The following is a 242,225-nucleotide window of genomic DNA, read 5'->3' as shown; positions in this document are numbered from 1 at the left end:
AATGAATTAGTGAACGAATGAATAAAAATAGAAGAAAAAACAAATACATGAATGAAAATGAATTTTTAAGAGTGAATGAAATGACAAGAAAGAGATATAAAAACTGCTCTCTCTCTTTCAATCCTTGTTATTAAAAGCACACTGATAGGTAAAACTATAATATACAGTTTCTTTTTTTCTTAATTTATTTTCTTTATTTTTAATTTGATAATGTTATTATAGTTGTCCAAATTTTTTCCCTTTTGCCCCCTCCATCCAACAGCCCCCACCTCCTTCAGGCAATCCCCCCACCGTTGTTCATGTCCATGGGTATAAGTCCTCTGGATTCTCCATTTTCTATACTTGCTCTTAACATCCCCATGGCTATTTGTTAACTATCAATTTGTACTTCTTAATCCCTTCACCTTTCCCCCCATTCCTCTAGTCCGCTCCCCACTGACCACCATCCCAATGTTCTCTATATCTATGATTCTGTTTCTGTTCTGCTTGTTTGTTTAGTTTGCTTTTTAGATTCAATTGTTGATGGTTATGTATTTATTGCCATTCTAATGTTCATAGTTTTTATCTTCTTTTTCTTAAATAAGTCCCTTTAACATTTCATATAATAATGGTTTTGTAATGATGAACTCCTTTAGCTTTACCTTGTTTGTGAAGCACTTTCTCTGCCCTACCATTCTAAATATTAGCTTTGCTGGATAGAGTAATCCTGGTTATAGGTCCTTGCTTTTAACCAGGTTCTTGCTTTTCATCACTTTAAATATTTCTTGCCAATCCCTTCTAGCCTGCAAAGTTTCTTTTGAGAAGTCAGCTGACAGTCATATGGGTACTTCTTTGTAGGTAATTACCTGCTTTTCTCTTGCTGCGTTTAAAATTCTCTCTTTATCTTTAATCTTTGGCATTTTAATTGTGATGTGTCTTAGAGTGGGCCTCTTTGCATCCATCAAGTTTGGGACTCTCTCTGTTTCCTGGGTTTGCGTGTCTAGTTCCTTCATGATTAGGGAAATTTTCTTTCATAACCTTTTCACATAGATTTCCAATTTCTTTCTCTTTCTCTTTGGGCACCCTACGATGTGAATGTTGGAATGCTTGAAGTTGTCCCAGAGACTGCTTACACTATCCTCAGTTTTTTTTATTCTTTTTTCTTCTGGTTCTGATTGGTGGGTTTTTTGCTTCCTTATGTTCCAATCATTGATGTGATTCTCAGTTTTGTCCACTCTATTGTCGTTTCCCTGTAAGTTGTTCTTTATTTCAATTAGCAAATTCTTCATTTCTGACTGGATCTTTTTTTTTGCGTTGAGGTCCTTACTAATTTCCTTGAGCATCCATATGACCAGTGTTTTGAACTCTGCATCTAATGGATGCTTATTTCCAATTTGTTTAGTTCTTTTTCTGGAGTTTTGTTCTGTTTTTTCAACTGGGCCATGTTTCTTTGTCTCCTCATTTGGGAAGCCTCCCTATGTTCATTTCTATGTATTAGGTAGAGATATTATGGCTCCCAGTCTTGTGACTTAGCCTAATGTAGTCATAGGTGTCCTGTAGGGTTCAATGGCAGAGTCTCCCCTATCATCCAAGCTGGGTACTCAAGGTGCACCCTTCATGTGGGCTGAGCACAGCCTCTTCTTGTAGTTGAGTCTTGACTGCTGTTGGCAGGTCAATCGGAAGGATTTGTCCGCTTGTTTTTTTCTGCTATAAGAAAAATTGAGAACCTTGGGAATTTCATACTATTTTCCTCACTCAGTTTTCCCTCCTCTTCTCCAAAACAAGTTAGGAAGTAATACATTTGTTGTAATCCTCCCAGCATGATGCTGATTTAAAAGTTTCATGAACATTTCTTCTAGTTAATTGATGGGTGAAAAAGGTCAAAGGATTAAGAAGTACAAATTGGTTGTTATGGAATAGTCACAGGAATGTAAAGTACAACATGGGGAATATAATCAGTAATATTCTAATACCTATGTATGGTGTCAGATGGGTGCGGTATTTATCAGAATGATCACTTACTTAGTTATGTAATGTCTAATCACTGGGATATATACCTGAAACTAATCTAATAATGTATGTCAACTATAACTGAAAAATAAAAATAAATTTTAAAAATTAAAAAAAAAAAAAAGAAATCAGGTGTCACTGTTCACCTAGCTCCAAGTTTTCTCTTTCTGAGATCCCACATGTATACATCCTTCCTCTTTATGCTTCTCTGAGTAATTTGCAACATTCATGAAGTCACTTAGAACAGGCCCAGTAATTTATAGATCCTATACCTTCATTTTTATCAATCCCAATGACCATAAAGAAGTCTTAACTCAGATGACAGTCATAAATAGACTTGTACTTTCTCTCGTGTTTATATAAAATTAAATACCAACCAAAAACCTTACCCTAGTAAACACTGGAATCCTTCCTGACCATAAGAACAGAAGGATCACTTCAAAGCAGGAAGCAAATTTCAATTTCAACCCATAACAGAACCTGTTAGAATGTAACACTTTGTCTCTAACCACAAGCCTGAGTTGTAGGCTATGTTGAGCAGTGATTAAAACACAGGCTCTGGAGAAAGACTCCTGGGTTCAACCCTGCTTCTGCAATCTGCCTGGTGAGCATGTTACTTAATCTCTCCATGCCTCGGGTTTCTCGTTTTTAAAATGGAGATAATAATAGTACTGACTTCATAGAGTGTTGTGAGAATTAAATGTATTGATATTTATAAGGTGCTTAGGGAAGTGTTTGGCATATGTTTATAGTTATTATCATTTATGCATATACTGGTATGAGTTATTTAAATAAAATCTAATCACCACCCTTTAGAAAATTGTCATTGTTGGTTGGGTCATAGAAGAATGAGGAATAGTTTAAGGGGAGGAGTGGTCCTTTTGAATGGAGAGACCCCAACAATGAGTAGCTAAAAAAAAAACTAACTCAGTGTCTGATACATAGATAGTAGTTACTCAGTATATGCGTGTGGAATAAATGCATGACTGAATGAATAAATAAGTGAGATATTAGCAGAAGAAAGAGAGATAAACACATGCCAAAGATAAAACTGCTTTCTTGAAATTTTTTCAAGTGTCCAAATGCTAGTTGGCATGTCACTAAAACTGGATGGGCTTGCTATCTTTGCAGTGGGTCCCACTGTTTACTGAAGCCTGAAATTATTTATAAACTGATATGTCGAAAAAGCTGAAACACTAATCTTCCTCTTAATTTGCTTTCTGCAGTCCCCAACCTGCCAGTGCCCATCCACAGTTATAGTGTGCCCACTTCATGCTTATTTTTCCCCCATACAATGCAAAAGGAAAGAGGACATGAGGAAAAGAAAATGACTTTGGAGAAAAACAACAATGAAGTGCTCTAACCAGTGTAGATTAGTTGGTTGGGTGTCGTCCCACAAAGCTAAAGGTCACTGGTTTGATTCCCTGTCAGGGCACATGCCTGAGTTATGACTGCAATCACGGAGTCAGGGAGTGTGGGAGAGGCAACTGATCACGTTCATCTCCCTCTCTTTCTTCCTTCCTTCTTCTCTTTCTAAGAATAAAAGTTTTAAAAAGACTTTTTTAAAAAGGACAATGAAGAGAAAGGTAGTAAGATGAAAAAGGAAATCGTAATATGTGACTGTGTTTGCAATGACTACAGAAGTATGCTGGATAGGAGAGGAGTAGGGTAGTTCTGGAGATGTAGGGCCATCATACTGCCCCATCTCCTCTCTTACCTTCTCAGGCAAGTATCCCTGGGAACGCTGAAACAGGTGCCTATTAAAGATCCTCTTTCTTTATGGTGAAGATAGAAAATTAAGATTAATCACAATTTCTTATGACATACTTTGAGTTATCATATTACCCCAAAACTATACTGATCACGCCCATCTGGCAAACCTCCAGTCACGTGTGATCCTAATCACCCGCCCTCTTCATGCCTGGGCAAGAGCAGCTGCGTGTCGTGGAGCAAGTCACTCTTCAGGGTAAAATGTTCACAACAAATTCATGATTGACTTCAAAAGATTTCTCTGTCCCACTCACTCTTCCACTCTTCCACAGTGATTTTCTCATATTTTTACTCCTCTCTGAAAAAGTCCAACCCTCCCTCCTTTTCTCATAGCTGGTCTTTGGCTGGCCCTTTACCTCTTGGCTACCAAATCTGAGAACTCACCCTTGTCCTCGCAAATTCTCCCCTTTGTCCCTTCTCACAGAGGACTGCTTCTTTTGTTTCCTAAATCAGTTACTCCTGGGAATCATGCTGGCCACCTCCTTATTCCTCGCACTCCATGTCAAATTCACCACTAAATCCTCTACATTTTGCCTCCTAAACAATAGCTCTTGAATAAGTCTCTTTTCCATCTTCACCACACCAGCGAGGTTCATGGAGAAATAGTTCTCTCCCACCTGGACTCTTGCTGTTGTTTCCTATCTGATTTTACTGTCTCCATTCACTGAGATTCCACCAATCTATTCTTTGAAAGTTCTAGACTGTGCTTTCAGTGTGTTATTACACATACACTGAAAACTACACAAAACATAAATATATGGCACAATACATGATCACAAACCGAACACCTTTTTAACCAACACACAAGTTAACAAATAGGGCACTGCAGATTCTGCAAAAGCCCACTAGTGCCCCCTTCTAATCACCAGTGCCATTTTCCCCGCCCTTGGTATAGCCATTGTCCTGACTCCTTACACTGCATATTAGTTTTGTCTGCATTTAACTTTATGCAGATAAGATCATACTGCATGTATCTTTCCGTGTTGGACTTCTTTCATCTAACATTATGTGCATGAAGTTCATCCATCTTGCAGCGTGTAGTCCTAGTTTGTTCATTCCCATTTTTACATAGTAATCCATTGTATACTTATATCACACTTATTCATTCTACTCTCAATGAACATTCATTCTCTTTCTAGTTTATGACTTATAATATTTCTATATATATCTGATGCTACATATTTCTCTTTAAGCCCATGCATGCCAGTGACAATAGGCAGAGACCTTTTCCTAATGCAAATCTAATCTCGTTATTCTCTCAATGACTTTCAATAACTCCGGAGAAAAACAAAAATCCTTAATTTGTCCTACAAAGCCTTACATAATATGGTCTCTCTCTCTCTCTCTCTCTCTCTCTCTCTCTCTCTGTCTCCCTCTCTCCTCTCATCTCTCGCCTTTTCTCCAACCATGCCTTCTTGGCTCCAGGTCCTTCTTCCCTTTCCTGTAATGGAAAACATTCCTTCCCAGCACATGGTCTTTCACAATTTCTTCCACTTGCCCGCATAGTTTCCCTTCAGGCTCCTCACCTAGCTTGTTCTCTTTTCAGATCTTGACTCTGTCTGCAATCCCACAGGGAAGGTTTTTCTTACTCTGTAGGAGTTTAATTTTCATAACATTGTATGTGTGCTTCATATCATTTATCAGAGTTGTGATTTTACTTATCTTTGAGTAACATTTATTTCCAACCACCCTCCTCCACTATAGATTCTCAGGTTCAATAAGACAAGGACCATGGAGTTTACTTCTGTTTGCTTGCTTGTTTTGTTTGCTTGGCTCTAGATTTATCCTAGTCTTCTGCCATGCCCATAGAAAGAACACAAGAAATAGCTGTTCAATGAATGAATGAATGAATGAATGAAACAACACTCTACTATGTGTAAGCCTATAAGATTTAAGGTCAAGGATCAGAGAACTGGTGTTAGAGTGACTAGGTCATTTTCTGATGACACTATTAAAATAATAACAACAACAACACAGAGTTCTTCATTTTTCTAAATCTAGAATCTGTCACCATGCTCATTAACCTTACTTAAAAATCAGGATTTCGCTTGTTCCCTGTTTAATTTTGCCAGTTCTAAGTAGCATTTTATGGGCAGATATATAAGTATCTTTTGTTAAAATAGAACTTAAGCATGAGATTTTATTTGAACCCTTTCATATTAATGGAATGTTAATCTTTGGGTTTCCAGCTGTTTGTCCTTTGTGGGGCAGCTCTGGGTACAGGGAACTCTCACAGCCATCAGCATTTCTGTGGTGGAAATGTGTGGACGTACAGAGCAATGTCTTTTAAATGAGAAAATAATAAACAAATGACAAACAGAAATACAAAGCACCTTCCCAGGCATAAAAACTCAGGGCATATGGGTAAAAAGGAAATGAATAAATATATATTTACATATTTCAATAAAAATATAAAGTGTACCTTTTGGATTGAATATTTTACATGGATTTTTCATTTCTTATTTAATTGTTTACATTTTAATTGATACTTTTAACAGTATAGAAAGTTTGCTTATGACTATTTTTCAATGATGACATCATAGGTTTTATTAGTTTCTAAGTAAGCTTGAGTACTTCTTTCCATATTTTGTATGTATTTTAGAATGAATGGGCGTTCAAAGTTGAGAGATTTCTTTCATGCTTGAAGTTGCTTGGATATCAAAGTACAGACTAACTTCAATTTGCTAACTATTAGAGCAAAAATTAATAACTACCTGAGATGTTTTTAATTTAGAGATTATATAATTTTAATTGAATAAGTGGATATATTTTAGACTTTAAATATTTGAAAGAGATTTTTAAAAAAAGAATCTAAAAACTGGCTTTGTTGCTAAAGGAGGTTTATTTGCCCTTATATGTATCTTCTTTTTTTTGGAAAATAATTTGAAAGTGAGAAACTTTCAAAAGAAAATGCAATTTATTTATAAGTATAGAATTATGGAGGTATGGATTTAAGAAAATATAGCAATCACTTGTTCATAGTTCCGTTATCTTTAAAATTGTGTTGTCTTAGATGTTTTTAAAGTCTCTTCAACATTCTATGATTATTTGATTTCCCTAGATTATTTCATTTTTATTCTCTGATTTCCAATATGGTCAGTGTGAGAGGAATTGTATCTTACTATCTAGCCCTCTAGTGGCTAAAATTTAAAAGGAGCACAACATTAAGGTAAAAGAATTATAATTGTTTTAGAGAAAAAAAACACCCACATAGAGAAGGAAAAGGTCCCAGAAGGACAGAAAGTAAGTGAACTAGACAGAGGGAGGAAAATTAAATGAGAAGTCAGGGTTAGACAGTGTGAAATAGGTAGATGAGGAGATAAAGAGTCAACATTTTTCTTAGCAGACATTGTACTAGAAACTTCTCGTGTATTTTTTTCATTTAATCTTCATAAAAATTCTATTAAGAGGGTACAATTACTATTTTATAGGCAAAAAAGGTGAGGCTCAGAGGATGAAATAGCATGGTCAAATCACATAATTTGAAATTTGTATTTCATGGTTTGGAATTTTATTCCAAAGTCCGTGCCCTCCAGTGTCAAGCGAAGTTGGAAACTTTAAAGAGTTGTAAGATCAGCCCTGATCGGTGTGGCATCAACCCATAGAGCGGAATGTTGCTGGTTTGATCCCCAGTCCAGGCACATGCCTGGGTTGCAGTTTGGTTCCCAACTGGGGTGTGCACGAGACAACTGATCAATGTTTTTCTCTCACATCAATGTTTCTCTCCCTCTCTTTCTCCCTCATTTCCCCTTTCTCTAAAAATAAATAAATAAAATCTTTTTTAAAAAGATTAGTTAAATCAGTGATTTTCAAGCTTTTCCTATTCATGGCACATATAAACCAATTACTAAAATTCTGCAGCCCACCAAAAATATATTTTTTTCTGATCTGACAAAAAGTAGATATAATTTTGATCCATTCACACTGGACATCTATTGTTGTGGCCGCTGTTATAATTTTTTTATTTGACAACCTAAGGGAAAAGAGGTGAGTGCCTCTGGCTAAATAGTCAGAAATTGCACATTTTAAAGATTCCTGCAGCACACCAATGTGCCTGCCATGGCACAGTGGTTGAAAATCGCTGAGTTAGATGAAAATTTATCATTTTTCCTTATAGGGGTGCAACTTCCTGTTGGCTCAACAACTGGACGAGCAGGGGTATGATGGATGGATGTGACAGGGCCACCACCCTACCACACACCTATTTATCTACTTATGGTTCTTGTGGAACTGGAAGTAAGGGGTGGAGTTCCCTGATGACATCCAGGTTCATAATTCCAACCATGAGGCATTAGCTCAAATGGGTGGAGAGGGAAAAAACCCAGCCACAGCAAGACAGTTTGGGCTAAAGAAGCAGTTTCTATATCCCATTTTTGCAAAACAATATTCACATGCAGCAATTCCTCAGGACCTTGGGTTAAGAGAGATAACAGCCTTCTTCTCTCACATTTGTTTGCTTGTCTTCTTCTTTTTTTTTTTTTTACCTAATTTTATGACTTGTAATACTATAACTATAGCCAAAGGCTAAGGATAGGCTGTGTTTGGTAAAACACTACTGGTTTCAGGCAACATAGAGACACTGTGAATAGTTTTAAGGATATGTCTCAGGCAATGAACCAAGACATGTCCTAGAGAGTGTCTGTGAAATTCCAAATACTGTTTGTTAATGGGTACAAAACTAAAGAGTACTATTTTTAAATTAATTTTTTAAAATGCTTGAAAGAACCCATAATAAATATAAAGAGGAACATTTCCTATAAGGTAGCTCTCACTATAATAAAACCTCTACACAAATATCTGAATTGATAAGTTGAATAAGTTAATTTGTTTAAAAAAATGCTATTTGGCATGATAGACATTCTTGCAGTTCTTTGCATAGACTATGCCCTCAACAGATTATGTATTGATCTTTCAAGGCCCATCAAGTAATTGTTCTGCCTGTTTATGCTTTTTGTATATTCCTCTTGTCCCTTTATAAGAATTTAATTTTTTAGTGGAAATTGTTTTGCTCATCATAGCAGTTTTATTTTTAATGGTAAAAGTAATCGTACTTATAGCAAGTCAAAAAGTCAAAGTATAGCCCTGACCAGTGTGGCTCAGTTGGTTGGGCACTGTCCTGCAAAGCAAAAGGTCATTGATTTAATTCCCAGTCAGGACACAACTGGATTGCAGGTTTAGTCCCTGGTTCAGGTGCATTCAAGAGGCAACCAATTGATGTTTCTCTCTTACATCAATGTTTCTCTCCATCTTTTTCTCCGTCCCTTCCCCTCTCTCTCTAAAAATAAATAAATAACTAAAATCTTTAAAAAACAAAGTCAGGGTCTATGAGGAAGGCACTCATAATCTTTGTCTTCTCTCTTCAATCCTATCCCATGATATATCCCATGTGAACAAATTGCAGGGTAATCTCCACACCTTTCTATATTTTCATACCAATATTTATAGGATTTATTTTTTTATGGTTTATTCTATCTATAATTCTATAACTTTTGTGGAAAAACGGGGGGCTCTGTATAAGTCTGGCCAAAAGTAACCTCACAAAATGATCTGATGATAAATTCCTAATAGGTAGGTCATGGTGGGTAATCACGCCCAGGCCTACAGTCCTGTCCACTGTTCTTGTGCATCTAAGTTAACACACCTTTAAAATGTAACCACCCTCAAGGGAGCATACTATCCTGTTAACTATCCTGTACCTTGCTTCCTCCCACCTTCATGTAATCTTCTTTATGTGTTTTCCTTTATTCCAAATGTATAAAAGAAAGTGAAAAACTTCTGTTCTTCATTCTTCAGAGCATTTGAAATCTTTCTTCCCAGCATGTCCTCAGTTTGGCTCAAATAAACTCTTATAAAAACTTTCTACAGGTTTGGACATTTAGTTGACACTTTAAGAAATTAACTTATTATAGATATTTGTTCTCTAAACACTTATTTCTAAGTTGTTCTTTTTAGTAGAAGCGTATCATTCCACATTATGGATGCACCATCCCAATATCGTTAGATATCTGTTACCAGTTTTTTTGACACCACTGACACACTGCAATAAACAGATTTGTGCATTTGGCCTTTATATGGTAACTACGTTTTTGCAGAACAGCTTTTTAAAAGTGGAATGGAAGGCTCAGTAGATGTTTCCAAATCTCTTATATGCAAGGCACTAGCAATCCTTTCAGGGGCACATAAGAATATCTACTTGCTACCAGGTCCTCAGTGTTGCTTTTATTTTAGGTTAAGGTCACTGTGAGCTCTTGTCTAATTCATTTCTACCAATACTTTTGGGTGCCTCCAGTTCAGTTTCCAATAATTTCAGTTTAAAATGGTCTTTGGCACATTCTGAGAGAGAGTGTGTATGTGTACATCTGTGTATTTTCACAATCTAGGATAGGTGCATGCATATACACCCCTATACACATTCATATAACTATACACATCCTATAGTATAAATCACGTTTTTTTCTCTATGCCTCTGCTGTCACCTCCTTTATTCTCCTTTATACCTGTCAGAACACAGACACATGGCTATAGAACCATGACAGACAACTTAATACATATCTACTAAGTTCTTTAAATTAGCCAGAAGTAACAAGATGTAAGTACAATGGGGTGGCATGGGTTTCACAAAACATTTAATCAGAAATAATAATAGTCCTAAGCCATAAAGAACAACATATTATCATAAAAACTGAAAAAGAAGAATAGCAAGTTCTAGAAATAACAGAATCAGAGCTGTGGGTTCTAATCTCAGGTTTACCATGACTCACCTGTATGACTTTGGACACATCATGGAATCACTCTGCATTTTTATTTCCTCACAGGCTAAACAGAATGACAATACTCACCCTATCTCATAGGGAAGATGTTTGGACTATCTAATTTGTGATTGTACAGTGTTATTAAAACACACCATGTAATTATTGGATCTGAGTCTCATTCAATGTAATTCAATGAGAATTTTATTATTATCTTTTAATTATAGCTGAAGATTTTATATAAGGCTTCCCATTTTCTATACTTTATTTCTTGTAAAAGAAACTTTGCAGTGTGATCTCTGTGCTAAATATGGTAGTTTTCCTTTTCTAACTACCTGTTGAGAAAGAATTGTTGAAACCAATAAATAATACTTTTGTGTGGACACAGAAGATATTATAAAACACTAAAGACTGCAATAGGAGGTCAACTTTTACCTAAGGATTCAATAAATTAGCTCCTTGACCCAACTGGTAACACCTTTGTAAAGGAATCATCATACATAATTTTAGATTCAACACCAAAGTTGCAATAATCTAATATTTCTTTACTATATGCAAACTATGATTGATGAAGTCAGCTTTTTACAATGAAAATGTTGGACTTGAAGCCATGAATGTCATTTAAGCAATAAAGATCTGGAACTGAAAATCCAACTCCAGCTATTAGTGTCTGTATATATTTGAGCAAGTAATTCCTTAAAGTTGCTCCCTTTCTTCTATTTGTGATTACAGAAATCAAACTAAATAAAATACAGGTTCTCAGAATTCAGAATTTAAGACAGCCTTTGTAGAGCCCTTTTCTAATTTGTAATGTGTTATGTAAATATTACACTATTATTACTGTTGCTGTTATTGTCTATTCATTGATGCACCCCAAAAAGTTCTGTTAAAGTGTTATGTTCTATTTCCTTGTCAGCCTTCCAGAGATCAAACTGATCCTTTTAAATTGTGTCATATAATAGAACATTTTGCCTGAATGATACGTCTGAGTGTATCATAGTAGATAATGCTCCCGCAGAAGGAAATATCACAGAACATGTGACTGATGAACTCAGAGAGTAAAAATTATTGCGAAAGTCCCTAAAATAAATGCATTCCATGGATTCAGGATGGGGAACAAATGCATGCACTTCTGGATATCTTTGCAGTAATTTTTAATAAGTGAAGCAATTTAATTTGCTTTCCCTATTTTATAATCCAGTTAATATTCATTGATACTCAGAGCTTAGTTTTTTTGCCAGCTTCACTGAGATATAATTGGCATAAAGTATTGTGTAAGTTTAAGGTGTACAATATGTTGATTTGATTCCTTTACGTATTACAAAATGATTACCACCATTGCATTAACTAACACTTCCATCCCATCACATAATTACCTTTTTTTGTGTGTGTGTGTGGTGAGAACATTTAAGATCTATTCTCCTGGCAACTTTCAAGTATATCTAATCTCATATTATTAGCTATAATCACCATCCTGTACATTAGGTCACTAGAACTTGCAGATCTTATAATTAGGAGTTTCTACCCTCTGATCAATATCTCCTCATTTCCAGTCCCAGGCAACTACCACTGTACCTCAGTTTCTACAAGTTCAGCTGACTTTAGATTCCATATACAAGTGACATTACACAGTATTTGTCTTTATCTGACTTATTTTACTTAGCATAATGCCCTCAAGTTTCATCCAAATTGTTGCAAATCACAAGATTTTCTTCTTTCTCGTGGTTTGTGTATATATATATATATATGTCTCACATTTTTTCTATTCATTCATCTATTGATGGAAACCTAGGTTTTCTTCACATCTTGGCCAGAAATACCATTGCTGAAGCACATGGCAGTTCTATTTTCAATATCTTAATGAACCTCCATACAGTTTTCCATAGTGGCTGCACCACTTCACATTCTCTCCAATCGTGCACGAGGGTTCCCTTTTCCCTTTTCTCCACATCCTTGCCAACACTTGCTATCCACAGAGCCTATTCTTCACTTAAGGATACAGAGAAGTGTTTATGGGTCCCCCTCATCTTTCAGAGCAGAAAACTGTGGGGTCAGAATTAGGGTTGCAACCCCATGGTAACATTGAACTTCCTGGGGTAAGATTAGAGGAATATGAAGGCAAATGGGGTTTGGAAGCTTTGTCTCGTGTCTCATTTGAGTCCCAAATAGCTGATATCTTAGAGGTTAGAGATGTTATTTATGAACTAACATAGGTTTAGCTATTTGCTTTTTCAATGTGTTCATCACTCTTAAGAATGTTAACATCTGCTTCTTTATTTACATATTCTTTAATATACGAGATTATTTAAACTGGCATACTAGATTTGCATGTAGCTGGAGGGTAATCTCACATCAGGGCTACAGATTCACCTGGGTATAAGGTGAGCTCTCTTAATGATTCACTCACAGTTATTTCCTTGGTTACTTTTAGACATTACGAGGTTGTGGTTTCCTTCACACCACAGAAGTCAGTAAGATGCCAGCAACCAAATTCCAGTGTTCCACAAAATTAGCATATTAATACAGTTTAATACAGTTACCAGGAGATTTTTTTTAAATGCACATTTCTTGGTCCCATCCCCTGAAGTTCTGCTTTACTAAGTCCATGGTGCCCTACTCCTGCCTTGCTCTCCTCAAAATAGTCTCACTGTCATCTTTATCATCACCACCATCATCCCCATTTTCTGACAGTTCATTATATGCCATGCTCTATGCAAAGTACTTTTCACTTAATATCTAAATTTCTGAAGAGTGAGTGTTTTATCCATTTAACAACATGGAAACTAAAGGACATCGGTATTAAGTAACACAGGGACCAAATAGTGAAGCTAGGATTCCAACCAGATCAGTCCAACTCCAGAGATTTGCGCTTTGATGTTCCCTCATACTCTGTGCAGGAGTTTTTGTTTCAGCAGTGTTGCTATCACCTTCCTTTTTCTTCCAACTCTTTGATTAAGAAACACTAGCTTAACTTTTGCAAGCAGTTGTGCAAACATTTCAAAGACATTTTGTTGAAAGAAATTTTTAAAAAACCCTCTACCCCAGAAAACTGGTCACAGTTTTTTGAATTGACAAGATGTGTTTGATTATTTTTACTGCCAGCCTACTCCAGGTCAGAGTTTTCTATGTGTATTCCCTCCACCATTTTCCATATGTCCTTTGACATGTATCTTAAAAGTGTCATGATCCACATAAAGTTTTCATTCTGTGTGTTGCAATGTTGAAGCCAAACACAAAAAACAAAAACATTTTGTTCACAAGTGGCACCAAAATTCACTCTTTGCTGTTAAGAGTTATAATACAAGTAGCTAATGAAAACTTACTTTAAATGGTCATGATCATGATTAAAGTCCACACTTCAGTCACTGATATTTACCAGTCTGCTCTAGTAGGCCTTAGAAGGCTTAAGCCTGGTTTCAAAAACTCTTCCACTTAATTCATTATTTTAAAAAGATAAAATGATCATTCCTAAACTTTTGCTTCAACTTTTAGAATTAAAAATGAAAATATTGGTTCCAGAATGTTAAAAAAGGAAACACACATGCACATATTCATATAGAATAAGAATTTTAAAATAACCTTTGTGCATATAGTTTAATGACTGAAATGTTTGTTTCTCATTACGGTCCTTCCAACATTTGTTCAACAGAATTTTTGAAGCAATAATGACACAGCAAACAGCTCCTGTGACAAAAAGGCCTATTGAATCAATAAAAACTTCCTTTAGATGAGAAGACATCTTCTCTAGGCTGTCTCACCTGATCCTGTGAAAAATTTTCAATCTAAAAGGGAACCAAAAGATATGAAATAAAGAATATTACACTGTGCCCTCAGAAAAACTGAATTTAAGAACTAAGAGATGGATGTACCATAAATGTGTGAGTTACAGAAGATGGAGACTTATCTCCTTATCTATGAACATTCGCCAAGAATATCTCCCCATCCCTAGACCAATGAACTTATTTTTTGGACTCTGGACTGTCCCTTCTTTGCACTCTTGCCCATATATAAATACAGTCTGCCCAGAGCCCTCCGTGGACTTACCTGTAGCTTAATACAGCACAAGTTTCCCAAACTGCAATTCCTTTGCGAGTCCCCAATAAAATAAACTTCTGGTCATTTGAAGCTTGCCTCAGTTTACCTTTTTATGTAGAGACAACCCTGAGCCCTCCTTACTAAGCCATTAATTCTTGTAGTTAACAAGTATTTTTTAATCTCTACACTACATTAAATTCTACTTTTATGAAATTTTCATCTCAGCAAAATATAGAAAGTAAAGGAAAATAAATGAGTCTCCAAATGTAGAATTTTAGACATCAATAAGCTTATTGAAAAGATTTCTGAGGACAACAGATAAATTTCACTGCTTCTAAATGCCCAGCAAATAATAATTACCCTCTTTTGCCTGTTCTATTTTTATTAATGTTTTTAGTTTAAAAATAATATATTTTAACATTATAAACTTAAGAAAATACAAAAAACTAAAGTTATACAACAAAGCTAACCATAATCTTACCACTCCAAAATAACCATTGTTAACATTTTACTTTTATCTTATGGTTTTTTTCTTAATCACATGTTTACGTACATAATAAAAATAGGTAAATGGCATGCAATTTTAAAGAATATGTAATAAATATATTTTCATGCTAATAATAATTACAATTTGGTTTTTAGTTGACGGTGGTCTAGAGTATGGATGTTCCACCTTTTGCTAAAGTAATCTTCAGTGTTACAACGTTAAGGTTATTTTTTGATATTATAAGTAATGAGTGATCAATGTGACTACATTTCTGATTATTTCCTGAGGTTAAATTCCTAGAAGCAGAGTGAAGGATTTGTACATCTAAAATAACTGCCTAACTTTAAGCTGTTTTGCTACCCACTCATATACTCTAAGAGTTAATGTCTCATTGACATTCATTCTGTCTAGTTATCTAGATAACTGATACCTTTGAAGGACTAAAGACACATTATTTGCAAGTTAGAAATGCAAGTCTGGCTTAGCTATTTTCTTTAGTCTGTGGGGTCAGTGACAAAGAACTTTCCATAGCAGATAAGCAGACTTGAGTAGAGTTAAGATTTCAGAACCAATAGTATATTTGCTGACATTTGAAATGTGATTAATAACTGAATATCAAAGGCAATCCTAAAGGGAAAGAAAAAAAGCAGAAATCCTCTACAATCAACTAAGATGGTTGTATGAAGAGGAGTGTGGTTGCTGAGCAACCGTCAACAATCCAGAGCTCTTTGCTGGGAATTGGGGTGGGGAAGGTATGAAATGTCTCTGAGGTTGTATTTAGAGCTCCCGCCTGTTTTAGTGGCAGCTGGTATTATACCTCCTTCCTATTCTTCTGCCAATTCCTTTCCTTACCTAGTGCCAGTCTAGCCTCCCCAGTTTTGAAATAATGCACCGCTTTCAATGTTCAGACCCAAGATAATCTTCTGATGGACAGTGTCAGTTTGGCTTGCAAACTGGGATTCTGATTATTGTCCCCAATAAATATCCATTAAGTTATTGTAGCATACCACTAAGATCTTAATACTTTGATATATGAGACCAGCTTCTTCTATAGGCCTTACAATTCCCTATAATCTTGGACCATAGCAGAAAAGAGATGGTTTCTTTTAAGGCAGAGATGAAGAAAAAGTCACTGCAGTTAGGGAAAGGGAAAGGAATCAATGATAACACAAGAGAAAACTGGCCTTAATTCATATATAGTATCAATAGCATTATCTTTGTATTGGGAACTATTTGAAACACATTTATTTATTTATTCAACATTTATTAAATAGGCACAAAGCACAAAGCGTCAGACTACTCATCACTGAGAGGTCAAAGTTAAATATTTCATAGTCATTGCCTTTAAAGAGCTTACAGTCTGAAAGACCCATATGCAATATTTTTAGTTATATCTAAATTTAGAAGTGAGGGAAATGGTATATATAGTTTCCCATGTAAAGCTCAAGTTAGGATTAAAGAAGCAGCATGATTGGCTAGGGTTGGGGTTAATTAACATGTTGTGAGGCCTCAGAAACCAGAAAACCTGGAATTGTTTCCTGAAATTGCATTTGGGTGCACTTATTACATGTGCTTACAGAGTTGGCACTTAACAGCACATCATGGATATGTCACTGAACTAAGTGCTGCCAAGTAAGAAATTTATGCCTTTTTTCATGAAGTTTACAACTTAATCACTTGGTCATTGGAGCACTTAAAGAAGAGACATAAGGATTTATTCGACGTTTGGTAAATGAGTCAGAAGGAAAGCTGACACAAGATCCTGTAACCATGTAGAAACTTCATTTCTCTAATATGATCTTTTCTCCTTTCTTTCCCTTTGATTCAAATTGTTCTCATCCAGCACCCTGACTCATCTTCCCCCTTCTCCCTTGCAGGACCAGTCCCTTAATTATTAAGCCCTGAGTACAAAGAGGCTCTGGTGGGTATCAAATAATCTTAGGGAACAAAGCCTCTGGTCTGTTGACCTCAGAGACAGAGTTTTGGTCAAACTAGAGATAACATCTAGGCCTCAGTTGTTTTTCAGATCCAGGTCCAGAAGAGCAGTGAAACCAGATGAAGCATCTTCATAGCTGGTATCAGGACCAGATGGAGTGATCACTATCCACTACCCTAGCATTGATCCATCAGTAGAGACCATGACCCTGACCATGACCCTAACTCCCCTAGTCAGCATATAACCCATTCCCTGGAACCCATGGGGAGCCACATCTTTGAACATTAGCTCACCTGCCTCCAGGCATAGGCCACTTCCTGAAAAGAGATCCTTATTTTTTTGGCAGCAAACAAATGGACCTTTAGTCCAGTAACACTTTTATAAAGCTTATCAAAATTGATTTGGCCCAGTAGGTTTATTCCAGAAATCACCTTGACCTGGGTCAAGAAGGAGAGCTATCTAAAACACAGAGAGTTAAGAGGCAAGTAACTTAAGTAAGCAGGTAATCTTCCTCATCAAGTTCCTCAGTAGCTCTTCCGGAGAAGCTATACCATCTAGTTTGACTACAGAATGGGTAATGGTTAGTCAATACTGGAAAGAATGACAGTGACAAATCAAAGGAAAATGCAACAGTTGAAAATGCATTTCAAAATTATGATACGAAACAGATTACCCAGGGGAGATGGCACCACCTTAACCCAGATACTGAAAAAGAAAAAGGAGAAAAATAATCTGGTATCAGGAAACTTATGAAGAAGCACAGTACAAAACTGAGTTTTTAAAAAATTTCAATTAAATCTGAACTTCTCTTTAGTAGTGATCCCATCCTTTGTTTTGGGATAACCCAGGTGTCTTCAGCTATCTCAAAAAATATGATGAAGTTTTTATACAAAATTAATTTCACTGGATAATTAGGTGTAGAAAATATACTTGACTGGAACTCATGAGATTTGAATCCTATTTTAGTTTACCAGTCACTAGTGTGAATTTGAGCAAATAAATTCTCTTTCTGACCAATAATTTATTAATTTTAAGTTAGGAGGTTTGACTGATTTTTTCAGTTTCATCTAATGGTATAATTTTGTCTTTTTGCATACCTTGGGCCCCATGTGTGTGTGTGTGTGTGTGTGTGTTTGCAGGGTGGAGGTGGGTGGCATTAGTGATATGGAAATCAGAGTTTTGCAGCTCTCCAAAACTGAAAACTCATTATTGCATACTAAAGAAACTCACACTTCTTTGGGAAGAATACAAATTTAAAAAAAATTACTTGCAGCTGGGAAGATGCACAGAGTACTCAATAAGAGCACAAAGAAAGGGAAGAATAACACTTATTAAAGGCTGTGTTGACAGAGGATGTAATAAAGAAACCCATAATGGAAACTGTTATTTGTTTATTTTTTTTCCTTTTACACTAATATCTGGCTCAAGAAAGTACCAGAATGTCCCTTTCCTAAGATCTTATAATCCCTGAAGTCATGTTGCTGATTGCTCTACTTTATTCTTGGCAGAAGGTACCATACCCCTGATTTTACAGGGTTTACAGCTGAACAAAGCCTTTTGTTTCCCCTGCTCAATTCTTAATCGGGAAGAACAATTTTGTGTGTGTGTTTGTTTTTAATTTGAAGGAATCATTCTGAGCTGCAGTCAACAGCCGTCTCAGGCATGTAGAGTCAAGTGTTTTGGCCAGTCAACACTTCAATGAATAGGGGAAGGTATCTTTTGGGTCAGGTATTAACCATGGAGAGGCATTCAGGTATTTTCCCTGTTGAATTTTAAAAGACTGACTTGTTGTGAAATACTTAAATACAGGACATTGTGGAAAGAAGTGTGCAAATGTTTAGGTTGCCACCACTTAAATGGTTGCTCACAACACAACCAAGGTGTGGCGTTTGTACCACACAGGTTCTATCTTGCTGATTATTTATGGTAATTACACAGGAGGTGAACAAACAGTTCAAGCTGGAAAATAAAGAGAGATTGTCAGAGTTGAGGGGAGGGGAGGAACGGAGTGGGGAGAGAAAGAGGTAGTGAATAAAAAGGGTGTGGTGTGTGTTCTAGTTCTGAAATCCTAATGTCTGTCAACTGTGTAGAAGATATAAAGATCTTTGTAGTACTAAAACTGTTAAGAATCACTTCTAAGCTTTTGTTTCTAACTTTTGCTTTTGAAATGCAGCCCCATTAGAAGCGTAAAGGAACTGTTTTTCAATTTAAAGCAAAATAAACTGATTTGTCATCTCTTTTTGTGCTTATCAAAATGTCATAAAAATCATTATAGTAGCTGTTATTTCTGATATTATTTATCATTCTGCTATGCTGCTGAGTAGGTGCTTTTGTCCATAAGCATCTGACATTTTTAAAACATACATTTCAAAAGTTTCTTGTCTTAAAGAGATCTAAGCTTTTCTTTTATAATATTCTGATTTTTAAAAAAACGAACCTGGGTATGCTTTGAATTCTGGTTTATTTTTTTTTATGATTTGTACTAGTATCTATACTTCAACTTTCGTATATATCTGAAAAATTTGTTAAACTGTTTGAGCTTCAGTTTTCTGAGCAGTATAATGAGATTTGAATACTTTCTGAAGATTGTTCAGAAGGTTAAATGAGAAAATGTAGACAAGTCATCTAGCACAAACTCTGATAGTGGTAGTTTACCTAATTAATATGTTTATTATTAGCCTGACAAACACTGTTGAGTCTTCAAAATGTTTATGACATGGGTATCAAATGGTCCAAAGCATAACTTATAGATATGAATTTAGAGCCCTTGAGAGTTTCATTATTTAAAACTCTGCAATTATTTACATGGCTTATTTCCTGTGGTATACCCTGGCTGGTTTGGCTCAGTGGATTGAGCGTCGGCCTGCGAGCTAAGTGTCGCTGGTTCGATCTTCCAGTCAGGGCACATCAGAGAAGGAAAACTCTGATTCCAAAAAACCTCCGCTGCCTTGCGGCATACCTCTTCAGGGGAAAGGCTAAGGGAGTAAACCCCGACAGAAAATCCGGAGCCGGAGTCCCTAAGGCGGTTTGACGCTGTAGTCAACACCTGCAACTCCTGCGGCGCACCTGAAACCAAGCTGTATTGACTCCGTCTTTTCCTTGGACCCTTCAGCTGCGAAGAGAGGGGGGGTCTGCCGCATGGGCAACAGCGGACCCTCCATATCACCCTGCCCAGGCTCTGTAGCTTCAGCTTCACTGGAGAGGACACTCCAGCGTCATCGTAAGATGTCGATTCAACACGGGAGGAGACAGATACCGTGTCACTCCCGAGTCGGACTGCACAGCCATTCTCGGCGGTGCAGATAGACTCTTAAGAAGCTACACCATCGTCTCTCGAGACGGACGGCTGCCGACGAGGATTTCCTGTGGTCAAGCAAGGCTTTCTGGTATACGTGGGTTCTACGGTGAGTAGGATGAATTAAAGAAGCCAACACTTGGAGAGGGGGGCAAGAATAAACAACATGGGACGGGAATTGGGTCAGGGAGAGAAAGGGACCATACACAAAGATTTTCAGAGGCTCCCAAACTTGGCTGCATACTGGAATATCTGGGGACCTTTAAAACCCTTGACCCCTGGGCCTCACCCTAGAGGTTCTGATTTAATTGCTTTGGGATAATATGGGTGGTAAGATTTTTTAAAAGCTGTCCTGGTGATTGTATTATGCAGTCAAAGATCAGAACTATTTATCTAGAGGCAAGAAATTAGGAACCTACAAGGAAATAGAGAGAAAGGGTAATAAGGAGGAAGAGAGAAGCCGGATGGAAGAAGCTGACAATTTATGAAAAGCTTTGCAAGCTGTGCAAGGCTATCCCGTGATGAACTCTTCTAAGGACGTTAGGCTTTACTCTGAAGAAAGTAGTCGCAAGAAAAGGGTTTGCTCTCACAGGCTGCATGGCTGAGAACTGATTTAGGGAGCCAGACTAGAGGTAGATGAGTTAGCTGAGTTAGAGACTGCAGTTGTTCAGGCTAGAGAAGTTGGTAGCCTAAGCTAGGGCAGTGGCAATGAACTGGATAAAAGCAGAGTGATTTGAGAAACCTTAAAGGAAGACCTGACAGGAGATGGTCACTGAGTAGAAAGCTAGGGCTGTGAAGAAGTTGGCTGGAGATGTTATTAACCTAGAACAGGTAGAGACGTCTGTGAGAAGAGGATAAACATAGTGTTAGAAATGCTGATCTGAAGCGCCCATTGGACGTTTAGATGGAGGTGTTGTTGGTAAGGAGTCAAACGCATAGGTCTGGAGCTAGATAAAACAAGGAATGGTGAGTGTACTGGATACAGAAAGCAGCGACCTGTGACTCAGGTCTGATACAGACTTCCTTCCCCTCCCTCATTGCAGCTCCACAGAGTCGGCCTACTCTGCACCTGAACTTCAGGGCCTATCACACAAATAACTTTAAATTTAGCACATAGTATCAATAGTATCAATAAAACACCGAAGTAAAGGGGAAAAACAAGAGGAGAACTTATTACAGAGAACTACTTTGTCACAAATCTGTTTATGGAGATAGCAAGACACTGCATAAGCACTAGAAAGACAGAATCAAATAAGATATGGGCTCTGCATCCCACCCCAGGTGTTGGTTCTTAACAGCTATATTTTTTTCTTTGGGACCCTGGCCCCCTGGTCAAACCTAATTGGGCCAAGTGTAGCACCTGATTCCAGTTGGAACAATCTGATACCCTCTGGAGAATTTGAACTGAGACACATTAATCACAGAGCTGGAAGGAAAGTCAAAGGACTTGCACTTTGAAGTTTGTCTTGTTCCCTCCATTCTCACTAATAATTATTGTCTTTCCCTTGGAATCTGCATAATAGTCTATATTGATAGTTCTAGTATAATGAACATAGATTCTCATTTAAAATTGGAAATATCCTAAATGTCCATCCATCAACATAATGCAGTCATTACAAATGAGGAAGCTCTTTACTTTACGCTTGAATACTGCCTTGGACAGTTTTCCATGAAATGAAAAGAAACAATGAGCCCCGACCGGTGTGGCTGGGCTGATTGGGCGTTGTCCCGGCAAGCAAAAGGTCACCAGCACAATTCCTGGTCAGAGCACATGCCTGGGTTGCGGGTTCTTCCCTGGTCGGGGTGCAAATGAGAGACAACCAATCCATGTTTTTCTCTCACATAAATGTTTCTCCCTGTCTTTCCCTCCCCTTCCCCTCTCTCTCAAAATAGATAAATAAATCTTTTAAAAAAAGAAACATTGAAACATAGATGGTATCAGCCTATGTGAAGAAAAATTTGCCCGCATAGATATGTGTAAAATCTGCAATGATCCATAGCCAGATTTTATTAGTAGTTTCTGCTTCTGGATTTGGAATTGTACAATAAGTATTCAATATCCTTTTGAAGTTTTTAAAAATTTTCCTTTTCTCTTAACCCACTTTGAATTGATTTTTTTAACTTGTAACCAAAAGAGTCATCACACAATAGCTGAAGGTATGGAGCTACAAAAGGTCATGTAGCTTACTATTCATCAACTCTGCAGTGGGAGATAGAGAGGAGGAGGGCATTAAGTTGGAAGGGCATTAATTAGAGCGGGTAGTCAACCTCCAATCATAGTGGGTCTGCGACATATCTAGGTTCACCTCCTTATGAATAACAACCTCAAATTCTAGGAATAATCGAGCACGAGTCATTCCTCTTGCTGTACAGGTATCTGATGATAAAACCTCTAAAGCATTCCAATTTATAATGGCACACAAGATTGTTCTGAATATTTGAAGTATTTTCAATTGAAATGTTTGAACCTAGTCTGGATTTCATGGCAGTAGAAGACTGCGCTAACTTGTCCTTAGTAAATGCTGCCAACTGATCAGTATCTACTTCTAAATCTACAAACACTTCCATTAATCTTTTATTTAACATGACATCTAGAAGAAAATAATAGCAGCTCAGCAAAGATATTTAAAATATCTAGCCACTTATAGAATACAAATATGCCATTTAGTTTATGTAAGCCCCCAGGGAATAAGAAAGAGATCTTATTTTTGTTTAAGTATGTCTACCATAATATACTGCCAACATTTTTTTTTCAAACTGACAACATTTTTAAATAAAGGATTTCCTCCCATCATTAAAAAGTAACAACCCAGCTTGCACACTCAAAAATCTGTACAGTCACATCTAGATTCCATGCAGTTATGAATAATCCCTCAGTTGTATCAGTTTAAAAATGGTTTGATACTTTGAAAGTAGGCAATTTCAGTGACCCTGAGTTTTATCCTGTTGTTAATTGCAATTATATAACAGTAGAGTTTATTTCAAAAGTGCACGTGTTACCACCACACAAGTTAGGGAGTAGAACATTGCTGGCAATTGAGTATCCTTCTCATGTTTGCCTGCTAGAGTGGATCCTCCTCCTTCATCCAGACAAAACCATTATTATTATTTTATAATAATCATGTCCTTGATTTTGTTACAGTTTCTTTTACCAACCTATGTATGCCTCCCTTTTCCTGAACTTTATATAAATGTATGTATACTAATAGTTTTCTTTTGTATCAAATATTTTCTCAACATTATGATTATGAGGCATACCCACATTTGTGCATATCTGTAAATTGTTCATTTTCATTGCCGAATAATATTCCAGTGTAAGAACATACATTTTTTGTTGTTGTTCTACTTTTGATACACAAAAAATATAAACACCCTTTCAGTCCTGAGGTAAAATATAAGTTGGTGTGAACATAATAATTGTATCCAAAATTTAATTTAAAATTATTTTTATAAAATCAGAATCTCTAGAGCAACATTGTCCAAATAGAATTTTCTGTGATGATGGAAATGGCTCAAAAATCACTTTCTCTCTACCTTTTTCTCTCAGCATTCCCTTGTAAAGTATTTTCATTATATAATTAATTTTATAAAGTTTTCTACTTTTGGAAAGCAGCTATTCTTTATTACATGCCACAAATTAAAGAGAAAAGCCAGGAAAGAATCTCTTACAGAAAAATTCATTAAGAGTGATGTTAGGTCTGACACTCTCCATGGAAGTTCTTGACACAGCAAAGCATTTACACCTCAAGTGAGAGAAATAACTGCTGAGCATATGCCCTGCACACTTTGTCCCTATTAGGCTGTAACTACAGCTGTGCAACAGGTGCACAGAATATTTTTCCTTTTTAAAATAATTGTAAATAACCTTCCTGCCTTTCCCCACTCAGTAGGTGGTCCTGAGCCTTAAATAAAACAAGGCAATGAGGAAATGGTCCTGTCGCTGAATTCTGCTCACCAGAAATGAACAATTTCAAGAATTAATTCAGCAAAAACAGTTGCCATTTCCTATCATTGCGAAGTTGAAACACATGATCTACTGCTCGGCAAAAGGAAATCAACAAATGCTCAAAACTTAAAATGAATTTGTGTGATGTACTATGGAGAGCATTAATCAAGCACTGGAGCAAGGAAACTCTATAAGCTTAGCAACAATAGAATAAAACATGTTGCTACCTAGAAATGTTGAAATACTTACTAATATAAGGGGCAAATACAACAATAGTTTACTCTCTTTTTGTATGTAAGGAGGAATTTTAAAATTAATTTATAAAATGCTAAATAATGAATGATCACAGACAATTCCCAAATTAACATATCTAATAATCAGCTACCTCCTTTCACATGATTCCATCCTTGCTTAATTTTTAAAAATCTTAGAGGATGACTGCTATTAGCCTGTCTTCGCCCAATCACTGGAACTGAAAGTGACTGGGTAGTAGCATTGGCAGCTCCAACTCAAAACAGATAGTCAGGGGGAATGTTCTAAAAAAGTCCAAAGAGTATGATACATTTACTAAGGGAAGAGAGGTTAGAATGTTGAGTATACAAAGATAAACTTTTACTATGGTAAAAGTTGAGAGTAATATGAAATTTATATAAATTAATTTCCTTATTAATAGCAGGTTATATAGAAAATGTGACTGGGAGAATGGAGTTGCTGGCTAAAATATGATTTCCAAAACTTTGTGCCTCTACTAATGTAAGTAGTCAAAAATTTCTGGTAACTGTAAAATTATATCTCATCTTACTAGAGGGATTTCATAAGATTGATAGCATAAATGGAAATTTAAATTCAAAGTCCAAGTCCTGTTGGTATAAAGATACAAAGTATGAAAAAAGTTTTTAAAAAATCACAGCATATAGAAATAAACACTTTAAATTTATAGAAAAAGAGCAAAAATGTTTTATACTTAGCTATCTGGTGAATCTTACAACCTGGTCTTTAATTCCACTGAAATATTTGGAAGTCATTATCACTGAGCTGGCCAATTCCCCTTGTAGAGGATGAATAGAACCATCTCAGGTCTAACTGAGCACAAAGATTTCCAAAACAAGAAGCAATCTGCTTGGCACATTCTAACACCTGATGCAGCAATTTCCTTTTCTGAATGCATGTATTTGTATTAAACAGGGAAACATTTCTGAACCTGGTTTACTAGTTAGAAAACCATGCCCTTGGATAATGTTTTCCCTATTTGCTAGCATTAAATGAGAGCAAACATGGGCTAGAAAGAACTCTTTCAACCTGATCCATTTTTTTTCACCCTCAACATTTATGAGTAATCAAGAAAAATGTTTATGGTACAATCTATCTAGAATTTTATCACAAAGGATACAGCCACAGGAATTCTGTAGGTTTTTAAAATTAAATCCACACTAATATTATGAACTGAAATTGATTGTATATTAGGATAAATACTTCTGAACCTTCAAATCACTAAGCATGAACTATTATTTTTAGATTAAATACTTTTTATTCCTACACTGAAGATAAGCACACTAGAGTGAAGGATTTTGTAAAGCAAAACTGTTCACCAAGGTGAAGATTTAAGGTAACAAATAATGATGGTTAACCAGTAAAATTTGTGTTTTATTTTTATCTGCTCTATTTTAAAAATATATACCTAATAACTGAGCTTATACTTGGAGGAAAAGCTTACATACCAAGAAAATGGTATGTAAGCCCACATAGATGTGGTATTTTCATAAATAGTCTATATCATAGGATTAAATTTTGCTTTAGTTCAAAATTGATATCAGGGTATTTTACACACGCAAACCTAAAGTAATCATTATATATGGGGTCTAACCAGAAAGTATCCAGCCACATGCTATGAAAAATAGGAGCTACTTATTGAAGAAAACACAAAATATAAGAAACATTGCACATAGGACAATGAGGCCTCAGCCTCCTACAGAGTAGGTACCTTGGGACCTCACACAGTTCTCCCAATCGCCATGAGCTGCCCCGTCTTATTTTCCTAAATCTCGATGGTGTGAAATCTCTTCCCTTTTAAAGGTGATTCAGTTTTGGAAAAAGCCAGAAGTTGCAGGGAGCCAAATCAGGGCTGTAGGGGTGCTGAGTCACCTGGGTGATTTGATGTTTCACCAAAAAACTCTGCATGAGATGTGATGCATGAGCAGGTGCAAAATGATGAAGCTGCCAGTCACTAGTTGCCAATAGCTGCAGGCTTCTGAATCATCCTAATAGTTTCCACAGAGGAATGTTCAAGCTTAACACAAAACCTGATGCAGATTTGTTGCTCTACTCTCTCAGTCATTTTGAATGTGATGGCCACACAGTATACGTGCTCACTCAACAGCATCCATTGCCCCCACTGACTAATACAGTGAAGTCGTCATTGTTCATGCATGTGCATTCCAGTCCACTCTCCTTGGCTGCCAGGTTACATTGATGTTGCACAAACCATTCTTGTTATATAAACAATGGCTGGACTTTTTCCGGACAGATGTTGTATAATATATTACACATATAATAATATTTAACTGTTAAAACATTAAACTCATAATTTCAGAGATTGGTTTATAAAGGATAATTCATTCCAGGTTTTTGTACAAAAATCTATTATTAAAATATAAAAGTATTAATCAATAAAAGGATATATTTTCTCTTCCTTTTAACCTGTCTGAGAAAAAAAAAAAATCACTGTGTACTGAAGAATGTGGAGACATTTTCATTTATGTGCCAAGGAGCAATATATTGAAATTTGAGCCAGACTATGTATTACACTAATGATCTGAAAAAATAACAAAACTCAGTAATCTGATAAAACTAAATTAAATCAGATGAAAATTAGCAAGTTTTTTCTAAGCAGGAAACCCATACCATAAATATTCAATGATTAAGCAATATAGACAAAGAGCTATTGCTGTAGGAAAGCTAGGAGTAAGTGCAATTGTTAATTAGATTGACTTGCCCTTCTTAAATAGTGGGCCAGCCTTCCCTTTTCTAGTTAAAGTCAATGGGGAATTGTCTTGAGTGTGTGGATGCATTATATCACACCGCAGGAAGGTGTTCCTGTCTCTAGGCAGATTCTCACTAAGGTATTGTTGCAGTCCCACAGAAGAGGAAACCAGTCAATGGAAGTGTTCTTTCATTGTCACAAAGAGCTGGTAATCTAGCCTGTTGGCTTCCACATCCAGATTTTCTAGTGGTTTGGTCTGTGATAAAACACAACCCTCAGTTCAGTAGTCTAAAACAAAGGCAGCTTTGCATCAGGAATGGTAATAGGTTTAATTACTCCTCATAAGGAGCTCTGAAGTTCCTGGTTATGGGGCTCAGAGAAAAGTACATAATTAAGGGGCTGGTCTTCGAGAGGGAAAGCACGAGGCTGGAAAATCTTATTGTAATGAATAACTGTGATATAACTAAGGGTTATAGTCCTTAGTAAAAAGGGAGTTAAAAGGGGAGATAAATTAGCCTAGAAAGTAACACTGAGAAAATATGACCACCTAATAACACTCAGCATTAGTTTGGGCCAGTGGAAATGTGAGGATCTGTAAGTACCCAAAGAATTTGAAGGTAGGAGTTACTTGTTTTTTGGAGGGTAAAACTATAATTAGTGTCCTTTACTCAGAACCTACTATGTTTTAGGCTCTGGAGGCAGTTTATAAAAATAACTTTATATAATCATTACAATACTCTTGAAAGGTAGGAATTATTTTCTTAACATATGAGCAAACTGTGGCACTGCAAGATTCCTTAATTTGCCCAAAGTGACACAGCTAGCAAGTGGCAGGGTCAGCATTTAAAACCAAGTGTATTTTGACTCCAGATGGTATAGTAGTTACTCAATGTTGCAGGAGGATGAGGTAGTCTGGATCTTGCTTGATACTATTCCAAGAGGAGGACTTGCTTCATAATGGTTATGTACAAAAAAAAAAAAAAAAAAAAAAAAAAATTCCCTGGAAGCTTTAGCCAATGAAATTTTGTCTCTTGGGTAACTAGTCAGATGCTGTTCATAAGTGAAATGCTCTAGAGAATTCCAAGAGAAACAGAGTCATTTTGGAGCAATTAAGGGCATGTGGCCTTCACAAATACAGTGTCATGATAATCACATGCAAAACACTGAATTCTACACAAACAGTCCTAAGGTATAATGTAGTAACTCACTTAAGGGTTAAGACTGCACCAACTGCTTAAGAGGAATGAAATTATAATTTCAAATTATATTTGCATTATTGGTATAGTTATTGGACAAGGATAAGTTTGCTAGTTTGCTGAATAATAAAACAGTTTTCCATGATGTTTAAAGACTTGTAGGTATTTGTTAGTGTACATATGTTTTATACCCAAGTCTTAACTTTAAAATAGGGGTCTAAAGCTACATTCCCAAAATGAGTAACTGACATTTTACTGGTTGGCACTAACTTCACTTAGTTTTAGAGTTTTAAAAACTTAAATGTAATAAGTTTTACCAAATGACAATTTCTTTGAAAGAAATTCTAAATGTTTTTTTAACATATTAAAAAACTGAATACATACTATACTGTCAAAAACATTAATATAAAATTGAATCATTTTCTGGTATGAGAAAAGTTGCTTGGAAAATATATCCTTAATTATACTACAGAAAGAACAAAAGAGTGGTCATGAATAAAATGACTTATTTTTACCTTAAGTAATTAGGGATCAGTGTCAGGTAGTGAAAGGAATAGGACATTTGGGTTTCAGTTCCAATTGTTCCACCTACTAGATCTTGGATAAGTTTCAAAAACAAGAAGGCCGCATTTAGTGATCTCAAATATCATGGTAAGTACTGGAGGTACAAAGCTTAAAAAATAATGATTACTGCTTTCATGGAGCTTATAGTTAAGTAGAAATGCAATTAGAGTAGTAGTAATAATGATAATGCCCAACATTCATCACGTGATTGCTTTGGTGCCAAGCAGCACCAAATGTGTTAGAGGAATTATCTCATTTAATCAACCCTATACCCTCCTGGAATAGGGATCGTTATTATCCCCATTTTACAGCTGAGGAAATTGAACTTTGGGAGAGGTTCATTACGAAGCCCCGCGTGTAATGAATGACAGAGCTGGGTTCAAACTCTAGTTTATGAATTCTAAAACCCCATCCTTTTAATCAGTACCCCTCTAGGAGCACATCTAACAAGGAAAGAGAAGGAACCTACAGTACTCTATGGCTTCTATAAAAAAAAAAAAAAAAAAATTCACTGTCAAGTGTTTCCCATGAAATGGATTCTTTTATGTAGTCTTGATACACCTTGAAATTCTTATAGCAGACAAGAATATTTTCTTAATTTTAATCTCTAGAAATTTTAAAGACACTCTTTGGCTAAATTCTAATGAGTGTTTCTTAATTATGTATTTTTTTTAACGCTTTAAAAACTAATAAAATGTATTGGGATGTCCCTCAATCCACCTCCTTTTTTAATGTAGGATTTCTTTTTTCTTTCTTTTTACTTTAAACCACCTCTTTATTTTGCTATGCAGTCATATTCTCTGTATCTCTTTTCCAAATACCTCAAAGACTCTAATTAAAAATATATTATAAAGATAGCAACAAAAATTGATATGCCTGGAACCATTTTTTTTTTTTGTTGTTATTATACCGAACAGAGTAGATACTGGTTTTATCTTTATGATAACTCCAAGTTAATGACTGTTTTATGAAGACTAGGGAAAAAAATTCAACTTTAAGTTTAGCTGTGCAAGTTCATTCAAGTAGTAATTAATAGTTGGTCTGAACATGATTGACTTTTAATTATTTTTTGTTACATCCATAAACAATCCTAACAGATGAACGGTTGTTTATTGTACACAGACAACCTCTGGCATGTAGAGAAAAAATATGGATTCTTTTAAAATCAGTGAGTAATGAGGTATGGTTATAAAGCTGATTTTTCTTAAATGATCCTATCAGAATATAAACATTCTAATATACATGTTTTTCCTTTTCACACAATCACTGATATCATCAAGTTCAATTACTTGATCTATCGAGACCACTGCTACAAATAACTTTAGAAATACTCATTTGAGAATAGCTTTCCACTTATAAATTGCAATTTAAAAAATTTACTATTTGTCAAACTTCACCCTTTGAAGGTAGGTTTAATTTTTGGAGTAAAGCTAAAATCTTTGAACCAAATCTTTAAACGAGGACTGTTTGTAATCCAAAATAAACTATATCTCTAAACTAATGAGATTAATTCTGATATGAGCTTATGGAAATGTTGATAGGAGAGACATGTTGCAACAATGATTTGCTTGGTTAACAATGCTAACTGGTTGATCAGCCAGATTATCCACTGAGGAAAGAAGAAATTTGAGTAACTTGTTCATTGTAAACTCAGCAGAACAAATAGTAGAACCTGTAGTTTGGCCTTTATTTGAGGACATGCTCATCTAGGTGGAGCATCCACTGCTTGTCTGGGCTGGACTAAACAAAATGGAAAATGTTATAGTAAAACAAAAAGCAAAGAAAAAAATGGGGGATTCGGTGGTTAAAGGGAAGATTCTATGTATTATTAAATAAAAAAAATAATGTAAGTAAAGTTTTCTGTTAAAAATCAAAATAGACAATTTACTCAATTATATTGAACAGTGACGAGAAATAATGGCACTGTTTTCCCCTCACTTTACATCTTTGTTATTAAATTAAGATTCACAAGATAAGCAATTAAGAGAATTGTTTATAAGCATCATTCAAATCTTCTCCACTGTCTTCCCTTTTGAAAACTGGCATTTCTGTTCAAACAATTATTTATAGTGTCCTTTGACAAGAAGGAGTTTACGGAATCATAATTCATTCATATTCATCAATTCGAGATACATTTGGGATTATAGATAATACCTTAAATTGGTATAGTATTTTGAAGTTTTCAGATTACTTTTCTATTTCTGTGGCATAGGAACAGGGAAGGTGTATCAGTTAGAATTCTCCAGAGAAGCAGATCATAGATAAGATACATTTAAAGAAATTGGATTACACAATTATGAGGATTGGCAAATTTGAAACTTATAGAACAGGCCAGATGGCTGGAAACTCAGGCAGGATTTTTAAGTCTTGAGGCAGAACTCTTTCTTTTTCAGGGAAACCTTGATTTTTAATATTAAGGTCTTCAACTGATAGGATGAGGCCTACACACATAATCAGTACTAATATTCTTAAAGTCAACTGATTGTAAATATTAATTACATCTATAAAATATTTTCTTAGGCTTTTTCTCACGTGAGAAAACCAAGGCTCAGTCAAGTTAAGCAATCCAAGATAAATCATCTAGGAAATGACAAAGGCCCAATTACAGTTCATCTCCTGCCTCCTGGGTTAGGTTTTCAGCAACTCCATTCTAACACCTCTCTCTTAAATATTTTCAGCAGGGCTCATAGGTCTTAGTATTTAACAGGGAAATTATTTCCTTAATCATGACTTTTGCTTTAAACGTTTCATGATTATTTAGCTTGCCAAAATGTTTTGTTCTTGATTGAAAAGGTCATCTTCTTGACTTATGTCATTTAATCTTTCATTTATTCACCTTACCTAAAGTATGTGATTTCTATGACTCTGACAGAGCCTAGTTATAGTTGTTGCACAGGAATTACCTTGATGCAATGAGAACCTCCAAGTCTACTACCAGGACGGCTCTCTCGGGGCTCCGAAAACTCTCAGAGACAAAATTAAGATATTCAAATTAAAGTGAACTAAATCATTTTAAAACAGTGTGAATCCAGGGAAAAAAGATGGATTATATTAATACACTTAGAAAAGGTTTCAAGTAGGAATACGACATCACCATATTTTCTATTAATTCCTTCTATTTTTGGAGTGTCCTAAAGACTTATTTATTTATTCTTGAAATTTCATACATTTTATGAGTTTCCTTATTTGTTACATGCTACTTGTTTACTCATTCTTAACTCATCCTATATCATGCTCCCTAAATTCCTTATGCGATCTCTGAAGCTTACATCCTGTGAGCTTCAACTATATATTATAAAATAATAGTTTATTTACTATCTATGATTTAGACCTTTAATATGTTTCACCATTTTCTTATATTTTATAGCATAATTCAATATTCTTAAACAATTTCACATTACAATATTAGAAAAAACAATCACAGCTTTTGTAAACCTTTCAAAGATTAATCTTTAAAAAGTCTCTGTGAGAGTGGAGCTTTAATGTTCTCACCACAACAACACTATCAAAAGGGTAATTATGTGAGGTGAAGACTGTGTTAACGAACCTCATGAATATGATGTGGTCTCTGACTTTGAGTAGCTCAAGCAGGGGGAAAGGAAGATTTATAGTAGTAATTATTACCAAAATAAAAATGTCACAAAACAATGGAAGAGGAAATGCTCTGTAGGAGAACAGCAAAAATCTTGTAAGAGGAGCCATTAAAGTTGGATTTGATGAACACAAATTTGCAAAATGGTTAGTTGAGAAGCAAGACAAACCAACCATGCAGAAAAGACATGGAAAAATAAAAGAACGTAGCATGGGACAAATTTGGAATGGCTGGAGTGCAGACGTTCTTCGGATTGGAATATTAATAGAATAGTAAGGCAACTTGTGTCCATAATATAAAAGGCCTCGTTGGACTTTGCTATAAGTTTTGGACTTTATTTTTAGACAATGAGGAATTATAAAAAGTTTAAACAGGAGCGTGGCATAATCACATTTGTCCTCCCAGATATCATCCAGAATGGGTCAGACAGCTCAGATTCTGACCTTGTTTGAAGTTTTGAGTAACCATTGTTTCCTGCCAGCCTCTACAGGTCTGTCCAACAGGCACCCTTGATGTACCAAAATCCTTTATAATCCCGCCAACCCTCCTCTTCTCCAAACACACACAGAAAAACACACCTTGTATTTGTTGATTATATTATGGGCTGGTTTTCCCTTGTATTTTTCTATCTGTGCAAATCTCAAGTATCCTTTTACATACCCCACATCCTATTAATTCCATAATGTCCTCTTGTATTAAAAAAAAAATCATAAAGCATCAGCTTAGAAGTCATTCAGTTCAACTTCCCCAATTCTATATTATATTGATTTTCTATAACAATTTTGCATTTTTTAATATTACTTAGTTCTTAGTTGTATAGTCCTATGTACAGTGCCCTTATAGTTTCATTTGTCTTATTACCATAAAGATTTTTATAACTATATGCCTTTAGCATATTTATTTACTTTTAAGTGCAAAACTCTGAGAAGTAATATCACTAACTTTCTAGGCAGCTCAAAATGTCATTATTAATCATCAAAATTCAAACTATGTATATTTGTAAAAGTAATTCTAGTTCAGATATATGATCAATGACACAGAACAATGGCTGACTTTAATTATTCTTGTCACAATTGTTGCAGATATGACTTGGAACAAGAAAGGGTTTTAGAGTTCTGGAAACAGGTGAAATTGATTGAACTCCAACTTGAAGGCATGTCTGTTCATTTCTGAAAAGGCTTTCTATTTAATCTCCTGCCTGAACACGTTAAAAGTCTTCTTTTGTTGTGAATGACATGTATTCAGGTGTCACTCAGAGTTGGGAAACACCCCTTTTGACTGGTGCCTGGGAACCTTTATGGCTTCTGGACTAAACAAAAGGGTTCTCTTCAAATACAAAGGCTCAAATGTCTGTTGTTACCTCTGGGCCTCTCAGGAAGCAACTACTGTCCTACCAATGACTTTTTTTTTTCTTAAAACAAAAACCTTTCAACCTTGTTAGTAAAATGACAAGAGTTATAAAATTTGTTATGCTTAAAACTTTATTTTTCATTGATTTTAAACTTTGAATTAAAAAAAGAGTTATTTAGACAACCTTCAAGGGAAGAGTATAAAATTTAAATATAAATTTAAATATCAATGTTTATTCAATTGGCTTAATTAAGGACATGGCACTATTCTAAGCAATATGTATAACTAAGCTTTTCAAGAATTGTGTGCAGTGGTTTTTATAATTTAAATCAAGAAAAGGAACAGCCAATGATGTCAGACTCTTCAAAATTTGAAGTATAGGAAAAAGTGCTTAGAGAAAAATTAAGTAAAAAGGATTTACCAAACTTTTAAGAAAAAAGATTGATATATTCAATTATGAAATCATCTTAAACTTCTGTACAACAAAAAGTTTGTAAGAAAACTAATAAGAAAACTAAAATATTTATAACATACATAACTGAGAAAAAGCAAATTTTCTTAACATACAAATGTCACATAAAATTCAATTAAAGGACAAATTCGTCGTCGGCAGCCGTCCGTCTCGAGAGACGATGGTGTAGCTTCTTAAGAGTCTATCTGCACCGCTGAGAATGGCTGTGCAGTCCGACTCGGGAGTGACATGGTATCTGTCTCCTCCCGTGTTGAATCGACATCTTGTGATGACGCTGAAGCTACAGAGCCTGGGCAGGGTGATATGGAGGGTCTGCTGTTGCCCATGCAGCAGACCCCCCCTCTCTTCGCAGCTGAAGGATCCAAGGGAAAGACGGAGTCGATACAGCTTGGCTTCAGGTGCGCCGCAGGAGTTGCCGGTGTTGACTACAACGTCAAACCGCCTTAGGGACTCCGGCTCCGGATTTTCTGTCGGGGTTTACTCCCTTAGCCTTTCCCCTAAAGAGGTATGCCGCAAGGCAGCGGAGGTTTTTTGGAGTCAGAGTTTTCCTTCTCTGATGTACCCTGACTGGAAGATCGAACCAGCGACACTTAGCTCGCAGGCCGACGCTCAATCCACTGAGCTAAACCAGCCAGGTAAAGGACAAATAATCCACTAAAAATGGACAATGGTAATGGGAAACACTATACAGAAAGAATGGTTGTTAAATATTGTACAATGCTTTCTTTGCATCTTATTGTAATGATAGCTGTGGGACATTGGAGGTTTTAAGTCACTAAGCCATGTCATTTAGTTCAACTGTAAAATTCAACTGACAATACAGCACCTACCCACTGGATTATTGTGAGGATTAAATGAGTTAATATATGTAAAGCACTGAGAAGAGTTCCTGGCACATTGCAAGAAGTATACAAGAGAACCAAACCTTTGTTGGCACTGAGTTTCTATCAGAATATTGTTATTACTATTAACAATCTGAAGGATAAACAATGCTACTGATTTGCTTTAGTTTGCACTTTCCTAATTATTAGTAAGATGTAAAATTGATCATTTTCTTACGTTTATTTTCTTTTTTCTTTCTTTCTTTTCTTTTTTTCACTTATTATCTCTTCTCAAAGATCAGTTTAAGTCTTTTGCTCATTTTGTAAAATTTGTGTTTTCATATTGAATGTTAGGAGCTTCATATATTCTAACAATCCTTTGTAGTAAATATAGAAGGATTTCTCTTCAGTTGTTACTTATATGTTTCTTTTCAATTTTTCTTTTTTGTAGTTTTACATTTTTGTGTATTCAAGTCTATCAAGCTTTTCCTTCATGGTTTTTGATTCATGTAACGTATTTTACATTTTCTTCTAATACTTACATAGTTTTTATTCTTATATGTAGCTATTTAACACCCAAAATAATTTTTGTGTATGAAATAACAGAGGGTTTTCCTGTTTCCCCTGTCCCCTACCCCACCAAATGGGTAGGCATCTCCACATGAATAATATGGAATTTGATTACTGTCTAGTCTTGAGCACTTCCACTCTCTTTGTCACAAATCTACTTTCTTGCCTAGATAATATATTTTTTTAAAAGAAAAAAAGGGGGGGGGGTTGGGGAATAGAATAGATAATCTAATCAACTCTTTCTGGGCCTTAGTTTTCTGACTGCACATGGAACTTAACCATAGGGAGCGATGGGGAATGACATGGGCATCCTGCTGAGCACCATCAAAAAGTAGCTTGAGATGGGACAGTGGCAGTTCAGCTGGTAAGCAGGTCTTGAAGGGCACTCTCTTAGCTTGGCTGCCAAAACAAAATGCTATAGACTGGGAAGCATAAACAACAGAAATTTATTTCTCATAATTCTGGTAGTTGATAAGTCCAAGATCAATGTGAGAACTATCTTCCTGACTTGCAGATGGCTACCTTCTTGGTGTGAGCTCAATGGCCTCTTTGTGCACACTGGGAGAAAGAGAAGCTCTCTGCTGTCTCTCCTTCTAAGAGCACTAATCCCATCATGCAGGGCCCATCACCATGACCTCACCCTAAACCCAATTATCTTCAAAAGGTCCCATCTCTGCATATTCACATTGGGTGCTAGGCCTTCAACATATGAATTTTGGGGAGACAGTCACTATTACAGGGCAGTAGGTCACCTTTTGGTCACGTTTTCCATCACAGACAGCCTTCAGGGCTGAGTTTCAAAGGAGAAAATGAAAATCCTCTTGATACTTCACAGCAACCTCATGCAGACTGGAGATGCCTGTCATCACCTGCCACTCTGAGATTAGCCCACAAGAAAGCAGAAGCTGTGACACTTCAGTGTGCCCACAGCAGTTGGTCCAGTGTAGGCAATAGTATCCCAGTGGACCTGGTCATACTACCTGGCCCCACTTTCCAGGAGAAATGGTATACAGGGCCCATTATGGCTGGGATAGAAAGGAGCATTGCAGCCATTATCATTTAGTTACCAACTGGATTCCCTTCTCAAAGTCGATTCCTCCAGCATGTGCTGCATATTCTGCATTCTGGTGACAGCACTAGGCACCTCATACATAGGGTCTGGGCACTGCCACCTTGGACTTGGCCTTTACTTTGGGCTTGAAGTCCTGCATGGGAAGTGGTGGTGGTGGAGCAGCCTGTAAAGACTTGACATTTTTAAAACACTTTACCCATCAGTAAAAACAAAACAAAACAATTTAGTACTTAATGAAGAAATTAAAATAATTAGAAAATGATGTTGCCAAATTAAAAAATCAGATATGTATTAATGAGGGGTATAAGAAGGTGTGAGAAGCAACAAAAAATAATAATGCATTATAGTTCACATGTTAGTACTCTTTTCTATGTAAATGCATAAAATATTATTATATTTAGCATTTGATTCTAAGTCTAAACTCTTAGTCCAGAATATGATAGATATTTAGTGTGATGAAACATCACATCTTTTTGCATGTTATCCTGAGCTTTTTCCCAAATTTAAAAACAGCAGTAACAAAATAAAACCAATGGGCCTACCCTTTATGTGCAATAAAAGGTGCTGCAGATTAATTTATTAAGCTGTATTCCATAAAGAGCAACTAGTGTTTCTTTAACTGAAGTTCATGTTATTTAACATTTGGACTTTAAGAAATTACTATTCATCTTTCCATTCAGTCAATATTTATTGAGCATCTACTTTGTACCATTGTTCCATGGCAGACATTAGGCAAAAAGTAGTGAACAAGACATTTGATTGATGCCTTGTTGGAAGTTACAATCAAGTGAGTGAAATTTTCAGCCAGAAAGGAAAGAAAAAACAGAATATATTAAGACATGGATTTGATAAAGATCAAGGATTATGAATGTGATCTAAGTTGAAATATGAACAGGAGGCTTAAAATGTTATGAGGATTGAAAAATGCTGAAATGGACATGGAAATCTTCAGGTATGGAGATGGCAAATAGAGTGTCTCGAAACATAGATATCAAACTATTGTTTGATTTTTAATTTGGAAGCCTAACTATTCTGTGGAAACCTAAACAGGTTAAAAGAAGTATAAAAAACTGATTGTTTTTGGAAGTTTTTTAAATTAGAAAATGCACGGGACACTATTAATATTTTAATTTTATACATTTACTAAATAGTTTTTAAAATAAATCTTAGATAAATATTTCCAAAATCTATTTTAATTGTATTTTTTTCCATTACCGTTTAGTCCCCTTACACTTCCCCTGCCCCAACACCATCACCACGCTGTTATCCATGCCCATGAATCCTTTTTCCCTTTTGCTCAATCCCTCCACCCTTAACTCCTCACCCCATTAGCTGTCTTCCTGCTCTCTATCTGTGAGTCTGTCTCTATTTTGTTTGTTAGTTCAGTTTGTTCATTAGATTACACATATGAGTAAAATCATATGGTATTTGTCTTTCTCTGACGGGCTTATTTTACTTAGCATAATGTTCTCCCAATCCATCCATACTGTTGCAAAGGGTAAAACCTTTTTTTTTTTTAATCAGTGAGTAGTATTCCATTGTGTAAAGGTCCCATAGTTGTTTTAGCCACTAACTTACGATGGACCCTGGGCTGCTTCCATATCTTGGTGATGATGGGATACTTATGTTCTTTTGAATTTGTGTTTGGATTCTTTTGGATATATTCCCAGAACTTGGATCACTGGGTCAAAATGCAGAAATTGTAATTATATAAAAAGACCTTGCAGATAATTTGACAGCTGTTGTGGTGCTCAGGCAATGATGTGTGAGATAAACTGAAGAGAGGATAGGCTGGAGTCATAGGTACTATTTGGGAAGAAAATGCAATAGTTTTGACAATTTCTTTAAAAAAACATTTTAAAGGAGGGAGAAAGAGAGGGAGAGAAACAATGTGTGGTTGCCTATTGAGTGCCCCCAACTGGGGACCCGGCCGACAACCCAGGCATGTGCCCTGATTGGGCATAAAACCAGCAACCCTTTGGGTTCACATGTCGGCGCTCAATCCACTGAGCCACACCAGCCAGGGCTGACGATTTCTTGAAGTTTGAGTTAATAGTTTTCTTTGTTTTATGTTCTTCAAATCTTTAATTTCTATCTTTATATTTTAATATTAACCAAAATATGTAAGCACTTCCAAAATTTACTGGAGTTTTATGCTTTTTTATTAATTCCAACTAATTTTTAATAGAATGCTTCTCATAGGTAATTTTCTATAGTTTACAATGTCTGAGATATTAGTAACGGTGACTTTTGGTGCCAGTCAGTAATATTCTGAGGAAAAATGAGCATTGCCTTTCTTTCTTTCCTGCCTCCTACCTTCTTCTTTTAAATCTTTTCTCTAATGACTTATAACCCATAGAATAAAATAAATATCCACGAGTCCATTCTGATATAAATAATGAAAGACATAACTAAATCAGGGAGAAAGGACAGCTATTCCTTAAGTAGAATTCCAATTAATAAACATAGAAAGAATGATGGAAATAGAAAATCAATATGAGGCAAAGATTCCAGTAATAATTTCTGTAGGCAAAAAAAATCATTGACAGATGCTAAAATTAGTGGATAAAAGTATAAGAAGATGATTATACTGTCAACACATCTTTCCATGAGATATTTATTAATTACAAAGACAAAATAATAATTTTGAAGAAATCCAGTAGATACCACCTCATTCATACACCATCAAAGTTAACATCACTGGTGCTATGAACTGAATTTTGTCCCACCCAAATTCATATGTTGAACCCCAAAATGACTGTACTTGGAGATAGGATCTTTACTAAAGTAATTAAGATTAAATAAGGTTATAAGGGCCTTGATATGATAAAATTAATGTCCTTAGAAGAAGAGAGAACAGAGTTTACTGTCTACCATGTGAGGACACAAAAGGTAGGCAGTCACCTCCAAGCTAGGAAGAGAGCTTGCACCAGAAACCAACCCTGCCAGACCTCTACCTGGGACTTCTAGCCTCCAGACTTATAAAAACATAAATGTTGTTTAAGATACCTTGTCTGTTATTTTGTTAAGGTAGCCCAAGCTGACTAATAGATCTGGTAATACGAGAAATTGGCATCATGTAACTCAATTGGCATTGAGAAGGGCACATGACTTGCCTGGGATTGTTGCCAGAAATTCATAACCTCAGTCAGATCTTGAGAAAACATCAGACACACCCAATGAAAAAGGAAAGGGAAGAGAACCTGGACCCAGGCTTGGGAGTTTCAAAATTTATAGATTGGGAAATGAAGGCCTTCAATGAAGTCTAAAATACAGTCATCTAAATTAGTGGTCTAAAGGTAGAGAGTATCTCAGGGGAAAAAAAACTAGCTAATTCTTAATTGCTATTTGGAATTCAAGAACATTAAGAGGAATTTTCAGTCATCTATTGACATTTACTTAGTATCAAATGATGTGCATTATGTTTGGAAATGTAAATGCAGTGAATAAGTCATGGTATCTACTTTTAAAGAGCTTACTGTGCATTGGAGAAGACATTGTTATAAATAGATTAATTCAAAGTAAATTAATAACCTAATCATGCCCACGTACGATATGAGTATGTAAAAGGTGTACTTGGTCTAATATAAGTGTGAGACCATACGGAAAAAAGTCTAAGAACATTTCCAAGGTTGGGTAGAGTTTGGCCAAAGAAACAATATGTAGCATGGAGATAAGCTGATGAAAGTAGCTTTAAAGATGGTGTCATTTAGGCACTAAAACACTTGTTGAATTGATCTAATGACCTACATTTGGAAATGGAATTTAGATCGACCATTTTTTTTTTTTTTTTTTTATATTCATTAAGAACTCCTCAAGGAGTAAACAGTCCACTTGCCTTCCTTCTATCAATTGTTAGTTCCCTGGACACCTAGATTTTTCTTCCCATATCCTATTAAAACTACTCTTTATGATTACAATTAGCTATGTAGATCTGACAGATCCATTGATCATTCCTCTGTTTTCATCCCTTTAGTTCTTTCAGTGCCTTGATGGTCATGATCTACCCCCTACTTGACAGTCTCTACCTATATTTTCTTACATTGCTTCAATCCAGGTTCTCCTTCTATGGTTCACTTTTTCCTCTACAAAATGAGTTCTCCCTTCCTTTCACTCAACTTCCTTGTTTCAACTAGTAATACTTATCACGGGATTTTTAAAAATATTATATTTAATTATTTATCGCGGATTTTTCTCTATATCGCAGGATTTTATGGTACTGTATACAGTACGTATGTTGTTAAAGTTACGTAGGTTTAAAAGTGTAGAATAAATGTAAGGTTCCTACTTCGCAGGGGAGTCTGGAATGTAATACCCGCGGTAAGTGGAGGGAATACTGTATTACTCTCTCAATTACTTGGATTTAGGAATTTTTTTAAAAACCACTTTATAAATTAAAAATCTCTTACAGGAAAACCCTCTGCAACTCTTTAGTTCACATCTCCTCCTGGTTCTCCCAGTTGTTGCTTGCATCTTTTTGGTGGTGTCTTCTTCCAGTGGTTTTCTAGCCTCTGTCTGATCATTTTCAATGACAAGAATATTAATGCCTTAATACCCTATTATTCTACTCCCATATTGCCAAGTCCTGTTAATTCTTTCTTAAGACTGTCTTTCGTTTTTAAATCCCACTTCTCCATTTTCACCATAGTCTATTGAGATGCCTACTTTAGGCTTTTACCATGTCATAACTAAATTAGTATAATATGGCTGCCATACTGAATCTTCCCAAATTATTTCTCAGACTTGTTGGATCAGACTCATAATCCTTTAAGAATTTATTTTCTTTTACATATTTTAAAATACTGCTATTGGCTTATTACTCTTTTACTCACTAAGTTTAAATGGCTTCCTATATTCTACTTGATCAGTCTTAACTCCTCTGCTTTCAAGACTCTATGGACAGCCCTGGCTGGTGTGGCTCAGTGGGTTGGTTGTCTTCCCGCATACTGAAAGGTCATCCCTTGGACTCCTGGTCAGGGCACATGCCTGTGTTGGATTTCTGGTCAGGGCACATGCCTGCGTTGGATTCCTGTTCAGGGCACATGCCTGGGTTGCAAGCCAGGGCTATGGCTGCAGGTGTGTGAGGAGCAAGGAACAAGAGGCAAGAGGCAACTGATTGATGTTTCTCTCACACATCCATGTTTCTCTCCCTCTCTTCCTTTCTTCCCGTCTCTCTGAAAATAAATAAAATATTTAAAAAATCATTTTGAGACATACTTGTAGTAAAAAAAGAGTTTAACAATAATTTTTCTATCAGAAACGGTTTTTCCCTTTGCACTTCTGCAAAAATTGGAGGAGTGACTTGGGATTATAAAATAAATACAACTGTCACCAGTTTCTCCTGTTTGAGAAGCCTTTCTTAATGGAATTTACTGTGAAATAAGTGTTCTCAGATCAGATCAAGTTAATGAGAGGTATATTGTATACTGATTTAGGTAAAGCATCATAGAAACATAAGCTGTGTGTTTTTATTTTAAAAGCCCTGATTCTATCACATGGGTGTCTCTATAAGGACAATTAGGGATCTAGATGTTAGGGCTTTGTATCCTCTCTTTTACTGTAGCTTTCTTTGGGGGTGGGTGGGAGGTAAATCTAAGCATATGTACATTGCAGAAGTTGGTGAAATATTTATCATATTATTATAAAGTATAATTAACTTCATATTTTTCCTTTTTATTGAATTTTTTGTGACACTGGTTAACAAAATTAACTTCATGTTTTTAATTGCTATAGTTTTTTCTGAAATAAAAATGAAAAATCCTAATTTTGGGGTCTCAGGGTATCAAGAGCCATCAGGATTTGACAAATAAGCATATGGAGGAACAAGAAAAGAAAAAGGTTAGAAAGTGAAAATGAAGATAAGAACTTCAATCAACAGATATGGTAAAAGAATGGTGGTATTGATGAATACTAAATAAAAGAGGAGGTGATAGTAAATAGTGAATTGTTCTCAATTAAAATAACTAGTAAAATAATTTTTTGGCAATTCAGTTATATATCATTTCCACTCTCAAAAACAAACAAACCAACGCAACACAGACACACACACACACACACACACACACACACACACACACACACACAGAATGAGGTTCTAAATGAATGACTATCCCAAACTGCTTATCAAGTTCAGTCCTGCACAGTTAGGAAAAAAAACACACTCCTCTTACAAATTTGGCTCAAGCCCTTGGCTCAAGACCTGCATGACTTAATAGCTGTAATTTGCATCTGAATGCAATTAACTGGGCCAGTACTTTGGGGTAATCAAGCTGTGAGCAATACACATATGCTGCAAATTCAACTGGAGAGGTCTTTATTCTTTGAATTTCCCTTAGGTTTGGAACTCAGGTCTAAGACCTTATATGCAATTTTTTTTCATACTCTGATTTTAAGTATGAACAATGAAATTTAACTTTTATTTAGCTGTTCATTCTTAATAAATGGTAGTATAGCTACTTGCCATTTTTTCCTCAGAAGAATTTCATTATTTTTATAAAAGTGACACATTAAAATTTTCAAGCAATATGAAAAGATACAAAGAAGGAAAAAAGAAAACTCCTTAAACCCTAAATTTCACCCAGAAATAACTCCCACCTATGTTCAAAATAATCATGAATGAGAAAATGTGAAGAAAATATGTATATAGTTAAAAGTTTTGCTTTCTGGTAATGTTATCAGTCATTAAAAAATCTACAAGAGTTAACACACTGCTTTTATCATAAGGTAAACTACTACATAAGTACTTAAACTTGCTTGCCTTCTTTTATCTTTCAGTATATATTCTTCATACACAAACACCTGCAGTGTAGGCTGATTTTCTAAAACCTAAAGAATAAAATGTTTTGTGAAAATAATAGTGAAGAACAGAGTCCAGAACAGGGAGTCAGGATACCTAGATTTTAATTTAGCTGTGCTACTGATTGACTGGATGTAAATATGTCTGTGTATGTGTGTGCTAAGGGAATATCTGGTGGTGGTATTCAATTCTCTTAGGAACTCGGTTTCCTTATCTGTAAAATGAAAAGGATGAACTAGAATGATAAAACATCTTCCATCTCCAGAATTTTAGGAGCCTCACTTACATTTTCCAGTTTACAGAATTTCAGGTGCTCCAGTTTCCTTCCTGATAGTTACAATGCCACCTTTTACTGACACTTTGGTCTAGAAACAGTCTCTCTGAGAGCTATAACCAGTGGGCAACAGATTATCTACAACAAAAATCTGCTTTGTGTCAAAATTTAAGTATAGCATGCCCTTCTTCTGTGAATTGCTGATTTATTCAACAAATAACTTTTGGCTGCAGTACTGCATTTTCCACAAGTTCAGCTTTTTAGGAATTTATAATCTAGTTGAGGAGTTAAAAAGTGATAATTAAAACAATATCAAAGACATAAATGAAACACAACAGAGATTTAGCAGAAGAAAAATATTACACAACTAAAATCAGGAAAAGTTTCAGGAAAGAGACGATTTTTGAGTTGGGCAAAAAATACAGAAATGATTTTAACAAACAGAGGTCGTTGGAAAGACTTCTGTTTCTTCATATGTAAAAGGGATAACAGCAATTGTACTCACCTTCTAGAGTCATCGAGAGAAAGAATGAAGTGCAACAATGCACGTTAGCTAGCATATTGCACTGGCACGGTGGAAGAACCCTAAATGAGCTTTCTACTGTTGTTAATGAGGAAAATGTAAAAACAAAAAGGATTGCTGAAGGAAAATTGATATTTCTGATTGAGGTATTAAAGGTTAGTTTCCTAATGACTTTTTTTTTTTTTTCAAAAAGATTTCTGAGAAGATGTTTGCCTAGGCATGCTCTTCCAGAGCCAGTTGTTTGCACATGGAGTTATAATCAGAACTTTTTCCTTTAATCTTTCTGCTAGCAGCAAAAAGGAAGAGACAAATAACTTTTAATGACTGATTAGAGTGTGGAGAGCAGAAAAACACAGGGCAGATGGCCTCAAGGGAAAAACTGGTGAAGAGGCTTCTTTTTTGGCTGCCTGTTTAGGGGGTGCTTGAATGTGTCATTTTTCCAAATGCACCCTAGACAGGTGCACCTATGGCATGAGTAACGTTTTTAAAAAACACCTTTTATTTACAAAGATATTTATAATCAAATTAGCTCCTTTTATTGTGCACTTATTGCGAGTTTGTGCTGTGATTAACATTTGATAAGCAAAGCTCTTTCAATCTCCAAAACCATTCTATAAGGTAGAAAATACATTACTTACATATAAGAACTGATATTTAGTTTTTATCTCACCCAAAATCACGTAGTCATCCAGTTAATATTGAACGATTCATACTATATGTCAGGTACTGTTGTGGAATCTAAGATACATTAGTGAAAAAAACAAAACAGATCTCTGCAATTTTGGAACTCACATTCAAATGAAGGAAGGCAAACAATAAACAAACAAAAAATATCAGCTAGTGATAAAGCTATGAAGAAATAAAATACTGACGGGATAGCAAGTAACGGGGCTATAGCAAGTGAGTTGTCACTATGGTCACACAACGCTCTGTGCTTAGAGGGCTTTACTCTTGGTTTAATGCTCTGCTATCATTGTCTTGAAATTCTCAATAATTTTATCACTAGATTGTGTTTTGTAAGGCAGGTCTGATAAAACACTGGAGCATTTGGGTAAGCAGAGGACACATATGCAATAGGCATGTCCTCTGTTCTTTGTCACACTATTCTCATACAGCTTTCTTGATGTCCTGTGAGCATAGAATTCAGGTTGACCCACAATGTGTAAGAGTTAAGTGAGATTCAAAGACTGTACAAGTACTGGGTAAATGTGTTATATCTTCACCCGATGAAACAGGGATGCTGACAACTTGAGAAGCCATGCTTCCCTTAAACCAGAACTTGCTTCAAATACAAAAAGAAGGCAATGGCATTTTAAGAAACACAATGACCAAAGAAGCTTATCTTATTCTATCTTACTCATGACTTCCCTGTAGCTGCCAACTACTGACTCTGAAAATGATGATGTAAAAAGGAAAACAAAGACAGGGAAAGGTAGTTCCTGTTCCTGTCAGTTCTTCCTGACTCATCTGGAAGCCAAAGGTAGAAAGTGTTAGTAGAATGTAGGTGTATCAAGAAATGAAATAAAAACAATTGAGTTGTTTTGTACAATGTTTCTATTGTTCAGTTAAAAATGAAATTCCTATGTGTGTATGAACTACATAATAGGAATTATATAATTTTGATAATTCCACATATGAATTAAATGCTCTTTTATACATCATAAAACTGACACTGCACAATATGAAGATGAATGGTAAAATCATACTAATAATTAAAAATTATAATTTTTCTTTATGGAAAATGACATTAAATAGCAAATTAAGAAAACACCATGACAAGTTGAGCAAGAGAGTTCAGAAGGAAAAAAAAGCTTTATAGACCAGTATCTTTAACAGCATTTTTATATTGCTTTCCTAACAAGACACTGCATTTTCAATTTTTCACTGGGCTTGCAAATTGTCTAGAGTTGTTAATTTAGATTGAATAGGAAAGGTCTCTCTAAGGAAATAGCATTTAAGCTGATACCTAACAAATCAAAAGCACCTGATCAGGTAAAGGGAATAGCTAGTTCAAAAGTCCTAAGACAGAAAATAACTTTATGTGTTCAAAGAATAGAAATAAAGGCAGTTTCACCAAAAAGAGTGGTTAAGACTTGGAGTGGCAAAAGATAAGATTAGAGCTTGGGAAGGCCAGAGTGTGTAGGCCTTCAAGTCTAGAAGAATTCATTCTAATTCTTTTAGGTAATTTTTAGAAGGTTTCAGGTAAGAGAATGACATAAACAACTTACATTTTTTGTCACCCTTACTTCAGTGTAGAGGCAAGACTGGACTCACGGAGATCATTCTGAACGGTCTATACCTGAAGAATTCCTCAGTCTTCCAGATGGAATTATAATGCTCTTGTCATAAATTCTAATACTGTAATTATAGATTTTCAAGTTTTTCTCCCTGAACTAGACTGTAAGCTCCTTGTAGACACCAACAATCTTAATCCTCTTCATATCTAGTGCCCAGCACTGTCTGCATATAGCAGTAATTTATTAAATATTTATTGTGTGAATAATTGGAATAGGATTTAAACCACTCTGTGGTAAGAGCTGTTCCCTTGGAGTTTCCTTTAACTTAAGATAATTATTAGATGAGCCCTGGCTGGTGTGGCTCAGTTGGTTGGGCATTCTCCTCCAAAGTGAAAGGTCATGGGTTTGATTCCCAGTCAGGCCTCTGCCTGGGTTATGGGTTTAGTCCCTGATTGGGTGCATTTCAAAGACAACTGATCCATGTTTCTCTCTTACATTGATGTTCCTCTCTCTCTCTTTCTCCCTTCCCTCCCTTCTCTCTAAAATTGTCTTCCCCTCTATCTCTAAAAAGCAATGGAAAAAAAAAAAAATCCTCTCGTGAGGATTTAAAAAAGATAATCATTAGATGAGTCATAAGGAAAGAGATTATAGCAGCTATAAAGGAATCTTAACTGACTACAAAATAGATCATTAATTTACAAATTTTGAAATTTGGAAGAAAATTAGACTCTGTCATCAATGAGAATTTGAATTTTTACATTACCTCTTCCTGAACCCATGTGTAACATGTACTCAAAGACACAGCTATATTGGTGCTAATGTTGTGACCAGAAGTTTCAGCCTGATGCTTGGGACTGAAGTTGGCACAAGACATACCGTATTTTTTGCCCTATAAGATGCACCTGACCAGAAGATGCATCTAGGTTTAGAGGAGGAAAACAAGAAAAAAAATATTCTGAACCAAATGATATACTAGAATATTTAATAAAATATAACAGAATAATATTTCAACCATGTAAAGTGAACAGCAGTCAAAAGCGGTATTAAGAACCATCATCACTGTCATTAACAAATGAGGAGAGACTCTTCTAGTTTTCTGGGAAGCCCAAGAACTCATCATCGCTAGTGTCAGAATTTATGAAGCTCTGTTGCTCACAATCACTGGTATCACTTTCTTCACTATCTTTATATATAATACTATCTTCAGTTCCATCTAAGGCATTGCTAATGCCATATTTTTTGAATGACCGACCGTACAACAGTTTCATCCTTCACTGACAGGTCAGGTAATACACATCATGGTCTCTGACACAATATTTGCTCCATAAGATGCACAGACATTTCCCCCCATTTTTTGGGGGCGGTGGGAAATGCATCTTATGGAGCAAAAAATAGGACATTTTGATTGTTTTACATGGAACATAAGTGTAGTGATGAATTAGTTGTTGATGTTTAAAAAAACTAAGGACTTTTCACATAAGGGTCTGTTTTCTCTCTGTCTCTTGAGAAGTAACAAACATACAAGCAAACACAAAGCTTGGCAGCAGTGGGTCTGCATTCCAGCAGTCCAGAGCTGCAGTGGCCACTGCCTTTGTGAGGGGCCTGTGTTCTCTCTCTGTTCTACAGCAGTCCCCACCCTGCCTGCTCCGCCCATTCAAGTTACCTGCCTGGCTCCTGGTGGCATTTGTGTTTCACAGCTCCTATTGAGTCATATATGTTCTAGTGCTACTTTAAATGAAACTTTGTTTAAATAAAAAGGGCCCTAAATTATACAAATCTCTAGTTTTCTTGCTAAATTTGCTTGGCTTTCCTTGCCTTTGTTGTAGCTTTTATCTTTCCAAGACGCAAGGTGGCCAATCCAGAGCCCTCCAGATGTGGGATTGTGAGGGCAGAAGGAACCTGCGCTCAGATTTCTTGATCGATAAATAGTGAGGGGGAGGGATGCTCTCCAGAAAGACAGCCAGAAGAGCGCTTTGCTACCAATTCGCTCTACAGGAGGATACTCACCATCGCTGTTCCCTTTCCTTCCCAGTTCTATGTTAAGACTCAGAGGTTAAGAGACAGAGTAAGTTTAAGCCTATCTATGATTAAACATCACATGGACAGTCACTAAGATCATTCAACCCTTCTTGTCTGTCCCAAAGTGCGCTGCCTCCTGCGAGCCTTGCTGTTGGAGCTCCGCTGGGTAGGATATTAGGCGTGGGATTTTCGGCTGTAGGTCCTTGGGGCAGTGCCTCTCTGTGGATGGTGCCATTTAACCTATTATGTTTTGTGTGTCCCCACATGTTTATTTAGAGAACTGCATGGGCAGTCCACAGAAGAGACTCTGTGGTCAAACTAATAAAGGCTGTTTCCACAGAGCTGTCTCAAGGCATGTGGAAGCACAATAGTCCCAAGTAGAAACCACCACAGGTCCATGTTGATGGAATCCCGGGGTTGAGAGGTGCTTTTTGGATGCCAGAAGGGAAAGAAAGTCGGTTTTGGAAGGATGTGCTACAGAGCAGGTCTTGGTGGATGTTCAGTTCTGGGAGCGTTCGGCAGTGCCAGGGTGCAGTTCATTTACCAGCGTACAAGCGATTCAACAGAAACGCATTCAAAAGTCTCGAGCAAATCATTTCCACATCCCACGCGGCTGGTCAATGGGCGATGGGCTGCAGAACAGAGACCGTGGCCAAAGCGCGGAGCCCAATTAGCAGGAGGGACTGATTCCCGGGAGGGCGGGCGTTCAGCTGGGGGCTGGGGAAGGGAGTCAAAGTCCAGGCAAGAGAGAGGACAATCAAGCTACGGGTGAAACAAAGCCGAATCAGAGTGGCTGCTGGCTCGTTCCCGGCGCTGCGCTGGAGAACAGGCTTTGGTTTTAAAAGAGACACAGGCCACACGGCGAGCGTCCGATGCTGCCTTCTCCCGGGAGAGCCTGGGAGGCGCGCATGCTGCGGGGCCCTCGGGCGTGGGCAGCCTGCGGCCGGCAGCCCTCCCCCGCGCGCCCGGCTGCCCAGCAGCGCCAGGCAGTGCCCCGCCGAGCGCAGGGCGGGCCGCCGGCTGGGGGAGGGCGAGGTGGGCCGGGCTGGGCGGGCGCCGCTGACGCAGTGCAGGGCCCGCAGCCCCGAGTCTCAGCCCGGTCCCGGGCAGGCGGCGTCCCCACCGGAGGGGGCAGGGCGCACCGACACCGCGGTCTGCAGGCCGGCGGCGGCCTGCTGGCTCCGCCGCCGCCGCCGCCGCGCTCGCCATTCAAGCGCGCCGTGTCCCCGCCCCAGATCCTGGGGGGTGAGTGGGGGAAAAGGGGCGGTGCCCGTCAGCCGGCGATCACCTCCTCCTCTGCGCTTGCCTCAGCGCCGCCGCCGCCACCTTTCCATTCAGTCGCCTAACATGGCTGGAGCGCGGCGGAGGTGAGCCGGCCGCCCCCTGCCGCTCCAGCCTCCTGAGCCCCAGCGCCGCGGCTCCAGCGGCGCCTCAGCTCTGCGGTGCAGAGGCCCAGGGGCTCGGCTGTCGCTCGCCACCAGCATGTGGGGCGCCCCGGATGAGAGTTCGGTGCGGGTGGCTGTCAGGTGAGGACCTACGCGGCGGCGGCGGGCGGCTGGCTGTGGGCGCGGCCAGCCGGCCGGGACCTGCTCTGGTCTGGGGCACCGACCGCCACGGTGCGGAGACCTGAGCGGCGGCGCGGCGGGTGGGTGGCGGCCGTGGAAACTGAGGCTGCGGGTCCCCGCCGGCCTGGCGCGCGCAGCCGGGCGCTCTTGGTCAGACCCCAGCCGTCCTCAAGCCATCGGCGTTTGCAGGTGGCCAGCGGCTGCGCGGCGCCAGGTCCCCCAGGCGCCCTGGCTCCTCCGGGTCCCGCACCTGAGGAACAGTCGTCTCAGCTCAGGCTGCCTTGGGCGATTGCCTGTCCGGCTTTGCCTGGAGGCGCTCCCTCCCTGCTGGACAGGGAAGCTCTTTTTATTGAGAGTGTGCTCTACGTGTACGTGCAACCCCGGCCTTCGGAGGCGGGAGACAAAGCATCAGCCTGACAGCGCTTCCACCCGCAGGTTCTAGATAGATGTCTGTGCAAATGCAGGTCTCCTTAAGCATCACCGCGAGGTGGACAATAGCACGAGCAGGTGGCTATAGGAGGCACATCTGGCCTCTAAGGCGCTGGAATGGGAATTCTATTTAAGATAAAATCACTGGCGCTGGGTCTGTAGAAGGAAGGAACCCTTCAGCAAGTGGAAGGGTTAAAATGCGTGCAGGGTGGGTACAATATACAATTATATATGCCTGGGGGTGAGTTTGAAAATACTGGATACTTCAGAACTGCGTGTGGTCAATGGCAGACACTCAGGTATTGAATGTAGTTTAGACCGTTTTGCTATATGTCAAGAAGCAAAGCTCTGACAGTTGCTCATGGAAAATTGCAACATCATCACTGAAATATTAATGAAGCATTCATGGTGGAATAAGTGCGTTGCTTTCACAGCTCGGATAGACTACTACTGTGAATTCATTTCTCTCTATGTATACTTTAAGGATTATAAAAATAACCTGTTTTTCGAGCAAGTATTTTAAAAAATTCTCCGCTCGTCATCTTTCTGGAAAGTTATTTTGCACATCCTGTCGTGTCAGCATTTCTGTTATTTTAGTGACAAATCTTGATTAGGCATAGAAATGGCAATTTTATTATATACTTTGTATTTTTGTCAATTTAAAGAAAAATTAATTTTAAAGAATTTTTTTTTCGCATGCCCTTTACAGACCAGGAAATGACCACCCATGGAAGTGACAGTTTTATGACTGTTTAGAATCACCTGTTATAAAGCTTTTGAAGTTTTACTTTGGCCTTGGTTATTCTAGGGCTACTTATCTAATTGTTGGATTAGTTTGTTTCTTCTTTTTACTGCTACTATGTATCTTTTGGTCTTTTAATACTTATTAATAATGGTACCATGCCAAAGGAAAGGAAAGAAAATAGGAAGCCCAGTAAGAAGCAGTTTTGTTTGTTAGCTGATCTGGTCAAGGAATGTAAAATAGTGATGAGAACAGAAAATACGTCTGTGAGAGAAACATTTGTAGAGATTTAAGATTTTTATCTGTGAATATTCTAGAACATCATAGGGCAATTTATTGGCCATGCTGTTAAATCCGATGCAGCTTTGCAGTGGAGGAGAGCAGAGCCTTGGACCACCTGAAAGTGAGGTTGACAGATAAATAGCTTATATTTGGCTTCGATATGCATATGAGTACTTTTTAAGTGACTAGCGTGGGTCTGATTGTTGGGTAAAGGATTTATAAAAAATTTAACAATAGTAAGCCACATCGTGAAGATCTATTTTTTTCTTCATTAAATACGTTGTCTGAATAGATCCACTTTCTAAACTTATTTTACATAAGATAAAAATAGCTTATATAGCACTTTGGTATTTGTAAAGTGCTTTGACATGTATTTTTGTTTACAACAAATACTTATTAAGCATTTATCCCCATCTCTATTATCCAGATTTTTTTAGTTAAAAATAGAAATAATTGTTGGGCACATACCATGTGGCAGGATCAATGCCGTGTGTTAAGATGTTTTATATCCTGTGAAATCTCATTTATGCCTCATCACAATCTTTGATGTAGATCCAGTCCTATTATTATCATGGCCATTTTACAGATGAAACACAGAAAGATTAAGTAACCTGCCCAAAGTTAAACTGATAGCAAGTGGCAGAACAAGAGTTCCAACCCAGACTTCTTGACTCTAACCCAAACTGTTAACCATTAAGCCTACAAAGGTGAGATGCAAAAACATGCTTTGCAAAGCTTTACTTACTATTAAGGTCAGTTGCCTCTTCCTGGTTCTGTACTAGTTCAACTACAAATGAATGACTTTGACTTTGATAGGTTATTCATACCTAGATTTTGCTAGAAAAGTTAGAGCTCAGAAAGAGAGGACCTGAAGTTAATGTTAAACTATTTCCTCAGAGTCTGTAACCTTTCCAGTGCCCTCCTATCCTACCCTCCACTTTGTGATAACTTCATCAGCAGGGTAAGTAAATCCACAAATAGACACAAATCAGCAGGGCATTTGAACCTGCTTTTCTTCTTCAATGTATAATGTAATAACAGGTAGTAAATAGAGAGTTGACTGTACTTGTGTAAATGCACAAGAATGTCCTAGAGGTTCTTGTGTTTTATTAGATGTAGAGACTTATTATTATGTCAAAGCTGATGACTCTATTTTAGGTTTTTTCAAAATAAGTGCATGGGTCTTATAAAGTTTTAGGGAAAAGAAGTTGAACAGAAAGTTTCTCATTTAGGGAGAACATTTTTTATTCAACTTGGGAAAATGCCTTTTGGTAGAGTATATATCTGAAGTGTAGGTAGATATGGATTCAGATGACAGAGACACTCCCTGACCCCCACTTGAATTATGATTAATGCTACTGAATTTTAAAGGATTATAAAAATTGGTCCTTAATTTAGTTTTTTTGAAAAATTTTATCTATGCTTGGAACAACTTGGTATGTGGATCTGTTTTTAGTTTATGAAATCTAAATACTGATAAAGTATTGCTTTTTTTTTTTTTTTCTTTTTCAAGAAGGAAAGGAGAAAGAGAGGGAGTGTAACATCAGTGTGTGGTTGCCTCTTGCATGCCCCAAACTGGGCACTTGGCCCTCAACCCAGGCATGCAGCCTGACTGGAAAATGAACCAGCAACCCATTGGTTCAGAGGTTGGCACTCAATCCACTGAGCCACACCAGCCAGGGCCCAATAAAGTATTTCTGATGAACAGTTAGTGTCCTAATTGATGTATGTGTTAAGTGTAATGTATGTATTAGATTTCAAAGACTTATGAAAAAGTATGAAAAAAATGAATGTAAAGATAGCAATAATCTTTGTATTGATTACATATTGAAATGATAATAGTTTAATATGTTGAGTTAAATAAAATATTGTGAAAATTAACTTCATATATTTAATTCTCCATTTAAAAAATGTGGTCACCAGAAATTTATTTTTTTAATTACTTATTTTCAAAGGGAGGAGAAGGGAGGGAGAAAGAGAGGGAGAGAAATGTTGATGTGAGAGAGGTAGCCTCTTGTTTGTGCCCCACTAGGGATGCAACCCACAGCCCAGACATGTGCCCTGACTGGAAATGGAACTGGTGGCCTTTTGTTTTGTGGTCAGAATGCTACCAGATATGTTAAAATTAAATATAATGTTGCTTACATTATATTTCTATTGGATAGTGCTGCTCTATAATTTAAAAAATGTGATGAAGAAATAGAAAATAAAACTGTTTAAGTCAGTCTCCACAGACTATCCTCACCCTTAGATCAATAAAATACAAAAATATTAGGTGTCTGTTTTTAGAGTAGTTATACACCCCCCCGCACATGCATATACATATAAGGTTTGATTGAGTAGCAACATTTTTTTCCTCCCAGTGCATAGGTGTAGAAAGCTACTAATCATGGGCTCTGTATGGTAGCTGATTCTAAATCTAAGACATTATAAGATTGTCATCTTTCCTTTCCCTGTTGTAATGCTGAAATAACATTTGAGACTTTTTCCTTTATAGGGGTTTTAGCTTGCAAAATATATCAAAGAGCTGAATGAAAATGGAGATACAGAAATAACCATTGGTTTTCATGTCATTGTCTATGTCAGCGATTTTCAACTGGTGCGCCACCGCAGGCACACTGGTGCGCCGCAAGGATTTTTAAAACACGCAGTACCTGACTATTTAGTCAGGGACACTGACCTCTTTCCCCTTAGACTGTCAAATTAAAAAATGACAACAGCCAGCACAACAATAGCCATTCGGTGTGAATAAATCAAAATTATATCTATATTTTTGTCAGATTGGCAAAGAAATATAATATACTTTTTGGTATGTCGCAGCATTTTAGTAATTAGTTTATGTGTACCATGAGAGAAAAGAGTTAAAGATCGCTGGTCTATGTGGTTGTGAACTAAAATATCTTTGCTTGGCTTTAGCAGAGAGCAGTACATATTTTTGACTGTGAGTTTGGATTAGTGTGGAATGTCTAATTTGCTGTGTTTTCACCTTACTCGGAAGTACTTTTAAGAAGTAGCATTGCTCAGCAGGCTTTAGGGCTGATTGGACCCTCAAAGGCTCTGTTAGAGGTCTGTCACTTGCACTGATATGCACTGTGACCTCCCTGAACTTTTCTCTTTCCTCCTGCTGAGGTGGCAATATAGTGGTATTAAGGGTTGTAAGAACTTTCCATATTCAGTCTATTCAATATGTGATTGTTTTGTTTTTGTTAGTCAATATGGTGGCACAAAGAAACTATTTTGCCATTCCAAACTTGACTTTTCCAACAGTATGTCTACCTTGGGTACTCTGGTGACTAGAGAGGAAACATTTAGGCTGTTGTAGTTTCTTTGTTCCACTCTGGTTATAATACAAATGCACAGTATTTTATTTAATCTACATAAAGACCCTATGAGTAGGTGGCACAGATATTATCCCTATTATACAGATGGAAAAATGACTCTCAAAGACACTAGTGACCTGTTCAAGATTTCTCAGCCACTAAATATGAAAATTGGAACTGAAACTCAGGTTTTTGATACCTACTTCTGTGTTCTTAAACATATTTCCAAATGTTTTCAAAACACTTTATGTACTAATTTCAATGTAATAAGGATCTTTCAAGATGAAATATGAATATACATGTGTGGTAAATTATTTGAAACAATTTAATGGTTAGAAAACATAGAGGTAGATAAGCAAGGCTCTTAGAAATATTTACTTCATAGAAATAGATGGTTATCTGCTGTTTGGTGTTTTGTTTATTCCTTCATTAAAATAACAAATATTTATTAAGTGCCTACCCTGTGTTGGGTGCTTTTCTGCCTACAATTGTGGATACACAACATGTGACAGACATGATCCATGCTTTCATGAATCTCAGATCTAGCAATATGAGGCTCTTCAAATGCACAGACTATGTTCAAACTAACATAAAATATCGACAGCAGCACAAACTAGCCATGAAAAACAATTGTTCCAGTTTAGTATTTATTTCTCTCTATTTTTTTTTCTTGCTATTTCTCTCTATTTTTTAATAGCATATTTCAGTTCATACATTCCTCAAGAACAGTGATTTAAAAATGAAAAGTGTGTTCTGCTTCCAAACATATATCATACAAAAATTGAACTCCAAAGCCTATGGATTAGAAAGATTTCATTTATATCATGTCCTACTTGATATAACATACATGCCCTACTTGTATGTCTTTATATTTCGATTGGGAAGTAAGGAAAAGGAAAGAGAGGAGTAAAAACTAGCGGATGATACGAGTTCTAAGTCAATGAAATTTTATTTACAAAATCTGACACATTTTCTTCAGGTTCATTACATTTATAAAGTGTGATAGATATGCTTGTTTGAAACTCCATGGAAGTTCAGATTTCATGTCTTAATTATCACTACCCCTTGAGCTCTTACCATCTTACCTGCTAATTGGTTAATATTTTGATGCATAATTATGGGATAGTGAACGGGGCACTAGAAATTCCAGTTTAGTGCAGCCATGAAAGCAGAAATTATCTTGGCAGTTAATTCCATAATCTGCCCAGTCTTCCAATTCACATCAATTTCTCCTCAAAGAAGTAAACTTGGAATTTTCATTATTATGGATGTTTTCCCCCAAGACAAGTTACAACTCACCTGTGTGATTCTGACTTATAAACGGTCGTTTTCTGTCAACATTAGACATCACCTTTATCTGAGTTTTAGATCAGGAAGAAAAACACGTCAATGAAAATGCATGGCAAATAATAGAAAGTATTTGTATACAGTGTATCATTGAAAAATTTTATTCAAAATAAAACAAATATGTTTGCTATTTTCAATGCTTCTCTCTGGGAAGCGGATTTGTGAATTCTGTTTTTCAACATGGTTTCCCAGTGGATTAACTATTTAATCTTCTCAGAGTGTTAAAATAGTTTTCCTGTGGCTCAGGCTTTATTTGAAACAAATGACAGCCAAGCCAAAGGTGCACTTTTCATGACACCTCACAGTTACGAGGACTTTCTGTTTCTGAATGCTTAAGAATCATGTTTGAGGTTCCTTGGTCTTTCGTTTTTTGAAATTATTAGACATTTTATATTTTGAACATAATTGTTAGTATTTTTGTATTGGCTTTAAAACTTGAAAGGGACCTTGAAGGGACTACTAGCTGGTTGAGACGCCCCCTCCCCCACTTCCGCACCCCCCATCCCCCCTTTTAAGAGGGTTGAGGCAATTTAAGCCCAGACAAGTTGTGGAAATTGCTTGAGGAGCCACAACAAACAGCTTGTGTCTTCTTTGTGCTGTGGATTTTTCAAGGCCTTCATGTTTTGCTGGCAGACATCCCAGAAATAGAATAAATTTTAAAAACTGTAGTTTTAATTCCTTAAGCACTCCTTATAAAAGTTTAATTTGACATTTAGATGAGTTCTCCCACTCTCAGTACCCATTATTTTGGCTTGATGATTGCCTCAATTCTAAAAACTAGACCGGTAATTCTAGTGGGAGAGGGACCCTGGAGTAGATATCCAGGTTTGTATTCCTAGTATATTCAGATGTGAAGAAATGCCAAAGTTGGGTTATAAATATAATATAGGCAGTTTTCAACATTTACATGTAACACATTAATGCTTTGACAGCAACTACAAAAGAACAATGTGCCTGTAGTCTAAATGTGAAATAATGTGAAACATGTAAATAGCAGGATTTGGTAAATGCTAGGCCTGGAACATGTGGCCTCTCCTCCTTCCCTCACCTTGGTTCTTAAAAGTTTCTTTTCCTGCTCCTATATATTTCAAGATTATACCACATTTCAGAAATAATGGCAGCCGCTTTACAAAGGAGGTGACTGGAGGGTAGGGATGGGGTAGAGGTCAAGTGGGGTGAGGTGAGTTGTATTTTGGGATGTGGAATTAGCGATGCATGTAGAAATCTGAGTGGTTTAAAATGACCCCATTTGAGTATTACTTGACCAGATAGGCAGTTCTAAACTTTTAGATAATAAAGGAAATAAAGAATACAATACAATTTGACCATAATGGAGACACATTCTCCAAAAAGTATCCCAAATTCCCCACTACACAAAGTCTTTCTGGACTGCTCCCATGCAGGGAAATTTCTGCCTTTTGGTGCCATTGACCTTCTTATATGATTCTTCTCTTAGTTCTCTAAGATCCCACTGGAGAGAGATACACAATGTTATGATTTTCACTGTTTGGCTTGAAATGTTTCCAAACCAAAACTCAGAGAACATTTAATGTTTTTCTTTTTCTTTCTTTCTTTCTTTTTTTTTTTTTTTGTGTGTGTGAAGGTGCTAACAGTATGGACGGCATTCTTAAAATAGAATATTTGAAGGACATTGGAGTTATTGAATTGAAACAAGCTGATACAAATCTAGGTTGGAATGAAGGTCATTCAGGATTTAATCCCAGGGTCAATTAATTTGGGTAACACTCCTCCTTCTGGTCCTTCAAGAAGAGCAAGAAACCAAGAAAATTGTTCAGACTTGGTTGTGGAGAGGTGGGCAGCAGGAACCCACCACGGGACTAAAACAAGGTCAGCTCAGGGTTTATTCACTACTCTTTGGACCTCTTAGTGTGTAGTAAAATTTTAGTTTTTGAAATTACTCGAAACTTTGGGAAGCTGTGCCTGTCAGGCATTGCAGTATCAGTTCTCTAAATATGATAAATTAAATTTTTTACAGGAGATATTCACAACTCTTTGACACAGCTACACTGCTGGTTTTGAGTTCTAAATAAGAGACTTTTCTTTCAGCAAGCAGGAACAAGAAACCTGTATTTAATTATTATGATGCGGTATGTTGATCACATGGTGTTGATAATGAGGCACAGGGCATTTCTACCCTCAATTGTATTCCTTCTAATTTTATTTTTTAGATAAAAATTCATTTATTTGTTACAGAAATTATCCAGTGTCCACGGTGGACTGGAATCATAGAAGTTAGAGGCATTAAAGCAATTGGAGGCGAGTGATGAATGAACATTTGATAGTTGGAAACCGTTTTGGTCTGGACCTTTAACAATGATAAACTTGGCTTTGAGCAGGTAGTTATCCACTTACCTCAGTGGACTTGGGAAAGGATTAAAATAAATAACCACGTGAAAGCATTTGGCAAACGGTTTTTACACAAACACAGGCAGTAATATTATTAGAGATGAGTTTGATATATAACCAACGACTGATGTGTTGGTTATATTCCAGACTCTAGCAATTGGATTAGTCATTCTGTCATATGTAAACTATAACTTGAATTTGCAAAGTGCTTATAGGTGTGTGTATTTATTTATTTTTTGCTTTTTGCGTGTCTGTTACTTGTACCTCTATGAATGAAACAAAATTTGTATAAATACTTCCAAAAACTTACCTAGTCTCCTAGTTACTTTTTTTGTTTTAATATGTATATCACATACCATCTTGCTCTATCTTACAAAATTCCTTTTATAGTTTAGTAAAATCCACTATTTTTATTCTTACCTCTCTCCACAAAGATGTTCAGTTGGTATTCTTTTTAGTGTTTTGTAAAGGTACTACTATATACTTTGTTATATTAACAATAGTATTAAGTTATGTCTCCTGCTAGTTGCTTAACCTCTTTCTTGTAAGAGGATAGTTTTTAATTTGGTTAATAAAAAATGTGAACTTTCATTCTGAATTGGCTTGCACCAAGTTTTTAAAATGTTGCTAATGTTTGCCTTGCTTTTTCTTATTAAGCATGACTGCAACACATTATTCCAGGCTATGGATTAAAGAGATCTGCAAGGGGTAAACTAAGTTAAAAGAAAGAAAGAAAGGAAAGAAAGAAAGAAAGAAAGAAAGAAAGAAAGAAAGAAAGAAAGAAAGAAAGAAAGAATATTATCACAAGATTTAAAAAATAAATTTACATTTATTTTTCTCTGGCATCTGGAGCTGATGGGGCAATGTGCCTGTAGTACTTATTGATAGATCTAAGGGAGACTTAGCTGAAAGCATTTTAAAAGAAGATTGATACTTAGAATCAGGAACTAGATCTCCTAGTCTAATTATATCAAAATCAGTTTTTAATATCATTTTATTTTTATTTTATTTTTTATATTATTGAAATAATGTAATTGCATTAGTGAAAGTGTATAGGAAAAGACGAGAAAAATAATTAATCATAGTTCACCATTCTGATATTATTACTATTAGTATTTTCATATATATGTATTTTTTCATATGTACATCTACATTTTTAAAGAACTGTAATCTGGATACATTTTTATACCTGATATTTACCACTTTAAAGTATAGTGTATGACTTTTTCTATTTCTTTATATTAAAGAAGGGTGTTTTGCATTGCTTAATAAATATATATCATCTGCTTTACTTTAATAATTTCACTCAATATATATTCAAGTCCATTTATCACATACTAATTTAATTGACACAAATAATAAGTAAATTGACAAGCCTCTGTTGTCTAATAAAAACATCAATTTCATTTTTCTAAGAGTTGTACTGTGCCTCATGATTTTTGGTAATGTTTTCATTTCCACTGATGAGCACAGACTCTGTAAATGACTATTTCCTGGAATAGGAGAATTTTTTTGTTTCATCAAACTGGAACAAGGAATCTTGGAGAAGGTCAAGCCGTAGTTAATTATTATGATGTGGTATGTTGATCACCAGTTGCTGAAGGAGGAAGATAGTTCCATTTACCCAGAATATATGATTAAATGTTATGGTACTGAGGATGCTTTTCAGAAAAAGATAAATTGAAATATAATTTTATCTTTTAAGCTACATGTAAAGCAATATATAGTGTATTAAGATAATACAGATGTTTGCTCAACATATTAGTCTAAGCCATAATGTTAAACCAAGCACAGGTTCATCCATGCCCTGCTTCTTGAAAATCAGTGCATTTCTAAGGCATTTATTTTGCTGGTGTTCACCTCAGTTCAATACAATGCATCTTTGAGCGGCCTTTTGGTCACCTAGTCTGCATCTTTTCTACCCTAAAAAGGAAGTTGTCAACTGCTGATTGATTAAACATGAAAATACAGATTTCATTCCTCATTATTTGGCCTGCCATTTAAGATTCCATAATCCAAACGTGACATCTGTGACATTTTCAGGTCTTCATTTAAGCAATACACTATGATGCTTTTCAATTTTAGTTTGCCAACTTGGCCTTATATTGGCAACAAATTCTATCTGCCCTCGATTGTGTTCTTATCTATTTTGTTATGTAAGTGTAATTGGACCTTCTGTTAAACTTTGTAGCAGATTTGGTTCTTGTCTTTGAGTATAGGGTTTCTTTAGTGTTCTTTGATTAACTTGGTATAACTTGGCATAATTTTTCATTTATCTTGTTTAGAAGTTCTATGACTACAGCTCTCAATATAGAGTAACTCAAAGACTTGATTTCACAATTTTAAATATGAGTGTGTTTTGACATAAATTTTGTGGTCTCACTTTATATGTTTCAATATTAGGATTCTACCTCATTCTATTTAAAAATAGACATAAAAGTTATGTGTCACTGAGTGCTGTGGATATTGGTGATTTGTAAGTCCAGTGATTTTTGTGTGATACTTAATAATAAAGCCAAGATTATGGATTTGATCCCTGGATGGACTTGGTAGCTTTGCTGCTCTTTAATGTAACCTTTACAGGCACAACAAATACTGCTGTTTGAAGCAGCCACTGGATAGTAGTGGGATTGAATCAGTACAAATTGGTTTTCCCTGAATTAAAATATTTTCAACCGTGTTCCAGAATTCCCATTCCCTTTATTAGATCATTATGAAGGTATTTTTATATTCTAAATCTACAGGGGGCTCAATTAGAGAAAATAATACCTACCTCATATGTTCGTTGTGATAATTAAATAAGAAAACGTATACAACCCCTTGTCATAGTACTGGCATTGGCACATGTTTTATGAAGAATAGCTGCTACTATCATTTTATCGTCATTATTTTTCTCTGCTTAGTGCCTCTGAATTTCTTGGTGAGTCCTAAATAAAGGCAGAAGTAAATCAGAGCACTATTGTTGTCCTCGCCAGCCCTTTGGTCTTGCTGCCTCAAACTTACAGCCCTTGCTTTTAGGAACATAACTTTTCCTGTTACCTCCTATTTATTTGCCCAGCATTGGCTTTTGTCTTGGTTTCCTGATACATATTTTCCCATATATCTTGAATACAAATCTATTGGATTAAGTGAAATTATTGAAAGCCCCCTTTCTGTGGAGGGGGAAACGTGTTTCCTTTTTTTTTTTCTCTCTCAGATGGCATCTCCTTCAACTAATGTGGGCCACTTAGAACTAGAAGCTGCCCTCAGATAGAATCCACATGTATACATGTGGTGGCACTGATCACGTCCAACCGGGCTAGTTGTCCAGCTTTCCCTTAACTCATGCCAGCTTGGAGGCCCCAGTATGTTTTGAGAAAGATTTTAACTGAGATCAAGAAGCTGTGATTTTGGTATGGGGTTGACATGAAGTGTGAGTGTATATGTGCATACACAGACAGACAGACACACAAAGGAATTGATGAATCTGGCCAATATGGTATAAAATACATTAATGTTCATAAACAAAATGAATTGATATGGTCTTTTTTTCAATACAGTTTACATTCAATATTATTTTGTATTAGTTTCAAGGGTGATGTTTGTTTCTTAGTATCAGTTGATGAAGATTCTCAACTTGTCTCTATGACATTTTGGCTGAATATGATATATTGGGTTTGCCAAGGAACTTGAAGCTTTGAGTCCTCATCTCAGCTCTCTTGATTGTCATTTTGAAATGGAAAATTTTAGTCACAGCTGAACTGCGTCCACCTTTGCATTAATACAAAAATGGTTCTTTTGGCTCCTTCTTTGGCCATACAATGTATGCACAGTGATGGATCTGCATTTCAGTTTTGAAAAGCAGCTCATGACTGTGTGTTGCAGGCTACTGGTATATACGCTGCAATTGCTCGGTATGGGACTGGCACATCCAGATGAGTTGGCCATTGCTTTTCTCACGACAGCTTCACTGACATGAGATGGGATAGGGAAGAACACAAATGCATGAAGGGGTCAAGGGCACTGATCCTTAAAATCAAGTAGTCATTCTAGCTTCTGGTAGCTAGATTAAAAGCATATCTTCTGTGGCAACAAAGCTCTGTTTTATCCCAGTATCCATCAAGAAATTGCTAAAAACTGGTTGACCTTTCTTTTTCTACCTTCACAATCATTAGTTTTCTTTTCCCTTTACCCCTATCTGTGCCTTAGTTTTATTTACCTTGGCAACATGATGTATTGAAAAAAGTATGAACTTTAGAGTCACATAGATTTGAGTTCAAAATTTTAGGACAGCCCCTTAAACTTTACATACCTTAGTTTTCTCATCTGTAAAATGGAGTTAATACTCACTCACATACACATACACTTTATATAGAAGCTCTAAGAGAAAATCTCACTATTTCTATAACTAAAGTGAAGAAATGGAAAGATTTGATTGAGTTGATAGTGTTTTATTTTTGATAACTTAGAAAAGGCATCTGATTAATTTTGTCGTTTCTGTAGTTCATATTATGTCATTTTGCATATTTTAAAATTAATTACCATGATTATATAAAAAATAAATCTGTGACATTTTTTCCATAAGACCTTACTCAGTAATTAGGTCTTTCTTATCTATACAATATTAACTCCTGAAATCTTTTACTAGGTAACTAGTTTTATTTGCATTGAAAAACAGAGACTGAAACTTAAACGATCATGGAAAAAAAAACTGCTTTTTAAAACAACCCTGTTTAGAAAAAACTTGATTGAACTGGCAAAATAAATACCCTTTGAATCCTTCACATACTGGTTTACTGTGACACACTGTGAAGACGGGTGAACTTAGAAAATATGTGGTAGAAAGTGAAGTGGACTGTTGAAGATGACTAAAACAGTACTACTTGCTGTCTTTGACAAGCAGAAGAATCCTACTAATATTAGCTTTTAAAATAATGGACACAGTGGTAGAAATAGAATAATGTCCTGAGTATGAATACTCTTTCAGAATCATCTGATTCCCTACCCTCTTACTGAAAAAACAGATGCTTATTTGAGTTGTTTTCTGTACATTATAATGAAAATCATGCTATCTATTTACTTGAAAAAAGAATGCGATAACAGGAACTTGTGTTTCCAAAAACAGTCATCTTTGTGTCTTTGACTATCAAATATGTTTATTTTCACATTACATAATTTTCCTTGTATGACTGAGTCTTTTAAAAATGAACTTTGGTGGTGAAAGTAATGCTTTTGGATTTTGCGTGCAGATCTCTTCTGTTCCACTGACTCACTTTGAGGTGGCAGTGGTGTAAAAGTAACCCTGTGGAAAAATAACATGACACCTCTCTATGACTCAAGTCCCTCTACATGTCAAGTAGTTTACACTTCTCCTGAGTACATTATAGCCTCTTTGTAAGGGGCTATAAAAGTGTAAAAAGAAAGCTATTGCTCCAAGCTCTCTGTAAGTACAGCAGAAGTTCATTAAGTAAGTAACTTTTAGATATTTTGATATCTTAAATGGAGGAATAAAAATTAATTTGTGAGAATAATAAGTAGCTCTATCCCTGACCATTCCAATTCATTTAGACTCAGATCAATTCAATGTATTTCAATGTAGTACAATTCCATTTATTAGTTATTGAGGCCCACTAAAATCAAGTGCACTCAAACACTTTACTAGGCACTGGGAAATGCAGGTGAATAGGTATGGATTTTACCCTTAAGGATTTTGCCCATTGGAGAGTCTTCCAATGTCCTTACAAGATTGGGTAGTTCTTCCATGAAACATGCCATAAATGTAATATCTTCGTGTATATGCAAATTATCAGAAGAGTCCACCTCTATAGCCATTGTGATCACATTAGCCCACTTTCTAAGAAAGTGACTCCTTATTTTCCAAAATAGTAATGTAAGCTGTTCTTTTAATGATTTAAGTCTAATCTCCTAGTCTTTAATATAACCCTCTTGGTACATTTGCTTTCTATTCTTTTCCTCTGTACATTTCCTAATTTTCATCCTCATCTCATTAAAAAATAAGTCATCTCCATAAATTTCATTCTATTTTCATCAGATGTTACTTGCAAATATTTACTGACAATTGCTTATCCACACATATAAGGACATGAGTACACACACATACACATGCGTGCACAATTAAACACATATCCTTTTCCCACATTGTTAATAACTAATTCCTTCAAAGTGGCCAGCTTGGATCTGAGTGAGGACTCTTCCATGGAGAGTTCTCTAAAATATTCCATTTCTAAGAATAGTTTGAATAAAATTTAAAATCCTTTTGTTAACTGCCTATTTCTTGTGTATCTGCTTCATCAGTCCTGGTATCCTGTGGGTAATAGGCTGTGTTTTTTCTTAGGAGGCTAATGATCTGTTCTATCTTTCAAGACCCAAAAACCCAAGGCACTTTGAACATGTAATATTGGTTCTTGACAGCTTCGTTTGTGATTAAACAAACTTTTGTTAGATGTACCTTTCAAAGTAATCAGCTCTGGTTATAAGGAAGTGCCAAAAATGATTTCTAAGAGGAAAATGGGATTTGACATCAAGAGGCTTGTTTGAACCTGATTCCTAGTTTTTAACCTTGAGTGAATTGTTTAAACTGGCTGAGCCTCAATTTTCTCATCTATAAAGTATTGATAATATGTGAGGTCTGTCCATAAAGTATCCAACCATGTACTATGAAAAAGAGACATTTATTAAAGAAGATACAGGATACAAGAAATGTTGTACATAAGACAATGATGCCTCAGTTCCCTTCAAAGTAGGCACCTTGGGACCTCACACAGTTCTCCCAGCATCTCTTCCACTGCTCAAAACACCCCACAAAATCCTTTGTTGGAATCACCATTAGCTGTCCTATTGTATTTTCCTGAATCTCATTGATGGTCTGAAATATCTTCTCTTTCAAAGATGATTTTAGTTTGGGCAAAAGTTAGAAGTCACAGGGCACTAAATATGAGCTGAGTCACCTGGGTGGTTTGATGTTTTGCCAAAAAACTCTGCACGAGACACGATGCATGAGCAGGCATGTTGTCGTGAGGAAGCTGCCAATCACCAGTTGCCCATAGCTGTGACTTTCTGTCATGTCGTATGGCACCTGTCAACCTACAAAGAATATTGGGGCAGTACTTCTTATTAATTGTTTGGCCCAGAGGGGCATACTCATGATGAACAATAGCTTCCCAATTAAAAAAAACAAAACAGTTAATATGGTCTTGATCTTTCTATGACTTTGCTGTGCCTTCTTCGGGCATGGAGAGCCAGGAAACCTCCACTGGGATGACTGGGCCTTCATTTCTGTATCATGACCATAGGCCCATAATTACCATAATCTGAGGTTATGACCTTCTTGAGGAAATCTGGTTCATGGTAGCAGTTTGAATGAAGTCATTAGCAACTGCAGCACGATGTTCCTTCTGTTCTGGTAGCAGAAGCCGTGGAACAAATTTTGCCCCAACATGCTTCATGCCAAGGTCCTGCATCAAAATCTCAAACACAGTAGTTTTTGGAATCCCCAGATAAGCTTCTAGTTTTCTCACTATCAGTCGCCAATATTTGTTGATTGCAGCCTGTACTCGTTCAACATTCTCAGGTGCTCTGCTTGTTGTAGAATTTCCAGAATGTGGGTCACTTTCAACAGATTCTCAACCATCTTTGAAGCATTTGTGCCACACTTTTGTTTGTGCTGCACTCATTGCATCATCCCCGAAAGCCTTCTGAATCATCTGACTAGTCTCCGCAGAGGAATGTTCAATCTTAATGCAATATTTGATGTAGATTTGTTGCTCTCCTCGCTCAGTCATTTTGAATGCGACAGCCACACAGTACACATGATCATCAGTGGTGTATATTGGCCCCACCGACTAAGATAGTGAAGCTGTCATTGTTCACACATGTGCATTCCAGTCTACTCTCCTTGACTGCCAGGTTATATCAATATCGTGCAAACTGTTTTCATTATGTTAACAACGGCCACCCTTTTTCCCAACAGAGTGCATATATTTCATAGAATTATTCTCTCCTAAGGGTGTCTTTCTTGACTAATTCTGTCATATTTGCATATGTAAGTATAATTTATAGTATACGGTAGACTGCTTTGTAAATTGTTGTCTTTAATGTCTTGGGTTTATGTTGGTTTTTTCTTTCTCCTCAATGAATTTTGAAATATTTATGAGCAAGGGTAGACTTTTATTTCTTCTTTGTCCTTTGTGAAGTGAGCATGTCAGATCTTATTCTCAGCACCGGAAGAGGAAATATAGTATACTCCTGATAATTCTTATGGAAACTTTGGTGAGTCTGTCAAAAATTTTTGACAGCTATTGATGTTGCAAAAAATGTTTTCTGAGGTTGGAGGATATAGATGTGAGCAATATAAGAATTTTCACTTTCAAAGAGCAAACATTGGATAAGGGTAGAGAACATAAATGTAAAAAAAAAATTTCAGATGTCAATAAGTACTATGGAGAAGATTAAGTGAGCCATGGGAAGATATGAGAGGAGAATTTCTAAACAAAAGCAAGTGCAGAAGCTGTGGAAAATAAGCTGGCCTGTTACTGGAATGTTGTAAGGAACAATATAGCCAAATATAGCAAATATAAAAGAGGATGGGGAGAATAACGGACATAGGCTGGAGCCAAATCATTTAGGACCTTGTAGTCTAGAATGGAAAGTTTGGAATTTATTATATTTTTTGTAAAAATCTTTATTTTATTTTATATTTTATATTTAAGAAGACCTAAGGGCCCTTTTGTTTTTATTTTTTATTTTTTTCCTTTTTATTGAATTTATTGGAGTGACACTGGTTAACAAAATCATACAGGTTTCAGGTGCAAAGTTCTACAGCACATCATCTGTACGCTGTATTGTGTGTTCACCGCCCCAAGTCAAGTCTCTGTCCATCACCATTTATGTATCCTCTGGTACCCTCCTCACCTTTCTTCATTCCCTCTCCCCTGGCAATAACTTCAGTGGGAAAGCTTTAAATGGAGAAATGACACAATCTGATTTACATCTTAGATAACTGGCTGCTATATAGAAGATGGACTGTGTTCTAAGAGTTAAAAATGGAGGTAGGAGACCAGTGAGAAATCTGCTATTGTGTTCCAGAAGAAAGATGGAGGAGGCCTGGAATAAATAGTGGCAGTATAGATGGTGAACAGTAGATTTGGGGTATTTTTTGGGATAGAGTTCTTAGGACTTACTAATAAAGCATGTGATGACAAAAGAAGAACGAAGTAGATTATCAGATTTGAGGCAATTGATTTTGAGGGGGAAAGGGGATTAATAGTTCTACTTTGGCTGTGTTGTGATTGCTGAACTTATTGGACATCCTAATAAAGATGTCAAGTTGGCTTTTGACTTCGGATCACAGGGAATATGTCTGGGCTGAACATGATCTTTTTAGAAGCAGCATCATTTATGTGATTGAAGCATGGGACTGCATGAGGTCACCTATGAAGGGAAGACATTTAGAGAAGACTTGTGGGAAAAAAGGCCTAGAACAATTTAGAGGCCAATAAAAGAAAAATATCTAGCCAATAAGACTGGAGAGGAGAATCCAGTGAGGTTAGGAAAAAGCAGGGGGATTATGTTGTCTTAGAAGCTGGTCAACTCTTTCAAATGTTGCTGGGAAGTCAAATGAGATGTGAGCAAAAATTGACCATTAGCTTTGGTAAGACTTTATTGGTTACTCAGATGTGAGCTGTTTCAGTGGAGTGGTCACTTGGAGTGCATTAAGGGAAGAATGAGAGATGAGAATCAGAGACCGTGAGATCAATAATGTTTTTGGAAGATTTTGCTGTGAACAGGCACAGAGAAATGAGATGAAGGAAAACAAGGTTAAGAGAAAATTGTTTTAATGGATGGCAGTGAGCAATGCTTATGCCTGATTGAAATGATCCAAGAGAGGGAGAATTGATTGTGTGATAAAGAGAGGAGATAATTTGTAGGATGGAACTTTGAGATGAGACTAGGGATGAGTGAAGAGAGAAAGTGGAGAGAGTGGCTGGCCTTAGGTATAAAAAGGGAGAATTCCATTTTAACAAAATAGAAAGAATTTTTTAGTATAGATAGATGTGGCTTGGACCTGGGAATATAAAAATGAAGTAGTTCTCTTCTGACTATATCTCATTTTACAAACAAAAATAAGAATGTTTCTTAAGGAGGTCAGACTGAAATAATGGTGTTGGGTGTATCACCTAAGGGATTTGAAGTTTCCAAGATGATAATAGAAGTCCCAGTGAAGGGAATACTGTAGACTGTAAATGAGATCAATGAACGAGACTGGGCAACAAGGACAGCAATAAAGGATATTGAAGAGTGGTAAGGTATGATGACATGTGCTTCAAAGAAGATGGAATCTGTGGAAGAAGAATGAGGAGAGACAAGTTGGAAACTGCAGGAGGGAACAAAAAGAAAACCTACCTCCAGGCAATGACTTTTATGTAATGTGAAAGAAAAAATAGCCTTACTTGAGACCACTTTAGTAAAAGCCATGTCCTCAGGGGATAGGCAAGTCACATTTAGGTTGAGGTATAGGTGAGTTCTATTCAAAATACATGAGCTATCAAAGACTCATTCTATGGCAGAAGCAAATATTCTAAACTCTAAACCACATACCAACTCACATGATTCTTAAAATAATCCTACAGTATAGGTACAGTCATGTGCTGCATAATTTTGGTCAACGATGGACTACATATATGACCATAGACTCATATATTATAATGAAGCTGAAAAATTCCTATCACCGAGCAATGTCATAATGTTATAACACAATACATTTACTCACATATGGTTAGCGATGCTGGTGTTGCTGATGAATGTTGTACTATACTTTGTATTGTTACTTTAGAGTGTACTCTTTCTACTTATTAAAACAAAATTTGCTGTAAAATAGTATGCTGTGTTATGCTGGCAGCAGTCTCATATATTTCTTGTTTACTGCATCTTTTTGTTGCATAATTTTCTCTTGTGCTTGATTTAATCTTGTGTTGTTCAGTACAGAGGCATGCTGTATAGGCCTGTAACCTAGGAGCTATAGGCTACACTGTATAGCCTAACTGTGTATAGGCTGGATTATCTATGTTTGTTTAAGTACCCCTAGCAACACATTGCTCAGAATGTATTTGTGTTGTTAGTCCCATTTTTATGAATGAGGAAATTGAATAGTTAAGCAATTTGCTTTGGGGTGACATGCATAGCTGTAAGTGAAAGGGTTAGATCTGAATTCTGGCAAATTTGGCTCCAGCCAGTGTTCCAGGTTTAACCATTTTTTATACTGCTGCTTTTGGACCATGATTTCCAACACACAGTGGAAGTGTTACGAAGGAAGGATGAAATAGATGATGGAGCCAAATTAGAGGCCATATATAGAATAGTATTAAATGAACATTTTTATATTAGATGATCTGGGAAGTTTGTGCTTTTGATGGTGACTTTGGTGAACAGGCATTTGATGAACTGTTTGTATATCTTAGACCAAAGAGCAACTTGAAGATCTTAGATGGCTGATTTTTCTAGGGGATGGAGATGTTTTGCTGATGGGGAGAAAGTGGGTAATGAAAATTTTGAGTTGGCTGGTGACACTACTGAGAGGGGCGGAAGGGTAATTGATTCTCTGAATTCTAGTAACAGTGGCCTGCCATGTTATGGTCTTGAAGAGAACTCATTTAACAGTTTTGGGAGAACATTTTATTGACAAGTTTATCTTCCTGGCTCTGAAACTCAAGCTTGTTATAGTTTTTATAGTCTGATGTTATGGAAATTGCTTTTGGCTGCAAGACTTGGAACAATATTAATGACGCTAAAAAGAAGATAGAGTTGATTTGATGTAAGAGTAAATATTTTCATATTTTTTTACAAGGCTACTTTTGACAGCCCAGTTGTCAAGGCAAAGGAAAAAATTTTAGTAGTATATTATTTTCTGATTATAAAAGTGTTACCTGTTCATGTTAGGAAATTTATAAGAACATCACCCCAGCTAAATAAAAACATTTTATTTGTGCCTAGTGTACTTTAACATAATCTCACTTACATAACTTAAATCCTATTGCATATACAAGTTTTTCACTATATATTTTTCACTTTACACTTTTAATTTCATGAGTGTTTCCCTAGGTTATTAAGTTGTCCTTGCAAATATGTTTCCTAAAGATGGTACCTTTACATCTAAGTAAGCATTATGCTTCAATCAAAATTTGTCTGGTTGTTCTTTCCAAACTCTTGGGTGGGTTTTCTTATTTTCAGGTTATTTTTAGCTGTAAGAATGGTCTCATTTTCAAGAGTTAAAGTACTGACCAATCTAAACCAAAAATACTCAATTTATTGTTCTCTTTCCATCCAGCTCAGTCCTGATCTCTTCCTTTTCTCCTTCCACGCTCACTCTACCTCTTCTCGGTCTTCTGAAGAGGGAGTGGGGAGACATTTAAGGAAAAAGAGCAAAATTTCTTTTACTTAGTGTTCTTTGTACTTCTTTACTAGGTGTTCTTTTGTAGTTATCTCTTGGCTTTAATTAGTTGGCTGTTAGGTCTTTGGATTCCTTGCAGAGCCTCTTGAGGCTTTTTACATCTGTAATGAGAGTGGCACTCTCTGCCTGACCTCTTGAGAATGCTCTAGTTCCTTCTTCCTCCTTACTCTCGTAATTCCTATAGTCTCTTACAGTGAATGTCCATTTGCTTCTGTGGTAGTCAACTTTCCTTGGCAAAATTCCTGTGAAATGGTTTATTGTCTGGCCACTCTTGTCTTTGTCACTTGGATAATGAGAAATATCACATATATGTGATTTATCAAACAGCAAAAGTGCAGCTTGCTAGCTCAGTTACTGCCCTCTCGCTTTTTCTTTTCTTTTCTTTTTTTTTTTTTTTGACTTGCTGTCTTTAGACATTTTCAGTCTGAGCTCCAGAGGGTATATCATATTTTCCCAGAGAGCCTCTCACCCCTCCTGGGTGGACACTCTGAGCTGGGCCTGTCTCCTATGAGATGGACATTTTGAGATGGGAACACTGTTTGTGGAAGTGAAATGCCACAATCCCTTTCTGAAGGCTTTTCAGTCTTTAAAGTAAAGAAAACCTTAGACTACCCCCTTATTTGGCTTGATAGAGGAGAGATGTTTTACTTCCCTATCCTTTGAAGAGGAAAAGTATGCTCTATACCTATGACATCTCTTCAGAGTATCCCTGCCATGAATTTTTAGTCTTATCTTTTATAGCCTGAAGTTAAGTGATAAGGATTGATAGTTGAAGAGCCAGTTTGGCCAACTCTTGGTAAACACTGTGGGGATGTGTCTAGAAACTATTTCTGAGACTCATAGTTGAAATTAAGAGACAATAAGAAAAGTCCCATTACTTATCTTGTTACAATTGCTAGTATTTTATTAAATGAATTATTAGTTCAAATGATTTCACAGTAAACATTGCTGGTCAGTATGACTCCTTCATAGAGGAGCTCCAATCAACACCGAAGGTAATGTCAAAAAGAAGAACTTTCAGAATAGAGCCAGTACCATATCATTCTATGCTATTTCATTCCTTTCCTATCATACCATTCCTTTCCTTTCCTTTTTTTTCTCAATCTATTTATTTAACAAATACCACTCTATTTACTCTCTCACGTCTAGCCATTGCACCAATGTCACATACAAGGTAGATAATGTACCTTTTTCTCTAAGGAGAGGAGGAATAACCACATTTTGAGAAACTATAGTTGAGTAAATAATAAATAAAATAATAGTGTAGATTCTAAGGATAGTTTCTGGAACATAGGACTTGCTTAACAAATATAATGGGCAATTAAGCCAGTTGAACATATTCCTGGAGGCTCCACGAATTGTGCCATATTATTGCTAAATTCTTGTTGATTTGTGGGTACTCTAAGTACTTTATTAATCAACATAATTGTGTTACATAATCATCATGATAGGCATTTAGCAACTTGTACTTGTTGCAAAACCCAATCTTCCTTTTACAGGCATACCTCCTTTTCTTGAGCTCTGCTTTATTGTACTTGGTAGATACTGTGTTTTCATGAACTGAAAGTTTGTGGCAACCCTGCATGGAGCAAGTTATCAGTACCATATTCCAACAGCATTTGCTCACTTTGTGTTTCTATGCTATATTTTAGTAATTCTTGTAGTATTTCAAACTTTATATTATTATAGTTGTTATGATAATCTGTTAGCAGTCTTCTTTGATATTACTATTGTAATTGTTCTTTTTTTGGGGGGGTGCAATGAACCATATTAGATGCCCATATATGGTGGTGAATTTATTTGATAAATGTGTGTGTTCTGACTGCTTCACTGACCAGCTGTTTTCCCATCTCTCCCCCTCTCCTTAGACCTCCTCAATCTCTGAGACACAATAATATTGAAATTATGCCAGTTAATAACCTTATAATGGCCTACAAGTGTTTAAATGAAAAGAAGAGTTGCATGTCTCTCGCTTTAAATCAAAAGCTAGAAATGGTTAAGCTTATGAGGAAGGCATGTTGAAAGCCGAGACAGGCTGAAAGCGAGGCCTCTTATGGCAGCCAAGTTGTAGATGCAAAGGAAAAAGTTGTTGAAGGCCATTAAAAGTGCTGCTCCAGTGAACATACAAATGAATAAAAAAGCGAAGCAGCCTTATTGCTGATATGGGGAAAGTTTTAGTGGTCTGAAGAGAAGACCATTTAAGCCTTTCCTTAAGTCAAAGCCTAATTTATAGCAAGGCCCTAACTCTTTAATTCTGTGAAGGCTGAGAGAGGTGAGGAAGCAGAAAAAGAAAAGTTTGAAGCTTAAAATGGTTGGTTCACAAGGTTTAGGGAAATAAGCAATCTCCATAATACAGAAGTGCAAGGGGAAGCATCAAGTGCTGATGTAGAAGCAGCAGAAAGTTATCCAGAAGATCTAGCTAATATAATTAATGGGGGTGAGTATGCTAAACAACAGATTTTCCATGTAGATGATACAACCTTCTATTGAAATAAGATCTTATCTCAGATTTCTATAGCTAGAGAGGAAAAGTCAGTTCTTGGCTGCAAAACTTCAAAAGACAAGCTGACTTGTTTGTTAGGAGCTAATGTGGCTGATAACTTTCACTCGAAGCCATTGCTCATTTTCTGTGCCAAAAATTCAAGGGCCCTTAAAAATTATGCTAAACTTATTCTGCTTGTGCTTTATAATTGGAAAAATAAAGCCTGAATGACAGCACACCTGCCTACAACATGGTTTACTGACTTTTTTAATCCCACTGTTGATACCTGATTTCCTGAGCAAAAAAATTCCTTTTAAAATATTTCTGCTCATTGACAATTCACCTGGTCACCCAAGAGCTCTGCTGGATATATACAATGAGATTAATGTTATTTTCATGCCCGCTAACACAACATCCATTCTGTAACCCATGTATCAAAGAGTAATTTTGACTTTCAGGTCTTATTTAAGAAATACATATCATAAGGCTCTAGCTGCCATAGATAGTGAATTATCTGATGGATCTTTGCCAAGTAAATTGAAAATCTTTTGGAAACAATCTACTATTCTAGATGCCATGAAGAACATTTGTGATTCCTGGGAAGAGGTAAAAATATCAACATTAACAGGAAATTGGAAGAGGTTTATTCTGACCGTCATGGATGATTTTGAGGGGTTCATGACTTTGCTGGAGCAAGTAACTGCAGGTTTGGTGGAAATAGCCAGAGAACAGCATTAGAAGTGGAACCTGAAGATGTAGCTGAATTGCTGTAATCTCATGATAAACGTTAATGGATGAAGAGTTGCTTCTTGTCGATGAGCAAAGAAAGCAGTTTCTTGAAATGGAATCTACTCCTAGTAAAGATGCTGTGAGGATTGTTTAAATGACTACAAAGGACTTAGAATATTATATAAACTTAGTTGATAAAGCAGCAGCAGAGTTCGAGAGAATTCACTCCAATTTTAAAGAAGTTCTACTGTGGGTAAAATGCTATGAAACAGCATTGCATGCTAGAGAGAAATCATTCATAAAAGGAAGGGTCAATTGATGCAGCAAACTTCATTATTGTATTATATTAAGAAATTACCACAGCCACCCCAGCCTTCAGCAACTGCCACCCTGACCAGTGAGCAGCCACCAACATCCAGGCAAGACCCTCCACCAACAAAAAGGTTACTACTCACTGAAGGCTCAGGTGATAGCATTTTAAATCAATACGGTTTTTTAAAATTAAGGAATGTACATTTTTTAGACATAATGCTTTTGCACACTTAATAAACCACAGTATAATGTAAACATAACCTTTATATCCACTGAGAAATTTTTAAAAATGCGTAACATGCTGTACTGAGATACTTGCTTTATTGAGGTGGTCTGGAACAATGTCTTCAAGGTGCTTGCGTGTTTGGCACTTATTGGAGAACATTCTGAATGAAATGGCGTAGGTCATAAATTCTGTTGCTTCTGTAGTTTCACAGTATTTCACAAGCACTGACGTTTATGTATTCAGGTGACATATAGTAATAAGGTATTAAGATCAATAGACAATGAACTCATAGAGAACTCCAGGAATCCCTATATTGTGTTCATATATCAGATGTCCAAGTTAAGAAGCATTTGCATTATTGAAGGAGACTGATCAACAATATAAACTGTTTTTCATCATTCAACGCATTACTTTATGTGTGGGCCATTCCTACAGAATTACTAACTAGGCAAGCCTCAAAACTGTTACTAATCATCTTTGTCCAGATACAGACTAGACCATACTAAACCAGTGTTTTCTGGATACTGTTCTGTCTACAGCTTATCCTTTGCTCATTTAAATGACAGAATTAGACATGGCTCAGAAGAGGGACAAATTGGATTCCCACCAGTATAATTGAGGTGGTAGAGCCCTTGTCATTGCATATTTATGTACAGATGTGTTGCTATTATTGTCTTTTGTGCCTACACCCTTTTTTTCCATTTCTTTTGCCACTTTCCTAGTTCAGGCTTTAAATTATTCAGTGCCCGAACAATTACAATAGTGTTTTAATTAAGGATGTGGACCAGTATGATATGACATTTTGTAAAACTTTCCTTCTAGGATGATCAAATCTAGAGTCACTAAGGACTGTTTTTGTTGGCTTGTAGCCTTACGGAACTCTGCAGTGACACAATGAAGGAAGCCATGCCTTTTCCTTGTCTATTACATTTGCAAAGTAATGCAAAGAAGCTTCACAGCACTTTTTCTTTATAAGTTAAAAGTAATCAGCTGATATATTTTTAATTTGTCTGTTTCATAATATAATATAAATAGGAAAATTTATTAATATCTGAAAAGCTACAATTGCCAAGTATTGTTGATACTGAGAGTTTAATCGTGACTGAACAAAGTTGTACTCACTTGAGTACTTGAGTATTCTATACCATCTTTACATGGTTTTAGAACTCTTAGATGTTATGCTTAATATTTTTTTCACATTTCAAAACTCTGATTTTCTTTTAAAAATCACTCTCTCCCTTAACACTCTCTCTGGTACTTATGTTTTTGAAATTTACCTCTTTTTTTACTTACTTCTAGTTGTTGCCAAGTACTGCTGCTTCTTCCTTGATGTCTCTTATATTGTATTTTTCTCCTTGTCCCAGCCCTAGTAATTCACATTGCCTTAACTCTAGTTCTGGTGTTTACTATTTAATGACTGCTGTTGTCTCTTCTCTAATGATAGTAATAACTAACATTTGTATGGCGCCTTGCAGATCAGAGAGTGAATCCTCGTGTTTTCTTACTTGAGCTTCCTAATCACATTTTTGTGATTCCTCTTTTAAAGATGAGTTAGATTGTGAAAGTATCAGAAGATGTTAAGTAACAGAGCAAGGACTAGAACCAAATTTTCTGGCTTCCAATCACGTGCTCTTTCACCTTATTTTATCTCTCTCTCCAATCTCTCTCTTTCATGGCTATGAGATTATTTTTCCCCAAAGCATTGCTTTGAACTCATCTGTACTGATCTCTTTGTCTTCTTGCCACTGTATATTTCTACCCTTTGAAGTTAGGCTACCTAACACTTGCAGATTTATCATTAACGCAGACTCTAGGACAGATCCTGTTCTTAAACACCAGGCTATCCTGAGCTCTAGTGGCTCAGAGGTCAGTTTTGTCTTGTCTTTTATTTTTTCATTTCTAATACTCAGTACAGACATAACATTTTTTTCTAAGTGAATTAAACCTTTATTACTGGGCCTTCAACAGCTTAATTCCAGGAATTGAACTTTTGGCGCTGCCTTGTATCACTATTCCAATAATTTGTACTCTGTCTTATTGCTCCATCTGCCTCAGTAACCGATTTGTTTACTGCTTAGTTCATCATTAAACTTTCCCTTTAACATCAACGACGAAAACAACACTTGTATTCACAGAATGCTTAGCATAGACCTTTGTATATAGTAAGTAAACTTCTTTTTTTTACTCATAACTGGATTGCTGGAATGTAGAACAGTGATTAATTCAGAAGAGACTTTCAATAAGTGTTTGTTGACTGACTATAAATTTTTGTTATAAAGTAAATCATTGTTATTGAGTCCCTGATACCTGCCAACATACTTTCCCAGATGCCTACTATATCTGCTTAGACATCTGCCTCCTGCTTGACTCATTCCTGATGTTGTTTTCAGCCTACCTATTGCCACCTACATGCATGGATTTCTCCTGCTGATTATCAAGACCCCTTGAATCTATCTGGTCTTTAGATCTTAAGTTTAACTGAATCAGATGTTTATAAAGCCTGTGTAGAATTCTTTAAAACCTGCTTAAAGCTTTTTCATTATTTTAAAAAAGTGATTTTCTGACTATGTGTGCCTACATAGTTGTCAACAAATATCAGCGAGATCTTTTGATAATAAACTACCAGAAACAGATGTAATAGCAGTTACTGGCCTCAGAGTGATCATGTGTGGTCTGCTTTCTGCACAGCAACACTTCTGTCATTGAGTAAATTGTGGGGGAAGAGAGTAAAAAGGACAGTTGGGTGAAACAATCTTTATATTACTGTCTCTAGCAATGGAAGGATAATTATCTCTAAATTTTTAAGTGAAATATATTAAGTATATACAATGATTTAAATGGTTTTATTAATATGTAAAGAAAAAAAGTCAATTTGTTATATATGCCATGTTTTCTTTTGTTTCTTACATGGTAGACATTTTTTTAAATTAGAGTATATCTGAACCTTTTGTGAAATCAAATCATATACTACATTTATGTTCATTTTGTAGGTGTTGGTGCAGCACTTCTATTAGCTTCAACAAGTAGGTTTATTAATTAGCTTCAAAAATAGGTTTATTATTTTAGTTTTATGGCATTTTGTTGATCTTATCTGTCAGAATTGTCAGTCATTATATATTCCTATGGGAAAATAATTTTATTAAATATTTATAGTTTAATACAGCTTTCATTCTGTAGGTCACATTGATAAATGGTTTTATTTATCATTATGGCAAAAATAAAGACATGACCTGAATATATTCTTATATCTTATGTTATGTATAATATTTTTGGTTCCTATTTCACAACCAGTTTTTAAGTAGTTCAAATTAGTGATTTCTGTGGTACTTCAAAATTATTATACATCAGAACTGCTTTTATTCTCTTAGAACAAAGAAGTGAGGTGTGACAGTGGGCATATCTGTACACACTTTCTTCTTGTCCCTGAGGAACCTCTTTTAAGTATTTTTCCTTGCCAAAGGGACTCAAGGATTAGAAGCTGATGTTTTGTTTAAGTGGAATAGCGTTAGATAGGTAGGAGCAGGAAGGAAGAATTGACCAATTGTTTTCAAATGGGAGTAAGAAACTGGGCATGCAATGTAAGTTACTAATTATCTGTTTAAACTAGAAACAAAGATTTTTAGATACTACACTGTCAATGAAATTGTACTTTCTTTATGGTATCATGTCAGGTGCCATATTACTTTTTTAAAGTTCATATAGGTCAAGATTGATGTTTGCACTGGAAAATAGAGGGGACGTCTCTAAAAGATATCTCATATTAACAAAGGACTACACTATACAAGTGCTTTCAAATTTAAATTTCAAAATCATTATGTAGGTCCTCAAAAAAGGTGAATTTCTGTTTGTTTGTTTTACATGAGATGTTAATTTTTCTCATTTTGTCAGTGTATTAGAGTTTTCAGCACTCTGGTAAACTATAAAATTTATTAAAAGTTTTAGGGTAGTGTTTTAAAGTAAAATTAAATATTATATACTTGAGGGCTTTAAATGGGACTGAGGCACTTTGGATATATATATATATATATATATATATATATATATATATATATTTTTTTTTTTTTTTGTAAAGTGGGGTTTGAATTACTGCCCTACTTATGGCAGATGCACTAGTTGTAGTAGATCTATCTCCAGTTGTTGATTGACTTGGCTTTCTTTTTTTTTTATCTTGATTTTCTTTTTCATCACAGTTTATTCTAAGTGACTAGTCAAACATTTAAGTATCTTCTGAAGAATATCTAAGCAACAGGTAGGAGAAACAGAAACCCTGATTTTTATGGGCATATTATGTTACAGTGTGCCCAGATTTTAGATGTGTCTACCAGCATGCCATTCATCATTTCCTCTGTGAAAAAATGTTTTTTGGACCTAAAATTTATTGCATGCTATCTGGATGTTAAAAATGTAACAGCATTAACGCTGTAATTTTAGGTCAGTTTGAATGGTATTTATTGAATTGCTGCTATGAAAAAAAGCACTGTAAGGTATATATTATATCATTAAATAGCCAACATTCTTATTGAAGAATTAGTGTTTAAACACATAGAATATTTAATTCTTTAAGATAGATGATTAAGACATGGACAATATGTGATCTGAAAGTTGAGGGGAAGTGGAAATTATTAGGGACTGCTGCATGGCAAAGGCAAGGTTTAAGTTGGGCCTTAAAGGGAGGAAGGCATTGGTGGAAAGGGAGCAGTGTCAGAGACAAAGATGAATCTGAATGAGGACAGTGACTTTTCAGGACTGGCAGAAGCATTCTCTTTTTTTTCATCTCCCCACAAAGTCTCCAAGGTATGAGAATTTTGGGGGAGTTGAGGTACAGAGAGGGAGCTCTGTAATTTGCCTCTTTTTCCAATATTTAAAGTTATTTCTAGGTTAATTCCATGTGGTCAGAGAATATACTTAGGATGTTTTCAGTTTCTCTGTAATCTGTAGAGACTTGCTTTATGGCCCGCACGTGTTTTGGAAAATGGTGCAGTGCACTTAAAGAATGTATATTCTACAGTGGTTGTACTTAGTGTTTTATAAATATCAGCTAGGTCAAGATAGTTAATAATATTGCTTAATTCTTCCATATCTCTACTTATTTAAAAAATCTGCTTGTTTTATCAATTACTAAGAAGTGTAACATTTCTAACTGTGATAAAGAATTTATTAATTTTTCTTATGTTCTGTGTCACTTTTTGCTTTTTATATTTGAAACCATAGTTATTGGGTAGAGAGATTCAGAATTGTTGTATTTTTTGTTTTATTCATCCTTGTATTAGTTTTCTGCTGCTGCTGCTTTAACAAGCTATGACTATTTTAAACAACACAAATATATTGTCTCACCATTGTGTAAGTTAGAAGTCAAGAATGGGTTTCACTGAGCTGAAACCAAGGTACTCCAGGAGTCCTGGGGGAAAATACTTTTCCTTGCGTTTTCTAGCTTCTACCACTGTAGTCCTTGATTCCTTGGCTCATGGTCCTTCCTCCATCTTCAAAGCCATCAGAGTGGCATCTTTAATCTGTCTGTTTTCACCTTCACATTGCCTTTTCTCTCATAGGACTCTTGTGATTAGATTAAGTTAGATGTCTAATCTATCAGATATTTGATATCTGATAATGCAGGATAATCCTCCAACTCAGAACCCTTAAGTTCTTTACATCTGCAAAGTCCCTTTTGCCTCGTAAGGTAACATTTTCACAAGTTTCAGGAATTAGGATGTGAATATTTTGGGGTGGGTATTATTCTGTCTCTCACAATCCTGTTATCATTATGAAATGTTCCTCTGTAGTTTTCGTAATATTTCTTGCCATCATTTCAACTTTATTTGCTTGTAGCGTTCATTGAGTTTCTTAAATCTTCAAGCTTGTGTCTTCCAGCAGGTTTGGAAATTTCTTGCTCATTATCTTTTCAAATATTGTTTCTAACTTGTTTTCTTCCTCTTCTCCTGGGACTCCAATTATACGTGCATTGTATGTTGAGTGACCCACATCTCCCTTGTGCTCTTTCTCTTCTTCTTATTTCTTCTTATTGTATTTCAAGTTGAATATTTTCATTGATCTCTTTTTGAACCGAACATGTCTTCTTTGTCCAAGCTGTTGTTAAACCTATTCAATTAGTTCTTAATTCAGATACTGCAATTTTCAGTTCTACAATATCCATCTATTTTTTGAGATTCAAACTAAAATTATTTTTTCATCTATTTGTTCATCTTTTCTTTAATATATTTATAATAATTGTTTTCAAATTTTCATTAGCTAATTCCAATATCATGATCATTTGTGGATTTGTTTCCATTATCTGTTTGTTTTTTCTTCTCTTGATAAGTGGTCACGTTTTCCTTGTTTTCCTTCTTTTGTTATTTATGTCTTGACCTTACTGACTTTATGCCAGGTATAACGTGTAAAAGACCAATAGAGGAAGATTTTTATTTGTTTGCTTGTTTTTTTTTTTTTTTTTGGAATGAGGCATGGGTTAAAAGAAATTGGGAATCACTGTGTGTAGTATAGTAGGGACATAGGACATCTGCTTTGTTGCTTGTGAAGGAATTGGGGATCATATTTGTTAAAGTGATGGGTAGAGTAGTGCCAAATTGTGGGATTTTCTGTAGAACTTGTTCAGAGATTGAGTAAGCTGTGTGACTTTTTAAAAATGCTTAAAAATGTTATATTGAGATAATTTTCTCCAGTATTTTCTTATTTATTTTATTTAAAACAATTAATTTATTTTTAATGTCAACATTTTATTTATAGCCCAAATATAATTTATCTTTTTTTAAATTTTATTTTTCAATTACAGTTGACATTCAATGTTATTTTATATTAGTGTCAGGTGTACAACATAGTGGCTAGACAATCATTAAACTGTGTGATTTTGAGCAAATTATTTAACCTCTTATCTAAGTTTCTTCTTTAAAATGAAATAAATATAGTACCTATTTCAGAGTTATGAGGATTAAGTGACTATGTCTGGCAGCATAGTAAGTGTTTAATATGTGTTGGCTATTACTTATTTGAGGACTGAGAATAGGATATTGGATTTTGTTACATGGAGCCGTAGTGACTTTGTCAGGTGGATTTTCAGTTTGGTGGTAACGAACCTGAGTGGAGGAGGTTCAGGGGAGAATGAGGAATTAGAGATAGGAAGAGTAGGTCACTATTTTGATACGGCTATAATGAGGATTAGAAAATGTGTAGCCAGGGGGTTGTCATGAGGTTAAATGATGGATTTAAAACACGAGAATAAAAATAATTATAATTATAGTAATCTTCACAGCAACTCTGTAAAATAGGCACTATTCTTACCCTCCTTGTAAAAATGAGGAATCTGAGGCACAAAGAGAGGAATGCAATTATAAAATGTTTGTATGCTGAGAATGATATAGTAGGGAGGGAAGAATGCAGGATCTGAAGGGATAATTCCAGGAGTAAAGTTTTCAAGTAGGTGAGAAATGACGGAATGCAGCCCGCAAGTGGAGACATTGACCTTTGATAGGATCAGGGAATGTGCATTCACTTTAACAGCATTGAAAGCAAACTATAAGAGTAGATTTGAAGTGGAGGAAAATGTTTGTCTGATAAGTTTGTCTCTTCTCTTTGGAATAAGAAAAAGGGGATTAGCTGGAAGGGCTGTTGGAGATGTTAGAGAAAGCGCAGTGAAACAGTTGTTTTGGAGGGCGAGTCAAACAACTTCGGACATGGATGAGCTTTTCGGTTGTGCTGAGGGCTCATTTGAAGATTGTGATCGTAAATTGAAAGTGAGGATTGTGGAGGCAGGAGAGAAAAGGGAGTTAGGGAGCTCAACATCTTTGAGAAGAAATCGAATATAAATTAACATTGAGAAGTTAAGAAAGGAATGAAACAGTCCTTGCCCCTGAAGAGCTTAAAGTCTACCTGCTAAGTAAAGTGGTGCACACCTAAAAGGATACATTAATAAGCAAACAATAGATGCCAAGTGGATCACCCAGACCACAGGCTTTGTTTCTTCAAGGGAGAGGAGGAACACTTTGGGCAACATGGGTGCTTAAGTAAAATGCGAACATTAATCAGGCGATAAAGTGTTTGAAGATGCCAGGAGGATGATCATTTAACATTTCTTTGGATATGTATAATTACTTAATGTATTTTATAGTATATATAATTATATAATATATCCTCTATATTATATAATTGTATTACATATTATACATGTAACTTTTTACAAGCTATATTCTGTAGCTTTCCATTTCTGTTAGAATTTTCAGAAGTTTTTTTTTAGTATTCTAAGCTTTCTTTGACTTGAACATGAAGGGTGGTCAGGAAAGAAATATGTAAAAACGTGTTTTACATGTGATCTAAAGGAGAGATTATTTTTGTACACAAAGTAAAATGTTAGCCACATAATTGATATAATGATGTGTTTGTAACTGTTTTGTAACTATTTTGTTCACTATTGAGTGAATTTATTTTTTCTTACTACATATTTTTTTTTTCTTATGGCCTAGTTAAGTATGACCAACTCCATGTTTTCAGTCATTTCAGTGAACAGAGGCGGCCTCTGTTTCAAACAGAGAAACGTCTGTTAGTAAGAAACATGCAACAATAATGTGGGACTTTTCTTAGTAGTTTGTTTTGGAACTTTATATACACTTTTATAAAGCAGCTGCAAGGAAAAGTGTGTGTAGGTTTTGTTTCTTAAATGTTAACGTAAGGAATATTTTAAAAAACTGTATGAAGGTTTTCAACAGTTCTTTATTTGACTATTATTTAAATTCTTTTCAGCACTTCAGTTTTATTAGATGACTGCAATTTTACATAAGATCCTAGATATTTTTATTACATAAACAAACATATTTTACAAAGTTTTAAAAAAATGTTGCAGTTATTTTGGACAGTAAGTTCAGTGCTTTTTAAAATATTTTTTTTGCTTTTTAAAATAGCATTTAATATAAAGGAAAATTTTAAATAAATTCTCAGCTATAATTTTATCACATCAATAGCTTTAACTTTTTTAATTTGAGAAAAAAATGGCCTTATAAAATGTAATTTCATTGGCATAATTTGTTTAATACTGTGCATTTGAAATTTGTGTTAGCTCAGTAGAAATGTATAATATTTGGAATAGTATAGATGGTGCTGAAATTGTACGTAGGTATCACTAATTTTATATTTAGTTTGCTAAGAACTCTTCAAGTTTCATTCTTTGTGTTGTTTTACATAAAATTCAATTAGGAACAAGTAAAAGTCTCATTTACCATTGAAATTATAGAAAACATAGTTGCAGAACTATTGACTATGCATTTTCATATTGCTGTATTATGAAATGATGGCAGTATTACAATGCAAGGAGTAGGTGGCAATTATGCTAAATTGTGTTATCTCAAGGGAGATTAATGCATATTTTCAACTCCTTTTGGATGTTTTCTTGTTATGAAAAAGAATAACTATTTTGATTATTTTTAGTACTACATAAGCTAGTGAAACTAATACCTAGAACAAGTTATCCTTTATTAATTTCAAAAATGCAGCTGGAAAGTGCAATAGATATTTTATGAGATCTTTTATTTTCTAGTCAAGACATTATTTCCTGATCTTATTTGTTAGTCAGGTCAGAAGAATGAGGTGATCTTTTGTCATAGGTTAGTGGTTCTTAGATTTTAATAAGTGTAAAAATCTCCTGGGTGCTTGACAAATTTGTGGATACCCACACCCAGCCCTCTAGAAATCAGATTTACAAGTCAGCATGTTTAACAGGCTCCTAGGTGGTTAGAATGTATCTGGTCCATTTAGAAACTGGCCACATGGCTGTTTTTCACCATTAATTTAATTCTCACTAATATTAGCTAAATGTTAATTTCAACAATAACAATTTTTATTAAATTATCAATGCTAGCCTTAAAAGGAGCAAGACTTCACAGTTGAGCTAAGCTTGTTTTAAAAACTTTACATGGAAGTGTTTTGGCTATTTTAATATCTTTGGAAATTAAGTTTCCATGTTTTGGATTGTAATAACATTGTACATTTGTAGAGTTCTACAATTTAATAAACACCATTACATCTTTTTTGCCTTTTTAGCTCCTTAATAACCCTCTGAAGTAGATAAAGCAGGAATTATTATCTTCATTTTATGCACTGGAAAATAGGCTAATGAAAATTAAGAGACCTGCCCTCAGTCATGTAGCTAATAAGCAGTCACTAGAATGTAAGTCTTCACTCCTAGCCCAGTCCTTTTTCCATGATATCACATAATCTAAGCTATCTAAAATTGAAGAGTTAAAAAGGTGTGTGTGTGTGTATTTATCGTCGTCGTCGGCAGCCGTCCGTCTCGAGAGACGATGGTGTAGCTTCTTAAGAGTCTATCTGCACCACCGAGAATGGCTGTGCAGTCCGACTCGGGAGTGACACGGTATCTGTCTCCTCCCGTGTTGAATCGACATCTTGCGATGACGCTGAAGCTGCAGAGCCTGGGCAGGGTAATATGGAGGGTCTGCTGTTGCCCATGCAGCAGACCCCCCCTCTCTTCACAGCTGAAGGGTCCAAGGGAAAGACGGAGTCGATACAGCTTGGCTTCAGGTGCGCCGCAGGAGTTGCCGGTGTTGACTACAACGTCAAACCGCCTTAGGGACTCCGGCTCCGGATTTTCTGTCGGGGTTTACTCCCTTAGCCTTTCCCCTGAAGAGGTATGCCGCAAGGCAGCGGAGGTTTTTTGGAGTCAGAGTTTTCCTTCTCTGATGTGCCCTGACTGGAAGATCGAACCAGCGACACTTAGCTCGCAGGCCGACGCTCAATCCACTGAGCTAAACCAGCCAGGGCAGTGTATTTATATATATATATATATATATATATATATATACATATTACACTTATATGTATATTCATAAACATATGTCATCAGACATGACTAAAGTTTTCCAGTCAGAAAAATTTTAGCATGCTGATTATACTTTAGTATTTTTTAGAAAGTGTATATGCTTTATCTGGCCCTGGCTAGTTTAGCTCAGTGGATTGAGCGTCGGCCTGCGAGCTAAGTGTCGCTGGTTCGATCTTCCAGTCAGGGCACATCAGAGAAGGAAAACTCTGACTCCAAAAAACCTCCGCTGCCTTGCGGCATACCTCTTCAGGGGAAAGGCTAAGGGAGTAAACCCCGACAGAAAATCCAGAGCCGGAGTCCCTAAGGCGGTTTGACGTTGTAGTCAACACCGGCAACTCCTGCGGCGCACCTGAAGCCAAGCTGTATCGACTCCGTCTTTCCCTTGGACCCTTCAGCTGCGAAGAGAGGGGGGGTCTGCTGCATGGGCAACAGCAGACCCTCCATATTATCCTGCCCAGGCTCTGTAGCTTCAGCGTCATCGCATGATGTCGATTCAACACGGGAGGAGACAGATACCATGTCACTCCCGAGTCGGACTGCACAGCCATTCTCGGCGGTGCAGATAGACTCTTGGGAAGCTACACCATCGTCTCTCGAGACGGACGGCTGCCGCCGATATGCTTTATCTTACAAACTCTGGACTGTTAATGGTGTAAGGGCATGGACTGTGTATTATATATGTGTATTTTAATCAACTAACCTACATTTTTGCACAAAGCACCCAGGTGTTCCACAACTGTTTGATGAATGAACAAATGGATAAATGAATGACCTTTAGGCTTTTGTATCAAGAGGAAGTGTTTGAATTATTTTGATGTATATTCTTTTCTTAAAATGGGAAAGGCTTATTATAGGCTGTTGATTTTTAAATGGGATGATGCATTCTTGAATTATGAATATAGATATAGTGCCAGTTCTCACAAGCAGATATCAAATAATACTTCCTAAAGAAGCGCAATGATAAGAAGGTCGTTTTCTTTATTATTATTTTTTGTAATGCATTGTAGAATATTTTACAGTTTTTAGGTCCTATACACAGTTTTTTTTTTTTCAGTAATATAATGTATGTTACCAGGATAGAACTAAATTTTCAGTAGAGATGAAAGGGGCTCCTTATATTTTAGAAATATATCAGAAAGCCTTAAGAACATCTGAAGAAAATATTTCTAAACCCCCCAAAATTTTAAACTACTATTATAACTTTCTCCTTGCCTTTCTAGAAATTGACCCACCTCTGTTGTACCCAAATGGTTTTGGTAGTTCAAGAAGATTTCCAATATTCTGGTCTATGTCTAGTAGAGCTCTTTTTGTGTTATATAAAGGAAAATGTCTTTAGTCTCTTTTCCTAAGTGTGTAAACTCTTTTAAAAGGCACAGTCACCTTTCCTTTTTCTAGAACCAGATTATTCCTTATGACAATTATTTAGAATGTCCAACTAGACAGTTTTTGTGGGCCACTAGTTTTGATTTTGTTTTATCAATATATATAATTTTCTGTTTAAAGGAGTTGTAGGAAGAATTAGTGAATCAAATATACTCAGTGTATTTCTCTGCATAGTTGCATATTTGCAATTCATAACTAGCTTGGCAAGGAAGTATATTAAATCAATGGTTCAAAAGACACTTTGGATAAACTGTGGTTTTAATGTATTTCTAAGTTTCCCCTTTTAAATGTTATATTCAATTGATAAGTGCATTTATTACTAATCCTTAAATCCCATTTCTGAAAGGTATTTACCGAAAATATCTTTTCTTGAAAAAAGATTTGAGAATTTAAGAAGAGAAAACACTTTAAACATTTCTCATGAAGCCATGCTTTTGATTGATATATTCTGGGCACTCGTTTTGATTCAGTGTTTGGCATTTAGCCAAGTGTTCCTCCCATGCACTCTCAAGTTCTTTGAGTTGCCTTAGTAAGATTCTGTAGAATCATGGGAACTTGGCCTTCACAGTTGTTGATAACATTTTACTGTGAACACCCTTTAATCCTTGTTATACTGAACTTTTATCTAAAGCTTTTTTTTTTTTTATCAGTATAAAAAATGTTTTTCAGAAATTGTCTTCATAAATAGGGCAATTGGGCAAAGGCTTTACTTTGAAAATTTTGCTTTTTAACCACCTTACTTTCCCATCCATTATTGTTTCTTTTGACCTAAAAAGTTTATTTTCCAATACAGTCCTCTCATCTTTTAGTTCATCCTACTATAGCAACTACTACTTTAAAATGTTATGTTTTTCTTTCCACACTGTACTTTCTGATGTTTTCCTAATTTCACTTGGACAATGATTCCCATTGGCTTTCCAGAGCATTTTTTGTATTCCCTTTTGCAATACTTACTTTATCTTGTATTTTTTAAGGAACATATCTGAATTCTCTGAAATTCAAGTTCTGTGAGGGGTAAACTCTTATCTTATTCATCTTTATTTTTACCTGTGCTGAACATAGGGATTTTCAAAAAGTATGTGCTCAGTAAATATTTGTTCTTTTAAGTTAAATTAATCTTTTAGTTTGGTTTCCATGAATGTAATATTATGAAAACCACATGTCTCCAGGAGCCTTTGTAAAACCTAGAAAGAAGATGGTTTTCTACTTTGGTATAATTAGTCATTTTCTTTTAGATTTCTTAGCTCTGATTTCAGATGCACCATCAGAACTACATATCTTTGGTGATACTTTGTTTTCCTTTAGGGATAAAATAGTCTTTGAAGGTTAATTCTAAATCATTCTTTCTCTATTTGTGTACCTAGTTAATACTGCTTGATACTGTTAGCAAACTGCCATGATTACCAAGAAAGTAGCAGCAGTTGAAGACATTACCCTTCTAGCATTAAGAAGATCCTGGATTCTTCTCTCCTTGTATACCTCCAGAAGTAGGGCTGAGCATTCAGCCATGGGTTAGGAAAGTTGTGAACAGTGGAAAATAGCTTTAAATCCTTGTGCTGGGGCTTTTCACTATAACCAGGAAAAGCACTTTCTTGTAGCACATTAGTTCTGCTTTGTTTCTATATTGCTCTTTTCACTTATTAAGCGTTATGTCACTACTGTACACAGGAATCACAAATAATACATGCTATATACTTGTATACAGAAGTGATAAGTGATGCTATTCATTCTTAATCTTTGCCTTGGATGCCAGTAAGATTTGGAATAAATTAATTGGGATAGTCACATAAGAACATATTAAAATTCTTTACCTTCCACTAAATGAACGATTTTTTATTTTTGGTTGTCAGAAATGTGAAATCCATCTTTCAGAAGAGCCAATTAGTGACTTATAGATGATTGTTAAGAAAAACTGTGATTTCCCTTCCCTTTTATATATCAATCATCTCAGTCTAATTCTGTCCTAACAGAAAATGTGACTTTCATTGCTGATGTTACCACAATTTTCATGAAGTATATTATCCACACCACAGATGAGATAATATCACAGATGATATACTTCATATAACTTGAGATAAATTATGTTTCAGAGTTTCTCATTAGTAAATTGGGGGCATTAAGCTACTGTCCTTTTTTCCTAGCCTAAATTAATTTCCCTCTTGCTTGTCTCTAGTGATGTCGCCAAGTTTTCTATTTATCTTGTCCTGTTCCTCTCATGTCTAGAGCAAGTTGGAATTAAATCCTTTTATGATTTCTAAGCTCCCCTGGAAATCTCTCAAGGAGTCTTTGCTCTTTATTAGACCCAGAATTAGGACTGAGCCTGGCTGCCTTCACAGTCGAGTGTCTCAACATTCCGTATTTCTTTTCCCTGCTTTATACATTGCCTTAGGAAGCTCTTGATTCAGGACCCTGAATCTAAGCTTTCTCAATTGTAAATATACACATGTAACTAATCCTCTTGACAACCATAGAAAGTAGGTACCTTTATTCTTGTTTTAGGGACAAAGAAACTGAGGCACAGGGAGATTTAGTGACTTGCCCAAGTGCATTGAACTATGGAGTGACAGAGCCAACTTTCAAATTCTGATAACTTAATCTGATACCAGGGTCCATGTTATTTACCACCTCACTATACCAACATTTTTTATACACAGAGCCCATGTCTTCTTTGGTACAGGCAAGTCTGTATATGTATTATCTGTGGCTTTTCCTCATCTTCTGATTACATAACCTAGTGCATATCAATATCTGAATTTTGATTGAGTTTCTAGTATTTCTTGAGGGACTGCTTGAAGAACCTAATTACATTCATAGAGAACAATCTCCATAATTGTAGGGTTCCCACCTGTCCTGACTTTCAAGTCTTTATCTTTGCTGTATTTATTGAGGCACTTTATCTGGAGTTTGAGGCCAAGATGACCATCAATATTTTGTTTTAAAGAATATAGAATATATACAAAAATGTATAATTCTTTTCATTTCTTAAAACTTTTATTATATACTTAGAATCTTAAGGAAATTATAAGAAATTTAAAAGGAAGATAAAAAGTGTCTATATTCCAGCCCAGAGAATACTACTTGTTAACACGTACTTTCTTCAGACCTTAGAAAAGTACACATACATATATGACATGTACATAATTTTTATTCCATATTTTTAATTTGATGAGGGTAATTAAGTTGTTATACTATTTTATACTGTTCTTTTAAAAAGGTTATTTCCAGTTACATGGACAATATCATAAATGGATTTCATAGCTTCTTATTTGGTAGTGTCACAACTAAGACTAAGTTTCCTTGTTTTAGTCTTTATGATATGTGTCTTTTCATTTCTTATACTCGCTAGTTGCCCAGGCCAATAATCTTGGATTTTCACTTGTCACATTTCACCTGTAATCCATCAGCAAATCCTATTGTCTCTACCTTCTAAATTATGCAATATTTGAATACATTTTATTCAAGGGTAAACACTTTGTTTTATTCAGTTTTATTTACTCTACTGCTTGACACATAGTAGTTGTTCAAATAAGTTTTTATTTAATAAATGAATGAATATGGAGCCAAATGATTCCTTGAAGATTCACTTAACAGAGTGGGATTCCTTTTCTTCATTAAAAAATAGTATAGGCATAAGGGAAAGTTTGGTTCTAAAGGTCATGAAACTACTAACCTGGCTGTCAAGGAGCATTTTGCAATGTGAGATAATTAAGAATATAATAAATATTAACTTTTAAAATAATAATAATTTCTTAAAGTTCATCTGAGAGCGGAAGGATGATTAATTTTAGTTACCATTTTTGAACCTGTGGTTCCATGATAAGTTGACTAAAAATAATTTTTACAATAATTAGCAAGTATTTCAACAAATATTTATGGAATATATGCTCTTTCCAAACAAGTACAAAGAATGGATTTTGGAATGAAAGATTTTACCTTCTGTATGAGAAAACAGATAACATTCAAGAAGTAGGAAAGAAAGATGTATTGCAAGGTAAGATGTAGCATGAAATGAGTCAGAGCTAATGAATGATGTAGGAGTTCAGAGAACGGAAAAGTCAATATTGGCTAGAATGCTAGGGAGGTCACTGTCTGAACCTTGGAAGGTGGATTAGATTTGTAGAAAGGGGAAGTGAATATCTGATGGAGGTAAAGAAAAAGGATGCTGAAAGCTTACAGAATATAATAAAGAATCAGAATTGAAAGTAAAAATTATGGGATACCACGATCAGATAAATGCTTTAGAAATACAAGAAGTGGTGTTGTACGGAGACTGTATGGGGGAGAGACGGTGGCACCAGCGAGAATACAATTAAGGAAAATAGAGAAGGCTGTTGTAGTAGTTTAAGAGAGATGATGGTGTTCTGAACTCGAGTAGAGTCAGGTGGGTTTTTTTGTTGTTGTTACTCTTTATTGATATTGTTTGTGCAATTTGTTATTCTCCCCTTTTTACCAGGTTTATGATGATGTTCATATAGGTTTCTGCTATTGCACATAGTACACTATATTGCAATTATTTTCATGCTTATACCCTTTACTAGTTCATAGTCATCTTGTGTCCTAGCCATGTAGCTCAGTGCTCAGAAAACATAGGACAAGTAAGTGAGTTTAATTAATTCCTAAGCTATTTGGTTAGCATGGGATGCATCTGAGTTGGTTAACTTCTTAAATTTAGCTCTCAGAATGGAAGTTAAAATAAGTCCTTAAATTGGGGGATAGTCCAAGGCTGTTCACATAAATATGTCAAAGTAGTTCAGCTGCTTGGCACAAAATTATAAAATTTGCATCTTGACTGTGTCTGTGAAAAGCCTATTCCCCACATTTCAATTCCCTCAGACATGTCTGTTCTCCTTTTTTCTCTTGTAGTTTATTTGTGCTTGATTCCATTGCCTTCATCTTGGTTATCAAATGAAATGAAAACAATTACACAGAGAGAGTGCTAAAAATGAGCAAAACATTAGATTTAATGTTTAAATATAATGGAGTAAAGGTAAGCATTGTGCAGAGAAAAAATAACTTTTTAGTGTTTTGTCTTGGAATTCTTATTCCAAAAACTTTTTTTTAAAATGCCCTTTCTTTGGAAAACCCCTAGGCATAGCAGTTTAGTAAACACAATTTCAGAGAAAAGATTAAAAAGAGTCACTGTCTACACAAGAAATATGAGAGGATGGACAAGAGAAACATGTCTAAAATGTACACTACAGGTACAAAATATGTATATATTACTTTGGGCTCCTTAAGTAATTTTTAATGATTTTTTAAAGGCTCATTACAACCTGAATATATAAGCAGATTAGATACTCTGTAGCTCTGTTTGACAAATGAGAAAATGTGGTGTTATCTCCCATCAGCAGCTTGGTTATTTTTTTTTTTTTTTAATTTCCTTATATCTCTGTGCATGATCTCCAGTAAAAGAACTTCATGAATTATTTAATACTAAGCACAGCCACTTTAAACCAAAATTCATGACCTTCACTTCTTATGATATTTTTTAAATACGGGGTGTAAATTTCCCCAGTCTACAGTGCATATTTTAAATAGTATTCACAGCATTGTTGGCACCAGAGATAAGAATATGTCAGTTATTTTGAATTTTCAGTGAAAATTTCAGTTAGGGGAATCCTTTTTAGTTGTTAATTTGACTTGTAGTTACACAAAAGCCCCTTGGGATACAATTTATAAGACTGGCTATAAGTATTGGGTTAGATTTGTGTGGGTGGCTGTGGTTGAGGAAAAAATGTTATGTCATACTCAAAATCTGAGGAATTTGATCCTCACTTCATCTAACATTGTGTTAAGTCTGTAAGCTCAGCACACAACTATTTATAGCTTTGTGGACAGTGCTTGCCACAAGACTATTTTTGCCACCAGTCAAGTTGCTATGGCCATGTGTGCAGGGCTGTGGGCCAGTAGATCCCAAATACTAGTTTGCCATTATTTGGGAGTATTGGTGAATATGTAGATTCCAGGGCCACACTCATAGGGTCTATTTGGTAGATCTGCAATGAGGCCGGGGAAGCTACATTTCACTAACACAGTAAATATTTGAGTACTGACAATATGTGCCTGAAACTGTTCCAGGTTATAAGGATATTTCAATATGTTCTCTCTTGGAGCCTTCTTGCTATTCTATATGTATGTATGTGGGAGTGTGAGGATCACTGCTGGGAAAAAGGCAGTAACTTAATAAGTTAATTATATACTGTTAGAGGGTGATAAACACCGTGGAAAAAATAAGAGTTGGTTAGGTGGATTAGCAGTCTAGGGAGTGGTGTGTGGGGGTTAGGGACTGGAGGTGGAGGTGGGAGTGCAGTTTTACCAGTTGGCAATATTATTTTGATATATGTTTCACCACACTTTGGGAAACACTGCTGTAGACATTATAATTTAAAATGGTAATTTAATATGATTTGTCATCAGTGTGGTTCTTAAAATTAAAAAATAAAGCTTAGTATTAAGCCCAATCATTATGTTGTAAATTACAAAGAAATGAAGAATTACAGTTTTATTGGGATAAAATTTATAGACCATAAAGTTTACCCAATATCAGTGTTTACTTTAATAAATTTTGGTAAATGTATTCAGTTGTGCAACTATCACCACAACACAGTTTTAAAAGATTTCCATTACCCCAAGCTTTTTGTTTGTACTTGTTTGCTGTCACTCCCTCGTCCCATTCCCAGTCCCAGGCAATCGTTATTCTGCTTTCTGTCTCTATAGCTTGCCTTTTCTAGAAACTTCTTTAATAATTGGAATCATATAATATTTAGTCTTTTGAGTCTGATGTCTTTCACTTAGTATTATGTTTTTGAGGTGCATCCAAGTCATGGCATGTATTAGTCGTTGATTTCTTTTTATCACAGAGTAGTATTGCATTGTATGGCTATATTGTACTTTATCTTAGTTTTTGGCTATTTTAAATGATGCTGCTATGAATTTTTGCACACATTTCTTTGTGCACACATTACTTTTATTTCTGTTGGGCAGATATTTGGAGTGGAATTACTAGGGCAGATATTTGGAGTGGAATTACTAGGTCTATGGAAAGGGATGTTTAAGTTTTTAAGATATAGTCAGTTTTCCAGGGTAGTTGTACCATTTAATATTCTTACCTGGGAGGTTCCAGTTACTCCACATCTTTGCCAACAATTTTGACATGTTCGATCAGTCACAGCACCTTCTCCATAGCTGCACAAATCTGTTTTTACATTTTTACCTTTTTTGAAAATAATAAAGCATAATTTTCCAGAAATGTTTATTTTCTTCCATTTACAATATTAAAAATGACTACAGAAAAAAAACACCAATTTTGATAAGTTTTTTAATGCACACTGATATCACAGCTATCACAATACAATCTAACGAAATTGTTTTGAATGAAATTAAAGACAACTAAGCACTACTAGAGCCATCTCACAAAAAAAACAGATGTACTTTTTGGCCAACCCAATGTATATAACGTCATTATAAGTATAAAAGGATATGACATCTGAAAGTGCTATACAAATATTTTCTAATCAATTACCTGATGAATAAGTGGTTGACCAAGCTCTCCTGAACTTGAACATGTGAGCTCTTCCTCTCAATGAAGTATATTCCCATGACAAAATTACGAAGGAGATTTAAGTAGTAGTTGAGGTTGAACTTACATGATCTTTAAAGTCTTTTGAGTTTCCTAAGTTCTGAGGTTGAATGAGTTCACAAATGGAAAGCCCATAAAACAGTGCCTGGCGCGTAATATGTGTTGCATAAGTGTTTGTGCTTATTCTGTAAATCTATAGAATCTTTGTGATGTCTGTTAATTTGGATACCATTACTGTTTAGGTGTATCAATACTGTTTGATTGTAAAGTATATACCGAAATAGCAAAATTAACTAATATGTGATCCAGTGTTTTATTTATGTCTAATTATTTGTAAATAGATTTGTCAAAAGCAATAAAGAGGATTGTTTGGCTAGAGTCACATGTAGTTTCTGGAAGGACCTGTAAAATGAAAGAAAATTAAGTTTGAATTAGCTAAAATTTAACAGATTTTCTGTTTTAAAAAGGCAAATTGGCTCTGGTTGGGTGGCTCAGTTTGGTCATAGTGTCATCTTGTACACCAAAAGGCTGCAGGTTTGATTTTGGTCAGGGCACATACCTAGGTATGGGTTTGTCTGGTCAGGGTGAGTTCTGGAGGCAACCAGTAGGTGTTCCTCTCTCACATCAATGTTCCTTTCTCTCTCTCTCTCTCTCTCTCTCTCTCTCTCTCTCTCTCTCTATTCCCGCTTTCCTCTCTCTAAAATCAGTAAACATATCCTTGGGTGAAGATTAAATTTTTTTAAAAGGCAAATAGATAAAGTGTGACATTTGACATGAAGATGACATATCTGTATTGCATACTCTGCCCAATTTACAGAAGCATTGGCTTAGGAAAAGTGCTTTCTGGTTGCCCCAGGGCTCTATTAGCATCTGAATGGAGCGATGAAAAAGGTGAAACCAAGCATTCAGAATGAGAAGGAAAGGACTAAAGGATTCCTGCACAGGGGTGTAGTGCCGTAGGTACTCAAGTTCTGGAATATGCCTGCGTAATCTGGCTGAATGCTACATCTAATCCCAGCCGTTGTGCTTGTACTGCTGTGCTGAGCTCAGTATTACATGAGTTAAAAGCTTAAGCACTTTTCATATATTTCCTTGTTTTTCATTGATAAATTTGGATGGTTTAATGTGAGGATTAAATGAGATTAAGTGAAATAACATGAAAACCCAGTACAGTGCCAGACACACAGTAGATGTTAAACCTATGTTAGTTCTCGTTCTCCTTATCCACTGCAAGCACAGTAATGGTTAAAAATTATTATTGCTTTCTTATTCCTTTGGGGAAATTATCAAGATGTTGCCTCAGTTAGCTAATACTGCCTATTTTAGCCTGGGCTTGCTAGGCAACAGAGGCTGTGGTAAAGCCTAGGAGCTAATGCTCTGTCAGTAGTACAATCCTAGGGTAGCAAAGTGAGGGGAAAAATGAAGCGAGGCAGAGAAGACGGGATAGCAAATGAGAAGTACACATTACGGAGAGTGAACACAGCAGTGTCACTAGGAATGTCGCTGGACAAGCCATATAAAAACACTCACTTCAGACCAGTCTGTTGGAGGTAGGAAATGGGGAATGATTTCTTTTTTTCTTCCTATCTCTTGTCTTATATTGGTCAGTGTGTTCCCCCTGGCCTACTGGGTTCTGTTACTCAGCCTTCTGCGCAGCTGCTGAGAAGCCAGGTCCTGCCCCTGATGGTAACCCTTCATTTGAGTCTGGAAGCAGTGGGAGGTGCCAAGGCATCTGTGGGCCTAGTCGCGCCAGGTCTGGTGCCAAGCTGCTGCAGGCAGTTCCCGTGCAGCACCAGGAGCCCGGCCCTCTCTGCCAAGAAGGCTGAGACAGCTGGCAGTGTCAGGAGATGATGCAGGTGGAGCTGAAGTCCCTGCAGAGGATCAGAAACGGTTCAGGGCACAGCAGGTTCTGTGTAATGCTATTGTATCTCAGAGACATTTATTTATTTATTTCATTTTTTAAAAAGATTTTATTTATTTATTTTTAGAGAGAGGGGAAGGGAGGGAGAGGTGGGGGAGCGAGTAGAGAGAGAGAGAGAGGGAGAGATACATCCATTGGTTGCCTCTCATACTCACCCCACTGGGGACCTGACCCACAACTGAGGCCTCTGCCTTGACCAGGAATCGAACCAAGCCACACTGGTCAGGGTGGAAACATTTCTTTTTAAAATGTTAATCCTTTTATACATATCATCTAGTATAGTTCCCTTTACTATATATTTTTCTGATGACCTGCATTTTATTTTACCCTCTTAACTGGTACAAACCAGCACTGCAGTTGGTGCTGAATTCTCCTTTGCACAGTACTGCAAATATTGTCAACCGGAGAGAGCACCAAATGCCTCCTTGAGCTGAGGGCATTCTACCAAGGTCACTTCAGCCTTTCCACTGATATCTATTTTCACTTTCTGGCAAACACAAGTGATTGACAAAGTGTGTGGAAGTGTTGGGTTTGCCACAAAGAAACAAAGGACTACCCATTGGAGTGTAAATGGAAGTGATCAGTGAGAGATTCTTCAAGGAAATACTAAGTAAACTGCAGGTAACCTTCTTTCTGCACAACAAAAAACATACACATCTGCCACCTGAGAGGACTGACGGCAATGTGTGAGCAAGGGCTGGGAGAGTGATGGTAGGGGCAGTGTGAAAAGCCAGACATATGTATAATACGTCAGACTGTTCTCACTCTTCCATGAATACACTCTAGGAACTCCCATCTCCTCATTCATGATTTTTCCCTTTGGCTAGCAATATCTTTTTTCTTTTTTTTTTTTTAAGGCCTAGGTTCTGCCAATTCCTTCTTTCTTCCCACAATAAAAGCTATTTTACCTTACCCCCAGACTTGTGCTTTTGTGATGATCCTTATCAATCTTTGCTTTTAAAAATTATTGCTCTTTATACCACTTGACTTAGCTTTTACTTTGTACATTATTATAGACTTAGCATATATTTACATACACACAGTTGTGACAGACTTGTTTCTCCAAGTAGACGGTACTGCCTTTTGAATCAAAATTCATGTTTTAAACTTCCTTTGTTTTCTCCACTGAATGTAGTACAGGACCCCTCTTAGCATTGCCATAAACCTATTCAGATGGTTTGTCCTGTCAACCCATCTCTAGCTCTCTGAACTCAGGAACTGAAAAAATTCTGGACATTTTTGATTGAATCATTCACTATTCACCTTGTTGCTACTTGCCATCCCAAACTTAAGAATCAAATAGATTTGTAATTTCTTGCTATCAGAGTTTGCAATCAGAACTCTGTCTACCCAAGCTCAGGAACCAAAAAGATTTAGATAGTATAAGGTACCTGTCCTTCCGGATTCATGTTGTGTTTCAGTGATGGGATCAGCAGTTATCTGGAGACTCTAGCTACAGCTCCTTCTATCTGGACTACAGTACACAATTATAGGAACCATGTTGTTATCATTGTTATGAGAGCTGCTATTGTCTGATTAAACCAGTCATTCACTCATATGAAAATGTAGTAGGGATGATCTGAATGCCCATGATGTGCAAAAGTTGTACCATGAGTAGTTTGTATGGCTGAGAGAGAGCTCAGGTGATTTTTTTTTTTTCTCCCCATTTTGAATGGTTTCCATAGTCTTCTCTCTCCCACCATTCTAAGAACTTGCCAGGTAGAAATCGTAGTGTTAAATGAGAGAAGAGATACAAAGAGATGAGTCAGAGATGTTTTTACAGTTTCCTACAACACAGTTTGAGTGGAAATCTGTGTGGGAGAGTGACAGATGTGCTGCATGAAGGGAAGGTGTGTAGTGGGAGTGGGCGTGGCAGAGAAGTGGAGGTGTTAAGCCTCTAAATCCAAATTGCATTATTCCCAGCAGATCTAGGGGCAGAGAGGTAGGCTGTGTGGTGGAAACTACTTATGTATCTCTACAACGTGTAGTTATTAATGGGAATTGAAATAATTTATTTAAACAGCTGTGAGTTGAAATTTTAAAGGATTTTCATCTTCATAACAATGGATACCTCAGAAAAAGGGCCTTGCACATCAAGGGAGTAATAGGTAAGGATGAACTGGGAATGATCTCCTCCTCGTAGAGGATGGTCATTCCCCAGTAGCCCCGAGTCTTGGCATGATCTGAATACTAATGTAAGATACCTGATTATGGTAACTTGTTTCCCCTAAAATTTGTCCATGGTTTAAATGCTTACAAATGTCATTTGGTTTATGAGGATTCTGTCCTGTGGCAATGGCAAGCAGACCCCAGTGAAAGAATTCTGTGGGGAGCTAACTAGGGCACCCAGTCAGTGTGCCGTGGAATGCATTGTTTATCAGTTTATATCACAATTGCTCCTTTGAAGGCTGTACTATGGTTGATGCAATACTATATCTTACTTATATCTAACTCTTGAATGAACAAAGTTTTATGTGTGAAAGATACATGAAAGCATTATGTGAACTGTGAAATAGTAAATGTATGGTATTAACTATTTTTTGTTCTTGGACTTTCAGGGGATATTAATATGTATATAAGTTTTTATTGACTATTAAGTAACTAAATATTGAGTTAGTATTATGTTAATATTAATCTCTATTGTTCATTTGAAATTATTATTTTTAATTGAAGAAAATGAACTGATGAAGCCTCAATTCTAACCAACTCTATAACACATATGTGCTAATGCAAAATTTACATTTTAAGAAATGCCAGCTACACAAATGAGTTTAAAAATTCCCCAAATTTGTAATTCAAGACATTCTTTGTTTAAAAAATTCCTTTACAAGAATGCATTTCATTTCATTGAGGTTTTAAAATGTTTAGTGTTTTCTTAATTTTTTTTAATAAGTGTTAATTTAGCATTGTATTTTAAGTACTATTATTGCCTTGTAACAAATGGTTTTATAAAACACAGAATCACCACACTGAGTCACAATCTAAAATAGCAGCAGTATAGTTGGAATAGTGTGCTAAGTCTCTACACATATCTATACATTAGATTAAAAAGTTCCTTGTCATATTTTTTAAGCATGTGTATGTTAGGATCTAGGATTGGCTGCTATAACAGAGATCTAAAACATCAGTTGCTTAACTAAGATTATTATGCTACTCCAGGGTTAATAAGGAGTCTGCACAGTGTTGAGACCCAGGCTGCTGTTGTTTTCGCTTTGCTGTCTGGATATTGATCTTGTGGGACTGACCTAAAAGTACCATATCATCACTTTTCTTGCATATTTTTATTCAGAACTCACTCATATCACTATATGTGGCAACAAAGGAGGCTAAGAAATGTAGAATGCTATATACTCAGCTAAAATTACTGTTACTATGAAAGAAAGAGAACATGGATTTGGGGAGACATTTAACAGTTTCTGCCAAGTGCACTCCATCTCCCAGCCATGAAACACACCCATTCCCTCTCCAGGTCTCATCCACCTCAGTTTATTATACCTGGGTGATGCAAAGTCAATTCTTTTTCTCAAGCCCTGATATTACTTTTTATGTTTGACACATTTGATCTGAATTTATCTGCCATCCACCGACCCCCCCAACCCCTTAAATGCTCATCTAATATAAAATGGTAAGGTTGAGGCAGGGTAACACATCCAAAAGACAGAGGTAAAGGAGAAGCTGGACAAGATACTCCCATTTGGGAAAGGGGACGATAGGAAACCCAATAGTCACTCAACAATGGCCAAATCCTGTGTGTGAGAATCATGAAGATTTTTATCCAGGAAGCAGAAGAAGTTCTTTGTTATCCCTCCTGGCAAGCTTGTCACCTTGCCCTCCGGAAGGAAATCACTTGTTCTCCATGGTTCCCCAGCTTTGTCCTTTGGGAGGTTCTTTATTGTCTATTACTCTCTCTGGCCAGATCTAAAGTGGGCATTAGAAAGTACACCCTTTTCTTGTAGATAGATAGCTTTCAAAGCTCACTTCCTGCTGGTGCAAAGAAAGGAGCCTGAGGGGTTGTCTTTGAGTTGAGTATTTATAGGCTTTTACAGTCTGCATGTGTAATTCAAGAACTTAGTGGATTTTCTGTGTATTTGTGCTAATTATTTTCAAGTGCAAGTAAATGTAGCCAAACATTAACTGAGACATAGTTTTGTGGGGGTTTTTTCCCCTAGCTAAAATTATTGGATTTTAATTGTTAGCTTTTGTGTTTTGCAAATCCTTTGGTTTCTAAATCAAGGATAGTTACCTTGATGGATATGGAAGTTTACATTTGTATAAAGCACTTATGCTCTGTGAAATCAGAGTTGCTGTCTACATTTCATAAGAATTCTGAGTATTTTGAGAAAAAATATTAAGAATATCTTTGACCTGTGATGATTTTCCCAATAAATCTTGTGAATATTAAAAGGGGGAAAAAGGACAGTTACCTTGAGGCTTTGGTGAAAAGGTAGACCCTTTAATATCTTCTTGATTATGCTGGTTCCCACTGTCTGGCTGTGAATTCTTGGGGTCCCTGCTTATGTCAACTTGGGCTGTGTCTTTGAACCTGCTGTTTTAACTGTGTTTGTTTGGGATACAGAAGAATTTGGCTTTTAAACCTTATGAGCCCCATTTTACCAGACAGTCAACCTAGACTTCAAGCTATAGGGTGAGGTGAGCTCTTTTTAGTAGAGCTGAATTCTCTTCCACATCTGCTTGTGACTGCTTTATTTAGGTTGAATTTTTTTCTCTTGAAGGATCTTTGGAATGCAGCAAGAAGTAGCTGATACATACTAACGTTCTTACTTTTTCCAAACACTTTCCTTCAAGCTAGAGGCTTGGTTGGGACCTTTAAGGTGCTACCTTTGAAGGTGACAGTTTGACTAAGTATTTTGCCATGGAATAGCATGAGTCAGCAGCTTTTCATCTCACTGTCTGTTTCCTCACCACCTGCTGCTCAGGGCAGCTATCAAATTCTGTGTTAATTAAGACATGGGTTCAGCTGCTCTAACAAAGACCCCAAATTGCAAGGACTTATTCAAAATAGAGGTTTGCTGCTCTTCCACCCTTCAGCCTGGGCATAAGCAGCCCAGATCTGCTAGGTCCCATTGTGTTGGGGGTCCAGGAGCCTCTGTTTGGTTGCTCCACCATCCTTTGAGCGTTGCCCTTGTCCCCATGATCCAGGTTTGTGCACGGACACCACCTCTGCATTCCAGCCAGTGAGAAGGGAAGGGAACGGAAGGCCCATCCCTTCACATTAACAAAAACTTAGCCATATGCTACATCTGGCTGCAGGGAGGTTTAGAACATGCAAAATATCTAGATAAAAACATCTGTTAAATGTAAAAAAGAAGTATTAAGGAAAAATGGGAGAATGGATTTTGCACTACTCTTGGCAATTTATACCACAAAACAGAAGATATACATTTGGATCGTAAAGAACAAAACCAAAATCAACCAACCGATCGAACAAAAAACCTTTATTACCACATCAAAAATTTAGTTGTTAGGATCATTGTAAAGTACAATATCGTAGACATCACTACCTGAGTACACAATGTATAAATTTAGCTGTCTTTATAACAGTTTAGTCTACAATTTGCCTTCCAGAGACGTCAGTGGACATGCTCATGTGAGACTACATACTTAAAATTTTATTTCTTTCTCTGGGAGCTTTTCCCCCTCATTTACACTTACTGAAGCACGAAGTACGGAGGAGACCCAAAATCACATCAGTGTTAGTATTTCCATCGAAGTTCCCCTAATGGCCCAGAGAGAAAATGGGGAATGTACACTCAAACTGGAAATTTCTTTGAGGGATGACTCAAGTTTTATTTTTAAAATGCAGTGCAAATTTTGTGTTGTGCTTCATTTCACATACCCATTCTATAAATATATTTGTTTTTAATATAAAATGTTTAAGTTACTTGTTAATTTTACCATATATAAAGCCCAGGGAGATGTACAGTGTTTTTCCTTTGCCTTTCATGTTGATGCATCTCTCTTGGGTAGGAATGAAGCAGCTGAGAAGTGGGGTAGTTGGATTTATAAAACTCACACTATATACTTTATTTATATTCACGAGAAACCAGAGATGAAATTAAGAGGTAACTGATATAGCGACTGGAGGTAGTCATTTTCAGGGCTACCTCCTTCCTCCTTATTTCATCTCCCTTCACTTATACGCTCAGTGCTTGCATCCACAACTCACTGCTTTCACACAGCTGACCCCTCATTCTTCAAGTCTAATCAAATGTCACATTTTCTGAGAAAGAAGTTTTTCTGACTATGGCAGAGAGCTCTAAGGTGATACCCAGTGATCTTTCCTCCTGGTGGTCATGTCTTTCCATAATTCCCTCTGCTTATACCTGTGACTTGCTCCTCTTGCAGTAGAATTTTGGCAGAAAGGATGATGGGATGTCATTCCCATGACCTCTTTGTGTTACATGAGACTTGGTTTTAATAGACTGGAACAAGAAAATATCTTGGTTGGTTTGAAGTAATCAGCTGCCATGTGCCATGTATGGCTGGGACCTGAGGGTGGAATGTAGGAGCTGGTCATCTGCCAGCAAGAAAACAAGAACCTGAGTCCTACAGCTGCAAGTAACTGAATTCTGCCAACAACTTGAGTGAGCTTGGAAGAGAACCCTGAACTCCAGCAGAGAACGCTGCCCAACTGATGCCTTGTTTTCAGCTTGGTGAGACTTTGAGCAGAGGGATAAACTATGTCATCCCTGAACTTTTGACCTACAGGGACTGAAAAAAAATCAGTGGGTATTGTCTTAGGCTCCTAAGTTTATAATAATTTGTTACACAGCAATAGTAAATGAATAGAGATACTAAAAGTCTTGTGTTGCTTGAGGGAAAAAGAATCCACATTCTCCATCCTACATCCTTCCACGTGGCTGTGGCTGTCAGCATTTGGGGCTGCCTCGTCCAAGGTGGTGGAGGTGGGGATACAATCCAGAATCAACTTTACAGGCTTCAACTTAAAAAAAATTTTTTTTTTAATTTTATTTATTGATATTAGAGAGAGAGCAGAAAGGAAGGGCAGGGAGAAAGAGAGAGTGAGAGAGAGAGAGAGAGCGAGAAAGTGAGATCCACTTATTGTTCCACGTATTTATGCGTTCATTGGTTGATTCTTGTATGTGCCCTGACTGGGGATTGAATCCGAAACAAATCTTGGCATATTGGGACAATTTATAACCAACTGAGCTACCCAGCTAGGGCCTAGGCTTCAACTTTTGTTGAGCTTTCTTGTTTGAGCTCATCCTGTGAACTACCAATTATAATAGTATAGGGTGAAGCTGCTTGACTTCCCAATGTCTAGAGACTTTAGTTATTACGTGACACTTTAACAGAATTCTGTCTAGCATATTTCTATAGGTAATATAAGAGATCTTTTTTAAAGTAGTAGATATAATAATTACTATAAGAATTTTCTTAAGCGAAGACACTCTATTAGTAACAAGAGTGCATGTTTCTTTTATTTATTTCACATTTTATTTCTTTTTCCACAAAATCCTACTTTTTCAAGAGCCCTCTGAAATACCGTCTCCCTCCCTGTCATGACTATATTTTCTTTGCTTTTCTAGTGTAGTGTGATGTCTTCTACCTGTTTTACTTAAGGCAACAGTGCTACATCAGCATCTCCTGTAAGCTTATAGAAATGCAGATTCTCAGCTCTTACTCAGACCCTCAACATTTGAACCTGCGTTTTTATAAGAGCCCATGTGATTCATATATAAAGTTTGAGAAGTCCTGCTCTGAACTTTTTTTATGGTATTTCCTAGTATATCTTGTTGAATTTCAGTTATTTTTCTATTTGTCTTATTTCCTGAATTAAATGATAAATTCCCAGATGTCAGGAAATTAAAATTTGTTCATCTTTATTTTTCTGGCTGTGTCTAGCATTGTGTCTTACATACAGAGGTGTAAAAAATAATTTACCCAATAAATTATTTCTTAAATTTAGTTGATTGTAGGACAATTTCTATTTTCTTTAATTTTTTTATTATCCTAAATGTCTGTTACTTAGGACATCATTTTGTTGATAAAGCAGGAACCTTCATAATCTACTTCTAGATATTAGACGGTTGCCAGAAAGGGAAAGCTAATGGCCAGGAGAACTCATTGTGGTTCAAAAATCTCAAATGACATTTTTATTCAATTCCTAACACTCAGCTTATTTTCTCAGAATGTAAAAATGCAGTTTCTAACTCTTTTAGTATCCACACTAATGGATGAGATTTATCTATTTCCTCTGACCTTCAATTCAAGAAGAGGATTAAAGCGCATCCTGTGCATTTATCAAAGACGCTTTGTTCTCTAATGTTTCTCTATTACATTTATGGGCCAAAACATTGGAGAGAAAATGAGCTCTTCTTCATAACTGCTCATGTCCACTTGTCAGGGATCTTTCCACTTCCTTCCCATCTTGTTCTTTTTTCAGTCACTTGTTCTTTTCCTCTCAATTATTTGACATTAATAAAAGGACATGAAGGTAATACGCTAAATAAAACTGGTGAAAATTTTTGGGGGAATGCTATTTTTCATGCTCCATTCCTGCATGGATGATATTTGGCTGACTTTCTAAAATGTAAACAAACTGTAAAAATTGAAGCAAATGACTGGAAGTTTAACTATTATAAAGGTAATTTCATTGATAGGTAATTTCATTCTACATGCTATAGTGTGTGTGTGTGTGTGTGTGTGTGTGTGTGTGTGTTTAGAAAAATATAGTTTGTCAATTGTTTATTTGGGGAGACTTCCAAAATTTGTTTGTTTATGTATTTTTATCCTGAGTTCTGCTGAGACTCTTTCATGGTCAGTAGCACTTAGCAAACATGATTGTGTAAGACAGCAGGGTTTTTTATAGAGTAAACCTCCAAAACAGTGTTTTAGTCAGCTTGAGCTGCTGTAACAAAATACTACAGACTGGGTTGCTTAAACAGCAGACATTTATATCTCACAGTTCTAGATGCTGGAAAGTCAGAGATCCAGGTGCTGGAAGATTCGGTTTGTGGTGGAGGCCTTCTTCCTGGCTTGCAGATGGCTGCCTATGCTCTGTGTTGTCATGTGGCAGGAGAGAGAAAAAGAGAGCTCTGGTCTCTTCCCCTTTTATGAGGACACTAATCACATCATGGAAACCCCACCCTCATAGCCTTATCTAAATCTAATCTCCTTCCAAAGGCCTACCTCAAAATATCATTACATTGAAGGGTAGTACTTCAACATGAATTTTAGAAGAATACATTCAGTTCATAGGTCCAGCAGGAAATAGTTCTTAAAAATATATACCGGTAAGTCTGCCAAATCTGTTACATACCACATTGGAGTGAAATCTTTTTTATTAAATACAAATTGACCTGGGAAATTGAGAGACATGGTCAGCTCTGCCCTCTCAAACATGACTCATGTTTTTGTTTCATTGGCAATCGTATTACCTGTAATTGTTTTTAGAATCATCACAATTTGAAGTTTTTAGAATTTGACAATTGATGCTTCAAGTTCAGCTTTTACCATATGCAGGAATCTAATCTATATGCAGGAATCTACTCTAACAATGGTTTTCAAACTTTTATGAACTTCAGATTATCTCTTTTTAAAAATAAAATCCTAAAAATAAATAAGGAACTGAATCTGTTAAAAAGAACGATGACAGACAAATAGGTTTTTCTCCCTTCAGCTACTCCTCACCCTGAAGTATCCTCAGGCAGAAACAGAAAACCAAAGAAAGGTAATTTATTAAAGTTGGGATGACAAAGCCCAACTTGCTATATTAATTGAGACAAACTCTAAATACATAATTTTTAAAGACAGTTGCTTCTCTGAGTGGTTACAGTACTATACAATGGAAATCTTGAAGCTGCCTACTTGCAATGATGTGGAGGCTTGGTTTTCATCGGCCTGTTCTCTAAGGAGCCCTGACTTTCACAGAGGAGCCTTGGGGCTGTTGCTGTCAGGTCTAGTGGCAAGGAATCCCTGGGTTACCTCCTGTAGGAGTGACTTCATTTTCATATTTTTTGCATATTGGGCTTCAGAACTAAGATTGTGTTTGGGGGAAAAGCAGGTTGTGGAAATAGTGGCATTATTATATGGATGTGTGTATGAGGACCTAAGCGTGGTAGGGTCCATTACCAAAATAAAGTACAAATATCACTGCTCACCCCTGCTTTCCAAGTTTTGTGCTGAGCTGGCACTATGTTAGAATTACTTGGAGAACTAATTAAAATATATATATTCTGCCTCCCCATCTCTAGAAATTGTGATTCAATGCGTCTTGGATAAGCCCTTGGAAGGGAATATGAATTAAAAACACAGCAAGAGAATATAAATAAATACATTGAAACATATTAGGACATTCTTCATGCTGCCAGGTTTGAGATTTTGTACTATGTTTTCCGTTGTCAGTAGCCATTGTAGATACCTTCTAAAGCAGTCCATCTATTTTTTGATGGATTAATTGTTTAAAACTTTTTCCTCATTTTGGGCTGAAATATACATCTCTATAATTTGGTTGAATGCTCTGGCATGTGATCTCAGTTTTCTTGGGATTGTCCTAATTATGACAGTTTTCCTGGTTTGATTATTAATAGTACCCCTTTCACTTTCAAAAGTATCCTGGTTTGGACAGTAAAACGTTTAGTCATGTTTATAGGACCAGACTGTTTACATGAAGCTAAAGGTCATGTGTTAGTTTCTTGCTGCTGATGTAACAAATTACCACAACTTTAGTGGCTTAAAAAAACAAAACAAAACCCACAACTCTGTTATCTTACAGTTTTGGAGCTCAGAAATCCTAAAATGGTTTGTCAGGACAATGTTCCTTCTAGAGGTTTTAGAGGAGAATCTCTGTCCTTGCCTTTTCTAGCTTCAAGAAGTTGCTTGCATTCTTTGGCTTTTGGCCCCTTATTTCATGTTCAAAGCCAGCAATGACTGGTCAAGTATTTCTCACACTGCATAATTTTGACATTCCTCTGACATTCCTCTCCCTCTTTCTGCCTCTTAAAAGGACACTAATGACATTGGGCCACCTGGATAATATAAGATAATCTCAAAATTCTTAATTTACTCACATCTGTAGAGTCTCTGTTACCATGTAAGGTTCTAGGAATCTGGGACCATTATTCAGACTACCACAGGGCATAACCTATTCTATTATTTTGTTTTCATATTTTGTGTTCATAGGTAACAATGGCTGTTACCACAATAAAAGTATCCCAATCTCATAGTAGACAATATAAACAGAAAGAGAAATGTTGGAACTCACATTAACAGATTGTAAAAGAAACATAGAGACTATAAGTCCTTATTATAACTACTGTCTTATAACATAGTTGCTTCTGAATAGAAGGGCTAGAGAATATTGTGCTTGGGAAGATACTATGTTTCTTATTGGAGTTCATTGTTTTCCTCTATGCTTATCAGCATATATTTTTATTTTAAGACATGTAAGAAATATAGACTGTTGTCAAACATTTGAGTCAGGGATTTTGAAGTAAAAAAATAAGCTTAAAGAAACAGAATTGGAGATTTGTAACTTAGAAATGGGATGAGTTCATTTTATTTCTCCCAAAGGGCAGCTAGATTAATGGTGTCATGAATAGAATTTCTTAGGCTTATTTATTACTGTCCTTGTAATATACCAGATGTCACCCACCTGACTATTCTGCGTTCAAAATTGCATAAACAATAGTTTTAATGATTGCAAGCCTTAAAGCAGTAGAATTTAGTTTAGTCAAGAGTATAAGGTATCTTTCCTTATTAGGTTTCTATTGCTGTATAATAAATTATCACAGATCTGTTGACTTAAAAATAATACATGTTTATTACATCTCGATTTTCATGGATCAAGGGTCCAGGCACAGCTCAGCTGGATACTCTGCGCAGGCCTCACAAACTGTAATCAAAGTATCATTTGGGACTGTAGTTCCCATCTGGGCCTCACTGTCTTTTTCTAAACTCATTCAGTTTGATGGCAGAATTCAGTTCCTTGTGGTTGTATGCTGAGGCCCTCGTTTTCTTACTAACTATTGTCTGGAGTCCTCTGTGGTTTCCTAAAGGCATCCTTCACAGTAGGCAGTTCATAACACGATTATTTGCTTCTTCCTGCAGTCTAGCAGGAACATGTCTCTTGATTCTTTACCTTCTTATAAAAGCTCACCTGCCTGATTAGATCAGGCTGACCCAGGTTGATTTCCCCCTTTTTTCGAACTTCAACTGATCAGTAATTGAATTGGAAGTGATATTTCTTCATATTTACAGGTTTCATCATACTGAAGGGGCAAGAATTATACATGGATGTGGATGACTGGGGATCATCTTAAAATTTGACCTATCACACTTTCACGAGAAAATACGTTCCCTGTCTTGGCTTTGATTTGTCACTTTGGGTTTATTTCAGAGATGACAGAATTATGGCTTATTTTAGTGTTTGTGGTAGAAATTATATTTTCTTGATGGTAAAATTTGGTATCAACAACTGTTCACTAGCTTAGAACCAGAATCTTAATCTACACAATATCATCTATACTTACAAATATTACTTCTATTTCTAAGAAACAGAACTGAAACGACAGGTCTTTTTCCCTTCAAATGAATCATTGTAAACATAAATTATGTACATCTGTGATCAAGGATGCATTATTGTTATAAATAGTCATAAAATCAGTTTTTCTCATGATGAAATAGTTTAATAATAATACGATATTATTAAGCACAGAAAGAGACCCCTATCTTTCCCCCAAGAAGACATGTGGTTTTATTTAGAAAGGTCTTTATAGGAATATTTTAGAAAATTTTGTAAAGAATTGAGATAGAATATAATAAGAAAAATAAAAGGTATTGGAAACTTATTGATCACAGAATGAGAGCCAAAATACCATCTAGTTATCACAATTCTCATTCTGAGATTACCTTTTCTCTCTTCTCTCTTGAGTCTTCTTGTACCTTTTCTTCAAGTTTGAAAAACAAAAATGAAGTGTTTTTTTTTATTGAAATAATTAAAAAAAAATCTCTTGACCAAGAATGAGGATACTTTATAAACTTTGGTTTAGTACATGTTTAACAATAAAATCCATTACATGTATCTCAAAGTCTGGCTCTTCTCAGGAAACAGAACGGTCAATGATTTGCTTGTGAAATGCTGGAGAATTGTAGAGACCTTGGTGGCTCTGCGTTCTAGCTCAATGTTGATATCAGGAATGGGATGGTGACACTGGTAGTGTTTCCATTTTCTGAGACTAACCCTGATTTGGTCAGGATCTTGGCAGGAGAGGATGCGCAGCATTAAGGGAAATTCCAAGGGATGAGGCAGTTCTCTGGCTCAGCAGAAGTAGGTAGGGGTTACCTACTGTTGTAAAAGTCCTAATAAAGTTGTGACCTTTGGTAGAGGTGCACAACCCACCCAAAGGACATGGTGGGGAAAGAACCAGGAAAATCATTCCACTCCTACCCTACAGTGTCCTACGGAAAGCCAGAGGGCAGGAGAACGCCACTGAAAGTCCGAGGGCCAGAAAGCCTACTGTTGCAGCTCATGAAGATCAGCTTCCTAGGGTACAGGGTAACGTGAAGATGGGTGAAGAATTGATCTAGAGGGGGAAACAAAAATATATTTGGCAGAGATCTCTAGTATGGCTTTTATGTGTCTTTTGGTTGTATCTCTCATCTTGTGGAGATCAGGGTGTTTATTTTAGAGAATAATGTCTTAGGTAGCATGCCTACTTAGGTGGTATCATAACATCCATAAAATGTTCTTAAATTCTAGCAACTCTTATTATCCTGGTGCTTCTGCCCCAAAGGACTATGTGGCAATCAGGAACAAATACATACTTAAATATCTTAGTCTTCGTTTTGCCCAAACCTACCTTTTCTTCCTTCTCAGCCTGGAACATTCTAATCACCTTTCAAAGTCTAGGTTAAATATAATTTCCTGTTAAAAGTTTTTCTGTACCTATCCCAGTCTCTTCTGTCTAATCATTAATCCATTTCTCCTTTGTATATAATAGTTCTTCAAGTACATGTTTAATTTGCTTCCAGTTTTGTTTTCCTCTCCCATGGCTACCCTCCTCAAATTTTTTGTTTCTGTTTATTTATTTTTATTTTTAACTTTAATTTTTTTTTTTTTTTTTTTTTTTGGCTTTTAAAGTACTGCACTGTTTGACATTTAGTAGATGTGCCATAGGGATTTGTTGACCCAAGTTTTCTGATGGCTTTGAGTTATAGATTATGCCACCATATACGGCCACCAGAAACAACAGAAAGTCTATGAGCACTTTGAACAATAGGTGAGTAGGCCATTCTGTCACTTAAAGTACCTGTTTTCTTATCGTTGTTTTATTATTATTATTATTATTTATTATTATTATTATTATTATTATTACTATTTTAGTGGAAGCTCTTGTATTTCTGGGAGAGAGGCCAAAGAAGAAAGCCCTGGAGTTTCCAAAAAGATTAATTACAGTGAGGCAGAGAATTAGTTTTCTGAATATCATATTCAACAGAGAGAATGGCACAGTGCTACCCTCTATGAAAGATACTAGTTTCCTCACCTAAGAGGGAGCTTCTCTCAATGTGCTGTATTAGTTGAATCATGGGGATAAAAAGGTATGAGTCATGAGAGTGGACGTCAGAGGAAGATGGCACGATGTCTCTTCATCTTATTTCCCCCACTTTCTTTCCCTACTTAGCCAATATTTGTTTTTACCAGTGGGATTGCAAACCAGAGACCTAGTATCTTAGTGTAGGAATCACAGCACCAAATATTAACAATATACACTGTGAATTAAATACTTGAATTAAAAATAGATATTACTATAAATATCTTTTAGTGTTACTGGGTAAGAATAAACTTGAGTCAGGTGGACCACAGAGAGATGAGGCATTAGGGTACATAGCTGGTTATACAGATTAGGATAAAATTTTTGGTTAATTTTAAGAAGTGATTCATTATTAATGAATTAAAACATGAAGTTCTATCCATCTCTGTAATTCATAGACGTACACAATGCTGTGCTTTATTGGTCTTAGGATTTTTACAGACTTACTGCTTTTAATGGAATTACTGAGTTTTTTTTTTTTTTTTTTTCTTGAATGTATTGAAGAAATAACAATACATTTCTTTCCATCAAACATCATTGTAATTAAAGATCCATTTCTTGGAGGGGAGTTTCTTTTTGTGGACCTGTGTTGCTTATTTATGCAGTGCCTGATCTCTTAGGAAAACAATTCAAAAAGGTAGAGAGGGTTGAAGTAGGGCAGATCCTTTCTTAATGTGTGTCTACTAACTAGAATGAACTAAGGGAGGATCAAAAAGGGACTTGAAACCCTAATGGCTCAGTTGTGGTGACAAAGCGATAACTGCCCCCCACCTTTTTTTTTTTTAAAGAAATGGAGGGAGGAAATTAGATATAATTAACATTAAGATATCAAATTGAACACCAGTAAGTAGCATCCAATATAATGATCATCCAAAACACTGACAAATGAGAGAAAGGCAAAGGATCTGTACAGGAGACAGACGTACTGGTGTCCCTGTAGGAAGAACAAAGGTGTTAACAGGGTGCCAAATGGGCTAGTTACAGATAGCTCTAAGTGAAAGAGCTACACAAAGTGGGAATCAGGTCAGATCACTGAGTAAACTGGAGAACTACCACAGTCGCGTGGGGATGAGATCAGAATAACTCAAGCAAAAAAAGAAGAGGCAGTTTCCAAAGACATTGAGGTAATGGAAAAAATTGTCACATTTATGAAACCATAGATTAAGGACAACAGTGTTTTGTAAGAGGACAAGAAATTAGCAATGGCCAACAACAAAAAAGAAGATATTTTGTGTGTTATTCGTCTTCTATTTGTAGGGGAAAATAAAACTAACTTAACCCGTCAATTAGCAAACAGGCCTATCCCTTGTGATACTATTAATGCAATGAAAAACAGAGATAAGAGAGGTGAGGGTGTATGAGAAAGCCTGGAAGGTACTGCAAAACTATGTGTTTAAAAATATAAGTTTGACTGCCAGTGTCCTTGGATTTAGGTTAATGAGTGGTGTTAATCCTACTCTTCTAATTCAAGGGGGGAAAAGGAGTGACTGTACAAGTTCTGGGAGGTTATAAATTCTAATGCATGCAATTATTTCCCTTAAGTCAGCACCTTTTAAATAATCACAAATCATTGATTAGTCATTTGTCAACATTCTAACCACTAGTATTCAATCAAATTTAATTCATTATAAGGACACATTGTACTGTAACAATTTAATTCCCCCTTTTAAAAGCACCTGTTACTCAGGAGCTTGGTTCTCATCCATTCTGAATGAAATCTCTTTACTAGCTGTATGGAGAGAGTGAAAATGATAATAATATACAAGAATAAAAATTTCTATTTCCATTTTGGTTTTAATACTCTATTCTGATATGAACAGCAGGATGAATGAGGATTTGTTATTTATTACTATGAAAAGATTAACTTTAGGATTATGATTTTTTGTTGCAAATGGAGGTGTAATATTATTCAGCTTGATTTTCTTTGCACAGCAATATATGTGTGTATATTTGTGTGTGTACGTACACATATATCCAAGTAACAATGTTCACTGTTGTATTATACTTCTGTTCCTGACATACTAGTTTTACATTTAATCATTCTAAAGACTTGGGACATTCAAAGGGCATTTTGAAAAATATGGCTATAGTTTGGGGAGTCAAAGAGTAAATTGCGCATTCCTTAACATGTTGGGGGACCCAAATGGATTTAAGATGTTAAAGGGCCTGAAGAAGGAACAGGAGAATTTTCAAGTAGTGCTTTAACAAAAGCACCCTATACTTCCACAGGCTTTTATTGCCACATATTTTCTCATGTGATCAAGATGCTGTGATGTGGACATGTCAGTAATAACATTGCCATTTTGCAGATGGGAAACTAAGGCTAAGAGAGGTTCCTGCCAAAGGTCACAATTAGTATGTGTTAAGTAAGACCTATGAAGAGCCTGACATTTTACACAAGCTAGCTTGTTACTGTTTTATGTATAGTAGCAGAAGACACAAGACTTCTGAATAAAAAGAGGCAAAGGACTTATTACGGTACAATAAGCATTGTGAATGTCATGTTGATTTGAACTGCTTTCCCATCTCTCCCTTGTCCCCACCCCAATGGAGGCAAGAGCAGGTAGACCTACTCATATATGGCTGCTGTGCAGGCATCCATGTAATACGGAGAAACACTGAGCTTGGGGAATTTACTGTTTTTATAGAAAGCAGAAGCAAGTCAGCTCTTTGTCAGGCGGAAGACATCCCTAAAGCTTGCTTGCTGCAAATGTAACCTTGAGAAGTGATCCATGAAGAGAGCAGTCAGGGTCTTGCATTCTTGGGATGCCCAGCAAGAAGGTGCAGGGATACTCATGTCTCTTCTAACAGTTAAAACTTAAATGCAATTTTGCTGACTCTTGTGACTAAATCTTTAGCTGAAAAGGTAGCAGCTATAAGCTACGTCTCCCCAACTATGTTTAACTTTATATTTTTCTGACCTGCCTAGGACATCTTGAAACTAGTCCTTTGGCTTATTTGACACTCTCGGCTACTAAAACCAGTTATGGTTATTATGAAGGCAGAGAACAAAAATGAGGGCCCGAGTTAAGGAAACTTACTGGTCTTAGTGTTACTCCTCTAATCTTTATAGCCACTGCCACTGCATGGAGCCATGATAATGTTTTCGTCAAAGAACTTCCTTGTCCCTGTGGCCACAGTAACATTTGCCGCAAAAACTGGAGGGCAGAATAAGAATCATAAAGAAATAACAAACAAGTGGTGCCACTAATAGCGGATATAGGGTGTGACAGGAAAAGAAAAATCATTTACTGATGCCTCTTTTAAGTCAGGATTTTGCTGTTCCAAAAGGAATAATTACAATATAATTTGAAGGTAGAAAGAACCTTTGGAATATTAAATCCAAGCTCCTCATCTTATAGATTAGAAAACTGAGACATATAATGGTTAGATGATTGTTCAAGATCAAGTTTCTAGTAATAAAGTGATGGAGTAAAAGTTACATTATGTGATAACCACATACTTGGTATTGGAATTGACTCACCCCTTAAATAGAGCAGTTTATAAGATTCAATCAATAAAAATTTCTTGAAATTACTTTGTCTTATGAATGAATAAATGTATTTTATGCCTTCAAAGGATTTATTAACTAGGGAAATAGCAAGAATTCAAATTGATACCTGCTATTCTAAAATCATGTGCAAATTGCATAGAATAATTCAAGTTTGGGGGAAGTAGGCAAAACTTTATAAAAGTATGTATAGCTGTTTAGGCTAAGTCTAGAAGAATTACAGAGTTTCCAGGCAGAGAAATGGAGAGCAGAGAGAAAAACACACATTGGCATGATGAATGAAAACATACATGTTGATCAAGAAATGGTCAGTGATTTGATGTAGCTGGGTGTGACTAGATTTGACAATGGAATAATAGGTAGAATCCCAATTAAGAAAGCCTAGAGACCATGCTAAATAATTAGGGCATTTTTTGTGGGGAAACATCGACATTGTAAGGCGAGTTGGTATATGAGGTATAAGGGGAAAGATGGGCTCATAAATCTGAATCAGAACAAAAAGAGATGTTACAAAAACTAACTGCAGATAAAGAGTTGAGAAATATGGTGTTTGAAAGGTAGCAGTGTATGCCATCCCCAAATATGCCACTTTGACATAAGGATTATTTTGAGTGAAAGGCAATTAAAAAACAGGGACAAGAAAATAGCTCTGCCCTCCCCCTATTTGCCTAAAAGCAGGACATGAGTTTTTAAGGTGTTAGCCTTCCCATCTCTACTGGGAAGGACAGAAGCTAATCACTGGATATAGCACCAAAGAAACCTAACAAACTTTGCTAATTAGCCCTTATATTTATGTATTTTCCTACCCTCTGCAGTCCTGGAAACTCAAAGTCCTTTTTCCTTTTGTTAAGATGTTATATAAGTCCAAGTACTAACCTCTGAGTTACTCATCACGCATTCTGATGTGTATGTGTGTTAATAAACTTCAATCTGGTTTTCCTTTGTTAATCTTTTGTCAGTCTAATTTACAAGGCCACAGCCAGGAGAACCTGGGGGGTAGAGGGAAAAAGTTTTTCCTACTCTACAAGTTGTAAGTAGAATCAAATGCTTAAGAGAGATCAGGTAGGATGAAGACTAAAAAAGGTCTACTTTATTTGGAGATGAAAAGGTTGGTGGTGACTTTTGTCTGAGCAGTTTCAACGAGTGAGAACAGAAGCAAAATGGGTGCTATATGCTGAGGGGAAGGTTCACATGTGGGAAAACAGACATTTGTTCAACTCCTTTTGTCTTAAAACTGAATAATTGACAGCTTGTGTCATATTCTGTTTCAAACCTTCAACTTTCACAAACATATAACAAATTAGATTTGTTTTCTGTATGGCTTTCCATGAGTTTTCCCTTTCAGGTCTCACGCCATTGGTCAATGGCCTACAAAAGATAAAAAGTTCCATATCTCATGTTAACAACAACAACAAAAAATTCTCTAGCAAAACTGTCACTATTTTCCATAATAGCCTCACCCTGCCTGCATTCATGTCCAATGTAGCATTTAGAAAAACCCCATCACCATTAGCAAGTTAATATTATAGGTAGAACCCCTATTGTTGTTGTCCTTTATAATATAATTTTTCTATGTAATATTAAAATGTTATTCTAAATATCTATGACATAAATTTTAGGCATAATTGTTTTTTCTTTAAGGAAAAGTTTCAAATATATCTGGTTGTGTGATTACCCATTTTAAAAAGTCTACAAGGTTGAATAAACTAGCATATGAAAAAAAAAAAAAAAGCCTACAAGGTTTTCTTCTTCTTTTTATTGTTATTTCTTAGTATTGATGCTAACCAAAATGTTAACACTAATTATTCTTAGTGTTGGGATTACACGAGTGTGTTTAATGTTCTTATTTTTTTATATTAAAATACTTAGAGTATATTTCAAAATATTTACAGGAATAAATGTGAGATTCTATTTTTAGGCTTGTCTTTCTGAGAAGGGTTGGTATATTTTGTCTATATATAATCTCAAATTATAGTTTTGAAATTGAGGTTTGTAGCTGGGTAAATTTCAAACTCTTTACATTATTAAAGTAGGTGATTTGGCTTAGATTAGAATTTCATCTGAGAATTTTTGACTTGAGTATAAATTTAGGAATTTGGAGAGTTTAAAATGCTTCTTTTTGAAGGGCACTAGAAAAGGTAAATATGTCCCTAAACTCTGAAGTATAGTAAGCTTCCAATTATATGCATGTAGGGGAGACCCTCACCTCCTAGCTGGGAGTTTCTCAGACCTGCTGGGAAACTGTCATTGCCTGGCTGTGGTAGAAAAGGGTTCTACACATCTTGTTGGTTTTAAAGCCACTCTCTCTCCCTGTCCGTGCAAATGGATAGAAATACACATCATCCATGCTTCAAACACAGTCCTCCTCACCATTAGCAAGGAGTGTAATCAGATGAATAGAGGTTAGGAGATTAAGTTCTGAGTGACACTGGCATACAAAAATTGGCTGCCATATCTGCAGTGCAAATGGCAAGTATTCTTTGGTTTTGGAGGGAGAGGAAGAGAAAGAGAGAGAGGGAAAGGGAGAGAGAGAGAGAGAGAGAGAGAGAGAGAGAGAGAGAGAGAGAGAGAGATAGAGAGAGATCAATTTTTGTTCCACTTACTTATGCATTCATTGGTTGCCTCCTGTATGTACCCTAACCTGAGATTGAACCCACAACCCTGGCACATTGGGATGATGTTCTAACCAACTGAGCCATCTAGCTAGGACATGGCAGCTATTCTTTGTTCTGTTGAAATGAAATTACAAATATCTTAAGAGCCAAATAAATTAGCCTATGGTTGCTTAAAATTAATGCAGAAATGATTTCAGACTTTTCGTTTAGACCATGCATTTATTTTTATATGTCTTATTATATGAGATTTATTAAGCTTCATGGCTTCACAGTATAGCTATCTGTCCAGAAGGGAGAAAGAAGAATTCTGGGGGTAAATGTGGTAGCTTTTAGGAAATAGAACAGCCTGGGCTCAGATATGGCTGTGTTGGAATGCAAACTATTAGTGGGACCTTCTCAAATAAGTGAAATCTAAACAGAGATTGAAAACATGATATGTTCAGGCTGGAAAAGGAGTTGGAAATTAAGAGGGTGGGGAATAGTAATCCATGAAAAGAGAAGACCATATTTTAAGATGAGGCTAGAGAGAGGATATAACTTGTTACTGAAACTGGTGTAAAATAAACCATCATCACCAAAAATCCATTAATGAAAAGATGGAGCATGGCAAGAGGAGAGACAGCAGAGAGATTTAGGGATATACTAAAGAGTATCAAGCAAGACAGTGACCTGATAAACTTTATATTTTATAAATATCACTAATTTTGCAGATGTGGAACAGATCAGGGGGACAAGTTTGACATAGACTGACTGGTGAGGAGACTTTTGCAATAATACAAGTAGAAACAATGGTATCCTTGATAAGGGTGGTATTGGTGAGGAAGGAAAGAAACTTGTGGGCTCAAGAGCTACTTTAGAGAGAATTAGAAGCTCTTGGAGACAGATTAGATAGATGGACTAGGGAAGAGGGAGTAACTGAGGTTGACTCTCCTGTTTCTGGTTTGGCAACATTTAAAATAGTAGTTTCCCCAAGGACATGGGTTTTGTTATGGTTTTCTCCCCATGACTGGATGAAGTGAGACAGGAAGAGTTTGGAAAGAAGAGAATATTAATTTTTAGAAAGAGCACTCATCAAGGAAATGTGGAACCAGAAAGCCAAAGTTGCTACTACCATGGGCTGTTTTTATAGTCCAAGGACATAGATCCTTATATTGCAACCCTTTGTTTTATTTTCTTTATAACTACATAAATGTTATTTTCTCTTCCTCATTTTTATAATAAACTATCCTGCAGCCAAATAGTGTTAAATCTAAAAGGAACCTTGGAAATGATAGTTTATTTCTGTAGGTGAAGAAACTGGAGCTCTGAGAGAAGACCACATGGCATCTATAGAATGGGAGAAGTAACAGAACCCAGGTCTCCTAACGGCCACTGCACTGCTCTTTCCACCATACCAGGCCAGCTCTACAATGATTATTGCAACCCATCAAGACAAAAAAAGTTAAAGGAAAAACATCATTATCACAGAGGAGAAAGAAATTGCATAAATAAATGTATTCTTAACAATTGTTGATAGTATACGAGGGCTGTCTGGAAAAGGTCCAGCCATTATTAATCTAACAAGAACAGTTTGTGTGACATTGATGCAACCTGGCAGCCAAGGAGAGTGGACTGGAATGCGCATGTGTGAACAATAACAAGTTCACTGTACTAGTCAGTGGGGGCAATAGACACCGTTGAGTGAACATGTGTACTCTGTGGCCATTACATTCCAAATGACTGAGTGAGTAGGACAATGAATCTACATCAAATTTTGCATTAAGCTTGAACATGCCTCCATGGAAACTATTCAGATGATTCAGAAGGCTTTTGGGGATGATGCAATGAGTACAGGCAAATAAAGGCGTGGCATGAATGCTTCAAATATGGTCAAGAAACTGTTGAAAGTGATCTATGTTCTGGAAGGCCTGCAACAAGTGGAACACCTGAGAATGTTGAACATGCATCGGCTGCAATTAACAAAGATCAGCGACTGACAGTACAAGAACTAGAAGTTGATTTAGGGATTCTAGAACCTATTGCATTCAAGATTTTGATGCAGGACCTTGACATGAAACATGTCGGGACAATTTGTTCTGTGGCTTCTGCTCCTGGAATAGAAGGAACATTGTGCTGCAGTTGCTAATGACTTGAATCAAGATTCAAACTGCTACCAATGAACCAGATTTCCTCAAGAAGGTTATGACTGGAGATGAATCCAGGGTCTACAGCTATGATCCAGAAACAAAGGTCCAATGGCTCCGATGTAAGTCGCCTGATTCTCCACGCCCTAAGAAGGCGTGGCAAAGTCGCAGCAAGATCAAGTGGAAGAGACGCTGGGAGAACTGTGTAAGGTCCCAAGGTGCCTACTTTGAAGGGGACTGAGGTGTCATTGTCCTATGTATAATATTTCTTGTATCCTGTATCTTCTTTAATAAATGTCTCTTTTTCATAGTACATGGCTGGATACTTTCTGGGAAGGCCTCATAGAATTCTATTTTAGTTAACCAGGGTTGCAGAAGTTTAGTCTCTTCTCAGTATTTGTGTTTCCTATCCTTCCATTGAACTTCCATCCTGATGAATTGGAAAGGGCTGTAACTCAGGAGATCTATATTTAGGCTTGGCTTTATCTCTAATAAATTGGTGAACTGATTTCACTTCCATAGATTTCAGTTTCTATATATCAAAAAGTAAAAGTTTGGGACCAGAATTCTTTAAAACCTTTACTTTGTCTTTATCATTTTGTATTTTCTATCACTGGTTGTCCTCACCTACTTCCTTAAGCTGCTTTTCCTTTTCCATGGCAAGAAAGAACTTCTCAAAAAACCCAGGTATAGTACATCAGTGATGTGTGTGTCCAGGATGGTTGTTTACCGTGTGAATAGAATAGGGCCAGATTTTGGGTTGTTCTGTTAACATATTGTATTTACTTTTCTTCTTTGAAAATAAAAATAGGCCTTGAAATTAGGAAGAGAGGCAGCAGAGAAAGGTGGGTGTAGGATGAGCATAATGCTCTGGTCTTCCAAGTGGAGAGAGGACATCCAGGAGCTGTACATGATGATTCATGGGGTTTTGGAGAGAAAGTACTGGAACTTTTATTTGTATTTATTTTTAATTTCTTTATAAAATTCTGCTTTTGTGTACATCATAATATATGACAAATCAATATAGTACATGCATATCATTTACAAATAAATGCATCTACACATATATAGTAGGAATATGCCTGAACATGTTAAGCTGACAGAAGGATATGTTTAAATAAGTTTGGAAATCATTGGTGAAGAGTTTGCAAAAAAAGGCAAGTAAAGGGCATCAAAATATTTTTCTTGGAAATAAAGAGAAGAACACTATAGCTATCTGTCAAATAGGGAGAAAGCATAATCCTTGGGTAAATTACAACAAATAATACTTCGGTAGTAGAATTATTTAACTGAGTCTTTACCTCGTACAGAATTGAGGAAAAATATTCACCCATGAAAGTATTTAATTAATTTACTCTTATTCATGATTTTTTGGAAATTGTTAAGTATACTGAAATGGACTCAGTTTAATTTATTTAAACTTTTCAACTGAAGGAACAGGAGTGGATTACATAAGTGTTTTTAAAAGATTTGGTCAGGAATTTTTAAGTCCTATTTCTTCAGTTGTTTTCACTTATTTTATCTTATATTTGTTCTTGATTATTTCTTATAGAATAAGACCACAACTTGCCAAAGAAAAGATTGAAGGATGCCATATTTGTACATCTGTCACACCAGGAGAACCTCAGGTCTTCCTAGGGAAAGACAAAGCCTTTACCTTTGATTATGTGTTTGACATTGAGTCTCAGCAAGAACAGATCTACACTCAATGTATAGAAAAACTAATTGAAGGTTGTTTTGAAGGATACAATGCAACAGTTTTTGCTTATGGGCAAGTAAGTACCAAATTATTTTTTGTAGAAGTTGTAACCTTTCAGAGAAGTGTCAATTCAGTTGCACTTTCATTTTTGTTATTTGAGGTCATATTATTAAGATCAAGCTTACACAATTTTCTCTGTTGCTTTATTCAGACTGGAGCTGGCAAAACATACACAATGGGAACAGGATTTGATGTTAACATCATAGAGGAAGAACAGGGTATTATTTCTCGTGCCGTTAAGCACCTTTTCAAGATTATTGAAGAAAAAAAACACACTGCAATAAAAAATGGGCTTCCTCCTCCGGATTTTAAAGTGAATGCACAATTCTTAGAGGTAAAAGACTACTTGTGTCATTAATTTTCCTTAAATCTTGCCCTTAACACCATGGATTTTATCATTTTATGCCTCTAGCTTCTAGTACAGTGTTTTGTAGATGGTGCTCAAATTAGCGTTAGATCATAGGTATTAGAAAAAGTAGATAATAGATAATAAGTATTCCTTACTTGTTGGCATTTAAGATTGTAAACATTTGACCAGTATCCATAGAGCAAATCAATTAATATTGTTTATTTCAGAATCTCTCTGTATCCTATAATTACTATTGTAATGTAGACAGGCTCACCAAGTGCTGGGAACTCAGCAATTAAGACCAAAAGGATAGGGAGAACATGAGGATTAATAGAATTGAGGCTGTCGCACTAACCTGGCTGCAGAAACTGCTATTCCTGCAAGGGCAAGTAGATGTTTTGATGCAGTGTCCAAAGGCTGGGGCAGGTTTGGATTCATTTAGGGCAATCTAGTCTGGTGGGAAGGTCTTGACAGTAACAGGACACATTAGATATAAGCAGTATTGCCATTTAGGTGAACGATGACGTTGTAGTTCTGGGTGCTTGGTTCAAAGAGTGTTCTGGCCTAGTTCTAGTCTGGATTACCTGAGCTGATCATTTTAGTTATTGGTAAAACATTTTATTTTACTTTACACAGCACAAAATAGAAAACAATTCTAATTAACATCAGTTATCTTACCACTGGTTTTAATAGACATCCCAATTTAGTAAAAACCAAAAGCAAGGTAATTAAATGATAGAAAAAGACAAAAAAAAAAGGGGTTCTGTCTTCCCTTTTACCATCCCAAATATTGTTAGCCATTGTGAATTTAAAGCCTATTGATAGAAAAATGGTGTGTCATCCTCTTCTAAGGAAGTAGCTCAATCCTATCATCCACTATTGACAAAGAAACACTGATATTATTGCCCACCTTGCAAAATATTGATAGTAAGTATTAATTTTAGATACATTAAGAAAAATTGTAGGGCAATAGGAAATACATTTTTAGCTCAAGTAGTAAAAGTTCCTAAAATCTTCTCTAAGCTTAATTAGGATTTTTCTACATTTGATACATATTTCTTAGAGATTGATTGTATTTATAAATATTTATCCCTTGGAAAGGATTAGTGGATCATTTTAGCTAGCCCTCAACTTATTAGTCATGATTACGTTATTTGCTATTCTTATTCTTATAAAGAAACCTGGCATTCATTTGAATTTGTAATAGCAATTACCTCATTTCTTTTAATCTGTTATTTTGAAGAAATTTATGTTACTGTTTTTTGAAGAATTTGTAAGATATGTTTGGAAGATAACATTACACAATGTGTTGTTACAGTCTGGGGCAATTTCTTCTAAATTTAAACTTATAATATTTCTTTTTGATAGCTCTATAATGAAGAGGTCCTTGACTTATTTGATACCACACGTGATATTGATGCAAAAAATAAAAAGTCAAATATAAGAATTCATGAAGATTCAACTGGAGGAATTTATACTGTGGGCGTCACAACACGTACTGTGAATACAGAATCAGAGGTGACATTAATATTATAGTTAAAATAGAATTCAAGTCAATGTATGTATAGTTTTCTTCACAGCTAGAAAAAGAGTTAGATAATGAAGATGAAACATGGGGCCACAGTCCTTTTGCACCTTTTGCCATCGTATATATGGGACTGTGTCATGGCTCCTAAAGGGAGACTGTTAAGAAAAGTTACAAAAACTATTTTGACAGAAGATACAGAATAGCCTGAGTAATTCATGTTATTGCTCGGTTTGTTCCAAAGTGTTCTACTCTAACAGTTTGGAATGGGAGCTGCAAATGTCAGCAAAAGGCAAACAATGGAATCTCAGTGTTTTCTCATATTAAAAAAAAATGCTATTATACTGAGAAATTCAGCTCAAAAAATGCATGTAACTAAAATAATATGAAATTCCACATCCTTGCATCCTTTATATGGTGGATTTTAGCCATTAGCTCAGACTTCTGATTGTATGGTATCTTGCTTACATATTATTCATGTAAAGCCCTTCTTTCCCCCCCCCTTTTCCAGATGATGCAGTGTTTGAAGCTGGGTGCTTTATCCCGGACCACTGCTAGTACCCAGATGAATGTTCAGAGCTCTCGTTCACATGCCATTTTTACCATTCACTTGTGTCAAACCAGAATGTGTCCCCAAACAGATGCTGTGAGTTATTAGTTCTGATTTCTCAAACTTTCATTTCCCTAAATCACATAAATCCCAGGAAAAGTGTACATTTGAACCAAATTTAGTTTGTTTAGTTATTCCTTTTCCTAATGAGATACCTCTAACCCTGTTGAAGCCAAAGCTGGCTAACTGTGTAAGATTTTGAAATTAAAAAATGGATATGTGTCCGCAGCAACCAGAAAGCAAGCTGTGGCCATATGGTGATGGATGTAGTCATCTGAGATGTGAATTTCCTTTGAGGACTTTGTGCTGCAGGTGTTCCTTTATCAACAGAAGCAAAGCCTCAGTTCATAACAGCTGGGATCTGACCATCAAGCTTCTTTCTAACTTTGCCTAAGCTTCTAATTGCCAGCAGACATTCTGCGTTTACTGTATAGTTATTTGGCTGTACATACACACACACACACACACACACACACACACACACACACACACACACACACACACGGGGAAGATGGGGTTTGAGGTTATTTGGTGTCACATTAATTAAAATATTTTCAATTATTTCCTTAATTGCAGGAAAATGCTACTGATAACAAAGTGATTTCTGAATCATCACAGATGAATGAATTTGAAACCCTGACTGCAAAGTTCCATTTTGTTGACCTGGCAGGATCAGAAAGACTGAAGCGAACTGGAGCCACAGGCGAGAGGGCAAAAGAAGGCATTTCCATCAACTGTGGACTAGTAAGACTAAGACCAAGACTTTGTGCTAAGAATGTATCAGAGATTTTCTATTATTCTTTTCTATTTTGTAATACTTAATACACAAGTGGAAATCCTTCATGCACTGAGCCAAGAAATGAGAGTTATAGTAAACTTGTAAACTTCAGCGTAATGCATTGAATTTTGATCTCCTCACATTACAGGATGTTTTAGTTATTCATATTGAAAATTTTCTTTACATGTGTAAATTTAGTTGAGTTAAATTTTGTGATATGTCTAGAAAATAGTATATAGTGTAGAAAAGTTTTTTTTTTTGAAAAGTTTTTAAAATTACACATTTAAAAATACTTTGTCAAAATCAACATTTAATTTTAATTATTGAATGAGATGACTTGAAACTAACCTTTTTTGCTAATATGTTATTTTGAGAATTATAATCAATGTTTTTCAGTAGATTCTTTCAAAACAAGAACTTTTCTAGATTATATTAGGAAATAACTTTAATACCATGCCACCTAGTGGTGTTTTTGATTGGAAAGCACCTTGTGTTTGTTAGCATAAAGCTTCTATTATATGGAAGAAATTTTTTAGACTGTTTGTATAAGAGATCTTTTATTCTGGTTGACTTCATTATGAAATTGAACATTTGTTCCTACATAACAGTAATGACATCCCTATATATCTGTGATGCCCTCAGGATCAAGCCATGTGTTTTCTGCTTTGCTTCCCTCTGTCTCATCCTAGAGCTGGGGCCCCCAATCTTGTGTTTCTATTTTGCCATTGCCCAATAGTTGCTCCTCTATGGTTACAACCCTTCTGTGGGGGAATTAACAACCAAGGCTGATTAGAGAGAACCAGACATCCCAACTCCATCTTGATGCCCATCTTGATGCTCCCACCATATGGTTGAATTTTGTGTTAAAAGGAGTGACTAGGATCCTGGACTTTGTGTACTGTTCTGAATTTCTTAGGAGATAAAATCATGGTGGTGTTTACATTTGTGCTATCAGGAAAAGGCAAAAGCATTGGTCTGTTTTCCTGCTTATGCTGTTGAAGCAAGGTCAGACATATCTTGGGAAGTTTCGGTGTGGCCAGCAATTAAAACTAGCCTCTCTGGAAGAGGGAAGCAAAGACACAATGTGATGCTGATGCCACTCTCAGCATGATCCATTGGTCTGAACAAAGACACGGTTGTAGATGCTTGCTTTACTGAAGGGAAGTGTGGCCAACCTTTAGGCTAATGCTTATGCTGTAGGTGCTAGTGACAGTAAGAAAAACAGTAGGGGTGGCAGGAGGAGTGACTGAGAGTTCTGTAAAGTGACTTAGTGCTTGGCTCATAGATTCATTGTATGTCTAAAGACAGCTGTACTTACATTAGGAGTGCTTTGTTCAGAGGAATCATAGTGATATTTTCTGTTGGTTAAAGGAGACTTTGTTTTCCCTTAAGGTAGCTATATTGCAACAAGAAAGTTTCATGACACTGTTAAACTGTCACGGACCTCCAACCAACAGGGTCCACAGCGTTGTGGATGAAATGCATAAATGCACACGGACTGCAAGAATCCTGTGGAAAAGAGGGGACAGACAGAACTGGCCACTTTCTAGAGGGGAAAGTGCAGTTTGCCCCTGCTCAAACAGGCTTTTATTAATTATTTAGGTGGATTACATTTAAGAAAGTTATTAATTATTGTGCCAGTTATTGTCTTATATGATTATTACTTTTATATAACAAAGAAAAGAATGTTTCATATGCATGGATGATAAAGATAACTCATCTAGCCACATCCTGTTCTTCAAAATCAGCCCAAAATAGACCCTAAGAAACTGCTTCAAGGTTACACGCTGAATATCTGTTGTTCTCAGCCCAGGATGAGGGAGTCCCTTAGCAGAAAGCAAGCTTTTAAGCTATTATAGAAACGCAGGCCTGGTTCCCCACAGGAAAACCGGTGTGTGGAGTGGGTCGTGTGTGCTGCCACGCTTCCAGTGGTTTTCCAAATCTGGAGCTGAGCTACATTTGCCGCCACCAAGAACCCCAGCTTCCCATATTAAACTACTTAAACATTTTGTTGAGTTGAGGAGAATTTGCAACATGAATTGACAGTTTTCTGAGGACACACTTGATAGCCTGGTAATTATAGGGATGGTTAAAAGTCACCAATCTTACTTCTATTTCTAAAGAAATTTCTGAATAGAAATTTAAGTATTTATGAATTATGAATATATATACACATAGACATAGTGCTAAATGTTGAGTCAGTTTTAGTCAAATTCTGTGTCAGTTTTTAATAGTTAACTTAGAAAACTCAGGAATTTATGTTATTAAAATATAAATTTAAAAAAACCCGAACCGAAATGTTTTCAATTCTGTCATCTCCACATTATTCTCTGTAAGTTTTTGTTATTTAAAAGTGTTATAATTAGTACATTTTCTTTCTCTCTCACTCTTTTAGTTGGCACTTGGCAATGTAATAAGTGCATTGGGAGACAGGAGCAAGAGGGCCACCCACGTCCCCTACAGGGATTCTAAGCTGACAAGGCTGCTGCAGGACTCCCTGGGGGGGAACAGGTACGCATAAGTGATTATCCATATTCGTGAATTCCAGTTCTTCATTATTTTTAAAGTTTGTAAAGTGACTTATAAGAACTGTTTTTATTATAAAGCAAATTAGTAGGATGAGGAACTAATAATTATTAAGTACATAAAATGTGTGAGTCCTTTATATGTGATTACTTCACATAGTCCTTACAACATTCCTTGAGGTGCAGGTATTATTATCACTATTATGTAGATAAGGAAATTGAAATCCTGAGAGGTTAATTAATTTATTCCAAGTCATTTAACTTGCTCTTTCTACTTTATCATTGTTTTTACTTAGGTGCTTGGCACATAGCTAATGCCTAACAAAATTATGTTGAAAAATAAATGCTAAGTAAATACAAAGCAATTTAAATATATTTTACACCATTTAAAAAAGTCTCCTAAAATTTGAATACTTTTTTTGCATATGGAAAGAGTTTTTTTAAATGTCAGTCAAATGAAATATAGGGTATTTGCTTTGTCAGTATCACTAATATTCCTCCTTTCCCATACTTTGAATTATTCTGATACGTTTCATCAGCTAAACATATTCTTTTGTCATGCTTTGCTTTTTATAAACATCAGCATGTTGGCTTTACAAGTAGAAATATTTTGGCATTTAAATTCAAACAGTACCATTCATCAATATACAGACAGTCATTTCATTTTTATTTACTCTACTACAGTGAATAGAATCTATTTTACAGTGTTTTCAATGGTCTAACATCATGTTTACTGAAAAGATCAGTAGATAATGTAAAATGATCCAGTAATTAAACCTTCAAACTTTCTTTTCGAATAAGTATTATTCAAAGAATTTTGATAATATTAAATCTAGGTTGAAATTGAAGAATGATTTAGAAATAAAGTCCTGTTTTTTTAGAATTCAGCAGTATCATTTTTATATTTCTTCCTTTTATTGTAATATGGGCATTGTCTTATTTCATCTCAATTCAGGGTATCCTATGTATGGGTGCACTGTTGCTTACATTGTTGCACATTTCTTACTTCTGTATTTCCATTCTGACTTTGAATATCAATCTGGGTCTACTTACGACAGGACAATTTTTTATTTTTTGCTTAAGCCAAATATAATTTTTTTAAGTTTGCTAAATTGTAGCCCTATAAATATTTCAAGCTTGCTAAATTGTAGTCCTGTCCTATACATGGCAAACATCCTCTCCTTACAAGTTTCAATATTTTTTAATACTTCAGTAATTCTGAAAGTTTGCTTGCTCTGTAAGCCAGCTGAGATATTTGCATTGTGGGTCCTGAATTCCTTTTGAGTTTTAGGCAGGCTACAGCTAAGAATTCTCAAATACTACTCATCCATTTCCCTACTGGGTGGTATCTCCTCAAACAAGAAGACCTCTTCTAATCCCATCCTAGTGAGCATCATACTCTTAGTTCAGAAGCCTTATACTTACAAGCTTCAGCAAACAGAATGCCTTCATTTTGTGAAGTTTGTGCAAATTACTCTTAAAAAAAAAGATATTTTTTTACACAAGCTGCATGTATTCATGCACATAATTTAGTGATTTTTATTTTTTAAATAAAGCTGATTTCATACATTTATAGTGTTTAATATACTACAATAAGGTTATAGCAAAAAATTCTGAAAAATATAGAAAAATAAGGGAGCATGAGAAAATCAATTATATTTCTGTTATCTACAAGTAACCACTGTTAATATTGTGAGGCATTTCCTCCCTAATGTATAATGTAATATGATATATGATATAATATAATAATACATGATATATAACATAATATAAATGGTGTGGTTTCATCTAAGACAGATATGTGGTTTTATATAAACTTAATAAGTAAACAACTTTACTGTTTTTTTGTTTTTCATGAACACACCCCTTCTTAAAATTTGTCTTTTGTGTTTTATTTAATTTGTGAACTTTTCCCTATATAACAGATCTTAGCTCTTTTCATTCTTGACTTTCCCTGTTCTCCTTAAGCACTTGATCCCAGTGTTTTTCAAAATATTTGTGAAGGGCAAGTTCTTCTCTTCCTCCATCGCCTATTTGTGGTAGCTTAGTATTGTGCATGATTATACTCAACTTGCCCCATTTGTGACTTATTATGTGAATACTAGAACAATTGAACTGGTCTATACTCTATTCAATGAGTTCATTGATTACAGCAAGCTCAAATGTTGCAAAATTTAAAAATGTTTATTTTCAATTTCTGTACTTATTATAAACTGGTAACAAAGAGTTTGCAGATTGGCACTGGACTGGAGTCTACACTTTGAGTGGTCCTGTTCCCTAATCAGTGTCTATAATCATCACTCTCACTTGATTACCTTTTCTTTATCAAAAGAGAGCTAGAGATGCATGAATTTTCTTAACTTTCTGACCTCCATTAAATAAATATTATGTGCACATTACATATACTGCATTTATTAATGACATAGTATGTTCCAAATATTGTTTTACAAGGTATACTGATAAGTAAAAGTTGATAATTCTTGACTTCTAGGAATTTAGGGTATAAGAGTTGGGGTTTATAAAATTTAATAATGATGATGATGATGATGATGATGATGATATAACCAACCAAAAAGAGATATGCAAAGGATGTAAGGAAGCAGATAGAAAAAACACAGCTAGACTAAGGGTTGGTTTCTTGGACTAAACAATACTTGAGTTGAACCTTGAATAATAGTAAGAGTAAGGGTAAATAAGGATGAGCAGTAGCCAATAAAGAGAAAAAGATGGATAACATGTGATCTCTCTTAAAAGGGTTACGATGAGTGCTGTGTTGAGATTATTGGGGCAAGGCAGGAGTGGAAGCAGGAGACTGGGAGGCTATAGATTCTAACTGATAGGCATGAATTCCCTACCAGTGTGGGTAAATTAGCTCTTTAATTGCAGTTTATATATTGTTCAGTGATGTGTAAGTGCTGATTAGAATGTCCTTGTCTGTTTCACCGACAGACAATAGCTGGGGCATACTAAGCATTTTACTATCCTATTATTTGGTTGGGAAAGCTATTCATCATTACCATAAAGTAATGTTTTCCATTTTTCCTGAGTAATCTGGACCACTCAATCACAAATGATGTTTTATGTTATAAAACATATGGGTATACTAAGTACTTTTCTTGTTCAGGTGATAGGATTTTGTGCAAAATATTTTGCGAACAACAAAAATCAGGTTACAAGTCATGAAATAAAATGAAGAAAAGTTAAAATCCTCAAATCCTCAAATACTAAGTAGGTAATGAAAAAAATCATTTTAAATTTCAATTTGGCACATAGATTGAATTCTAGAATTATTCTATGTGCATTGTCTCAAATATTTTTATTGTAAACAGATGAGAAATTAATATATGTATTTATACTTTCTCATGGTATTATGGATCAAAGAAGGATAATATAAATTCATTGTCCCCAGTTTTACTTAAGTAAACAAAATCTTTTTCTTTAAGATAGTCTTAAAGCATAGGGGCTTTTACATTTGTTTTTATAATTAAGTTATTAGTATTAATCTTCTGGTATTTTGAAGAGAAGATATTATTCAAAGGGCAGGAATTTTAAAATGATTATTGCAGTGTTTTATTTGCTTTTATCTGTAAACCTAATTATTCTTTATAACTTTCAGCCAAACAATCATGATAGCATGTGTCAGCCCTTCAGACAGAGATTTTATGGAAACTTTAAATACCTTAAAATATGCCAATCGAGCTAGAAATATCAAGAACAAGGTGATGGTTAATCAGGACAGAGCTAGTCAGCAGATCAACGCACTCCGCAGTGAAATCACACGACTTCAGATGGAGCTCATGGAGTACAAAACAGTAAGCTAATGGGCTTGACTGTGCATTTTATTGTACGTTTTGTGAACACAGTAATACCTTTTGTGATGATTTGCACATCTATGCCTCTGGAGCCTCTTGTCTGTCTTGATAGTGGCCTCATTCCTTTTGAAGGTAGAATTCTCTAGTTTTCCTTAATCATGCTTAGCCTATCAACCTTTTAGCCTATCAACCTGACCAAGTGCTTGTTTCAAAAAGCTTCCTATTCAATTAATTTCTTTAGTGACCCTACGGAGGGATGCAGTAGAGGGAAAGGGATCTGTTTTGCCTTGAGGCTGTTAAGACAAAAGGCTCTAGGTTGTAGAACTGCATAGTCTTGTAATATCCTTAAACAAATCTCTTGTGTATTTAAGGCTCCTCAACCAACAGGGAAATATCTTTCTTTTCTAGGGTAAAAGAATAATTGATGAAGAGGGTGTGGAAAGCATCAATGACATGTTTCATGAGAATGCTATGCTACAGACTGAAAATAATAACCTACGTGTAAGAATCAAAGCCATGCAAGAGACGGTTGATGCATTAAGGACCCGAATCACACAGCTTGTTAGCGATCAGGCCAATCAAGTTCTTGCCAGAGCAGGTAAGCATGTGGGGCGGGATGAGGGGATAACGGGTGGAGGGCAGGGGCCGTTTTTTTTGTGTTTGTTAATTACCTGGAACATTCGAAGTAGAAATGTCAATCTGTGTGTGTACAACCTGTGATTTTAACTTAAATGCTTTCTTTGTAAATAATACATTCTTATAGAAACAAAACTTGCCCTGCATTTGTTGTATTATATAGTTAAGGGTGGGAAATTTTCTGTATGAATTCTGTTTTAAAGCATAATTATTTTGTTTCCATAACTTGTTTTTTTCTCCCATTCTATTTTGTTGAAGTTTTAATTGAAAAGAAATTCTTATTTTCATATTTTATCTTGCAGGGGAAGGGAATGAGGAAATTAGTAATATGATTCACAGTTATATAAAAGAAATCGAAGATCTCAGGTACAGTTCATGTTCTGTGGTATAAAATACACATTTTGGGTTTTGCAGTATAGTAATATTGCTATTTGTTGGGCTTATTGTGTAGTAACTATTAATGTTGATATTTCAACCCTTTGGGCAGGTTAACTTTAGGAGAATAGGTACTTGCCTTTCCATAATGTTGCATTCCAAACAACTTTCCTTCCATCTCTTCCCACATTATATTCCCATGTCATCTTCCTATGCTGGTTGTCATACCCCTGGTGGGAGCTTACCTAACCTGATGACATACAGGACAGGCATAATTGGTGGAATGACCTTGGTGCCATTCCTCACCATTTGAGAAAGGTCAGCATCAATAACTCATCTTTAATTTTTTAAATCTCCCATTCCTTCTGTTCCTTTCTACTTCTCCAGCCACTTCTTCTGTGTGAATCATTGCATCCCTACATATTTGCCTGCCTCTCTGGTATAGAGGCTCATTCATCACTCACATTTTCACTCACATACTACAAATGTTCACTGTATGTGGAGTGCCATGCCATGGACTCAGCAAGTGAGACATAAACAAGTTCAGTCTAGGTGGGGCACCTTACATAAATAATCACATGTCATAAGTGGAATGACAGAAATTAGCAAAAGGAATGCCACTGCCTGGTATGGGAATACAGATGAGACCCCTGAGCCCCGGCTGGGGAAGTAGAGGTCAGAAAGAAGGTCAGGGACACTAATCATTTTTATATTTTACTCAAGTTCCATGGTTTGCCCGGATGGCTCATCTACCTTCTCTTGAAGTAAAACTATAGTCTGCTCCATGGGAGCATCTGAGTAGCTCAGGTCTCACTTCTGTACCCATTTGCAGAAAATAACCAAGTGGGAGATCATGTTTCACAGCTATCTCAATACTTCTCCATCTTGTATTTGTGCTCTTTCCCTTTTTCTCCTTCTGACTATTCTAGAGATTATTAAAAAGAGATAAGGAATGTTTCTACTGTTTCTGCCCCTGGCAAGGCACACTGGATTCCTTAAGTGTTTCAGACAGCAAAAACAAATATTTACTTTATTAACTGTTACTTTTTTTCTGTACCTGTATCTCCAAACTTTACCTTTGGGTGGAGACCTTTGCGGTATTGGGTCCTGGTTCTGGTAAGCAGCTACCTGGGGTTGAACTTCTTTCCTGTGTGGGCAATGCTCTTTCCCACCTACTGCCAAAAACTTGTCTTTCCTCACTGGGTCAAACTCTGTCTTTACCTTTCCTTGAGACACAACTAGTATCTATCTTTTAGTACCTGAAGATACTCTTCCTGCTCCTAACTTGCTTCTCTTTGTTTTCCTTGGCACTGGTCAATTCTGAAGGCCGATTCCATGCTCTGGTCATTGTGCTCTGTTTCTTCTCTTCTACCCTGTTATTCTAAGATCTTATCTAGGCTTGAGCTCACTTTTGGAAAAATGGCTGCGTTAGTGTTATTTCCTAGAAGACTGACTGGATCATTTCCACCCCTCCTAGTGACTAAAAGCAGCACTTAATAAATTCTTTCTTCTTGTTCTTGAGTTAAGACCATTCTAAAGTCGTTTAGAGAAGAGAGATGAGACAGGGTCTGAAATCAATCAGTGATCAAATCTTCCTTAGTGTAGGTTAATAGCTTGTTCCACTTTCCCAACTTTTCTTTAATGGTTCTTTAATTAGGTGTGTCTCACTCCTGAGAAGTAGGCTTCTAGAATCCTAGCACTATAATAATTTACATATAAACATAAATGAGCTTTGAACTAGATTGGATTACCCACCTGTTTTGAAATTTTTAAACTTATTAATAAGTGTGTGACCTTGGGAAAGTGACCTAACATCTCTAAACTTCAGTTAATTCATCTGAAAGAATGAGGTAATTAATACCTGCTAGACTCAAAGACTTATTACAGGGTTTAAATAAAGCACAGGATATAAAAGTTCTTAAATTTGAAAGTACTGTAAAGGCCTAGCATATTATTATTGTTTATATACAAGTTCTCACATTTTGTTTTTGTTTACTAAATCCTGCTCCAATTCATATTTCTATCAAAACATGGTCTTAGGAAGGCATTTATTTACAGCTTCCTAAACTTAAGAGAAATATATGTATTGTCACTTGGAAATGTTTATATTTTGCTCTGACTGGTGTGGCTCAGTTGGTTGGTCATTGTCCTGCAAAGTGAAGGGGTGCTGATTCAATTCCTTGTCAGGGCACATGCCTGGGTTGCGAGTTCAGTCCCTGGTTGGGGTGTGTGAGAGAGGCAACTGATTAATGTTTCTCTCTCACTTTGAGGTTTCTCTCCCTTCTCCCTCCCCTCTCATCTCTCTAAAAATAAATAAGTAAAATTTTAGAAAAAAAATTTTTTGTATATTTTATTGATTATGTTGTTACAATAGTTCCAATTTCCCCCCCTTTACTCCCCTCTGCCCAGTACCCCCCCAAAATTTTAAGTCTATATTTTAAGTCTTATTCTAATTGTAAAATATGCTAGTTACCTTTTTACCTTTTAATAACTTACATGTCATTATTATTTTGTGAAATAATGTTACTAATTAATTAACTATTGTTTTGGTGGTATTTAATTTTTTATAGAAATTTTTTGAAAACATAAGGCAGTATAAACAAAATTAAAATTATTCATATTCCCACAGTGCCTAAAACTGGTGTACCATATTGATATATCTCTTCAATATTTTGAAAGCATACTTTAGCAAAATTGCTGTCCATTCTTTGAAATGTGACAAGATATCATGAGTATTTTGAGAATGTTATTAACTATTTTCCTAACATGATTTTTGCATGGTTCCATGTAGTATTGTCTTCCATTTTTAATTCATTTACCTAATTCCCTATGTTAGATAATTATATTGTTGTTAGATAATTATATTGTTAGCAACTTTTTGATAAGAATAGTTATTATTTGTTAAATACATTATCAGTCAGGTGAGTTTAAATTTATTGTATCATTGACCCTCATGATAATTCTAGGGAAGTACATATGTTTTATCTCCATTTTACAGAGGAAACAGTGGAGGCTTTTAGAGATTAATGGTCCAAGATTTAGTGAGTGACAGAGCTGAGAGGCAAGCCCTCAGTCTGCTCCTCACTAAGGAAGTTTGTAGACTTCCTCCATGCCTCACTGTTTAGTTGCCTGTTAAATGAAATGCAGGCAGCGACAAGTGGGTGCGAGGGAGAGTGTGAAGAGAAAAAGGGTAACAGAGAGGTGCTGTCTCTGCAGCCCATATAAAAAGCAGGTTCTGCTAATGTAGCATGGGGTCTGTGGAGCTGAGCCCTGAAGGTTTAACTTTATCAGCACTAGGATTGAAGAAACTTCGAACATACACCTACCAAATACAAACTTTAAAAATCAGGTAATGAAAAAAAAACACAAGTTGTCTCATTGTTATATGAATCAGCCAATTAAAGGACAGGTCATTTACTGCCTATAATATTATTAAGTATTCTGTGTCTGAAAGTTTTGGAATAATAACACACAACATTATTTACAAACAAGTAAATAAAACTGAGTTTTAACTTTGAAAAAAGACAGGTCATTATTGAAAATTCGCTTATTATATTTTCATTTAGTATTAATATTCATTATTATGCACCAGGCTTTATAATAGATATTGAAAATATGGAAAAGTATAAATTTTGACTTTCTATTTTTTTTTTTTGAAGACTTTATTTATTTTTAGAGAGAGGGGAAAGGAGGGAGAAAGAGAGGGACAGAAACATTGATTTGAGAGGGGAGCATAGACTGGTGACCTCTGGCATGCACACTGACTAGGGACCAAACCCACAACCCAAGCATGTGCCCTGACTGGGAATTGAACTGCTGACCTTTCACTTTGCAGGACGATGCCCAACCAACTGAGTCAGACTGGTCAGGGCTTGACTTTTTATAGTTAAGCTGAGTCTTTATACTTAGGTTGCCTCTTGTTTTGAGAAAGACAGGGTTATATTTATGATTTCCTTTAAAATAATTTTAAAGTCATTTAACCTACAAGTTTGTACACAGCTACTTAACCATTTAACAATATTATAATTGTTTTCTGCTCATATATAGCACCAGATATATAATAAAACAATTTCATTAAAGAATTAGTAGGACATTAACTTAAAATATATATTCACTGATTTACATACAGTCTATCTCCAGCTGGTTTCAACAGTGTCATGAATAATTTTGGTAAATAATGAGAAAACACAGAGCTGACTATGCCTTCAAGAACTTAATTGTTACAAATAATCTAGCATCTTTCTCTGAAATATTTTCACATACAGCAAAAGTACTTAGTAATACAGTTTTGGGGCAGAGGTAGTAGGTAGCATTTTCGCTTTATAGCCCTGTCTCAGTCACATTTGCCAGTTTACCTTGGAAAGCTATTATATTCAAGTAGATAAATCAAATCAAAGTAAAGGGACTAGCCTAGAGGGTTCTGAATCTCTTTTAGTCTCAAGTCCACAGTCTTTTAGGATCTTATCATTCTGTGGTTTTGCATATTACTGATTGTACATACATTATTCTCCTGTCATTAGTCGGACCACTTGACCAAACAAAAGAATGTTTTCAATTATCAGAGTCAGGTTTCCTTGGAGATATCGTCTTTTCCCATGCCACATTCAGGAGCCAGATGTCTCTCAGCCAGTTAGGGGCGAGTTTGACTGACTATTCTTTGCAAGGATTTGGGGATGCTATTATAGCATGATGAATGAGGAACTGAAGGGTTGAGAACGACACTGCTTGTGTATTTTAAGTTTAAATGATGGCTTTACAAAGCAAGGATAACTAGTGCCTGGTGGCCAGAATGCAAGTAATCTAATTACTATTCGCACTTTTGAACACAAGAGTGTGATTTCAAATTTGTAATTATTTAATCAGGGAATTAAAAAATATCCTAAACATTAATGTTTATGAACACATTTATTTGTTAAAGTCTACCTTATAGCAATATTGAAAGACATTTTGGAAGTCTTTTTTTTTAGCATGCAAAACAACTCATTTAAAATGCCTATTTATTCCTGGTGTAGTTAACTTGGTAGAGGCAGAAATTAGAATGATGGTTGCCAGGGCCTGGGAGGAGAGGGGAACTAGGAGTTAGCGATTCACTGATACAGAGCTTCAGCTGGAGAAGATAAGGAAGTTCTGGAGACAGATGATGACAGTGGCTGCAACAGCAGCGTCAGTGAACTTGGTGGGCTGCAGAACTGTCCACTTAGGAATGGTTAGGCTGGTAAATGCTATGGTATGTATTTTTTACCACAATAAAAGATGTTTCCTATTTAACTATATTTTCATTCACTAGGGCAAAATTATTAGAGAGTGAAGCAGTGAATGAGAACCTTCGAAAAAACTTGACAAGAGCCACGGCAAGATCAACTTACTTCAGCGGACCATCATCTTTCTCTCCCTCTATACTCTCCTCAGACAAGGAGACCATTGAAATTATAGATCTAGCTAAGAAAGATTTAGAAAAGCTGAAGAGGAAAGAAAAGAAGAAGAAAAAAAGGTAGTGTTTTACAATCACTGGTTTATGAATCCCTATTTTGTTTTCACTTATCAGGGTACTTTAATTTGTGATTACAATGAATATACGTAGTCTCATAAGTATAGTAACAAATGAAATATTTAAATTAGCTGACAATTACAATGATGTTCTTAATAGTTTACCACTACTTGTATGTAAAAAGTTTAATTATAATATTATGGCAATGAATTTTATTTAGGCTATGGCAAGGTAAAGTTACTACTAGAGATTGTTTTATTATTTCTTCAAATAGCTGCTTTTGCATTTCATTCACCTTTCTTTTCTGCAAAGCTTGCTGTACCATTACAATTCAGTGTTTTCATCCCCCCCCCATTTCTAATGCAATTAAATAGTCTCACGGATATATTCTAATTCCTGTCTAGATTCGTTTAACTAAAGGCTAAACTAATTCATCAGACTGTCATTTAATATCATTTGTTCTCCTAAGTATTTTCTGCAAGGCTTCTAATTTGATTACATGAAAGTTATTATCTGAATCTTCCTACAAGGAGCTACTCAGCTGTTCACCACTATTCTAGGCTCTCTTTTCCTTGCATCCTGATAATATCTCCTGAAATCAACTGGGTGCAAAAAAGAGGAGGAAAATAAAAATATGACCACTTATAATGTGCGAGTGGTTAAATACTCATAAATTCCTTACATGTTTACATACTAATTCTATAGTGCAGTCAAATATATTTTGAACATGCCAGTCAAATTAATTTTAAGCATTTTTGGCTAGATATTCAAAAGTAGGCAAAGCTTCTTATTTGTTAACGGTGTGTTACAAGGGGTGCACTTTGTACAATTATTATTGACATTTAGTCTACCTACTGCTTTGCTCAATTTATTTAGTTTTTTTTTTTTAGGCAACCAGGCATTTCTTACATGAAAAAAATAAATAAAAAAAGAGTTGGTCAAAGTTATTGGAGATAAAATTCTTCATATTAATTCTACTTTGTGTCCTTGAATTAAAAAAGAATGATTAAAATAATTAAAACAAGGAGTTACACATCTATGTTTAGGAGGCATTGCAATTTAAATTGCATTCTTAAGATACTAATGTCTTAGCAGGTGTTCTTCACGGATGGCTGATTATGGCAGCATTAAGAAATCTATAATGATTCCCTCTTAGGTAGGGCAATTAAAACTGAATAATGATTATAGAATTATTGAAACAAGTGTGACTCAACGTACTGCTTGAATGAAAATGAGACTTGTGCACATGACTTAACATTTACATATAAAATTAGTTCTGCAGTTGGTCAAAATATCAAAGGTTTTGACTAGTATTTTAAAGGTTTTGGTGGTTTGTGTTCATGTATAAGTATAACCAAGGGTACATTTCTCAAGGTTATGAGCTGGTTCTGCTCTTTCCTTTTGAGTTAAATATAGAGATGTTACCTGAATCACTGTTGGACATGAATAATAAAAAAAGCTAGGGATACCAATAGAAACATAGGCTGTTTTGACATTCTTGTAGTGTCTATAGCTATCCCAAATTAATACCTCTGATGCAGGTTATTTTTGTGATAATACAGGGTTGTAAGCATTTTTGACTGATAAATAGTATTAAAGGAGAAACATTTTATTATTAGGATTTTTATCTATTGCTTTTCAACCATTTCAAGATAAAAATATTAAATAAGTAATTTAAAAGTGACAAGTTATGATTTTTGTAATTTATTTAGATGTAATAATTATAACAATAAAAATAACAGCAGGTTTAATACTAAGAACTTACCAAACAACTGGATTTAAATATAAATATTCAAGTGAAAAAAGTTATTTTCTAACACAAAGTTATGTGAGATTGAAGAAAAATTTCTGATAAAAATAAAAAAGCCAGATACATTAAATTGAGATAAGGTAATCTGTGAAAAAAAAATGAAAGATAGCTTAGAATGAGAAAAACAAATTAATACATACTATAAATAAATAACTCCTATTCAGTGTTTTAAAAAATGCTTTACAAAACATTTTCACACACAGACTACCTTATGTCTTTGTAAAACTGAAAGATAATGTAGTGTGAACCTAGGAAAGTTTTTCTTGTGTATCATAGAATATATAACTATATTAGCCTTTAGAACCAGTTTATGAATTTACTTTACCACAAATATGAATTTGTAAAATTTAATAGAGTTTTTATCACACTATTTAAACTTTGTTGTGGATTAAAAAATGAAAGCCAATACTATTTTACTAAGCTTGATAAAGATTTTGTTTGTAATCAATAACTTTTAGCTATAGATGCAAATAATATTTAGTTGAATGTAATGTTTCTATTTTAAAAATGGAGGTAAGCTCTCATTTTAGCCAAAGGGTTTGCTACAGGTTGAAACAAATAAAGATTTTCAGCAGAGTTGAGAATGACTTCAGGTTTACTGAAGTTAGTGATGAGTCTTCCATAGGAACACTTTGGTAGCTATAGCTTCTCTTTGGATATGCTGATTTTTGTCAAGTTGCGTTACATGCCTCATATTAGTTTTGTATGTATCAGAGAGACATTACAAAATTTGTGTTCTGCCTCAACCTTACATACGTAGTAAGTTCAATTAAAATAGTTTGAAACTTGAACTAATTTTTTTTCTAGAAAGTATTATAAATACATAGTGTCCAGGTTTCCCAACTCACTCACATAAAATGATTTTTACCCATTTTATAGTGTGGTGAAAGCAATTCTGAAGGGAATAGGAAAAGACAAAAAAAAAAAGGGGAAAGAAACGTTAGTTCTCATGGATGTAGTCAACCTTTGCGGGGAAAAATGTGAATTTTTGCCTTAGTTCTTTCTTGTTGCCATCTACTGACTTTGTGTTCCTGTGCTGCCTTGATCCATTTGTTCATGACGCAGTCAGTTCTCACTAAGTCTACCTTACTCCCAAGTACTCCTAATTTCAAAATCATCTACTTTTTCCTCAAATCTCTTTACATTCAAACTCGGGAGCAAAGCCATCTGACAACAGGAATTTATGCCAGTGCAAATGCCTGACAGCCAGTTAGCTTCTTTTCTAAGGATGTTTCTGATTTTGAAAGAGGAAGCATAAATCCAAATACTAAAATTTGGGGCAGCAACCCCATCAAGAAAAAAAAAAATCAAGTCATGCAGGAAAGAATTATTTCTTACCGCCTGTTGGCTGACAAATTCTAAACCTGTCTGGGGCTTGACCTTTGGATTCCACTTCTCTAGGCTGTCCTTGTCATAGTTGCTTTCTTTCCTCCCCACTGAATCCACCTCTTTTAATTTACTTCGTTTTGTGTTGTTACTTTTTGGTTTTAGTGGCTATGGTAGAAGAGCTGCAACTGGGTCGTTTTTATGTGAGTGCATCTGTATTCAAGGTGGATGTCATAGGTCCTGTTTTACACTGAGGTTTCACCCTCTTGGGCATCAAAGTCTTTACCAAAGCTACAACCAATAGCTAACTGTGGTGTTTTAAGGTTTGCTCTTCTACCTTTTTGTCTATCTGTAAAATAGGTCTACATAGTAAGAAAATAAGGGGGAATAATTGAATAGACTATATATTGCCTGTTTTTCAGTTACGTAAATGTTTTAGAATGGTTAGCAAAATTTGCACCTCCCTCTCTTCCTGCTCCTTACCCCCAGTATAGACGTATTGTTATATAACTAAATGAAATAAAAACTGAAATTCTTTAAATTATGGAGAAGTATCAGATTAAGTTTATTTCTCTGACCCTCCACTATCTTTTGAACTATTGATTGCAAAGCTTTTTTCAAAAGGCAATTGGAAAGGCATCTAAAATTTATCTACTTATTAGCTCATATCATCCATAGATTTTAATATAACTCTCTTGTGTAAGGCAAAAAAAAAAATAAAAATAAAGTCTTCATACTGAAAATAGAAAATTCGGTCTCTTTATCGATGAACCATATCTTTTGAGCCATTGTAGCTCATCATCATAAGTACAGGCCTAGATTAGAAATAAAGTGTTTTGCCCTGGCTGGTGTGGCTCAGTGGTTTGAACGCTGGCCTGTGAACCAAAGGGTTGCTAGTTTGATTCCCAGTCAGGGCACATGCCTAAGTTGTGGGCCAGGTCCCCAGTTGAGGGAGCACGATAGGCAACCACACAGTGATGTTTTTATCTCCCTTTCTTCCTCCCTTCCCCTCTCACTAAAAATAAATAAATAATAAAAATATTTTTTTAAAAAACTATTTTTGCTTTTTTGTGCATTTAGATAAAGAAAATCTATGATTCAAACATTTATCCCCATATTTTTGGATATCTAGCTTTAAATGACTTGCACTATAAATAAAAACTTCACTTATTCATCAGACTGCATTATATTTGTATTTAGTCGTGTCAGGTTGAAACTCTAGAAACACAGATTTCTTAGGCGATAGCTTTAATTTTGGTTTTTAGCCATTATAATTACTGCACCTTTGATCCCTGGTGAATATCACTCTGTTGACTATTTTTCTCAGAAAGATTGCTAGTCTCTCCTTGTAATAGCAGTATATAAATATATATATAAAAAAATTACAGGCCAACAAATAAAAATCATATGTGAGCACATATGTTACAAAATTAAAATGAGAACTAGCTTGATAAAATAATTCATATCTAAGCTTCATCTCTTCATTTTGAAATATTGATGATTCTGGAAAATATTTTTGAAATTCTGGGCAGAAATGGGCTATATCAGGATTGCTATATGCTTCTTCAGAGCCTAGCACATCTATCTTTTTGTCTACATGACAAATGTTGGTATTCAGTACATTCCATTGAGTAAAGATGCCCAATTGTGCATAGTCAATATTTTTAAATTTATTTCAAAGCCTTTAGGAACACATTTATAATTTTTTAATACTTTTCTGATTGAAATATAATCTTACTAATGGAAAGTACTACATTTCCCATTTTATTGCCATCTTTGCCTTAGGTGTTCTTTTGGTAGTTAGTTTTTTAATAATTAGTACAGTGATATGAGATTTTAATTTTCAATAGATAAAATTACAGTTATTCACTGATATCATATTCATTTGACCATAATATCATTTCATGTATAATTTTGAAATAGAATTTTTTTTTATCTAGTGATGTTCACATGTATATTAAAATAGAAAAAAAGTTTTAAAAGTAGTATTCTAGTATGTAGCATTAATGGTAATTTCATATTATGGTATAAAGGCATTACTTTTTGAAGTTCTTGAATTATGTCATGAAAAGGTCTTTTGTAAAGGTCTAAAAGTCAGAGGATATTATCAAAAGTAAGCCTTTGTAGGAAACTGAGAAAACTGATCCATTTCAGATTTAAAAAAATAAATGGCATTCAACACTTCTACTACTTATATAAATTGAGACTTTACATTTTATTGCTAAGTAATTTCAACTGATAGTCTATATATTCTTCTTAGATACAATGCTGCTTGTTTTTCTTACTTTTTATTCATACAAAATGTATTGCCTTTTTACTGTGTATTGTCCTTTGATGATATCTTTTAAAATTTATTTTAAAGTCTTCAAGCTCATGTTTCATTTTTACCTTCTTATCACTCTCGCTTTTTACTGTCTGGTTTGTCCTTCATTGGCTTGGCCTTCCAATACTGTGCCTCGTGGTTTTGAAGGCTACAGAAACTTGAGGAAAGCAATCGAGAAGAAAGAAGGTTGGAATATTTCCCAGGTTTTTAATTAAAATGTCATTTAAATACTTAGTTGCCATTCAAAGGAAATGTGTTATAGAATTATAGATTGTTTCAAACTAGATTAACTTGATGCTCCTAAGTAATGATTTTGTAAAATTAAAAATACCAAATGTATTTTTGAAAATACTTCTTAAGTAGAAAACCCTGACTAGTTACATGAATTAAAATTCAGCAATTTCATTTGATTTCAGAATAAACTATCATAAAAATGAAGGTGACTTACCTTTTTTAGGTGAAAAAGGACCCCAAGCCCCGCTTGACTTTCAGAATGTATCTTTCAGAACCTTGTGAGCAGACTGGCGATTATCAGTTTGGTGGGGATTGACATTTTGTTGCAGCCCATGTTAAGTCATGGGTGGGCTCTCTCCTCTTCTCCTTATTTGGTATAATCTTTGTTGAAAAACAACATTACATGGCAAAAAAAGCAAAAGGAAACTGTGGCCTTAGTACAGTTAAGATTACAAAGCATTTTTAAGGTTGAATTAGGAAAACAAGTGTTTTAAAATGTATTTGAAGTAAGCATCAGAAACAAGATATGTTTTTCCATTTGAAATTTGAGCAAAATTTAGAAATGCCTTTCTCTACTTAATAAACATTTGCATTTTTACTCATTCAGAATTATGGTTATTTAAACCAGGTCCAAGAAATATTTTACTTCCTAGAAGAATTTCTATTTGTAGATTTTTCTGAACAAATCTCCCTATGATATAATCAAAACTATTAAGAAAATAAACTAGTTTTAATAGTGTTTACGTATTTTGAAGCACCACTTTAGAAATCTCTCTCTTAAAATAAGCCTTTGAGAACATATACTAATTAAGTAAACTAATGTCTTACTTTAAATATGAAAGCTTAAAAATTACAACTTCTTGAAATTATTTAATAATTTATATTTCACAATTATATTCTATATATTATATCATTTTCTAAAGTTTCAAAGTTCTGTTCTATAATTCTATTAAGTTATTCAATGTATTCTAAATTACAGTACAATTCTAATTGTTCATGAGTCATAAAGTCACCTGATTTGTATATATTATATCTAGGACATTATGTTTATCATTGGGATTAAAGGAATAAAAATGTGAAATTCTTTCTATTTTTGAAAATAAGGTACATAGTTAAAGTAGTATGTGGAAAATTTTTCCCACCTTGAAATATTTAAGTCTTTTAAATAGACTTAGTGGATAGTTTGCTTCCAACTTTTGTACCATCCCTAAAGGACAGATAGCAAGAGCAGAGCAGCTTGAGGTTCTAGGACAGGGCTTCTGAAATGTGAATATGCACACAGATCACCAGGGAGGTTGATAAAGTGAAGATTCTGAATCAGTAGGACTGAGGTAGAGCCTGAGGTTCTGCGTATCTAACAGGCTACTGGGTGATGCTGATGCTTCCCTGTCTGTTGGACTGAACTTCAGGTGCCAGATTCTAGAATACTGGCCTGCGGGTCTTGATACCTGGTTTAATGGTTTAATTAATGTATTAATTGACCCAGGCCACAGTTTCTTTCTTTCTTTCTTTCTTTTTTTTTTTTTTTGGTTTTTAACAAAAATATCGACACTGGTTATCAAATGTTAAAGGGGTTAAACCACAAGAGCACTGGTGTTCCTCCCAGCTCCAAGATTCTGATTCTATGTAAAGTGCAGACTTGGGTACTCATCGCTGCTTAGTTAGTTATTTCCTATATCAGTTTGCCCAAATTTATTGAGGAAAACTTGAATATTTGAAATACAATTATTATAAAGCATCAATATGTATTTTTAAAGCTTAAGCTTTAAGTGATTTATAAAGATAAATTAATGATGTAAAGTTACAGCTACTGATTTTCTGCATCAGAATTGGCACAAACAGTTTATAATGTGAGCTAACTTTATGTTAAGTAAAAAGTAACATGAATTTAACTAGATACTGGTGGGAGGAAGAGGGTGTGTTGGGTCAAGGATTTGGAATATAGTGGTTTTATGGGTATAAACTTGAGGAAAAGAGATATTTGTATTAGAATTTGAAGTAATGAAAGAACCAGTAAAAGCAAAAATTATATGCTGCAACAGCTGCAGATGAGGAAGGAAGACGGCGTAAGTGAGAGAATGGGGAATGTTGATGGGAGATACCTTTTCTAACACATTCTCCTTTCTTAGCCCTTAATCTTAGTCCTAGATCTCAAATATAGCACTGTTTGAGTACATGGTACTGACCTTTGAATGGAATGATTGGATGAAGGGGGAGATTCTTTCTAGATTTTCAGCTTCAACTGCGTGATGGCGGAAAATCAGCAGCCCTACTATAGCACAAGTGATTTAAGACAGGCATTCAGTATATTCAGTATTTTCTCTAACAAAATGATTTAACAACACTCATGAGACCCTGTTATAATTTACTTGATTCCTCTCCAGTTAAGATTGTCTTATTGATAGTCCTGCTAGTTTCTTCTCATTCTAGAGATGTGTTATCTTCCAGTCATCTTTATGCACCTTTCAAGCCGCCATTGAATTCCAGCAGAGGTGCCAAACTGAAGTGCTTATGCAAAGCCATGGGATTCCTATATTTGACACTGCACATTTATTATGCACATCCTCTGGGTACTGGGAGTGTGATACTGAGCCCAACAGATGTGACCCCTGCCCTCATGAGGCATATGGTCTAGTGGGGAAGAGAAATTAAAGTGATAATCCATAAATAAACATAAATTAGGAACTCTGAAAAACACATATAAAGGAAAAGTATTTATAATTTATCTTGTGTGAGGATGAAAATATTGGTGACAATCGGGAGTCATAAACATTAGAGTTCAATAATAATAATAATAACAGAGCCTAAGTAAGATAAAAATTTTAGTCTAGTCTAAAAATAAATCTATTTATTAGGGCAATTATTTAATATAGCAGGATATCTGAAAGAAATGGTAGCTGTTATAAAGTTATTATGATACAGTTTTAAAACTCATTCTAGGAGGGATTTTGCTTGGAGAATATTGCCTTATTTGAGGTTTTTTTTTTTTTTTTTTTACTGTTAATAATTTGAAAATGTTACTATAGCACAAGAGTTGATTTTCTACATGTCGATTCACTTAAAGTTCACTTTCTTAATTTTAGTTAGCTGATTAAATATACCAGTCTAGTGTACAGAAGTATAAAAGGGTCAAGTGATTGAAGTGTGCACAAACTTTGGTCACTGCAGAGTCTTCTTTCTTTTTCTCAGGACCACCAGGGCTGACCTAGTTTAGTTTTAACCATAACTGACATCAGTAGGTAGTTAAGAGCTGTTAGTACTCAATAACTGAAGAGGAGGCTTCTATTTGTCTGGAGAATCTTGTAGCAGACCCTGACATTTCCTGTTCACTCAGAGGTCAGGCTGAACTTCAGACAGTTTGGACGTGCCAAGACCCATTTCTGTGAGGTTGTCAGAAACAGACCTGTGCTGTGGGTATGGAAAAAAGGATCATGTGCTATTATTACTGGAGGAGACCTGGACCCCTTGATGATTGCAGCCAGTGTGGACAAATGTACTGTGACAGATTCATTCTGGATCTTATTCTTAAATGTATTAGGACATCAACAAAAATGCAGTTTCTATATCTTTGTATTTAAATGGAAAAATATTTTGATGCCTTTGAATTTAAATTGCTTACATTCTAGTTAACTGGCTGTTACTGTGACTAGTTCTTAGCTGTCTCATCAGGTCTCATGCTCCAGGGTATAATCTGTTCTTCAGTGTTTCTGGAAATAAGTTGTTTCTTCATTAGTATTATACTATTGGTGGAATGGCAATTTCTGTTTTCCTCTGAAGCATCAGACATGATAATTTTGGTCAGTTGAATGGTCAACTCTTCTAGTTTGTTTTCCCAAATAATTGATGATTTTTTAAAATCTGAAAGGAAAAAGTGAACTATCTTTCTCTCTGCTTTAATACAATACCCTTTTCCACTCTTCTTTTAAGTGTGGCTGGTAAAGAGGATAATGCAGACACTGACCAAGAGAAGAAAGAAGAAAAGGGTATTTCAGAAAGAGAAAGCAATGAATTAGAAGTGGTAAGTATGGGAAAATGAACTTGTAAATTTTAGTCTCTAGATTAGGTTGTCGTTGATGTCTGATATCTATACTAACTTTTATGTAGAAAGAGAAATGGTTATCATGCATCCATTTTAAACTGTTTTCTTGAGAACCTCCTTTTTTTTAGCTATGTGAGCTATAAATATTGGCAACTTTCATTTTTGTGCATTGTGAAAGAATTGTGTGTGAAGGTGTAGAATACTATGAGAGATGATGTACTCTTTGCTTTAAGACAAAATTGTTATGTAAATAACTTTAAAATCAGAATGATTTTTGAACTGATGAAAAGTGAAAATTTTGAACTTCTGTACTTCATACTGCACTACATAATCTCTTTTAATGAGGTAGTCAGTTTGCTTTGCCATAGCTGTGTTATTAATGGGAACAAACAACATTTTAGGAAGAAAATCAAGAAGTAACTGATCATGAGGATGATGAAGAGGAGGAGGAGGAAGAAGAAGATGACATTGAAGGGGGTGAAAGCTCTGATGAATCAGATTCTGAATCAGATGAAAAAGGTACTTGCATTTTGGTACAATGACAAGAAAAGCATTTGGTAACTTGTTTAAGACATGACAGAAAAGTCTTAACATTCCCCACTTCATCCTTGATGAAAACAGCTTTTATAACTGCTGACCTATGATGCCCTTCAAGGCTCATGTTTTTTCCCTTATTGGATTTAGTCATTGTGTGATTTCCATTCTTATTTAGTACAAGTAGTATCTGTTGTTCCTGAACAATGTGAACACAATTTTTTTCTTATTCACCTATTTTAGTTTTGTTTTATCTAGAACAGATGCTGCTAAGTAAATCCCTGGATGGAGATGATAGTTTTCACTCACTCGCTTGAAAGATAGAATTATGATATTTTGACCCATCCTAGTATTTTTATTTTCTTCTTTTATAAATAGCCAATTATCAAGCAGACTTAGCAAACATCACTTGTGAAATTGCAATCAAGCAGAAGCTGATTGATGAACTAGAAAACAGCCAGAAAAGACTGCAGACACTGAAAAAGCAGTATGAAGAGAAGCTAATGATGCTACAACATAAAATTCGGGACACTCAGCTTGAAAGAGACCAGGTGCTTCAAAACTTAGGTAAGAATTATACTTAATTCAAATTAAAGTTCAAAATAAATCATCAAAATTGATTGTTTTGTCATTTCTTCCTTCAGAAGAAAAAAATTATATTAGAAGCCACATATAATGTGAATGTGTCTCAAAGGTTAAATATTGTTTATTTTGTTTATTTCATTCTTGTAACTGTCTAAGCTATTTCATTATTTTGTCTGAAGTTGTGGTTAATTGCTTGAATGTCTCTGATTTATGCTGGAAACATTTTCTCAAAGTAGACTTCAATGATTGTTAAACAACTCAAGAGGAGATAATAGAAGTGGCTCAGGGATGCCCTGGTTTGTTTGGGAGGTAGGACTTTTCTAAGGTCATGAGTTGTAAGTCTGAAACAGAAATCCGTGTCTCACAAAAACAAATACAAATATCCTTTGATCATGTAGGCTCAGTGGAATCTTACTCAGAAGAAAAGGCTAAAAAAGTTAAGTCTGAATATGAAAAGAAACTCCAAGCCATGAATAAAGAACTGCAGAGACTTCAAGCAGCTCAAAAAGAGCATGCGAGGTTGCTTAAAAATCAATCTCAATATGAAAAGCAATTGAAGAAATTACAGCAGGATGTGATGGAAATGAAAAAAACAAAGGTATTAATTATGTTTTCCATTGAAGTCTGATGTTGAAGACGCTTGTGTCATTTGGGACAAAAAAAAATTATTATGGTCTTTCCATATTCCGTAAAAGGTAACCCTGTCTTACAAATGATGCATTAATTTCCTTTGGGCAATTAGAAGTTGTTTCCTACTGTCATCCGTTATCAAAGCCTTAAAGCCTTTCTTCAGAGAAGCTGAAGAACTTGTGGTCAACAGGGTTTCTTAGACTTTGATAGATATTTCTCCTCTTAAGACTCTTACACAAGGTTAACAAAAATAAAACATATTTAAAATATTCAAAAAAGCATAGGTAATTATGTAGTGAACACTATATCCACTATCTAATTTAAGATACTAAACATTACAGATAGGCACAAAGCCTCCTTTATATCCTTTCCTGATTGTATTTGTTTCTCCCCAAGAGATAACAATTATCTTGAATTTTTGTTTATCATTCCCATGCATAGAAAAGTACACATTTTTGTCTCTTGATGGAAGAGAGTACATAAATCCTGAGCTGTTAACTGTGTTTGTTGTGGGATCAGTTATTAACATTTGAAATAAAAATCAATGTAGTTTCCTTAAAATAGCAAATGTAGAATGGATAAGAAAGTAGGTTATGATGTTGTATATTTGCTGTTGACGATGGCAATAGCTAAAATTATTAGGTGCTTACTATATGCCAGGCAATGTTATAAACACTGCACAGATATTAGCTCACTGAATTCTCCTAATAGTTCAGTGCCATAGAGCTATTACCTCCATTTTGTATGTGGGAAAGCCAAAACCTAAAGAGGTTAAGTAGCTCATTCAAAATCATACAGCTACTGGCAATAAGTGTCAAAAATTCATTCATAGAACAACTGCACACTGAATATAAAAAGCATGACCTCTAAGCAATTTGACAGAAACATATTATAAATGTATTAGAAATAGAAATTATTAATTCCACAAAAATAAGAATTGACGATTTGAAATGTAGCAGAACTCCACATTTCCATGTTAAATTTCAGAAGTCTCAGAACTAATTTCCATACATGTGGTTTAGTCAGTGAATTTTGTGATAAGGTAATTCCAATAGATGTATTTACCTAATTTTTTAGGTTCGCCTAATGAAACAAATGAAAGAGGAACAAGAAAAAGCCAGATTGACAGAGTCTAGAAGAAACAGAGAGATTGCTCAGTTGAAAAAAGATCAACGTAAAAGAGATGTGAGTGACTTTCTCAGTTATATACAAATGTTGTACATTGAACAAAATTGTTTAATAAATGGGAGAAAATTTTCTGGTAACTATAACTGTTACAGACAGGCTAAGGACAATAAGCATTAATTTTATATAGTGTGTATTATAGTATGTAGATTATAGTAATTCAATATAAATGTTTATGAAAAACACTAATATTATTATAAATTTCATTGAAGACTTATTTCCTAGATGATGAGATGGAAGAAAATGGCAAAGAACAGCTGGTTATATGTAGGGAAATAAGATAGTGATTTTAGGATGGTCCCAAGGACAGTTTCATCACTAGAGATTCTTAGAAATGTTCCTGGAATAATAGCCAGGGTTCACTAGAATATGCTTTATTAAGAGATATTAAAAATGCTCATATTCTTTAACTCAAGAATTCTACTTTCATGAACTTAGACCAAGAAAATATTCTAAAATAAGAAAAATTGTTATGTGTTAAAATCTTTACTTTAGGGTTATTTGTAAAAGCACAAAAGGTTAAAACAACCAAGATGCGTGACAGTAGGCGGAATATATAAATAAATTACAGGCCATCTCATTTAATAAATTGTTATTCATCCATTAAAAACTAGGGTTTGGAAAATGCATAGTAAAATGAAAAATGACTGATTTAACATTAAGTATAAAGTAGCATTTAATATATGCATGCTTGATTAAAATAAGGGAAAATTTGAAGGATATATCCCAACATGCTAACTGTGATTCTGTTAGGGTTATAGGTTATAGTTGATTTGGTTTCTCTTCTTTCCAAAGTTTTGGCATTATAGTTATTTCATTTATGACTTAATTTCCTTAAAAGAAGAGGTCATCAACTTCTTTTACCCATAGTTGGTTAAGTTTTAGCATTTTTTAACTCAACATTTTCAAAATCCTCCCTGGAGAAAACGAGCATATAGCATATTTCAGAAAATGAATACAGTATCTACTTTGGGAGGTAAAGAGGAAATTTAAAGGGGTAGAGAAGACAGATTAATAAGGTAGGAAAGTAGATATTTTAACAAGATGATTCCCATATTTATGTCTTTATTTCTTTCTTTTTTCTAGCATATCAATGTATTTTAATAATCAGTATATTTTGTCACGTTCAATTCCTGGGCATTTTAGATGATGTTTATACTATTTTATTACTGAAATCAAGAAGAAGGACATTATAACATATTGCCTATTCTTTTTCCCCTAACTGCTATTCTTTTAAAATTGAGATAAAATTTATTTTTTTAAACTATACAATTCAAATTTTTAATATATCCACAAAATTGTGCAAAAATCACTGCCATCTAATTTCACAACATTTTCATCACTCCATAAGGAAACCTTATACCCATTAGCAGTCACTCCCCATCCTACCCTGTTCCTGGCCCCTGACAACCATTGATCCACTTCGTTATCCCTAGGGTTTGTCTAGTCTGGACATTTCATTTAAATGGAATAACATGGTATGTAACTTTTGTTTCTGGCTTTCATTTAGCATTCAGAGTTCACTCCTGTTATAGCATGTATAGTAGTTTATTCTTTTTTATGGCTGCATGGATAGAGTACATATTTTTTACCCATTCCTCAGTTGACAGACCTTTCGGTTATTTGCCCTATTTTGCTATTTATTTTGTTTTTAATGACAACTTTTGTACGACAGGACCAATTGCCTTACAATATAAGCTTTTTATTTCTTTATTGCTAATTCATATGAGGTATAGAGAGATCAACATTGAACCATTAACTTTTTGGAATCTTATCCACAACATATGATCTTATATGATATAATATTCTATTATAAAGATCTGAGGCTGTCTAATCACATACAAGTCTAATATTCAGATTCCTTTTCCTTTTTTTATGTGTTGTTTTGTGTGCACATTGTCCTCCTTTCTAAATTGTTTCTTGTCATGTTCATCTTGTACACCATACAAAAAATATGAATGAGCTTGAGATTTGACTTTTGATAGAAAGAAATATAACAAGTTTCAAACTATATGTTAATTTTAATTTTTGGTAGTTTATTCATTTAAAAAAGATTAATTAACTTTGCATCTATGTCAATCATTATTGTAGACAATAAGATATGGCAATGATAAGATTCTCTTCTCTAAGAATTCTCATCTGATGACAATAGGATTATGCCAAATCATAGAGTTGAATGACAGAGCCAGAATTAGGATTTTTAGTCCAAACTCTTCCCTGAAGTATGACTTTATAATTAATTGTCTTTATGATATAGAGTAGCTAGAAACAAACTGGTATTCAATGCTAACATGTTTTAATGTCAATTTACTTTACCCAACATTTTCAAAGTCATTACAAAGTGCTAATACAACAGGATTTGAAATTATTGTATATATTGTAAGGTATGTCTACCGAAAATACTCTGTACTGTCTTTCTTCCTGTGTGTGCCTCAGCCAGCAGAACAAACTACCTAACAAAAAATGAAATGAGAATATTTGTGAAGCATTTAGAAAAGTACTTGTATATAGTAAGCACTATATGAGGGTATGTTAAATAAAAGTATGTGTCACAGATGGCTATATTTCATTTTTCAGAGGCAGATGGCTATATCAATATGCATTTGTGTTTATTGGAATAAAATATCTGTATCTGTAATAATGGATGCAAGGCTGTTGTTAGCTCAGATTTTGCTAAACTCTATAGTTCCCAACAGGGTGGGGAATATGTTAATGTAGGTGTAAGAAGTATTGTATCTTCCAGTTTACTATTTTAACTTATTCAATATTATTTTATAGCATCAACTTAGACTTCTGGAAGCCCAAAAAAGAAACCAGGAAGTAGTTCTTCGTCGCAAAACTGAAGAGGCAAGTTGGCCATTTGGAGAAAACTTTCTGGCTTTGAGATAAATTATGTATTTCTGTAGACTAAGAGAATGAGTCACGCTTTGTTCCTATTTCAGGTTACAGCTCTTCGTCGACAAGTAAGACCCATGTCAGATAAAGTGGCTGGGAAAGTCACTCGGAAGCTGAGCTCCTCCGACACCCCTGCTCAGGACACAGGTTCCAGTGCAGCTGTTGCTGAAACGGATGCATCAAGGGCTGGAGCTCAACAGAAGATGAGAATTCCTGTGGCAAGAGTGCAGGCCTTACCAACAGCACCTGCAACAAATGGAACCAGGTCAACACGAGTCTTCTGTTCCTCCTAATATAATAATCTTTGTGGCATTATTACTGAATGATGGGCTTAAATGAAAAACAGCCTGTTTTCCAGTGCACAATCCAATAAGCACACAAGTAATTAAGTTTGTCTGTTTTTATATGATTGTAGAAAAAAATATCAGAGGAAGGGATTGACTGGCCGAGTGTTTACTTCCAAGACGGCTCGCATGAAATGGCAGCTTCTTGAGCGCAGAGTCACAGACATCATCATGCAGAAAATGACCATTTCCAATATGGAGGCTGATATGAATCGACTCCTCAAGGTGTGCAGAATTGAAAGAATTATGCTCTCCCTTAGCTGGCTGTTAATTTTTGGTTTTCAGATTTGTTCCCTGGGTAAATTTAATACTTACCAAGATTTTTTTCCCCTGTGAGTTTTGATTGTATTGTGTATGAATAGAGGAACATCATCTTTTAAAAATTGCAGTAAGAACTAGTAACATGAGATCTGTACTCTTAACACCTTTTTAAGTGTACAGCCTGGTATTGTTAACTGTAAGCATGATGTCGTACAACAGGTCTCTCGAACTTCTTCGTTTTGAAAACTGAAACAGCAACTCTGCATTTCCTCCTCTGTCAGCCCCTGGCCACCAGACTCCTACTGCTTCCATGAGTCTCTTTTGCATACCTTGTATAAGTGGAATCCTTCAGTATTTGTCATTCTGTGACTCGCTTGTTTCATTTAGCATAATGTTTTCAAGGTCCTAGGTAAATATGATTTTTTAAAATCCAACTTGTTTTCTCAATAGCAACGGGAAGAACTCACAAAAAGAAGAGAGAAACTTTCAAAACGAAGGGAAAGGATAGTCAAGGAGAGTGGAGAGGGAGATAAAAATGTGGTTAACATCAATGAGGAGATGGAGTCATTAACTGCTAATATAGATTACATCAATGACAGTATTTCTGATTGTCAAGCCAATATCATGCAGATGGAAGAAGCAAAGGTTTGTAATTTAAAAAAATATTTAATGCCTTACTAAAAACTATTTTTTATTATTAAAAGCATTTTGAATGTGTATATGAAGCAGTTTTCTTTTTTTGATTTAATATGATTCTTAGGTTTTGTATATATACCACCCCCTGCTTGCTTTCCAGTTAGTTCTGTGCATTTTGTAATATTATTTGTTTGTTGAAGACATATATCATTTTTAACCCACCATGAATTCCAATGTGTCTTATCTTTTCAACTAGACCATATGTTTCTTGGTGTATATATTTTACACTATTCTGAGGAGTCTTGGTAGCAAACCTAAAACTATCAAATAAATACATGAGCAGTAGACTTTTACCTTCTGTTTAAATACAATTAGCTCAAAGTAATGTCATATCATATGCTGGTTTGATGTAGGAAGAAGGAGAAACACTGGATGTCACTGCAGTCATTAATGCTTGCACACTTACAGAAGCCCGGTACCTGCTGGGTCACTTCCTGTCAATGGGCATCAATAAGGTAAGATCAGACCTGTTACTGAAAACTTAAGTTTTTATTAATTCATTGTAGTTTTGTTTATCTTTCTCCAGTGACCTTTTGTGATAGGGAAGAAGATTCTTTTTAATTAGAAAGTATTCCTTTTTCATTTCTTTAGAGTTAAGTTAGCAATATTTAGATCAAGTTCATTAACTTGTCATCTGTTGTATTTGTATATTAGAACAGATAAACAACTTAGAGAATAATGAACTCCTCTTTTGTTCTAACAAAGAAAAAATTATAATAAAAATCTCTTGTGATGAAAACAAATTTGGTATCATAACTTGGGTTAAATACTGATTTTTTACAGCTCAAAAATAAAATCAGAAAGGAAAAAGTACAGTTTTATTCCCATCCTCTTTGAATGTGAATGCATTAGTCTGTTACTTGTATGTAACTTCTGCCTAAATGTTGAAGGTGATAATAATTTCTGACTCATTTCCCACCCCATGTTGTGGTTGTGTTTAGACCCTTTATGTTATGCTCTCTTAATTCACAAATGCTAGGAAGTAGGTATTATCCATGTCATTTTTCTCTTAATTCACAAATGCTAGGAAGTAGGTATTATCCATAGCATTTTGCACATAAGAAAAGTAAGAGTCAGGAAGATGTGGTAACTTGATCAAGGTAACCAAGTTAGTAAGCAGAGGAGCTGAGATGGATCGAGATCTCTCTGATATCAAAGTCCATATATCGCATGCATTTGCTATTTGATACAGATCTTTGTATGGTGGATTCTGTTTTGTATGACCTAAGATAATTTTATTTATATTTTTGATGTTGCTACAGGGTCTGCAGGCCGCCCAGAAAGAGGCTCAAATTAAAGTACTTGAAGGTCGGCTTAAACAAACTGAAATAACCAGTGCTACACAAAACCAACTCTTATTCCATATGTTGAAAGAGAAAGCGGAGTTAAATCCAGAGCTAGATGCTTTACTAGGCCATGCTTTACAAGGTAATAGGCACTACATCTTAGTTAGATAAGCATGGTAGCTTTGCTCTTTGAGTGTTCTGTACCGTACCTCTTTCCCCTATAGCTTACCTGAATAGATGCTGTATTTACTTATGCTTTTATTAGTCATTCCTTCTTTAATGCATGTATACATTTTGGGGGATGTAATTATTGTCATTCCAAGAAGTGATTACCTACTTAAAAAGGCTTAATTAACATTATTAAGCAGTTAGTTTATATGGATTAAGAAGATCAACCAAGTTTCTGAATTGGTTATTTAAATTATTTATAATATCAGCCAGCTGTCATTACTTGTCTTTGCATATCTAACTACCTTAAAAAAACTAATAAGTTTTTGTATGGCATCTATTCTACATGTCTTATAAATGGTACTACAATCTTGTTTTATGTGGGAGTTCTTAACATTGGATCTGTTTTGATTGGAGTATTGCTTTTTGTTTCCTTTTTGCTGTTATTTACACAGATCTAGATAGCGTACCATTAGGTAAGTATGTTTAGCTTTCTGTGTACCCTACAGCTGCATGAATTACTAATTGTTCATGTACACTAATTGTGGTACATCTTATTTTTAAAATATTTATTGGCACCCACTGTTTTTTTTTGCATGATCTTTTTTGAAATGTATCCACAACCACAAACATACTAAGTCTTTTGTCTTTCTTATACATTCCTGCTTTTAAAATTCTTAAGATGTTTAAAGAAGTACTCTAGTTAATTTTTTCTTTTATTATTTGAATTGAAATTTTAGCCCTAGTTTTGTAAGCCCTTCTTTCTCTTTCTTGTAGGAAAAAAATGGAGTATATATTTCATTTTAATTTTTAAATATATCTGTTAACTTACATCTGTTGTTTTAACTTCATAAATAACTTTCTTTGGTATATACCTTTGGTGTATATTTGTCTTCGGTATATGTTTGCTAAATTCTCAGATATTCTTAATTTTTGTAAAGTTATGCACATTTATTTTAATATTGTAAGTCAAATAAAACCATTCAGGGGTCTTATGTGAAGAATTGAAGCAATATATAAAACCATAATATTTTTAAGTTAGAAGAGGCTTTAGTGATCATTGCATATAAATTATGAATCTTCTTCTCTTGCCACTCACCCATTAGTAATATCTTTGCTCCTCTTAGTGATTATACACACAAAGGACCAGGAGCATCAGGGCAATTTTATTACTTGCAATTTTTCTGAATGATTATTTTGGAGCAGTTTTTATTTAATTAAAATTATTTCTCAATCTGGTCTGAACTTTTTTTTTCCCAGTCATACAGCTATCAAAGTTTTCTAAATGCTTTTATCTAAAGAAGAGGAATATAACTAAAAGATTAAATATAATTACCTCTCTGTGTCACTAGAATAAACATAACTCTGCATCTGAATTTATTTCAAATGGTGTTATACAAATAAAATACATGAGGTACATGATTTCTACAATGTTTATACATCATAATAGTCTCAAAGTAGTATTTCTTTGAGATCAACTGCATATTATAGATATGGAAAGGCTACTACTTTTAAGCTGTTCAAGCGATAACAAGTATAGGTAGAAAAAGTAGGATTTGTTATACCCTAACCGAGGCTGCCCAAGCTTTTGGATTATAACCAGAATTTTTGCTATTCCATGTATTATCAGCACATTTCTTTTATTCCTCCTATTCTTTCTTTTCCTCCTCTTTGTTTTTCTTTTTCTTAGTGGCCCAACTTATAGTAATAAGTAAATTCTTATTTAAGTCCATGATTTATTTTTATTTGGAAGAAAATTGCAGTGCCCTCTTTGATGTCCTTTTGTGCAGAAAATACTAAGCTGCTAATTTGATGAGTAGTGTTACTTTTTCACCACTTTCAAACTACTGTTCATTATCTATAGCCTTTCTAAGGACCACAGTCTCTGTGCTGCTAGGCTAGCTCTTTTCTGTATGCTACCTTTTAATATAATTTTAAAAAGTAACTTAAAGAAAAGACTTAAAAAATATTTGGTTAATTTCCAGTGAAGTGAGATTATGCAGTTTTACACTTACATGAATGAACTTGAAGGTGTTCCGGAGTTACAAGGTTTTTCTTTAGCTTTCCTTCCATGGTGATGGGACAAGAAGCTGGTGTTGGGCTGTATTTTTATGTTCTCAGAGTTGAGAGAGTGACAGAGAAAGGAATTAGTTGACTTATGTACACAGTCCACCTGTATATTATAAAATCAAAAGCTAAAAGGGATTGCCTCACATTTTTATTAATATGTTATTTATGATGCTGTCTTTAGTTTTGTGGAATGATTTTATAATACAATGTGTGTTTTAAAAACCTGTGCCTATGTTATGGGCTTACTGACACTATAAATAGTTTATTTTCAGTGACTTTTATTTACTGACTTCTGACTAGTTTTATTTGTTTGCTTTTTCTTCTATTTTTTAACTAGCCTGCTAAAGTTGTTCTTAAATAGCAACGGTTTATTTGTATTCGTTTATAAAACAGTTGCATGCAAACCTATTGTTTTCGTCTTGTGTGTACACGTGAATGAGCTGCATGCTGATGTGTAACTTTTGAGTACCTACGCACACATACTCTCTCTAAACAAAAATAAAAGTAAAGGACTATAACCGTCTAACCACTGTGCTGTATACCTGAAACTACTATAATATTGAATGTCAACTGTAATAGACAAAGAAATTTAAAAATAAGTGAAATCGTGTATTTATCCGAGTATGTATAATTACATCCTGTTAGTGTTGTTATGTTTTATCAAACTTGTGGTTTTCCTATTTTGAACATGTGTTTTCTCATCCTAGGACATATAAGCAAAGGATTTCCTTAGAAATATTTTTCTACATTTCTATTTTGATTCCGTTGCTAAAACTGAAGTGCCCATATTGAACCCTTGGGCTGGTGTTTATTTTAGCATAGGGATGGCAGTCATCATTCAAATTGTGATATGAGAACAGTACTTACATTTTGGACTTTTTTTTTTTTTTTTTAGAAAATGTAGAGGATAGTACTGATGAGGATGCACCTTTAAACAGCCCAGGATCAGAAGGAAGGTAGGAGAACCTTTGGGAACTTAGTAATTTTACTTGTTTCTGTAATGTCTTTAATTCTTTTATCTTCTTGCTTCAAACAGTTACCCTTATAAAACAAATAATTTTTAATTTTATAGCTATGTGAATAACACTGAAAACAGTAATATAGAAACTAAATTCAGTCATGCTTAACCACCACAAATTTTAAAATAAAAATATTGGAATACTTAAGTAAGAAAAATGAGTTTTTTAAATTCATTTTAATTTTGAATTTTATCTTTTTGTTTTCAAGAGATCAGCATATACAATTCCTTCCATAGTGGTAAACATAGAGGACATACAGTTTTGTATCATATGTTCCCTTTTAATCTTTGGTTCTTTATTTGCATATAGCACACTGTCTTCAGACCTAATGAAGCTCTGTGGTGAAGTGAAACCTAAGAACAAGGTATGAGGGATTGAAAATGCCCAGTAAAATTCTTTTTCTCACTATTCTTTGTTATCACTATTAAACATGTCGGCCTCAGGTTTGACCCTTAATAGGTTCCATGTGTAAGATAATATTTCCCTTTGAAAAAAGCCATATTGAAAATTTTCTCTATTGTGGAAATTGCACCTTACTGTATGCTTATGCTTTTCTCACTAGATACCATTATGCAGGCCTATTTTTTTTTTTTTTTTTTTTTGCTTTTTCCCCCTAGGTTTTGGCTAAAGGTTTATTACCCACTAAGGAAGCTATGTGTTAATCTATTAAAGTTTCCTAAATTTCCTAATAATATAGGAGATAGTCAAAAATAACTAAGCAATAGTAATTTGAAACAGTTGGCTAATGGAATTATAAATCTGTAATGGCATATAAAATAAATCATTTCGATTGATGGGGGATTTTTGAAATTTTAACATTCTAGTATGTGCTTAATGAGTATTTCTTACTTTGTTTAACTGTATCTTGAAGTGGTTGATAATAAGCCAACTCCTAATTATCATGTTGTATTAAAAGTCAATAGGCTACAATGTATACTTGTAAAGTTTTTAAAAAATAAAAATGATACATACCGTTAAATGTGTAAGATACACATGGTACTTTTTAGATTGAGTATTGTTAACATTTGATACTACATGAATAAAATAACCCTCTTGAGATGTTTGAAAACAAAGAATTCTTAGTAAATATTTGTTGAACGAATGGATAGAATCAGGGCCTGAAAGAATAATGCTGTGCAAATGGACAGGAGGGATTTAAGGCCCCAGTGGTTAGTCAGGTAATGTAAAGGAGTAATTTGGCTGGATGTAAAATCATGACTCGGAGTCACCACGATTAACTGAAGAGGATGTGCCCCTTCTAAAGCAAACAGCCACCATCCAACTCTTGTTCATTTTTGCCACGGTGGAATATAAGGCCTAAGGCTTACCACATCCTTTGGTTTTTGAAGAGAAGCCTTAAATACGGATTTTTATGTAGAATGTTTTATTCTTTAAAACACTGTGCAAACCTTTCAAAAAACATCTTCAGGCTATATGTGTGGTCCTTGAGACACTTGTAGTTTGTGTTTTATTATTCTAAGTGGCATAGCAGAAGTTACCCAAGCTCAAAGAAAACATTCTAGTATAGCTTGGATACCGTCTTAAGCAGAGGAAAGAATCTCTTAAGGCAACTTTCATCTTTCAGGCCCTGTGAAAACCTAGTTCTTCCTGCTCTTGTGGGACACCACAGAGAGCTGTGAAGTGGTGGCCTAAGGGTCATCCTAAAAGAACCACTGCGTTAGAGATTCCCAAGAAAATGATTCCTCTCTGCCCTGGCCCTTAGCAGTGGAGAAAATTGGCAATGGAGAAAACTTGCTATAGGACTTTCTCTTCCCAGGTTTTCTGAAGTGCTATCTACTGTTCATTTTGAACTTCAAAGATGCCTGGAAGAATCACTTATTTTTTTCTCTTTGAAAAAATGAAGTTGACTGTATATTTTAAATAGGTGTGTACCAGCACTAGGTGAAATGTCGGGGATATAAAGTTGAATAAAACAGGGTGCCGGCCCTTGAGAGGCCTCTAGTCTGATAAATGCCACGATTACCTTTTAATTCCTTAGTGGAATAACTCTGAGCAACAACAAGGTCATCACTTGGTTTTCAAGAGTTGAAAAGGAAATGCTTATAGTGAGTTATGTTCTAGGAAAATAACCTTCACCTGCCTCTCCACGCTACCAAAACTTGGTGGAGGTTGGTGTTGAATTATCCAGCAGGCAGACTAAACGCATGGGTAAAGCATCAGGGGAGCAGGGGAATGAAACTTGAGAAATACGCATAAAAACTAATATTAAATAAAGCACCTAAACATGGGACAATTTCGAATCTAGTTGACTTTTCCTGCATTTATGCTTTGGCTCAATTTTTTTCTTCTTCTTCTCTTTTTAAATTATATCCTGAGGGAGCTGGCCATGAGTGGCAGGATAGCACAGGAATATTGGAAGCAGATTGCCTAGTGTGGAATGTGACTTTACCCCTTATTAGCTCTGTGGTTTTGGGCAAATTACTTAGCTTCATGGTGCCTCACTTGTGAATTAGGATCATGATAGTACATGCTCATATAATAACATGTTTAGAACAATGCCTGATATACAATAAGTAGAATACAAATGTTGGTTATTACTGTGGCCTGTAAAGGTCTTATTTGGCTGTAGCTCTGGCTCGTCACTATCTTACATGCTATGTTTGACACACTTGCTAGGAAAAGACACACTGTATGTTTTTACCTATTTCAAGCTAATATGAAATCTTTACTTTCTAATCATCTTCTGTACAAAAGTTTACTCCTGATTGCTTTTCCTTCCACTCTCTGACTAGGCCCGAAGGAGAACCACCACTCAAATGGAATTGCTGTATGCAGATAGCAGTGAACTAGCTTCAGACACTAGTACAGGAGATGCTTCCTTGCCTGGCCCTCTTACACCTGTTGCAGAAGGGCAAGAGATTGGAATGAATACAGAGACAAGTGGTACTTCTGCTAGGGAAAAAGAACTCTCCCCCCCATCTGGCTTCCCTTCTAAGATAGGCAGCATGTAAGTCTGGCCCAGCTATACTAACTTCCTTTCTTTTGGCTTTTCTTTTTTAATATGCATGTTGCTAATTTCTTATTCCTATTTTTTTAAATTTATGTAAATGAGATCTCTGGTTTTCACCTAATTTTTTGGACATTCAAAATGATTTGTGATGGAAATGTTCTTTGTTCAATTGAATTATCTTGTTTCACAGTTTTAGGGTCATTCTTATAGGATTATAATTTTTATAAAGACTGAGTTATGAATTGCAGATACAAGTTATTTAGCAATACCTAAATTAGGTTAGGTTAGTATAGGTGAATGCTATGCCTATAAAACCATTATATAAAACAGAGCCTTTAAAAACTCTTAAGTTTGTTCTGAACTATGTATGTCTTAGTTCTAAGAGCCTGGTCAGGATAATAAACCTATGCTGACTGTTTTTTAAAAAAACAGAGAAATATGATTTACAATCTTAATACATTCTGGGCTTTTCTAATTCTTTGCCTTAAAACAAATTACATGCCTGACAGTGTTTGCACAAACTATTTTCATTGGAATTATTACGATTAGAAGTAGTGCATATTCTCTCTCCCATCTGTGGTGATCTAAACAAAAACTATTCTACTCATAACAAATCTTATATAGAGATTTTTCATTATTTTTCTTGGGGAGAAAGACAGATTTGCCTATACAGGCCAGTGTACATGTGTGTGTACATCATGTGTGTATATGTGTTTCGAAAATTATATTAAAATTAGATCAGTCTGATAGATTTAAATGACACTTTTCAAACTAACCCTCACATGTAATCTAGCAAATGATTTGTGGCAGGACTATATCACAGCATTGCCAAATACTGCCAAAAAAAGCAGCACACACTATATGACTCTGCAAATAATAAAATATAACACAATTTCCTCCTTGAATATCTCTGTTTCCCATAACTTTAGGCATTTTATGAAGATATTTCTGTTGTTTTACATTTCATAAGCCCAGCTGCAACCTTTAGTTACAAAATTAATTATAACGATGGCAGAACTTTCTTGCATGTGCTTGAGGGTGGCCTATGTAATTAACTATTGGATTTGCTATTAGAGATTTCTAACCAGAATAGCTTATGGCTTCAGTGCTTTTTTGATAAGATGACGGTAGAAGCAATGCTTCTGATGAAGGCAGTGAGATAGAACTGAGGACAGTTTTTAGGAACCCACATGTGTTCAGTGTAATCTGTCAGATGAGTAGAGACTTTTGGAACTTCAAGACTAAATGTATGGCCTGGAGTCCAGATTCAGGTAATACCTTCTTTTTTGCCTTTTTTTCATTTCAAAAAATGTATCCTTTATGACAGGTGGTAGAAGATACCTTTTGGACTCTCCCTCTGTGGGTGATTTGTTTTTAAGTTTTCATAAATTCAGATGCTTATATAATTTTGCACAAATTTAGGAGTTGGTCATGTGCTTGATGTAGTCACTTTACATACAAGAAAATAATTTACTCAGTGGGCTTTATGATTTAAGTTCTGCAGAAGTTCTAAAATTTGATCTTCTCTGATGAGAAAAATCAGGCTGCTTTCAACTAAAAATCATGTAACCCTTACTGGGGATCTTGCTTTCTAATTCCTCAGTGGATTTGTTTTTCTTATTAATGTAACTAGCCAAGAATAGCAGAAATCCATTTTCTCAATTAAAATTTATTACTACTATATCCAAAAATCATAGTCTTAAATTGTTAACTATATAACTACTATTCAACATTTAAAATGTATAAGGCAGGAATATTTTAATTAAAAAATTTGATCAGTTAAAAATGAAGTAGTTAATTAAAATAATTGTGTTTTTGTGTAATTGTGTCTAAATATAATTCATTAAATTTCATTGTTTCTTATATTCTGAAATTCTAATATTTTTGTTCTTGCAGAACTGTAAAGACAATTTTTCTTTAACTGAAACAATTCTGATCAAAATTAAACTCATATTTAAAATAAAACATTTTAGCTATTGGCAGTATTGGTTTTTATATTCAAGATAACGGGTTTGCATATATTTGAAATGGTTGCCAATTAAAAAATTAAATATATAATTGTTAAGCTTCCATTAACTAAAAATGTCTTGGAATATTTTCCTATCCTAGATTTATTTATTTAGTTTCTAAGTAATCTTTCTCAAGGTCCAGTCATTAATCTATGACATATTTTAATTTGAATATCTGCCAAATAAAGTTATATGTACATAGTTAAAATTAGATGATTACAGAATTGTTTTCTATTTTAGTTCCAGGCAGCCACCTCTATCAGAAAAAAAACTACCAGAGCCTTCCCCTGTAACCAGGAGAAAGGCATATGAGAAAGCAGAAAAGTCAAAGGCCAAGGAACAAAAGCAGTAAGTTACTCATGCTTTTGACGTATGAGATTGTATAAAATGTCTGCTACACATAGCTGCTGAAGAACAGCAGTGAAATTATTTTCCAGATTTAGGCTGGCTCTGTAGTTATGACTGATTTGACTGATCAAGTCAATCAAGTCAGCTATTGGGTTGGCTAAGTGGTCTTCTAAATTTCTTGGTCACATACACCTGTAAAAATATTTGAGCACCTGTCCCAGTCATGTACACTCTTATATATATTTTCAATTATTTTTTGTATATTATTGTAAGAGTTAACATACACTCAAGGAGAGACTTATTAAATCTAAGTCTTCTAGAAAAATTAGAAATTAATATTGGCTGTCATTTGATAAAACTACATTGACTTCATCTCTTTGAAGTGGTTGACAAAACCTAGTGTTGTAAGGTGTGTGAGTTGTGCCATTTTCTTTCCATAAACTCTGAGGTTTAAATTGGTATTATCCTCAGTTGGTTTTCTGCTAAAATCTTTAAAAGCTGTTTGTGAGGTTTACCTTACTTAACAATACATAATATAATCTGGTGACGCGCTGGGCCATTGTAAGTTGCAACAGCACAACATGCAGAAAGGTGACTGAATGGGTTCCAGTCACTGTCACCCTTCCACCTGGTGGCACACTCACCCCTCCTTCAGGTCACCTAATGCACTGCATGTGGCAGGGGCGTCTTTGAGACAACCTTGTGTGAGAACATCAGTGCCGGTCCACCTTTAAATATTGGTAACGCCAATTTCTTTAACATAAGAATAAATATGAAAAGAGGTGTTTATCCATTTTATGTGCCTGAGTGGACGATGTTGTGCCACCCGCTGTCCCTGAACCAGCATGCCCACTCTCTGCTTGGACCACTGGGTTGGCTGACATGAATTTCATGGAAAATATCCTTCTAATCATCCTTGCTTCCTGTGTTTCAAGATGTAATTTGTCTGTTTCTACTGAATCAGAAGTCTCAAGAATAATTGGGAGTTCTGGGATGGAGCAAATAAGTAATTTAAAAATAATTGAAAGAATCAATTGAATAGGCAAATCACTCTTCTGGATTTGTTTCTTTGTAAAATTTTAAATTTGGATTGCTTTGTTTGTACTGACTTCAGAGTTAGCAGAGAGAAACTTTTTCTTTAGTGCCATCTTGTGGCCAGTGTAACAAAATTCAGTGGCAATAAGATTAAATTGTTCAGAGTGCATTTTATCTTACAAAAAAGGAGAAAAGGAAGGAAGGAAAAGAGGAAGGAATTCTCTTATGAAAAGCTTTTTTTAAAAAAGCATGTATCATATAACATTTCTAACAAATCATAAATAATTAAAACCACCAATTTAATGTTCTTTTTTCTTGTAGCTCAGATTCTGGAACCTCAGAGGCTAGTCTTTCACCTCCTTCTTCCCCACCAAGCCGGCCTCGTAATGAACTGAATGTTTTTAATCGTCTAACTGTTTCTCAGGGAAACACATCAGTTCAGCAGGATAAGTAAGTCATTATGGAAAAGAGCCCCAACGATTTAACACGATATTCTGAACCTTACCATACTGCTTATAGAAAAAACTTAGCCATCTCTTTGTGTGGGAGATGGAGTCTGACTTGTGAACTCTTGCCATATTTTATGTGTTGTTCCAATAGGAAATGAACCATAGAAACAATATTACAGAAAATTATTTTCCTGCTGAACGTTATTCCCTGTTGTAGATTTGCATTGCTGTACTTCCAGCACTTGTCTTGCGCTTTCTTCTACAAGTACATTAGATTTGAAATAGTATTGAGACCACCTGAAGTTTAAATTTCTTGGGATTCTCCAGCTTCTGTGAGTGTACCTAAGCCTTTAATTCAGATAGCCTGAGCTGAAAAGAGGCAAATTATTTACCTTTGGCGTATATAACAGCTTTCAAAGGCCACTGTTATATGTGGAACATGCTATTATCATTTGGTTGTTCTATACAAATCCACCATAAAACTTCAATAATTGTGTTCTTGGACTAAAAAAAGTGCCTTTATGGGTGAAGAGTCTAGGACTGAGGTGGATTGTGGAGGAAGAGAAGTTGGAAGGATGTGGAAAATATTATTTTCATTAAATCTGAAATGAAAAAAGTATTCTCATATTAAGCCAGAATCTCCCTTGCAAGAATTCAATACTAACAATGCTTCCATAAGGTATTTATTAACTATGACTTATCTGCTTTGATTTTGTTTGATAACACTGTATATGTGTGTACTTGATATCCAGTCTATTATTTGCTTTCTGTGCTATATAATCAGTCTGTATATATCAACAATTTCTAAAATTTACAGGTTTTTGTTTAAGGTGTTTGACATATTTAGATCATGCTAAATGGCTCTATAGACTTAGAGAAACAATATCACTTTGCAATAGTTTTTAATCTACTTAATTTATGGTAAAATTCTTGATTAGATTTTAATATAGTTTAATCAGCCAATAACTTGTCCTTTAAATTGATCTAGATAGGTAAATACCATGATACTATGTGTTACTGAAAAAAGACTCTAACATTGTTACATCATACCTCTCATTTAACTGATAAGAGTAGAAGAACTTTGGGTATGTCTTTGAAGTCCATTTTCACTAGTGATATGAGGAATTACTAAATTTTCTTTACCTTGCATTCAGTCATAAAATTTTCTTTCAGTCTTTTGATAATCTTGACAATCTCATCATAGTTCCACTTTTTTTACTAAAATGTTTTATCAGCTACAAATAATTTGACTGTGTTGTCATTTCTAACAGTTAAAACTTAGAATAACTGACTACTTTACCCTTTCAAAAACTCACCTACCTATTGAATTGCTTTCTTTCGGGCTCCTTGTTGAGACTAGTATGTTTCACCAGCTAATGTAGATCCCACGCACTGTTTCTGGTACATTCCATGCCAGCAGCGCTCACCCTCTCCTTCTCCCCAACCCTATTACACAAGCTAATAGATTTCATAATAACTCAGACATACTGCCAGCCTTGGAGGTTTTAAGATAGGGCTGACAGGGGTGGTCACCTATTTTTAAATCCCTCTAAAGTTCCCTAGCTATTAGTGAGGGACTTCCTAGTCACAACTCTATATTTTTAAGATAAGTTAAAATCAAAGATTATTTAATTATGATTTGCTTTCCTTTCAAACAGGTAATGTATTTTTGCAACTGCCACATTAGAGCCCAAATCTAAAGTACTTATCAAGATGAATAAAATGCATGAATAGTTATTGAAATGGACATTTTTTTCTAGTACTAGTCAATTATAGGAAGAATCTTCATGTGATGTATTTTACCTACTTGATACTGTTCCTCTTCAGGACCAAAATTTTAGAAGTAAGGGTGGATAGGGTTTGTGGATCAGTAATAGAATTTTTTTTTTTTTTTTTTTTTTGTCCCTGAAGTCTTGGTAGATATCATAAGAATCAAATCAATCAAATCGTTTACCTGATTTAGCTCCCCATTGAATTTGCTGATATCCATTGCAGGGCACTATAAAGGAAGGGTTTGCTATATTTCTATTATTCATACTGTTGATTTCCAGTTCAATCTGTGTCTTTATCTGTTGACACCTGCATTCTTTTTCCTCATAATTCTAACTCTTTCACTGTAGGTCTGATGAAAGTGATTCCTCTCTGTCGGAGGTACACAGGTACTTTCTTTCTATCTTTTCTATATTCTGGCATTTCATGATGTTCTAAAATGCCTTTCTAGAACCTCTAAGAAAATCTCATTTTTGTTGCATGCATAACTTATTGTAAGCCATATAAATGCACTAATATTTTTAAACAGATTAACTTTAACATTTTTGTGATGTACCTTTTTGACAAAGTAGTGGCAAACTTTTTTGTATGATAACATAAAAACTTATCATTCGTTTTCTATAGGTAATCTAGGTTTTTCTTTAAAAGTAATTAAGTTCTATAAATACTGATTTCAAGAAAGTTTGCTCCTCAATGATTTTTTTTTTTTATTTCCAATACCTTAGAGTGTGGGAGGTGATTATGATTGATTTTTCTTATTTGTTTAGCAGTTTTAAATAAAGAGTTAATGGCAGGTTTTCTGATTTAAAAAAAAAAAGAAAAAGGTATGCTAGAAAAAAAGGATTCTATGATACCAAAATATAAAAAGAAATAGAATGTAGAAGAGCTTTTTAAAAAAAATTTTTTTTTCTACTGATAATGCTATTTTTGAAATAATAGTGTTGTAGGTTTTCATGTTATGGATTTTTTTGGACCCTTATTTTCTCTCTCTTGCTCTCTATAATTTCTTCTTCCCGCTTATCATTTGTCTTCTCTCTTTTTGCACTCGTTTCTCCTGTTTATGGCCATTTTGCTGACCATCAGTAGATCCTCCAGAAGGTAGGCAGGGGAAGGGAGATGCAATTAATCTCATTCACAGTGTTACATTTTTTTTTTCCTTCAATAAGATTTGTTTTACAAGTTTGCAACATTTATCCTTAATGTAAAGAAACTATTTTAAAGTTGATTTCTATATTTCAGAATGTGAATAGATTAATTCTAATTTAAAAAATGTAATGGATGTATGTTTCCAATCTCTATATTCCAGTTTCTATGTTATATAATATATTATGAATATTTAATAACATTTCTCAGTATCTAATTAATAAAATGCTATGTTTAATGCTGAGATTATTTCCCTTCAGAAATGTGGATAATCAATGATATTAAAACACATAAGAATGGAAAAGAGTCTTTCCAGGAGCTGTGCCATGCATGAGTCACTGGTGGAAAATGTTTACTGAACACTTTTGTGATATTATAGTTGTGTTGGCTGTTATTGGGTTAAACCAGAAAGTTTGTTTGTTTTTTTTCCATAAGATGGCTCTAGTAGTGCTTAGTTGCCTTTAACTTCATTCAGAAAAATTTTGTTAGATTGTATTTTGACAGCTGTCTTACCAGTGTGCATTAAAACAAAACAAAACAAAACAAAAAAACACATCAAAATTGGCAAATTCTTGTGTAGCCATTTTAATATTGAAGATGGAAGAAAATATGTAACATTTCCAGCATATTATGCTTTATTATTTCAAGAAGGGTGAAAATGCAACTGAAATGCAAAAAAAAAAAAGGATTTGTGTAGTGTATAGAGAAGGTGCTGTGATTGATCAAACATACCAATAGTGGTTTGTGAAGTTTCGTGCTGGAGATTTCTCGTTGGACAGTGCTCCATGGTTGGGTAGACCAGTTGAAGTTCATAGTGATCAAATTGAGACAGTAATTGAGAACAATCAACATTATACCATGCAGGAGATAGTCGACATATCAAAATATCCAAATCAATAGGCTTCTGGTAAAAATGAAAAATGTGTCTTTAATGTTATGGAAAAAACTAAACAGAATTTTTGGCTAACCCAATATATCATCAGGGAAGATTTAATAAATTCTGAGGAAAAAGCTGATAATTTGAAGGAAGGAAATCTTTTGGAGACATAGTGTTATACAATTGAGGCTACTGACTTTTTTTCCCTTAAGATGATTGGTATCATTAAATGCAAATCAAAAACAGCTCTTAGACTGTAACCATTAACTTTTTTCTTTATAGTCAGTTTGTTGGAATATACATACGTATGTTTTCTTTTTGAGATGTAACAGTAGCAATTCACTGAGCATTAATTGTATCTTTGAACATTTATTTGAAGCATTAGTTTGATGGCATCAGTTCATACCTAATAACATCAAATCAACAGGAGGATTTCAGAAAGTCAGATTCAGACTTTTGAGGAAGTTTTGCTCCCGTTTCAGTTTTAATCTGTTTAAATTCTTATATTAGAAACAAGTTACTGAACATTCATTTCCAGATTCTCAAATGGACACATCTATACAAATAATAGCATTAGATTGTGTACTTTATACATGTAGTGATAATAATTCCTGGTATCATTTCTAGTGATGAGAGGCTTCTTTTACTTCTTTGAAATCATTATATCTGACCCTAAATATAAAGTTGATTTTTTAAATTGTAAGCCTAAATTTATCTCCTTTAAATTTCTATTCATCAGTCTTTCATCAGCCCGCTTGAGCTATACCAGAATTAACCCAATACCTTTTTCTGTGTATCAGACAGCTCTTTAAATATGCAGCCCTTTAACTGTGCTACTGTGTCCTCTCCAATGGATGTTCTTTTATCATCTGTACAGGTCTAGTTTCATCATCTGTTCCTTTATGATATAATGATTTAAAAACCAAAATACGTGAACTCATCAAATGTCTCCATTGTTAGCTCTACTTAGCTTGGGTTCATATTTCCTCTTAGTCATTTCTGCCTCTTTTATCTTGAAGATTGTTTTTTTTCATCAAAAAGGTAGAAACAAACTTTTTTTTAAATCCCTGTATTTGTCTTAATATTATACCATCTGTTTTATATAATGGACATATTTCAACATAATTTTTCTTCCTGCTCAAAGCAAAGATATATTTGACTGATATACTTATCATGTCTTAATTCATCCTCATCTTTAGTCTTCCTGGCACAGTTATTTCAATTCAGAACCTGCATTAAACTTTTTAAGAATAGAAATTAAGTTTTGATATTCTGTGAATTTCCAGAGTGCTTATATCAGTAGCATAAAGCAGAAACTACAGTAACATTAAGCTTATGGGAAAGATCCTTAAAGAACCTCACTGTTCTTTTACATTCCCATTCTTTTATCTTCTTTGAGATTTTCAGAGTGTTTTCTTTAAGTTTTTGATATTTTTGAACTATTCTCCCATTAGAATGCTGTCCATGCAGTCTTGTCCTTTTTTTTCAGTTGTTTGAAATTTGCTTTCATAGGGATTTAGGAGTTATGTGTTATACTTTCTCAAGAATGTCTTCTTGACATAGAGTAACAATCCAGCATGACATAGAGTCACATCTTCCAATTATTATGATTTGTACATTTTTACTTGTCAGAATTCACTATACTCATTAAACTTTGAAGAGATTAAATTGTTAATAAGAAGATCCAAATGTATCAAAGGCTTTGCTCTTTGAAGAATGCTGCTGCTATCTGGTGCCTCATTAGTTGATGTACTCCATCACTACTATTGCTATTTCACACGTTTTCTCTGGCTGTTTACTTAAAAAGGAGACCAGGGATCAGTCTGAATTTTATTACTAATTACTTAGAAAGACTTCTTAAAGTCAGGGAAAAACTAAAATTAGTCTCATTATATAGCTACTGAAGTTGTCTTTTTCTTTTCCCTCCCCACCTCAGGGGCATAATCAACCCATTTCCGGCTTCAAAAGGAATAAAAGCTTCTGCACTTCAGTGTATTCACATAGCTGAAGGGCATACAAAAGCTGTGCTCTGTGTGGATTCCACGGATGATCTCCTCTTCACTGGATCGAAAGGTGCTAGTAGTTGTTTCATAGGGTTATTTAACAGATCCTTTTAAAAATGGTTACATTTTTAACAAGCTTTGAAAATAAAAGTGAAACTGCTTAAGACCCATAAGAATCTGAGAGAGAATGTGGTTCAACCCCTGAATTGTATTAACTATATAAACATTTCATAGTTGGGAAGAATGTACAATCTCTGTTCATGTAATGTAAATAGACTATTAAAAGACCACATCTCCCTAATGCACTCCAGGCCTTGAGCTTAGTAATGCACTTTACTTAAAAATTTACAAAAGGCCATGAGAATGTACAGTGTGGTAAAGAAAATAAGATGGGTAGCAACCACCATTTCTTGAACACTTACTATATGTAAGAGATTATGCTAGACATTATACAAATTATATTCCATTTAATTGTCACTACAACCTCGATGAGATACGTGTGGAATCCTCATTCTACAAGTGAAGACACTGAGAATTCAAGAAATTAAATGATTTCCCTAGAAGAATTTAGCTAGTAAATGGAAGAGCCAGGATTGGAAACCTAGGTCTACTTGTCTGCAAACCTGCACTCTTAACCCCTTTGGTACAATGTAGGTAGATAGCAATCAACTATATATGCTTTGAAGAGTTATAGACCAAGAGTTCTGGGGTTCTGGAAAAAGGAGAGATTTGGCAAGCTGTGGGAAATAAGTAAAGCTTTAACAAGGAGGCATTTAGAATGAACCTTGTAGGATGGTTTGAATAGTGATAGGTAAGGAATGGCAACCAAGATTACAGAACAACAGGAGCAGAGACATGGAGGTAAAAGTGGGGTATATTTGAAAAGTAAATCCATTGAGTTGAGTAGTAGAATATATATATATGAGAAGTAGGTAGACGATGTGGCTAGAAAGGTAAGAAGGAAGCACATACAGGAATTTGGGGGGGCTAGTAAAAGTTATTTAGTATTTAGAAATGTTACAAGATGCAGTTTAATCAGCAACCATTTATTGCTCATTGTCTGTGAAGGACATATAAGAATCTAGCTAGAATTTACAAACTATAAATAATGGCAAATAGTTCCCAATTTAAAAATAACCTGCTCTGTGAAAATATCCTTTTCTAATGATTCAAATTAAATTTATCTCTCCAGGATAATTAGATAGTCGACATGTCAGAAAAACAAAATAGAATAGTTTTGTGCTTATGTTTTTGCATCAAAATTAAATCCATCCTGCTGTGAACCCCTGAAAAAGAAAGTTGTTTGTGTTCATGTGTGTGGTGTGTTGTGAGGGGGTAGAGACACCATCAGAGCAGAATGTTTGGAAGAGGCTGATTCGGGATGGCCATTTTAAAATCAGCAGCAATTTGAAGCAACACTCGTTTGATAAGAGTATTTCACAATTTTATGTAATAATTTTTTAGTAACACATAATGCATGTACCAGACATCTCTGGCTTTCATCTAATCCTTCCATCTCCTTCTCGTAGGAGAGGACTTGTTTAAATAATATTTTATTGCTAAAAGAACCTAATTGGTTTATATTGAAAATATTTCTCCTTTTTCAATTGTTTGTTTTAGATCGTACTTGTAAAGTATGGAATCTGGTGACAGGGCAGGAGATAATGTCACTGGGAGGCCATCCCAACAATGTCGTATCTGTAAAATACTGTAATTATACAAGTCTGGTCTTCACTGTGTCAACATCTTATATTAAGGTGTGGGATATCAGAGATTCAGCAAAATGCATTCGAACGCTGACGTAAGTAACTTAAAGCCAAGTAGCATAAGAAAATATAAGAAAAGGTAGCACTATAAATGCATTTTTAAAAATTTATGTCTACTTCCAAAAGGATGTTAAGATGTTTACAGTAAGAGCATAGGGTAAAAACTATTGGAAAAATAAGATATGAGAGCTTAATACTAAACAGGAAAGGATACATTATATTTGATCCCAAATACTAAGATATTACATTTTTGTAGTATTTACTACTTGATATAGTTAAATGGTTTATGTTACTTGCTTCAAATGAATATCACTCCTTGGAAATGGTGTAAAGCACCATTGTAGACAGTTAAGTATTTGTAATCTTTAATCAGCAGGTATTGATAGGTTTATGGAGGGGGGAGGGACTTACACTGCTTTGGTATTAGCACAAATTTCATAACTTCAGGTTATAGTAGACAATTGGAGGATGAGTTTGTTTTCTGTGTCTGTTATCATATATGTCTTTAAAATGTGGAGCATTAGGGAACGAAAAGGAATTTTTAGTGCAGCATGTGTATGTTAGGGAATGAAAAAATAAAAAATAAAATGTGGAGCAAATAATGATTCTTTTTGCCATGTGATTGATGAACTGATTTATAATTTAAATTAAGGTGAACTTTGCTGGTTTAAATAAGAGAAAGGAGCATAGGAAAGGTTAACTTTTAATAAAATGAGAGATTTAGAATAAGGATTAATAATTTGTAGGGTAGGAATTATTAACCATTAATTTCTAATAACTACTAATTATTTATTGTACTGAATACAAGTCTCTTGAGGGAAATTTTATTTAAAAAGATGTTAGAAATTTTCCAATCCAACTGATTCTTTAAAATCAAATTTGAAAAGATTGATTATAACTTGATATTTTAGAAGCTAGTTGAATTCAAAATTTAAAAATATATTTGCCATTTAGAATTTATCCAAAAAAGATAGAAATAAGTTATGTTTGAGGCTTTAGCACATAGTAAATACTGCATGTGTGAATGGGCTAAAGTAAACAAAAACTGAAAATAATTTGCACAGTCCTCAGAGTCTGTTAAATAAAAAACTTTATTTATTTAATTTTAGAGAAAGGGGAAGGGAGGGAGAAAGAGAGGGAGAGAAACATCAATTGGTTGCCTCTCATATATGCCCTGCCTGGACCAAACATGCAACCTAAGCATGTGCCCTGGCTGGGAATTGAGTCAGCAACATTTCACTTAGCAGAATGATGCCCAGCCAGTTGAGCCACACCAGTCAGGACGTAAAGGGCAAATCCTATAGACGAAAGGAAAATTGGTAGGGCTGGCCCTCAGGGGGCTTCTGGAAGCTGCAGGAAAATGAATTACCTTTTCTTTTTGTAATCTTTGTCACCTCATTTTTTCTGAATGATATTTTAGTCATTCCTAACTTAGGGCTTGCAGTTCCTTAATTTTATAATAGAATTTCAAGTTAAGAGTTTTAAGCTGTATCACCTTGTTTTATTCATTCAAAACATTTAAAGTGTCAACTATATGTGTGGTGCTGTCCTAGGTTCTGTGCACACAGTGACCAAATAGGACACATCTTAATGTTGCTTTTAGCAGGTTTCCTAGGAATTCAAGGAGTTTTAAGGTGAATTCATATGTAGAAATGTGACTTTTTTGTGTTTGTTTTATTCTGCCTCTGTTAAGATCTTCAGGTCAAGTTTCTCTTGGAGATGCTTGTTCTGCAAGTACCAGCCGGACAGTAGCTATTCCTTCTGGAGAGAACCAGATCAATCAAATTGCACTGAACCCAACTGGCACTTTTCTTTATGCAGCTTCGGGAAACGCCGTCAGAATGTGGGATCTTAAAAGGTAGACTTTCAAAGAAAATGTGCTTTTTACATATGGAAAATACAACCTTCAGACAGTACTAGTGCATGTGAAATTGAATTCTATAACCCCAGAAGTTAATGTAAAAATCATAGACTTTTCTATTCAGGCAACACCCCTAGAAGTCTCTTCTGTTCTCATTAGCAAACTCACAATTTTCACTTCTTTTATGAAATGCTGGGGAAAAAGTATGTGAAGAAAAATAGAATTGAAACCTTAGCCTTTTAAAATATTTGTTTATAGATTGTGTTGTTTACTAGAAACATATCAGAATCCTTATCCTAGTTTTACCAGTATCTTTGAAAGAATTACTTTTTGTAATATTATGTAAACTTATCTCCAGTATTTCAGTTTATAAACTTAATTGAACAAATTTGGGCATAAAACCTTAAAGAGTTTTTATGAATATAAAACATATATGTATGTATGTATATATCTGTGTATGTATAAAGATGATAAAGCAGTTAAAAAGAAAAAATTTGATAAATTGAAATATATGGCATTACATCTTTGATTTGATTTTCATATGCCATGAAATATAAGCTTTCATCCTTTAGTTGAGTGTTTATTTTAGTTTCTTTTCTAGTTCTTAAAATTTTTAGTTCCTGGGACTAAAAACTACACCAGACAAATCTGGTGTCTGCCTTCTTAGAGCTCATGTTTTAAGTATGGAGAATAAAGGCCAGTAAACAAGCAGTTACAAGATACTGAGTCGAGTTTTCGATTGGGGTAATACAGGGTACCCTCCATGTAGAAGGGCTTTGTCAGTGGTCAATAAAAGGGGTAGAGGGGTATTTATTTGAGAAACTTTGAGAATGACTAGTTATAACATTTCAACAGATGACTGAAAAAGTATAACAAGCATAATTTATAGATAGATGAGAGCAAAAGAAAGAGAGGAATCACCGTCCTGAGCACTGTTTTAGAAATAAAATGTAGAAAATTTTAAACAGTGCTTAAGAAAATTAGAAAAGTGAGAAGTTGCTTTATTCTTAAAGATTTTAAATTTGATGCATATTAGAAACACATTGAAGAAAATAGTCAAATCATGACATAAGGCAGAAAAAATACCAGCTTTTGAAAATATTTATACTTTTTTATTCTGTAAAGTTAGATCCTATGAAACGTGGTTGATTTCAGCAACATGATTAAATATAGATTCATCTTAACTAAGTAACTAAGAAAATAGTTTTTGAGAAACAAATATCCTGAAAGACAAATATATCTCTATATTCTGGCAGCTTGACTTGAGATAGGACTGTGAAACAAAGGCTTATTGTCACTCCCTATTGGTTGACATCATACATTTTTCTACTAGCCAGTTATATGTTCTGGTCATTTTCATATCTTTATAATAACTGATGAAATGTACCACCTATTTTCTGATGTGCATATACACACATATATGACTGTATAAGTGTATGAATGTATGTGTGTGTACGTGAGTGCCTATATGTGTATTTGTATATGTGAGAGTATTTGTGTACTTAATAAAATAATCTTATTTTCACTGTATTGTTATTGATCAGGTAAGTTATTAGCGATATAGTTGTTTTAATCAATTTTCAAATTGGACCTAATAACATCAGTCAAATGTCTCTCACATGTTTGGACATTTAACATACTAAGGTTTGCCTACACTTTGGTTAGAGTTAAAATTAGTCATTTGCAATTTTTTTTGTCTTTTGCTACTTCTTTGTTTACTACCTAAATGACATAAGTCAGCTTTGGAATAACTTCTTTAGGACTCTTCCCACTTCTGTCATAGAATAGATCAGTTTGGCCGTTTTTTTAAAACTCTAATTTGAACAGAGTTGCATAAAGGTGGAGCTAACATAAAAAAATAAATTAGTAAGCTATTTTACCAAAGACTGTAATTATTTATATTGAAGCTTGGCCTTAGCATGCTTAGAAATATTTTCAAAGAAAATTGTTTTTCTTTCTTTTTAAAGGTTTCAGTCTACAGGGAAGTTAACAGGACACCTAGGCCCTGTCATGTGCCTCACTGTAGATCAGATTTCCAGTGGACAAGATCTAATCATCACTGGTTCCAAGGACCATTACATCAAAGTGTGTATAACAGAGTTGTGGGATTATAGTTTGAAGTATTCAAACTCATTCACCCTTTATCTGAATAAATTTTTTCACTATTTCTAGCCTTGTTTTTTTTTTCTTAAATAATTTCTAATTTTGTCATCTTATATAATCATGTATTCTCATTTTTGGTAGAAGATAGGTTGGGAGGAATTTTAAAGATTTTAACTCAGTCATCCAATAATATTTGAGTCTCATTGTCACCATCTTTTATACTGAGCAGATATGGTGAGAAAAAAATGTATAGTTTGATTCTGGAAATGTTGAATTTAGGATACTAATAGAGGACATCTTCATGTAGGCCCACAGGCTATTAGAAAGGCAAGTCAAGAGCTCACGGTAAGTTATAACTAGAGATGAAAGTATGGCAACCATTCAAATAGAAGCAGATGTTCAAGGAACTTGAGTAGATATCATGGGCAAAGGAGAAAGAAGTTTACAGGACTCAGCCTTAGAAATACCTATAATAACCAATTGGAATAAAAAAGGGACACAGTAAGAGGGATAGAAAGAGTTTAAGTACTCTTTGCAGAAGCGTTGATTAAGAGAGAAAAATGGGTGACTTGAAAATAGAACTAGGGGGGACTGGGTGAAAGAAGGTGAAGGGATTAGCCAAAGCACATATATAGATGTGTAACCCATAGACCCAGACAACAGTGTGGTGATGACCAGAGGGAAGTGGGAGCTGGGGCTGGGAGGAAGGGGGAGCCAGGGTGGGGGTGGGGAGGGGACATCAGCATTAGTGTCAACAATAAAAAAAATTTTGAAAAGAAAATAGAACGACATATGGGGGGAGGATTTTGTATTCAGTAGACCTAGGCGTGTTTATATGCGGAGGAAATGGGCCCAGTGCAGAAGAAAAGTGTGAGAAGAGTGAAGCAGCAGTTGAAGGTGGTGGGAGGAGTTAGAATCAGATCAAAGGTGTGAACCTTGGGAAGAAGTAAGCACACTTTAGCATCTGAAGAGAAGGGAAGGCTAAGAGAATACTGAAGATGAAAGGAAACTTTGGAATGTAGGAAAGAGTCCAAAAATATACTATTGATCGTGCTAACGTTTTAAGGAAACCAACAGGTCAACAGCTTAGAGAGATGAGGGCACCTGCGGTGAGTGAAAGTTTTTGAAATAAGGAAAGGGTTTTGAAATAAAGTATTAGGGGAATTGAGATGACTACCAGGACTGCAGAACTTTCTAATAGTGTTTAAGTAACAATCATATTTATTTGATATTCAACTGGGTTGATATTTAGTATTTTTATTATTGAGTGTATCATTTGTACACTTGTACGTGAAAAAATTCATTGCCTTTCTTAAAAGTCGACCTGTGACATGTAAGCAAAAGTACTGTGAAAATAGGATTCATCCTGAGTGGTTCATACCAGGCTAATTTATTTAACGTGATAAGACACTCTAACAAAACAAATCATATCTGGTTACTATACATGTGTGTGTGTTTCTATGAATGAACACACATAAGTGCTTATTTTTAAGTTAAGTCTGATGACTGCTTTCTTTCTGCTTTTTTTAGATGTTTGATGTAACTGAAGGGGCTCTTGGAACTGTGAGTCCCACCCACAATTTTGAGCCCCCTCATTATGATGGCATCGAGGCACTAACTATACAAGGGGATAACTTATTTAGTGGGTCCAGAGATAATGGAATCAAGAAATGGGACTTAGCACAAAAAGACCTTCTACAGGTAATATAAAACATGTTCATAGAATGAAGTGGATACTTCAAAGCCATTCAGTAGTCTGTATAAGAATTTGAAGAGCCTCCATGTGGATCTTCATTGTTTAGGAGTAAAAATAATGAGGGCTTCCTCTTAAGGAGTGTTGCATTCTCAGCCACCCGAGTTACTAATTATGAGAGGGCAACATTCAACATTTAATAATACCTCATAGATCAGAGGACAATAGACATTGATAAATGTTGCAAGCTCTGGGATTATCTTGTGCATGTGTTCATTAAATAAAATCAGTCTTGGAGTAGAGCAGTCGTAGATTCTCATTTTGTTTTGTTTTATGTACACATACATCAAAGAATACCAAGTTTAGCCAAAGTCAAAGTAGTGTAAATAATTCTTCACCTTACAAGAATATCTTCTTGCATCCAAAAGTGATAGTTCTCTCATTTCCTACAGAACAACAGTTGGGTTGAAATGTTTTGTCAATACAATCAAATATTGGTGTCTTTTCCTAATTTCCAGGGGAAGAAATTAGTTAACAGATGAAATTGTTCTCAGTTTCAACCTTTTCCCTGTACATGAACGGGTGTGTATGTATTGCAGTTGCTACCGCTTGTTGGTTGTGACTAGATAAAAACAAAATAATCAAGTAGCATGAATATTAATAGAAAAAATAGCAACATGCATATATTGTATTCAAAAGCCTTTATAGACACACACTCATGATGCGATGTTTATATTGTATATATAAAAATATTTTTGCATAAAATATATTTATACAGTCTGATCTTATAATTATTGTTTGCTTATTATAAATATATAGGTTAGTTCCAGTATTCTACAAAAATCTTTCAGCCTCCATGTTCTTTACTATAAGTTCAAAGCACTGATTTTATGAGGCAGTCCTTAGAGTCTATATACCAGGTTGTAATTTTCAAACTTGTATTAAATACATTTTGAGAAAGGAGAGAGAAGTTTACTACCTATGAAGAGGATGTGATGTTTGAAAAATTTTGTGTACTTTCCAGGTCTTTTAGGTTCTATAGATGTTTAATATTATAGGCCTTTAATACTGATAACACTGATGATAATTAGTGAGGCAAACTAGGGAGCAAAAACAGATTTATTTCTTTAAGTCCCTAAGAGTGATTGCTTAGAAAAGTAATTTTTACAATTTCCTGGCCATTCAACATTCCAAAAATTGAGTTTTGTCGATAAAAATATTTGTAACATTTTGGGATGTGAAAATGCATGTTTGGAAGGCTCCCCTTAAACTTCTGATTTCTTTCTTCTCTCAGCAAGTTCCAAATGCACATAAGGATTGGGTCTGTGCCCTGGGAGTGGTGCCAGGCCACCCGTTTTTGCTCAGTGGCTGCAGAGGGGGCATTTTGAAACTCTGGAACATGGATACTTTTGTGCCAGTCGGAGAAATGAAGGGTCACGATAGTCCTATCAATGCCATATGTGTTAATTCCACTCACATTTTTACTGCAGCAGAGTAAGTTTTTATTATGTAATTTTTCTCTATGTTGGCTACTTATGTTCAGATTTCATAAATAGAAGTTGTGAATATCTGGAAACATAGAACATGAAAAGCTTGAAATTCCTCTATTATAGTGATTCTCATGTCTGCCTTTATGTCTGCCTTAAGATGTGTCAACTGAACCAAAAAGCAAAATAGAAACAGACTCATAGAGAGCGGGATGACGGCTAGTGAAGCGGTGGGTTGGGGGTGGAGGGACTGAGCAAAAGGGTAAAAGGACTCATGGGCACGGACAGCAGTGTGGCGATTGTGGGGCATGGGGAGGCAGAGGAATAAACGGACTGAATGCTAATGGAAAAAAAAAAAATGCCCCCCCCCCAAAAAAAAAGATGTCTTACTTATATTTTCTTATGTGTAGTCTGGGTACTGAGTTTAGGCTCCCCAGCCTTCGTAATAGTGTTATTTCTATATTACCACTCTAAGAAGTGGTAATTATATTACACTAAGAAGTCTGCTGCCAGATGACTAATTTCTAATTTGTCTATTTTGTCCAGAAAGGCAACAAACTTGCTTTTCTGCACATTTTGAACAAGTCATTTAAAGTATCTTTGTGCCTCTTCCACATCTCTTTAAGGTATAAATACATAGTAATAACCTCTGCTTCCTTCTTCTAATGGATGGCTGGGTTGACTGATACATTTGTTCATTTATTCATTCACAACGAATCTCCAATGTACCATCACTGTTCCAGGCTCTTGGGAATAGAAAAGTGAACACAACAGATCCAAACCAAGGTTTAGAATCTAACAAGAAGAAAAGAAAAAAGTAAAATATGTTAAATCGTGATGTATGCTATGGAGAAAAATAGAGCAGAGAAAGAGGGATAAGAATATCATGGGGCAGAGGTTACGTAATAGGGCACTCAGTGAAGGCCTCACTGAGAAAGTGACATTGAAGAAGATGCTTGAATGAGGTGGAGAGTTGCTGTGACCATACAAAATAGCATAATGTGTACATAAGTACTTCGGGAAGGAAAGCACATGTACTATAATGTGAAGCATTGGTCTCATCCAAATAAAATGTAATTTCTCATGAATGCCCATCTTGAAAATCTCCCTAGGTCATTTGTGCATCAGTCATGTTACTTAATTTAATTTGAGCACCTTCTTGATTTGTTTATTCTAAATGCGTAGTTACCCTGATTTTATTTCGAAACCCCTGCTATACTTCTGGGGCATCTCTTATAATTTGTGCTCTTTCCATCAAATCCCTCTATTCGTTTAGAGTTACTTCTTTCCATCTCTGAAGTCCATCAAAGCCAATTTGTGTTGTTTTTCTAAAGTGCTCACCTTCAATGCTTCATTTGTGTTATTTCCTCTATGCATCGCTTTCTTAAGAGTCACCATGTTTGTTCATTCCCTCGGAAACTTGTGCCCTTGATAATTTACTGAAAATGATTTAATACCCTGTGAACTGTTGACACTCACTGTAAGATTGTAGAAGTATTGTGTATCACTGAGGTCTGGTGGGTAAGGTGTGACTGTAGTTACTTCTCTTCCATTGTGCTGTCTTATTTTTGAAGACCTGAACTGTTTCTCAGTTTGTCCATAGTGTATTAGATGAGAAGGTATTTACTGCATAAATTAAGTATCAGGAAAATAGCCAATAAAACCAAAAGGCCTGTTTTCAAATTCATTATGGATTCAAATCTTGTCTCTATTACTTACTTTGTGATCTTGGGCAAATTACTTAACCTTTCTGGGCCTCAATTTGCTCCTCTGTAAAAAGAGAATAATAGCTCTATCTACCTCTTGTGATACTTAAAGAGAATTAAATGCATTAATGTATGTAAAGGGCACATAGTATCAATTCCTGGCACATACTATTGAAATTATGAGCTATTTTTCATACCATCATTTTGGGTACCTGTTAGATATGCTTATGAGACAAGGTACATTTTTACTTATATCTATTAAAGACCTATTCAGAAAACATTTCCATGATAAATAATTCTAAGAGCTATTTCTTTTTCTTTCTGCCTCTTTTCTTGTGTTCATTTTTAATTTATTGTTTTGTAGTGATCGAAGTGTGAGAATTTGGAAGGCTCGCAGTTTACAAGATGGTCAGATCTCGGACACAGGAGATCTGGGGGAGGATATCGCCAGTAATTAAACATGAATGAAGATAGTCATAAACTGAATACTGTGATGATACTCTGTATATTCTTCATGGAAAATGTTACCCTGTATTTATTAGGCAAAAGCTTATGAATGGGATTAACTGGAAAATATATCTGAATCCAACTTCTGAATATAAATGTGTTGTAGTAAAATTGTGTCCTATCCTGTGTGCTTAATATTAACATCTCTAAATACATATATGTCCTATAATCGATATACTGCTTGATTCGCACTTTTATTGTGGCTAGCTATGAAAAACACTTTCAAATTATTTGAATTACAAAATGTCTGCTTCTGTGACAGAAAATACACTTGAAATATAAAGCAACCCACTATTAACTCATTTATATAGGCTGCTCAGATGATTTACATACTTAAGCATATTGGAAATGTTAGTCAAATTGTGGTCTGTTGGTCTGGTATTTATATCAGCCTATGGAAGATCCCCAGATTTCAAAGCTCTTCTAATGTAATGGAAAAAAATATCATGAGAATAGTGTTGATGATTTTTCATAAGGTGGAATTGACCTTAATCTACTAACAAAGAATGTTAAACAGTTTGTGTTAAATGTCGACGTTTACTTGTATTGACCAAAGTTTTGCAGCTGTGTTATATCCTGTGCTCAGGACTAAAATGCCGTTAAATTGTTTTATTAGTGCTGTGCGTACACTCTGTGATGGGATACATATTTGATGTACTAACAGAAATATATTTCCATCTATTTTCCTATGGAGTTGTTCCTATGATCACCTTTTAATTTCATTTTTATTTAATACTAGTATTTCCTTGCCCTTTTATCTAATTTTTTATATGCTGCTAAATATATTTTAAATACACTATGTTTGCAAACCTTGGTAGCTACGATGAAAACTGTATTATCTGTGGTGGGAAAAGCTATGTAAATAGGTAGATTGTAAAGAGAGAATGTCTTACATTGTTGTAACTGTATGAATTTTTACATGCTGTAGATTGGATTTTACAAAAGGATGTATAATTTTTGTCAGCTTAGAATATTAATTTGTAAATTCTGCAAGTTTAAATTTATTTAGATGGTATAACAATTGAGACTATTGTCTTGTGACTTGTTTTTCTGAAAATATCTGCTTGTAAATGAAAGCTTAGCTAGGGCTGAAATAAACATGTTGCTATGAATTATTTTTATTTGATTGTTCTTTTTCTAATTATATGAAAATGGCCAATGTTTGTAAAACTTTATTTTACCTTGTGAGATATAGGAAAGGCATTTCATTTTGTTATCCAGCACTTCATATACATTATTACTTCCCTTACTCACTAGAAAGGATATATTATTAAAAATTTTAAACCACAGACTAATCTTGATGAACCAAAGATGCTTACAAAGGAATTAAATCAAGCTATATACCTCAGGCATTTGAACATAGATGGTAAAACAAATATAAATCTCCCCGTAAATTTCAGGACAACCATGACTTTGATTACGTGGAGAAGAAGTGGAGGGCATGGTAACTAGGGTGTTGCAGGAAGTGATTGGGGGTGTTGAGGGGTGTCGGGGTACTTCTGGGGTCCCAGCAATGTTCTATGGCTTGACCTAGGTCTCATGTGACACAGTAATTTGTATATTTCTCTTTCCTAATTTTTGTATTATACATGTCTTGTAATTAAGAGTGAAATTTTTTTTTAATGTTTTAAAGAAAAGATTTTCCTGTAAAAGAGAAACTCAACTATGTAGTTTTGCCTTCTTTCCTGAAGGAAGGTCTGCCTATGCCTGAGAGACATTGTCAGGACTATTTTGAAATTCAGTACTCTCAGATTTTTGTTTTCACAGGAGTGTTGCTCAACAATTTGATGATTAATTTATTAAGTAAATGTTTATTGAGCATATAATGGGCCAGGTACTGGGGATGGAGAACTCACAAGACTGAGATGAGGCTTGCCCTCTTGCATGGAGAGAGAATAAATCCAGCACTTATATAGTAGTGAGTTCTCCGAGAGGGAAAATCTGGGTGCTTTGGAACCCCTTAGAGGCATGTGAGCATGACAGTGAGTTCAGTCAGGGGCCTGTTATGTGATCCTGTGTTTGCTTGCGCAGAATACAAGGCCCTGTGTCTATTTTCCCTTTTAAAATGCTGGAGGCTCAGTTAGAGTTTATCGGATTCATGTAATTAAAATGAATATGTAAAAGAATCAGTCCTCTTAAGACTTAAATTTTGAAAGATGCTGAGAGAAGTCATCAAGAGGATGTGATTGATGATTGATCTGAGAGCTGGACCCAGCCAATCAGCGGCCCTTCACCACCACCCCTGTCCTTGGAAGGTAAGTCCCCACCTGAACGTTTGGCCCACTGATCCCATCAGGAGCTGTTAAAGGAGCGCGCCTTGAGAGATTAAGGTGTTGAGAGCATGGGGACAGGATAGATGACCAAACCCAGCTAAGGCCTCAGTGTAAACCTTTAAGATTCTGATGAGCAGGGGCAGAGATCTGCTCATCTTGTGGTCACCCAAGACAAGGCTCATGTAAGTTTCCTTTGCTTATTAAGCTCCCCACCTACCAATCTGCAGGGGTCTGTTTCTCTTGCCCTACATGTAGGGAGAGAGGGGACTAAATTAGGAACCAACAAAGATGCCAGGATGATTAACAATTGCTCAGAACAGTTAAAATAGTGCCTCTAAAACTTAAAAACGGGTCATTCCACACTTACATATATGTCTTTTCTTCCCCCAAATAGCATTTTTTTTTTTGAAGGTACATTTCTTCTTACAAATTCAAATCTCTGCATTTTAGCTAAAGAGTAATAACAAAGTTTTGCACATTATGCCCACACTTCTTTAATTCCCAGCTGATGTGGAGTCTTTGTAAAAATTTAAATGAATATTAATACATAACTGTTGTTTCATGTGGGTGTTTGTTTCTTAGTATTGCCTATACCTTACCTCAAAATAATTTTAAAATCTGTTTTCAGTCTCAGAATAAATAGGTTGTATTACTTCTATGTTGCTGGGAATTTGATTTTTGCAGGTGCTGATAGTTGGAATTTAGTATTTGCAAATTACAGACAATAAAATGTACAGATTTCTATATTTGAGCATTATGGTACAAAGTAAGAGGCATCTATCTTTCTAGTTTCTAAATACCAGGAGCTCAACCAATTTAAAAATGTCACAGCAGCCATTAATCTCCCCTCTTTTTTGATGAGGTTAGTACTTGTAATAGCCACCATTTGCTGAGCATTTACTCTCCCCCTTTACTTTTGACTGGGCGCTCCTGAAATAAGGGGAATCTAAGGTGCTGTTAATGATCAGAAGCACCTAATTTCACTGATGTTTAATTTTTTTTTTAAAGTGTGCATCCTAGAATTGGTAAAGGACAATATTGTGGGGGGATTTTTGCCAGACAGACTTTAGTGACAAATGTCCACTACATCATCCATGGCAGATGATATTATCCCAAGCCCTGTCTAATATGTTTTAGTGTGTGTTAGATTTAGGAAAAGCACAAGCCAACTTTTCAGACTTTCTTTCAGCTTGGGTTCCACATTTAACCCAGCTTCCACCAAGCCTATGATCCCACAGGCTAAAATTTCCCAATCCCTTCTCCAGATTGGTACATGGAAGAGAGAAAACTATCTTTTTCAGCAACTAAATTTTAAGATCCTTTGTTAGTGCAGTCTAACTAATATGGCATATATCTATGTAGTTAATGACTTACTGAAATATGTTCTAGAAAGGTTTTCTGTGGAGAAGGAATGGTGATGAGGGCTTTCATGTAGTTCACACCCCAAGAAGATAGATTGATATATTTACTCAAACAAGTTTAGAGTACATAGCAGCAAATCATCTTGTTCTTAAAAATACAAAAATACAATAATAATTTTGAACACATGGAATCATAAAGTGTATTCAGGAAGGCATTTTTTTTTTTTTTTCTAATTTGAACAAAGTTGCCTACAGGGTAGTAAAAGCCAGCCCTGCTGGTCAGCTCTTTGATCTCACTGCCTAAGATTAACTCATTCTTTATCATATAAAGTCAGTTCAAAAGCAATACATTTCTTCCCTTAAAAAAAAAATTGTTCATAAAACTCTGGTTACATGTAATTTTTCACTAAAAACTTGAAAATTGAAGCACATGTGTTTTCTGCCACACGTGCCTCAAATAAAAGAGATAATAAGTCAGCTATTTAAACAGAAGGATTTGGTCAGGATGGCCTATTAACAGTTTCTCTTGGACTTACAGCTTATTCTATGAATAATTAAACTTTCTGATTAGAATCTTGCTTAGTAGAGGATTCCTTTTGTCATCTCTGGGTTCCAAGTGGGTGGCACGAAGCCATCAGGCAAGGCACTGATGGCACTTGCCTTCTATGGTCTCCACTAAGCAGTCCACAGGTGAGCACTTGGGCAGCTGTAACTGTTGCATTTGCCTCCTCTACCCACACCTGGTGACAAGAAAGTAAAAGAAAATCTGAGTGTAAACTTTTAAAGGATCCTAAGTCTGGATCTAGGAGATATTTGCCGCTCTTCTGGATTTCTTAGCACCTTTGAACACTTTTCTATGTTAGGGATATTCCCATCTTTTGAATCACATCTCTCACTGTAGAGGCCAGGTTCTCATTTCCACATGTCTTATGGCCAGGGTGGCAGGTGACTTTGATGTGGCCCATTAGAGCCACTGGCAACAGACTTTGAATTTGAAGCTAATGACACAGAAATGTTGGCACTTCACTGAATCCCTGTGATCGGGGTAGTGGGAGCTAATGCCACTTCCCGTGAATGTGGTGGAAGAAGTCTGAGTGTCATTGGTGTACAAGCTGTGGAGTCTGCCTAGCGCAGGAAGAAGCAACCAGTTGTGAAATATGATTCTGGGCATTGTTCCTGGTTGTAGAGCTGCCAAATCTCATTCTTGGCCCCTCTGGAAATAGTACCTGATAACCTCTTTTCTGTTTGAACTGGAAGAGTTGGTTGCTGTTATTTGCAGCTAAGAACCACTGCTTATAAACTGGATCAAAGCCCAAGAGAAATGAGGATGAGCATTTGGACACTGAGTTTCAGCAGCAGAGGACAAATGACTAGAGACCATTTTATTTTTCTGACATGTTCACGTTAAACATCTCCCTGGATTAAAGTAGCTTTAGCTATTTCACATTCCTAAGAGAGACTCACAGAAAAATTTCCAGAAGGGGCTTGAAAGTCCAGGTCTTTCCATAATAAACATTTTTCTGTTTCATAATCATTAATATGTTTTGACTGTTTTCCTTAAACAAGGCATGTTAAGATCACTGTGCCCTTACTAGATGACTAACTGCTTGGATTGAGGAAAATTGCATCTGCAGTACTGTGCTTAAAGTGCCTTTATTAGTGTTGTTGCTTCCTTGCTATATTCGATGTGCAGTTTTCCATAAAGAGGTCAGAAAAATCTTGTCCTTTTGTATCCCAAATAAGCCAAAGGATGTAACTGAATTTCTCCTTGAGCCTATCATTTCTGCCTTAGGGAGAGTTCATAGGCTGAGAATATTGCCTTTGTTGAACCAAGGACTGAGGTCTGAGCAGGAACTAGCAGCTGGGTGGGGGTTAGAAATGCTCAGCTGGCCCATCACTGTGTGAACAATAACATCTTGGCAGCTTATTTGAATAATTAAAGATTCCTATCTTCAGGTAGGAAAAGAGTAATAGCTAGAAATTATTGTGCATTGCATTTGCTAGGGAATAAGTAGCACATGAAAACTATTTGGCTGAACTCTTAGTGTTCTGAAAAGTTTGTCTCATTAAGATTAAAAATTATTAAACTACAACCCAACTTGGGAGAGTTAGTCAGGAGTTGGGCAAGCTTTAAGACACAGTATATTTTTCTCAGGCTTTAATTCAGGAGTTCATTCTACCCTTTCATAGTCCATGCAATTCAGGGAAACCCCATGATCTGTTCTGATTAGTCTGAGGTGGTGCTTCTCTGTCGGCATGCAAAAAGCAGAATGACCTGGAGGGCGTGGCAAGGCCCAGATTGCCTGGTCACGCCCCTAGACTTTCTGATTCACAATAATTTGCATTCCTAACAAGTTCACAGATGATTCTGATGGTGGTGAATGGGCCCATGCTTTGAGAAGCACAAGTCTAAGTTGTTTCTATTACCCTTTGCAATGTGATTCAGGAATCTGGTTTACACTAAATCAAAACCCAGCATTCCCCTGACAGTGATTATTGTTCTAGGTAAGGACTTCTGACCTAGTTCCTGGGTCTGTTGAGGGCAAGGGTTATGATTATACCAAGACTGGAGAAGCTCACTGCACGTTCCTCCGGAACAGGGGAGTGAGCATGTAGCTGCAGGTGCTACTGAAAGCTGTGGACGACCACAGAGGAAGCCAGTTTGGGAATGATTACAGTGACATGACTGTCAGAGCAGGCTGACCTCAGGTCTACCAAAATCCACCCCACCCCGCCCCCATTCTGTGAGCTAATAGTTATTGATAAACATGTCTGAGCTGGGGTTTCTTTTCTAGCCCTTGAAAATACCCCGATTGAAACAATGTTACCCAGAACAGAGGTGTCTATACATGCAGTTAAATAAGAGGCAGTTTGAAGGAATTTGAGGTGTGAGTCAAGCTAAAAATTGTCTTGAAAAGTACAGTTGACCTTTGAATAACGCGGGTTTGAAACGTGTGGGTCCATGTATACTGGAATTTTTTCCCAGTGAATGCAGTTGACCCTTCCTATCCATGGCTTTCGCATCCTACTATTGAACCAAGCACAGAGCGAAAACTATTTCTGCATATCTAACCGCGGTAACCAGCTGCTAATCCAAAACGCTCTTCTCAGTCCATGTTGGATCTGCAGATGTGAAAGGCTGACTGCAGAGTCAAGGTATGTGCACATTTTCCAGGGAGCGGCTGTGGCGCGCCTACGCTCGGTGTTGTTTAAGAGTCAGCTATAGGATGGTCAAAAGTCTTGAACTGGCTTTGATCTATCTTTATCTCAGGTAAACAGAAAACTGAAGGTTGTTCTCTCTCTTTCTCTGAGAGGTGATACTTGAGTTTCAGTTCAGAGAGGTAGTAGCGAGGAATAAAAATAAGAAGGCCGGGGTTGGGGGTAGAATTCCAGAGTCATGACGGACAGACCAGGGGCCACATCAGAACAGACATCCGGTGCTGAGTTAAGGACATTGAACTCTGGTCCGCTATGGTGAGACCAACAAAGGCTTCCAAATATGGTGATGACAAATACTCTGGTAGCGCTGTGCAGATGGATTGAAGGGGACATGTACACGGGAAAAGCTCTTAGGGGCTGTGGGAATAACCAGGTGAGAGGTTTCAAGGGCATGAAGTAGGGCAGCAGCCTTGAAAATAAAAAAGCAGCTCAAGGATGTGAGAGAGAAGGGCCTCTTTAAAGGACCATTGGGACGCTGGGGTAAGGGAAGTGAATGATCCCATTGATCCATATGGGTTAGTTGGATGGATACAATGCCCTGATGGGAAAAAGGAGTGATCCTTGGCCCCTCCTCCTCCCTCACCGGCCTTGTCAGCTCTCGCACCAAATCCCTCACGTCTCTAATCTCCCTCCTTCTCTACTACTGCTATCCAACATTCCTCTGACCCCAGCTTCTGCCATATCCCACTCTTCGGTTTCCTCTCCTCTACTCCGGTCACCCCTCCCAACTGTTCTCCAGAGTGATATTTTCTAAATAAAATATTTTTTCAGTAACCTTCTGCTTAGAGCAATTCAGAGGAGTTCGCTGGTTCTTTGGACAAAGACCAGAGTGTTGGGGTTCTCTGTAACTAGACCTTTGGACATTGGCCTTTATGCAGCTAGTCAACACATCTTTGCACATGGTGGGTTTGCTCAATTAGTTCCAATCCATCCAACAAATTTTATTTCAAGCTGGAATTCCTTAGGAAGTCAGGATTCCTGGATGCAGAACACATTCCTTTAACAACAGAGTTGTACCCCTCTTTCTTCATATAATTTATGCCTTCTGACTTGATTGCCAGCTTCTTGAAAGAAGCATCTGTCTGATTTTTTTACCCTGTATCCCCTGCATTTAACATAGTGCCTGCCATATAGTAGTAAATATTTGTTGGATCAAAGAATGGATTCATTTGGGAGCAAGATCTTGAGTTTTCTCTTGGGTATCAGAGACTAATATGTTTTTAGGAAACCCTAAGGCGTATCCAGCAAATAGTTTTACAAGAGGGCAGATTTAAAATGTAAAAAATGAAGAAAAAGTTTGATAATACTCAGTTGAATATTTGAAGTTGGGCTTCATAGCTTTGCTATCAAATGAGCTGTGACCAGTGTTAGCCTAATCTGCCAATGAGTGGTTCTTTATTTAAGCAGTGAAAATGTCAAGATTAATTGAATATTTTACAAAGAAACATGCTGATCAAGTTGGCAGGTATTTTATACTTCAGAAATTTAAAGGGAGAGTTTAAACATGGTACTGTCACTGAACTCTTTAAAAATATAAGGAAAAAGTCATATTTCCAAAGAATTGCACAAATGATTTTAAAATGTGGTAAGCTGAACAGCAAAGAAGAAAAAAATCACCTTATCCCCTTTACTAGAAGTTGTCAGTACAGGAGTTGGAATAACTCCAAATGAATTAATTTCTCCTATTCAATATGGTTTTGAGAAGAGTCAGTAAGATGTGGAGGAGGCCAAAATAAAAAAAATGACCATCAGCGGAGGATAAAAGTACCATGAAAAGGATGTTTTCCTTCTCACTCATGTAATATTCATAAGAAATGAAAAAGTCAGGGAAGAAATGTTACTTTAATATTAGTGACAATGGATACAAAAGGGCTGTCAACACTTGAAATTTTTAAAAGTTGTTTTATGGGAAAAAATGTTTTCTTTGCCAAACCCGTTGCTTGCACAACATGAGAGCAATGAGGATGGTTAGCATTGGGATGAGTGGCATACTAGAGTAAAGTAGCAAAAATAGTGCTGGATGCTTTATCCTATGTCAACAATCTTCAGGGATTTTAGTGAAATTTCTTCAAGTCAGTAGAAGTAATTTTAACAGTGCTAGTAATGTATTTCAGAGTAACCTCTTCAATAACAGTTTATTTGTAAGCTTTACAATTATAATTCAAAAGAAATGCTATTCTCACAGATGAACTGTGTATTATTTATTAGTATCAAAGCAATTTCCTATGTTATGAAGTAGAATGGGATAATGATGAAATAGTACAGAAAAAAAGAACTATTATATGGTAGTCCGATCACATAGTATACATTCAATTTGAACTTCTTAAAAAATTTCAAGATTGTATCTTTTGCTAAACATTGGGGAGTAGAAGATGGATTAGAAAAAGAAATGACAATATAGAAAGTTAAGTGGTAGACCTCTAAGGACTGAAAGATTAAAAACTAACAAGTAACTAAAAAACTTTTTAAATCAATATGTAATCTTCACAACAGAGATACATGTAATTCTGCCTAAAAAGGTATATGCACACAAGGTTTATGTACATTTCTATGAAATATTTTGAAAGTGACATTTATCGATCAAATTCAATATGATCACTGTTTTACAAGTGTCTCAGCTAATTTAATAATATAGGAGTTCCTGTTATAATACCATATATGCATTTAAAAACCAGTGGTAAGAAACAGGTAATGTAAACTTCATCATTTTAATCATTTTTAATACACAGTTCAGTAGTGTTAAGAATACTCACATGGTTGTGCAACAGACATCTAGAATTTTTTGTCTTGCAAAACTGTAACTTTATACCTACTGAAAAACACCTCCCCATTTCTCTCTCATCCTACCCCTGGCAACCTCCAATTGTACTTACTGTTTGTGTGATGTTAGATATCTCATATAAGTGAGATTATATAGTACAAGATTTGTCTTTTTGTAAGTAGCTTATTTCACTTAGCATTTGTTTATCAATGGAGAAATGATAAACAATGGTCAAAGCAGAAATTGTGCACAGATTAGGCATTTTTATTCATTCAACAGTAATTTGTCCTAGAGATGTAAAAATAATTCAAACACAATTCTCTTATTCTTACAAAAGTTAAAGTTTACCAGAGGGAAATTAAAAGTTACAGTATAACATTATAGATACTGTGGCCAATTCCACTTGGAATGAGAAAGAAAGTCAGAAAAATGCTTTATAAAAGAGGGGACCTTGAGGGCTGTGAAACATTGTAAATGTTAGTCCCACAGAAAAGGGTAGGGATGGGGGAAAGGCCATTCAAGCAGAGCCTTCAGCGAAAGCCAAGGGGTTTGAAACCATGTGGTGTGTTCAGAGGAGCTTTAAGTTGCTGGATACCTCAAAGCATAGCTTTTGCATATCATACTAGGAAACAGGAATTTTATTATATACCCAGTGGAAAGTGAACAAAAGGTTTTATGCTGGGGAATAATAGCATCTACTTGGTGTCAAGAAATTAACTCTGAAAGTAGTGTAGAAGATGGATGGGAAGTATATCTGTTGTCATAATATACTGTACCCACTGCAGTAGCCCAGGAATAAGATAATGGTGATGCATGAATGAATGTGGTGGCAATTAGGAAAGAGAAAAGGAAATTAATTTTCATGACATCAGTTATACAAAACAAACAAAATAGACCAGAAGATTGAAACAAAGAACAGACTGACAGTCACCAGAAGGGGGATGGGATGGGGGAGAAGGGGAGAAAGAAGGGGAAGGATGTAGTTAAAGAACAGGTATAAATGGCCCATGGACAACAGGGTGGGGATCGACTGTGGGGGAGGGCAGTGGAGAGCAATGGGGGGAAAATTGGGACAACTGTAATAGAACAACAATAGAAAAAAAATTTAATTAAAAAGAGAAAGAAATGCTCTCAAAGTTTCAAGTTTCCTTAGAGACTTCATTCATTCATGAAAAGTTCAGTTCTTTACTCTGAAATCCTAATTTAGTATGGGTGGTGTCTGGGAATCTGCATTAAACACAACAATAATAACACAACCAAAAACTCTCCAGGTGATTCTGAGGAGCAGCCAGGATTGGCACGCACACATTTGAAAATAAGAACTCTTGGAGTTTGAAGAAGGATTCAAGTTGGAGTTGTTGGGGGAGGCTTCTTCTGTGAAAGTAGTTCTTATACTCTTCAGTATGTCTATTCAGGAGGGGGAAGGAGGCCCTCGGGTTCTCTTGCCAATTCTTCATCTTTTTCAACAGGAAAAAGAACATGAAAAACTAGGAAGGGATTAAGTGGTAATTTGCCACCTTGCTGTTTGTGCAGAAGCCAGATTTTTGTAGATTCATGAATTGGAGCACTCCATAAATTCCGACAGTGAACTAATTTTAATTTATAAATAAAAATTTTTGCCTTGTTCTAAAGTGATCTGTAAGAGTTTTGTCTAAGGCCATTAACCTGGGAGATTTTAGTTTCTTAGGGTCACTATCCTTGAGACCATGAGATGATGAATTGTAGGTGTCTGAGGCTATTTGAGCAAGGGGTGAGAGATTAGGGAGGGGGAAGAGGAAGTGGGATAACACGGCCATTGGGACCCCATGATCTTCTCTCTGTCTCTTTAATTGTTGACACTATTACTGCTGCCCCCGTTTTACCTCCCTTTGCCCTCCTCCACCCAGCCGTCACCACGTTCTTGTCTGTGTCCATGAGCTATGCATATATGTTCTTTGACTAATCTCTTCAGCCCCCCCACCCCCTCCCTTCTGGAACAGACTGACCCCATCCATGATCTTTTAACTTGCAGGTTTCCCGAGTTTGTTTTTTAATGATCATCTTGCAGAATGTTCTTACCTGCAAATATTTTAATCTTTATGGGAACATTCTCAGGAACATTTTTTAGTGTTTCCACCAGGGGAGAGTAATGTCCTTACAATGTTGGTACTGTGAATAGGAAAATGTATCATTCTTTTTTTCGATTTGATGTGGGTGTGAGTGGAAAGAACTGAATAATTCTGACTGCCTGTGGGCATTAAGGTGGATTTGAAGCTGACTTCCAGCAGATGACAGAGTAGGGAAGGTTAAATATCATCTACAGAGCTACAGAGTCTTAAACCAGAGTGACCACTTGATTAAATCAGTTGCTGCAGTGGGTTAAATTGAGTAGCTATCTTAAGACTGAAAATTCATAATTCTTCAGTGTCCTGTCTAGCAGCCTTAGGAAGTTTGAGAACGTGTATGTGGCAAGAATTATGTGTCCCATGAAACCACAAATAACAATATTGCAGAACAGAGAACAAAGGAGAATTGCTTCTGAAGAACTCAGACTCTTAATGAATTCAAGCTGTCTTGTCACTAACTCCACTTTAGCTTGTCAGAAGAGATCTGGCTGCTGGAAGAATAAAACTGTTTGCACTGGGGTAAATTTAGTGGGCGTGGCCTTTAGCAAGAAGGAAGAGCCATCAGGGTGTTATGGTAGAAAGGGGAACGGATTCATACTCAGGGAAAGACATTTGAATTCGGGTGCTGCCCTTTGATGGTAATGGGTGTGGATTAGGATCCTACAATCTGGGCTTTTTTCTTCGGCTCTGTCACTAATTCTGTGTCATCTTAACTAAGTCACTTGGCCTCTTGGTCTCCCATAAAATGAGTCGGTTGGTCCAGATGAGCTTTAGATTCATCACAACTATAAAATCTTATATTCTATGAAAATGCAAATCCATTCCCACTGTCGGATTTAGCTCCCATCGGGACAGCTCAGGGTAGTCTGTGGAAGAGGTTTTCAGCATGACATGGAGGCGGGGCCTTTTACCAACTTTATCCAGCAGCACAGAATTTGGACTTCGTTACGTAAAAGAAGGGGGCTCATGATTGTATTCAATGAGCAAAGAGCTGGGAGAAAAAGACCATGTAACATTTCATCTAAAAGGCATTAGTACTTTTCTTTCCACCCCATTACTTTACAAATGAGGGAGAGGAGGCATACCAAGATTCTGCAAGATTCATTCATGCAGATTCTGTTCTGGGTGAAGATCCAGAAGCAAACAAAGCAAAGCCTCTGTTTTCTTGAGCTTAAGTTTCACAACCAACTGTATAGTGTTGTAGCTGGTGATAAATAGGAGAAGGGGAGTACAGTGAGGGGGAGAGGGTGTGGTAAGGTTCCGTTTCATTTAGTTCTCTGCGGAGGCCTTCTCAATGAGAAGACGGTTGCGCAAATCCCTAGGGAAGATATTGTTTCAGAGAGAATAGTGAGTGCAAAGGCTTGGAGGACACCCGGGAATAATGCGCAGAACCAGGATTTGCCCATTCACTGATTTATTCATTCATTCAACAAATATCCAGTGCCTACTCTGTGCTATGTGTGCACTGTTTCAGCTCCAGGATTGGGATCTTATTTAAATTCAAATCATATATTTTTTAACCACTTTAAGTGCTGCCTCCTTGATGTAGTGCCCTGTTGCTGAGCACTTTGCAGACATCTAATTGAAATAGTCTTCAGAAAACAATTCCATGAGGTTGTTTCATAAAGAATAAAAATAAAGGGTACTAAGAAATGAAGAAAAATGAAACGATATTATTTATTCCAGTTCCCATTAAATTCAATGAAAAAGATTCACTTCTTTGTCTTGTGAATAACTGCTGTGAGTTATCAGAGGGACTCCATTGATATTAATTTAATTTATGTGAACATTTATCGAGCATCTACATTGTGCCCGGTGTGGTGTTAGAAAGATGAATAAAGTATGAACTCACACAGAGAATTATAATAGCGGCAATAAATCTTCTAAGTATTGGGGTGAACTCAGAGAATGAGCAAAGAGCCATTCTTCCTGGGGAAGTCAGAAAAAGCTTTATAAATCAGGAAAGATTTGGGCAGGAAGTTCCAGGTATTGTGCGCTGCATGGAGCAGATATCTCAACTGCTTATTGGGGGGGAAACTTACAAGCAGAGAATTAATAGAGCACATGCAATAGCCTGTTCTCTTATTGACCCACGGTTTAGGTCAGTGCTAGGGTGCATATGTGAAAGCCAACATTCCAGTTGAAAGGGGTTCCAACCCGATAACTCTGCCCATTAGTAGGGTCAGAGGAACAGGGGGCCGTGCCTGTGTAACAATGGATGAGAAAATTACATTGTTACTAAGCGGGAGACTCCTAAGCTTAGCAGCTGGTATCATCCAAAATTTCGTGCTAAGTCAGATCCGTTGAACAAGCTCTCTGCTAATCTACCCAAAAGGGAGGAGGAAGTAAGCCTACGAGCACATCAAGATCTGCCTCTTCTGTCTCTGCTTGAGGGCAGTCCTTTATAAAAGGGAAAGTGTGTGGAACAGGAGGGAAACCAGAAATCACAGCATGTTTGAAGAACTGCAGATATTTTGTCATGATTCAAATATATGGTGTGAGGCCCATTGGAGATGGGCATCAGAAGGTTATGGTGCATGAGGAAGGGAAGGACCCCAGAAAGGTCTCGCAGCAGAAGCACATCTAGACAGCTTTATATGCCATCTTAAGGTACTTGAAGTTACCTTTTAGGCCAGTGGATCCAGTCATATAGCCCATGTGCAGGATGGGAGCTGGGGGGACTGTGGTAAAATGGAGCTCAGGACATTCCCACTCCACAGGGTTATAGATGGTTTCAACTCCACATTGTTGCTTTGTGGAAATTTGAGCCCAGTGTTGACCAGAGCTTTGGATTTTTCAAGCAGAGCCATCAATCTAAATTCATACATAAAATATTTCCATTTAAATGTTGGAAACAAATTCATATTTGTATAACAAATGTATAGGCCAAACTAAGCATAGAGACTGGATTGGTCTTTGGTTTCTGATCCCTGTAAGAGGTGAAAGGGGACATGTGAGATCTTAATAGGGTGGCTGATGGGATCAGTTTTTCTTTTTAGAAGGATTATTCTGGAAACAATGAGCAGAATAAATTGAAGGAAGCTAGGATAGAATCAAGAAGAGTAATTATGAGGCTCTTGAAATAAAAATCGAGGAGCTGAATTAAGCAAAGGTAGCGAGAATAAAGCTGATGGACATTTGGGAGAAGAGTGGCAAGATTTGGTGACCAATGAGATCTAGATACTGAAGAAAAGGAGTCTGAGGTGACTTACAGATTTCTAATATGGATGGCTAAGTAAATAATCTTCCCAGTCGCTAAAATAGGAAATGAGTGGCCAACACTGGTTTACAAAGAAATATTCAGAATCCTTTCTGCATATATTGAGTTTAAGGTATCTGTGGGACATCTAAGTGAAAACATCACAGCCAGTCTGATTAATTCTGAAGCTCAGGGAAGAAAGCAGATTGACATTACACACTGGGAAGTCATCAGTGAATTGTTCATATGCATTCTTTCAACAAATGGCACTATTTACCTTTGAGGGGAAGCAGAATTTGCTACACCAAAATATGCCTTTTTGGGATATTGATTATGTTAAGCTGGTCATTTTTAAGAAATGCCTCCCTCTTACCTGTCTAAAATAATTCATATTAGAAAACAAACAAACAAACAAACAAACAAAAAACTCAGCTCCAGGAAGGGAGATCAGTTTAGCATAGTGTGAATTACGTGTAACAGACAGGTAGTAATCTAGCAAAGTCTGTGGTCAGACTTCCCTCTGTGCCCCATTGTTCCTGGGGGGCTGGGCAAAAATTTGTTTACCAAATGTTTGCTTTTTCTCATCTACCTGTGAATTGTCTACTTTCCCTTTGATGTCCCAGACCCCTGCCTCCCTCTTCTTAGTCCTGAATGACATATAACTGTCCCATTTGTCCATGGATCTTATATTGTTATGGAACTCCAGAACGTTTATATGAAATAAATTAGGTTCTTTTCTCTTGTTAATCTGCCTCATGCCAATTTGATTATTAGACCAGCTAGAAGAACTCCTCTACACCTTTAATGTCAGGCCTTGTGCTAGGTGCTGTGGGTACCAATTTTTAACAACACGTTGGTCTGTGTACTCATGAAAATTTCAGTATAGTTAAGCAAGCAGGTAGTAAACAAGAAGGCATATGAATACAATAAATACACATTGTGGTAAGTGCTATCAAGGAAATGTGGTTCATATGAAGACCAAAGGTGATATGGGAAAGAAGTAGAAGGCACACTGGCCACCCCAAGCCTGTAGCTAGGGAGAAGGTGAGGTGGAAGAAGCAACTTTTCATTGTCCAGAGCAACTGAAATCTTGGTGCTGAATGAGAGGAGAATGAAAACAGAACGTGAGGGTCACCCTTGTGTACTGAATTAGTGAAAGAAGGAGCAGAACTCCAAACGTTGGAGGGACCTGGAGCTCAGTCCTTGAGCTCTTCTCTTGTCTATGGTTCTTCACTCCCTTTGTGGTCATCCAGTCTCGGAGCTTGAAATACCATTCTATGATCCTCAGAAAAGCTCACACTACTTATCAGATATCCACATGGGTATACATGATAGGCATATCATATTCATATATCCAGCTGCCTATCATGTATATCCATGTGGATATCTGATAAGCATCTTGTATTTCACCAAGGCAAAAGTCAGTTTTTGACACTGTCATCCTCTCTCAGTTAACCCTACTTTGCCTGCAGTCTTCCCTATCTCAGCAAAGGGCAAGTCCATTCTTCCAGCTGCTTCGGCCAAAAGGACTAAGTCCTGTCAGCTCTACCAAAATACACACCCAGAATCTAATTACTACTTTTTACCTTGCTGCTACAATATTCCCTTTGTCTGAAGCACTAACATTTCTCATCCGGAATATTGCAGGGGCCTCCTGCTGGTGTTCTTGCTTCAATCCATGAACTCCTCCTTATTCTATTCCAACAGAGCAGCCAGAGATACCCTGTTAAAATACAAGTCTTCTCATTGCCACTTCTCTGCTAAAACCACCCAGTGGATTGTTACCTCACCTCATAGAGTAAAAGCTAAGCTTCTTCCAGCAGCTCTATCACAAGGCCCTGTGCATTCTGTCTCCAATTACTTCTCTTTATTCGATTCCTACTTTTCTCCCCCTTCTTGAGCATGTTCTCTTGGCACTAGCCACATTAGTCTTATTGGAGTTCTTATAATACATCCTGCATGTTCCTGCCTCACAGCTTTTGAAATTACTATTCTCTCAACCTAGATCAATCTTCCTCCAGAAATCCACATGGTTTACTCCCTTAGTTTTTTCAGGTCTTTAGTCAAGAGCCAATCCCACCTTTTCTGGCTACTTTCTTTAAAATTACAACCCAAAACTGCTTAAACTCCTTATTTCCCTGCTTTATTTTTCTTCTTCTTAGCAGTTATCATTTTCTCATGCACAAAATATTTTCCTTATTTTTCTGTGTCCCCTTTATAGTGTGAATTCCATGAGGTCAAGGATTGATTGTTTCATTTAGTGTTGTGTCCACAGAGCCTGTAAGAGTCCCAGGCACATAATAGGCCCCTAATAATTATTTTTCAAATGAGTGACCATAGGGTTCGGGGACCAGCAAAACAGAAACCACATAAAGAAAAATTCAATCTCAAGGAAAGAATGGCTAATAATTTCAAATGAACAGAAATATCAAGTAAGACAGAGGCAAGCTTGTAATTGGCCAGCAAGATGCTAGTAGTAACCTCAGTGAGGGCAGAAGGGGTGGAGGTTGTTACAATACCAGTGAACTTGCTCAGGAAGAGAGGTTAGGAAACAGAGACGAGGCAGGCAGATCTTGCTTGAGAATCAAGCTGGTAAATTAGGGCAGTAGCTGCAGACTTGCTGAGTAGAACAGGAAGACATGAGAGTCTGGAAGTCTTAATGTTTCTTACTCTTACAAGATTGGTCACTCAGCTTTGTACAGGATTTTATAATTGCCCCTATTTTTCAATTTTTAACTGTGATCATGTGAAGTGGGGTGAAAGTTTTGAGTGCTTTCAGGGCACATCTCACTGCTATCTCTTGCTGAATAATTCAGAAATATGTTCATACATCCCAGGCATTTTAAGGCTTGATTATATTCACTATAGTATTTTAGTCTTTGATTGTCCTCTGCTTCCATCAGAATACAAATATCATCTTCTCAATAACATTGTTAGCCCCTTAACTCATTCTTATGCTCTTTCAGTATGTTTCCTGATCACAACTTAATGAATTGTCTCTAGAGTTTTTGTTGAACTGAAGAAAGTGACTTGGGTAAAGAACCTATATTTTTAAAAAATAAAATCCATCACTTACTGACAATTACTTTTCAATCTCTTTTGCCAGAGCCTGTTTTCCCCTCCCAGACTGGTCATTAACAGTCATTTTCTAACCTTGATGTACCAAGATATATAGTAAAGTAAGATCAGACTCCTTTTGTGGTCTATAATATTTTTATTGCAGAGTTTAATTGACATATCTTTTTTTGTTTATTCTTTTAATTTTTATATGCCTAATACCCCATCTGTATGTGCTGTGTTTTACTGCTTGATAATATGGCTCTAGATAATAGAAATCTTCAACATCACTCAAGTATCCTCAAAGAAAATTTTAAAAAATTGCTCTCCAAGGAATAGAGGGGAACCCAAGAAGGAATTCAATCTCTGATTAAGAATCAGCATGTATTCTTTTCTCCAAAGAAAGAGGGAAGAAAATAAATAAAAGGTAGAAACCTAGACCTTGGAATTGTAGTTTCATGCTGCTGTGTAAAATGAAACCCATATGGGAGAAGAAAGGCTGTCAGTAATTCTGTGTAGCAGATGGATTTTGTTTTTTCAAGTGAAAAAAGAACCTGTGTCTTTATTCCTAAAATATCTTGAAATGGGAGTAAGCAAAGTTTATTTCCACCGTCATCATTTTCTATTTCAGACTGATATTTCTAACAATCACTAGAAATCAGCAGGAAACTCTTAAAGAAATTAGTATTAAAAAGCAAAAACTCTGTGTCATCCACACTATAGGACATGCTTAGTTTTTTAAGTGCATTTAAGTTTTGGTTTGCCGTTATATCTTCTCCATTTATTTACACTTCCCTTTCTCCTTTTGACTGATTTAAAATTGTTTTAAAATTTAATATCTTATAGTATAATGAATAGCAATAAACTCTTGTTTGACACTGCCTATTCTCCAAACATACACCTGCGAGGCAAACTTGTTTGATAATTTATTTTAACCTTTTGTTGTTTACTTCAATGAACCCAAAATATGGTTATATCTCTGTGTTTTACTTTACCAATAGACAGTTATCAGTTTAGATAAAAATATAAACTGGATAACGTTGACCAAGTCTCCACTATGAAAGATGAAGCTTTGACTTCACTGGCCTTCTGTTCCCTCCTTCTCTAACTCCTGCCCATGTCTGATGGTTATACTTCTCTTCGCTCCACTCTTTAACTTTGTAATTTAAATAGGAACTTTAATCTCCTGTTTCTTGTTCCATTGCCTTCCATAGTGTGTCTTGACACCCCAGTTATATACTCATAAGATGAAAACATCAGTATCCTTCTCCTTTTGTCTGCTCTTCTTCCCTCCTCTTTGATTTCCTTGGTATCAGTTAGGGCTTTGCTTTTATGTTATCAAGGTTATCAAAATTTGCTTTCTGTTTAGAAACTACACCCAAGCCTTCTGTGTTTTGTCCACGTGTTAACTTTAATGCTGGAAAAGGATACATAAAAAGATATTATTATAACAATATAAATAAAATTCCGTGTATGTCTAGAAGATGCTAAGATTACATTTCTTTCCCTCTTGCAAAGATATGGTCCCAGGTGTTTAAAATAATACTGCATTTTCATGTTGTTTTACATATGGACTTTGATATTTTTGTAGTGCCTTTCCTCCCATATTTCCTGCTGTTTCTAAATGTTATTTTCCCATTGCATTTGTTTTATTCATGTACTTAATTTCTCTGATATCCCTCTTTTTCTCTGGAATCCTTCCTCTCAGAGCCTTCTTATTTCCTCTCCAAAATAGGCTAGTAGCTCTCTAGGCCTCTTGCCACCTCGGGAACTTCCTTCTCTATTTTTCTGGTTTAGTTTCTGTGTACTTGTATTCTGTATATTTTCATTCCCTGCTTTAACATCTTCTTTGGCTAGAGTTAACCCTGAAGAAACTTTTTAAGAAAAGATGAGTTGAAAGGAATCGTTCTGAGTCTAGTCTAACTATAATTATCAAACATCACAACACTTGATTTTTGAATTGACTTGATATAGACATTTTATTTGAAGATTTTTTTTCTCAAAAATTTTAAGTATTGTCTTAACTTTTTTCTGTCATAGTTTTTTGGTGACAAGAAATATATAATGCCTAGCTACTTCCTGTTCCTGGAGCTAACTGGTATTCTCTCTGAAATGTTCACATTATCCTTGATTATCTGAAATGTCTTTAATGTGCATATATATTCTTCCATTTATATTCAGAGGCTAGTTTAATGTAAAGATGCCTACCTTGGTTATCTTTGCAATATCTCTATGTGAAATTTATTTGGAAAAATATCTCCCCTTCACATTGCTATTCTCTCTCTGGGACTTCCCTTAGTTAGGATTGGGAACTTCCTGCCAAGCCCTGTATTTGTTTTGTTCATATTACTACTGGTCACTTTATCTTTTTTGCTATGTACCTTGGAAAAGTTCTTGAATTCTCTTTTCTAGTCTTTCTTTTGAATTTTTGGTACCCTGGAATCAAAATCAGATGGTTGTTAAAGAGAATACTAACACTAGTGACCACCTTTCCTTCCCTCTCCCTTCCCATGCGGGGCTGTGTAAATCCCTCTCAAAACTTGATGCCATTTGGGGAGGCAGGGGTAAGAGGTGTATGCTTTGAGAGAAAAGAAAAAAGTTCTTGGAGGAATTTTGAATTTTGATATTTTAAGTATTCTTTTCAGAAGAGAAAGCAACCCCAACCAAAGAGATTATTTAAAACCAGGAGAAATGGATATAACTTTGTCAATCGTTTTTAGTGAAAACGCAGCTCAAGAGCAAAGTGATCTCAGGTTTAGAAAGAAACATAACTACTTATTTTTGCACATCTGAGACTCAGTGAGTCAATTTTGACTCCATTATAATGACGTTGAGTATTTAAATATGTTTTAAATTTACATACTTTCAAGGTGAGAGTAAACCACAGTTTGTGGAGATGAGACCCAGACATCAGGAATTTTTAAAGCTCCCAGATGATTCCAATGTGCAGCCAAATTTGAGAAGTAGTGAGCTAGAATTATGACAGATGGATCATCTGCAAAGCGGTTTTGCTGGTAGGGTGGTGCTCATTAGATATAACTTTTCCTCTAAACCTATTAAAACTTTTGGAGGCCAGAAAATATGCCTTGATTTTAAAGTCCTTTGCCCAAATCCTTCTCGGATGAAATTTATCTGTAGGCTAGATGAGTTAGATGTTTGCTTATAAACATCTGTAACAAATCTTAAATTTGGGATTGAAAAGCAATCAGGTTAGTAATGGGGATAAATGGAGTAATGGTATGCTAAATTTCCTCTGGAGGTCCAGTAGAGCTGTAATTTATATTTTTGCTTTGGAGAGTAAAATTAAATACGTTGGCATGAGGGAGCAGCAAGTGGTATTGAAACACAATTGAAAGTGACTTTGGTGAGTTGGGCAAAGAGGTGAAATAAAGGGTTTTATAGGGCACTGGTTTTTAAGGAAGAAGCTCCTGGTGGCAGTCTTCTGCAACCAGTGATAATTTTTCTATCTTCCTCTCACCTTTCTACTAAGCATCTTACTATATATTGTTTGGCAGGCTTAGGTAACTCTTTCTACTTTGGATTATTTTTAATGCATGAATATTTTAAGGTCATGCTTAATTCCCTTTTCTTGCTGCTGATCTAAGAAGATGTAGTTGATTGGTGAAGGCTTCTTTCAGGATGTGTTGTGGTCACCACAGGCTAGGAGAGGTTTAACAACTTAATGCTCACTCAGTATAGAGAGCAGAATAAAAAAAAAATGGTGTTGATCCAGTCAAGATAACATAAAGTATATAAAACAAAGTGGACTCTCTCATGTCAACCAAGATGGCTGCCAGTCAGCCATGACACTTTGGTTCAAGAGGGAAACTCCCTAAGTCACACAAGACACATCTGGCAAGGGGACGCATCTAAGATATATGCACATGTGGTCAGAGCAGACAGGTCTGGCAAGGAGACACACTTAAGATATCTGTACATGTGATCAGAACAGCCCTCAGCCCTATCTGCAGAGCAGGACCACCCATAGATAGGCTCCTGGGAAAATTCTCTGCTTGTCATCAGTGGTGCCATGACACATCAAGAGACCCAGAAGGGTAGAGTACACCACTTTCAAATTATAACTGAGACAGGCTCCAGACCACTGATGAGACACCCAAGCTCCACACACCAGAGTGCTGCTCCACACCACGCTGATCTCCTTTGGCATCAGCTGCGGGAGGCTCTGCCCTGCTGAACTGAGGACTTTGTCTGCCCTGCTGTCCGCCTGGCTCCGGAGATCCTTCCTTGAAAGATGCTGATGACTCCCTTGCCCATGATGCTGTCTCCTGGACCTGCAGGCTGAGACTCTGGGACTCGGGTTTGTTATCCTTCATTGATTGCTGTGTGTGTGTTGTATTTCTCTTAGATTGTTAGAGTGTGAGTAGGATATTAAAGTGTGTTGATGTTCTACTTTGAGTGAATCTTAATTCAATAAAAGCTGAGTGAATAGCATAGTTACCTTGTATGACTCTTGTCTATTTCTTGGTGCCGCGTTTCTCAGTAGGCAGCTAGCCAACCAGTTGTCTGGCTGATTTATAGGAAAGCCTATATTGCGAACATGCACTCATGACACTCAGCTTCTGGTATACCTGCTGTACCAGTTTGACTCTCTGATTCCTGTAGCCTTCTCTTTACTTATGTGCTGTTTACCAAAGACTTGTGAAAGATTCTCCAAGGTCATCTTTTGAGTCCATTCCCTGATTCTATGCAGGATAATCTATTTATACACAAAGTAATCATATCTTTGTGTGCAAAAGGCAATTCCTATAGCAATTTGTTGAGTATTGCAGAATTTAAAAACAATCTTAATATTGTATTTCTGGTCATATTAACATAGAAGAATTCTCATTTTTAGATACTGTAGGTCATTTGAAAAAGTAACTGATGATGCTCTTTCAGATAATTTATTTTCTTTTTAAATTTATTTTTGTCAAGTAAGTTCTTGACTATTACAATTATTGGCAAAAATCTCTGTTTGCAAGAGATCATAAGGGAAACCCTAAGGGAAAATATGGACATATCTGATTACACAAAACAAATATTTTTGGAGGAAAAAGATTCCATAAGCTCAAAAGATAAAACCTAGAATGGAAAAAATGAAGTTTTTATTATCCCTAATATACAAAGAACATGAAGACATGTGAGGAAGAAGACACACTAAGCTGATAATATTAGTTACTCTGTGGGGATGGAAATTGGGGGTGGGATGGGGCTGGAGACTAAAGATGAGGAAAGATTACAGTATACATCTTTTAACTTTTATCATAGTGAAAGCATAGTACCTTTGTAATTAAAACTTAAAAACTGTAACATGTTAAAATAGAAGGTTCAGATGTAGTATTAACATATGATATATATCAGAATCCAAAGTGATTTTAGGAGATAGAATATGATGTAAACATTTCAAGTAGATGTCTAGAAACTTAATAGACTATCTTAAAGTGAATAAAATGGTGGGGGTGATGGAGTTTAGGAAAGATTGGAAGGTTTCTTTGGAGAGAGCTGTACTGGGGGGTAGATAATATTCACCCTGCAAATCAGGTAGAAAGTGGGACTTCAGTGCACGTGATCTGCCCTCCTTTCCCCCCTTTTATTAGAGCTCCTTAAATGTCCTGTGCCCTGGAATTCTCATGGGCAAGAGAGAAGGCCTCTTTGGAGGGGTAGGCTAAGCAAAGAAGAGTTGCTGCTCTGCCAGACTGAGCGAGTAAAGGATGGGCAGTGGAACTCCAGCAGAGAGAGTTCCGAGGGGTGAGTTGCCGGAAACCTGAGGACTGACAGTGGGGAACAAGCATAAAATCCATCAGCAGCTTTATAGGATTTCCAGTCAGATAATTTTCCCAGAGAGTGAGGATTAGCGTTAAACAGGATGCCCAGATTTTTTTTGGAAATCAAGCCTTCCTACATTTTGAAAGATGTGAAAACTTTCTTGCTACTCTTTCTTCCTTCTTGAGCAGCAACCATGGGTCAAAAGCAATGGCCAACAAGCTGGGGAAAGAGAGGCTGAGAAAGAGATTAATTTTGAATTGAGTTTGGTGTCTTGCTCATTATCTACAATTAGAAAATTTTATAAATGCATTAGGATTATGTTGTTAATTTGAACTTTCTGTTACTTCCCAGTGACTGGAAAACATACGGAATGTGGTGCAGAAATAACCTCACTAAAGAGGTATGACTTGAAAGTGTATAGAAATTGGTCATTTGATGGAGTCCCTGTCCAAAAGTGATTAAGATGAGCCTGAAAGAGAAATTCCTTTAATCAACTTAGATTATCATTTGAAATGTTACCAACAGAAAACAATACATATTAATGAATGGGCTTCTGTGGTCATGAACAAAAGTCCTTCTGAGAAATAAATTTTATCTACCCAATAGGATAATGACTATGAGTTCTAACACTCAGATCCTTTGTCAGTCATACCTCAGCTGAGCTCTCCTCTCTCTGTCCTTTCAGGATGTCCTTGCCAATTGTAGGAGAACTGGCTTCACAAGAGTCCTGAAGTCATGCTTCCTGCTCACTACCACATACCTGTGGTTAAGATTGGTGCTTCTGAGTCATCCGTGTCCAGCTCAGGGAGCTGGAATTCCTTTCCTCTTGTGTCCTGGAGTTACAGTCGAATGAGAAGCAGAAGGAGATGTCTCACCCCCTAACTCAGCAGTCTCAGTCCCGGTTCCATAATATTGCCAGGTATTTCAATATCACAAGAAACACTGTGTTATCACCAGAAGAGAAAAGTCCTTGGAATTCTATGTGTCCTCTCCACTATCTGGGAAGGAAAGCCTTTGAAACTGTGCTTTCATCCCAAGGCCAGAAGGGTAGGACAGGCTCCACAGTGCCCAAAGGAAAGAAGTCCATAAGTAATTTTGGGGAACTACCCCTTTAATTTACTACCTCCCTTCACTTATGTGTTTTACAACAAGATGAACAAATAGAGTCTGGAGTAAGATAAGGATTCGGGCTAACAGACCCTCACATGTACCTACATTTGGGTAGTCACGTCATCCTCATCCTGCCAACTACATATGTCCTCAAAACAAAGGACTCGCTCTCTTGGCGCTCTTGGCCTTTGACCATCCTTGCTTTTGCTCTCCCATTCACTAATAAACTTTGTGGGCATGCTAATAAGCTCACTAATCTGTAATTCTTTACTGTATTGGTGAGAAGAACCATGGTTTCTATTATAACACTGGGAGAATTTATTTCAAAAAGCATTAATGTTAGCATATTGCCAATAAAAATAACAAATGATTACAGTACTTATATTGGGTACATTTGTGGTGGATAAGTTTGTTTGTACAACCCTTATTTTCATGCTAGTTATTAACTCCTGCTTCTTGCTGTGCTTTAAATTGCTGGGTCCCCATGGTTAGTCATGGGGACCTTACCTGGACCTTCTTCCACAGTATAGCAGTTAGGAGCTTGCTTTGTGTCAAGTACTGTTTAGGGACATTCCTTCTTGTACCTAGACTATGAAATATTAGAGTTTATGGGAGAACATTTGTAGGAGATGGGAGGAGGCATCTACACTTCTTCATGAATAAGTGTACTATCTCTCTAGAAGCATTCACATCATATACCATGTCTTCTACTCATTTAAAAATAACTTCCCCAAAGTATAATGTGGTAGGTCAGGGTATAGGTATCTGGAAAGCAGGGGAACCCCACCATCCCCCCAAATCTTGCAAAAAACAGGGGGTGGTGACAGAGGCGGATTTAATGGCGGGTGCACTGGGCATGTGCCCTGCACCTCAACTTCTGAAGGATCCCACAAAACCCCAACTTTCCACTTTTTTCTAATGACACCAAGTTTGGTTTCATTACTACACTGCATAAAATATGGTTAACATGTATTTTTATTTTCCCTGTCTCTCTCTTTTTGAGGGGCCCAATATTTTCTTCTGTGCCCAGGGTCTTAACCAACCTTAATCAGCCCCTGGGTGAAGAGGAGTAGCTACAGAAGACCAGAAAGTGCAAGTTTGAGGCACTTTGCATAGCAAAGGCAGATTAACTGCCCATCAGTCAGGAGTTTAGAAAGAAGGAAGCTCCAGTTTTTTGGGGTCCCCACCTCATATTCTGACCAGACGTGTACTACTATCTTCTTATTTTTATTCTTCTCTCTCTCTCTCTTTTGTTCTGTAGTAGTTATTTAGGTTTTTTTTTCTTTAATACTACATTTCAACAAATTATGTGACTTGATGTGGTTTTCTTTGGACATATTTTGTTTGGGTTTCTTTGAGGCTTTTGCACCTGCAGACTTCTAATTTTAATTAAATTTGGAAATATCCCAGCATTTTTCTTCAAATATTTTTCTGTTTCTCCACTCTTTTTTGGATTTCAATTATATTTATATTTGACCACTGTCATTGTCTGATAGCTCATTGAGCGTCCTGTTTTTTCAGTCTTTTTTCTTTTTGTGCTTTATTTTTGACAGTTCCTATTGATATGACTTCAAGTTCACTAATATTTTCATTTCAGATATTTTCCCTGTATCTAGAAATGAGCTTTGGGTCTATTTTGTCACTTTCATATCTCTTATTATACTTACAGTTTCCTTTACCTTTTTGAAAACATGGATCATATACATAATTTTTTTTTAATGTCCTCTGATCATTTCAGAATTGCTATGATTTTGAGATATAGTTCTATTAATTGATTCCCACATTAGGGCTACATTTTCCTATCTTTATAATAATTTTAAATCAAATGTTGGATACAGTGAGTTTTAAACTCTTGATTGCTGTATTTTGTTGTATTTTCTTAGCTACAGCATTGGATTTTTTTTTCTTTTCTGGTATCAGTTTAATTTAATTAGAATCAGTTAGAGATTCTTTTAAGCTTTATTAGGGAAATCTAGGAAATCCTTTAGTTTAGGTGCAACTTAGCCTCATTACTAAAGCTATATTATTTTTGATGGGGGACTCACCAGATAATAGCTAACAAATTTAGTAATCAATGTATATAAAAATCTAGCATTTCAGGAACTGAAGGTATGACCCACCTTGACTCCAGGAGACCATAAGCAGTTCCACCTTGTGCCTCAGGCAGACAAGCAGTTGAGATGGTATCTGAACCTTTGTGCTCCAGGGTGAGGTGAGCACTGCCCAGGACAGAGATGAAAGAATGCAGAAGCTTTTATCTGATTAACTTTTTCCCTGAATTCCAAACCCCTTACCTACACTTTTTTCCCTCCTTATAAAAAGGGCCCATTTATAATGGAATTTAAGATGGTCTGTTAGGGTACAAACCCACCATCTTCTCAGATCGCAGATCCTCTGAATAAAGTGCCCATAAAGATCCAACCCCTGTCTCTGCTTATTGGGTCTGTCACATAACAGGCAGTATGAACGCCAGCTTTTCCTGTTTCATTTTTAGATTATACTTAGTATCTAATCCTGTGTGGACTCCAAGAAACAGTCTGTCTACTGCTTTTCAGTGATTCTTGCCCTGGTTTTAGGCAGTTTCTTCTCATGCATACACCGGTCTGAGAAGTGGGGGGGACCCTCTGCAGATCTCCCGGTCTTTCTCTGCTGTTCCTGCCTCTCTGTCTCATTGGCCACAGGTCCCAGCTTTCCTGAGCTCTCTGAACTCCAGTCTTTTTCTCTTCAGCTCAACAAAATTACTGGGCTCTGTTTGAGTTCCTTCTTTTTGTTCTGTGGCATGTAAACTGACTCTAGACTGTAAATTGATGCAATTATAGGACTTACCTGTTTGTGTCCCTTTTGTCAGGGATCACTGACATGTGCCTGTTTCACATGCTGAAACTGCTTTTCATATACTGTTCATCTCCTGCTAGTTCTAGGTGGGAGCATATATTTGATCCCCGTTTTTCTCAGTGGCCAGAGTGGATCTTTATTCACTCCTCTTAACCCTTTGAGTGCCAAGGTCACTGTGAGCGACGCTGACAAATTTTCCCCCAAGTGCCAGCGTCGCTCCCAGCGACTCTTTTTTCCATGTAAACAACAATGGAATAATTGGTATTTTATGTTTTATTCTCCTTTTTTGTACCTCAGATTATATATTGATATAATTTTTTCTCACGTTGATCCAAATTTTGAATTACGCATGGCACTCAAAGGTTAAAATTAGAGGACAACAGAGATTCCGATATGCTCACTTTACTGACTCAGTTTTAGCCCCTGCTTTTATTTCAAGTCATACCTCTCAACTATGCAGTCAGAAATTGCTGTCTTTATTTAAACTTCCAGAAATTTCTCAATGGTTTGATACAGCTGATGGGTGTAGCAGTTCAGTTGTCTCCCAGTGAGCTAAGTGTTACCCTGAACCAGAAACATTGAAAGCTGTCTAGGACTCTTGTGTGACAATCACAGCTTTTCATCATTATTATTTTTTTCCCATTAACCTAAAGAAGGGGCTGTGGGTACCAGTAGATTTCCCTTTCAGAAACCTAGTGATGTTCTCATCTTGGAGCTTCTCAGGAATGGCGTGCAAGTCCAGCCTGGCTAGTGCAGTTCTGCCCAGCGGGCTTCAGGGCTCTTTCCCACAGAGGCCAGAACCACTTCCCTGAACGGGTCCGCAAGACTCCAGAGGAGGGCAACAAACTGGTTTTAGAGTTTTTATAAACAATATTTTCCTTGTAACATTTTTGGTTCAGCCTTGGTGTTCTTTTCCTGAAATTTTGTTTTTATTTCTATATCTTATTCCTGGAGCACTTTGCACTGGTGTGGTGACTCAAAGCTGAAAGGGGAAATAAGTGCATTTTCTCCCCTCCACGCAATCATTCTTGTGTCTTAATCACTTAAAACTCACCAGCTGAAGAAGAAGTTACAACTCACTTTATATTTTCTTTATCAGTTGTAAGGTCCCCTGCCTGATAGCCAGATATACTTAATATTTTTTACAATGAGGTGTTCCATTGCAAACCAGAAATAAATATAAATCTTATTAAAAGAAATGTTTTCTAAATTATTACAACTCAATTGTTTCAAGGAAATTTCTTGATTTTTCTACACTAGTAAGATTTTATTAAAAATAATACTTGAGACTTCCGGCCAAGATGGAGGCTTAGACGGACACGCTAGGTCTCCCTCTACAACTAGAGAGGAATACAACTACTTCAAAACAAAGGATAACTAGAAATTCCAGAAAATAAAACTACACGGAAGCCCAACATATGAAGTTATAAACCAGCGGTGCCATTTGGGCAGGTAAGAGTTAAAGAGGGCAGCGCTGTTTGCGGTAGCACCAGGGACAGCGGCGGGGCGGCGAGGAATCCCGGCTGCTGTCAAGCCCCTGGCGGTGCGGGACTCCGGCGCTGGGGAGAGCAGCCACCGCATCGCCTTGAACAGTGAGGCCCAGGGGGGCGGGAGGACGGATCCCGGTCTCCTAGCTGAATAACTGTGTGAATCCATCTTGGACCCCCGCCCCCAAAGAAAGCACCACAGGGCTGCGAAATAGGTCGCAGACAGGCGCCAGTCGCTGAATTGTGACGTGTACACAGGCACTGCCCCCGACAGCTGGCCCAAGAAAACAAAACGCATCTGTCAAAATGAGGCAGACAACTATAGAAATCCCGGTGACACAGCTCACCAGGCAACAGATAGAGAACCTGACAGATGAACAGATAAGAAACCTGTCAGAGGCTCAGTTCTGGGCCATTGTTATCAGGTGGCTTACAGAATTCACAAAAGAGCAGGAAAAAGATAAGAGAAGCGAAAAACATTCATAACGAAAGGAACAAAACCACATATGAGACAGATGGTGAGGAAAAAAAATCCAGAGTTCATTTCAACAAACTGGAATATGGAGAAGGAACAAGCAGTCAACCAATGCAGAGAGAGGAAATGGGAAGCAACAATGAGAGGATCAGAAACCTCTGGGACAGCTATAAAAGGCCCAACATAAGAATCATTGGTTTGCCAGAGAGCGAGGAAGATGAACTAGAACTTGAAAAATTGAGTGAAAATATAATAAAGGAGAACTTCCCAGACTTGGGGAAGGGAATAGACTTGCAGGTCCAGGAAGCAAGGAGAGTTCCCAAGAGACTGGACCCAGGGAGAACCACTCCAAGACACATTATAATCAAAATGTCAAAAATTAAAGATAAAGAGAGAATCTTAAAAGCAGCAAGAGAGAAGAAAAGAATTATGTACAAAGGGGTCCCAATTAGACTATCAGCTGACTTCTCAAGAGAGACCCTACAGGCAAGAAGGGACTGGCAAGAAATATTCAAAGTAATGAAAATCCAAAACCTACAACCACGAATACTCTACCCAGCGAAATTGTCATTCAGAATAGAAGGACAGAGAAAGTGTTTCCAGGACAAAATAAAACTGAAAGAGTTCATTAGATCCAAACCACTGTTATATGAGATGTTAAAGGGACTGGTTTAAAAAACAGAAGCTAGGGAGATGAAACAAGGGCAAACTAAACAGGCAACGAGAGTGGAAAAGGAACTGTGGGTACGGGAAGCATATTGGGGGGAGGTCAACAGGGAGGGGGAGTGGGGAGAGGGAGGGAAATGATATAGGAATTGGGGATCATGGTAGGAGGGAATGGAATAGACGGAGAGAGGTTGGGAGGAACTGTATGCACAACTAATGGACATAATCTAAAAGGGGGGGACAACTGGAGGGAGGGGGGCCACCGGGTGGAGGGGAGCAGAGGGAAGGGAAATTGGCACAAATGTAATATTTTAATCAATAAAACACATTAAATCTGAAAAAAAAAAGAAAAAAAAATAATACTTGACATGTGCTATAACTTTTTGAAATAATAATTTCATGATTTTATTAACATAATTGATTTTATATAATATTATAATTTTATTTATATATAAAATATTTGGGGGAAATATTACAAAAATTAAAAACTGTAAGTGTATCTATTTCTGCAATACTAAACAAGAAGCATTCTTTAAAATGAGTAAGTAGTTTTAGTTACTAAGTAACAAAAATGTATCAAATGTCAATACTGTCTATACCTTACATAGGAAAATATTTTTCCATAAGTTTTCTCAAATTAAGTCCAAAGTCATAAATCATATCTCACATATTGTTTGTATTAATTTTATATCTACCTATTTTGGGAGGTTTTATATTTTTCATGTTTTTATTAAGGGATAATTTACATACAATAACACTCAAGCATGTTTGTGTACAGTTCCGTGAGTTTTGACAAATGCATATGATTGTGTAACTGCCTCATCTATCAAGATATAGAATAGCTCCCCCCAAATTCCTCCACACATCTCTGTATTCAACTCCTTCCACCAGTTCCAGCCCCTGGCTACCACTGATTTGGTTTTGTCCCTACATAGTTATGTTTCTAGAATGTCATATAAATGGAAGTATGTGGCCTTTTGAACCTTTTTTCTTTCATTCAGCATAATGCATTTGAAACTCATCCATGTTGTTGTATGTAGTTCTTTCTTTATCAATGCTCAGTAATATTCCACTGATAGATATACCATTGTTTGTTTATATATTCTCAACTTTGCATTATATTAATATAAGCAGCCTAGTTTTATTTTTTTAATTTATTTTTTATTAAAAATTTTCATTATTTAGAGAGAGGGAGGGAGGGAGAGAATGAGAGAGACAGAAAGAGAGAAACATAGATTCATTTTTCCACTCATGTATGCATTCATTGGTTATGTCTTGTATATACCCTAACTGGGGATCAAACCTGTAACCTTGGTGTATCAGGATGACATGCTAACCTGACCCAGCCAGGGTTAATTTGTTTTAAAAAAATTTATTTAAAAAATTTTAATTACAGTCAATGTTCCATATTATATTAGTTTCAGATGTACAGCATAGTGATTAGACATTTATATAACTTTCAAAGTGATCTCTCTGGTTAAGTCTAGTACCCACCTGGCATCATATGTATAGTTATTAAACTCTTACTGACTATATTCCCTTTACATCTCTGTGACTACTTTGTAATTGTCAATTTGTCTTTCTTAATCCCTTTGCCTTTTTCACCCAGCTTCCCAACCCGCCCACCCATCTGAAAATCATCATTTTGTGCTCTGTATCTATGAATCTGTTTTGTTCATTCACTTATGCATTTTTTAGATTCCACATATAAGTGAAATTTTATGATATTTGTCTTTTCTGTCTGACATATTTTACTTCAGTCTAGCTTTCTTTTGATTACTGCTTACATAAGTATGTCTTTTTCCATCCACTCACTTTTCTCCTGTCTAGGTGATTTAAAATGGATTTCTTGTAGACAGTGTATCATTGGGTTTTGCCTTTTTATTTTATTTGACAATCTGTTATTTAATTAGCATGTTTAGATTTCTTGCATTTAATGTAGTTACTGATATGGCTGGATTGAAATTTACCATCATACCAAGAGCTGTTTCTCAAAGGATCTAGTTATCTGCAGAGGATGACAAAACACTGCTTCAAAATTGTAAGGGCTCCAAACAGCATCCCTGTCTGCCACTGGCACTTCAAGGACTGTTGGATCTGCTGGCTCATGTGGCCCAAACAGGAGAGCATCTTGCATGACAGCTCGGACCTGTTGCAGAGCCTTCTCTTGTTCTGGGCTCCACTCAAAACTAGCAGCTTTTCAGGTCACTTGGCAAATGGGCTGGAGTAGTGCCCAAATGGAGAATGTGCTGTCTCAAAAATCCAAAGAAGCCCACTTAAGTAGGGAGGACAATCTGTTTAACACAAAATCCACCAATTTAAATATTAATCTCATACAAAACAACCTCACAGAAATATCCAGAGTAATATCTGGCTAAATATCTGGTACCATGGCCCAGCCAAGTGGGCACATAAAATTAACCATCATCTGCGAAAATCTGATTGAGAAATAGAAAGTTTAGGGAGTTCCTGAAGAGCAGACGGAAGCTATATTAGACCTAGAGTGTGAGTATTACCACCTGCTGTAATGCAACTAGCAAGTTGATGTTGTGTGTAAAGCTACATGCTATTTATGTGCCTGAGGGATTTAAGTTTAGCTCCTTTATTTTATCTCTACTTAATTTGTAACCCTGGCTGGTTTGGCTCAGTCGATTGAGCATCGGCCTGCGAGCTAAGTGTCGCTGGTTCGATCTTCCAGTCAGGGCACATCAGAGAAGGAAAACTCTGACTCCAAAAAACCTCCGCTGCCTTGCGGCATACCTCTTCAGGGGAAAGGCTAGGGGAGTAAACCCCGACAGAAAATCCGGAGCCGGAGTCCCTAAGGCGGTTTGACGTTGTAGTCAACACCGGCAACTCCTGCGGCGCACCTGAAGCCAAGCTGTATTGACTCCGTCTTTCCCTTGGACCCTTCAGCTGCGAAGAGAGGGGGGGGTCTGCTGCATGGGCAACAGCAGACCCTCCATATCACCCTGCCCAGGCTCTGTAGCTTCAGCTTCACTGGAGAGGACACTCCAGCGTCATCGTAAGATGTCGATTCAACACGGGAGGAGACAGATACCGTGTCACTCCCGAGTCGGACTGCACAGCCATTCTCGGCGGTGCAGATTGACTCTTAGGAAGCTACACCATCGTCTCTCGAGACGGACGGCTGCCGACACACGACACACTTAATTTGTAAACGGTACAGAATGGTGCACTATAACTTGGATTTGCTTCAAAGATTGGTAGTGTCTGTGTTACAACCATTACTTACAACCGTGGTCAGAGTTCAGTGATGGTCTGTACCAAGTCTAGATGCAGAAGTAAACCTTAGTATGAAAGGTTGTACCATTACCAACTAGAGCAAGTGACTGAATGATTTTCCCATAGAGACTTTTTGAAGTGGAGATTACATGAGGTCCCTCTACATGGATAGCAGTTTATTTTTTAACTGGATTTTCATTTTATTTTATTGTCCTTATCTCAATGAAATGACAGCTTCCCTTAATATACAATCCTCTCTATATCAATACGTTATAGAAAGAATATATGCATTAAATATTTAGTAGCTAATAATATACATGATAGCTAATACTCTACATTATTAAAAATATGGTAGCTAACATATGGTAGATACTTAAAATTGGTATGTTATTATTTTGTTTAATATGAGGCATTTATATGGGTATTTTACCCCATATTACTAAATATAACATCCAGAAGTTATCATAATAATGACATCAATAATGTTAGCAGAAAGGATAGTATTTTAAAATGGGATACCATATTCTTGTTTGGACATGACAAATCTCTAATTTCAGTGCACTCTTTGGGGAAGATATATGTTTGTTTAATCCTTTTATCTACAAAGAAGTGATCAGAGTGCCTTATATATTATAGATATTCAATAAATGTTTATTAATAAGCATGTGGCTATTGTTGGATATTCATTTAAGGAGTACTGAGTAATAACAGACAAATAATTGAGATGCAAGATGTGGGGATTCCATTTTGAGGTTAAAAGCCAACGATTACAGAAAAGAGTGATCATGGGTACTATCTCTCTGGAGTGATACACATGAGTTCACACCTTTCTTTTCCTCCTTCCCTCTTGGGTTGAGATTGGAAAGCTGGCAACATCTTCACTGAGGCCATTTGCTCTACTGAGATATCTAGAGAGGAGAGAAAACACAGAATTTCATTCCCCTTTGGGCTGAATAGAAGCTGAGGAACTAACCGGGGGGACCTGGACTGCATAGCACCTAGAACACAGTGAACATCATGTTTAGAGTTGAATTTCCACCTTCTTCATTCTTTTAAATGATTTCTGCAGTGAGGTCAGTGTGGTATCAAAGCACGCCCACCTGCTTTCTCCAGTGATGCGCTTCCTTCTGTAATAGCCACCTTTTATTTTGTTTGGCTATTGTGGATAACTGGAAAGACAGGTTTAATCCCCCACACTGATACTTTATGACTCCCAGGGGGACCCGATTGCATCACTTTTATGAACCTTGCCTTTCTTTCCCCACTGCTGAACCTATTAAATCATTTTTTTTTATATAAAGAAAAGAAAAATAGTCTTCCCAATAGGGATTACCAGTTTTGATTTAGATTTTATGTGATATTTTTATCCTTGGTCTCCATGGCAGCCAGCACTGATGCAGAGCCTATAGTTACAACATCAACAACAACCAAAAGACCCCCAAAACCTTTGTTTATAAAAGAAACTTTTCTATTGCAAAACTAAAATCTTTTACAGAACAATCCAATATTTCAATAGAAGCATGGGTTTAAAATAGAGCTATAAAACAAATTACCACAATGCAGCTATAAATTATAAGTAATATAGTATTATTAATTATTCTCTACATAGTTTCAAAGTTCAAGATGGTTCCTTTCATAGAACAATAAAGCGAATGAGAAAAAAGCACTCTTGCCTAGCATTTGGAAATGTATGGTCCAAATTGGGTGTCTAGTACATACTGGAGATAAAAGCCTCTGTACTGCTCAGCTGTGCATGCTTGAGTCTGAGAATCATAGAAAAGTGTGGTTAGAGCGTTCCCTTTAGAGACCATCTTGATTTACAAACACCAAGCCCCAGAAACACTAAGAGACCTTGTCCAGTAAACTGTTGACACAAGTCTAGGATTCAAGCCTCCTGACTTTCAGTAGTGAAGCAATTTCCACTCTGGCCTCAGCTGCTGTCGGACCTTTTGGAAAATGTTCTAGATGAGCACATGTGTTATTTTAACCACCAGGTACTGCCCAATTTCTTTTAGTTAAATGGAGCTTGTGACATGTTTGTGTTGGAGTTCAGTGTACATGTGCTGTTATGTTGTTCAGGAGCAAATGACAGTGATGTTTTATTTGATACAACTTCCTTCTAAATTATAAAACTTTGGAGACTTTCTCCCATGTATTTGTGATAACCCACTCACCACAATGATCCAGGGAGGGATTGGGCTGCAGATACATTGCAGATAGCTTTGTCCTTGTGTAAGTTACCTCATTAATATCAGTTGCATCTTATGTTTTCATCAAATGTGTAGAGAAAGGTCATGTTCAATAGTGTGTTGAGTGCCTCCTGTGAAGAATAAGGTTTAAAGGCTCCAGCACCTGTTCTCAAAAAACCAAATTAATTCCATATAAATTTTAGGATTTATTTTCTATTTCTGTGAAAAATGCCATTGGAATTTTGATAGGGATTGGATTGAATCTATAGATGGCTTTGGGTAACATGGACATTTTAACAATGTTAATTTTCCCAATCCATGAACACAGGATATATTTTGACGTATTTGTGTCTTTTTCAGTTTCTTTCATCAATGTTTTATAGTTTTTATCATGCAGATCTTTTTACCTTCTTGGGGAAGTTTTTGGTATAGTAAAGCCTGTATGTTTGTGTATGTTGTAGTAAGTCATTTACATTTTTTAACCACAGAAATTGCATCTACATAACTGTGAGGTAAGGAGAGGGAAAAGGAGAGGATGATTTTCAGGAGTTTGCAATGATTAAGTTAGCAGCAATATTATGACCTTAGATAAACAACAGAACAGGAATGATGGTTGGTTAAGAATAATTTGGGAAAAGAAAATGAGTTTAATTCTGAATATGTTTTGTTAGGAAAGTGATTCTTAAAATACTGACCCTGTAACAGCAGTGTTTGGCTCATCCTGGTATAGATTTTTGGTAGTTCTTTGGAAATAAAGGTTTAAAGCTCTGGAGGAGGCCTTAGGTGGGAGATTTTGGAGTGACCAGCCCAAAGCCATAGACATAGGTGAGATTGTCTAGAGGCAGTATCTAGGAGGAAGAAAGGTGAGTACCAAGAGCAGGTACCATGTACCAACCTATGACAATGATAAATAAGGGAAAGTGACGGTGACGTTATTCCTGCACCAGACTGGACAGCAATGGCCGCAATTCCTACTTAGTTTCCTTGGGTTTCTAGCCTCTTTAGTCTTATTGGAGCCTCGCCCCTAGGATCCTCACATCTAGGAAGCTACAAATAAAGTAATTGTCAAATAAACATACTTGTATGAAAAAGATTTTTTTTCTTCCATCTTGGAAAATTAGGTATGAGAAGTGGAGTATGATTGGGATGGGGAGTAGGAAAGCTGCTTGAGATTTTCATTTCCTTGGTTTTACCCACATGATGGACAGTTTGTTTTCTTATTTTTGAGATACTTTTCAGGTCTAGTTTTGTTGGTTTGTTTTGTTCCTATGGTAATATTTCAAAGTTTCATGAAGATGAACTGTTCTTCATTCCTTTTCTAAAATTGGCAAGCCAACAGAGAGGCTTAATAGAAGACAACTATGAAGAAACTTTGGTAATTATCTCTTAATCATTCTCGACTCAATTTTGTTGTGTTCGACCTGTAGCCACGCAAGGGGCCTATTACACATGAGTTTCTTACACACGGAGACGCTGTTTTAGTCATATTACATGGAAGAACATTTTCTTTAGGAAGGAATTTATAAGTTTTTAATATATAGGTATATTGTATAAGTATTCTGGATTATTTTAAGAGGGGTCACTGGGTATGTCCCACTGTTATTTACACCAGTCCTCAAACTTCACTTGTCATAGAAATCACCTGGAGAGCTATTAAAAGGCAGATTCTGAATTTCTAACAAATTCCTGGTGATCCTGATGTTTCTCATCATGGACCAGACTTTGACTAGCAAGACTTCAGATAAAATAGGTTAAACTGAGATACATCAATTCAATTGCATATTTTAAGTCATTATAAAGATGAGGTCTCAAATGGAGAAATCTGCAAGATGAGCTGTTTAAATTAAAAAAGCAAAATGAATAACTGTATATATTATGATTCCATTTGCATGTTTTCAAGGGAATTTGTATATACAAAGAAAATTTCTGAAAAAATATATAAGAAACTTAATTAGAGATTACAGTTGAGGAGGGGCAGTGCAGTCTGGGGTAGGAGGGACACCTCTTTTATGGTATATAATTTGACATTTGTTTTGTTTTAATCAAGAAAAACTTAAAATATATAGAGGTGTATAGTGCATGTTATAAAGAAAATGAACTCCCCAAATATAAAAAGGGTTTTGGGGGCCATGTTTGCTTCAAACCTTTTTTCCCCTTAACATGTATCACATTGATGAAGCAACTGAAGCTCTTTTTGAATCCCTTTTTGATCCGTTTCAAAAGCTACCGGCATACTGAGGCTGGTAGGAATTTTCCCCAGCCATATTTATATAGGTTCACTTCATAGGACACCTTAACATATATTGGTTTTATTTTAAAATTTTATGTAAATGGGGTCATATATTATTTTTAATTGTTTCCATGTGAGTCTATTGTTCTTTTAATAAAATAAAAGAAGCAAACCAAAATCAATAAAATAGTTCTGTCAAAACTGTGTGATATAGCTATGATGCAGCACGTGCACTGGATCAGGAATCAGAGAGTCATGTCCTTAAGGTAGATCCCTAGATCCCCACTAGGCAGCTTGTGACATTGGGTGAATCATTAGACTTCTCTGGGTCACAGTTTCCTCATATACAATCTAGATGCTCCTAGGTCCCCACAACATCTAACAGCCCAGTTATGAAATATATTAATACTCATTTTTCCTGTTCTCAATTTGCAATTGACTAAGGACTCTCATTCAGAGTCCAGGAAGCCACCACTGTGCATTGCAGTTATTGCCACTTCAGTGCTGATTTGATTTCAAGATTTTGTCTGCAGACCTGAGCCCAGGCAGGTGACAGAGTGGAGGAGAAGCAACAAAAGTGAGTGACAGATCCACTTGACAAAGGTGCGGGAGACATAGTCTTTTTAGCTACCTTCTTTGTTATGTAGTCATGGATGCAGTGTTTTTACAGATTGAACTGCAACAGATTTCTGAAGTAGTGGCTGTGAGTACTCTGGTTATCACCTGTTTTATTGCTATCACTGTCATCATTGGGTTTTCTTGGCTTAAGTATGTTGAGGGTGTGAGTCATGAGGGTGTGAGTCATAAGGGTGCAACCACCTACTTAGGGGAGCCTAATGCTGGCCTTGGCTGGAGAGGGGAGAAGAGAGAATAGAGGCTCAGCAGTGGCTTCCTCCCCCACCTTGAAAGTATTTGTTGGAAAGGTGGGAAACTGAGAGATGTTCAAAGCCAAGGTTGTAAAATTAATGAAGGAACTAAGTGAAAGTTCCAAAGAACAGTTTGAAATTTTGAAAAGGATTGATGGCATTTAGTACTTTATGAAAAGGAAATCTTTTAGTAAATGCTGTCTGAAATATCAGCTATGCAAGAAAAATTATTTTACAATGTCTTTGCCAGAAAGAACCAGGAAGACTTAGGCTTCCATTCAAAATGGAAAAGTAAGGCTCACAAGATGTATAGTGTATTTTCTTGAGTAAAAGATTTAGTAATAACACTTATTTTCATGGAAAGGATCTACTTATAAAATGCAGTCAGCCTGTTTGAATATACATGTCAATTTAATGATGCCAGATACTTTTCTTTCCCTGTTTTGATATAAAGGAAATAAAACAATTATATTAGTTATTTATTGCTATAAAACGTAATATTGCCAAACCTAGTTGCTTAAAAATACCAAACATTTATTACATCATGCAGTTTCTGAGAAATGGAAATCTGGGAGAGGCTTCTCTGGGTGGTCTGACTGAGCATCTCTCATGAGGTGACAGTCAAGACACTGGCCAGGACTGCAATCAGCTGAAGCTTGACTGGAATTGATGGATTTATTTCCAAAATGGTTCAGTCACATGACTATTGGCAGAAAGTATCCATTTCTGGATGGCTATTGGCAGGAAGCCCCAGTTCCTCACCGCCTGGGCCTCTCTATAGGACTGCTAGCACGTTCTCATGACATGGTAGCAGGCTTCCAAGAACAAGCGATCCAAAAGAGAGAGAGAGCAAGAGCGCACCACAATGTCTTTTGCAGTTTAGCTTGCAAGTCACAGACTGTCACTTCTGCCACATCTCATTCACAGAAGCCAATCACAAAGTGAGCCAACATTTGAAGGGAGACGTATCAAAGAATTTGTGGACAGATTTTTAAAATAACCACAATAGTGAAGTTAATTAAAGAGGTCTCTGTAATATAAAATCAATTACAACATTTCAAGAGAGCATAACTTCATTAAGCAGTCCTTCAACTATATAATTTTCATAGAAAAAGCACTAATAATAACTAATATTTGTTTAACACTCAATGTATCAGGTACTGTGCTTGGTCTTTCACATCATCCATTTTATCTTTAGCACAATCCTGGGAGGCAAACTCTCTTTCTACCATGTTTCATCGAAATTAAAAGGCCATGAATGGTAACATGCCTCCTTATGTACCATGAAGAAAGAAACAAAAATGCCAATTAAACCATATCACAACACCTTGTGTACTTTGTACTTACTGAAAGTACATGTTCTAGGCTTAGTTAGACCTTTTTTGGAGGGGTCATATACCACTCTGTCTACACATAATAAAACACAGTGAAAAAAATTGTTGTTCCTAAAACATTTTTACTTTAAGAGTCTAATTCTTCAGAATCATTGACATTATTGTTTCCTACCAGAGAACCCAGCCTTGCATTCCAGGCCCGGTGCATGTGGCGGGTGGTGTAACTTAGGAGACGTGGTCCTAACTTCAGCCTTGAAGTTCTAGTCATCATCTGGTAGTGGGATTTCGGGGATCATACTAGAAAAGAAAATATAATCTAAAGACCACTGTATTTCTAATAAGTGTAGGGTCTTAAATTTTACTCCCTGTGTCTTATTCAGATACAGATGCTCATGCTCAGTTTTCTCAGCCTTTAAACCACAACTTCTTTCATTTGAGTCTTCAATCTTATGTAATTAGCCCATAGCTTATTCCATATTGGGAAAAATAAATAAATTTTCATTTATTCTGATTTAATCAATGGGTTATCATCAAATGGTTTCCTAAAATTATATGAATAATTGGATAGGAAAATATAATCTTCATGATATATACTTGCTTTTCAAATCAATGATTTTTCCCTCCTAATCAACTACATTTTCTTTGCTCCAAATATTCATATAAAGTAGTTTTATTTTCACTTTTGCTATATTTGCTTTTAGAAAGAAAAATACCTTATTTGTATTCAGTTTGGTTTCTTCATGATGGGTATGCATGTTTCAATACATCTCTCTTGGATAAGAAATTATTCTGTTTTTAGAGAAGAGGCTAGAGCAGGGAATTAACACTTCTCAGTGTTCTATTACATACGATATTAGAGTATAACTCTCAGATGCTAAAGTTTGTGTGACTGACCATTACACTTGTTAAGCTTCCTACTTCTCCAAATATTGCTATTTTCACAACTAATCAAATTCAGTGACAGTTACTGCAATATTTAAAAAGTTATGGTTGTAGAATAGAGAAATGAGTATTTTAATACAAATAAATGGTTTCTCCTTGTGAAACTGTTTCTTGCCCTTTATAGCTCTTTATTTACATTTCCTAGGCAATCACCACCATTTGCACGTGCAGTGATTTGGTTCCCACTGAGCCATGCTGACAAGGAAAGCAGAACTGAAAAGAACAAAACTAACAATCTGAAAATGGTGATCCACCATGTTTCTTTCAGGTTTTTAGAGGCTCATCGGTCCCCAGCAGATGATTCTGGACAATAAGAAATGGGATTTGAAAGCTACTCTGTACTCTCCCAAAGAAATCATGACCGAGTTTGAGCACAGGAAGTGAGTGAGGGTGAGAAGAGGTGGAAAGTCCATTTAATTGTCTAAAGCACAATGTGCTTAAAGCCCCTGGGAGCTGATGCAAACTTACCAGGGACCTTCAGCTCTCTCTCTTCCAAGAAGCAGCTTCTCGTAGGAGAGCGGAGAGCAGGAATGTTGACTCCATTAAGAAAGTACAGCAGTCCCTGTCTATATTGTGGCTCATTTATCGTGGCCTCACTGTATCATGGGATTTTAAAAAATATTATATTTAATTATTTATCATGGATTTTTCACTGTATCGCGGGATTTTGCAGTACTGTATACGTATGTTGTTAAAGTTATGTAGGTTTAAGAGTGTAGAATAAATGTAAGGTTCCTACTTCGCGGGGGGGGGCGGGTCTAGAACGTAATACCCACGATAAGTGAGGGAATACTGTACTCAGAGGGGCAGCGTGGCATAAGGGAGGACGCTCAGGCTTTGCAGACACACGTGCCTGAGTTATGCTTTCCATCAGTTCCCAGGTGTTTGAAGTAGAACAGGTCTCTCAAAATTTAAACTATACTACACAAATCACCCGTGGAACTTGGTAAACTGAAAACTCTCACTCAGTAGGTCTGTGGTGGGGCTCAAAACCTCACAACCAAATAAGCTCCTAAAAAGGCCAATGCTGCTGATCTGTGAACCACTTGTTGAGAAACAAAGGACTAGAGGAATCGGCTTTATTTCCAAGTTTCAGTTACCTCCTCTGAAATTTAGAAAAAGAGTATCTAATTCCACAATCGTGGCTTTGATAATAATACAGTATGTGTAAAAGACCTCGCACAGTGCTTGGTACATCATATTCAATAAATGGCACTCATGTTGAACAAAATTTTCTTCATTGAATCAGCTTAAAATGTTTTGCTAGTATAAGCCAAAGGGCAGGTACTCCGGGGACATTTCTATTAGTTGTGACAAGATTTGTCTGCCTCAAGAAGCTTGAATTTTCACATACATTGTTGAGTTCATTTTTTAATGAGTGACTGTTTTAGCTACCTGAATATTTCTGGTTTTCTTTTTTTCCCCCTTGATTAATAGAGCATAATACAGAGTCAGAGAAAAAAATATGAAACAAACAAAAGGTGAAATTTTAACAATGAATATCACCTTGGTCACTTTTTAAAGGAAAGAAACAAACCAGCTAGAACTTTAGATGTGCCCTTCAACCAAGAAACATGCTTGCAGACAGCTGAGTGGCACTGACCGCTAAGAGCACTCAATGAAACAACGGAAGCATTCCAGAGTCTCAATGCTATTTTTCCCGTTAGAAAAAGTCTTTGTAGCTCTACAAAGAATCTCAACAGTCTAAGGTTTCACCGCTTGGTGTAATTTCTTTGGTAACTGCTTCTGATTTTATAAAGTTAGGCTTTTGAGAAAATTAGTAGTTCTATTCTGGTCAAAGTACAGGAGTCCTGTAATTACCGAGCACAAGCCACAGTAATTATTGATGCTGTGCCTTTTTCCCCCTTGGCCAAGGAGGCCTGCCTTATTACATGGTAAGTGCTTAAAATGTTTTCTCAGGAGGCAACGGTTATCATGAGGCTTTCTCCCTTTCTCTGCAGGAGGTAGAGGATTAATACGAAACATCCAGATCACTCTGCCATTGTTTTTCCTTTCCCCGCACATCCTGCAAGTGACTTTAACTTGAGCTGAAGATTTCATGAGCAGTTGAAAATGCTGGTCAAAAAAGATGCATGTGGTAAAGTGATAAGAGGATGTCTTATATACATAAAAACATTTAGGAGTTACATTTGTTCCCTTGACTGGGTAGTTTTAAAAACCAACAACAATGGGTTGAACTTTAATTTTTCAGAAATAGCTCCTTTAAAAAAATCGAACATGATAGAGCAACTCATTTTCTTTACAGATAATCTTAAAGAAGAATGAAAGTTTCTAATTCATATGATACAGCACCTTTTTTCTAAATAGTTCAAAGCAATTTTGCATAAACGGGATAATTTGCCATGAAAACATATTTGGACTACAACTAGAGAAATGCCATTTTTATCTCAGTTTTGAACGTGTAGAAGAGAGAGAGAAAATTTACCCTGGTGGCAAGTACCAGATTAGACTTAGACACATTTGTACCTTCAGGTTGTCTCGCTCTCCCGTCGTGGAAGGATGTTGTAGCCAAAAGTGAGCTCTCTCCCCAACCCCAGAAGACATTAACTCCCTTGATCCTATAACATGGTCAAGGAGTTGAATTAATTAACCAGAAAATATTAAATAAGCCTCATCTATGTGCCAGGTACTGTGATGTGTGTTGGGATAAAACAGGCCAGCAGGAAACCAACATAGTTCTCATCGTCATGGATGCTGTGGTCTAGCAGAGCCAGAGGTGCCAAATCTAGATTTGGAGCATAGAGGCAGGGTTGGGCTGAAGACCTCTGTTTTGGAGCTAATACAAATAGTTATAGAAGCTTTGGGAATTGATGAAATTGGTTGGAGATATAGTCCTTAATCCTTAGTTGCATATTAGAATAATTTAGAAAGCTTTTTTTAAAGAAATTTTTTATTGATTGAATTTTTGAGAGAGAGAGGAAAGGGGAGAGACAGAGAGACAGAGAAGCATTGCTTTGTTATTCTACTTATTTAAGCTTTCATTGGTTGATTCTTTTACATGTTCTGATTGGGAATTGAACTCGCAACCTTGGCATATGGGAGCAGTGCTCTAACAAACTGAGCTACCTGGCCGAGATTAGGCCCTATCCCAGACCAATTAATTAAGTCAGACCATCTCCTGGCTGTGGACCCTGATGTTGCTTGTTTTTTTTAATAGGCCTCAGGCTATGCTAATATGCAGCCAGAACTGAGAACTGCTTGTCTAGAAAGGGGGAAAACAGGCAGATAAAAAAGAAGTTATGGGAAAGCATAAATCCCAGTTATTAACAGGATCTTCAAAAAGTTACTTTTAAAGAGGAGTTGATATATCACATTCTTAAGTATTGAGGAAAATGACCTGATCTGTGGCATAAAGAAAGGATTCTATTCTGTCTTGTCTTCCACCTTTCATATACGTGTGCTTTGGAATTTCGACACTCTCCCTCAAGTATCAGAATAAGAAACCAGAATGAGATGTTCCCAGGATTAGCATTGCTTAGATGGCTCTGGAGCTGGCACTGGGTACTGCTGAAGTTTAATCCGTGTAAGAGTCAAACTAGTCCTAGAAACATCACAAGAGAAAAAAAATGCATGTATGGGGTCGCAGGTGAGACTTATTATGGTGATCATTTCACAAGATATATAAATAGAAATCTTTATGTTGTATACCTGACGTTAATATATATAGATTGTATGAAAAGCCCTAAAAAGACATTTCTGTGCTTGACTCGTCCTGCTATTCTGCAAGAAGAGATTTGGGCTTGTACCTGTCTCATTATAACACATCCTTTTCCCTGCTGTGTTCCCTCCTACTTCATATTTCAGATTTTACGCCTATCTTGGCTTTGCTAGTTTTTTAAACCTCAGGATGAATAAGTATTATTACCTATGTACAAAATCCACAGCAGGACATAATTTGTGTCTGAATTTAAAGAACTCCATGTTCAAGTAGATAAGTATCTTTTATTCTGAGTGTTTACCACTGTAATAAGTTCAGGAAGTGGAAGGGGAAAGGAGAAGGGAGGGAACATTTGACTCCCACTCTCAGGGAGCTTACAGTACTGATTAACTTGGAAATAAGTGCTGCATGTTATAGCAAATCGTGTTAGAAGAGCTACAATGAATGTGAAAAGGGCATTCTCCCTTGTGCTGTGGAGCAACCGAGTTAGAAGGGCAGAGATGACATGTCTACCCTTTACTCTGGGCATAACGGAGTTTCTAAAGCCTCCTTTCATCTCTTGAAATAGTCTCCTTTTTCTCCTCTGTGTGCCCATTTTGCTTTATCCAATCATGAAGGACTCTCTCTCTCTCTCTCTCTCTCTCTCTCTCTCTCTCTCTCTCTCTCTCTCTCTCTCTCTCTCTCTCTCTCTATTTTGCACTCCAGGATCCCATCATTTTGATAAAGTGTCTCTTCGCCCTCTTTCTTCCAAGGCAGATGATTCTTTTACTTGGGACTCTACCTCATGGGAGTCGCAGAATGCTGTGTAAACCCATTCTGGCATTTATTTCTTTTTCTAAGTCACTTTTCTCCACAGCAGGTCTTGACTTGTTTCTGACTAAATGTGATGAGCAGCTCTGCTTCCAGATGTGAGTGGTCAGGCTCTGGGGTGGCAGGCAAACGATAGACCAGGGCCAGGCCTGGCATCCATAGTGCAGAGTGGGCAGGAGAGTCCAGGAGAAGATGCTCACCTCCATCTCCTTGTCCATATTACTAGGCATCCTGCGCAGTGCTTTACTTACATTATATCATCACGTCCTCTTTTTTTATTTTTTATTATTTTTTTATTTTTGGTTTTTCAATTACAGTTGTCCCCTTTTCCCCCAATTTCTCTCCCCCACCCAGCCCACCCCTTCTCCCGCAATCATATGCCTCCCCGTTGTCCATGTCCATGAGTCATTTATACGGGTTCTTTGACTAAACCCTTCCCTTACTTATTCCCCTTCTCTCCCTCCCCCCTCCCCCCTATTGACTGCTATTCTGCTCTTTGTCCTATTTAGTTCGTTTGTTTGTGTTGTTCTTTAGTTCCTGTATTAGGTGATATCACATGGTATTTTTCTTTCTTTGCCTGGCTTATTTCACTAAGCATAATTCTCTCTAGTTCCATCCATGTTGTTGCAAATGGCAGGAGTTCCTTCTTTCTTTCTGCTACATAGTATTCCATTGTGTGAATGTACCACAGGTTTTTGATCCACTCATCTACAGATGGGCACTTAGGTTGTTTCCAGCACTTAGCTACTGTAAACAGTGCTGCAATGAACATAGGGGTGCATAAGTTCTTTTGAATTGGTGTTTCAAGATTCTTCGGGTATAATCCTAGTAGTGGAGTCGCTGGTTCAAAAGGCAGTTCCATTTTTAATCTTTTGAGGTAATTCCATACTGTTCTCCATAGTGGCTGCACCAGTCTGCATTCCCACCAACAGTGCAGTAGGGTTCTCGTTTCTCCACATCCTCGCCAGCACTTGTTGCTTGTTGATTTGTTGATGATGGCCATTCTGACTGGTGTAAAATGGTATCTCATTGTGGTTTTTATTTGCATCTCCCTGATGGCTAGTGATGTTGAGCATTTTTTCATGCGTCTATGGACCTTCTGCATGTCCTCTTTGGAGAAGTGTTTGTTCAGATCCTTTGCCCATTTTTTAATTGGGTTGTTTGTTTTCTTGATGTTGAGTCGTATCAGCTCTTTATATATTTTGGAAATCAGTCCCCTGTCTGTGATGTCATTGGCAAATATGTTTTCCCATATGGTTGGTTTCCTTTTCATCTTGCTGATGTTTTCTTTTGCTGAGCAGAAACTCTTTGGTTTGATTTAATCCCATTTATTTATTTTTTCCTTTATTTCTCTTGCTTTAGAAGATGTACCTGTGAAGAAATTGTTACGTGAGATATCTGATATTTTCTTGCCTATGTTTTCCTCTAGGACTTTTATGGTGTCACGGCTTACATTTAAGTCTTTGATCCATCTTGAGTTTATTCTTGTGTGTGGTGTAAGTTGGTGGTCTAGTTTCATCACGTCCTCTTATCATCCCTATGAGAAAAGTTCTCCTATAAACTCCTCCTTAAACATGAGCAAGATAAAAAGCATGAAGCCATGAGGTCCCATCACTTCTTCATGGCAGAGCCTAGATTCAAATCCAAGTCTGACTTCAGAGTATGTCATAGAGCCTACAATCAAAATATATGTCAAGCCAATGTCCAGATACCTAGACTGGGTATAGAAAACAGTCTCTGTGGCTAGGATTTGTGTTGCAAAATCCAGCCAACATGGGCAGACACTCTGTATAATTAGAAGGCGTCTATTTTTTATCTAACTCAAAAAGCTTTCCCTCCCACAGGCTGGCGAGGTATCTGCAGCCGCTCTTTGGTCAAAGTTCCTCCCATCATCCTGGCGCCAGGCAGTGGCCACACCAATCTGCATTACTAAGAAACTAGCTGTCAGCCATAGATATGTGAAGTACCTTAAAAGCTGTATTACTTCCTTCCCTCATCCTGAAAACCATGGGCTGTGGGGACTTTGTGGACCATGCTCTGTGACATAAGGATCAGTAATTTTTTTTCTTTTTTTTTTGGTAAAGAACCACATAGTAAATATTCTGGGCTTTGTGAGCCATGTGGTCTCTGTCACACCTCAACTCTTCTGTAGTAGTATGAAGAGAAAGCAATCATTAGACAATAGGCATGAAGGTATGACTGGAATTGGTTTGCAGGCTACTTCTGCCCTAAAAATACATATTATTAATGTCACAAGATCTGAGTCTCCAATTTTGTATATTACATTATTAGACAGAAGCCAATCAGTGTTTGCATTACTAATATATATATTAGTAATATATACCATATATATATATATATACACATACATATATATACCATATATATGTACATATGATAGGAATCAAACAAGTGGCCATATTTAGTAATAATACTTTTTAAAAATTGTGAGAAGACAGATTTTAATGAATGCATATAGAATTTTAGAGTGTAGTTTACTGTTAATGTTTTATTATCTTGTGATTTTAGGTTATATGCTTATAAGTGTTCAAAGATATTTTTTCATGTCTGTATAATACTTTGCATACTAATTATACATTTGAGGATTTTAAAATTATTTTGGAATGGGTATTCACTCTCATCTCATCTTTAACTATCATTGATAAATGTTTTTTGCACTAACATTATGCCCAGGGTTTGCTTGGGAGATTAAGATTTGCTTCAGCTCAAGTATATTTTGACTTTATTAATTTTTAAATTATAGTTAACATGCAATATTACCCATTTTAATTACTTTATTATCTTTAATGGAGGATAGAAGTGGTAATTTATTGCTTTTAAATAGATGTCCAATTTTCTCACTTTTTACATGTTAACTTTACAAGGTCAAAGGAAAATCATTTCCTCTTTGATGTTACTTTATTTATTGTCTGTTACACACATTGCCAGTGACTTTAAGTATTTCCAACACCTAGCTGCAACATTTCAAAAACATATTAAAATGCGCTTAGGAGAGGACTTAAAAGATTATCTATGATTACAGAAGCTAAAATCTTGCTTTTTAATAAGTGTCAGAATTATAGGGAAAAATTATACCAAGAAGCATGATTATCAATGAAATCTTCAGTTATTAAAAAGCATTAAGCAATGCTTGGAATAGTAAAGAATACTTGTACTTAGAACTTTAAAAAATTACTCTGTGTCCCTTTCTGTAATACCATCAACTTCAGAGAGAGCTATTTTCATGTGCCAATAAATAACAGCTCACTCTATGGTTCTTCTCATAGACAGTTATAAGGATGTTTTTACCGGGTGTGATGTTTTATTAAGTGCCATACAGAACGTGATTGTGGATATAATCTCTGCTCGAGATTATACATCTTCAGAGGCTGTTAAGTCGGAAGCTGTGGGCTGCACACAACTGGAGATGACTCTCGTTTGGCTTGCATAATGTTTTGTAAATTGGTTGGGACTTAAATTATATGATTAGAAAAATGATCTAAAAAATAGATGAACCTGATATAGAAGGCTCATATTTCTGCATGGCCAAATATAATGGAGCTGATGGGTTTTTGTTCTTTTAAGGTGGCACAGAGTGCAGGTGTTCATTCAGACATCCATTCCTCCTAACCCATTGAGTCTCCCACCTGACCCTGTAGGCATTTCATTTTCAGCCTCTGAGCTACATTCAAAACAGAGATGACCTAGATTTATTTGTTGTGCTGCTTTCATTGAATGCTTAGAATGAATCCATACTGTGTAAGAATCCTCATACCAACCCTATAAGATAAGCACTGTCATTGCCCTCATTTTGTAGAGGCAAACTGAGGTGCCCAGACATACAGTACCCTGCCTTGGGCCACTGGAGAGGATTTGGGGTTGCCAGCCCAGGCCTGAGGCCACAGTAGTAATAGTCCTAGCCACAATGGAAAGTAGTTTCTATTTCTCAATCACCTTCTTCCAGAGACCTACCATATCAAGTTCTAACCACCCCAAACCACTCAATTGTAGTTTCTGTTAACACTGATGGCATATGAAATGATATTTATAGAATTTTTATTTTATTTAAAGTAGTTTAAAAATAAAATTTCCAGTCCATACTACTTTATGGAAGTCACCTCTGACATTTACCTGTATATTTATGAATCATTGACTTGCTTTTCCAGTGGTAAAGGATTTAACCTCTCACTTCATCTCACCCTCATTTCTTTCTTCCCAGTCTTTCAATATAATTATATCACATTTTCAATTATGCTGTTTACATTTTCATGAAAAAAGTATTGCTCATTAATAACTTAGTACTGTACTGTGATCACATGTTCATCCTCTTATAATATTCTCTCCCCTCCCCTGGAGGTAATAGTGACTATTATTCATTTGCTTTTTTTTTTTTTTTAATTTTATTGTTTTTCAATTACAGTTGTCCCATTTCTTCCCCCATTGCTCTCCCCTGCCCTGCCCTCCCACCCTCACTCCCACAATCAATTTCCACTTTGCCCATGGGTCCTTTATACTTGTTTTTTTGACAAGACCCTTCCCCTTCTTTCCCCTTATACCCTGCTCACCCCTCCCATCAGGTTGCTGTCACTTTGTGCCTTATTTCCATGTCACTGGTTCTATTCTGTTCATTTGTTTGTGTTGTTCATTAGTTTCCACTTATAGGTGCGATCATATGGTATTTGTCTTTCACCACCTTGCTTATTTCACTTAGCATAATACTCTCCAGTTCCATTTTCATGTTTTCTATACATATTTACATTTTTTTAAAAATGCTTCATCAATTCTTTACACATTTATGAACCTTTTTCATATGCTCAAACATTCCAAATAACCTATCATTCCCACTTCCCCCACCCCCAACCCCCAGACCTCTTTTCTGTAGCCCCATGTCTCCTGCTCTAATCTAGATGTGTTGCTCTGTTACCTGGCCCAGAGTTCCCAAATTTAGCACTTCTCTTCACATCCCTCTCTTTTGTATCTTTGATCTGGATCCTGTATCTTCCCCTTTCTTGGGTCCATGCTTTCATTTTATTGAATCACATCTCTTTGTAGCTACCTAGGAAAGTGTGCATGAAGATATATTTTTCTGAGTCCTTGAATATTTGAATACTGTTATTTTATTCTCACATTTGCATCTTAGTCTGCATAAAAGTCCATGTTGGAAAATGTTCTCTAAGAATTTTGAAATCACTATTTACATTGTCTTCTGTTGTTCAATGTTGCTGTGGGACATCGATACGTTATTCCTCTTTCTTTATGTATGACTTTCCTGCCCTTGCCTGGTTTGGAAATCTTTTCTTTAGCTGTGTTCTGAAATTTCACAGTGAGTATTTATATGGGTCTTCTATTAGCCAAAGAGGTGGGCATCTAATTATCTGGTCCCCTGCATACAATTACAGTTGTTCTGGGAGCACATCTAGGAAAGAAGGCTGAGATACTCACTGTCCCTTAGGGAAATATTCTCTCAGTTCATTTGTTTTCAGCTTGCCACCTCATTCCAGTGCTAAATGGATAAAGAGAGAAACCTCTGATCTCCTGTGAGGGATGTGGCAATCCAAAGTGGAAGGAGGAAGCTGTCTCCATCCAGGTACATGAACATGGCTGAATATGTGGCTGATAAACTCAGGTAGTTTCACTGTTGTAGGGAGGAACAATAAATATTGATTGTGGTACCATATCAGTGAGGTATGGTAATTAAGCTGAAACTGACTTTTGGGCATACAAGTTAGACTTCATTGTTATATAATTAAGACTTTTGTGTGGAATCATTTCTCTAGAGTTGTATGTTTAAAGAACTTCATAAATTCATTTATGGTAATTAACATAAGAGAAATAGAGCATGGAAACTGACTGCCATACCTACCACTAAATTTTTGCATAGTTTTACATTTAACTTTGTTTCATTTATTTGGCTTTGATTTGTCTTGAGACAGAATAATTATAAACTTTTACTGAACAGTCATCTGACTAGTGAAAACAAAAAAATGTTGCACATAGAAACAGACCTAATAACCGTACTTTTGGGGCTGAAAGTGATTTTATGTATTTGAGAGATTCAGCACATGGAAATAAATTAATACTTTAAGTTACTCACAAAAAACACAAAAAAGTCATGTCTTCCATAATTATTTCAAGAACTTTCCATTAACATGCTGTCTCCAGTTTCACAATAAAATGGAAGAATTCTGTTTCCAGTTCCACTCAGCACTGAAAAGCCTCCCTTTAGACCCCACCACCCACATCTATGCTATTCAAGAACTTGTTAACGGCATCTGAATTATGTTGCCAGTTAGAGTCCTTAAATAATAAAAAGCTTCTTTAGATATATTTTTTTCAATATAAAGAGGTGTAATTCTAAATCTTTTCATAACTTAGGGATAAGAAAAATACTACCATCACAATCTGAACTTAGTGAATTAAAACTATGAAAACTGCTTCCTGGAACTGCTTATTGAATCTACCTCTATGAAGCAAAAAAGAACTTACCAAGTGTATTTGTTTGCTAGGGTTGCCAAAGTACACGTGGGGTGGCTAAAGCAACAAAAATTAATTTTCTCACTGCTATGGGATCAAGGTGTCTGCTGAGTTGATTTCTTTTCGGCCCATCTTCCTCACTTGCAGATGGCCACCTTCTCACTGTGTCTTCATGTTGTCTTCCCTGTGCCCAAACTTTGTTTCTGTATCAAAATTTCCCCTTCTAAGGATACCAGTTGTGTCAACTTCATTTCAACTTAATTATCTCTTTAACCTCTCTCCAAAAGAGGTTACATTCTGAGGTAGTGAGGGTTAGAACTTCAAAATATGGACTTAAAGGGGGCAAGGCACAAATCAGGCCATAACACCCAGACTGTAAGTGGAGCAACTTTCAGTCTATTCTATTCCTCAATGTTTTTCTCATAAAGTAAAAAGGTATTTGGATTGAATCTGCCAATCAAGCAATAAGTTGTGTGTACATACAGTCTGATTTAGATATAAGTCATATAATCAGCTGTTTAACCAGATGTGGGATTACAGCATTTGCTACCACGCTTCATGGTGAACAGAAAGGCCAGTGGTTACAGCATTGTCCCCATGTGCTAAGTACATTTCATATATAATCTGTTATCTGTCTGAATGGTCACAGCAATTCTATGGTGAACATTTCACAGCTGGGTGAACCAGAAGTCAGAGATCTAAGTAATTTTGCCAGATTAGCAACACTATTAAAAGAAGCTTGGATTTAGATCTCTGTCTGACCCCAAATACCATATTCTTTTCACTACGTTATACTATTAGATTTGACTATACTCTGTGTTGGCCAACTTTTTAATCTCATGAATAACTTTTGTATTGACTCTGATTTTTAGAAAAGTAAAATGTAAAGGAGAAAGTGTAACATCTCTGTGAAACTGTCCCATGTTGGTATTCATTGATAAGTGTACACTGCAGGGCAATATTCAGTGACTGAAAAATCCTTAATGATATCATGAATATTATGACACTAAATTATAACTCATAAGAGGAAATCATAAGAAATGTAATCAAAATGCTTAAACTTGGCTTTAAAAATATTTGTGCAGTAATTTATATTCGCTAGTCCTTACCACATAATGAATAGTTATTTTTGTACTCCTCACTTTCATGAATTCATTTTTATGCACTAGTGACGTGTCTAATTTGTTATATATTTGAAACGCATGATCAAAGGGGCCCATGCAAGAATTGTTTATTCTGAGAACATTAAATTTTCCTTAAAATTTTATGAAAAAATATGGCATCTTTAATATTTTAAAACAAAATTGGCATCTTTAATATTTTAAAACAAAAGCATTTTCCCATGCCCTGGTGCTTCTATGAGAGGTATATAAGAGATCTAGCTTTTGTTCTGAGTAGTTTTATGTTTATTAGGAGAAAGAAATCCTTATTTATTAGCTTCACTGTGGAGGAAATGCATGTGTCAAACACTTACTTGCATATGTAAGGTTTCTTACACATTTCATAACAATTTATATAAGTTTTAGGTATCAAATATTTTTATTTTTAGGAAGATAAGTTGCACTATTATATTTTGTAAGTGCACTAGAAAATCTCCTGAGATTCTCCATTATATATGTGGAAATAAGTTTTTTTCATAAAATTCTAGGAAAAAGCTATTTTCTTGTGATTTCGTTAGAAATACCCTTATGCTATGGAGGTCACAACAGTCTTGAAATTTGTTGAATTTTTAGAAGTGAAGTGAAATAGTTGGTCATGATAAAATAGAATGTGGCATGGAGAACAGATGAAACAGATTATTTCCTCTGTGAACAACAGCCACAATTTTGAAAACTCAGAATTTAGGGTTCTGTAAAGAAAGAAATTTTGGACAGAGAGTAAAATTCACAACAGAGATTTAGTTGCCTCCTGTTTTGAATTATGCAGGTGAAATTTAAACGACTAAAGTACAAGGGGAAGCCTTGTATTAAAGACAAACAACAAATCAATAAAAACCCATACAATTTATCTATAAAAGATATAGTAGTAGGTTAATAATTTAAGAAGTATTGCTAACATTAGATTCTGGTATTTTATTAAGATCTAAAAAACATAAAATAATCTTTGCTAGAAACTATAAATGTGACACGAGAATAGATTAGGTTTAAATGCATGTAAGAATTATAAAAATAAATATGAATATGATTCTCATATAGCATAATTGTGGCAATTAGGCTGTTTCAGTGATAACACAGTTTTTAATTACATGCTACATTATAGGAATGTATTTGTATTTATTAGTAAATTGTTATGTGATACATCAGGATGTTGGTATGAAAAAATTATGAAGTTTTGAGCTGATATTTAGGAGTTAAATGCAAAGTGTACTTAGGAATATGACATGGAATTCATCCCATGGCATTTTATCCCCTTTTCAGGAATCAAACTGTAAAATAGGTTGTAAGTCAAGTAAAAAAATTCCTTTGAAGCTATAAAAGATAGTTACAATTTTTTCAATGTGAGAATAATTATATGCACATATATAATTATGTGTATATATATTTACATAATATATAAAGAGTTGAAATCCAAAATGTTTTTTAATTTAACTGGAAAAAATACATGTTTCATTTTCTGTTATTATTATGGAAGGCTGCAGAAAATAGTAAAAATAATAAAATGACAGAAAGATATTTCCTAAGTTTGTGTATGGATAAAAATATCATGTAGCTCCTAAAAAGGAAGTTAACGTGTAAACCAATTTTATGAAAGTATATGGCAGCAACAGACCAACTATATTATTTTTAATAATTCTAAACAAGCTTTTTACTACTTTGTTAAATGTTGAATTTGTGTGCCAGGAGGAGACAGTTTCCAGTATGGTCCAGTAGGAAGTTATCTTTCTTCCTGGCTGAAGGCAGAGCTAGTTCTGCCTTTAGAGCTAGTTGTAATGCCGGTGACCAGCTCGCTCAGACTTTGTTCTCTAACCTGCTTTGGGAAGGTAAAACAGATTATGGAAATGACCTGCCTTCTTGAAATTATCTAAAATGTTTATAGGATTCTTTGACATATGGATTGTTCACTATGATTCAAACTTTTACAGACCTTATTTAAATGAGAGTAATTTCCAGTCTTATGGTGATGTGAAAGAATTGTTAGTAATACCATTATTGCATCAAATATATTTTTTGCAAAGAACCAATATTATGTCTACAATTAAAATATATAGAGAAAAGTAGTCAACAGTCATCTGCTCCAGAAAAAAAAAAATTGAGGTAAGAATGATACTTGATAAATTTGCACTTCAACCAACAAAGTCTTCCCAGGAAGTGTTTCAGAAATCCTTTACTTTTATTAGAAACAAGAGAGAAAGTGCTGTGATTTCTAATTCAATATTAAATATGCAATACTCTTTGATACCTTATTCTACCTTTCTTTTTCAGCAGTGGAGATGAAAGAACATATTTATGTCTGAATAATATTCTATTGATTTCATTGTAGCCTTATCTAGTTTTCTGTAAAATAGATCTGGGTGGCCTCAATTAATGTGTACAGTCATCTGTACACAAGCCAATCAAAGATTTTTTTTTCTATTTTTATTGTATTTTTTCATTATCATTTATTCTCTTCCACCTCTGTCCACCTCCTACCCCTTTTCTGAAAGTGACTAAATATAGATAATAATCAATGAGAACTTATTGAGTAATTCTGCCATGAAAAACATTATGGTAAGTGGTGTACAGGAGTGTAAGATAAGGTATCAACAAAATGGAGGAATTAAACTTAGCTAACATGAAAGAATTGGCAAGCAATGCAGAACAGCATGAACTATAAATTATTAATATGGGAAGAACATTGTGTAGGAATTCTCAGAAGAGAGAGATTATTATGGGCTGAATAAGAAATATTTATAAAGAAAAGCAGGACTGGACCTGGATATGAAGGCTGTTTAGAATTTAGGTTTGTAGAGAAACAACAAAAGAATAGTCAATTTAATTTTTCAATGCTGCTTTGACCATATATGTTGTCAAAGAACTTATATTTATAACAATTTTTATCCTATAATAAATATTTATATGTCCAAATATAAAATTTTGGGCAACATCACTCAGAAAAATGTTTGTATTGTATTCAAGTCTTTGTAAAATTTCTTATTATAGGCACTGTTTCAATTATTTTATTTGAAAAAAACTAAAGTATTGTTGGAGAATAAAACAGTATCATGAAATATCCTCAATTAATCCTTATTCTAAGAGGTCATCTGGTAAAATCAGTAAAAGTAAGAGCAGAAATATTGACATTGAAGCCCCAACTATTTCTGGGTGTTTGTGTTACATGTATACTCTTGGATATATGTTCCATGTCATAGAACATAGTAACATTGTAGAACTTATGAATAAAAATCTACAGAACTAATTTCTTTATAAAATACTAATGTTATGCAAAGGTCAGTGTAGCTTGAGATAGAATTTCTAGTGACAGTATTCCCATGAGAGAGATTCTGGGTCCCTCGGAGTGGATGAAGAAACTACTCAGACACTCACCATGTAAGGAAAAAAGGGATGGAGGGGGTTTTCTCTGAGAAAAATCACCCTCGTTTCTTTATTAGCCATGGTTTTTATCTACTTTCTACATGGGAGATGCATAAGGAAAAACATGCAGCCCCTCACCAAATGGTTGGGAGTAATAACAAAGGGAAATGCAGGTTAATATAGGGTTGAGGCACCCAGGTATTTTACACAAGTTCAAAAACATTTCCTCTTACTCAATTGTTCTATTTTTCACATCCTACTGACAAGAATTTGAGGCTGTTCAGGGAAAAACAGAGCAGGTTCCTTTTCCTTAAAAGCCACTTCGTATTTCTATTCTAGCTTTAAAATCTCCCGGAGGGTGGGATTCAGAGCAGGCCTGGGAGACAACCTGCCGGCTAAGGGCCCAGTGGGGGGTGGCTCCACACAGCGGTCAAAGTTTTTTAAACCAAGCCCCTCTGCTTCCCACATCTCCCCATGCCTGTCTGCCCCCACATGGTGACAGCATTCCCAGTTCAAAAGGCTGTATGTCTAACAACTGAGCTGTAAATGAAAATATATATTCTGGGCAACTGTGTTGCATGTCACAAAAATTTTAATTGGTAATGATTGAGGCTCTGATATCAAATTATATGTTTAAATAAAATCGTTTGATGCAATTTTTAAGGAGGGAAAAAGTGATACCAATTAATATTGCGTTAAATATTCTGTTTAAATTAATAAATTGTATAAGTAGATTTTTATTTTACTTAATTCAAATGGGATACATAATTTTTTTAAAGGGTCCCTCCTAGTTGGGAAAAATGGGGATTATGTTATATTCAATATTGTTTTCCATGAGGACTTACATGACATTCTGTAGGCAACCCCAGGAAATGTTACTACATAACTTCTAGGATGAAACCAAAGTCTATGGAATAATGATATTTCATTTTTAATACCAGTTTATTTACTTAATGTTCAGGTCTTTGATGCTCAACATTGACTTTACCTAGTGTAATTCTGCCTTTTATCCACTTGCCCTCCATTCTTGTTTAGCAGCATGAATTGTCTACTTCAGAAGAGCTGGTTAAGATTATACCTATAAATATTTTATCCAAACTAATGATTTCTCTCATTCAAAACTAGATTTATTTCAGATCTTCAGCATTATGGAATAGATAAATATTTATTTGAGAAAGAACAATAAGCATCAATTTAAGAAGAGGCAAATTCTGTAATTTTATACTGTTATTTTTGAACTGTTTAAACTTGTTTTCAGTATGTACTTAAAACTAATCCAGGGATATCACAGATGAATTTTTAAAATAATTTTGATATTAACTTTTGAAGCCATTATAGTTCTAGAATTGTAACAACATAATTCCTCTCTTGTTTGACATATCTGAATAGACCACAAAAATCTTTAGATTCTAAACAGTACAAAAAATTTAAAGAAATAATGTTACGGAATAACTACCTTGAAACTATTTGAATTATTTTATATCTTAAAGCAACAAGAAATCCAGCTCTGCATATATTTCAACAAATTTATCTGTTTTTTGTTTTTTGTTTTTCTGAATAACCCTCTAACCCCTGGCTCAACTCCACATAACCATCTTACATGCCTATACAAAGAATACTAGTGTTAGGATTCTCAGAGCTCTGAAAAATATTTTCATGGCTGAACTGCTACAGAATCCTTTTGCAGTACATTTAGTTTTGAAAAGGTGTAACACTACCAATATCCTGGAACTGAGATCAGGCCTTTGGGGATTTTCAATCTGTTTCACATATCTGTGGTTAATGCTGATTCTTGTCTTCATGGGCTAAGGAGATTTGAACTGTTGGTTGTTCACAGTAGTCACTCTAAGAAGCATAGGACCCAGGTCCCAAAGAGTATAAACTATTTCTAAAGAAACCTATTGGCAAATGCTTAACTATGGGCAAGTATGACTTAATACATTCATCAAAACTTTTAGTAAAAATTATCAAACATATTTTCATGGTGCTGTGGCATTTATAAGACTCTTATGACATACATTAGGCTGTCAAATCTCTATTTGCCTTGAGGAAAGTATTACTTCTTTCAGGGATATATAAAAAATATTTAATCAGCAGTGTAGCAAGTAGAAGAAGGGCAGGTCAGGGAGCTGGAAAAGTGGCGGGCATGTGTCCACATGTGCAGGTGCTGGAAGATAAGGGACCAGATGGCGGATGGGCTGTTCTGTCATGCTAAGGGGTTTGGACCTTAACCTGAAGTCTTTTGCGAACACAAATATGTGTTTAGGCTTACGTCATCAAAAGACCCTTCAGGCAACATGTTAAAAATGTTTTGAAAAGTCAAATAATGGAAATGATTGCTGTTATCCAGATCAGAAATGAAGAAGGCCTGAGTCCAGGCAATGAAGATGGGGTCCTGTAGACTTATGCAAGACTTATTTGAGAGGTATTAAGGAGGTAGGGTTAACACATTGTGATCATTGCTATTGGTTAAGTGGGCTCAGAGTTAGCTCCCAGGTTTCTGTCTTGGACAACTAGGTGAATGTTAGTATAACTCTTGAGGCTATGGAATGGGGATGAGATACCAGATTTGATGGGGAAATGGGTACAATTGTAAACATGTTGAATTTACAGGCATATGAATATGGAATGAAATAGTATTGTCTACCAGAGAATTCTTAATGTAATTCTGCTTCATAGGAGGGAGAGAGGCTGGAGATTTAATTCTGCAGTTTCAGAGGAAAGTAGGTAGTTGAAAGCATGAGTGAATTGAAAATATATAACAAAAAAACATATGGAATGAGAAACAAAAAGATCAATGGACAAGGCCCGGTGAAGTACTACTTTTAAAGTAAATAGTCTCTTCATGTATTTAAGAATATGTTAATTATTACTGGTTAGTAAAGAAATGTCTGTTTTAATTTTTTAATCAATGTTAATTATTTCTCTCACAAGCTCATTGACATTCTAAGAGTAATTTCTTGATTTGACCTTTGTGGAAAAGCTCGATGAACTTTCTTAAAATGATTTACTAATTATTTAACATAATGATGTGTTGCTTTTAAAAGTCTAACTGAAATATAAATGTAAGTTTTCAGTTAATTACTCAATCTAAGCAGTTTATAAAACCTGCTCAACACACACTCATCTGGTGTCTGCCTGTCTTGAAACTTGTCAAAGTTACCAGCAAATGAGCGCTT

At 35.9% G+C, this 242,225-nt stretch overlaps 1 protein-coding gene across 10 annotated transcripts; it reads left to right on the top strand.

The window, feature by feature from the left end:
- The first annotated feature begins 49,974 nt into the window (after positions 1–49,974).
- Positions 49,975–183,566, top strand: KIF21A (kinesin family member 21A). 10 transcript variants are annotated; one of them, XM_090273014.1, is made up of 38 exons: positions 49,975–50,199; positions 121,017–121,239; positions 121,375–121,557; positions 122,941–123,090; positions 123,609–123,743; positions 124,284–124,451; positions 126,881–126,996; positions 130,627–130,822; positions 131,231–131,420; positions 131,761–131,824; positions 137,121–137,324; positions 142,928–142,966; positions 146,942–147,032; positions 147,455–147,572; positions 147,966–148,154; positions 148,571–148,770; positions 149,880–149,987; positions 152,766–152,834; positions 152,930–153,147; positions 153,298–153,451; positions 153,938–154,132; positions 154,537–154,638; positions 155,446–155,611; positions 156,093–156,113; positions 158,603–158,663; positions 159,036–159,090; positions 161,480–161,694; positions 163,947–164,054; positions 165,411–165,539; positions 167,659–167,697; positions 168,392–168,406; positions 171,265–171,401; positions 172,952–173,132; positions 174,791–174,955; positions 176,926–177,043; positions 178,592–178,762; positions 180,049–180,248; positions 182,312–183,566. In XM_090273014.1, exons 1-38 carry the CDS (start codon positions 50,156–50,158, stop codon positions 182,403–182,405), a joined length of 5,031 nt encoding a protein of 1,676 aa, XP_090129140.1. In that variant the 5' UTR covers positions 49,975–50,155; the 3' UTR covers positions 182,406–183,566. The 10 variants fall into 10 exon arrangements, with proteins under 10 accessions (XP_090129140.1, XP_090129134.1, XP_090129136.1 ...); XM_090273008.1 differs by lacking the exon at positions 49,975–50,199 and adding an exon at positions 58,024–58,206; XM_090273010.1 differs by lacking the exons at positions 49,975–50,199; positions 142,928–142,966 and adding an exon at positions 58,024–58,206.
- Positions 183,567–242,225: the final 58,659 nt, after the last annotated feature.

Source organism: Furipterus horrens, unplaced genomic scaffold (assembly GCF_987537825.1).
Source record: "Furipterus horrens unplaced genomic scaffold, mFurHor1.1.pri manual_scaffold_4, whole genome shotgun sequence".
NCBI lineage: Eukaryota > Metazoa > Chordata > Mammalia > Chiroptera > Furipteridae > Furipterus > Furipterus horrens.
Note: the sequence above shows the minus strand (reverse complement) of the source record. Positions and strands in the feature narration are given on the sequence as shown.

Excerpts from the sequence above, each read along its gene's own strand:
- KIF21A (XM_090273008.1), top strand. The coding sequence starts at position 58,055 with ATGAAGGTCATTCAGGATTTAATCCCAGGGTCAATTAATTTGGGTAAC. Across the intron at positions 159,091-161,479 it reads AAGTGAAACCTAAGAACAAG|GCCCGAAGGAGAACCACCAC; the intron begins GTATGAGGGATT and ends CTCTCTGACTAG. Across the intron at positions 165,540-167,658 it reads ACATCAGTTCAGCAGGATAA|GTCTGATGAAAGTGATTCCT; the intron begins GTAAGTCATTAT and ends CTTTCACTGTAG.